The sequence below is a fragment of the Natator depressus genome, chromosome 28, assembly GCF_965152275.1.
Source record: "Natator depressus isolate rNatDep1 chromosome 28, rNatDep2.hap1, whole genome shotgun sequence".
Classification (NCBI taxonomy): Eukaryota; Metazoa; Chordata; order Testudines; family Cheloniidae; genus Natator; species Natator depressus.
The window spans coordinates 12,059,959-12,338,401 of record NC_134261.1 but is presented as its reverse complement, the minus strand read 5'-3'; the positions used below and the strand labels follow the sequence as shown (position 1 = coordinate 12,338,401).

The window sequence follows — 278,443 nt, the reverse complement described above, 5'->3', positions numbered from 1 at the left end:
CCGAGGGCCACAGAGCTGATTGCTGGGGCGTTCGCCACAGTTTTGGCTTCTCCTGCCTCTGAGCCCTGGGCTCGCCGGCCTCTCGAGCGACCCTGTTGAGTCGCAGACCCGACCCCTTCCTTGTTCTCCGCTCAAAGAGCAAATGGAGTTGAGATGCGGTACTGGCCGGGCCCCCCACCCTTACCGGTGCTGGAGAATCAGAGCCACGTTTGCACTGTCTGTCCCTTTTTGGATCCAAATCCTGGTTTTCGGCACGCTGTGATCGCCGAACTAGAGGCCTGTACTTGGCTCTGAAAATTTTCATACTTTTCCAGCCCTCCCCCTCACTCCCACGTCATAAACTTGGACATATTTTTACACAGCGCAGTGGGAACGAATGGGTCGGGTTTTCTTAAATCAGTTTGATGTGCAGAAATCGTAAAATTGACACTGATGCCTCTCCCCCCCCAAGTTTTTGGGGGCGAAAATCATGCCGATCTTCGGGCCGATCCCAGGCGCGTAAACAAACCCTGGCATTTACTAGCTCTCGCTGCCTCGAGGGGGTGAAATCCTCCCTTTACCCCTGGCCTCCGTGTCAGCGGGACCCCATTGATTGGTACGGCTTGTGTCTTCCAAGTATTTCCTTATCTGCTTTTTATCTGGAGCTATTTTTTACGAGCTCCCTCCTTGAAACATGCGGGCGTTTAAAGAGACAGAGCTCCCGGCCTCCTCCCCCCATCCTCTGGGGCGTCTCAGCGCTGCCCCGAAGGAGACGTGGGTCTACGCACCTTTGAGGAACGCGGCCAGAAGGTCCTATTGATGCCAGCCTGCAGGCCCGAGCGCTGCCCTGGGTTCCTCCCTCCTTGAACTAGACTTGATCTCTTCCAGCAAATAGCCAGCCTTGATTTGAAAATTTCCACTCCAGAAGAATCCTTACGGTCATAGATTCGTAGATCCCAAGGCCGGCAGGGCCCGTTGTGATCATCTGGTCTGATCTGTAGAGCACAGGCCCAAATAATTCCCAGAGCAGATCTTTTGGACGAATGTCCAGTCTTGATTGAAAAACGATCCGTGATGGAGAATCCATGTCCTTGGTAAATCGTTCCAGGGGTTAATTACCCTCCCCGTTAAAAAGCCACACCTTATTTCCACTCCGAATTGGTTTAGCTTCAACTTCCAGCCGGTGTTAGACTTTTCTTGGCTGGCCCGAAGAGCCTGTTATTAAATGGTTGTTCCTTGTGTAGATTCTTGTCGATGGGAATCAAGTCCCCCCCCCCCCGTTAACCTTCTCCTTATTATGCTAAATAGATCGCGCTCCTTGCGTTTCTCGCGACAAGGCAGGTTTTCGAATCCGTTCATCCTTCTCCTGGCTCTTCTCTGACCCCTCTCCAATTTATCCACATCCTCCTCGAACTGTGGGCACCAGAGCCGGACCCAGGGTCCCAGCAGGGCCAAATGCAGAGGTAAAATCACCTCTCTGCTCCTACTCTGGATCACATTAGCCCTTCCTGGCCGCAGCATCGTCTGGGGACCTCGGTAGGGGGCACGTGGCCGGAAGCCGTGGAGACGCCGGTTTCCTGGTCTGTAGCAGAGGAAGGCAGAACCTGAACCCATGGCTGGGAGTTAAGGCCAGGCCCCTGCCAATGGGGAACAAGGCCCCAGTTGTACCCCCCGAGGCGGGCGAGCGGTTGGAGCGGACTCCCCTGGGAAGGGGGGGAGTGTCCGTCTCTGGCGTGCTCGTGCCGATGAGCGGTTTCCGAGGGCAAGGCCCTGGGCGCCCCAAACCTGCCGCCTGGTAGGGTTTGCTCCTGGATGACTCTGCAAGCAAAGCATGGGCAAAGAGGGCTCCTCCGTGTGCCCGGGGGCACGCCCCAAATGCCCAAAATATCTGCCAGCCCAAATCTGGTGGGCGAGCTAGCTGGGGGAAAGGGACGCCACAGCCCGGTGGGGGCGCTGATCCGGGATCTGCTGGGTGCCTTGGAATGCTGTCGCCGATGGTTATTCCCAGTGTGTTTTATTACACCCAGAGCCATGCAATGTGAGATAAGGGTGCCCCCCACCCCGTGCCAGCTTCTGCATGGCTGCCCCCAAGATTGGGGTCCCCTTTGTGCCAGGCATTGCCCAGACCTATAATGAGGTACAGCCCCCTACCCCCAAAAGCTCACGGTCTCCAGAGATGGGCTGTCGATCCCATTTACCAGATGGAGAAACTGAGGCAGGGGGGCGCTCGACGGGACTCACTGTGAGATTTGAACCTGGCTTGCCTGCATCCCACTAGCATCAACTTCACCGCACGTGCCAGCCGTCCTCCCGGGCTGTTCACCGCACTGCGAGCGCTCCTCCCCAGCCGGGGCGCCCGTCCTCGGTGCAGAGAACAGAACCCTTCGCCCCAGGTGTCGGGTGGCTGCTCTCGGGGCTGGGGTTGAGGTCTCGGGTCCCTGGCTAAGGAACGGTGCGAGGATCAGCTGGACCCAGAACCCCAGTGGCCTAAGGAGGGGGCAGGGTTGGGACCCCAGAGAGACAAGCACCCACGCCCTGTGGGGCCAGGCACTGCACAGACCCCAACGGAGATCAGGGTCCCCACGGAGCCGGGTGCTGCACAGAGCCACGACGAGGGAGTTCTTGCTCCAGCGCTCGCATGGCCTAATAGATTGGGGTGGGGAGGGTGGGTGTGTGCAGGAGGGGAACTGAGGCACACAGAGGGAAAGAGATGGGCCTAAGGTCGCCCTGAGGTGGGGAGAGAACCCAGGAGTCCTGGCTCCCAGACACCTGCCCCCAGCTCTAACCACCAGCCCATACTCCCCTCCCAGAGCTGGGGAGAGAACCCAGGAGTCCTGGCTTCCAGTCAGTGGGGTGGCTGGGGGTTGACTGAGGGCCAATAACTCAGCTGCCCGTGCAGCCCCCACAAGGAGGGCATGGGAGGGGGCAGCATAGCCCAGCCTCGGGGTGGGGGGGCCCTGCCAGCGGATGGTACCAGCCCGGCTGGGGAGGGTCACGGGGAGCCTCCGGACCTGTGCCAAGATCAATGGGGCGTGAGGGGGGGGATGCTCACCCCCCAGCCGGGCACCTGGCCTAGGCCCTGGAGGCACCCACCTGCCAGACCACTAGCCTCTTAGGGGGAGGGGGTACACACCTCGCTTCTGGGTGAGGTCAATATAATGGGGAGAGGCTGGGAGCCAGGACTCCTGGGTTCTCTGCCTGGCTCTGGCAGAGGTGTGGGGGCTGGTGGGTTAGAGCGGGGAGAGGCTGGGAGCCAGGACTCCTGGGTTCTCTGCCTGGCTCTGGCAGAGGTGTGGGGGCTGGTGGGTTAGAGCAGGGCGGGCTGGGAGTCAGGACTCCTGGGTTCTGTTCTCAGCTCTGGGAGGGGAGTGTGGGCTGGTGGGTTAGAGCAGGGGGCTGGGAGTCAGGATTCCTGGGTTCTTTCCCCGGCTCTGGGAGGGGCGTGGGGGCTGGTGGGTTAGAGCAGGGCGGTGCGGGGCTGGGAGCCAGGACTCCTGGGTTCTCTGCCTGGCTCTGGGAGGGGCATGGGGGATGGTGGGTTAGAGCAGGGGGGGCTGGGAGCCAGGACTCCTGGGTTCTGTTCTCAGCTCTGGGAGGGGAGTGTGGGCTGGTGGGTTAGAGCAGGGGGCTGGGAGCCAGGATTCCTGGGTTCTCTGCCTGGCTCTGGGAGGGGCATGGGGGATGGTGGGTTAGAGCAGGGGGGGCTGGGAGCCAGGACTCCTGGGTTCTGTTCTCAGCTCTGGCAGGGGAGTGGGGTCTAGTGGTTAGAGCAGGCGGGGCTGGGAGCCAGGACTCCTGGGTTCTGTTCTCAGCTCTGGGAGGGGAGTGTGGGCTAGTGGGTTAGAGCAGGGGGCTGGGAGCCAGGATTCCTGGGTTCTCTGCCTGGCTCTGGGAGGGGCATGGGGGATGGTGGGTTAGAGCAGGGGGGGCTGGGAGCCAGGACTCCTGGGTTCTGTTCTCAGCTCTGGCAGGGGAGTGGGGTCTAGTGGTTAGAGCAGGCGGGGCTGGGAACCAGGGCTCCTGGGTTCTCTCCCTGGCTCTAGGAGGGGCGTAGGGGCTGGTGGGTTAGAGCAGGAGGGGGCTGGGAGCCAGGACTCCTGGGTTCTCTCCCCAGCTCTGGGAGGGGCGTAGGGGCTGGTGGGTTAGAGCAGGGGGGGCTGGGAGCCAGGACTCCTGGGTTCTGTTCTCAGCTCTGGGAGGGGAGTGTGGGCTGGTGGGTTAGAGCAGGGGGCTGGGAGCCAGGATTCCTGGGTTCTTTCCCCGGCTCTGGGAGGGGCGTGGGGGCTGGTGGGTTAGAGCAGGGCGGTGCGGGGCTGGGAGCCAGGACTCCTGGGTTCTCTGCCTGGCTCTGGGAGGGGCATGGGGGATGGTGGGTTAGAGCAGGGGGGGCTGGGAGCCAGGACTCCTGGGTTCTGTTCTCAGCTCTGGCAGGGGAGTGGGGTCTAGTGGTTAGAGCAGGCGGGGCTGGGAACCAGGGCTCCTGGGTTCTTTCCCCGGCTCTGGGAGAGGAGTGGGGGCTGGGAGCCAGGACTCTTGGATTCTCCCACCGTCTCTGGGAGGGGCGTGGGGGCTGGTGGGTTAGAGCGGGGCGGTGCGGGGCTGGGAGCCAGGACTCCTGGGTTCTCTGCCTGGCTCTGGGAGGGGCATGGGGGATGGTGGGTTAGAGCAGGGGGGGCTGGGAGCCAGGAATCCTAGGTTCTCTCTTTGGCTCTAGGAGGGGAGTGGGGTCTGGTGGGTTAGAGCAGAGGGGGCTGGGAGCCAGGACTCTGGGAGGGGAGTGGGGGCTGGTGCGTTAGAGTGGGGCGGGGGGGCTGGGAGCTAGGACTCCTGGGTTCTCTAGCTCACTCTCTGTGGGGAGACTAGGGCCTGTATTTCCTCCTCTCTCCTTTGTCTACTTACCCCAGGAGCTCTGTGGGGCAGAGACTGTCTCTCACTATGTCGCTGCAGCGTCCTGCCCCATGGGGGCCCTGATCCCATTCAAGGGAGGGTCCGGAACGGTGCCTGGCGCAATGGGCCCCCAGTGTGGGGGTGCTGGGCCCCCAAGTAGTGAATGTGGGCTGTGGGGTTCCTGCTGCCCCTCGCTCTGCACTGGGGCGGAGGGGGGCGGTTCCTGGACATTTCACATCCTTTTGCCCCCACGGGCTGGGCACAGGCCACCCTGCCCCCTCCTTCCCGGGCTGGGCTCCCCAGCCCTGCGGGGCTCCTGACACACAGCTCCGAGGGTGGGCGGCGGTGGGGGGGACACGGTGCCGCCGGCCCAGAGCCTGGCCCAGCGCCAGCCTGCACAGAGACTCCCTTGTGCGGCGGTGGGTCCCTCCCTCGCGGGACGCCCAGCACCTGCCTGACAGTTCTGGCCCAGCCGGCTCCGCGCGGGACAATGGGCCGTTTGTCGGCCGAGCCACACGTGTGATTCCCACGCTTCTGGCATGGGAAGGCCCCTGGATAGCCGGACCCGGATCTCCCGGCCCTCAGGAGCTAACAATGCAAGCCTGCACCCCACATTAACCTGCTAGGTCCCACTCCCGACCCAGAGCCGGGGAGAGAACCCAGGAGTCCGGGCTCCCAGCCCCCCTACTCTAACCCACCGGACCCCACTCCCCTCCCAGAGCTGGGAATAGAACCCAGGAGTCCGGGCTCCCAGCCTCCCCCGCTCTAACCCACTGAACCCCACTCCCCTCCCAGAGCTGGGGAGAGAACCCAGGAGTCCTGGCACCCAGCACCCCCTGCTCTAACCCACCAGCCCCCACTCCCCTCCCAGAGCTGGGGAGAGAACCCAGGAGTCCTGGCTCCCAGCCTCCCCCTGCTCTAACCCACCGGACCCCACTTCCCTCCCAGAGCTGGGAATAGAACCCAGGAGTCCGGGCTCCCAGCCCCCCCTGCTCTAACCCACTGAACCCCACTCCCCTCCCCGAGCTGGGGAGAGAACCCAGGACTCCTGGCTCCCATCCTGCCCTGCTCTAACCACTAGGCCCCCCGCTCTCACCCAGCAGACCCCCCCCACTCCTTCCCACCATTGTGATTAAGGTCAAGGTCTCAGATCCAGCAGTCCCAGTGCCTCCTGGCATGTTCTTGGGACCCCACATCAGTGTGTTTTGGGGGTCCCATTCCTGAGAGCGGTCACACATGCCATAGAGTAAAACCCCCTCGGGCTGAAGGGCGGGGTGGGGTGCACAGACAGCCGGAGGATCAGGGCTTTCATGTCTGCTCAGCTTTGACTCCCGCCCCGCTTGGCAGACGGGGGCAGCTCTTCTCTGGGGCTTGGGGGAGAAATCCCCAGGCGGGGGCTGGGCCCGTGCGGCTGTGCTGGGAATGGGGCTTCGAAGGGGGTCAATTTTTGCACAGGGCCCCAGATCAGTGGAGAACAAAGATGTGGCAGCCAGCGTCAGTGTTCGGCTGGAGGCTGCCGAGGGCCCGGTGAAAGCTATTTGCTAAGGGCGCGCCTCCTGGGCTTAAGTGCCAAAAGCAACTAAGCCCCTTGGTGCAGCGATAGCTGGCATGGAGAGAAAGCCACCGCCCAAGGTCCTGAGCAGCGCAAACCGTATAACTGGCTCAGATGGCTAATTTTTTTCCTCCCGGAAATATTGTTTGGTGGGCATAGAAACTTTTCACAGCACTGTGGCAAACTTCATTCTGGGGGGGAAACCCCCCCCCAGAAAAATTCCATTTCGACCTTATTTATTTCCACGCAGTTTTTGTTACTACATCATAGAAACGTAGGGCGGGAAGAGGTCGTCTTGCCCAGCCCCCCGCGCTGAGGCAGGACCAAGTTAAACTTCGGCCGTGCCTGGCAGGCCTTTGGCCAACCTAGCCTTAAACCCCCGCAATGACGGGGATCCCACAACCTCCCCTGGACGCCTGGTCTGGAGCTTCGCGTCCCCTTGGAGTGAGAACGTCTTTTGCGGTACCTCACCCCAATCTCCCTTGATGCAGGCCCTCGTTACGTCCTCGTTAGATCAGCCCTGGACAGAGCTGAAGCCTTAGACTTCTTCGCCCTCGTCTTTACTGAGTGGCAGCTCGTGCCTTTCAGCCCCATTCTCCCGTTTTGTCACGGGCGTGTCAAATCCTAACCCTGGCCTGCCCGGCGCGGCTGACCCGCTCCCAGCTTGGGTGCTAGCTGCAGGTTTCAAAAGCATCCTTGGAGCGCTCCGTTTCCCAAGCGGGACCCCCCTAGCGTGCCGGCGAGCCACGGTAACTACTCGTTGAAGACGGTCCTTCAATCACTTGTGCGCCCACCTTATAGTTCGGGTGAGCGGACAGCAAGGGTGAAAAATCGGGGCAGGGCAATAGGTGCCTACATAAGACAAAGCCCCAGATAGCGGGACTGTCCCTATAAAATTGGGCCACCTGGGCACCCAACTTATAGTGATTTCATCTGGCCCACAGGCCCCGAGTTTGCTGAAGGAGCCTGTGTCAAAAACCTAACAAAACTCAAGGCCTCTTGTGTCTGCCGTTACTTCCCTCCCCGAGGCCAGTCCCGCTCGAATTGGGTGGGTTTGGCGTGTTCCTGAGAAATCCACGCCGGCCGTTCCTATGAGGATGGACAGTCATTTGCTGTTCCTTGTGTGTGTGCGTGCGAGGGGGTCATCACAGCCTGAGATATTTTCAAAGGGGGGGGGACCAGCACAAAACCCCCTTTTATATTGGAGGGAGCATGCTTTGAAACCATCCGAATCACGCCCTTGCCGAGCGGCGTGGCAGTCCGCCCCCCTCCCCGGAAACGAAAGCCGATCTGGGCCGCGCCCAGGGGTTCTGCCCGTCAGCCAGCGGGCAAGCTCCTGACCAAAGCTGGGGCATCCCCCCCCGTGCCGGCCGGGGACGGCGGGGTTCCCCACGCGCGGCAGCCCCGATCTCAGGTCGGTTCGCCCCGCAGGGGTGGGCCAGCTCAGGGCCCTGCGCATTCCCTTGCATGCTCAGGGGTCTCCAGGCCCCCTCGCAGCTCCCTGGCACGCAAGGGCGTTTGTCTCCTGCCCGCGACCTTGGCGCTACCCCCTGGCCAGGACCCGGGGGGTGGGGGGGCAAACCCCAGAGGATGTCTCCACCTTGTCTCCTGGAACCGTATTTATTTATCATATAACCTGGCTGTGGCCCAGGGCGGATGGGCACGAAATGAGAAAAAGCAAAAATAGCCTGGAGCTGGAAATGCAAACAGAGGCAGGGGGTAATAGGTACCCTGGCCATGAGGACTCCTGGGTTCTCTCCAGGCTCTGGGAGGGGAGTGGGAGCTGGTGGGTTAGAGCAGGGAGGGGCTGGGAGCCAGGACGCCTGGGTTCTCTCCCTGGCTCCGGGAGGGCCATGGGGGCTGGTGGGTTAGAGCACGGGGGGCTGGGAGCCAGGAATCCTGGGTTCTCTCCCCAGCTCTGGGAGGGGAGTGGGGGCTGGTGGGTTAGAGGGGGGGGGAGCCAGGACGCCTGGGTTCTAACCCAGTGTGGGGAGTGAAGTTTTGATTACATTACGGGCAGCGTGATTGTTTCAGGTTTTTCTATGGACTCAGCCAACACCTAGAGATTAGGAGAGCAGCGAACGCTCATTGACTCTGCCTTCGGAGGTGCCTCACCCCTCCCGCAGTTCTGTGCCTCAGTTTCCCCACCTGGCAAATCACTGGCAGGCGCACTCAGCTCTATTGCCAGGTGATCTCGCCTGCAACACTGGCTGCTTTGATCCCCACAGCAAGGTAAACAGAAGGGCTGAATGCAGGCCCGGATCACCTCGCCATGCTGCGCTGACTTGTCAAGGTCAATGGGCGGCCAGCGGGAGGCGGGCCCAGCGTTCATCGGCCTTGTCTTCTCTTGGCTGGCAGCTCCATCTGGCATCGTCAGCAGCAACCTGCTTCCTGCTCGGGGCATCGGAGCGACAGGCCGGCTGGGCTGGGAGGGGAGGAAGCGCATCGAGCTGCGTTGCTAGTCAAGGCCAGCGAGTAAGCTGGAGAGCACCTGTCCCTGAGTCTGCCGAGAGCCTGAGCCCAGCGCTGTGGCAAGGGGGAGCTTCCCTGAGCCTGTCGGATGCAGCGACGCTGCCTGGGTCTGCCGAGAGCCTGAGCCCGTTGCCCGAGCCCGTTGCCCGGAGAGGGAGGGAGCTGCCCCGAGTGACAGATGCAGTGATGCTGCTCGACTCATCAGTGAACTGGGTCTTCCCCAGCCTACAGGGAGCATCCAGGTCCCCTCTGCTCTCTCCGCCACCCAGCCTCGGACAGCAAAGCTCCCCGTAGCCCCCTTCCTTCCAACAGCACCCTGCTCTTCCCTGCCTGGGGCTCCTCTGTAACAAGCCCTGCCCCCCTCCAGCTGCAGCCGGGGGTTCATGGGCCTCTTGGGCCCACAGTAATTCCTTCAGTCCTGTGAGATTCTCAAGTGGTTTGGGGGGAGGAGGCTGGGAGCCAGAACTCTTGGGTTCCATCCCTGGCTCTGGGAGGGGAGTGGGGTCTAGAGGTTAACACAGTGGGGGCTGGGAGCTAGGACTCCTGGGTTCTCTCCCTGGCTCTGGGAGGGGAGTGGTGTAGATAAATCTCTGCATTAAGCATCTTCGCATAATTGTGTATCATTTTCATACGACTTTGTATTATGCCTCTTCATATAACCTTGTATTAAGTCTTTCCATATCTAACCTCTGTTTTCACACAACTTTATATCAAATCCTTACACCGAAACTTTGTATTGAGCTATAGCCCCTAAGGAGAGTTAAGGCAGAAGGAAAATGTTTTTTCTTTCGGAGTAGAACGAGATCTCCCCCTTTTAACCGCCTGCCCTGGTGAAGGAGCGAGGCGTGGAAGGCAGTACCTCCGGACAGCTGCAACCCTTGGAAGGGGACAGGAGCCAGAGCCAAGCACAATAAAACTTGCCAGGTGGGCTCACTACGGAAGATCAGACATACTGACGGCCTTGGGGGTGAGAAGCCAGCACCTTCTTTTGAAAACACCCTCTCTGAAACGAAACAGGGCACCCCGAAGGAAGCGCCGCCGGTGACCAACTGACGGAGGCAGATTTTGCATTTGCATGAGAGGGAAGCGGCTCTACTTGGGAGGTGTCGTGCAGAGGACCCCGGGTCTCGGCTTGTCAACGTAGGAGCATCGCTCCGGATCGGATCCACCTCTCCCCCATCTAACGCACCTGGCCAGTGAAGTGAAGGGGAGCACCTCGGTGGGAACAACAACAAGACGGAGTGTGCGTGTGTGTGTGAGTGTAATATCGATCGTATGATCCAGGGTATGTTTGATACGTGGATTGCCAATAAATGCGGCGTTTGCCTTATCCCCTCTGAGCAGATCCTGTGCAGTACTTTAAGTACAACAGTGGGGGTTAGAGCAGGTGGGGGCTGGGAGCCAGGACTCCTGGGTTCTCTCCCTGGCTCCAGGAGGGGAGTGGTGGCTGGTGGCTCAGAGTGGGGAGACTGGGAGCCAGGACTCCTGGGTTCTATCCCCAGTGCTGGGAGGGGAGTGGGTTAGAGTGGCAAGGGGCTGGAAGACAGGATGGTTGATTGCTTAAAAGTAAATATCTATTTTACCTATCTAATCTATTTGTAAAAATAATGAAGTTTGCCAAGTCAGGTAATCCAATATAATTGAATTAATTTGTAAACAAAAATCCTAAAGTTTGAAACAAAATATTTTTGGAATATTTCATTTTGTGAAAAATTCTGTGCATTCATCTGTCATAGACGATTGGTGTGGAAGGGCCCTCAGGAGGTCATCTAGTCCAACCCCCTGCTCAAAGCAGGACCAATCCCCAATTTTTACCCCAGATCCCTAAATGGCCCCTTCAAGGACTGAACTCACAACCCTGGGTTGAGCAGGCCAATGCTCACACCACTGAGTTATCCCTCCCCCCATCCATCCCGATTTCAGACAAAAATAAATTTTGAAATCTTTTTTTTATAACCAGCTCTGTGCCCCATAATAAAGCCCCCTGCAATTTTTAATGATGAAAAATGCCATTTTTTCAAAGCGTCGACAGTCAGACTTGCTGGTTTCTCCTGTGTTTTTCACCAAGTTTTTATTGACATTTTGTCATCATAATTTTTTCATGTCTCTTTTAGGACTTCAGCATTTTCCATGTCCCAAATGAGACACTGTACGCCGTGATTAGGTCTTTAAAACTTGGAATAATTACTTCAAATAATACAAATAATTATGATCCTAATTAATAAAATAAATCATAAACAATAATAATTCATTGCACCATGGCCCAGATCCCAAGGGGGGTTAAGAGCCAAAATCCATTTGTCGCTCTGGGCCCATGTAACTCAGCTAATCGAATAATTCTTTATAAAATTGGACTTATTTTGAGTATTTCTTAGTTTGCTAGGCAGGAGGTGACACAAGAGGATCACAAGGAGCTTACATCTACGACCTGAGAAAAACAGAAAATGAGAAATGATTTGGAAATAAAAGTTTTTCCAAACATTTAAAAAGGAAACAAAAAGGTGATTTTTTTTGGCCGTGTTTTCTGTCACCCCCTTTTTATAATTAGTCCTTTGTGCATGTTGCATCAGGACTTAGGAGCCCCAATCATGGACCAATTGCAGCAGGTGCGACAGAATTTAGTAGGTGTATTCCGGTAGCATCAAGGTGCACCAGCCATGGAGCGGGACCCCATTGTGCTGTCTATTATTTATTAGGTGTTTCACGGTAGCACCGAGGCACCCCAGTGATGGAGCGGGACCCCGTTGTGTTAGCTGTGGTACAAACACAGAACTCTTAGGTTTGTAACCTGCTGCCCAGCACTGTAGCATCTGGGCTCCTTCCATCTAAAATACCTTTGAGGATCTGGGCCCACCTGGGCCAGCCTAGACATAATCCTGCCTCGGGGGCTGGACTCGATGACCTCTCGAGTTCCCTGCCCATTCAACATTGCTATGGAAATGGAGGGCTAGCGCAAAGTCCCTAATGGGGATACACTTTTCACTTTTCAGGGTAAAAGCTCTGGGTGGGAGAGGGTTTTGGAGCGAGAGCTGCATGGGAACCATTTAATGAGCAATTCTACCATGTCTAAGTTTGCTCTGAATCGGGTAAGAGCCACCACATTTCAAAATGTCGTGTGAAACAAAATTTCCAAACACATTTCATTTCAGGGCCATGGAAATGTTTTGTTTTGATTTTGAAATTTTGATTAATTTTTTTTTTTGCGGGGGGGGCGGGGAGAGAGAGGGGGGTCAGTTTTCCAATATGAAAAAAAACTCAAAACATTCCCATACGAAAACATCAAAACAGAGCCTTTCAACCCTGTCAAAATGCTTTTTGTCGGGGGTGTGTGTGTGTTTTTTAATCCAAAACAAAATTCCACTAAATTTGCCACCTTCCCAAGAGGAATGTTCCGTTTTAGTGAAATGGCATCTTTAAAATCTTATTTCTTGCCTCTTTTTTTTTAAAAAAGGGGTATTGTTCATTTTGGGGTTGGTGTAGAACAGGGTTTCTCAAACTGGGGATCCTGACCCAAAAGGGGGTTGCAAGACTATTGTTGGGGGGAGGGGGTTTGCTAGAGTGGTGGCTGCTGGCCGGGTCCCTAGCTCTGAAGGGTGACATGGTATGGGAGGGTCTTCACATTTTGGAAAGGGAAGGGGGGGGGTCATCCCAGCTTGAAATATTTTCAAAGGGGAGGTCTCTGCAAAAAAAAGTTTGAGAAGAGTTAACTCACCACTGGAGTGGCCCCCTTGTGGGTGGGTTTGGTGGAGCAAACAGTCACCCCCCCCCCCCCCCGCTGCAGTGGGCCATTTCTGCTCAAGACTCTGCCAGATAGCCAGGTCCCTTCCGAGGCAGGAACATCCCACATGGAGAGCATCCCACAGGACCCTGGGCATCAACCGGACGGCTTCCGTTTCCCGCTGTCAGAGTCATGGCCCCAGAGGAGGCTTTCAGCTACACTCAGAAGTGAAACAAAATGCACCAGAAGCCACTTCTGCCCCTTCCCTGGGCTTGGACCTTTAACCCATCCAGGGTTCTCCCAGGCTCTCTGTTTTTTTGACTCTGAAGAGTGACCTCCCTGGAGTCTGGATTCTCAGCTCCATCAGCCTGTGGGTTGGCCCACTCCAGGGGGTCTCCTTCGCCCTGTCCCTTCTCCCATCAGGACTTATCCCAAGGTGTAAACTCCCTCCTGAAGCGTCTCTTCCAACTGCACCGTCTCTGGCTTTTGTACAAACTCTCTCAGCCGGGGCCAGTCATTGCCCAAGACTGGCTGATCCCCTGCCAACTAGGATCATCTGAGAGGGTAGCTGATCATCACCTGTTAAAGGGCCACAGCCGCAATGGGTTCCTATTCCCAGCCTTGCTCCAGCCCTGTTTGGTTCCTGACTCCTGGCTCCTGATTCCAGCTCTGACTCCTTGGACCACCCATGCCCCAGACCGGGACATCTGTGACGATGATAGGAAGGGGGGTGTCAAGGTCATGAGGGCGCCTCAAAGAGGTGGGTGGCCAGCGTTTCTGAGAGCCACTCAGACGCTGGACTCCCCCCGTGGAACATCTGCTTGACCAGTGCTTTGTGGATCAGCCTTGTCCCAGTGGACCTCAGCTGCTACGCTAGCTCAGGAATCAAAATCCGGTCTCTGATTTGTCCGAGGCTTGAGCCATTAATTGCTCCGAAGATGAGGAAGTTGGACGTTTGACTGGGCTGGGATGGTGACGGGCACTGTGGCACCCTGGTGGCGTCTATACCAGCTGGCGTCTGTGCACAGAATCACAGAACAATAGGGTTTGAAAGGACCACAGGGGTCATCTAGTCTAATCCCCCACCATCACTGAATGGGGGTGTGTTCAGTGCGACCCCGGGCCTGGGCCCGACATTATTCGGCAGTTTCCTCAGCGACTTGATGGTAAACGTGAAACCACTGCTGATCAAATTAGTGAGCGGGACGTACTGATGAGGCGAGGGCTGTCATACAGAGCGACCCGGACCCTTTGGTAAGCTGGGCCCATTCCAAAAAAATATTATTATTTATAAATTATTATTAAATATTATTAATATATGGTCAGATAGATTGTTGGGTGTGAGGGTGGATAGATAAATCATGGACTGGATGGATGGATGGATGGATGGACGGATGGATGGATAAAATATTGGATGGATGGAGAGAGAAAAGATTGAATGGATGGATGGATGGAGAGAAAAGATTGAATGGATGGATGGATGGATGGATGGATGGATGGATGGATAAAAGATTGAATGGATGGATGGATGGAGAGATAAAAGATTGGATGGATGGATGGACGGATGGATGGACGGAGAGATAAAAGTTTGGATGGATGGATGGATGGATGAAGAGATAAAAGTTTGGATGGATGGATGGATGGATGGGTGGGTGGACAGACGGATGGATAGATAAATGATTGGAGGGAATGGAAGAATGAGTGGATGGGTGAATGGAGGAAGGATGGGTGGGTGGGTGGACAGACAGACAGACGGATGGATGGATGATTGGATCGATAGATCATAGAATCATAGACTCAGAAGATCAGGGTTGGAAGGGACCTTAGGAGGTCATCTAGTCCAACCCCCTGCTCAAAGCAGGACCAACCCCAACTAAATCATCCCAGCCAGGGCTTTGTCAAGCCTGACCTTAAAAATCTCTAAGGAAGGAGATTCCACCACCTCCCTAGGGAACTCATTCCAGTGCTTCACCACCCTCCTAGTGAAAAAGTTTTTCCTAATATCCAACCTAAACCTCCCCCACTGCAACTTGAGACCATTACTCCTTGTCCTGTCCTCTGCTACCGCTGAGAACAGTCTAGAGCCATCCTCTTTGGAACCCCCTTTCAGGTAGTTGAAAGCAGCTATCAAATCCCCCCTCATTCTTCTCTTCTGCAGACTAAACAATCCCAGTTCCCTCAGCCTCTCCTCATAACTCATGTGCCCCAGCCCCCTGATCATTTTCGTTGCCCTCCGCTGGAGGTGAACGAGTGGATGGACAGATGGACGGACGGATGGGAGGGTGTGGGGATGGATGGATGGATGGACAGATGGATGGATGGAGGTGTGTGGGGATGGATGGATGGAGGCGTGTGGGGATGGATGGATGGATGATTGGATGGATAGAAGAATGGCTAGGTACATAGACACTCACAGTTTCTGCTCCCTTGCCCAAACCCACAGGAAGTCCAGGAGAGATTGATGCTTCCTCAAAGCCACCCATGGTTCATGGGATGAAAAGGGGAGGCCAAGAAGCTGAGCCAAACCCTGAGAAAAGCGGGGGCCGGGGGGGGGAGAAGACGACAGGAGAAACGGCCTCACAATCTGTGGTTGCCCGCCAATGACTGCAGCGAATGGGCCGTGACGGCTGGGAAACCCGTCCTCAGACACAGCCCGCATTGTGCAGCCGCAATCTATCAGAGTTAATGATAAGCTGCCAGTGAAAACATCCTGTCACTTGTATGTTGGGACGAAAGCACAAACAGAAATTACACTGGGCTGGTGTCCTCAAATCCCTTCCCAGCCAGCCTCAGACACAGCCTCCCCTCTCAGCCCGGCTCTGCGGGGACAGCCTCTCTCTATCCCCAGATGCCCCCTCTATCATCTATCCGTCCATCCCCATACACCCCCTGGAATCGTAGCAAAGGTGCAGAGAATCACAGAAGACCGGAGGTGGAAGGGACCTCAGGAGGTATCTAGTCCAACCCCCTGCTCAAAGCAGGATCAATCCCCAGTTTTTGCCCCATAACCCTAAATGGCCCCCTCAAAGGATTGAGCTCACAACCCTGGGTTTAGCAGGCCAGTGCTCAAACCACTGAGCTATCCCTCCCCCCCATCCACCCCATCTATCTATTTATCTATCTATCCCCATCCACTCCATCTATCTATCTATCTATCCACCCCATCTATCTATCTATCCCCATCCACCCCATCTATCTATCTATCTATCCCCATCCATCCCCTCTATCTATCTATCTATCTATCTATCTATCTATCTATCCCCATCCACCCCCTCTATCTAATCTATCTATCCCCATCCACCCCCTCTATCTAATCTATCTATCCCCATCCACCCCCTCTATCTAATCTATCTATCTATCTATCCCCACACACCTCCTCTATCTATCTATCCCCAGACGCCCCCCCCATCCACAGAGGGAGGAGAGGGGAGCGCCCCACAGCCGAACCACAACACAGCAGCCAGGCAGCTGCATGGGGCACGTTCGACTGGTGGACCAAAGGACGCCCTGTGCCAATGACCAGGGAGAGAACCCAGGAGTCCTGGCTCCCGGCCCCCCGGGCTGGCCTTCCAGAGCTCGTAGCCTAGCCCCTTACGCACATCTTTACCCCCTAGACAGCTGCTTCAACAAGGGCTGAAGGCCGGGGTTTGCCTGGCTGGGTTCTCCACACCCCCCGGCTGGGCCTTTCACCAGGCAGGGGACGGGGCCAGCTTGGAGCAAGGGGCACGAATGAGTCACCCCGTATCTCCAGCACCCCGTTGCCAAGCAACTGACTCATTTACAGTCCTTATCCCCATTCGTTCCCACCCCCAGGACGGATGGTGGCCAAGGTCTCAGGTTTGGCCTTGATCAAAGCCACTGGGGAGGGGTAAATAATTAACTGGCTGAGCTTTGCCAGCGCTGTCTGCCCCCCCACACTCCCCCCTGGAGCTTGGCAGGGAGGGGAGGTTGGTACGGCCCTCTCCGCCCCCCCAGGTCACACCGCTGTTGTCTCCAGAGCCCATGTGAAAGAGCAGAAAGAAATCGCTTCCCTCCGGGACCAAAGATCACTGGCGATGTCCCCACCAAGCAAGTCCGGGCACGGCAAGAGCCCTGATCTCGGTCAGGATCTGTGCAGCTCCCACACAACGGGGGGGCCCCGAGCTCGGCCTGGGCCTCGTGCCAGGCGCTGCGCAGACCCCGGCCGAGATCAGGGCCCCCACTGTGAACAGACCGTCAGCAAAACACGAGTTACGGGTCTGCAAACAGAGGTCACTTGGTGACACTTAAAGTCCTCTGCCACACAGGAGGACAGACGAGAGATGAGCTTGTCCCATCTAGGCTTAAAAACCTAGGACTTTATCCAATTTCATGGCATAGGGTTTCTTTGTTTTTCACATTTCCCCCAATTCTTGTAAAAACAAATTCCACATGGAAATGAAAATCTTTGTTCCATTTCCAGCCTGTTGGTTCTCTTCGGAAAATCCCATTTGGGAATGTTGTGTCTTTTTTTTCCACTTGGGAAACATGCCCCAATTTCCCCTTGTAAACTTAATTTAAAAAAAAAAATTAACACTTTTCAAGGGGGAAAAATGACAAAATTGCAAAAGTGTTGTTTTTTTCTGCCAGATTCTCAGAGTTTTGCTAAAATGGAAATTTGAAAACCATTTCAAAATGACAAAGAACGAAAGAAAAAACGAAAGAATGAAAGAAAGAACGAATCAACGAAAGAATGAAAGAACAAAAGAAAGAACAAAAGAAAGAATGAACAAACAAGAGAAAGAAAGAAAGAACAAAAGAATGAAAGAAAGAAGGAAATAACAAAAGAATGAAAGAATGAAAGAAAGAACGAACAAACAAAAGAACGAAAGAAAGAAGAAAAGAACGAACGAACGAACGAAGAAACGAAAACAGACACATTTTGTTCATTTTCCCCCAAACTTTTTTGCTTTTGCAATTCTTGTTCTGGTGAATACACAACATAGATACACGATGGAAAATGTTTCATTTTTCATTGCAATATTTCCTTGGCGATTTGGGAGGGATTAAATCAACCCTCCCCCCCCACCAAAAAAACCCCATTTTTGGTTCTTTTTGACAACAGAAAAATAAAAATTTCCAGCCAAAAATCCTTCATGGTTTTTGGTTTTTTTTTTTTGACAAAAACTTAAAATTTTTTGTTGGCAGAAAATGCAACTCCCCCCCACCCCCCGGACAACTCTTCTGCCCGGGGAAGCCGGCAGCATCCAGGGCCGGGTTCAATATCTCGGGGTTCCCTTTCAACAATACAACACAGAACCAGCTCCAGCCCCCACCCAGTGACCTGGGAAAATCCCCCCCCCCCGCCCCCCTGGCGCCTCTCGGAGTTTTAGCCATTTCTGGTTAAAAGATTTTTTTTTTAAAAAAATGGACAATTTGGTACCAAAAACAATAAAATAAAAATTCCTCCACAAAACGCCCCCCATGGGAACTGGCTGGCGGGATGGGACTGGAGCTAAGCATTTGGGGATAACAGGCCCATCCCGACTTTACCCAGGACAGGCCACACCCGAACTGCACAAACGAAAGCAGAGAGACCAACAGCTGTGTTTGCCGGGCTGGGAAACTCCAGCTCCGGTTGGCCCCACAGAAAGAATCGTAGAAGATCGGGGTGGAAGGGGCCTCAGGAGGTTGTCTAGCCCAACCCCCTGCAGTGCCAGGCCCCAAATGGCCCCCTCAAGGATTGAACTCACAACCCTGGGTTTAGCAGGCTAATGCCCAAACCACTGAGCTATCCCTGCCCCCACCTCGATGGGCAATCAAGTGGGTGGGAGAGGCAGCAGCAGCCTGCTCTGCCCCCTGGCTAGCTGGGCACTGCTGCATTCAGGTAACCCCTGCCAGGCAGGAGAGACCCAGGGCAACCGAGGCAGGCGTTGGCGTCTCCTCTGGTGTTTGTCCAGCTCAGAGGAGGAAGGCTGGGAAAACTCTCTGGGGAAGTGCTGAGCTCTGGGCCCAGCCCGGCACAAAGGCGTCTTGCCTCTGAGCGGCGCCAGGTTTCAGGAGAAATATAGATTGGACGGGGGCTTGATTCAGGAGGGTTGGAGAAATAAATCCCTCCGTGATGAAGTGGGGGATTTTCTTGTTTTTCCAATAGGTTGTACACAAATGCGTGACACCCTCTGATGGCTAACCGCCTCCCCGTCGGGATCATCTGCCTCTTATTCTCTGGCTGAACCCGGGCAGACTCAGTTGCCGGCGGTTGGCACTGGCTCTGAGAAATCGCCCTTTGTCACGGCCCAGAACCCAGCGTCCTGTTGCCCTTGCTAAGCCAAGCGTATGCCTCGGGGATTGTGCAATGCACCAGCCCCTTTCCAACTATGCATCCGGGGGAGACCGCTGCCCGGCCCACCGCTCCTCGTCCGGTGCTGGCGGCCTCCCAAGAGGAAAGGTGGGTATTCCCTGGGTGGCGGGCGTCAACAGGAAGGGGCGCATGCGCTCAGGGTCTGGAACGCAGCCCGAGAGAAGCTTATCATGTCCTTGGCTATCGCAAGGGAGTGTGCATCCCGGCTCTCCCTGCAGGAGCAGCTGCAGGCAAGCCTGTCCCTCTCCTTCCGCCCTCGGCCACAGATTTTGCACTTCACCCCAGAAGGGGCTGCCCTCGGGGGCAGGTTCCTAGGAGCCTGGCGCAAAGAGAAAGGGGTTTCCTTGCACGGGGGCCATGCTGGAGGCTGGCGAGAGGCCGCAGCTCCTGGCGGGGTAGTTTGGGAATGAGCTGTGACCGATGGAGCTCAGTGGGCTGGAGTCAAAGGGGCCAGACTCAAGCCCATTACAGCCTGGGTGAAGGTCAACATGACCTGCGAGAGGGATGGATGGGATGCTGTGGGATCAGGCTCCGGGGGGGGCGGGAAGCGGGGGTCATGCTGTGGCATCCGATCACCTAGGTCAGGCAAGCTGGGAGCCAGGACTCCTGGATTCTCTCCCCAGCTTTAGGAGGGGAATGGAGTCGAATCTAGAGGGTCAGAGCAGGGGGGGCTGGGAGCCAGGACTCCTGGGTTCTGTCCCTGGCTCTGGGAGGTGAGTGGGGGCTGGTGGGTTAGAGCAGGGGGGCGGGCTGGGAGCCAGGACTCCTGGGTTCCACCCCCAGCTCTAGGAGAGGCCTGAGTCACGTTCATAGCTGGGGGAGGGGGGACGCAAACACCCAGCGAGCCAGAGATCAAACCCGCCCCCCACGCCCAACTCTCACACCTACCCCGCCCCGTTAGCCGCTGCTCAGCTCCGTTATCCCGCCCTGACGTCAAGAGGCCGCCTCTGGTGTTACCTGGCTGGCCGCTCGGGGCTGAGCCATCCGCCGCTCGCCCGTGCGCCCCTGCCCGTGCGCTCCAGCTCCCCGTGCGCCCCGGGCGCGCCATGGCCGCGGCGGTGGAGGCGGGGGGCTTCTTCCTGGGCTCCTTCGGCTGGGCGCTGCTGGGGGTGACGCTGCCCAACAGCTACTGGCGGGTGTCCACGGTGGAGGGCAACGTGATCACCACCTCCACCCTCTTCGAGAACCTCTGGCAGAGCTGCGCCACCGACTCCACCGGCGTCTACAACTGCAGGGACTTCCCCTCCATGCTGGGGCTGACGGGTAACCGGGACCCCCCCCCGCCCTCTGCGCCCCGGAGCCCCCCCTTTAGAGCCGGGACCCCCCTCCCCTCCCCGTGCGCCCCGGGACCGGAGGCCCCCCCCGCAGAGTCGGGACTCCCCTCCCCGTGCCCCCTGGGCCCGGCGCCCCCCTTTAGAGCCGGGACCTCCCCCACCCCCTGTGGGCCCCGGGCGCCTCGTGACAGCTGCCCAAGCAGATAGTAAATTGGGGAGAGGGGCTGAGACTCTGCCCCCCGCCCCCGCCCCGGGAGTATCTCAGCCCAAACTGGAAACGCTCTTAAGTAAGGCTGCAGAGTGGGACCTAGAGGATTGGGGTGGAGGTTGCTTGGGAGCCAGGACTCCTGGGTTCTCTCCCTGGGTCTAGGAGAGGCCTGAGTCACGTTCATAGCTGGGGGAGGGGGGACGCCCACACCCAGCGAGCCAGAGATCCACGCAGACGGTGCGCAAACCCGCCCCCGACCCCCCATGCCCAACTCACGCACCTACCCCGCCCCGTTAGCCGCTGCTCGGCCCCGTTATCCCGCCCTGACGTCAAGAGGCGGCCTCTGGTTTTACCCGGCTGGCCGCTCCGGGCTGAGCCACCCGCCGCTCGCCCGTGCGCCCCGGCTCCCCGTGCGCCCCTGCCCGTGCGCCCCGGGCGCGCCATGGTCGCGGCGGTGGAGGCGGGGGGCTTCTTCCTGGGCTCCTTCGGCTGGGCGCTGCTGGGGGTGACGCTGCCCAACAGCTACTGGCGGGTGTCCACGGTGGAGGGCAACGTGATCACCACCTCCACCTTCTTCGAGAACCTCTGGCAGAGCTGCGCCATCGACTCCACCGGCGTCTACAACTGCTGGGGCTTGCCCTCCATGCTGGGGGTGTCCGGTAACCGGGACCCCCGCCCTCTGCGCCCCGGAGCCCCCCCGGAGAGCCGGAGCCCCCCCCCCCACAGAGCCAAGACCCCCCTCCTCTCCCCGTGCGCCCTGGGCCCGGAGCCCCCCTTTAGAGCCGGGACCCCCCTTCCCTCCCCGTGCGCCCCGGGACCGGAGGCCCCCCTGCAGAGTCGGGACTCCCCTCCCCGTGCGCCCTGGGCCCGGAGCCCCCCTTTAGAGCCGGGACCCCCCTTCCCTCCCCCTGCGCCCCGCGCCCGGAGCCCCCCCTGCAGAGCCGGGACCTCCCCCACCCCCCGTGGGCCCCGGGCGCCTCGTGACAGCTGCCCAAGCAGATAGTAAATCGGGGAGAGGGGCTGAGACTCTGCCCCCCGCCCCCGCGCCCGCCCCGGGAGTATCTCAGCCCAAGGTGGAAGCGCGCCCAGAGGATTGGGGTGGAGGTAGCTTGGGGGCCAGGACTCCTGGGTTCTCCCCCTGGCTCCAGGCGGGGAGTAGGGGCTGGTGGTTAGAGCGCGGGGGGGGGGGGGGGGCTGAGAACCAGGACTCCTGGGTTCTATCTGTACTCCTGCCATAGGCTCCCCGTGCCTGAGTTTCCCCCTCTGTGCAGTGGGGCTGGACACTTAAGAGCTGAACGGAAGGAACGCCCCCCTGAGCAGCTGGGTAGGGGTCGCCACCCTTCAGGCAGCAGGGGCTGGTGAGGTGCCCTGGGCCGGAGCCCACTCCCCAGCCAGGCGGGCAGCCCCTGTTTGCCCAGCCTCGCACGGCTCAGCCCCGGCGCCAGGGCGAAAGCCGGGAGCCTGGCCCCAGGCCCCCGGCGCTGGCAGGTGTCCCAAGGGGGGTGGAAGCTCCCGACGCTTTGGGGCTTGGTGCCCGCGGGGCATCCCCTGCCCTCACACGCCCTGCCAGGCGTCTGGACCCTGGGCGGGGGGTTGGCGGATGTGCTCAGGGTGGTAAGGGTTACATTTTGCATCCAAACAGGGTCCCCCCGACCCGACAGATGGGAGAGAACCCAGGAGTCCTGGCTCCCAGCCCACCCTGCTCTAAGCCACAAGGCCCCACTCCCCTCCCAGAACTGGGGAGAGAACCCAGGAGTCCTGGCTCCCAGCCCCCCCGCTCTAACCCACCAACCCCCACTCCCCTCCCAGAGCCGAGGAGAGAACCCAGGAGTCCTGGCTCCCAGCCCCCCTGCTCTAACCCACCAGCCCCCACTCCCCTCCCAGAGCCGGGAAGAGAACCCAGGAGTCCTGGCTCCCAGCCCCCCCTGCTCTGACCCACCAGACCCCACACAAGCAGTGCTCTCTCTCTCTCTCTCTCTCTCTCTCACAGACAGAGAGAGAACAGACTCTCGGAGGGAAGTAGGTGAAAGGGGGTCTGGGAGCCAGGACTCCTGGGCTCTCTCCCCGGCTCTGGGAGGGGAGTGGGGGCTGGTGGGTTAGAGCAGGGGTGTCTGGTAGCCAGGACTCCTGGGTTCTGGCTCTGGGAGGGGAGTGGGGGCTGGGAGCCCGGACTCCTGGGTTCTCTCCCTGGCTCTGGCAGGAGAGTGGGGGCTGGTGGGTCAGAGCAGGGGGGGTTGGGAGCCCGGACTCCTGGGTTGTCTCCCTGGCTCTGGGAGGGGAGTGGGGGCTGGTGGGTTAGAGCAGGGGTAGGGGTGGAGCTGGGAGCCCGGACTCCTGGGTTCTCTCCCTGGCTCTGGCAGGGGAGTGGGGGCTGGTGGGTTAGAGCAGGGGTGGAGCTGGGAGCCCGGACTCCTGGGTTCTCTCCCTGGCTCTGGCAGGGGAGTGGGGGCTGGTGGGTTAGAGCAGGGGGGGCTGGGAGCCAGGACTCCTGGGTTCTCTCCCCGGCTCTGGGAGGGGAGTGGGGGCCGGTGGGTTGGGGGCGGGGGGCGGCGGGTCAGGTTTTGAAGTCAGTGGATTTGCCCGCTGAGTGGGGGGAGAGCGCAGCTCCCCACAGGGGCCCGTCCCAACCTACCACCGCTTCCCCGCCCCGTGAGTCTCTCCGACGGCCCCGGCTCATGGACTGAACCGTCCCCGGTTGGGTCCCTGCACCGGCGCCGCGTGGCCCGGAGTCCACATCACATTTGCGGCCCGGCTCTGGGTTCAGGTCTAGGCAGGATCCAGGACAACAGGGCCCCGCTCTCGGGGGCTCTGGGCGGCGCCCGGGCCAGCGGGGGCCCCCCGGCGAGGCGGGTCGCGCTCACATGAAGCAACCGATCCGGCGTCTGTACCGTGTGAACTCCCCTTCCCGCGCCGGGTGGAGGACGGTCCACAGGGATCTGGGTGGCATGCGCGTTTTTTTTACCCCTGTCTGGCGTAGATACACGTCTAGCCGGTCACGGCTGTACCTGAGTGCCCCCCCGCCCCCGTCTTGACCCTGTCAGGTAGGGGGCGAATCCCCCGAGTCCCATTGTAGATGGGGAAACTGAGGCACGCGGAGGTCTCGCTCTTCCGCGGCGCTTTCCGCTGCTCAGTTGGAAAGAGTTTGGGGTGGCCCGAAGCCCCGTGGGTCTCCCCTGTCCTAGATCCAGGGCGGGGGGGGGGCAATCCACGACTTCTCAGCTATTCAGCCCCCCCCATTCCTTGTACCCCTCCCCAGGCTACCTGCAGGCCTGCCGAGCCCTGATGATCACGGCGCTGCTCTTCGGCTTCCTGGCCATCGTCTGCAGCGTGGTGGGGATGAAGTGCACCAAGGTGGCCAACGGGAACCCCGCAGCCAAGGGGAAGATGGCGGCCACTGGGGGCTGCATGTTCATCCTGGGGGGTGAGCGCCTTGCAGTGCCCCCGCTCCGCCCCCTGGGGGGCAGGGAACAGCCCCAGCGCGGGGTGCCTTGGCCATGCCCCCGATCCGCCCCCATGGGCCCTGGGGGGCAGGGAACAGCCACAGGGTGGGGTGCCTTGGCCATGCCCCCGATCCACCCCCAATGGACCCTGGGGGGCAGGGAACGGCCCCAGGGTGGGGTGCCTTGGCCATGCCCCCAATCTGCCCCCTATGGGCCCTGGGGGGCAGGGAACAGCCCCAGGGTGGGGTGCCTTGGCCATGCCCCCGGTCCCCCCCGCTGGGCCCTGGGGGGCAGGGAATAGCCCCAATGTGGGGAGCTCCGATCACGTCCCCGATCCGCCCCTGCTGGGCCCTGGGGGGAGGGAACAGCCAGGGCGCGGGGTGCCTTGGCCATGCCCCCGATCTGCCCCCTATGGGCCCTGGAACAGCCCCAGGGTGGGGTGCCTTGGCCATGCCCCCAATCTGCCCCCTATGGGCCCTGGAACAGTCCCAGAGCGGGGTGCCTTGGCCATGCCCCCGGTCCGCCCTGCTGGGCCCTGGGGGGCAGGGAACAGCCACAACGTGGGGTGCTCTGTCCACACCCCCGATCTGCCCCCGATGGGTCCTGGGGGGAGGGAACAGCCTCAGGGTGGGGTGCTCTGTCCACACCCCCGCTCTGCCCCCAATGGGTCCTGGGGGGAGGGAACAGCCCCAGCGCGGGGTGCCTTGGCCACACCCCCGATCCGCCCCCTATGGGCCCTGGGGGCAGGGAACAGCCCCAGCGCGGGGTGCCTGGGCCATGGCCCCGATCCCCCCCTGCTGGGCCCTGGGGGCAGGGAACAGCCCCAGCGCTGTGCACCGGGGCGGTGGGGGTCGCGGGCCCGCCCCCCGAGGCGCTCATGTCTCCCCTCTCCCCCCCAGGGCTGTGCGGGATGGTGGCGCTCTCCTGGTACGCCTTCAACATCACCCGCGACTTCTTCGACCCCCTCTTCCCCGGCACCAAGTGAGTCCGGCGGGCTGGGCTGGGGGGCAGCAGGGGGGTGGGATCCTGCCCCACGGCCCTGACCCCCCCCGCCCCGTCTCTCCGCACCTGCAGGTACGAGATCGGCCCGGCGCTGTACGTGGGCTGGAGCGGGTCCCTGCTGGCCATCGTCGGGGGCGGCTGCCTCCTGGGGTCCTGCTGCACCCCGTCCCCGCAGGACAAGAGGTAACGGTGGGCAGGGCCCTGTGATCCCGGGGCGGGCCCTGTGATCCCGGGGCAGGCCCAGTGGTCTCGGGGAGGGCCCTTGCCCTGCAGCAGAGGAGGGGTGGGGGAGCTCCCCCCAGCCCGGGCCTGGTGGCCCCCAGGACTCCGGCTGGGCGTGCGTGTGACCCCGGCCCTCCCCGTTGTGTCCCCCCAGCTTCCACTACACCCTCCCCAAGGCCGGCCCCAGTCGCCTGTGGAGGGGGTCCGACGCCAGCACCGGTGGGCAATACGGCAAGAACGCCTACGTCTAGGGGTGGGATCGGGGGGGGGGGGACACCAGCCGCAAGCCCCCCACCCCATCTCCCACCCTGCACCGGACTCCGCCGCCCCTGGCGCCTGGCCGATCCCCGGGAACCGGAGAGGGGCAGGACCGTTTGACGACTTGCGAGGCCAGAAGACTCCGGTCGGTCGCCCAGCCCAGGGCCCCCCCCCGGCCACGCCAGGATCCCAGGGGGCGAGCAGCGGAGGACAACCCCCCCCCAAAGACCCCGCCCCCCCACAATGTTCCTGCTCATCTGACTTGGGGGGGGGAGTCCTTCCTGACCCCAAAGCCCGTGATCGGTTGGACCCAGAGCATGGGAGCAGCCAGGCAGCTGGAAAGAAGGTTTTCGGGCCAGTGTCTCATCTCCAGCCCTGGTCGATCCCTGATGCCTCAGAGAAAGTTGGGGAGGGGGAGGGAACCCAGATGCACCTGGCTCAATGGGTGGGTGGGGGGAACCTTCCTGACCCTAGCGGCAACCAGGTGAAGCCCTGAAGCATGAGTCTAGATTCGCGCTTCCCAGTGCAAAGAGGAATTTTTCAATGAGATTTTTTTTTCCCCATGGGAAAAGGCCGACGCACGGAAAACAAAACTGTTTGGGGAAGGGGTCGGTTCCGCTTCGTTGCCCTGGGGTTTTTTTTTGGGGGGGGGGGGATTTTTTTTTTTTAAAAGAGGATCAGAAACTGTCAAAAGGGGGAAGTTCCACGGTTTTGGCTGGAAAGGCCGATTCTCGTTCAAGTCCAAGTGGAGACAAAACGGGGAGACGCTGGCGTTTTCGATTAACTCGATCGGCAACCGCTCGGCTCCGGAACGTGGCTGCGATTTCCCTGCCAGGGGTGGGGGGGGCATGTTGATCATTTCCCCCACCAGCTTGAAAACCCGCGGGGGCCCAGCGCTGCCGGCGGACCGGCTTGGAGGGGAGCGGCTCGGTCCCACCGGGAAGCGAGGGCGGCCTTCCCCGCCCTGGTCGCGCGCCGTGGGGCTGGGACGGTTCCAGGAGGCGCAGAGGTGGCTGGAGTCTGTCGCAAAGCCGGCACCGCGCTCTTCGGCCGCCTGGAGTTCGCGGGGGCCGGGGAGAGGCGGACGCGCAGAGCCAGACTTTTCCACCTGTTTTGCACAAAATAAATGTGTTTGAACGCAAAGGCCAAGTGTTCCCTGGGGGGGGGCGCCGGGGAGGCCGGAGCCCCAGCTGGTGACTATGGTGGGGAGCTACGGTAACCCGGGACTGCTTGGGGAGCAGTGATAGGGATGCGGCTTGGAGCTTGGGCAGGAGAGGCTGGGGCACGGGGATGAGTAAGGCACGGGCCCTGGCCGATTTGCGGGAGCGCCAGCCCGTGGGTAGAATTGGGGGTGGGGGTGGGACGACTGTGGTCCCGCCCCCTGGCCGGGTGCTGGTAAGAGCTGCCCATGGAGCTCCGGCTCACATGCCTGGCCCCCCCGCGCCAGTGGAGAGTGCGGGGCTCCCTGGGTAGCTCTTACCAGGGCCTGGCTCCTGGCCTGGCTGGGGGTGGGGTCTGGAGCGGGGGGGGGAAGAGGAGGAGCAGGAGGTGGGACCCCAAATGTTCTTTGTGCCCAGGGCTCTGCTCATGCACTAAACGCCAGAGGTCCCCCCGGCCCCATTTGCAGATCTTGGTGAGGGCCTCTAACCCCGTACTTGGGAGGGGGGCAGGCCTGTTTCATGCCAACAACTCAAAGGCCTAATATACAGGTGGGAGAAAAGTTCTTGGCGTTAAAGAGCTACCCTTCCCCCTGGGCCAGGCAGAGCCAGAAAGTCACAACCAGCATCACCCCCCCCCCCCCCGCCCCTTGCAGGAAAAAGACACCAGAGCCTGGAGGCTACGAAAATTACCAACATTAACCCTTTCAGGCCTCCATAAAGAAGCAAACCTCCGTTCCTCCTTTTTCATCCCAGCTCGAGCAGGCCTGAGCCCAAAGAGGGAAAGGGAAAATGGGACCCTGTTTGCAATACAAACTTTAATCCCAACCTCGGGGGCGGCGCCTGCCACCCCTTGCCTGTGCAATGATTACAACCCGCTCCTGAAAAGAAATCAACGTTAAAAATCGTATCTATAAAAGAGCCAACGGGGGAGAAAATAAATCCAGGTCAGTTATAAAACGTCAGCAGGGCTGACTGCACCGTTACCAGCCAGAGGGGGGTGGGAGCAAGCAGCACGGAGGGTGGGAATGATTGTTAACCGAATTAAAATTCCTGCTTAGCCTTTCATCAGCCCTGACAGAAATCAACAGAGTCCTCGTACAGCCAGGAGTAAAGAACCGCTTAGCCCACCGAAAGGGATGCGGAAAAGGGAAACATTAGCGGGGCTGCGTCTTTTTTAGCTACGCAAAGGCCTGGGAGGGATTTTGCCAAGATGGGGAAACAAATTTTGTTTCTCTGTGAAAAATATATCAGGAAAGAGCCGGTTTTCCAGGAATTTGGGTGAGTTTTCACCAAGAGCTCGTCACTGTGCAAGGGAGATTTTCTTCGGGGGAAAAAAGGCTTTTTTTGGTTCATTAAAAAAATACTAATAAATAATCCAGCACATATTTTTCCCCCAAGGGACTCTGATTGGTTTGTAAACCACACACATCGAGCAGAAATGGCTGGCTGGCTTTCACTTGCTTTACAGGGCTCGTTGGAGGTCGGCTATGGGGGTCCCGTGCTCTCTCAGCCCCCCGATGACGTGATGGGGGTGGGCTTGGAAAAAAGGGAGACGGGTATAAGAAAAATCTCAAAAAAAATGAAGAAATAAAAAAAGTGGTTTTGACTCAATTTTCCTGCAGGACAATTTCAATTTCCTAGCGAAAATTCAAAAGCTGACTGATTTTTGACTTGGATGTGGTGACATCTTCATGGGGGAGGTAGTTCGGGCACCTTGTGCCCCCTTTCTGGTCTGTAGCCCAGATGCCCTGGCTGGACTACATCTCCCATGATGCCTCCGTGCAGTATGGGAGCCCCTGCTGCATTACTGCAGAGGCAGGCCAAGCCCATAGGAGGCATGAAGCCCCCTGAATGACAACTCCCGTGAGTCCAAATTGAAAATTTTTCATTTTTGAGGCATGCGTTTGTTTTTCCAACCAAAGGCCGACGCGTTTCCCAAAAAGTTTCCCTGTGGCAGACACCCCAGTCACGCCCGGGGCGAATAATTCTCCTTTTGATGGGCAATTTCCAATCAACCCTCACGCCGAACCTTCAACGCAGACCGCTTTTCTCCTAAGCGTGCCTTGGGCGTTAGCCGTCGCACACCACAAACGAGAAGAGATTGAGAGGATCGGAATTCAAACCGATGCCCAGCTGGATGAAGGGAAAGCATGGGGGGCTAGGTGCATGTCTCACTCCAGGGCCGAAGATGGGATGCACAGACGGAGAGAATCCAATTAGTTCTCCGGGAAATTCAGCATAGAAAGAGAGATCCTCGCAGGCCTTCTTGAGACACCATAGAGAGGCGGCAAAACCATTTCATTCTCTACCTCTCTGCAGGTCACGGGGAAAGCAAATGCCCCAGAAATGGCCCCGTTCCCAGGCCAGAAAGAAACGTGGCAGGACACATTTGACACGATGAGCGGGAGGCGACTCCGGGGCCCGTGCTGGAGTCTACAGGAGAGACCGTCAGCCCCGGTCTCCCCTCGACGCGCAGTCCGGAGCTCTTCCTCCCGCCCTGAGCTAATTGAAGTGGAATTTGAAGTGAAAATTGCCAGAGCCGAAAGGGTTAAACTCAAAAGGCCACTGGTGGGGGTGCCCTCCCCCCCCTTGCTGGTTCTCGGGGTCCAAGGGGTCCTCTCCGGAGTCAAACTTCTGCCGCATGTCTGGAAGGGAAAGGCGTGGTGAAGCAGGGGATTCGGGGTAACGTTTAGGACCTGCGCCTACCCACTAGGCATTGCTCCCCACTGGCTGGGAAGAGATCACTTCTCCCAGGGCACTAAGGGGATGCGCCAGCCCCGGGGTTGGCACCTGTGGCCAGACAACAAACCCCAAAGCAGAGGCAGCCCGGGTGTGTCTGGGGACTAAGGGGGGACCAAGAACATACAGAGAGACCGACACAGGGCCCCAGGAGAATGCGATTTCTCCGGGGAGGGTGCCTCCGCCTACAGGAACTCTTTCTTGGCTTGTCCCCGCTAACCCGACCACCGCCCGGCGCTCTGTGCCGGGTGACTGACGGCTTCTGCCTGGCTTCGCTGTTTCTGGGGCTCCCTGAGCAGGAAAAGCCCCTCTCGGGAGTCTGATGTGCTGAGAGCCCCGGTGGGAAACAGGGGCCCAGTCTCGGAGACACTGTGGGACCACGTGGCCCTCGGAGGGTAGCTATGCCAGGGGCTCTTGGGCGAGTCTCGGGCACTCCACGCACCAGCCCGTCTGTTCGTCCACCCCCGGCCGGGCCTTACCTGGGTCTGTCAGGACCTCTTTAGCGGCCGCGATGTCGATGAACTTCTTCTCCGCCTCCTTCTTCTCGTCCTCGGACTGGAAGTTGTCGGGATGCCATTGCTGGGCCAGCTTCCGGTAGGCCTTGATGATCTCCTGCTTGTTGGCGTTCCTGGGGGTGGGGGCCAAGCAGGTGGCATAAGAACACGGCAGCGGATGGGGGGGGGATGGCGCCGGCGGATGGGCCAAGCAGGGGCCCTGTCTACACTAGCCAGGCCACCGGAGAGTCCAGTTCTGGGGTCCCCAGTTCCACAAGGACGTTGACAAACCGGAGGGGAGGGCCACAAGAATGATGAAAGGACTGAAAAACCTCCACGCTTTATAGCCCGCTCAGTCTGTTTAGGCTAACACCGAGAAGGTGAAGCGGGAGGGGACCTGATCGCAGGCTAGAAGGACCCACATGGGGCACCGAAAGCGGGCTCTTTGATCTAGCAGACAAAGGTCGAAGAACCAACGGCTGGATGTTGAAGCGGGACAAAATTCAGACTGAAAATAAAGTGAAACTCTGGGCTCTGTCGTACCGATCCCCACTTCCTCACGGCCCGGGGGTCCTGAAACGCCTTCCCGTTGGGGGGTGGGTCCCACAAGCCCCCTGAGGGCTCCGGGCAGCCCTGAGGTCTGGCTGGGGAGATCCCATCCTGCTGGTTCAAACCCCCGCCTGGGAAATGACACCCACCTCCGGATCCCCAGGATCTTGTAGTAGTCCCGTTTCTTTGACTGCTTCAGCAGCTTCTGGGCTCTCTCCAGCCCCTCCTTCACCTCCTCGTTTTCCCCGTCAAACTCCTTGGCCTCCTGGTAATCCTCCACCGCTGTGAACCAAGCAGAGCTGCCTCACACCGTGCCCCCAGTTCCCGCACGGCGCCCTTCGCCGGGGAACCAGCCCAGAGCCGTCGCGGCCGATTGCCAGGCACCGCCGCTGTTGGGGCTTGTAGTTCGGGCGCCTCGGGGGCCTGGTTCTCCTCTGTGGGCCGGGCTGCCCCCGGGGAACTACAGCTCCCAAGATGCACCGCGGCGACAGAGTTCCCTTGGGCATTGCCTCTCCAAAAGGGGCGATCGTGAGAGATGCAGCCCAACAGAGGGCATGAGGTACACTCCCACGATGCACCGCGGTCTCTCCTCTTGCTGAGCCGCAACAGTGCATCATGGGAGCCCCTGGCAGAAGGGTCTCATGGAAGGCGGAGTCTGTCCCGGGGGCCCATCCCAGAGAGAACGAGGGGAGCAGGACACCTCCCAGTACAGCTCCCGCCATGCCCCACCGCCCATCTCGAAGACTGTGGTGTGGGCCGTGGGAGATGTCCTTTAACCAGGCACCCCAGACTCATAAGGAACCCGAACTACAATTCCCAGGAGGCGATCCCTCCTGTCTCCGCGAGGGAGGACTGCAGAGCATCATGGGATATGTAGTCCGACAAGGGCCCCCAGCCCCAGAAGTACATCACCCAGGAGGTACCAGTTTTCATCTCGATTTCTGCCAATTTTTCTTGTTAAATTTTCCATTCAAAAATATAGACAAAAAGACCCCTCCCACTTGAACGCACTATACACCACGCCACTCCCCTTCACAGCTGATCTAGAACCCAGGAGTCCTGGCTCCCAGACATGCACCCCCCCACCCTCTCCAGGAGGTGCCCCCAGACACACTGGCCCTACCCCACCTTCCTGTCAGAGCTGGGACAGAACCCAGGAGTCCCGACTCCCAGACCCGCCCCGTTCTAACCCCCTCGACCCCACTCCTGTCCCCGGCCTGGGATAGAGCCCAGGAGCCCCGACCCCCAGGGCAGTGCTCAAGCCGCTAGGCCGCACCGCCTGCCAGCCTTCCCCGAGGGCTGTGGCCAGAGCATTGTCGGTGGCTGGGAGGACGGGGCGAGACCGCACGGGTTGAATGCGGGGAGGGCGCCCGGCTCTCGAGCTGGCCCTGCTCCAGTCTCCTGAAGGTTCCCCAGAGGAAGGGCCGGGGACCGGGCTGCTCTCGCTCGGGCCGGCCGCGCCCTACCTTGCTGGAACTCCTCGTTCAGGATGTAGGCCTCGGCCCGGTCACGCAGGACGAAGACGTTGCGTGGGTCCCGCTGGTGAGCCTCCGTGCACACGTCGATGGCTTCCTGGGGCCGTTTGCTCTGTCGGGTTGCGGGGGAGAGAGGTGGGTCAGGCTGCGGCCGTGGGGCTGTTCCGCCCCTCTAGATTACTGCACCCCAATCCCCGCCGCCCGGGGCAAACCCCAGCCTCTCGGGGACACACCCCACTGACTGCCCCCTCTCCCCCCCCACCATGCTCTCTGGGATGGGCACAACTGCCCTCCTCCAGACATGCACCCCCACCATCTCCAGGACACCCCCCACTGGCCCCGAGACCTATGCCCCACACTCTCTGAGATATGTCCCCCCATCCTCTCTGGGATGTGACCCATTAGCCCTCCCAGACACGCCCCATACCCTCTGGGACATGCATCCCCCCCTCACCGTCTCCAGGATGTCCCCCATTCCCACCTTCTGGGCACGGGCTGCCCCCTCCCCAGACACACACCCACTGTTCTCTCCACACCTGCCCCCTCTCCCGTAGGTCTGCTCTGGTGGGCGTGAGACCTCCACACCCCGCGGGTGTTAATCTAGCTGCATTAGCCATACAGGGAGCCCCTAGCGTGGGCACCGCTGCATTGCGGTGCAGGGGTCTTACGCTGGGAAACGCGGGTGTGCCGGGGCGCCTGGGGGGACACAGACACAGAGATTGCGCCCACAAGTTCCAACCCCGGCCCCGTGCCGGTGTGAACGGTCCCTGCCTCCCCCCGAGCTGGCAAGGGGTTTGCGCTTCCTCTCCCGTCCTGCCGAACGCGCCTTCCCTCCCGCCCAAGCCCACTAGTGCACTCGCGGTCCCTAGAGAGCTGGGTTGGGCCAGCTCCTTGCATGCATTTGGAGGTCCACCCTCACCGGCCCCGCTGCAATGCAGGGAAGGGTCATTTCTCCCCATTTCACCGAGGGAAACTGAGGCACGCAAATTCAAGGCACCGTTTTCAAAAGTGACGAGTTTGTATTCAAAAAGACGAGGAGTCGGGTGGCACCTTGTTTCTGTGGCTACAGTCTAACAGGGCTACCCCTGATTCCGAGTTCATATTCAGTCCCCTTGGGGTGGGTCAATCACCCAGCAGCTTTCGACCGCGTCGCCTTCGGCGACTCCCGCTCCGTCACGCAGCGAGTCTGCGGCAGCACCAGAAATCGAACCCAGGAGTTCTGATTCCCAGGCCAGCCCGTCAACCACAAGTAGGGCTCCTGGATCATTGGCCAGCAAAACCTTCCCCCTCTGTGACGAAGTGGGGGGTTTCCTTGTTTTTCCTGTGCTTTGCATGCCGAGCGGGTGGGACTCAGGTTCCCTGGGGGTTGCTGGTTTACCGAGGGGATGGGAGAGGGAGTTTTTTGGGACACAGGATGGGCGAGGGAGACCCCGGCCAATGGCCTGGAGAATGGAGACCCCAGCGACTGGTGACCGGGAGGCCCAGCCGGTTCTGGCCCGTGGGAGGACAATGGGCTGCGGAGAGAGGACCCCGGGGTGACCTGACCAGCCGGTTCCAGCCAGAGGGGGCCAGAGGACAGAAGAGGGGGGCCCACAGCGAGAAACAGGCGTGCTAAGGCTCGGAGAGGTGCGGCTCCAGGAGGCGGAGGGGTTTAACCCTTGAGAGAGAGTGGACCCCCGAGAAGGGCTGTTTCACTGAAGGGGGTCCCCCCCACGGACCGCACGGGGCCCAAGAGTGGGCACAACCTGTGAATCCGTGACACCCTCCACGAGAACACTGCGGGGTATTTTGGCAGGCCGAGTCTCTCCTCTCCTACAATATTTTGGATTTTCCGTCGGAAAACCAGAACAATTTCAGGCGCCGAAACTCAAGGGGGGGAAAAAGTCTAATTTTTCAGCAGGAAATTAATCCCCAATTTCGGACCAGCTCTAACCACAGGCAGGAGCATCCAGAGCCAGGCCCACCGAGCGCGGGACAGGGGTGTATGGGAGCAACGGCAGAGACCCTGCTTCCTCCCGGACGCTCGGCTCGCAGCCAGCGTGTGGTTTTGGGAAGGATGCAAAAGATTTTGCTGCTGGCCTCGTCCTTATCTACCCGATTGCCAGCAGGGGGTGGGGCTTAGATCCAATCAATCACAGACCTCCACCACGCCCCTTGACACAGAACGCAGGTGTCGGGTGCAGGCTCTGGGCTGGGCTCTCTCTGCCCCCTGCTGGAGGGGACGGGCCCTGCGCTCTGTGTGTGTGTGTGTCCCTGCCGCCCCCTGCTGGAGGGGATGGGCTCGGCTCGGCTCTGCTGTGTGTGTGTGTGTGTGTGTGTGTGTGTCCCTGCCGCCCCCTGCTGGAGGGGACGGGCCCTGCTCTGTGTGTGTGTGTGTGTCCCTGCCATCTCAGCACCGGGCGAGGAATCCGTGTATACACAGCCCCTGCGCCCCTCCCCAGAGGTGGCCGCAGCTCAGCAAGGGAAGTGGAATCCGTGTATACACAGCCCAGCGCCCCACCCCAGAGGTGGCCGCATCTCAGCAAGGGAAGAGGAATCCATGTATACACAGCCCCAGCGCCCCACCCTAGAGGTGGCCGCATCTCAGCACCGGGCGAGGAATCCGTGTATACACAGCCCCTGCGCCCCTCCCCAGAGGTGGCCGCAGCTCAGCAAGGGAAGTGGAATCCATGTATACACAGCCCCAGCGCCCCACCCTAGAGGTGGCCGCATCTCAGCACCGGGCGAGGAATCCGTGTATAGACAGCCCCAGCGCCCCACCCTAGAGGTGGCCGCATCTCAGCACCGGGCGAGGAATCCGTGTGTACAGAGCCCCAGCGCCCCACCCCAGAGGTGGCTGCATCTCAGCACCGGGCGAGGAATCCGTGTATACACAGCCCCAGCGCCCCACCCCAGAAGTGGCTGCATCTCAGCAAGGGAAGAGGAATCCGTGTATACACAGCCCCAGCGCCCCACCCCAGAGGTGGCCGCATCTCAGCAAGGGAAGAGGAATCCGTGTATACACAGCCCCAGCACCCCACCCCAGAGGTGGCTGCATCTCAGCACCGGACGAGGAATCTGTGTATACACAGCCCCAGCGCCCCACCCCAGAAGTGGCCTCATCTCAGCAAGGGAAGAGGAATCCGTGTATACACAGCCCCAGCGCCCCACCCCACAAGTGGCTGCATCTCAGCACCGGACGAGGAATCCGTGTCTACACAGCCCCGGCGCCCCACCCCAGAGGTGGCTGCATCCCAGCACCGGGCGAGTAATCCGTGTATACACAGCCCCTGCGCCCCTCCCCAGAGGTGGCCGCAGCTCAGCAAGGGAAGAGGAATCCATGTATACACAGCCCCAGCGCCCCACCCTAGAGGTGGCCGCATCTCAGCACCGGGCGAGGAATCCGTGTATAGACAGCCCCAGCGCCCCACCCTAGAGGTGGCCGCATCTCAGCACCGGGCGAGGAATCCGTGTGTACAGAGCCCCAGCGCCCCACCCCAGAGGTGGCTGCATCTCAGCACCGGGCGAGGAATCCGTGTATACACAGCCCCAGCGCCCCACCCCAGAAGTGGCTGCATCTCAGCAAGGGAAGAGGAATCCGTGTATACACAGCCCCAGCGCCCCACCCCAGAAGTGGCCTCATCTCAGCAAGGGAAGAGGAATCCGTGTATACACAGCCCCAGCGCCCCACCCCAGAAGTGGCCGCATCTCAGCAAGGGAAGAGGAATCCGTGTATACACAGCCCCAGCGCCCCACCCCAGAAGTGGCCGCATCTCAACACTGGGAGAGGAATCTGTGTATAGACAGCCCCAGCGCCCCACCCCAGAGGTGGCTGCATCTCAGCAAGGGAAGAGGAATCCGTGTATACACAGCCCCAGCACCCCACCCCAGAGGTGGCTGCATCTCAGCACCGGACAAGGAATCTGTGTATACACAGCCCCAGCGCCCCACCCCAGAAGTGGCCTCATCTCAGCAAGGGAAGAGGAATCCGTGTATACACAGCCCCAGCGCCCCACCCCACAAGTGGCTGCATCTCAGCACCGGACGAGGAATCCGTGTCTACACAGCCCCAGCGCCCCACCCCAGAGGTGGCTGCATCCCAGCACTGGGCGAGGAGTCTGCGTATGTACGGCCATCCCAACCCCGTTGTGTGTGTCTCCCACCAGCTCTCCTGGCAGCGTGCAGGGTGGATGCTGGCGCGAGGCCGGGCTCACCTTGGAGAGGCAGTGACAGATGCGGGCCTTGGCCCTGATGATGTAAACTTCCACTTGCGATTCCGTCTTCATGGCCGCTTTGTACTTGTCGATGGCTTCCTCGTACCTGTCCCCAGGAACGGCACATGTCACCCGCCGGCGGGGCTCCAATGGGCCAAAGGGGCCAAACTCAGGGCTGGCACCAGCAGACGACTCTGGAGCACCCAAAACATGCCAGACCTCGAGCCAGCCGGGGCTTCCAGGGGAAAGGGGCAGTGGAAGAGATCCCAGAATACCCGCCTGCCCCCAGGATTCCGGTTTAGCCAGCCCTCGCGCCCCACTCCAGAGATGGCGGCCTCTCAGAGCTGGGCAGGGGATCCCTGTATAAAGAGCCCCCATGTCCCACCCCAGAGGCGGCTGCATCTCAGCCCCTCCACTACTCCCAGCATGCCCCCAGGCGCCCCCTAGAGGCCTACGAGTGCCACGGCACACCCGGCTGGGAGGACCCAGCCTCTCAGGGTGGCAGAGAGCGAGGGGGCACGGCCGTCACCTCTGCGCTTGGACGTGCTCCTCGGCCGACTCCAGCTGCTTGGAGAGCTTCTTGACCTGCTTGTAGTGGGCAAAGCATGCCTTGTCGTCCTGATCCAGCTTGAGACATTCACGCACCTGCCTGGGGAGCGGAGAGAGGGGTATAGGCAGGGCGGGGTTGTCTTGGAGATGCCGGGGTCCCCCACTCCCCAAGATCCCAGCGCACATGGGCGGGGCTCGGAGTCAAAGCCTGGCACCTCCAGGGCAGGGATTCAAGGTGGCCTGGTGGGGGGAGGTTCCTTGTCCACCCCCGCAGACATCCCGCACCCCTGCCAGCACCGCCTGGTGCCCCCCAACTCACGCCAGGGCCTCCTCGTGCTCCCCCAGGCCGTAGTAGAGCTGGCTGAGCTTAAGGAAAGCTGCCCGGTTGTCGGCGCGGAGCTTGGTGGTGGGTTTCAGGTCCAGGATGGCCTTGCCGTAGTCGCCCAGCAGGAGATGGCACTCGGCGCGCAGCTCCTTGGCCTCGGGGGCCCACGGGGAGATCTGCGCCCAAGGAAGCAAACGAGAAAGGTGAGGCGAGGTGCCGGGTGTGAACCAGCATTGGTCCGAGGAGGGGGCTGGACCCCGCCCGGAGTGAGGGCGACCTGCGTTTTCGACGATAAATGCACCCTGGGAAAGGGGGCTTTATGGTGCGCCGTCTTCCACCAGAGAGGGGAAACTGAGGCAAGGTTCGGGGGGACCCACCGCCAGCTCCTTTGTTCAAGATCCCTCTGGCTTTTTAAGGCGGCGGCAGGGGGACCGAAGATCTCTATGGTTTCACGTTCGTACTTCCAAGCCCAACACCCGATACTCCTAGCCTCGGCCACCCCCCCGTCCCCTAACCTCGCTGCACCATCGGCCCGGGTGTTCTTCCACCGCTCCAAGGTCCGGCGCAAGGCCTCTGCCAGCCCAGGCTGCTGTAAGCAGACGTGGGACTGTATCTGGAGCTGCAACTGGAAATGCTGCCGCATTGCCCCGGGGAATCGTAAGTCGGGTGCCTCATCTCCCCCATTCCCTGCTACGGGCCAGGCTTCCTGGCTGGACCACATCTCCCATGATGCACCGCAGCCAGGGACTCCCAACATGCCCCCTCCTTCCCTCTCCAAGAGGGGAGAGCGCCATGGACCACGGGAGATGTAGTTTGGGTGATTTATGTTCCTGCTCACTTCTACAGACCAGGCTCCTTGGGCAGATATCACGGAGCGTGAGGGGATGCATCATGGGAGTCCGTGGCTGCTGTGCATCATGGGAGATGTAGTCCGGCCAGGGAGCCCTGGCCTACAGAGGTGAAGCGGGTTATGTGGGAACCGGAGGCTGCTGAACGACAAACGTCCATGATGCACCTGCCTTCCTGCCCTGAGAGTGCAGCATGGGGGCGGGGGTGTAGCCCTGTGACATTATTGGCATAACCTGGGACGATATAGAACATTGTTGCAACCAAGGTCCTGTAATGGCACCGAATCTTATATAAAGGGGGTCAAATGAGGTGTCTAAGACAAGGTGATGGTTTGCTGGTCAGGATTATGCTCTCTATATGTGGGTATCATTTTTGTAGTCGAAGTTAGGAATATTGGCTCTACACTGTCTGTATTTCAAACTTGTGCTCTGCTTCTGGGGGACACCCCAGACAAGTTGGTGTCAGCTCGGCCTAGCCTGCTGGATGGCCCATTAAGGGCCATCAGCGATACGAGTGACCCATTGAGAGAAGGCAGACATGCCTGGGGACTCAGCCAGGCAGGCAGGGACCTGCCTATGGACAGTACTCTGCGATGTTTCCAGGCCATGGGCTGGACAGCTTGCCTTTGGGACAAAGAAAGACAGACCACATGGCAGGAGACTATGAAGAGCTGCTGCAGCTCCCCCATCTGGTCTTCAATCCTGCTTCCGACCTCTGGAGGGACTTTGCTACAAACGGAAGCTCTGAACCAAGGACTGAAAGACCCATCCCAGGTGGAGATGTTCTCCAGAGACGGGATTTGAACCTGCCGTTTATTCCATCCCTGCTACAAGCCTGAACCAAGAACTTGGCCGTTACTGTCTGTCATTGAGTCCATGTAACCAATTCTGGCTCTCATCTCTATCTTGTTTCCTTTTATGAATGAACCTTTAGATTTTAGATTCTAAAGAATTGGCCACAGCGTGATTTGTGGGTAAGATCTGATTTGTAGATTGACCTGGGTCTGGGGCTTGGTCCTTTGGGATCGAGGGAACCTTTTTTCTTTTACTGGGGTATTGGTTTTCATAACAATTCGTCCCCATGACGAGGGGCACTGGTGGGGATATTGGGAAACTGGAGCGTCTAAGGGAATTGCTTGTGTGACTTGTGGTTAGCCGGTGGGGTAAAACCAAAGTCCTCTCTGGCTGGCTGGTTGGGTTTGCCTTGGTGTGCCCAGAAACCCCAGCCTGGGGCTGTAACTGCCCAGCTAAGCAATTTGCCCTGAACTGGCACTCTCGGTTGGGTCCCGCCCGAACCAGCATCGTTACAAGCCCAACCGGGTTACGAAGGACCACTGGTCACAGCAGCTTGGCCGAACACAGCATCCCTGTGAGACTGAGAGATGCTCTCCCCTGCTCTCAGAGACGGCGTGATCCCCACGGAGGGGGACAGCCCCCTCTCCTGACAGGTACCTCGACAGCTCGCTCCAGGATGCGGATGGCTCCCGCGTAGTCTGTCCTCTGATAGGCTGCCCGGGCCTCCTGCATGGACACTTCCAGCTCGGTGAGTCTGGCTAGCTGGCTCTGAGCCTCCTTGTGGCTGGGATCGCTCTGCAGCTGCGGGGGCAGGAAGGGGGAAGCGGGGGGGGGGGAAAACCAACAAGGATTGGCAGAGGCCTAGAGGGAGCCCTTCGACAAACGGGGAGTGTCCCCCAGCCAGTGCCCTTCGGGGACAGAAAGGCGGCCAGCTGGACCCGCGACCCCCAGCGCAGAGAACATCTTCCCAGCTGTGCTCGGACCGACCGCACAGGAGGGTGAGTGGGGATGCCACGGCAGGGAAGGGCGATGTTATCCAACGCAAAGCAGCAAAGCCAGGACAATTGCTGAGATCCGGCAGAGCCGCCTTGGGCTCCAGTCGCTGACCCCCCATTCCCACGCCTCTCACGAGGGGTCCCTTCTCCCGGCACTCACCACAGCTTCAAAGTCCTGCTTGGCCTGCTCCGTGTTGCCCTGCTTCAGGAGAATGCTGCCCCTCTGCAGCCTGGCCTGGAGAGGAGAGAGAGAGCAGATTCCCAGGGTGAGAGACTCCGGCAACGGCAGATTCAAATCGGCACCGTCGATGGAGGCAAAGTCCTTAAAGCTTAAGCCCGGTCAGTTGCAAAAGGCAGCACTCTCGCTGAAGCGCCTCGCCGAATCGAGGCCTTAATGGCCGCCACAACAGATATGCAAAGTTCAGTTCCTGGGGGAGGCTTCCTAAAGCATCCGGGGGATGAGCCTATGTGGTATGGAAAAGTCAAGGCTATCTAACATTTCAGACCTAACACTTTTCATCTATGGAGCTCAGAGCACGTTCCAAAGGAGATTCAGCATCATTGCCCCTGTTTTACAGGTTGGGGAAACTGAGGCACAGGGTGATGTGGCAGGGGTTCTCAAAATTTTTTTTTTGCTGGGATCCCCTTTGAAAATATTTCAGGCTGTGAAGACCCCACTCTCGCTGTACTATGCCACCCTTACTTCTGCGTTTCTGTTGGGGGTTGGTGCTGCCTTTAGGGCTGGGCGCCTGGCGAGCAGCTGCTGCTCTCCAATCACCCAGCTCGGAAGGGCTTGGGCTGGCAGCCCCGCATGTGGCTGGCAGCTGGAGGCCAAACATGCATGGGCTTGGCAACTCGCAACCTCCCTGTAATAACCTCGTGACCCCCAGTTTGAGAACCCCCGAGCTAGGTTTTTAGGGACATTCTTACCTTTAAAAAAAAAAAAAAAAAAAAGGAATCTGGCTGAAGTGACTTTTAAAATCAGAACCAGCCACTTTCTCGCAGGGTCCATGTACGCTGCAATCAATGACCCACGGCACAGCCCAGGTCAGCTGACTTGCGGGGCTCAACACTGGAGTGTAGACACTCGGGGTTAGGCTGGAGCCCTGGCTCTCAGGTCCTGCATGTCTGCCCTGCAACTTTTAGGCCTGCCGCCCAAATCGATTGCCCTGGGCCCTGAGACTCAGTGCCGTGAGGGAGAAGAAGAATAGGCAGCCAGATTTTCAGGACCAGTATGATTTGTAAATTTTCGCTGGCGCTCCCCATTGCACCTCCAGCATACCAAAGCAGTTCACAGACCCTGGTTAATCCCGGGGGGGGCTTGTCATTAGCCCCAGAGAGGGAAACTGAGGGCCAGAAAAAGGCCGGGACTGGCCTCAGGCCCAGCTGGGAGGCAGTCGGGCGAATCCACCGAGCTCTCCCAGTCATGTGCCTTAACTACCTTGTTTTGGCCACAAAAGGAGAACGGCAATTCTATTTACATCTTTGTGTCAACACGCATCCAGCCAAGCCGGTTTTGAACCAGCTTTGGCAGCTCAGAGCTGGCAGGGAATCATTCTGAACAGCTGTGTCTGAGCTCAGGCAGAAAGAGAGAGAGAGAGAGGGCCCAGAATAGCCAATGCCTAGTGGTTAGAGCTATTGCAGGGGATGTGGGAGACCTGGGTTCAAGTCCCCGATCTGCATGGTTTTCGGCCCAGGGATTCGAGAGGGGAATCTCGAGTAGGAGCACGTGGGTAATGTTATCTCTGTATTCGGTGACCATCGCTGCTGGTATCCTGTGTCCAGCTGCAGGGTTCCACAACTCCCAAAGGACGTGGACAATTTGATTCAAAGATTGGGAAATATGCCTGAGAATGAGAGACGGCGGGAGATTGATCTGTTTAGCTTGATAGAGAGAAGATGACGGGGTGACTTGATCACAGTTTATAAGCACCAATGTGGAGAACAGGAACGCGAGAACAGCTGGCTCTTCCATCGAGGAGAAAAAGGTCTAGCCAGCTCCGATGGCTGGATAGTGAAGCTGGACAAATTCAAACGGAAAATAAGGCGTACTTTTTTCACTGTGAGGGTTACTGTGTTTAAAGAGTGACCACCCCGGCCGTGTTTAAATCACGATCGGATGTTTTTCGACGAGAGCTGCTGCAGTTCAACCCGGAAGTATTTTGGGGCAGTTCTCTGGTGTTTATTACACCGGCGGTCAGACTAGATGATCAGAGAGGTCCTTTCCGGCCTTGGGATCTATGAATCTGGGTCTCCCACCCCCGAGTGGAGCGCTCTGACCCCCAGGGGAGAGCCACTCTCCCTTCTTTGTGTAAGTACGTCAGTATTCCTTCAGAGAGACCACTCTCCTGGGATATGGGAACGGGGACCTGACCCTGGGGTGACTTTCTGTCTGCTGAGAACCAATCAGCTTTTTCGGACCAAAACAAATTCTCCATCGAGCAATTCCCGACCAGCTCTGCCTGGAACAGATCAGCAGCCAAGGGGGCTATTCCGCATGGAGAAGTGACAACGTCCTTGGAGGGCCAAGCATTCTCCGGTTCAAAAGGGACACGGCCACGTCCCCCAGGAGGGCAGCAGCCCCTCCATCGCTCTGCACGGGGCAGCAAAAGTAATCTACCATTAGTTAATATCCCTGCGAGCCAGAAGTGGGAACAGTGGGTGGGACTTACGGCCAGGAAGTCCGGCTTGAGCTCAATGGCCTTCGACAGGTCGGGTAGTGCCGAGCGGAACTTGCCCATGGCCAAGTAGATGGTCGCTCGCTTGTAATAGGTGAGGTAATTCTTGGGGTCGCCTTCTGCAGGGGGGAGAATATATTACTGGAGTCCTGCCCCCCCCATCTTCTAGCCCCGCCCAGCTTTGTTCTCCCTGCCTCTGTCCTCAGAACATGAGAACACAGGATCAAAAGGTGGGGAATTCAAAACCTGATCAAAGGACACAGAACTCCCGGCCACGGGAAGTCGTTGGGGCAAGGATTAACGAGAGTCACAAAGGGATGGGCCGTTTCTACGGCGGGCTGGAGTAGCCAGTGCTCCTCGTTAACGACATCCAATTTGGGAAGGGATATTGAACAGAGTGCTCCAGGACTTAAGCCAATCTCTGTTCAAGACCAGGCTGAGAGCTGATGTGGGGACAACTTTTACCCTACCTGCTATTGCGAGGTTCTTACATCTTCCTCCAAAGCACGCGGCGTTGGAGACGGTACACTGGCTACGTGGACCTTGGATCGCAGCCGAGCCGGACGCTCCTCCACCCGTGTGAACCATCCTATTTCACTACCCACTTCCTGCCAACCTCAGTGCCCCACAGCTGTCCCCAGCAGGTCCTTCTGTGCCAAACGCCCCGCCCTGGCGCTGAGTTCCTGCCCACTGGCCCCTGGGCACCCCCGATGCCCCGTGCCCGCCTGACGCAGCTGGGAGCGTGGAGGAGGCTAGCGTGGCTCTGGGCCGACGCGCTCCCTGGCTAGCTGGCGACATCCCCTCCTTTCCCCACCACTGCGCGTACTTACCGACGGCGGAGTGGTAATGAGACAGGGCCTCGGCCAGCTGTCCGGCCGCCAGCAGCTTGCGCCCCATTTCCAGGTGGTTCTCGATCTCAGCCTGCCCGGAGGCCAGCAAACCTGTAGGGGACAAAGTGTCTCACCTTCACTGGTTAGAGGGGAGTCAGGGCTGGGGGCCCCATTGAAATCCCCGTCTCCCCGACCCCGATCCACACACCACCGCACTTAATACCACTCTAGCATTCATGGGGTCCCACAGTCACAGGCTCTCCCAAGAGGCAGGATCTGTGGTGTCTAAACCATCCCAGACGCGTGGCTCCCCAGCCTCCTTTTGAAACCCCCCAGTAGAGGCGCTTCCACCCCTTCCCGAGGCAGCATAAAACCGCCCATTTCCTACTAGCCCCGCGCCCCAAGTTCCTGGCCACGCCCCCTTTCTATTAGCCCCGCCCCCACTCTCCTGGCCCCGCCCTGTCACACCCAGCCCAGTTCCCCCCATAGCTCCATCCCCTTCTACACTAGTCTCCACTCTCATGGTCTTGCCCCCTTCCTGCCTGCCTTGATGCCACCTTCCCACCCCGTCGCTCATCCACCCTCTCCTGACCTCCCCCAGTCTTGGGACCCTTCGCCTTCCTCACCAGCCCTACCCCCACTCTCCTGCCCCTCTCCCCTCCCACACAACCCCACCCCCACTTTCCTTCCCCACTAGCCACCCCCCACTCTCCTGCCCCCTGCCACACAACCACCCCCCCACTTTTCTGACCCCATCCTCTTCCCCACTAGTCACCCCCCACTCTGCTGCCCCCGCCACACAACCACCCCCCCATGTTTCCAACCCCACCCGCTTCCCCACCAGCACCACCCCCACTCTCCTGCCCCTCTCCCCTCCCACACAACCCCTCCCCCACTTTCCTTCCCCACCAGCCACACCCCCACTCTCCTAACCCTACCCCCTCCATCTCCGGCCTTGTAACCCCCCTCACCTTCTCCACCCCCTTTCTCCTGACCCCCTCCCACCCCACCCCACTCCACTCTCCAGGCCCCACCCTTTCCCTGACAATTAGGGGGGGCATCCGCATTTGGCTTCCTGAGGGTGACCAGCTGTCCCGATTGGATAGGGACAGTCCCCATATTGGGGGCTTTGGCTTTTGTAGGCGCCTATCACCCCCCCCCCCCACACACACACCCCCTTGGATTTTTCACACTGGCTTCCCCTTCTCTGCAGGTGGGGGCAGCACCAGGGGGGCAGAGCCAGCAGCAGGTGGGAGGAGCCAGGGGAGGAGCTAAAGAGCCGCTGGTAGGCGGTGGGGGCAGGGGACAGCAGGGAGGGGTGGAATCAAGGTGGAGGGGGCGGGGCCATCAGGGAGGGGGCGGGGCTAAGACGTGAGGTGGTCACCCCGGTGGGTGCGCAGCTACGAGCGGACCGGGGGGCGGGGCTACGAGCGGCTCAGGGGGCGGGGCGAGATGGGAGGGGGCGGGGCTATGACGTGGAGTGGTCGCCCCGGTGGGGGAGGGGCTACGAGCGGCCCAGGGGGCGGGGCCAGCAGGAAGGGGCGGGGCCACGAGCGACTCAGGGGCGGGGCCAGCAGGGAGGGGGCGGGGCTAAGACGTAGGGTGGTCACCCCAGTGGGGGCGGGGCTACGAGCGGACCAGGGGGCGGGGCCAGCAGGGAGGGGGCGGGGCTACGAGCGGCGCAGGGGCGGGGCCACATGGGAGGGGGCGGGGCCAGACGGGAGAGCGCGGGGGGGCTAGCAGGGGACTGGCCCTGCGGTGAGGGGGCGGGGCCAAGGGAGAAAGGGGCGGGGCTAAGCGAGCTATTGGGTCCGCCGTAGGGGGCGGGGCTAAAGCGTGGCCGGGCGGGAGGGGGCGCTTCCGGCGCGTTGCCATGGTTACCTGGGAGCTGCAGGTCCAGCAGGACGCAGAGCAGGGAGGCGGCCCAGAGCAGCCGCCGCCCGCAGCGCCACAGCCCCGGCCCCGGCCCGGCTCCCCGCCCGGGCTCCATGGCAGCGCTCCGGCGCCAGGCCTGCACTTCCGCATGCCGCGCTTCCGGCCCGTGGCGTCACTTCCGCCGGGCCCTTCCGGCCGCCGCGCTCGATGGTGGCCGCCTCCGCTCTGGCCGGCCGGCTCCATGGTACGGGCGCGGCTCCTCCGCTCGCCCCTCCCGCCGGCTCTGCGGCGCTGGGCGAGGGGGCGCGCTGGCCTCCGCTCTCTATGCCCCGGAGGACCGCGGCCCCGCGCGCGCTCTCTCTCTCTCAGGCCCCCGTGGCTCCCCCCCCACTCGTCCCGCCGCAGGGCGCGGTTGACCAATCGGGACGCGCCCCTATGCAGACGGGCGGCGCCGGGAGCCAATGGGCGCGAGGGACCGGGGCAGGGGGGCGGGGCCGGGACTGGGGGCGAGGGGCAGGTGAGGGAGGGGAAAGACCCTGGGGGGGGCTGGGACAAGGGGTCCTTGGAGGGGGGGTGCTGGGGGGCTGGGGGGGGCTGGGACAAGGGGTCCTTGGAGGGGGGGTGCTGGGGGGCTGGGAGGGGGGATTCTGGGGGGGCTGGGACAAGGAGTCCTTGGAGGGGGGGTGCTGGGGGGCTGGGAGGGGGGACCCTGGGGGGGCTGGGACAAGGGGTCCTTGGAGGGGGGGTGCTGGGGGGCTGGGAGGGGGGACCATGGGGGGGCTGGGACAAGGAGTCCTTGGAGGGGGGGTGCTGGGGGGCTGGGAGGGGGGACCCTGGGGGGGCTGGGACAAGGGGTCCTTGGAGGGGGGGTGCTGGGGGGCTGGGAGGGGGGACCATGGGGGGGCTGGGACAAGGGGTCCTTGGAGGGGGGGTGCTGGGGGGCTGGGAGGGGGGACCCTGGGGGGGCTGGGACAAGGGGTCCTTGGAGGGGGGGTGCTGGGGGGCTGGGAGGGGAAAGACCCTGGGGGGGCTGGGACAAGGGGTCCTTGGAGGGGGGGTGCTGGGGGGCTGGGAGGGGGGACCCTGGGGGGGCTGGGACAAGGAGTCCTTGGAGGGGGGGTGCTGGGGGGCTGGGAGGGGGGACCCTGGGGGGGCTGGGACAAGGGGTCCTTGGAGGGGGGGTGCTGGGAGGCTGGGGGGGGCTGGGACAAGGGGTCCTTGGAGGGGGGGTTCTGGGGGGCTGGGAGGGGGGACCCTGGGGGGGCTGGGACAAGGGGTCCTTGGAAGGGGGGTTTTGGGGGGCTGGGAGGGCTGGGACAAGGGGTCCTTGGAGGGGGAGGGGGGATCCTAGAGGGCTGAGAGGGGAGGATCCGGGGGGGCTGGGACAAGGGGTCCTTGGTGGGGGAGGGGAGATCCTGGGAGGTTCTGGGGGGCTGGGAGGGGGAAGTTGAGGTTTCCCAGGGAGCCCCCTAGTGGGGGGAGGGGAACCCCCCGTGTTGTGGGGAAGGGGGAGGGGCGTCATTGCGGGAGGGGAGCCCCCCCCATGTGAAAGGGGCAGGGAGCAGATCCCTGAGAGGCCTCCCCGCATGGGGGGTGGGGAGTGCCTGGGATGGGATCATTGGGCCTGAGGGAGGGGAGTCCCCCCATGAAGGAGAAGGGGGGGGTTCATTGGGAGAGTCCCTCCCAGGGAGGGGGGATCATAGATGAGCCCCCCCCCGAGGAGAGACAGGAGTGGCTGGGGGGGAAGTTGAGGTATCTGAAGAGCCCCCATCTATAGGGGTGGGTGGGGAGGCCCTGAGGGGAGAGGCAGCCCCCCGCCCCCCTGAGGGAAGGGGTGTGTGGCTCGGGGAAGTTTGGGGTCTTTCAGGAAGAGCCCTCCACATGTAGGGGGCAGGGGCATGGAGGCATCTGGGTCTGAGGGAGGGGGAAGAAGAGAAGGGCGCTGGGTCAGTGGGGCCAGGAGAGGAGAGCCCCCTATGTGAAAGGGGCAGGGCGGGGGGGGAGGGGGCATGTGGGGCTAGGATGAGGTCACTGGAAAGCCCCTTTTGTGGAGGGGAGTCATTGGGAGATCTACATTGAAAGTGGGGGTGGGATCTCTGGGGCTGCGGACTTCCCCCAAGTGTGGAAGGGGAACTGGGGGGGTCTGTGGGACTGGGAGTCCCGGGAGAAGCCCCCTGCTCACGACCCTGAATCAGGAGCACTGGAGGGCCAGGTTTAGGGGCTGATCCTGAGGAATGAGTGGGGCTGGATCCTGGGGCCCGGGCTGCAGTGAGGGGCTGGCCCGGGATACGGCGCTGGGGGCCCTGCAGCCCAGTGTCCACGCCGTTCCCCCCGCCCCCCAACTCCTCCCTTCTCTCCCCAGCGGGCCGTGGGGCGATGGAGCCGGACTGCAAGCGCAGGAAGACGGAGGCGCCAGAGGACCCCCCGTGGGAGGCGTTGCTGGTCCTGCCCGAGCTGGAGTCGCAGGAGGTCGAGCTGACCCCGGCCTACGCCGCCCCCGTGCTGCTCAGGACCGAGACGTCCCGCCTGGTGCGGGAGCTGTCGGCCGCGCGCCCCCTGACGGCGCTCCCCCACCTGAAGCGCGTGCGGGCGCGGGGGGGCACTTGGCCGCTGGAGGTGCTCCTCTGCCTGGCCGGCCCCTCGCCGGACGCCTCGCCGACCCTGGCGGAGCTGCTCCCGGACAGGCGGGTGGACCTCCGTGGCCTGGGAGAGCCCTTCCTGGTGCGGGTGCCGGCACGGGCCCCCCTCACCCGGCCCCAGTTCGAGGAGGCCGCCCGGCACTGGCCCACGGCTTTCCACGAGAACAAGCGGACCAGCCAGGCTCTGGCCGGGCGGCTCTTCACGCCCCAGGACAAGGCGGCCATGGAAGCTCACATGGAGCACGCCGTCCGTGCTGCCCGCCGGGGGGCGGAGCTGGGGATGGTGCCGGCGGGCGCCGCCGTGGTCGACCCGGCCACGGGGCGGGTCCTGGCGGTGGGGCACGACTGCCGGAACGGCCTCCACCCGCTGCTCCACGCCACCATGGTCTGCATCGACCTGGTGGCCTGCGGCCAGGGCGGAGGGACCTACAACTACCGGGACTATCCCGCCTGCTCCTTCCTGCCCCGGGACGGGCGCCCTCAACCTGGCAACGGGCTCCCCTACATCTGCACCGGTTACGACCTGTACCTGACCCGGGAGCCCTGCGCCATGTGCGCCATGGCCCTGGTCCACTCCAGAATCCAGAGGGTCTTTTACGGCGTGTCCTCCCCGCACGGGGCCTTGGGGACCCGATACCGCATCCACGGCCGCCAAGATCTGAATCACCGCTACGAGGTCTTCAGCGGCGTCCTGGAGGGGCCGTGCCAACGCCTCGGCCAGGAGCCCGCTGCCCGCTAGCTGCGGGGGTCTTTTTATGGGGCTTGTTTTTATGCCGTTGGTTTTAAACGCCGAGCTTCATGATGGGGTGTGCGTGTTTTGGGTTTTTTTTGTAATAAAGTTGTTTTAATGGGGATCTGGGGGTGTTGGTTTCTGGGGGCGTGTGGACCACCAAATCTGTGCCCATTTGCCCCAGGGATGGGGGGGCTTCCTGCAGGACAATCCGTGCTGCAGGGTGGGTGGGGAGTCGGTGACACTTTCCCTGGGGGAGAGTAGCCCCCCCGCCCTGCCCCTTCTGGCTGAAACCCCACCCCCACTCGTTACTCTCAGCCCCCTGCGGCCCCGGGGGGGCTGAGAGCTCAGTCAGCATCATGGGGAAAGGGGAGCCCCTCCCCCTTCCACCCTTTCTGCCCCACCCCACAGCCCTGCCCCCATTCCACCCCCGGCGCCGTCCCTGTTCTGCCCTCACTCCGCCTCTTCCCCCCCCACTGCGCCTCAGAGACCAGAGAAGCTCTGTGGGAGCTCCTCCAGGGCCGTGGTGGGGGGGAGATTTTTTCTGGGGCCCCAAATCCGCCGCTGTGCCCCCACCCCAGCCCGGCGACACGCGGCTTGGGGAGGCTTAGCCTTCCCCAGCCTCCACTACGTGTCACCCGGGCCGGGGACCGCGGGCCAGCTGAAGATTGTAACGGCACGGCATGCCTCCGGGGCTGACGGAAGAGCAATGCGGAGTAGCCAGAGCCCTCCGGGGGGGGACTCCTGCCTGGCCTGGCGGCTGTTTGTCCCAGCAGACCCTAGCAATGAAGCCCACCCTCTGAGGCCCTAGAGAGAGGGACGCCCTCCTGGCTGACGTAGAGGGGGACCTTGAGGCCATGTGCCTCCTAGGAGCCCAGGATGAGAGGGGTCTCCTGGGCCATCAGGGACCAGTTCCCTGCCAGCTCATTCCAGTCTCAAACTGACCAAACTCCCTCTTGGAACGAGTTAGGTGGTTGTCCTCTACTCCGAGTGGGAGGCTGCTCTGAAAGCTCCCTCCTCTGAGGGTTAGAAACCTTCTCCAGCCCCTCAGCGGGCCCCCCATCGCTGAGCCGTCCCTAAGTAGTGTTAGTCTGGCTAGTAGGATCATAGAAGATCAGGGTTGGAAGGGACCGCAAGAGGTATCTAGTCCCACCCCCTGCTCAAAGCAGGACCGATCCCCGACCAAATCATCCCAGCCAGGGCTTTGTCAAGCTGGACCTTAAAAACTTCTAAGGAAGGAGATTCCACCACCTCCCTAGGGAACGCATTCCAGTGCTTCACCACCCTCCTAGTGAAAAAGTTTTTCCTAATATCCAACCTAAACCTCCCCCACTGCAACTTGAGACCATGACTCCTTGTTCTGTCCTCTTCTACCACTGAGAACAGCCGACCTCCATCCTCTTTGGACCCCCTTTCAGGGAGTTGAAAGCAGCTATCAAATCCCCCCTCATTCTTCTCTTCCGCAGACTAAACAATCCCAGTTCCCTCAGGCTCTCCTCATAAGTCATGTGTTCCAGTCCCCTCATCATTTTTGTTGCCCTCCGTTGGATGTTTTCCAACTTTTCCACATCCTTCTTGTCGTGTGGGGCCCAAAACTGGACACAGTACTCCAGATGAGGCCTCACCAATGTCGAATAGAGGGGAACGATCACGTCCTTCGATCTGCTGGCAATGCCCCTACTTATACATCCCAAAATGCCGCTGGGATGCTGTGCCAAACCGACTGTCACTGGAGACATGCTCCACCGATTCCAGTCAGCATTCGAGGGGCTCCTTGGCGGTCTAAACCGGAGAAGAGAAGCAGGGCGGTGGTTTTTCCTCTGTATACAACGCTGGTGAGATCAGTACTGGAATCCTGCGTCCAGTGGGAAATCACGGAGGCGTGGTGGGACTTCAACTCCCCAGACATCCGTTGGGAAAATAACACAGCGGGGCCCAGATTATCCAACAAGTTCTTGGGACGCATTGGAAACAATTTTTTAGTTCAGAAGGTGGAGACAGCTACCAGGGGAGAGGCTGGTCTGGCTTGCACTTTGACAAATAGGGAGGAACTGGTGGAGAATTTGAAAGTGGAAGGCAGCGTGGGGGAGAGTGATCATGACATGGTCGAGTTCACGAGTCTAAGGAATGGTAGGAAGGAGAACAGGACAATAAAGACAGTGGATTTCAAGAAGGCAGACATTCGCAAACTCAGGGAATTGATTGGTAAGATCCCAAGGGAGGCAAGTCTAAGGGAAAACAGTTCAAGAGAGTTGGCAGTTCTTCAGAAAGACATTGTTACGGGCACAAGAACAAACTGTCCCACTGCGTAAGTAATGCAAGAGACACCCTGGCTTCACCAGGAGATCTTCAATGATCTGAAACTCCAAAAAAGAGTCCTACGAAAAGTGGAAACTAGGCCAAATGACAAAGGATGAATATAAATGAGCGATTCAGCTGTCTGTTACAGGAGACAGGGGAGTTCACACCTCTCTGAGCCGCTGTTTCAGGCTGTCTGCAGACTCAGGAAGGCAACATTGTCTCTGTGTCCATTTTTTGGGGGGGGTTTCTTTGTAACCAGGAGGGCTAGAAACTTAATTTAAAAATAAAAATGGAAAGCTGAGCTCCCAGCACCCTGGAGAGGGAGCGAGAGAAGAGACAGTCCGGGGGGGGGGGGGGAGTGTCCCAGGCTGGGGAGATACCATTGGCGTCTCTGGCGTTTGGGGCATTTCAGACACTGGGGTTCACGTTCAGAGAGCAGCTGCAGCCCCCTGGGAATCTTTGCTGGGACGTCGCCATCAGGGAGGCACTTTACAGGAAGAAAATATTTCTCTGCCTTGAGAGTGAAATTCCCACTAGGGCTGAGAGCCCCGCAAGCCCCCTGACCCCATTAAACCCGTTCACCTGGGGTGGCGAGGGGCCTTAGGCCAGGCTCGGGGCCTCGGCATGGCAGGGAGGGGATGTCACCCTCCAGCCCAAATGTAGTAAGACATTGGCAGGGCATTTACTGTGTAACCTTAGTCAGAGCTCTGCCCCGCCCTGTGCCTCAGTTTCCCCCTTTGTCCCATAGGGAGAATGCCCCTGTCCCCGCTTTGTAAAGTGCTTTGGGGTCTGGGGCGGAGACGCTCCTACAGGATCGCTGCGTATGGTCATGGCCAGGACACTCGGCAGACGCCCGCATCCCTTCTCTGGACAATGGCTCTCTCTAGCTCTTCCAGCCGGGACAGCAGCCGCTGCTCCCGCTCCGCCAGAAACCCTCGCAGCTCCTGCCACTCCCAGACCATCTTCTGCCTCTCGGCTGCCGTCCGGCTCTGCAGCCACAGGGAGAGGGCAGGTGGGTACCGGGGGAGAACCATAAATGCCCCTCCCGGCGGGTGGGGGACTTATTTCCCAGAGCGCGGGATCTCTTGCGCTGGGGGATGGGAAGGTTATTTACCCCAGGAAGGGTGGAGGGACCAGGGCAGGGGTGAGCTGTACATCGCTCACGGGGGGGGGACTGTTCTCCCCAAAACCTCATCCGATTGCCCTGGGCCAAACTCTCCATCTCTGCAGCCCACATTTCCTCCCCATCCCCCCAGGTGTGGGAAAGGCTCCCCGGTCACTGTGACACGCAGAGAGCCCGTGGGCAGGGGCTCTGGGCTCACACAGACTGACCCGCTCCTGCCCAGCACCATGCCACTTCCTACGGGCACCATGCCACTTCCTGCTCCTCTTGTGTCCTGGCAATGGGCACAGAGCGGCTCCATTATCCCCCCCTTCACCGCCCAGGGGGCATGGGCATTTGCGCAGAGGGCAGGCAGAGTTGGAGAGGCCCCCGGGGGCAACGTGTGTCACCTCCCCCTCCCGTGGGAAGCAGGCGCCAGCTTTGTGAAAGGGACTAGGGGAGATTAGAAAGACAACGCCAAGCCAGCTGCCCTCGCCTGAGCGACGGCTGGGGCTGGAACCCAGGATTCCTGGCTCCCCTCCACCCGCTCTACCCACCAGACCCCACTCCCATCTCAGACTCTGGCATAGACTCCCCTCCCAGACCTGCCGATAGACCTGGCTCCCACCCCCGCTTTACCCACTCGACCCCACTCCCTTCCCAGAGCTGGGGGGGCAAACACCTTCATGCCGGTTCGAGCGGGGGCTGGGGGAAGTCTGAGAGCCAGGACTCCTGGGTTCTGTCTTGGCCAGTCTATCAGGGAGAGGGGCCTAGCCGGGCACTGTCTCTCATCTCCTCTAGTCTCGCTAACAAATCTGGTTCCCACGCGCAGGGGAAGCTACGGGGACACGTGATGCCCCAGGGACTTTTCAAGATCTGATCAGCCCTGGGTACATTCCCATGTCCCCTGTTCCCACTCGGAGGGGGGAGGAGATGGGGCTGCCCTGTGCCTCTTGCAGGGACCGGAGAGGAACAGGAGGTACCTAGGGGCCACCACTGGGCATCGCACCAGCCCAGGCCCCAGCTCACTCCTGGGTTCTATCCTGGCTCTAGGAGCGTAGTGGGGTCTAGTGGTTAGAGCGGGGGGGGGGGGGGAGCGGTAGGGGGCTGGGAGCCAGGATGCCTGGGTTCTAATGCTTCATGTCTCACCTTGGGTGGGGGGGTGTTTGCCCCTCCGTGCCTCGGTTTCCCCTTGGTAACCTGAAGCTGATTACTGCTTCTCGTGGGCTGTGGGAAAAGTTGGGAGCCTAGGGTCAGTGGGCAGGGGGCATCCTCCCATCTCCCCCACCACGGTTCTTCCTGCTCCCTCTCATGGCACAGTATCTGAGAGTGTGCTCTCCACGCCATTATCTAAATCATTGATGAAGACAGCGAACAGAACCCGTCCCTGCTGGACCCCACTCGCGATGCCCTTCCAGCTTGACTGTGAGTCGCTGATTACTCTCTGGGAATGGTTTTCCAACCAGTTCTGCACCCACCTTATAGTAGCTCCATCTGGGTTGCATTTCCCTAGTTTGTTTATGAGGACATGATGCAAGACTGTATCAAAAGCCTTAGTAAAATCAAGATATATCACATCTCCTGCTTCCCCCCAATCCACAACGCTTGCTACCCTGTCAAGGAAAGCTATCAGGTTGGTTTAACATGAGTCGTTCTTGACAAATCCATGCTGACTGTCACATCTTATTATCTTCTTGGTGTTTGCAAATTGGTTGCTTATTTATTTGCTCCATTATCTTTCTGGGTACAGAAGTTAAGCTGACTGGTCTGTAATTCCCCGCGTTGTCCTTATTTCCCTTTTTATAGATGGGCACTATGTTTGCCCTTTTCCAGTCCTCTGGAATCTCTCCCATCTTCCAGGACTTTTCAAAGATAATCGCTAATGGCTCAGATAGTCAGCTCCTTGAGTGTTCTAGGATGTATTTCACCAGGCCCTGGTGACTTGAAGACATCTAACTTGTCTAAGTAATTTTTAACTTGTTCTTTCCCTATTTCAGACTCTGACCCTACCTCATGTTCACTGGCATTCACTATGTTAGATGTCAAATTGCTACTCACCTCTTTGGTGAAAACGGAAATAAGTCATTTAATGCTTCTGCCATTTCCACATTTTCTGTTATTGTTTTTTCCCCCCTCATTGAGTAACGGGACTACGCTATCCTGGGTCTTCCTCTTGCTTCTCGTGTACTTACAGAATGTTTTCTTGTTACCCTTTATGTCTCTAGCTGGCTTAATCTCGTTTTGTGCCTTGGCCTTTCCAATTTTGTCCCTACATTCTTGTGTTATTTGTTTATATTCATCCTTTGTCATTTGGCCTCGTTTCCGCTTTTTGCAGGACTCTTTTTTGGAATTTCAGATCATTGAAGATCTCCTGGTGAAGCCAGGGTGGTCTCTTGCCAGACTTCCGATCTTTCCTACGCCATGGGATAGTTTGATCTTGTGCCCTAACTAATGTCGCTGAAAAACTGTCGAACTGTCCAACTCTTTGTCATGGAGTCCCCGGGCGATGCTCTGGAACTGCTCCCCATGAAGCCAGGCAGGACTCTGGGGGAGTCTCCTCTCGGGGAGCAGCCTGTCCGCAGGGCAAACAGCTCACGCCGCTTCCACCTTCCTGGGTCTGACCTCAGAGCATTCAGCCTCCTCTGCCCCTCCGTGTGCTTCCCACAGCGAGTCCGCTCAGGCGGGGCTCCTGAGGAAGCCAGAGGGTCTTGCCCCCCAACTCCGCAGTCAGACGTGACTCTCAGCCAGCCAGGAAAACAGAAGGTTTATTAGACGACAGGAACATGGTCTAACACAGAGCTTGTAGGTGCAGAGAACGGGACCCCTCAGCTGGGTCCATTTTGGGGGGCAGTGAGCCAGACAACCACGTCTGCACTTCACTGCATGTCCCAGCCAGCCCCAAACTGAAAACTCCCCCCAGCCCCTCCTCCTCTGGGCTTTGTTCCTTTCCTGGGCCAGGAGGTCACCGGATTCCTTTGTTCTCCAACCCTTTAGCTCTCACCTTGCAGGGGGGAAGGGCCCAGGCCATCAGTGGCCAGGAAACAGGGTGTCGGCCATTCTCTGTGTCCAGACTCCTGCACACACCTGCCCTCTAGGGCTCTGCAATGATCATACACCCTTACCCCACCCCCTAGATACTTAAGAACTGCATAGGGGAAACTGAGGCACACCCACACTATTCAGAGGAAAGATTAAGAACAGTCCCACTTCGTCACACTCTTAAACTGTTTTTCCCCTTTCGACTTGCTTCCCCTGGGATTTGCAAAAATCTGCCTTCTTAAAATCCATTATCTTTCTTGCGCTGTTTTCCTTCCTACCAATACTTAGATTCATGGACTCCGCCAGTTCATGATCACTTTCACCCAAGCTGCCTTCCCCTTTCAAATTCTCAGCCGGTCCCTCCCTATTTGTCAAAATCAAATCTAGAACAGCTTCTCCCCTGGTAGCTTTCTCCCCCGTCTGAAATAAAAAATTGTCTTCTGAAGCTCTGTGCCTCGGGGAGACACCCTACACCCCCATGTTCATCTTTAGAAAGTGATTGTGTGGGATCCAATGCAAAGTTGGTCATGTTGGGCGTCTTGGGAAGGCTCATGAGGCACTGAGCATGGCTGTTATAGTGATGTTCCAGTAATTGTTACAGTAATGTTATTATAATCCTCTGTAGCATGGGGCACGGGTCACTCGCTGGAGGATTCTCTGCTCCTTGAAGTCTTTAAACCACAATTTGAGGACTTCAATAGCTCAGACACAGGTGAGAGGTTTTTCGCAGGAGTGGGCGGGTGAGATTCTGCGGCCTGCGTCGTGCAGGAGGTCAGACTAGATGATTATAATGGTCCCTTCTGACCTAAATATCTATGAATTTCATGCATGTATTTATGAGACTGAAAATGTGTCCTCATGGCTTAAAATAAGCCCAGGCAAAAACTCTCCAGGAACAGAGGGGCAGTTCACAGCTGGGACAAACCCAGCCCAGCCTCTCAGGAACAATTGACACTGGCTTAGGAAGCAACAAAAGAATCTGTTAGACTCTTGAGGGAGTCACCCCCCCTTCCTTTGGCCAGTTTGGGACTGCGATGAGGTAATGCTCACCTGACTCTGAAGGGCGGGCAAAGCCAAGAGGGAAGTGTGACGGGTTGGGTCACAGAGACTTTGGTATGTTTTGACTTATAATCACTTAAAATCTATCTTTGCAGTTAATAAATCTGTTTGTTCATTCTACCTGAAGCAGTGCGTTTGGTTTGCAGTGTGTTAGAGACTCTCCTTGGGAGAACACGCCTGGTACATATCAATTTCTTTGTTAAATTTCGGGGGAGGGATAGCTCAGTGGTTTGAGCATTGGCCTGCTAAACCCAGGGTTGTGAGTTTGATCCTTGAGGGGGCCATTTAGGGATCTGGGGCAAAAATTACGGACTGGTCCTGCTTTGAGTCAGGGGTTGGACTAGACACCTCCTGAGGTCCCTTCCAACCCTGATCTTCTATGATTGATGAACTCATATAAGCTTGCGGCGTCCAGTGGGCATAACTGGACACTGCAAGATGGCTGTTCCCAGGGTTGTGACTGGGACCGGAGATATTGGCTCGTGTCATTCAGTTGTGTGTGAACAGCCCGGGAGTGGGGGCTCTCACAGCAGAGCAGGGTCAGGCTGGCTCCCAGAGTCAAGGATTGGAGCGACCTAGCAGATCACCAGTCTGGACAACACCAGAGGGGAAGGTCGCAATCAGCCTCAATGGGGGGAGGCTTGGAGCTTGGGGAGGCGGGGAGAGATCAGGCTCAGGTAGGGGAGGCATGTGCCCTCCCGCCCAGAGGGTCTGTGATTAATGCATGGTTTTAAAAAATTATTGCGTTAATTGTGCTGTGCCTTAATTGCACGTGCATTAATTGCATTGCGTTAATTGTGCTGTGCCTTAATTGTTAATTGACAGCCCTACTCTGTATCAATCCATGGTACAAAGGGGTCTCACAAAACTGGTCACTGGGCCACAAAATAAGTTCCACTGGAAATACAAAAAATTAAAATCTATTCTGGGCCACTATTCTCTTATACACTATCTCCCACCCCAACCTTTGGAGTGAGGTTTTCTACCAGAACTCCTTCCACTACAGGGGGTAAATTAAATCAAGTGAATTTTTCCAGATTAGCCATCATTTCCTGTACGACTAACAAAACAAAGACCAAGACAACTTCCAGTTTTTCAATATAATTCAGATCATGATATAATTAGTCCTTATTTTACAACCAATAACTTCACCTATCATTTCCATTGGTACCAATAACATATTCAAAGATCACCAAATTTTGTCCTATATGTTAGTTTGCTTTTAATCCCCACGGCCAACAACTGAACCTTGGATCAAGTTGTAGTTTGTCCCAACGTGGGTTGATATATCTCTAGTTCTTCGGCCATGTGTAGATGGAAGGGGTCTCCTCTGTGGGATATTTACATCATGAGGAAAAACACCTCTCTCTTCTTTTCACACTTTTTAATCTTTCAAAGTAGGAGGAGGGAGAGGAGAAGTGATGTAAACACATAAAACAAAAGAGAAAACCAAAGTCGGGTTTACTCTAAAAGACATTTATTGGTGTAACTCTGCTTCTGATCACCCACACTGGTTACCGAGAAGCTGAAAAAAGAAATCACACAGCCCCCTTTATTGCCTTCCAGTTCTCTGACTCCCAATCAGCACCTAGGTCCAGCACAGTGAGAGGTTATTTAAAAACTCTGCTCACATGGACAAAATGTTCTTCTGATCCCACAGGGTCAGCCACATTACCAGGTCAGTATAGGTTTGGATCTTACCCAAAATACCAAGCTGCCGGCCAATCCTTTAGCCTCTAAATGAAAGGTTTATTATAAAAGAACGAACAAGAAGAGAGTTGTTAAATGGGAAAGCAGTCAGATACATTCAGAAATCTATATATCGGGTTCTTAGCAGCATTGGTGAGTGGATGGCTCGGAAGTCCGTCTGGAACAGATCCACAGCTTGGATGGGTCATTGTTCAAGGCTTCCGTTTGTAGAGAAGTTGCTCCAGAGGTAGGAAGAGGGATTGAAGAGAAAATGGAGATGATGCAGCTGCCCTTTCTATTCCCTTTGCCTTGTGGCTTGTACTTCCTGTGTCCCAAACACGAGCTTCACAGCACATGCCATGGAAAAGCCTTGGAGGTCTCAGTACACAGGCATGACTTGCGGACTCAACAGGTGTATCCCCTCGGTCGTTTCCACGGGTTCACTGTACAGCCGATGACCCGGGATGGGCCGTCGAACAGGCTCGGCAGCGCCGACGCCAATCAGTGCGGGGCTGTCACCCAGAAACACTGCGCAAGTCTGGAAATGCAGACATACCCTACATATCTGTGACCCACGATACAAAGGGTGATGCAAACAGAATCATCATGCTTGGAAAACCACAATATTTTCACAGACACCTTACGCGGCGTATCTAGCACGACGCATTACAATTGTATAATATTGGTATTAAGTGTCTCACAATTCCACACAGCGTCAGACCTAGTCGACCAGTGAACAAGCCTGGCTTGTGAGATATCGGTTGAAAAGCCAATTTACTGAATAGTATCCTCCTGTTAAAATGTGTAGCAACACTGGCTGTAAAGTGATGAGATTTTACGGTATGGTCTGACTGACAATGTTACAGCTCCGGGGAACACCCACAGACACTTCCTCAGAGACAGCAGGGCGATCACCTGGTCAAATGGCCATTCTCCGGCCGCGGGCGGAAGGGGCGAAGACGACGTCTACGTTCCATCACAGGGAGGGCTTGACGCTCCCATCCACAGCAGCCCGCCCGTCACCACGATGCAGGTGCAAATTAAAGACGTTTCTAGCACAAAGGGCTCAGTTATAAAAAGAGGTGGGGAAACCGCTCGAGACGCTCCCCTTTCCCTCTGCTCAGGCCAGCAACTCCTGAAGGGCTGCACTTGGGCCAGGGTGGGGCTAGGGGGAGAATCCATTTTCACTTGTTAAGTTAGACGTTACTTTGTGCTTTATCTTCCGTAACCCCTGGGCCAGCAGCTCCGACTCCAGCAGCCTGCTTGTTCCACCCCAAGCGCATTCCCGTTTGGGTGGAGAGGGCTCAGGGTTTGAGAGAAGGCCGGGGTAGGAAGCTTCTGTTCGTTATGCTGGACCTAACCCCCCGTTTTACTTGTGCAAACAGGAGATATTGGACACTGTGCGGTACTGCCCCTGTGCTCTGTTCCCAAAACGTGGATCGCAGTCAACAGAGGCCCACCCCCACCCTGGTCAGAGCATCCAGGTTGAGGGGACGAAGAGAGAGCCCCTTGGCTTTCCCAGCGGATCCATCACACTCTTACTAGCCAGAGACGGATACAGGAGATGGAGCCCCGAGCAGGGTCCAGGGAGAGCTCCCTGGTAGGGAGCCCAACACCCTCCTCCTTGTGAGGAGCTGGATATGAGGGAGGGGAATCTCCCCTAAGCCTGACTGGTTGGTGCCCCCTTCATATTTCAAGGCACCTGCTGGTTAGTCGGATCAGGCTTCAGCGCTGAGAGACTGGTCAGTTTTCCCAGCCCCACGTAGCTGGGTTATTTTCTGTTCACCAAATTGGAGCATTTCCACCTCCGAACCTCATGGGTCTGTTCCTCGAATCTAGGCCACTTATTAAACAACTCCCAGCAGGTCTGCCACCCCCTGGCCTCCTCCCTTTCTCCACCCTGTGCATTTCCTGCCCCGCTCCAACCTCCAAACCAGACGGTGCAAACCTTCCCCTCTCCGGTGTATTTGCTGTCCCTCTCCCTCCTGCAGGAACAGATCAGAACCCGCCCAGTAATCCCTACCTGAGCTGGCTCCTCTGCACCCATGTCGCTCCCCTGTCCGGTGGGAGGCTGGGATGAGCTGGAGTGGAACGTGGCCGTCATTCATGGAGCACGTTTTGATAGGAAATATTTTCAGACCAGTTCTCATCCCTAAAGCACCATGAACATTTGTACGGCCGTACTGTCCTTTACACCACTCTGGCAACGTAAAGGAGTCTTACCACTTTTACACCTTGTGGCGGGCCTGGCACCGCACCGCCCTTTTGGGGTGGGGGATGCGGTGTCGGGACCTTGCCACTCCCAAGTTCACGAGCTCTCCTCTCTGTGGGCAGCCCGATGCGGCCTAATGACCTCCCTCCATGCAATCACCCCTGAGTCGGGGTAGTGTTCCCTAACGGCCAGAGTTCATATAAATCACGCCTAGCTTCAGAGCAATGCAGCCCAATGGCTGGGGTCCACACAATCACCCTCGCAAGTGGGGTAGTGCGGCCTAGCGGCTGGAGTCCAGGTAACTCCGGGTAACGGATTTAGCTGGGGATTGGTCCTGCTTTAACGTTGTTTTCCCCTAAAGTTCCCCTGGGTCGCTTCCTACCGTAAACGCCAGGTTCTCCGCTTCGGGGGGCGGGTCCGCTGGTCTGTTTCCCTTCTGTGATGTACTCTGTCGGGGCACGTCCCGGCTTGGCTGGCTTCCAGATTCTGCAGTGCGGGCTGGCCCTCCTCGGGAGCTGGTGGGGCGCCTCCTTCCCCTCCGGCGGACGGCCCAGATTGAGCAGCTCTGCAGGCTTTTATACCTGCTCTCCAGCTGGAGCATGCCCCACAGAGCCCCGGGGCCCTCTGGTACCAGTGCGGGGCCGCTTTGCCCCATCACCCACCTGTTTTATATTCCCGGGGAGAATTCACCAAGAACGATGGGAGCAATTCACCCAGCCGGCAGGCAGCTACATTCTCCTCTGCCTGAGGAAACAGGGCCTGCCCCACGCCTACCTCTTCCGAAAGACCCCAAAGTCCTCCCCCGCCACGCCGAGCAGGCTGCAAGAGCGAGCAAAATAGACAGAATGTCCCTCTCTCGCACACACAGGTGATGATTTATGTCTCCTCTGGCTGCTCAAACTGACCTGTCTGCACTGCCAGGGAGTGGGCACAAGACCGCTCTTGCGGCTTCCCTTTGCTTCCCCGTCAGACGTCATTTTTCTGCGGGGGCCACGACTTGTGAGCACGCGCGGTGACGTGGAATTCCCCCAGGAGTAGTGATGTGGGTTTCTATATATTTCCCGACGGCTGTTTGGTCACCCAGTTGGGTATTCGTTCAGTTTGACAGGAGGTAGCTCAGATTTATTGGAGACTTCGAGACAAATGACTATTTGCGAATGTCATTATTTCGTTCTCTAGTTTTGCTTTTCCCCCCACCCTTCCATGGTGACATGGAGAAAGTTGAAGTGCAGTTCTGCCAACAGAAGAGAACTCTCCCATTGACTGGACATGTTAACAAAGAAACAGCCGGGATTTGAACTCTCCACTCGGTAAATTTACCCTAACCAAGGCCAAGGATTTGGAAAGAACAGGGGTAAAAAGAGTACAAACCCAGTTCTTGGTTTTCACCCCAGCAAAGGAAGCGACGGTGACCAATGAACCATTGTTTGTTCAACTCCACTTCCTTGTTCAGTGTCACGGATTACACTTCCAAAGGATGCCATGGTTAAACTGAGAACTATCATCCTTCACTCTTTGGATCCAAAGTTTCTTCAGGAAATGAGAGAGAGAAGGAGTCTTTCAGGGGACATTCCTTCCCCATGGATCCCAAACTGGCTGCCCGATTGGGTAACAAGGGCTTTCCTGCTGTAGAAATGATGGCAACCCGGTAAGGGAATGCATGTGTTGGGCTCCAGTTTCAGACTGCAGGATGCACCAACGTTGAGTCCAGATTCTTTGGTTTTGTGTCCACTCAGACGTGTGGATGTTTCACACCCCTGATCAATGCAGCTATCCTAGTCAATGTCTTTAGTGTAAACCCGGCTTTGGTTTTCCCTTGTGTTTTATGCATTCACGTCACTTCTCCTCTACCTCCTCTGACTTTGAAAGATTAAGAAGTGTGAAAAGAAGAGAGAGCTGGTTTTCTTCATGATGCAAACGTTCCCACATAGCGGACCCCTTCCACCAACACACGGGGCAGAAGATCCAGAGATGCAGGAACTCACGGAAGTGGTTGGGACCTACGTTGGGACAAACCAGAACTTGAGCCCAGGGTTCAGTTGTTGGCAATGGGGATTAAGAGAAAACGAATATACAAGACAAGCATTTGTGATCTTTGAATATGTTAGTGTTACCAATGAAAACGAAACGATAGGTGAAGTTACTGGTTAACGAGTAAGAGACCAATTATGTGATCATTTGAATTCTACTGGAAAACTGAAAGTTGTCTTGTTTTTTGTTTTGTTAGTCGTACAGGAAATGATGGCTAATCTTGAAAAGTTCACTTGATTTAATTTACCCCCTGTAGTGGAAGGAGTTCTGGTAGAAAACCTCACTCCAAAGGTTGGGGTGGGAGCATGTGTGTGAGAAAGAGAGTATAAGAGAATATTGGCCCAGTATAGATTTTAATTTTTTGTATTTTAAATAGAACTTGTTTTGCTTAGCTTCCAAGTCAATTTCTATTAAAAGGAAATCTACTCAAGGAGACAAGTTTTTACCCCATTGGACTGTAAGGGTCACTGACTTCTGCACTTCTCTAATTTGCAAAGGAAAGGCATGACATCTGTCGTAGGATGTGTCCAGGAGGTAGGAAAGCTACAATTGTCAACCATCAAGATCAAGGAAAGGGCTGAAGTCCATTGCCTCTCATGTCAAAAAGCCATCTAACGGCTGGTCTACACTGAAAAGCGATGTGGACATAGCCACAATTCTCAGGGGTGTGAAAAATCCACTCCCCTGAGAGAAGTAGTTAAACTGACCTGAGCTCCAGTGTAGACAGTGTTAGGTTGTCAGAAGACTACTTCCCATGTTTGAAGGGTAGACAGAGCCTCAGTCAGATTGATCCCCTATGGGAAGCGAGTCATGACACCAATTCTGATCTTGACCCATCTCCCTGTAGGTGAGAAAGCTACTAGCATGGAGGGCTGGGCCAGCTGTCCGATCGCCTGCTTCCTCAGCTGTAGCTACCGCTCTTCGTACCCATCCACCCAAAGACTGAGAGAAATGGAGAGTTCCAACCGTTGTCATTTTAGCAGCTTATTGTTCCTTTCTCTGTTTTTTGTTTTTAATAACTCGGAGATGCCCTGGCCTTGTATTATAGCATGCTGTGACAGCCCTGTGCTCGTGTGACAGAAGCTCACCGGTGCCAACTGGCAAAGGGGTCGCTCTTCTTCACAAGCAACTCCTGGCTCGGACCTGACAATCTCGCCACACCTCATACTCTGCTTTCCCGGTTTTTATCCAGGAAGTGTAGCAGTGAGACCTCTACTGAGAGCTTGTAAATTATGGATACTCCTAATCACTGTGAGAGGTGTTGTACGAGTCATATTTAAGGAATAACGTAACCGTATGGAAAATTATGCCCATATGGCCTTGAAAGGAAAGTGGGTCACCCCAACCATAGGTCTCGGTGATGACGGCCCATTCCAGTGGGAGGGAATTGTCACCCAATTACACGATATATTACTCAATTGTCAACCTTTGCACAAACCTAGAAAAGCCAACGGAAAACGATCAAAGAAAAACTAGAGACATCGAAACTCTGTGGAAGTGAAAAGGACACTATGACAATGAGGAGATGGTCCTTTCTGTGAATAAAGACAAAAGACGGATTCAGTCTATAACAGGGGGGAGAAAACCAGCCTGGGAGCATTCACCAAGGAGATCCCTGACGAGCCCTGGTGCCTCATGAAAGACAAGGCCCTGGCTTCTAGGGACTAGCAATGGCTGGAAGGAAGTGTGAGGTGAGAATCTACTTTATTAGCTAGGAAAGGTAAGTATTCATAAGTGTAGATCACATTTTGTGTGTGTGTGTGTGTGTGGGGGGGGGAGTTGTCTCTAACCGCTTGTTTCCATCAATCACATTTGTTTTTGTTTAAATCTCTATCCCTTCTCAAATACATTTCCTTTTGTTTGACAACTGCACTCAAGCGCTGGGTGTCATGCCGGAGCAGTGGCCTACAGTTAAACTGGTAATCTGTCATATCCACCCTGGGAAGGCATCCTATAGCATAGTTCCCCCAATCCAAATAGCCCTAAAACTCTGCCCTATGAAATCATGGAACATGTGCTCTTCGCTCTGTGAAAACAGGTAAAGAATCCAGGCTGTCGGTGACAAATTGCTAACCAAGGGCGGTTATTCTTTTCTCAGGGCTTGTCGACACTTGAAATGCTACGAAGGTGCAACTGCAGAACCCCTCCCTTCCCTGTACGTAATCCCCTAGAGGTGGTAGCTTGGCCAACGGGAGACTGCTTCCTTTGGCCTCGGGCGTCTCCACTGGGGATTAGATCAGTTTAACTGTGCTACTTGGGGGTGGATTTCTCACATCCCTGAGTGATTTAGTTGGGGATTGGTCCTGCTTTGAGCAGGACGAGATGACCTCCTGAGGTCCCTTCCAACCCTGAGATTATATGACAGTTAAGCCAAATTCATTTTCTAGTGTAGACCTGGCCTCATTGAAGCCTCAGTAAAGCGTTTATCTGTGTTGTAGGGGGATGCCGCAGGATTTAGCCACACAAGAGTGAAAGCTAAGGAGGAAGGTTGACTTCTCTTTGAGGCTGTAGCTTAAATATGGACGATCATTTGGTTTCAGCGTTGAACTATTCAACCAGCTCCGTGGGGGTTGCTCTGCCTAGATGAAGTTTTGGGGTTGGGGATTATGATGAAATGGCTAGACGACGCTTTGGAGTCCTGTTGTAGGCTTGATAAGGTTTTAGTATCTGCCATATGAATGGGAAGATTTGATTAAATTGATGACTTGAATCCAATTCAGGATCATTATGCACACATTAATTTACTGAGTTGGCCGTAACTTCATACGTGTGTCTTCAACCCATAGTTAATTTAGTGGGTTCAGGCTTCCTGACGTGTGTTCTTGGTTTTATTTGTGTCCTAGTTGAATGAAATGTCTCACAGGGATATCAAGTCATCTTTCCTTACGCAGCACGGGCCAGACCCATACAGGATGTGGATGGAGATCAGATGGTCCAGGTCAGAGCCTAATCATCTACCTCTAAATTAGCCCTTTAGTCAGGGCCAGCCTTAGGGATGATGGCGCCCTGGGCAAACTTGCATTTTGGTGCCCCTGGCCCCCATGGGTGTGGCACCCCCCCATTGCCCCATGGCCTCCCCACCCTCCCTTCGTCCCTAAGCCCTGCACCCACTCTCCTGCACCCACGTGGGGAACCTGGCCTGGCGCACAAAGCAGCTGGCACTGCTGCTTGCTCCCCCACTGGACTGCTGCTCCTCTGCCCCACACAGCCCTAGGGGGCCGGGGTGGGGGGCAAGGAGCGACGTCAGGGCTTCCTGCGTCCAGGTCACTTTCCCTGGGGGCTGCGTAAGGGGAGGGCAGGAGAGCAGCAGCTCCCTGATGCCTCCGCCCAGCCCAGGTGGGGGAGCAACCTGGATGCCGGGAGCCCTGGTGTGTGTGTTGGGGGGACTGTGTGAAGGAGTGTGTGTGTGTTGGAGAGTGTGCGTCCGTCCGAGTGAGTGAGTGCGCTGTCTCTCGCTGTCCAGGGTCAGGAACCTGAACCAGGCTTGTTCAGACACCAGCAGCTCCGGACCCGGAGTGGGAGCAATGCACACAGCTGGCTTGTGCCCCCCGTCAGCTGGCTCTCGGCAGCTCAGCTGGGAATCCAAACCCTGCGCACGGTGCCCCCTTGGGTGGGCCGCCCTGGGTGGGGGGCCCTGCAGCCTACCCCAAAGGTCTGCCCTGCCTTTGGTTCCCACAAGGCAGCAGCTGCGGGGGAAGCTCCCGCTGGACCGTGGGCACCTCCGAGCATTGCGGAGAAAGAAGGAAATAGGAGCCACGAGTCTCTGTGACAGAGCATTTGAGCCTGTTAACAGAGCCTGTTAATGGAGCAGTGGTGGCTTCAGGCCCCCCCCCGCCCCATGGCGATTTCCAGGAACGAGATTTGGGGGGATTTCAACTGCAAGAAGGAAAATCTCTCCTCCTCCTGCCTAGCCTCGTTGGTCTCCTTTTCCCTTCTTGTTCCTTCCCCCTCACCCTCTCTTCTTTGCGGGTGCAGAAACAAGACCTAGTCTGTCCGAGACACAGGGTCTGTACCCAACAGCGTGGGGGGGGTGAGAGCGTGGGCTGTAGGTCACTCTTAAATATTGATAATAAGTGTGTGTGTGTGTGTGTGTGTTAGGATGGAAACAACGGAGAACTGACAGTGAGGCTATCAGATTTCCCCACAGATTAGTAGGACTCCCTCCAGCCCACTTTCACCCATCTCCTGGAGGAACAAGTAGGAATTGCCTTTGGGAAGATCCCACTTGTAATGACTCAGGTGTGCTGGGATTTTTCTCTAAGACCTTTTCCATGCGGTTGCCAAGAAAATTAGTTCAAATCCAGGCTTGGCCCTGAGGGGTTTTTTTTACTATTATTTTTAATTTTTACGGGCATACGGCAAAACGGCACTGAGGTGGCCAGGCTATTTTTCTACAGCTATTTCATTTCCAACACTGCTTCCATTTCATGCACATTTGCAGCACTTACAAACAGTCAGTTCATTCACAGCCCCGCTTCTGTTTCCACCACATCTGTCTGATAAAGGGCAGCATTTCCCACATCGTAGGATTATCTAGGAGACCTTTGCTGTAGGGCCCGAGTTACAAATCCTTTGGGAACCAAATACCCGGGCATTTGGCATAGCTCAACGACACTTACGGTGGAACTCTCTCCTCAGATCATCGGCGACAATATTGTCAAGTGAAAGTCCAGAGCAGGTGATAACTGATGATTCAGAATCAGGAGAAGAAATTCTCCCATCACATTCTCCTCTGATCCATTCAAACCTGTTTCATTCAGCACTGTTGAGTTATGTTATTTACAAAAGTTCTAGCATTCTCATAATGAGGGGAAAAAACAGCCAATCTTCCCCCAAGTGGCTTGGCCAATAGTTGGAAACTGGGATTTAAACTCCAAATGATCCCACACTGTTTGGGATCCATTTGAATCCCCCTTTCATCTCCAGCCATAGCGACTCTGATATAGGATTAAAGAAGTCAGTGTCAAGTGGAGTGCCCCAGGGGTCGGTCCGGGGCCGGTTTTGTTCAATATCTTCATAAATGATCTGGAGGATGGTGTGGATTGCACTCTCAGCAAATTTGCGGATGATACTAAACTGGGAGGAGTGGTAGATACGCTGGAGGGCAGGGATAGGATACAGAGGGACCTAGACAAATTGGAGGATTGGGCCAAAAGAAACCTGATGAGGTTCAATAAGGATAAGTGCAGAGTCCTGCACTTAGGAAGGAAGAATCCCATGCACCGCTACAGACTAGGGACCGAATGGCGCGGCAGCAGTTCTGCGGAAAAGGACCTAGGGGTGACAGTGGACGAGAAGCTGGATATGAGTCAGCAGTGTGCCCTTGTTGCCAAGAAGGCCAGTGGCATTTTGGGATGTATAAGTAGGGGCATTGCCAGCAGATCGAGGGACGTGATCGTTCCCCTCTATTCGACACTGGTGAGGCCTCATCTGGAGTACTGTGTCCAGTTTTGGGCCCCACACGACAAGAAGGATGTGGATAAATTGGAGAGAGTCCAGCGAAGAGCAACAAAAATGATTAGGGGTCTGGAACACATGACTTATGAGGAGAGGCTGAGGGAGCTGGGATTGTTTAGTCTGCAGAAGAGAAGAATGAGGGGGGATTTGATAGCTGCTTTCAACTACCTGAGAGGTGGTTCCAGAGAGGATGGTTCTAGACTATTCTCAGTGGTAGAAGAGGACAGGACAAGGAGTAATGGTCTCAAGTTGCAGTGGGGGAGGTTTAGGTTGGATATTAGGAAAAACTTTTTCACTAGAAGGGTGGTGAAACACTGGAATGCGTTACCTAGGGAGGTGGTAGAATCTCCTTCCTTGGAAGTTTTTAAGGTCAGGCTTGACAAAGCCCTGGCTGGGATGATTTGATTGGGGATTGGTCCTGCTTTGAGCAGGGGGTTGGACTAGATGACCTCCAGAGGTCCCTTCCAACCCTGATATTCTATGATTCTATGATTCTAAGTCAAAGCGTCCTCTCCAAGCACAGACAGCTGAGAACGCTGCACCACACGACACTTTGAGAGGTGGAGGGATAGACGGTGAAGAAGATAAATTCTGCCTGGCTCAAACAGGAGGTAACCGTTCTGGAGTGATGGGGAAGGAGGGAATCTCTCTGAGTCACCCCATCGCCTTCCAGTGTCACCAAGGCTGAAATGACATTTTTTTCCCTTGCCACTGCTCCTCTGCATTTAAAATACATTTAAATATAATGAGGTAAAATGGTCCACAAATAACTGCTCTTCAGCACAACCCAGAGCAACGGGAGAACAACTGAGAATGAAACAATCTGTATCATTCATGACCCTAACAATTACTCTGCAATAGGAGGAACAGTATAAATGTGATGCTCCTTGTTTCCTGGAAGAAGGGACACACTCCCATTACTCATGGGACAATGGAGTGGATAGAAAGGTCCATCAGGTCCACACCATGACAGGACAAACGGCAAAAAGCAAAAACGGGCCACTCCCCTGGACAAACTGAGGGATAACGGTGCTACAAATAACGCAAGCAGCCTTGATGGTTACTACATGGGAATTAGCAAAACGGTTACATTTTTGTCACGGGTATTTTTAGGAAGTCACAGACAGGACACGGGCAATAAACAAAAATTCATGGAAGCCTGTGACCCGTCCTTGCCTTTCACTAAAAATACCCTGGCGGTGGGGAATAGCAATTGGAGCCCCGCGGGGGGGGGATGACTGTTAGCGGCAGCTCTTGCTCTGGTGGCTGACTTAGCTCGGCCACGACTCTGGCCCTGCGGGTTGCTCCGGCCCTGGGGACTTACCACTGGCACCAGGATGATGGTGGTCCCTACTCTGGCCCCAGGGGCTGACAGCTGCTGAAACGGAGGTCCATTCAAGCCACAGAATCCACGACCTCTGTGACAGAATTGGATACTTAACCATTAAAAACAAGAGGGTTGATATCTCTAGAAGTTTTTATGGTGTTTAGCTCCCTTGCAAATTTTCTGATGTTTAAGAAGGGCTGAGTGATCGGTCAAGCGTTTCCCACACTCACAGCGTTCGTATGGATTCTCTGATGTGTAGAAAGTTGTGAGCTCTGCGTGAAGCTTTTCCCGCACTCACAACACTGATAGGGCCTCTCCCCGGTGTGGATTCGCTGATGTGCAATAAGGTTTGAGCTCTGAGTGAAGCTTTTCCCGCACTCGCCGCATTCGTAGGGTTTCTCCCCTGTGTGGATTCTCTGATGCGTAATAAGAGCTGAGTTGTCAGTGAAGCGTTTCCCACACTCGCAGCATTCATAGGGCTTTTCCTTTGTGTGGATTCTCTGATGCGCAATAAGGTTTGAGCTCCGAGTGAAGCTTTTCCCGCACTCGCCGCATGCGTAGGGTTTCTCATCTGCGTGGATTCTCTGATGTGCAATGAGGTTTGAGTTCTGAGTGAAGCTTTTCCCGCACTCGCCGCACTCATAGGGTCTCTCGCCCGTATGGATTCTCTGATGCGTAGTAAGGTCTGAGCTCCGAGTGAAGCTTTTCCCGCATTCACCGCATACGTAGGGCCTCTCTCCCGTGTGGATTCTCTGGTGTTGAAGAAAGGCGGAGCTGTCACTGAAGTTTGTCCCACACTCGCAGCATTCATAGGGTCTCTCCCCTGTGTGGATTCTATGATGGGTAATAAGGGCTGAGCAGACACTGAAGGCTTTCCCGCACTCACAGCATTCATAGGGCTTCTCACCTGTGTGGATTCTTTGATGGGTAATAAGGGCTGAGCAGACACTGAAGGCTTTCCCGCACTCACAGCATTCATAGGGCTTCTCCCCTGTGTGCACTCTCTGATGCGTGGTAAGTTCTGAGCTGTGAGTAAATCTTTTCCCACACTCACCGCATTCATAGGGTTTCTCACCAGTGTGGAGTCTCTGATGTACAAGAAGGTTTGAGTTGTGAGTGAATCTTTTCCCGCACTCGCTGCATTCGTAGGGTTTCTCACCTGTGTGGATCCGCTGATGTCTAATGAGGTTTGAGTTCTGAGTGAAGGTTTTCCCGCACTCACCGCATTCATAGGGTTTCTCACCTGTATGAATTCTCTGATGTTTAACAAGGGCTGAGCAGCAACTAAAGGTTTTCCCACACTCGGTGCACGTATTTTTCCTCTTTCCCCTGAGGATTTCCTGCTGGGCTGTGGTTTCCTTGAGGTCCTTCTGAGTTCCCCGACAGTAAATGAATTTATCCAATTTCTCCCCTGGCTGGTTTCCCTGCTGTCTCTCCGGTCTGTGCTGAATCTCACAGGCTGTTCCCTGCTCACGACTCCTGGACACATTCCCTTTCGATCTTTGCGATAATGCTCCATGTGATTCCACTTGCTCCGCATCTTCCTGCTGAGAATTCTGCTGCTTAGTCTCACGTAGCATCACGTCACCTGCCGTGACAGAGACAGAAACCTCAAACAGGCATGGAAAAGGGAAGACCAAACCAAAACAAGTGCTGGAGAGAGGTGGAATAAAAATCAGGAATTGAACTCCCCCAAACTCTTCCCCCAAATGGGAGAGAGGAGATGATTAATTCAGCACTCACATCCCATCCAAATTCTCAGTGGGAAGGGAGGAAGCTAATGCCAGGTGTCAGCTAAAATCTGTAGGAAGCCATGTGCTATCTCTGCACTGAGGATAGGACATCTGCTGGGCACAATCCTGAACTAAGAGAGCTCCCAAGGTCGTTGTAGGGTATCCGAGATGTTTATTTCAGCCACTTACAGATTCTGAGTTGGTTTAATGGGTCTTTGCCTGTGCAGGGACCTCTCAGGATCTCTCTTTCCTCTGAACACTGGAGGTCTGGGAGCCATGGTTCTTCCCTCTGTTCCAGCTGGGAGATCACATCAAGTCTGGAGACTGGAGACCCTGCTCAGATGAAAGAAAACAAATGAGATTGGGGAAATTCATAAGACTTTGTCATAAAAAATTGTCTATTAACTAAAAGAAGGTTGAGGGGAGATATGATTGCTCTCTATAAATATATCAGAGGGATAAATACCGGAGAGGGAGAGGAATTATTTAAGCTCAGTACCAATGTGGACACAAGAACAAATGGATATAAACTGGTCATTGGGAAGTTTAGACTTGAAATTAGACGAAGGTTTCTAACCATCAGAGGAGTGAAGTTTTGGAACAGCCTTCCAAGGGAAGCAGTAGGGGCAAAAGATTTATCTGGCTTTAAGATTAAACTCGATAAGTTTATGGAGGAGATGGTATGATGGGATAACATGATTTTGGTAATTAATTGATCTTTAACTATTCATGGTAAATAGGCCTAATGGCCTGTGATGGGATGTTAGATGGGGTGGGATCTGAGTTACCCAGGAAAGAATTTTCTGTAGTATCTGGCTGGTGAATCTTGCCCATATGCTCAGGGTTTAGCTGATCGCCATATTTGGGGTCGGGAAGGAATTTTCCTCCAGGGCAGATTGAAAGAGGCCCTGGAGGTTTTTGCCTTCCTCTGTAGCATGGGGGGCACGGGTCACTTGCTGGAGGATTCTCTGCTCCTTGAAGTCTTTAAACCACAATTTGAGGACTTCAATAGCTCAGACACAGGTGAGAGGTTTTTCGCAGGAGTGGGTGGGTGAGATTCTGTGGCCTGAGTTGTGCAGGAGGTTGGACTAGGTGATCATAATGGTCCCTTCTGACCTTAGTATCTATGAATCTATGAAGTCCACTTCTTTGTAAACCAATAAAATCTCAGGGCCAGCTCTTCAGGTCCTCAAAGGTGAAGAACACCGATGATGAGGGACTGAACTACCAACATATCTGCTGAGAACTCACACAGATAGACACTGTGTGAGTCTGTAAACATATATATACTCTTTTATAAAATTATATTTAGTACAAAGTATGCCTTTTTGAGGTTTCATTTAAAATTCATAATCCACTGAACATTATTGTTGTGTTATAACATGTGTAACAACACTATGTATGTAAATTTATGAGATTTTAATGTATGATATTCATGAAAATATGTTACAATTCTGGGGAACACCCACAGACCTGTTCCTCAGAGAGCAAGGCTATCACTTGGTTAAATGGCCATTCTCCAGCAGGGGGGAGGTGTGAATAAGAAATTTACTTTCCATTACAGGGGCTGCTTGAAGTTCACATCCAGAACAGACAGCCAGTCATCATGACAGCTAAAAATTGAAGATGTTTCCAGTACAAAGTGGTGAACAAACTTGAGACTCTCTCTGCTCACAAAATCAACAACTCCTGAAGAACTGATCTTGTGGACATAGGGAGTCCTGGCTGATAGGAAACCCAGCCTGTCACAAGATATGGTGAGAGAAAGACATTTGCTTTGAATCTGTTTTCGCTTGTTAAGTTAGAAGTTGATTTGCATTGTATCTTTTATTCCTTTTGTAATCAATTTAGAATTTTATGCCTCATTACCCGTAGTCACTTAAAATCTTTTCTTTCTGTAGTTAATAAACGTGTTTTATTGTTTTATCTAACCAGTTCATTTGGATTAAAGTGTGTGGGAAACTATTTGGGATAACAAGGCTGGTAACATGTCAATTTGCACTGATTAAATTAAAGATTTTAGATGAGCTTGTAGTGTGCTGGACAGTGCAAGATGCAGATTTCTGGGGAAAAGTCTGGAAGCAGAGAATTTGCTGGTGTTCTCCTGGTGTGTAATTCATGAGGGGCTGAATAGTCGCACTCAATACTGTGCAGCTGGGAGCGAGTTACGTGCTGGAGACTGGGTGTTAACTGGCCAAGAGGGGCTGTTCTCACAGTAAAACAGTGGAAAAGGCACCCAAGGTTGGAGAAGTGAGGGGACACAGCTATTCAACAGTCCAAATTGTACCCTGGGTAATGTCACAGATACACATTATGAAAGAGGCTCCTACAAAACAGAGGAAGTAAATCCATGCCCCAGAAATTGAAGACTCCAGACCGAGGGCAAGTCTCCCTGGCACTGCTTCTTGCTGACAGAGTGGTCCAGAGACGATGCGAGAGTCCTGGGGAAGTGGGGAATGGCCAGCATGGGCTGGTGGGGTCCAGTGGAGTAAGGAACAGGAAGGGCAGGGAGATCACTGAATGCAGGATCTCAGCACTATTCGAGGTCAGGAAGGCACATACTGTGGAATTGGTGAATCTAGTGAGTCCAGTGCAATGGGAGGGAGTATGAAAATCCCTGGGTGTGGAGAACACTGGGAAATCAGAAGCTATAAATCAGGAGCAAAAGACACTAATTCATCTGGAAAAGCAGAATGTGAAAAATAAGGATCAGGCCACGTGACTTCAGGAATGATGGACCCCAAGATCCAAGGAGCCTGCAGAGAAGAGAGATTGTGGCTACTGCAGATGGGGCTGGGGGAACAAGACTCTCCAACTCCCGAGAAGTGTCTTTACCAACCCAGGCCATTTTCACATGCTTGGTTGCAGTCCAGAGGAGTTGTGTCATCTGTAATGCTGGGTGACTTTCAATGTCCTGCTGCTGGAGCTCCTTTGTCCAGACATGTCCAGCCAGCATTGAAGGATGCACTGTGTGTCTGAGTGATAAGTGACCCTGGATCAGCAGCTCTGACTCCAGCAGCCTGCTTCTTACACCCCAGGCACATTCTGGCATCCACCAGCCTTGGATGCCCTGGCAAGAGATAGAGACACTCCCAAACTTGACCGCCAAGGAGGAAGGAAGTTTGGTTGAGGCCCCAGCCCAGAAGCCATTACAACCTTTGCCTGCGGGAGCCAAATATCTCGAGACCCAGACTGGAGCCCTGTTGCCTGCAGCTGTCCGGCTGCAGTCAGAGTCCCAGGGAGTTACCTGCGCTGGGGAGCCCAGAGGACTGAAGCTCCAGGAAGCCTGGGAAGAAGTGGCCGAGGGAGGTGGAACGAGTGGTATCTCCCACCCGGGTAAGGTCAGAGCGCTGTGGCTGGATTCCCCGCTGACCCAGTGGTTGTCCACTCCACCACTGTTAGGGCCCTTGGCTGGGACCCGGTTGAGTCGGGTGGGCCCGGGTCTCCCTATCCCAGCTGCCGCCCCCACTTCGGTGGTGGCCCCGGGATCTGGCCATTAGGCCTCACAGCCCTGCACTCGAGAACCCCTTGATTGTCTTGACCCATTAGGCCACGCCGTGCAGAACCTAAGAGCAGCCACCTTGACTCTGGCCATTGAGACGCACTGTCTCAAGACCCAGGACTGGTAGACTGTAACCACGGTGTCACCACGGCGACAATCCGCCCCAAAAGGGGGATGAGGTGTGCGTACACTGCCACACACGTGCTCTGCAATGTCTAATTTTTCTTGGAGCATTCAGAGGAATAATAAGGTTTCTTTGCGCCTCAGAAGAGACAAATGGCCCAGCTTACCACTTTAACTGGTGTTAGCCACCACTTGATTTCAAAGACAGCACCTCATTTGTTTAGATTAAAACTAAAAGAAGCTTAGTAGCAGAAACATTTAAAGTGAGTTCAGGTAGAAAAGAACTACCTGAGAGAACTACCAACTACTATGGTTTTTGGTGGATGGTTCCATGAGAAATAGATCAGGATACCTGACTACGAATGACTTTCTCACCTGGAGTAATTTTCTCGAACTGCTCTGTACCATATGATGAGAAGTGAATCCTCGGGGCTTTCAGGAAGATTCCTTCTCAAATTTATCTGTCGCACACATCAAAGATGAATTTCTCATTTTGAGTATATTTCAGGAACTGATTTCTTCCAAGTCAACAGGAGCGAATTGGAATGTACTAAGGAGGATCATTATGTGAGGAATGAATGACTACCACTAAGCCGTTAAGAATTTCTCATGTTTTGGAATTTTCGAGACTTGATCTCTAACAAATCACCAGAAGCAAATCTGAAAGGGTTTTGGAGGATAGTTTTAGAAATGGTTACAAGCAAGTGAAAATGAAAAATGCTTTCTGGAGACTAGAACTTAACAAAAATTCTTGGTTCAAGGGAAGAAACTGACCACACTACTTTTCAGCAAGATGGCAGAGCACCCCCAATATCTCCCCCCAAAGTGCTTGGTTCCTTTGATTTCTCAAATGAAAGATAACTTGGGATTCTCTGCCTCTCTTTTGTATAGTTCAGTGAACCTTTGAAAGGGAGTTTTCTGAAGGTTCCCCTCCAAAGTAAAGGTCATTCAAGCTGTGAGGAAGGAGGCCTGGAGTCTAGTGATGAAGGAAGTTCAATGCTGGTTTCTTCCCCTGCTGGTGTTTGCTAAAATGCAAATTGGTTTGTTCCTGCGATATCCTCCCCTGCCATGATGCTGAGTGGGTATTTCTTCCCCTTGTTAGTTTGATGGGTTTGGTTATTGTTTATGTAAATGGCATCCCCATTGTCTCTTAGTGTACCCTGAAAGTGCCTGTTATAGAAAAGTGCTTATATGCTATTTTATATAAATGTTGAATAACTTAGCATAAGTTACTAGCTTAGCATAAGTGATTAAAGTAGTTGAAGCCTTAGGCCGAGGTCAAGCTGACCTGAGAGGAATGCTGAAGAAGCAGCTGCAAAACCAGTTGGGGCCGCCCGTTATCACTGGAGATAAGGGAGAAATGCAAGAAGAAGAACTAATTGTCTTCAGGAGTGCACCTGGCACCCTTCAACGGACTGTCCGTTGTCCAACTGTAAAGGGTATAATTGTTTGCAATTTCCGAAGGGTGGGGTCCCTCTCCTGAGGCACCCAGCTCGAGCTGTATTTCTGTTGACTAATAAAGGACGCTTGTATAAATTGGACTCAGAGTTTAGAAGTTCGTGGGATCCTAGAGTCGAATCTAACACCTAGATTGGTGAGAGACCGGCTAATTCATTTTCCTTTAACAGTGCCTTCCAGGTGGCAGAGCCACCTGCCTTTGTCTAGAGTGGGGGAATTTTCAATCCTGCCTGGCAGACACTCTTTCAGAGCAATCATTCCTAATAAGTCTGCAATTTGGCATGTATCCTGCATACATACACCATGTAATAATATAAACCAACATTATCTCATTAGCTTTCTGTTGATATCTTAGGCTATGTACACACTACAGTTGATGTCAGTATAAATTATGTCACTCAGGGGTTTGAATAAGCCACCCCCCGGGTGATGTAAGTGACAGTTTAATGGAGGGATCTGTGAGGGACGCAAGCAGGAAGGGAAGAAGGAGGACTCAAGATGTCACTCAGTTGTCACATCTAGTGCAGGCCTTCCCAGAGGTCTTGTTCGGCCCACCCAGGATGGAAGACTGCAATGAGCCACCACGCGGCCACTAGCCCGGGACAGAAGGCCCTCACAAGATGTGGGGAGTGGTCCAGAAAGAACGGGATGACCACCTCTTCATAAACATTTAAGGGTTATAAAAAGCCAATGCCTAAACAATTAGATTTGAAGATTTTGCCTTCTGCCTCCAGCCAGCTCGCAGAACTGGGTTAGATAACCGGGGGAAGGTCTGGGACTCAAAAGATCAAAAGAACTGGAGCAGTATAAAAAGGGATTCCCTCTCAAAAGGGGGGGTGGGTATTTAGGTAATTGTTTGGGGGAAAGACAGAGGGACACAAGGACACTGCTGGGGCGTGTGAGGAAGTTCTGCCTGCCTAGCTGACCATCAGAGGATGATAAGCTTTAGATAAGACAGGCAGCTGTGAAGACTCTTTATATTTAAAATCCTTTGTTCTCTTATTTCCTCCCCCCCTTCAAAATAAAGACAGCTCTGGTTTAGAGGAGGCCATTTTGTCAGTGCGCACCACGGACCCCAGACAGCCGAAGGGGTCTGCACTCAGCCTGGCCTGCTGGGTAAGCGCATGGAGACACAGGACGTTGTAGCCCCGGTCTAGTCTAGGAGCAGGATAATTGCCGAATTCCAGTCCCGGAGAGGAAACGGCAGGATGCCTGACACCTGCGGGGAGGAGGGGAGCACTGAAAGAGACCAGGAAGGGGACAGGGTGCAGCTAGCCCTCTAACTCATTATGACACCAACTCCCCTTCCACCCACTGCTCTCACCCCTCCCTACCTTCTTGGGCCCCAGGAGCTCCCGCTGGGCTGCAGGGGAAGGCGAGCATGCTTCTGTTCTGACTGCCGCCGACTTAGGGACTTCAGTATCTCTGTCTGGTCCTTCATCAGTTTTATCATCTGCTCCTGTGTAGGAGCAGGATTTTATAACTGTACTGTGAGAACTAATGTATGATTTGATTTCATCCTGCCAGTCACCCTTTTTGAATAGCAGAAAGGAATGACCCTTTGGGACTATGGGAGTCTGTTTCCCATAAGCATTACAAATTTAGTTCTCTGTTTCAAGGTTTAGTTAGTAAGAGACAGGATCCTGTATTGTGTCTGTGTTAAGTCGATTAGAGGAATGTTGAAGGCCTGGGCCGCGATTTGAATTGTTTTGGTTATAAAATTTAGCAAGATTTAATTTACAATGTCTTTTCACTTGATATAAAATACTGCTGTTTGTATTCGCCAATGTCTCTGTAAAAGACTGTTCGTGTGAATGAGGAGTGCATGCTTCAGAAAAAGATAAGGTGTGAAGGCCATTGTCGGAGCCAGATGGTCAAGGGAGGAGGAGTGAAGAAAGTTAACAGACTTATTGACACCAGAGAACCATCAATGCGCACCCATGACTGAGGGAAGGCAGGTTGACGACCCTGAGGTGGAGGCTGGCATCCCTAAAGACAAGACAATTGATTAAATCAAAAGGACAGGATGGCCCTCTCGGAGGTGCTTTGGAATATTAACATCAGAAGATAACACTGATTAAGGAGTAACCGGTCACAGACTGACACAGCAAAATCCATAGACTTCAACGGAGAAAAAAGTCTAGAAGAACAGGGTGCTTTGCCATGGGACTTTGGGTTCGTCTTGCCACAACTCCAGAAGCATCGGATCGTGACTGACTGAGCCCGGCTCCCCTTTGCAACCAATCTGGCTGGCCACTAGATTGATCCAGACTCTGGACTGGTAACTATAAACTTCGACTCGGGGGTTTGTGTGCATGGGGTGTGTGTGTGCGAGACGGAAAAGCATATACTAACTGCTGTATTCTCAATTAATGCGGCATTTTGCCTTCTCCCCTATAAAAGATCTTGTGTGCTTTGTTTAAGCATAACACCTGGCCCTCTAAGATATGCTCCTGGTCCTTCTCCCTCTCCTGGCTACGTATTTTCAATTTTTAGTTAATTTTCTCTCTCCACGCCCTGTGATCATGATCTGCGGTGTCAGACGATCGGAGCACCTCCCTAAACGTGTCCTCCTTCCTCCGCCTGGTTCGCCTCCTTATCTGACCGAGGTGCTCTGCCTGTGTCTAGGGGATTCCCCTTAATGACGCGTCTGCCGAAGCACAATAAACAAGAAACAAAGGCAGTATTGTGAGTTCCCGCACAGCACTGAATCATAGTATTTAAATTCACCTCCTTCTCACTCTCCCTTGGCTAGCACACAGCTTGGAGAGTGCCCTCAACATGGTGAGTTCAGCCCAGGGCGGAGGGAAATGCTCCAGATGGGGCAAAGGGTCTAGGTGGTATGGTCAGGGGATCACTGCAACCGCCCAGGGACATTACTGTAAATTCTGCCACCATTTTTCATAGACGGGGTGAATGAAGCCAATATCTCATTCCTGAGGGTAGGCAAGGGTGCATCTCTTTCGCTGTGCCATGGAACTAAAAGCAATTTAGACTAAACAGATGGGAAACATTTCTTAAATGTGTGGCTGTAAACAGTTTCTCGAAGAAAGTGGTGGGCACCCTAATGAAACTTAAAGTGAGATTGTTCAGCGTATTTTAACCATATTTTTAGAACAATCCTGCATTGGCAGGAATAGACCAGGGCACACAGTGATCTTAACTGATCACTCTCTCACAAATCAGAAATGAGAGGAAGAACACTGAACTTCTTGAATCTAGTGAAGGGGATATTTCCATGGCACTTAAAGTTTGGTATGTAGCATAATCCAGGAAATGAAGTTAAGCCACAAGCTGTCGGTTGTGTCCTTAACCTTTCGGGAAAGTGGAAAAGTTGACAGCTCAGCAGCTTTAGTTAACGGATGTATTGTTGACCTTGACTGGGAATTGCCTGGCTTTGTCATTTTCATGTAATGTTGTTTAAATATAGATTTCGGTGTTTAGTTCATTTTAAATCACGGAAACGTCAAATGTGTTACACTAAGGGGGGGAGAGATAGCTCAGTGGTTTGAGCATTGGCCTGCTAAACCCAGGATTGTGAGTTCAATCCTTGAGGGGGCCACTTAGGGATCTGGGGCAAAAATTGGGGATTGGTCCTGCTTTGAGAAGGGGCTTGGGCTCGATGACCTCCTGAGGTCCCTTCCCACCCTGAGATTCTATGATCTCCTACATGTGTGTGGCTTCAGACCAGGTCCCTGTGCTGGTTGGATCCCTGAGGAAGTGATCCCCAATGGGTGTGGCAAAGTTTCCTACAGTGGGGGAAGAAAGAAAAGAGCTCTGCCAAGGAACCTTTGGCACAAGATTGGTGAGTACCTCCAGGAAAGTTTCCTAGAGATCTCTCTGGAGATCTCTTCACTTCTTCACTCCACTTCTCTTCACTCCACTTCTTCGGCCTCAGGGTTAAGTCTGCTGGCCACTGTCTCCGGCTCCCCCCCGTCCCGCCGAAGTATCCATGGTGGAGACGGCATCCAGCTCTTTGTAGAAGTGGCAGGTCTTCGGCGCAGCACCAGAGCGATGCTTTGCCTCCCTTGCTTTCTGGGACGCCTGTCTCAGACCCTTGATCCTCCCACAGCACTGATGCGCGTCTGGTTCGTGGGCTTTCTCCAACGTGCCACGAGAAATCTGCCCGTAGGTATCAAAGTTCCTACGGCTGGAGCGGAGCTGGGATTGCACAGCTTCCTCTCCCCGCAGATCCAACAGCTCTGTTCTACTCCAGGCAGGAGAGCGGTTTCTGCCATGGTCAGCTGGGAAGATGCAATGTGAGCCCTTCTTGCTGAGCAAACAGGAAGTGGAATTTCAAAAATTCCCGGGTCTTTAAAGGGGGATGGGCTAGTTTACCTGGCTGCAGGGCAGCGGAGTTCAAACTGCTGATCAGAGCAGCAAGGATGGGTATTGTGGGACACAACCTGGAGGCCACTTACCGCGACACAACCAAGCACAGTGTCCACACCGGCACTGTGGATCTAACTTTGTCGCAAAAAGCTCTACGCCTCTTGTCAAGGGGGATTTTATTTTGTCGGCGTAGCTGGAGAGTGAAATCGGAGGGAGGAGTATTGTAGTGTGTCGACAAAACCCTGCCATGAAGACGAGGCCTAAGCCAAGAGACAGACGGGAACGGACAGGCAGAAGCGGGAGGTGTCCCAGTTTGTATATGGAGCCAAATGCTCATGAAGAGATTGTGAAATCTTCAAGACAGGAAATTTACACGAAATAACAAACAGCAGGATCCTGATTATGAGTGAAGATAATGGAATGTCAGGGTACATTTGGGGGGTACAGAGGAACACCCTGCATCCTCCAGCGTGGAGGCAAGCTGACAACATCATTTGTCTCATGAGCAGAAGATCAGAGCCAAGCCTGGCTCTAAAATGCTGGAAGGACATTGCTTGAGCATTGCTGTAGAAGGTATGAAAGGATCTAGTCCTGTAAAGTCTAGGTTCTAGAAAGCGTGTTCTGATTTTACCGGATGCGTAACTGTTTTTTCCCCCCAGTACTTCTCCTTGCTATCACTTCAATCTCTAGACTCCCTTAAATAAACTTTTACTGGTTTTCACTCTACACACATCTAGGTGCTGTGTGTTAAGCGGCACGGTGACGGGATGTCTAACTAGTAAGCTGCAAGAGCTGTGAATCTGTAAGTACTGAGAGTGTCCAGTGGAACGGGGGCTGGCTTCTCCAGGGAGATGCTCAGCAGTAACAAGAAGGGTTTCTACAGGTATGTTCACAACAAGAAAAAGGTCAGGGAAAGTGTGGGACCCTTGCTGAATGGGGGAGGCAACCTAGTGACAGATGAGGTGGAAAAAGCTGAAGGACTCAATGCTTTTTTGGCTCGGGTCTTCACAGACAAGGTCAGCTCCCAGACTGCTGCACTGGGCAGCATGGTATGGGGAGGAGGTGAGCAGCTCTCAGTGGTGAAAGCACAGGTTAAGGACTATTTAGAAACGCTGGACACGCACAAGCCCATGGGTCCAGATCTAAGGCATCTGAGGATGCTGAAGGAATTGGCGGATGTGATTGCAGAGCCATTGGCCATTATCTTTCAAAACTCGTGGTGATCGCTGGGAGGTCCCGGATGATTGGAAAAAGGCTAATGTAGTGCTCATCTTTAAAATAGGGAAGAAGGAGACTCTGGGGAACTACAGACTGGTCAGCCTCACCTCCGTTCCTGGAAAAATCATGGAGCAGGTCCTCAAGGAATCCATTTTGAAGCACTTGGAGGAGAGGAAAGTGATCAGGAACAATCAACATGGATTCACCAAGGACAACTCATGTCTGACCAACTTGATTGCCTTCTATAATGAGATAACTGGCTCTGTGGATATGGACGTGATACACCTTGACTTTAGCAAAGCTTTTGACACGGTCTCCCACAGTATTCTTGCCAGCAAGTTAAAGAAGTATGGGCTGGATGAATGGACTATAAAGTGGATAGAAAGCTGGCTAGATCGTCGGGCTCAACAGGGAGTGATCAACGGCTCGATGTCTGGTTGGTAGCTGGTATCAAGCGGAGTCCCCCAGGGGCTGTCCTGGGGCCGGTTTTGTTCAACCTCTTCATTAATGATCTGGATGATGGGGTGGATTGCACCCTCAGCAAGTTCATGGATGACACTAAGCTTGGGGGAGAGGTAGATGTGTTGGAGGGTAGGGATAGGATACAGAGTGACCTAGACAAATTGGAGCATTGAGCCAAAAGAAATCTGATGAGGTTCAACAAGGACAGATGAGGTTCACTTAGGACGGAAGAATCCCAGGCACCGCTACAGGCTGGGGACTGACTGGCTAAGCGGCAGTTCTGCAGATAAGGACCTGGGGATTACAGTGGACGAGAAGCTGGATATGAGTCAACAGTGTGCCCTTGTTGCCAAGAAGGCCAATGGCATTTTGGGATGTATAAGTAGGGGCACTGCCAGCAGATCGAGGGAAGTGATCGTTCCCCTCTATTCGGCACTGGTGAGGCCACATCTTGAGTACTGCATCTAGTTTTGGGCCCCCCAATACAGAAAGGATGTGGACAAACAGGAGAGAGTCCAGCGGAGGGCAACGAAAATGATGAGGGGACTGGGGCACATGACTTATGAGGAGAGGCTGAGGGAACTGGGATTGTTTAGTCTGCAGAAGAGAAGAATGAGGGGGGATTTGATAGCTGCTTTCAACTACCTGAAAGGGGGTTCCAAAGAGGATGGATCTAGACTGTTCTCAGTGGTGGCAGATGACAGAATAAGGAGTAATGGTCTCATGTTGCAGTGGAGGAGGTTTAGGTTGGATATTAGGAAACACTATTTCACTAGGAGGGTGGTAAGGCACTGGAATGGGTTCCCTAAAGAGGTGGTGGAATCTCCATCCATAGAAGTTTTTAAGGCCCAGCTTAACAAAGCCCTGGCTGGGATGATTTAGTTGGGGTTGGTCCTGCTTTGAGCAGGGGGTTGGACTAGATACCTCCTGAGGTCTCTTCCAACCCTAATCTTCTATGATTCAACGAGTGTGTCTTTCGCTTCCCTGTTGAGAATATTTTGAAGTGCTGTAAAATCCACAGGCACACTGACAAGGTGTGCTCTTTAAAGTTTGGCCAGGAAAGCTCTCTTGCTTAGGGCTGTACAAAAATCACACTCCCTACCCCATCCAACATAACAATGTTGGCAAAAGATTCAATATAGACACAGTTATGGTGGCAAAAAGTCCATTACAAAAAATGAAGGAAACTAAATACCCATAAACTATTTTACTGCAGAGTAAAGGTTGCCCAGAGCTGTCTCCTGCCTTTCACCGTATGGACAGTGGCTAAACTTAAACCTTTGCAAACCAGAAAATGAAAAGTAAATGTACACGCTACCCCTGCATTGCCACCCTAACTCTGCTTCCATCCCCAACCCTGCAGCTGGTAAGAGCCACTGGGAATGGTTCTGTCAGGTTGGTGCAATGGTTAGCGAACCACCCCAGGAACTGGAGAATTCTCCATCCGTTGAAGTCTTCATGTCGAGACTTCCTTTCTGGAAGATGATTTAGCCAAACACAAGGTGGTCAGCTGTGACCAGATGAATTTCTACAGCCTGTGTGATACAGGAGATCAGAGTAGATAACCTAATCATCCCTTCTGGCCTTACAAATTTATGGATCTGTAATAGATACGAGGAAGGACTAAGAACATGCCATTGCATTGTGCTCTCCAGACGGGAATCCCAGCATTTATCGGCATGCCCTCCGGCTGTGTGCACTGGGCCAGGTGTAGCTGTAATCGGACGGTGGAGGGAGTAGTTGGAGCAGCTTGGCAGAGCTGTGACTGTGATATGCAGAGAGGTGCACGTGACCCCTGAGGGACCGAGTCTGCCCCATTTCAGTGCTCAGTGTTGTAAGGTGTGTCAGTGAAAGTGCACAAGGGGGAGTTCCTGCCCTGAGGATTGCCAGCACTCTGGTGGGATACATGCTAGTGGTCTCCAGGGCTCAGTGAGGGGCAAGTGAAGGCAACGACTCAGAAGGAAACCTCACGGTGAGGGTAAGGGATTGGGATCACTTTGCAAGTCAGAGCTGGTCTGGGTGGAGCAGGCTCGGGGTTCGAGTGAGGGGCAGGGGTAGGAAGCTTCTGTTCGTTATGCTGGACCCAACCCCCAGTTTTACCTGAGCAAAGAGAAGATATTGGACATTGTGCTAAACGGCTCCTGTGCTCTGTTCCCAGGGTGTTGTGTAGCAGGGTAGAGAGTTCGTATGTGTGTTGCTGGCATGCTGGGGAGATGCTGAAACAGGGCAGAGTAGAGGTGCCATTGTGGGAGTGGCGTGAACCTCATCTCTTCATTTCCCCCTCCAAGAACCGCGGGGACGGGAACCCTTACCCAGCGAGGTCACAGTCTCATAGGTCTCCTGCATGACGTCTCTGTAGAGGGCTCTCTGAGCGGGGTCCAGCAGAGCCCCCTCTTCCCTGGTGAAATACACCGCCACCGCCTCGAAGGTCACCGGCCCCTGAAAGAGCAAGAGCCCCCCACTCAGGACCTGCTGCCCCACTCACAGCCCCACTATTCGTGGGGGAGAGGAGCCAATCAAACGGAAACTCTGGATGGTTTGGAATCAACAGAGTCCGTTAGGATACAGATATTCAGGCCTGTCTGTAAAGGCCTAGACTCTAAGAGTTTAGGTGTATTCTTATCACTTGGCTAGTTCTAGAGGTATAAAAGAAAGAATCAAAATCACCGACTGCATAAGGCCTTTTCTCACTGTGACAGTCGGAAGCCCTGTTCTTAGGCTGAGATCTCTGGCTAAGCAGCAGAGGCAGCCATAAGCTGGGAAGCGACCGGTCACCTCCTCCCATCCCAAGCTAGTCACGTTGAAGGAAGGTGCTATGGGGCTGTTAGGATACAATCCTGTCCCGATAATGCTGATCGCCTCCAGAGAAAGGGAAGAGCCAAGAAGATGTAAAAGGGAACTTAGTCTGATAGCATCCTGTCTGGCAAGAACTCACCTATCCATAGCTGGGATGTGAAATCCTCACTTCTGTGTTGTCTTGTCATTATAGTTCCCACTTTGCCATTGTTTGTCTGTATAATCTCTGTCTGGTTCCATGATTGTTTCTGTCTGCTGTATAATTAATTTTGCTGGGTGTAAACTAATTAAGGTGGTGGGATATAATTGGTTACATAATCATGTTACAGTATGTTAGGATTGGTTGGTTAAATTTCAGGAAAATGATTGGTTAAGGTATAGCTAAGCCGAACTCAAGTTTTCCTATATAGTCTGCAGTCAATCAGGAAGTGGGTGGGTGGGTGAGTGGCGGAAATGGGAACAGGGAATGGGGGTGGGGAAATTGGAATCATGTTTTGCAAAGGGGGGAATGGGAACAGGGACACAGGTAAGGCTCTGTGGTGTCTGAGCTGGGAAGGGGGACAATGAGGAAGGAAACTGGAATCGTGCTTGCTGGAAGTTCACCCCAAGAAACATTGAATTGTTTGCACCTTTGGACTTCGGGGATTGTTGCTCTCTGTTCATGCGAGAAGGGCCAGGGAAGGAAGTGGGTGAAGGAATAAGCCCCCGAACAGAGCCCCACCTCCACACCACTCAGAGCATCCAGGAAACACCAGGGTGAGGGGCGAAGAGAGAGCCCCTCATCTCTCCCAGCAGATCCATCACACACCTGCTAGCCAGAGACTGATACAGGAGATGAAGCCCCTAGCAGGATCCAGGGCGAGCTCCCTGGTAGGAAGCCCAACACTCTCCTCCTTGTGAGGAGCTGGATATAAAGGGAGGGGCAGCTCCCCTGAGCCTCACTTGTGGGTGCCCCCTTCATATCTCACAGCAGCTGCTGGTTAGCCGGGTCAGGCTCCAGCACTGGGAGTCTGGGCTGTTTTCCTAGCCCCATCTAGGTGGGTTATTTCCTGTTCCACAAATTAGAGCATTTTCACTCCCAAACCTCATGGGTCTGTTCCTAGAATCTAGGCCATTTATTAAATAACTCCCAGCAGGTCTGCCACCCCCTGGCCTCCTCCCTTTCTCCACCCTGTGCATTTCCTTCCCCGCTCCAACCTCCAAACCAGACGGTGCAAAGCTTCCCCTCTCCGGTGTATTTGCTGTCCCTCTCCTCCTGCAGGAACCCACCAGCAACCTCCCGATAATCCCTCTGCAGCCATTTCTCTCCCCTGTCCCATGGGAGGATGGGATCAGCTGGAGGGAAACTTGGGCATCATTCTGCAGCCTGGCCGGGCGAGAAGGGCCATTGTGGAAGTTTAGGAACGGGCTTTAGTTCATTTCACATCACGATTCCCACAGGCCCTTTCCCTGCAGACAGACAGCCTAGATTCTGCCATGCTGGGAAAATGCTTGTTCTCTGTATTACAGTGTAGACTGGGCCCCTCCTGCCAGGCTAAGCCCCCAGAGAGATTTTAACCCCCCTTCTCCCTCCCCGCACCCTGTAACAAAGTGTCTGAACACAATGCTAGAAAAGAGCAGAACCAAAGGAGTCACTTAGGAGGATTCCCTCTGACCCCAGGGCAGCCACACCTGTTAAGGAAAAGTTAGCATATGTGCATATGTGACTTCATTTTGGTTTGGGGCCCACCATTGTCTAAAAGCAAACACATCATGCACCAGGAGGAGCGTTCCTTAGATACTGCATTCCTGTGAAAACCCCCTCCTTGTTTCCAGCCTGTCTCGACTCCCGGTTTCTGTTCTTTGTCTGTTCCTAACTCCCTGCCTCCTGGCCTTGATGCGAGCCTCCCCTCCTGATAAGAAAGGCAACTGGTGCATTGCTTTAGGACCATGTTGTGTAGCTGAAATAATGGTTTAGCACGGGGGATGCACTTAGCAGGGATAGGTGGTAGATAAGGGAAGGGTTTGTCGCAGCAGTTCTTGTGCGTGACCTATCGGGTATAATTCGCAGCAGTTCTTGTGCGTGACCTATCGGGTATAATTCACAGCAGTTTGTGTGCGTGACCAATTAGGTATAATTCGTAACAGTTTTGGCGACCACGAAGGGACTCTAGGCTCGCCCCAACAGCGAGACTGCACTCCTCCTCTCGGACAGCTCCAGCCGGCACAGGGTGAGTTCACCTTTGAGAACTCCGAGGGTGGGGGTGTGAGCCGTCGCTTAGGCGATAAGGCGGCACATTTTGTGTCCTTTTGGTAGCCCATGATGGGTTCTGGGCAGAGTGTAAGTCAGGGGACCCCTTTGGCTGAAATTCTCGAGAATTGGGGGAATATTTCTGGCACCCATGGGTTAGGTGAAAGGAAAGCTGTAATCTTGTGCAAGGTTGAGCGGCCAGCACTAACAACTCAGACACCTCTCGAATGGCCACCGGATGGGTCCTTTGCTGGGGAAAAATTAACAGCGCTTAGGAAAAGGCTGGAGGACAAAGCTCCAGCCCAGATGGATTATTGGTATGTATGGGACAACTGGGCTTATGCGCGTGCGAAAGGACGTCCTCTTTCCTCCTCCTTTTCTTATTCATCTCAGGGGTCTCCAGCCCCGCTCTCTGCTATACCTGCTTCTGCCCCTCCTCCGGCTTACCCTCGGCTTTCTGACTTATGCCCGTCACCTCCTTGCTTGCCAATTGGCCGTGTGTTCTGTCCAGGTGACAAGCCTCATGGGGGGAGGACTCGGGTAGCCCTTGTGAGTGAGAATATTTAAGAGAAGAGAGCAGGAGGGCTGGGGGGCTAGTTAAGAAGCCCACCCTCCTTGTTAAATTGGTACTGAAACAAAGCTGGTGCTCATGGAAGGGACAGTTCAGAGAAAAAAACAGGATCGGGCCCAAGCGGGCAGGCAACAGATAGAGAGATTGGAAAACAGGTTGAAAACTTGGAGGTCATAGTGGAAAAAGAGGAGTAAATAATTACAGGAATGGGAAACGTAAATCCCGGAATAATACTTAGAATGGTAAAATCTACGTTAATTGGGTGTCAAGATAAGCAGGTAATTTAAAAAAGAAAAGTAAAAAGTTAACTCTGTAGTTGCTGAAAAGAATTAAGCAGTTAAACTTTGTGAAATACTGGGGAAAAAAAAAGAATTCTTGGTTTCTTTGGAGGCATTTTGAGGAAAATAGGCCCTTTTCCAAAGGAATGCAATTATACAGTGCTACTTAATTAATATCTTATTAGGCTCCAAGGGGCTACAATAGGTGGTGTCTTCCTTTTCAGGTTGCTGTGTGTTTGACAGCAGGAGTTAAAAGTAAAAGGCAATCAAAAGTCTGGTAAAGTTTACTGTGTCCTTTTTAAAGTAAGAATCTTTAAGCTGTGGATCCAAAAGCAAGCCGGAAAGCATTTGTTTTAATGTAAATTACCTAACTGATAAGGTAGAAGCCATTAAAACCTGGGCTGCCTATGAAACAAATACAAGAATACTATGGGTAATTCCTCTGTTTTGCCTGCAATTAACAAGGGTATTTGTATAAAAAGGAGATATTTTAAGCAATGACTGACTGCCCAGAAGGGGTAGATCTATGTTCTTTTTGTCTTTCAGAAAATCAGAGAAAACTGATCCCAGCTGAAAAGCAATTCAACATCTCATGAACTTACTGGCACAATAGGAATTCTGTTCTGTGTTCTATGTCCTGTCTTGCGGTGTTTGTCTTGTGGCCAGAATTGCTGTGTTTAATTTTTCATAGGACAGTTTAGTTTAAAACTAAATAGAAGGGTTAAATCAAAATGCAGATACTTGTTTTATTCAACTTGGAATACAAAGTGTTTGGATAATATCAGAAAAATGCGATATACTAAAGTTTAATACATTTGCTTAAGTAAAAAAAAAAAAATTTCATTGGCCAGATCTTTTAATTGAAAAAAATTGTTGTTAAAATTCGCACACCAACAGTCTTTGGAAGCAAAGACATGAAAGGTTAACCCACTCCCCATATTATACATGAGATCCTTCTGGCTACCTCACATTTCTAGCCAGAGGGCTGGGGAGGGAGGAAAGCTATTGGACACCAGAGGTTGTACCAAGCGACTCCTCAAAAGTGGGTGTGCTTGTCCCGGCTTGTTGCTCCAAAGCTCCGTAATAAAGTCATTTTCCTCGAAGGGGGTATGTGGCATACATTAAACAATAAGAACTAAAGTGCTGTATAATGGGCAATGTACAGGTGTTCCTTTTTGAACAAAGGTGTGTGAGTGGAAAGTGAAAGTTTCCTTTGCAGGTTAATAAAAGCCAAGAAGGGGAAAAGAAATAAAACGGAGGATGAGCTAATTCCACGCTGTAGCTGGCAGGCTCGGTCCAAAGATAAGACACTGGCCTGCCCAAGGACACTGCTCACAGCTAGGATTTGGCTGACAGCCAAGAAAGAGGGGGGCTTGAATGTGCCCAGGCAGCTGTGAGATCTGCAACACACTGCCAGACGTTAATGAAATGTGTGAGGTCTCTGTATTTACAGGTGAAAGGAGTCCTGCTTCAAGAATCCTGAGCAAACCTGCCATTTGTTAAAACCAGGTGACTGGGTCTACATAAAGGTCCATCAACAAAAGACTATTCTGGCCGCATGCTGGAAAGGCCCTTATTAAATCCTGCTAACTACCAACACCGCTGTGAAGTGCCAAGGACTGACTGCCTGGACCCATGCTTCTGACTGCAAAAAGGCCCCTCCGCCTCGAGATGACTTCACTTCGACTACTGATCAGCCGCCTTCTGGGTTTTTTTTTCTTTCCTCCTTTTGGACAGCAGGGAAAAGGACAAGGTGAAGGGCTAGTCACCTCTCCCTTGTCCACTGACAGAACTAACCTGCATTCAGTATTTGCTACAGAAACCAAAGCACGACAGGGTGACGTGCTAGTAACCTCTCCCCTGTATAAGGCCAAACCGTGACTCTTCCAAGAGAGAAGAAGGAACGCCTGCTCTGCTGAAACCACCAAGATCCAAGGATTCCTGACTGCAAAAGGCACTGAGATTGGCCTTGGTGGCGAAGACGGAGCATTGTACATTGGCAGGGAGGGAGTTGCGGGATGTATTCTTGGGAATGTGCAGTGAAGGGGTGGGGTGGGTTTATTCCAGGGGCTGGAATCTGCGCTTGTGGGCAAGTATGAATACCAGAAACGCCTTACAGCCACGAACATTACTCCCACCATCTGCCACCACTCCTTTGCAGGTAAAGGTTCCTGGATCCACCATAGCTACGTTAAGTTGGTGCTGGGACCCCCACCTGACCCTGACAAGCCATCGGACGAGCCACTTCACGAATGAACGCCGTGACCAACCCCTGGACTGAGCTTTCCAGCTATTGGGACCTTCACTGCCCACCAGGACTTCTTGTGTTCCTGTTTATCAGACTTACATTGGCGGCGTTGTTTTTTGTATGGTATAGAGAAGGATGCCGGCATTGGTAGGGTTTGCCTGGGGGGTTCCTCTCCCTATTCCCAAGTCCAGTACAAGGATGGGAGGGCAATAGCTTCTTGAATTTAACCCGTGCCATAAAACAGGGTGTAAATGGAAGGCAGTGTTGGATTTCTATTCATACCCCCACATATTTGGGTCAGGGGGTCCCGTTGGTAGGGGTACCTATCCCTCTTAATCGAACACTCCAAACTAAGCTATGGGCAAACACTACATTTAACTGGAATGTTACAATCCAAAGATGGTCTATTGATATGGTGGCCCAGGGTAATTATGCTTTATGTGTGTCACGACGTAAGGGCATGGAAAATACAGTTTCTGTGGAAAATTTTGTGGGATGCAAGGACACCACCCAGATCAGCTCTGGTGCGGCAGGCCCCTCCCACCTACTCCGGGGCCCCGTGGCCAGTCCCCGAGGGGTCTGGCTGGTATTGGTTATGCAATCACACAGCCTATAAGGTTCTCCCAGCAGGATGGCGTGGTCCATGTACCTTAGGGGCGATAGTACCCGCCGTGACAGTACACCAGAACCTGGCCCGGGGAGAGATCCGCAATCTAGTATGGAGAAACCGACGAAGTATTCCTTTAAACCCCCTTTCTCAACGGCCGGCTTTCACTCCTTTGCGCGATGGTTTCTGCCCTGGTTGGGAGTAAGCGAGCTGGAAAAAGCTACAGTTAACATTTCAGCTGCTTTGAAACTAATGGCAAATGCAACTGCAGATGCCTTATCTGCCCTTCAAATTGAAGTCACCCAGCTATCCCAAACTACATTGCAAAACCGCCTAGCCCTGGACTATCCCCTTGCAAACCAGGGCAGGGTTTGTGCTCTGGTTAACTCAAGCTGTTGTGTATTTGTAAATCAGCAGCACAGGGTGGAAACTGACATCCACCTCCTCATGCAGCAGGCAGCCCTATTCCACCACGCCAGCCTCGACACTACCAGCGCTGGGTTCCAGGAGGCCTGGAACTGGCTCACCTCATGGCTACCGGATGTGGGGGCTTGGGGACGGCGTATTTTGTATTTCTTTCTTTTGGCTGTTCATTGCTTTTGTGTTATTTTTTGTATGCCTACAATGTTGTGGTATGTGCTATCGGCAACTGCTAACCCTGCTTCGCGGTTACTCAGCCCCGATGTAGTTTACTGACGTACAAAAGAAAATGGGGGACTGTTAAGGAAAAGTTAGCATATGTGCATATATGACTTCATTTTGGTTTGGGGCCCACCATTGTCTAAAAGCAAACACATCATGCACCAGGAGGAGTGTTCCCCAGATACTGCATTCCTGTGAAAACCCCCTCCTTGCTTCCAGCCTGTCTCGACTCCCGGTTTCTGTTCTTTGTCTGTTCCTAACTCCCTGCCTCCTGGCCTTGATGCGAGCCTCCCCTCCTGATAAGAAAGGCAACTGGTGCATTGCTTTAGGACCATGTTGTGTAGCTGAAATAATGGTTTAGCACGGGGGATGCACTTAGTAGGGACAGGTGGTAGATAAGGGAAGGGTTTGTCTATTGGCTAAGGTTTCCGATGCACGAGGGCAACATGCTTTGCTAAAAGGTATATAATCTCTGTAGAACCGGCATTCGGGGTCCCCTCCTGATTAGCAGGGGGGCACCACGCTCGAGCGTAATAAACTTAGTATCTTTGGGAACTCTGCAGTTGTGGACTTTGTTCGTGTGCCTCAGCCTACACTCAAACTGTGCGTGACCTATCAGGTATAATTCGTAGCAGTTCTTGTGCATGACCTGTCAGGTATAACTCGCAGCAGTTTGTGTGCGTGACCAATTAGGTGTAATTCGTAACACACCCCAGCAGGAGGGATGTGGAGTCAGGAACTGGCTTTTCCTCTCTCTGATCCTCACCTTGTCCACAGGAAAGTGATTCTGCCCAGGGATGCTGCAATACAAGTGTCTGGGCAGATGGGAGATCTAGAAATCCCTCTCACCACTTATTTCTCCCACTGCCCCTTTCAGTCTCTTTCCTCCCTTCTAGCTCCTTTGCCCTGTCCCCTCCCCCTGCCTCCTGGCCGGGAAAGCCCCATTCCTGGGTTGGTTGCTCCCCCATGGCTGGATTTGCTCCTGCAATTGCTAACGGGAGGAGAAATGAGGAAGGGCCGTTTGTGCAGAGTCACTTTCATGGCAGACCCCAGCACTTTCCCCGAGGTCTCCCAATTACCTGGAGTCTCTGGCTCAGAATTTAGCATTAACAGGGCCCAGGGCTGCCCCAGGGGGGCGAGTACCAGCTGGAGAAAGTCCTCACCTGGCCTGGGCAGAGAAGCAGCCTTAATTCAGGTCACTTCCCAGCACAGCCCCCACTGGGGGAGCAGCAGCTGCTCAGCCTGGTCTCGCAGATCGCAATGGAGGCTGCAGGGTCTGACCAGGAAGCTGAACCCCCATATCCTGAGCAGAGGGGGACAGAGCGTCTGAGCCGCCTTCCCTCCCTTAGCTCTCTGGGGACAGCAGCGAAGGAAACCACCTCCTCACAGGGGGAATTGCTGATCTCATTTGTCCCACTGTCCATCTGGAGTCACTTCTTGTCTGTCTCTTGCAGTGACTCCAGATTAACACTGGTCTCAGAACCACAAACGCTGTTCAGAAAGGATGAGGCCAGAATCCTCCTCAACAGATCACTGTGTGGGAGCGCTCACCCCCTTCCCACCTCCCTCAACCCCCAGATCTCGGGCACGGGCTCAGGGCAAGAATTTTCCCCACAGAACTGGAAGTTCCTGCAGTTTTCCAGAGGGAAGAGAAGCAAAATCGGTGGTGGTTTCACCTCACAGTATCTGATAAGCGGGTAGAAAGTTCTCACCACGCCCTGCTGGCCAATCGCACAGGCAGAGGGAGCCCAGGGGGATGCTTCTTTAATAGGAGAAGGGAAGGCCTGGAGGGGCCAAAATAGGTAAGAAATTTCCATGCCCTGTCACTAGCAAATAATGGCCACCGTGGATCCACCTCAGAGGTGGCTGCATCTTAGCACTGCGGGAAGCAACCCCTCACGGAGACCATTTTCATGGGGTTTGGGATACTTCTGGACCCACGCTGCACTCAGAGGGACCTCCTCATCCCGTGCCAGCTGGAGAAAAGAAAAGGGTCCAGACAACTCTCCTGTTACCAGCTGGGAACCACCGATCCCCCAAACAGGGGGAGGCCCCTGGCTGTGATGGGTATTGAATATATGGCTGATCTCTTTAATCGGCAAATATTTTAACAGGGCAAAATTATTCATAGATAACTAGAGAGAAAGTGGGGCAAATGTTTAGGGTATTTTAGATCAGTCTTTGAGATTTGCAGAGAAAACGGGTCACAAACTACGCATGTGATAATATGAGAGAAAAACACCGAGATTGGCGGGGGGTTTATATAGCTATTAAATAACGAGCGGGAAAAGGGGAAATGTTTGAAGGGATTTTATATGACTGCCCAACACATAAACAAAGTAATGTTTTTCCCCACCCCACCATTCACATGGGGAGCAGGGAGCCCTTTGAGGAGCTGCTTTAAGAGGGCAAGGGAGGGGAGATGCAGCAGGAAGGTCCCTGGAAGAGGGAAAGGGGCAGTAGCAGGAGGTGGGCAAGTGATTGGCAATTGATGGCCGGGGGCAACTGTGTTGATAGCTTGGGGGACGCCACTGGGATTGGGTAACTGGGGTCCTGGGGGGACACTTGCTCTTCCCCTCCCCACCCTGGCAGAGAACGGCCACCCCATCCCCACCCCAGAGGCAGCCGAGTATCAGGGCTCCCCGGAACAGCCCCCACTGACCCCGATCCCTTTGGGGGGGAATGACTTAGGGCAACATTTTCCCACCTGAACACAAATTAGTGCCGATAAAATGGGTGCGAAAATCCCCACAAATCAGAGGAGATTTTAAACTGACATTTGATGATTATGGAGAGAACAGGGGGAAATAGGGGGGTTGGGGGGGGGGAGACCAGAGAGTGGATGCTTGGAGGGGAAAGGGGGGAATCTCTCTGGATTTTAAAGCCACGTGTGACACTGAGAGAGAAAAGGGGAAGAACTAGGGGGCACAAACAGGGACAGGATCCAATTAACTCCCCTTCCCCGGGGAATTTCCTGGCTGCCTAGAGACAGTTCCACCCCACAGCTGCCCCACTGACCTTCCCCTCCTGGCACCTCCCCCTCCTCCCCCCCCACACCAAGGAGGACCCCCCCCCTCCAGGAACCCAGGAGTCCTGGCTCCCAGCCCCCCCAGTCTCTGTCCCCACCTGGATTCCAGCTGCGTCCCTCGGATCTCGGGGCTTTGTTCTCCCCGGCTCCTGCCTCCTTCCTCCCGGCTCCCACCGCTCCCGGCGGCTCCAGCCCCTTCCTGTGCCGGGCAAACCCGCGCCCGGCTGCCGCGCTCGGACCCGGCCCGAGCCGGTCCCGGTCCCCGTCCCCGGCAGCGCTTGGCCGGGCGGTGACTTCGCAGCCGGAGGAGGAGACGGGGGCTGGTCAGAGGCGGGGGAGGGACCGGGCTGTTTGCTCGCAGGACGCCTGGGTTCTCTGCCTGGCTCTGGGAGGGGAGTGGGGTTAGAGCAGGGGGGGCTGGGAGCCAGGACTCCTGGGTTCTCTCCCTAGCTCTGGGAGGGGAGTGGGGGGTAGTGGGTTAGAGCAGGGGGGGCTGGGAGCCAGGACTCCTGGGTTCTCTCCCTAGCTCTGGGAGGGGAGTGGGGGGTAGTGGGTTAGAGCAGGGGGGGGGCTGGGAGCCAGGACTCCTGGGTTCTCTCCCTGGCTCTGGGAGGGGAGTGGGGGGTAGTGGTTAGAGCCGGGGGAGCTGGGAGGCAGGACTCCTGGGTTCTGTCTATGAGGGAGGGTGCCTAGCTGGCATTGTCTCTCTCATCCCCCTTAATCTTGCTAACAAATCTGGAGCACGGGTCCCATGCAGAGGGGAGGTTTGGAGGACCAATGATGGTCTGATCGCCCCCTGCTCCCATTTCGAGGGGGGAGGAGATGGGGCTGCCCTGTGCCTATTGCAAGGACATGAAAGGAACAGGAGGGGACTAGAGGCCACCACGGGGCATTGCGCCAGTCCAGGTCCCAGCTCACTCCTGGGTTCTCTGCTGGCTCTGGGACGACAGTGGGGTCTAGTGGTTAGAGCATGGGGCTGGGGGAATGGGAGCCAGGATGCCTGGGTTCTAATCCTTGGTGTCTCACTTTGGGGGATGTTTGCCCCTCCGTGCCTCAGTTTCCCCTGAGTAACCTGAAGCTGATTACGGCTTCTCATGGGGCTGTGGGAAAAGCTGGGAGTCTGGGGGGCGGGGAGCATCCTCCCATCTCCCCCACCCTGGTTCTTCCCGATCCCTGTTGTGGCCGAATCCTGCCACACGCTGGGTGTCCCTGATCCGGCGGGAGGCCAGTCAAGCACCACTTGGCTGACCAGCGCGATACAGTTCAGCGTTCTGTGACACCCATCCCATGCGGTACCATGCCAGTATATTATGGGACTCCATTAATAAAGAACTAAAGGAGGTCAATGTAATTCATGCCAATCAACATGGGTTTGTGGAAAACAGATCCGTCAGTCTAACCTGAGATCTTTTTTGAGGCGAGGACAAGTTTAGTTGACAAAGGTAATAGCATTAGGAGAACAGACTTAGACTTCTGTAAGGTGTTGGACTGGGTAGCACACATTTTGGTTACAAAATGCGTGCTACAAAATGAAAATGGCCCACATGAAATGGATTAAAACCTGGCTAAATGAACGGTCAGAAAATGTAACTGTAAATGGGGACTGTGACGAGGTGGGACTGTTCTTAATATTTTCTCCGAATGCTGTGTGGGTGCCTCAGTTTCCCCTATGCATTTCTTAAGTCTCTTGGTGGTGGGATAAGGGGGTGTGATTGCTGCAGAGCCCTAGAGGGCAGGGGTCTGCACAGAGAATGGCCGACACCCTGTCTCCTCACAACCGATGGCCTGGGACCCTCCCCTGCAAGGTGCCAGCTGAAGGGGTTGGAGAACAAAGAGATCAGGTGGCCTCCTGGCCTGGGAAAGAGACAAAGGCCAAAGGACGGGGGTCTGAGTTTGGAGCTGGCTGGGGAAACGGAGGGCGGCCCAGCACCGGGGTCTGGGCTCCCCACCCCTGAAGATGGACGTGACTGAGGGATCCTGTTGTCTGTACCTACAAGCTCTGGTTTGGACTGTGCTCCTGTCGTGAGGCCCTGCAGGGATTGGTTCTTGGCCCAATGCTATTTAATATCTTTAATCAATGACCTGGAAGAAAACAAAATCATCACTGAGAAAGTTTGCAGAGGACACAAAAACTGGGGCAGCGGAAAACAATGGAGAGGAGGGTCACTGCAATCTGGAGTGCTTGATAAACTGGGTGCAAACAAAGAATATGCAAATTAATACCTCTTAAAATGTAACTATATATAGCTAGGAACAAGGAGCGTCAGCGATACTTACAGAATGGGGGACTCTCTCCGGGGAAGCAGTGACTCTGAGAAAGATCTGGGGCCCAAATTCAGGAAGGACGTGGATACATTGGAGAGGAGTCAGAGAAGAGCCATGACGAAAGGATTAAAAAACCGACCTGCGCGCGAGAGACTTCAGGAGTTCAATCTAGTTAGCTTGCCGAAGAAAAGGTTAAGGGGTGAGTTGATTATAATCTAGAAGTACCTACGTCAGGAGTGGCCAATCATTTTTGCAGGGGGGGCCCCTCCATGAATGTTGGTAAGTCGTCACCAGCCGCACACTTCTATGATGTTAATGGAGAGGGTGCGAGGTCTGGAAGGGAATCTGGGTGCGGGGAGGGGGGGTGTCTGACCTGGGGCAGGGGTGCAGGCTCTGGCCGGGAGGTGCTTGCCACAGGCGGCTCCTGGCCGTGCCCACACCTGCAAGCACCACCCCTGCAGCTCCCATTGGCCGGTTTCTGCAGAGATGGGCCAGCAGCTGCTTCCGGGAGCGGCGTGGGGCCATGGCAGGCAGGGAGCCTGCCTGAGCCCCGCTGCGCTGCGGGGCTTTTAGCAGCTCGGACTCAGAGATCCCAAGGGGGCAGAGGAGGCGGGACAGAAATGTTAGATGGGCCGGATCCGGCCTGTATTTTGCCCGCCCTTGAGCTACGTGGAGAACAAATATTTAATACTGGGCTTTTCAGTCTAGTAAATTGAAGCCAGACGACTTCAGAGTGGAAATAAGGCGCAAATTGTTCAAAGTGAGAACAATTTCCCAAGGGTCACGGTAGATGCCCCATCCCTGGCAATTTTTATATCAAGATTGGACGTGTTTCTGCTCCAGGAATGATTGTGTGATACAGGGGGTCAGACTAGAGGATTGCGAAGGTCCTGCGATGGTGTGTCCACCCCACACAGCCTCCCCCCCGAAAAGGCATTAATTAGGCCAATTAACCTAGAGGCTGCACCTGGAGGAAAGCCTTGGTGTGCTAGGGTCTAATTGCAGATGAAGTCCAGCTGGGCAAGGAGCTGAGCGGGCTCTTTAAAGAGAGGAAATGGGCAGGTTTAAGGTTGCCAATTTTGGTTTTCCTGGAGGTTTCATCCCTAATTTTTAATTAAAGATTTGCTCTTCAGTGCCTGGAGACTCCAGGATAACTGGAGGTTTGGCAACCCTCGGCAGCAGGGCCGGATTTACACCTTACGGGCCCCCTTAGGCTCAGCATCTTCAGCGCCCCCCTGCCGACAACTGACCCTGGGGTTTTCCATAGAGTTGGTGAGCTGATTCTCCACCTGCACCCCAAGGAGGTGCTGCCCAGGGGTGAGTAGGGTGGGCCTCCATCACAGGTCCCTGCTGGCCTTGGTCTCAATGAATTTTCCACTCCCTTAAGTATAGGAAGGATGTTCGCTACTCTCCGGTTGTAGGGTGCTACCCCGGATAGAGAGAGGTCGTAAAAATCCTTGTACGGACTGGCAATCTCCTGTGCCAGTTGGTTCGCTATTCTGGGGGGTAAATGACATCCCGTGCCCCCAGACTGATCCTGCCCAGCCCAGCCCACAGAAGACAAAGCCTCCCAGGCTGGGGGGGGGTGTCAATTCTCTGGGGGGGGGGAATTTGGGGGTGCCCCTGTGGGGGGTGTGGGAGACACCCAGAGCAACTATAGTGGGAAGGGAGTGTCAGTTCTCAGAGGGGAATTTGGGGGTGTGGGAGTGTCAGTTCTCAAGGGGAGCAATTTGGGGGTGCGCTCGTAGGGGTGGGGAGACACCCAGGGCAGCTACGGCAGGTGAGAGGGGTCAGATCCTGGGGGGGCAGGAATCTGGGGGTGCGCTCGTGAGGGTGGGGAGACACCCAGCGCAATTACAGCAGGGGAGGGACTATAAGGTGGAGAGAAAGCTGGCTAGATTGTCGGGCTCAACGGGCAGCGATCAATGGCTCCATGGCTAGTTGGCAGCCGGAGTCAAGTGGAGTGCCCCAGGGGTCGGTCCTGGGGCCGGTTTTGTTCAATATCTTCATAAATGATCTGGAGGATGGCGAGGATTGCACCCTCAGCAAATTTGCGGATGATACTAAACTGGGAGGAGTGGTAGATATGTTGGAGGGCAGGGATAGGATACAGAGGGACCTAGACAAATTGGAGGATTGGGCCAAAAGAAACCTGATGAGGTTTAATAAGGACAAGTGCAGGGTCCTGCACTTAGGACGGAAGAACCCAATGCACCGCTACAGACTAGGGACCGAATGGCTCGGCAGCAGTTCTGCGGAAAAGGACCTAGGGGTGACAGTGGACGAGAAGCTGGATATGAGTCAACAGTGTGCCCTTGTTGCCAAGAAGGCCAATGGCATTTTGGGATGTATAAGTAGGGGCATAGCGAGCAGATCGAGGGACGTGATCGTTCCCCTCTATTCGACATTGGTGAGGCCTCATCTGGAGTACTGTGTCCAGTTTTGGGCCCCACACTACAAGAAGGATGTGGATAAATTGGAGAGAGTCCAGCGAAGGGCAACAAAAATGATTAGGGGACTGGAACACATGACTTATGAGGAGAGGCTGAGGGAACTGGGATTGTTTAGTCTGCGGAAGAGAAGAATGAGGGGGTATTTGATAGCTGCTTTCAACTACCTGAGAGGTGGTTCCAGAGAGGATGGTTCTAGACTATTCTCAGTGGTAGAAGAGGACAGAACAAGGAGTAATGGTCTCAAGTTGCAGTGGGGGAGGTCTAGGTTGGATATTAGGAAAAACTTTTTCACTAGGAGGGTGGTGAAACACTGGAATGCGTTACCTAGGGAGGTGGTGGAATCTCCTTCCTTAGAAGTTTTTAAGGTCAGGCTTGACAAAGCCCTGGCTGGGATGATTTAGTTGGGGATTGGTCCTGCTTTGAGCAGGGGGTTGGACTAGATACCTCCTGAGGTCCCTTCCAACCTTGATCTTCTATGGTTCGAAGAAGAAAATTTAAGAGGGGGGTGTCAGTTCTCGGGAAGGGGGAATTTGGCGGTGGGGAGACACCCAGCCCAATTACAGCGGGGGGGGGCAGGTGTCAGTTCTTGGGGGGAATTTGGGGATGCACCTGTGGGGGTGTCAGTTCTCGGGGGGGGATTTGGGGGTGCACTTGTGGGGGTGGGGAGACACCCAGTGCAGCTATGGCAGACGAGAGGGGTCAGGTCCCGGGGGGGGGCGGGAATTTGGGGGTGGTGAGACACCCAGCCCAATTACAGTGGGGGGGGGGTCAGTTCTCGGGGAGGGGGGATTTGGGGGGACACCCGTGGGGGAGGGGGTGTCAGTTCTCGGGGAGGGTGGATTTGGGGGCAGCCGTGGGGGAGGGGGTGTCAGTTCTAGGGGAGGGGGGATTTGGGGGTGCACTCGTGGGGAAGGGGGTGTCAGTTCTCGGGGAGGGGGGGATTTGGGGGCACCCATGGGGGAGGGGGTGTCAGGTCTCGGGGAGGGGGGATTTGGGGGTGCAGCCGTGGGGGAGGGGTGTCAGTTCTCGGGGAGGGGGGATTTGGGGGGCACCTGTGGGGGAGGGGGTGTCAGTTCTCAGGGAGGGGGGATTTGGGGGGACACCCGTGGGGGAGGGGGTGTCAGTTCTCGGGGAGGGGGGATTTGGGGGTGCAGCCGTGGGGGAGGGGGTGTCAGTTCTCAGGGAGGGGGGGATTTGGGGGGCACCCATGGGGGAGGGGTGTCAGTTCTCGGGGAGGGGGATTTGGGGGGCAGCCATGGGGGAGGGGGCGTCAGTTCTCAGGGAGGGGGGGATTTGGGGGGCACCCATGGGGGAGGGGTGTCAGTTCTCAAGGGGGGGAGATTTGGGGGGGCACCCGTGGGGGAGGGGGTGTCAGTTCTCGGGGGGGGGATTTGGGGGCAGCCATGGGGGAGGGGGCGTCAGTTCTCGGGGAGGGGGGATTTGGGGGTGCACTCGTGGGGGAGGGGGCGTCAGTTCTCGGGGAGGGGGGATTTGGGGGTGCACTCGTGGGGGAAGGGGCGTCAGTTCTCGGGGACGGGGGATTTGGGGGACACCCGTGGGGGAGGGGGCGTCAGTTCTCGGGGAGGGGGGATTTGGGGGGACACCCGTGGGGGAGGGGGCGTCAGTTCTCGGGGAGGGGGGATTTGGGGGGGCACCCGTGGGGGAGGGGGCGTCAGTTCTCGGGGATGGGGGATTTGGGGGGCACCCGTGGGGGAGGGGGTGTCAGTTCTCGGGGAGGGGGAATTTGGGGGGCACCCGTGGGGGAGGGGGCGTCATTTCTCGGGGAGGGGGGATTTGGGGGCACCCGTGGGGAAGGGGGGTCACTTCTCGGGGAGGAGGGATTTGGGGGGCAGCCGTGGGGGAGGGGGCGTCACTTCTCGGGGAGGGGGGACTTGGGGGGGTCACCCGAGGGGGAGGGGGCGTCAGTTCTCGGGGAGGGGGGATTTGGGGGGCACCCGAGGTGGAGGGGGCATCAGTTCTCGGGGAGGGGGGATTTGGGGGGCACCCGTGGGGGAGGGGGCGTCAGTTCTCGGGGAGGGGGGATTTGGGGGGGACACCCGTGGGGGAGGGGGCGTGAGTTCTCGGGGAGGGGGGATTTGGGGGGGACACCCGTGGGGGAGGGGGTGTCAGTTCTCGGGGAGGGGGGATTTGGGGGGCAGCCGTGGGGGAGGGGGCGTGAGTTCTCGGGGAGGGGGAATTTGGGGGCACCCGTGGGGGGGGGTGTCAGTTCTCGGGGAGGGGGTGTGAGTTCTCGGGGAGGGGGAATTTGGGGGCACCCGTGGGGGGGTGTCAGTTCTCGGGGAGGGGGGATTTGGGGGCACCCGTGGGGGAGGGGGCGTGAGTTCTCGGGGAGGGGGGATTTGGGGGCACCCGTGGGGGGGGTGTCAGTTCTCGGGGAGGGGGGATTTGGGGGCACCCGTGGGGGGGGGGCGTGAGTTCTCGGGGAGGGGGAATTTGGGGGCACCCGTGGGGGAGGGGGCGTGAGTTCTCGGGGAGGGGGAATTTGGGGGCACCCGTGGGGGGGTGTCAGTTCTCGGGGAGGGGGGATTTGGGGGCACCCGTGGGGGAGGGGGTGTCAGTTCTCGGGGAGGGGGAATTTGGGGGCACCCGTGGGGGGGGTGTCAGTTCTCGGGGAGGGGGGATTTGGGGGCACCCGTGGGGGGGGGGGCGTGAGTTCTCGGGGAGGGGGAATTTGGGGGCACCCGTGGGGGAGGGGGCGTGAGTTCTCGGGGAGGGGGAATTTGGGGGCACCCGTGGGGGGGTGTCAGTTCTCGGGGAGGGGGGATTTGGGGGCACCCGTGGGGGAGGGGGTGTCAGTTCTCGGGGAGGGGGAATTTGGGGGCACCCGTGGGGGGGGTGTCAGTTCTCGGGGAGGGGAACCCTCCCCGAGACTAACCCTAACCCTAACCCTATTTTCTAGACTATTTTCTAAATCGTCCCTAGGGTTAGGGAGTATTTAGAAAAGCTGGACGTGCACAAGTCCATGGGGCCGGACGAGTTGCATCCGAGAGTGCTGAAGGAATTGGCGGCTGTGATTGCAGAGCCATTGGCCATTATCTTTGAAAACTCGTGGCGAACGGGGGAAGTCCCAGACGACTGGAAAAAGGCTAATGTAGTGCCAATCTTTAAAAAAGGGAAGAAGGAGGATCCCGGGAACAACAGGCCAGTCAGCCTCACCTCAGTCCCTGGAAAAATCATGGAGCAGGTCCTCAAAGAATCAATCCTGAAGCACTTACACGAGAGGAAAGTGATCAGGAACAGTCAGCATGGATTCACCAAGGGAAGGTCATGCCTGACTAATCTAATCGCCTTTTATGATGAGATTACTGGTTCTGTGGATGAAGGGAAAGCAGTGGATGTATTGTTTCTTGACTTTAGCAAAGCTTTTGACACGGTCTCCCACAGTATTCTTGTCAGCAAGTTAAGGAAGTATGGGCTGGATGAATGCACTATAAGGTGGGTAGAAAGCTGGCTAGATTGTCGGGCTCAACGGGTAGTGATCAATGGCTCAATGTCTAGTTGGCAGCCGGTATCAAGTGGAGTGCCCCAGGGGTCGGTCCTGGGGCCGGTTTTGTTCAATATCTTCATAAATGATCTGGAGGATGGTGTGGATTGCACTCTCAGCAAATTTGCGGATGATTCTAAACTGGGAGGAGTGATAGATACGCTGGAGGGGAGGGATAGGATACAGAAGGACCTAGACAAATTGGAGGATTGGGCCAAAAGAAATCTGATGAGGTTCAATAAGGATAAGTGCAGGGTCCTGCACTTAGGACGGAAGAATCCCATGCACCGCTACAGACTAGGGACCGAATGGCTCGGCAACAGTTCTGCGGAAAAGGACCTAGGGGTGACAGTGGACGAGAAGCTGGATATGAGTCAGCAGTGTGCCCTTGTTGCCAAGAAGGCCAATGGCATTTTGGGATGTATAAGTAGGGGCATAGCCAGCAGATCGAGGGACGTGATCGTTCCCCTCTATTCGACACTGGTGAGGCCTCATCTGGAGTATTGTGTCCTGTTTTGGGCCCCACACTACAAGAAGGAGGTGGATAAATTGGAGAGAGTCCAGCGAAGGGCAACAAAAATGATGAGGGGACTGGAACACATGACTTATGAGGAGAGGCTGAGGGAACTGGGATTGTTTAGTCTGCAGAAGAGAAGAATGAGGGGGGATTTGATAGCTGCTTTCAACTACCTGAAAGGGGGTTCCAAAGAGGATGGCTCTAGACTGTTCTCAGTGGTGGCAGATGACAGAACGAGGAGTAATGGTCTCAGGTTGCAGTGGGGGAGGTTTAGGTTGGATATTAGGAAAAACTTTTTCACTAGGAGGGTGGTGAAACACTGGAATGCGTTACCTAGGGAGGTGGTAGAATCTCCTTCCTTAGAGGTTTTTAAGGTCAGGCTTGACAAAGCCCTGGCTGGGATGATTTAATTAGGGGTTGGTCCTGCTTTGAGCAGGGGGTTGGACTAGATGACCTCCTGAGGTCCCTTCCAACCCTGATATTCTATGATTCTATGAGGGGGGATTTGGGGGGCACCCGTGGGGGAGGGGGTGTCAGTTCTCGGGGAGGGGGAATTTGGGGGCACCCGTGGGGGGGTGTCAGTTCTCAGGGAGGGGGAATTTGGGGGCACCCATGGGGGAGGGGTGTCAGTTCTCGGGGAGGGGGAATTTGGGGGCACCCGTGGGGGGGGGTGTCAGTTCTCGGGGAGGGGGGATTTGGGGGCACCCGTGGGGGAGGGGTGTCAGTTCTCGGGGAGGGGGAATTTGGGGGCACCCGTGGGGGAGGGGTGTCAGTTCTCAGGGAGGGGGAATTTGGGGGCACCCGTGGGGGAGGGGTGTCAGTTCTCAGGGAGGGGGGATTTGGGGGCACCCGTGGGGGGGGTGTCAGTTCTCGGGGAGGGGGGATTTGGGGGCACCCGTGGGGGAGGGGTGTCAGTTCTCGGGGAGGGGGGATTTGGGGGCACCCGTGGGGGAGGGGTGTCAGTTCTCAGGGAGGGGGAATTTGGGGGCACCCGTGGGGGAGGGGTGTCAGTTCTCAGGGAGGGGGGATTTGGGGGCACCCGTGGGGGAGGGGTGTCAGTTCTCAGGGAGGGGGAATTTGGGGGCACCCGTGGGGGGGGTGTCAGTTCTCGGGGAGGGGGGATTTGGGGGCACCCGTGGGGGGGGTGTCAGTTCTCGGGGAGGGGGAATTTGGGGGCACCCGTGGGGGAGGGGGAATTTGGGGGCACCCGTGGGGGGGGTGTCAGTTCTCGGGGAGGGGGGATTTGGGGGCAGCCGTGGGGGGGGACACCCAGCGCAGCTACGGCGGGCGAGAGGGGTGGGCGAGGGCGGGGACCCCGGCCGGGGGCGGGGCTGCGGGGCGCGTGACCCCCGCGGCCGCGCGCGCGCGAGGCTCGTTGCCGAGCGCGGGGCGCGGGGCCGCAAGGTCGCGGGGAGCAGCCCGGAAGTGACGTGCCGCGTGCCGAGCCGTGGGGCTCCCTTGGGGGGGTTCCCTGAGGGCGGTTGGCGCGGCACCGCGAGCCGTGACCTCACCTCACCCGGCGCGCGGTGGGTTGTTCCGTTAGGGCGGTTGGAGCAGCGGCGCGAACGTTGGACCGGGCGCGTCATCGTGACCCGCCGAGCCCCGCACCTGCGCTGCAGGTCACGGGGGGGATGGGGGCGTGGCCGGGGGGAGTGGGTGTGGGGGGGATGGGCAGGGGGCTGTGGGGGAGGCAGGCGGGCTGTGGGGGGTGTGTGGGGGAGGCAGGGGGGCTGTGGGGTGTGTGTGGGGGAGGCAGGGGGGCTGTGGGGGCAGGCTGTGTGGGGAGGCAGGGGGGCTGTGGGGGGTGTGTGGGGGAAGCAGGGGGGCTGGGGGAAGCAGGGTGGCTGTGGGGGGTGTGTGGGGGAGGCACTGGGGCTGTGGGGGAGGCAGGGGGGCTGTGGGGGGTGTATGGGGGGCAGGGTGGCTGTGGGGGGTGTGTGGGGGAAGCGGGGGCTGGGGGAGGCTGGATGGCTGTGGGGGGTGTGTGGGGGAAGCAGGGGGGCTGGGGGAAGCAGGGTGGCTGTGGGGTGTGTGTGTGGGGGCAGGGTGGCTGTGGGGTGTGTGTGGGGGAGGCACTGGGGCTGTGGGGGAGGCAGGGGGGCTGTGGGGGGTGTATGGGGGGCAGGGTGGCTGTGGGGGGTGTGTGGGGGAAGCGGGGGCTGGGGGAGGCTGGATGGCTGTGGGGGGTGTGTGGGGGAGGCACTGGGGCTGTGGGGGAGGCAGGGGGGCTGTGGGGGGTGTATGGGGGGCAGGGTGGCTGTGGGGGGGGTGTGGGGGAAGCGGGGGCTGGGGGAGGCTGGATGGCTGTGGGGGGTGTGTGGGGGAGGCAGGGTGGCTGTGGGTTGATGCCTCTGTAGTTTATCCAGGCATGAATTCCAGGCGTGCCATGGCCTGTATCCCACCGGCAGTCGGACTAGTCCAGTGGTTCCCAAAGTTTAACAACCCACGAACCCGTTTCACTAAAATGTCAAGTCTCGCGAGCCCCCTCCTAAAAATGGATATTTCCTGGGATTTTCTCCTTTACCCGAGTATAAATGCTAAAAGCCGTGATCTTGGAAACATAAACTTTGTGTTTACGACATTCTTATTACACACTATTTATTATTATTCATCATTACAGTATTTTATTACATTCTGAAAACGGCAACACTCTTCCCAGATCTCACTGTGGCAGCTTGTATCACTTTGAATACTCCTATTGTAAGAGGAGGCTCCTAGGTTTCCTCCGGGAGCATCAGATGTGAACCAGCCCGAAGGGCTTCAAGAAGCCAACTCAAAGAGTTCCCTCTACACAAGCATTCAGGTCTTGAGCAGTCCAGGCAAATAACGCACGTTACAACGAAGCTTAAACTTGTTCTTTGTCATAATTTTAAAAACCATACGAGCTGCCTATTGAATTTTAAAAACAGCAAAAAAAAAAAAAAAATCCACCTCCCTTTCCATTTCTTAAAAGGTGTCTTGGAGTTTAAATGTCCTCAGTGTGATAGAGCTGCTTGCTTTGAGCTGCTCAGCTCTTGGAAGTGCAGGGGCTCCGGGCTGCTGGCCCCGTGCTGCCCGGGGTCCCTCGGGACAGCTCTGTCCACCATTAGGGAATTTTTTCCCGGGAACCCCCTGTAACATTTTGCGAACCCCCAAGGGGTTCATGAACCCCAGTTTGGGAACCACTGGACTAGAGGATCACAGTCCTCCCCTCTGGCCTTAGACTGTCTGAATCTAGGACTCTGAACTCCTGCAGTTGGTTCCCTGCTGAGTCTGAGCCAAATGATACACAGCAACAACAAAAGAAACGTGCCCCGCTAAGCTAATTGACACCAGTGCATCAGTATGTGTGCTTGGCGAGTAATGGCTTCCCGGGGACGCTGTGGCAACAGAAAATTCGAGACAACTAGTATCGTATACAGGGGAGACCATGAAAGCATTTATCGGGAGACCGATCCTGACCCACCCAGGGAATTGGGAGTCATGGGTAAAATAACGTGTTCAGAAGCAGGATCAGATTGGGAATAGGGGTAAGGAGGATGGAATATTGGGAACACCTTACCTTAATGAGGGGAGACTCATCGCGGATTTAGCCATTGGGTTCCTATGGGCAAATAGTGACGAGCCAGCAGAAACAGTCACCCCCCTCCAGTAATGCTGTACGTAGGTGTGTGGCGGTAAAGGCCTCAGAAGGAGGGCAAGCTGAAGAAGGGGACCCATGGGTGGACAAGTTTCCTGGGGTATGGGCTGAAAATAAATCGGAGTGTGGGAAAATGGATGCTGAGGTTTTAATCCAAGGGCCTGCCCCCACTCCACGGTGTCAATACGGTATCCTCAGGAGGCAGAGGAAGGAATAAAATCTTCCATAGAACGTTTGTTAGAACAGGGTGTCGTTGTGCAAATGGCTAGTACTAATAATGCCCCGATTTGGCTTGTACTGAAATGGGATGGGAAGACCTGGAGAATGACAGTTGATTTTAGAGCATTAACTGCAGTAACCCCTGCCACTGCCCCGGGGGTGGCCAAGTACCAAGAAGTAGTTGATGCAGGAGCACAGTGGTTCTCAGGAATAGACTTAGCAAATGCTTTCTTTGCCATTCCCTTACGCCCTGAGTCTTGGCACAAATTTGGGTTCACTTCCTGGGGACAACAGCTGTGTTTTACAAGGGTCCCCCAGGATTTTCATAATGCACCTGCAATTTGTCCCTCCCATGTGGTTAAGATGTGGGAAAAATTGATACCTGAAGCCCAAAATAGGGTAATTTCCTATGTTGATGATATATTGGTGCATGGGGACTATAGGGAGGAGGTTGGTAGGCTCACTGAGCAGGTATTACAGATCATCCAAGACACTGGATTCAAGGCTAGCAGAGCCAAGGCCCGATTGGTACAGCAAGAGGTAAAATATTTAGGGGTCATATTGGGAAAGGAAGGACAAACCCCAGCAGCACACTGGGTGGAACTGAAAACTTCCCGCCCCTACTCATGGGGCATCGTTAAGAGCCCTTTTGGGAACTGTAAACTTCTCAAGAGATTTTATTGAAATGTATGCTGACAAGAGTCATCCACTGTATTTTCTCCTAAAGAAAGGGGGGCAATTGGAGTGGGGACCTTATCAAGCAAAGGCATCGCTGACTCTGAAACAGGATTTGGCCCAGGCCCCAGCCCTCTCGTATCCAAAGGTGGGAGAACCATTTATCCCGCCACTGGCTAGTATGGTTTGTAGCTCTGGGAGCAGTGCTATTACAGAAGCAAAGCATGGGGCAATTACAACTCGGGGTCTGTAGAGCCAAAACACTGAATTACACTGAGCAGAATTTTACACGCTGTGTAAATAGAGAGAGTGCTTGGCCTTGGTATGGGCCTTGCTGCATTGGGAATATATAATTGTAGGATCCAACATCATAGTACAGACAATACATTCCCCGTTAAAATACATAATATCAGGAAAAGTGCAGGAGGGACAGGTATCTAATCCTACGTTGGCACAATGGACTCTGGCCCTTGTAAATCGAGGGATAACTAGAAAAGGGAAAGGTACTATCCCCTGTACCATGTGCCCTGAAAGTGCAAGGGCAGGAGCATGAGTGCCCCCTCCCAAAGTATAAAAGGGTGGAGTGGCCAGTGAAATCAGGACTCACCCTACAGAAAGCTCAAGAGAAAAATGCACAAATCTGGTTCGTGGATGGGTCTAGCGATTCTAGTGCTGGGAGAGCTAAGACAGGACTTGGAGCTGTAAAGGTAAATACCGACCAGGAACTAAAGGGACCAGTAAAGCCACACGCCGCACAAGCTGCAGAAGTGGTGGTGATGATATTAAGGTGTTACAGCTGGAGGATCAGGAAGCCGCCCTGGCAATTTTTACCGATTCGGACTAGGTGTGCAGAGCCGTAGTGGTGTGACTGCCCATCTGGGCAGCTAGGGATATGTGCCCAGGAGATGGAAAGCCAGTAGCTCGTGAACGGTACTGGGAGCAAGTGGTGGTATGAAGAAAGGGAGACAGTTATGTAACACATGGAAACACCTCAGAAACCAGGGAGTGAGGATGGATTTTGGAATAACAGGGCGGATGTGTTAGCCAAACAAGCGACCATGTTAACACAAGGCAAGGAAGAGAAGGTAATCAAAGCAGTAACCAGAGCACAAAAGCAGGTGACAAGCCCAGAGATGTTGGCTCTACAAGCCCTACAGGATGGGGACGATGAAATTGAATGATTACTGAAGCAAAAAACTATCCTAGGAAAATGGCATGTACATAAAGACCCTGGAGGGGCGGTGTGGGTCACTGAGCATGACTCAGATCTTGGGGAACAGCCTAAAAGGTGGTTAGTGCCTAAGAAAGTTAGGGCTGAATTGATTCAGTATGTGCATGAGCAAGGGCATTTTGAGGTGGACAAAATTCTGGATAGGATCAAAGACACAGGGTGGTGGCCCACCCTCAAGGAAGATGTAAAGCGGTGGTGTAATACTTGTTTGCAATGTGCTATGGTCGATGCAGGCCCTCAGGTACAAAAGGGTCCCATTGCTCACCAAAGGATGGAGGGTCCGTGGGCCCGGTTACAGATGGACGATATTGGACCCCTACTAGTCACCCGCGAAATAACAAGTATTGTTTGAGGATTGCAGATCTCTTTAAAAAAATGGATAGAAGCCATCCCAATAAAAACCATCACAGCTTTGACTACAGCCCTGCAATCGTTTAATATGGTGATTAGCCCGTGGGCCCTGCCCAAAAAAATCAATTCGGACCAAGGCCCACACTTCGTTGGGAAAACTCTGCAGGAACTATGTAAAATACTCGGCTTTAAGCAAAGGTTCCACATTGCAGGACACCCCCAATCCTCAGGACAAGTGGAACAAACTCACCGCACTCTAAAGGATGCTTTAAGAAAAATGTTAAAAGAAAATGAAGAAGATTGGGATGAAAAACTGCCTATGATTCTAACAGCCTTGAGGTTGGTCCGAGCGAGTCATGGTTGCAGTCCCTTTGTAGCAAGGACAGGAAGGGACATGAGAACACCCCAAAAAGGGTGGCTAGATGTAGATATTCCAGATGGGTGGCAACCCAGAGTGCTAAATAACCAAAGGATCCAGTCCCTTTTGGAGGCATTAACAGAAACCCGCAAGAAAAGAGCAGAACAATTGGGCCTTAATGTAAAAAAGCCGATTTAGTGGGAGATTGGAAAGCAGGGGCTGGATTGAAAATGTGCAGAACAAGATCATTCCTTGGGCATGAAATGGGAAGGCCCACTGAACTCTGTGGAAAAAGCCAGCCCAACAGTATACCAGGGAGAAATCTGGGCATAGAGGCTAAACAAGCCAAAGTTAAAATGGTTCCATGGAAAGGGGATTTCAAGCAGTAACCTCTAATTAGCCCCACCAAGGGGAAGGCGGGGGGGGTGGGGTAGAAAAATGTTTTTGTCTTTCAGAGTTCCAAGGAAAGGCTGGAGCCAATAGAAGGGCACCATAATGAAGAAGCTTCTGTCGTGTGTGTGTGTTGTATGTTTGTCTGCTAGCCAACCCTGTTCGCTGGCCTGTCGACATTCATGCAGTAAATGTCTGGAGAAATGAATTCTGGATGATGGTACAATGTTGGATTAATCCATTAGTATTCAATCACAGCAGCTGTTGCTTGTGTTGGGAAAAGGGGTTTACCCATTACTAGACCATAATGGCCAGCGGGCTATCTCCAAAATCTCCATCCCAATCTAGGTTGTCCTTAATGACTGGATACTCTAACACTATGTTAGGAAATTGTACAGGACCTAAAGTCACAATATGTAATATTGACCACCTTAAACTCATACAGAAACAAGAAGAGGTGAATCCTTTTAGGATCCCGGTATTTACCCCAAAATGAGGGATACTGAAGGTCATGGGATTTCATCGCAGCCAGGAGGGGACATTGACAATAGGATGTTAATGGGATTGAATGAGCCTCACCTGCTTCAAATCTGAGAATCAAGGCCCAGCACACTGACTCTTCCCCCAGGACAACAATTGCAAACATCAGGAAACTGCCCCAATGCGCCTTGGCCGGTGAATATCTGGGATATAGGAGAAATGGAGCCCCCCTGAATGGATTAAAGAAACTCAGGGCAGTGAATGTGCTAAAAAACAACCTAAAGTTCCATTACAATATCCCTGTCTGACTAATTTTCATAATATCCCTCCCCAACTCGGTTAATATAGAAGAATTGAAAAGTCCATCAGTGCATCCTTGTCAAAATTAAGAATGGGGCAACACTTAGTTGCCAAAATACTGCCAGTATGGCAATAGCGCGGTGAAAAGGATTTGTTACTTTCAGCAGGGACTATGAAATCGGTACACGAAAATGTGTCCTTAGCACTAGCCTGTTCACAGGCTCAGGAAATAAGTTAGCAATTGGTCATTCAAATAATTTGGGAAGGCATGCGAGGAAATTTTCCTTTGGAAATCAAAAAGTTGAGTGGAAAAATGTTACAGAAGGGGAGAGACCATTAATGGCCTGGTGGAAGTTGTTAAGCTTTATGCTGAATAAAGAGCAAATGGTTCTATGAGCATATATAACTCTACGCCCCGGTCTCACTGTTGATACATATCCGGTGGTGCCTGTGGGAATCCAGCTAACAAAAAATTTGCTTATGTGACTCCGCTGATCATCATTCCTGGTCACATAAAGAAAACCAACAATGGAAAACCATTGACATGTTTCAGTGTGTGGCCCATGAAAATTTGGGATGTGTGTGAGGATCAAAATTTACAAGGAAAAGATGAATGTTTCCGTGTTAAAGACAAAGGAACCCAAAGATGTATATTTGATATATTCCCTGAACAGAAGTCAGCTGTTGTGTAGGCAGGAAGGGGATGTGTTTGTGTTCGGCCTCATTGTCCAACGGCCGTAGTAGACGATAATGCAGTGTATTTTATTAGCGCTGTCAATTCTTCACGGTTAACTCAAAGAATGAATGATTAAAAAAAGGAAATGCCATTTTAATCGCACTGTTAAACAATAATAGAACACGAATTGAAATTTATTAGAAATATTTTTGCATGTTTTTCTACATTTTCAAATATATTGATTTTAATTACAGCACAGAATAAAAAGTACACAGTGCTCATTTTATAGTATTTATTACAAATATTTGCACTGTAAAAAAGATAGAGGAAATTGTATTTTTCAGGTCACCTCATACAAGTTCTGCCGTGCAATCTCTTTATTGTAAAAGTGCAGCTTAGGTTTTGTCTCCACTTACCGTGGCTCGATGATGAGCAGGGGGTTGGACTAGATGACCCCCTGAGGTCCCTTCCAACCCTGATATTCTATGATTCTATATGGTGATTGATCCACCGGGGGTCGATTTAGCAGCTCTAGTGAAGACCCGCTAAATCGACCGCCGGTCGCTCTCCCGTCAACTCCGGTACTCCACCGGAACGAGAAGCATAACGTAAGTTGACGGGAGAGCTTCTCCCATCGACTCAGTATGGTGTAGACACTGCAGTAAGATACAGCGGCTACAGCAGGGGTCTCAAACTCAAATGACCACAAGGGCCACATGAGGACTAGTACATTGGCCAGAGGGCCACATCACTGACATGCCCCCTGGCTGCCTCTGGCCCCGCCCCTGCCATGAGGCCCCGCCCCTGCCCTGCCTCTTCTTACCCCTTCCCTGCCCTCATTCCAACCCCTTCCCCGAAAGGCCCCGTGTTTGAGACCACTGGACTACAGCTATGTGAATAACTTAGCTGCGTAACACAGTTGTGTAGCTTAGGTCGACTTAACCCCATAGTGTAGACCTGCCCTTACAAATGTAGCTTTTTTTTGTTACATAAATGAACTCAAAAAGAAAACAGTGTAAAACTAGAGCCTACAAGTCCACTCAGTCCTACTTCCTGTTCAGCAAATTGCTAAAACAAACAAGTTGGTTTACGTTTACGGGAGATAATGTTGCCCACTTCTTATTTACAGTGTCACCTGAAAGTGAGAACAGCCGTTCGCATGCCACTTTTGTAGCCGGCATTGCAAGGTTTTTACGTGCCAGATATGCTAAACGTTCATATGCCCCTTCATGCTTCCGTCATCATTGCAGAGGCCCAAGCTACCGCCACTAGGGGAGGTGGATTACCTACACTGAAGGGGGGGGAAGTTATCTTACTCTTTCACCCATAACTTCATCCTTAATTTCCTTTTCATTGGTTTATCCCATAGGGCTAGCCTGCTGGCTTGCTTCTTTATATCCTGCCTTTATTGTTTGTTTATTTGATTATATTTGGCTTATATTTTTGTATAGGACTATTCTGTGATGTTTGGCTGTAACGCAAGGATCCTACAGGTCTGTATCCTGTATTGACTTGTGACCTTTGGCATAGATAACTGGCCTAACAGTGACCCTTTGAGATTTTGGGGAACTAAACACGTTTAGTTAAGAAATTTGGGACTCAACGGTAACCACAAGGTACACCACAAGAACATGGAGGTAACGACCAGAAACTGGTTTGAGCTACAGGTTTCGAGAATGAGCTCGTTGGCGTTAATTTATATGAATATATTAGACTATAGGATAAGTGCACCCCAATATTATGGGGGTGAGGAAATTAGATTTGGGCATGGAAGGTTGGGCACTGGCATGAACATTCAGAGTGCTCAGACCCCAGAAGAGGGCAGACCACCAAGCGGAAGCCGCTCTCGCTAGCTTTTTCCAGCTCTTGGCTTTTTCATCTTTATCTTTTGAGTCTTTTAGCTGTTAATTTAGCTACTCAGCAGCTGACCCTTCAGCTCTATTATTCACCATCAGTGTCGAGCGTTGAGGAACCTGGACCATCGGACTCATTTGGCAAGCCAGAGACGAGGCTGGTCCTTTGACTCTTACCAACGGGTCCGCAAGGAAGGGAGTGAGTATGTTAATAGAGGAAGCTTTTATAAAATGATATTATAATACCCCCAGAACTGTATTATTTCCTTTTGATTTTGTGGTTTGGAGCTTTTATAAGTTTCTCATTTATTTTAATAAAAGTCTCCGAGGCTTTGTTTTGTCCTCAGCGCGAGTGTTCTTGCCACAGCTCCCAAGGGTCCTTGTGTAATGCTGACAGACCCCGGTCATCGGCGGGTGGGATCAAACCTCGGACCTCTGGAGCTTAGTGCATCAGCCTCACCCCATGAGCCAAAAGCCAATGGGCCGTTAGCTCAGGCTGTAGAGCAGACTCATTCTTCTCTCTCTAAGTGATCTCCGTGCCACCAGATGGGACAGAGCACCACACCCAGGAGGTGCGTGGGTTACACCTGCAAACCGTTGGAACTCACGACATTTGATTCTGTGTAGCCTGGTTCTGGGATGAAAACCCTCTGCTCCCATCAACTGGCAAGTCTATAACAATAATAAACAGCCCCCCCAAAATCAGGCAACATTGGTAACGATAACGAAGGCTACGTTTTAGTCACGGTGGGTATTTTTAGTAAAAATCCTGGACAGGTCACGGGCCCTAAACAAAAATTCACGGGCCATGACCTGTCCAGGACTTTTACTAAAACTACCCACCGTGACTAAAACTTGGGCGGGAGTGCACTGCAAAGTGCAGTGGTCTGGGGCACCACGGGTGCTGGGGGAGAGGGTCGAGGTGACCTGGGCCCCCCTCTGGTGCTGGGGAAGAGGGAGGCCGGGCTGCGGCACACAGACCAGGACCCCCTCTGGTACGGGCCGGGGGGGCGGGGGGGGGAGACAGGCCGCGGCGTGCGGTGGGGAGCCGCGCTGGTACTGGGGAGGGCGGGCCATGACGTGCGACCCAGGACTCCGGCTGGTGCTGGGGGAGGGAGGGTTGGCGGGGCTCCCTACCTGGCTCCACGACCCTGCAGCTCCTAGGTGGTGGAGGCAGGGGCCAGGGCAGGAGCCCCTCCGCGGCTCCTGCCACAAGCGCCGGCTGCCGCAGCTCCCATTGGCCGGGAATCGTAGCCAATGGGAGCGGTGGGGATGGGGCCTGGTGGCGCGCTGGGCGGAGACCCCCTCTGCCGCCTAGCAGTTGCAAACCCCACCCCCTGGTAAGCGTCCCCTCCAAACCCTTGCCCCTAGCCCTGAGCCCCCTCCCACACAGCCAAACCGCCCTGGGCCAGCACCAGCCACTGCAGAAGTCGCGGAATCTGTGACCTCCATGACAGACTCGCAGCCTTCACAATCACACATTCAAAGATCACAAAAACTTGTCATATATGTTCGTTTTCTTTTGATCCTCATTGCCACCAAGTGAAACCAAGTTGTGGCTTGTCACGACATAGGAGCCTCCCACTCCCACTTTCCAGTTTTTCACTCCACGCATCTGAAGAAGTGGGTTTTTTACCCATGAAAGCTTATGCCCAAATCAATCTGTTACTCTTTAAGGTGCCACCAGACTCCTCGTTGTTTTTGTGGATACAGACTAACACGGCTGCCCCTCTGAAACTTGGTCCCACTTCTGTGAGTTCATGTCTCTCTTGCTTTTCTGCCATATGCATTCATGGAAGGGGTCTCCTCTGTGGGAATGTTTGCACTGTGCAAAAAAACCCCCTCTCTTGTATTTTCACATTTTTTAATCTTTTGAAGTAGGTGGAGGTAGAGGAGAAGAGACGCAAATACATAAAACACAAGAAAAAAAACTAAGGTTTGATCTACACTACGGTCCTAGATCGGTATACTAACGTTGGTCATGGGTGTGAAAAATCCACATCTCTGAGCGACCTAGTTATACAGAACTAACCCGTCACAGACAATGCCAGGTTGGTGGGAGAGCTTCTCCTGCTGGCAAAGCTAATGCCTCTCAGGGAGGTGGATTAACAAAGCCAACAGGAGAGCTCTCTTCTTTCAGCATAGAGCTTCTTCATTAAAGCACCACAGTGGTTACTCCTGGGGGAATTCTGCACCAAAAAAATCCAAAAATCTGTGCACAATATTTGAAAATTCTGCATAGTTTATTTGTCAAAATAGCACAATATAATCATGCCAGTTACAATTATTTTGATAATTTCATAGAATATCAGGGTTGGAAGGGCCCTCAGGAGGTCATCTAGTCCAACTCCCTGCTCAGAGGAGGACCAATCCCCAATTAAATCATCCCAGACAGGGCTTTGTCAAGCCTGACCTTAAAAACCTCTAAGGAAGGAGATTACACCACCTCCCTAGGGAACCCATTCCAGTGCTTCACCACCTTCCTAGTGAAAAAGTTTTTCCTAATATCCAACCTAAACCTTCCCCACTGCAACTTGAGTTTCAAAAGATCTGTCAACAAGTATGTCTGTAACAATACAGACCAGAAAAAAAAAATCTGGTAATTTTGTTGTTCTTTTTACAAATAGATTCCTTACGAGGCATATTAACACAGAGCTTTGTGCAATTCATTTAAATTACAATACAGAGCTGTATTTCCTGCACCTGTCAGAAGCAGTGCAAAGGCTTGGGGGAGTCGGGGGTAACAGAGGAGCAGAGAGAGAGGGAGGGAGCCTAGCAGTGAACCTGGAGGGTGTTAGGTGTGGGTGGGAAGTTTTTCTGTGGGGGGATTGTTAGGGTGTTGGGAAGCCTCCCCCATGCAGACCCTGGCGGACCCCAAGCGTCTCCCATTCAGTCAGGCATGTCTGCCCCTGTCCCCACACTCCCCATCCCCATGGGTCCCCTCCTCCATCCCTAGGCTAAACGCTCTCACCCCACTAGCTCCTGAGCTCATGCTCCAGCCTGTCCTCCCCACTAGCCATTCTGAACCCCAATCTGTGACCCCTCGGTAGCCCTGTGTACCCCCCTCTGTCCTAACCTGGTTCTGCGGTCAGGGTGCTGTGATGAACTCCTACTCCTGGGGGAATTCTGCAGCACTGGACATAAAATTGTGTATTTTCCTGCCTAAAATACGTTTTGCCTAAGAAGTGCTGAAGTTCCGTCTTTTGCCCACCATTGGCCTCTGGTGGGGAAAAGGAGGAACTGCAGCATATCTTAGGCAAAATGATTTTTAGGCAGGAAAATACAAAATTATGTGAGACAGACGAATTCTGTGCATCCGCAGCGGCGCAGAATTCCCCCAGGAAGAAGCGGTGCAGCTCCACCAATGCTGCATTTTTAAGTGCAGACAAGCTTTATGAGACAAAAACAGAACGAGGACTCAATATTCATGCATCCTAGAGCCTGAAATCGGAGCCCGACACATTCAGTCCCCTCTTTGGTTATTTCCAGAGCATGAAAATCCTTTTTACCCACTCAGGCAGCCAGTTTGGGATCCACAAGGAAGGAATATCCTCCAAAGGACTCTCTCTCTCTCTCTCTCTCTCTCTCTCTTTGCCTCATGAAATTTTGAATCCAAACAGTGAAGGATGATTGTTCTCAGGCTAACCATGACATCTTTTGGGACTGTAATCAGTGACACTGTTTTTAGAACACCATTCCTTAGTTCAATTTCCCTTGCGCCATTGGTCACCATAGCTACCTTTACTGGGTGAAAACCAAGAACTGTGTGCATACCGTTTCTATGCCAGTTCTTTCCAAATCCTTGCCCTTGGTGAGGGTAAATTTACACTTCTCTGAAGTAGAACCCTTTACCAGACCACTTGAAATCTCAGCAGTGTTAGTGAAGAGTCACTTTCCTAAACATGCCCAGTGTTTCTTTTTGGTGGCACAGATCTAGGCTAGGGACTAGATACAGGCCTGGGTCGGGATCTCTGTAAGTTACCAAAGCTAGAGTTTCTATTAAAAAATAGTTATTTTTCTGCAACTATTTCATTTTATACACTGATCTCATTTTATACAAATTTGCCTCACCTACAAAGAGTGAATTCAACAAAAAACCCCTTACTTCTATTTCCTCCACATTTGCATTATGAAGGGCAGCATTTCCCATGTCATTGGATCAGCTAGGAGAGATTTCTGTGGGGTTACAAATGCTTTTGGAACCAACTATATGAATATTTTGCCTAGTGCCAAGTCACTTACTGTGGAATTCTCTTCCCAGATCATCTGAGCTAATAGTGAATTAAACACTAGTACTCCTCTGGGATCATCTGCACTTCCTTCAGTTAGTTCCAGTTTGGGGTCTGCTGTTATTCACCATTTCCAAGTGGAGATTTTAAATCACTGCTCTTTCTTTGTTGGCATGTCCAGTAGATTGGCGCATTCTCTCCTGTTGACTGAACTGCACTTGAACTTTCTCCATGTCATCATGCAGGGGTGGGGGGAAAGCCAAACTAAAGTCAGAAATCATTTTAGCAAATAGCCATTTGTCTCAAAGTCTCCAATAAATCTGAGCAACATCCTGTCAATCTAAACTAATCGCCACGTGGGTGACTGAACAGCCCAGAAAGAGAGAAACCCACATTGCAGAGAGGTAGACGACATGAAAATGAAAGAGTCAAGTGAAATTCCAGAGCAGGTGACATCTGATGACTCAGAATCAGGGCAAGAGATTCTCCCATCATGTTCTTCACTGATCCATTCAAACCTGCTTCACTCAGCACTGTCATTATTGAGTTATGTTATTTCGCAAAGTTTTGGCATCCTCATATAGGGAGAAAAAACAGCCAAACTTCCCAGAAGTGGCTTTACCAATAGATGGAAACTGGGATTTAAACTCCAAACGATCCCACTGTATGGGGAGATTTTGATGGATCAGTACCAATAGTGAAAAATTGATGATCATACGTGTTGCTAACAGCAGCCAAAACTTGTGGGCCTTCTTGAGGGAGTGCAGCTTAGCAGAGAATCATACAGTCATAGAATATCAGGGTTGGAAGGGACCTCAGGAGGTATCTAGTCCAACCCCCTGCTCAAAGCAGGACCAACCTCAACTAAATCATCCCAGCCAGGGCTTTGTCAAGCCTGACCTTAAAAACCTCAAAGGAAGGAGATTCCACCACCTCCCTAGGGAACCCATTCCATGCATGACTAAGCCAGGAAGGAAGGGAGCCTCTGGCTCAAACTTTGCCTGCACCTACGTCCCTCCCTGATGAAATCTCTGTTGGATGTGCTGGGGCCTGTGTTTTAGGAGAAAAGCAAGAGGCCTGTCTACATTTGCTGTCTCAGAGGTGTCCGTCAGGGCCTCAAGACATGCAAAATTTACAGGAACACATCTGGCTAATTAGCAAGCAGAGAAAACCTCTCACTTAGCTTTTGAAATGGCTTACCGAACATGGTTTGGTTTTTTTTTGCTTGATATGTCATTGTCTACCAACAAGGATAAAGAAGCGGTGAGAGGTTTGGACTCTTCGGGATCTCTTCATGGATACAATTTAGGATTCCCAAGGGCAGCTGAAAGATGGGCCAATGCACCGCCTGAGAGCCACACCACACTTTGGTAACTATCGAGGGTTGGGGGTGTTTTCCTCGCATGTTGCAGATGTGTGTAAGTGCTTGAGACTCAATAAAATAAAGCTTTAACTGAGACCACTCTTGTATTGTATTGTTTGTGCCAGCAAGCTATTGGTTGGGTGGCCATCTCTCCACGGATTTATTTCCTGACACCACCTGGCACAGAGTAAAGTTACCAAGAGCTTTGGGTTGAAAGAACCCCGGGTTACAACACTCTGTTTTCGATCCATTTGAATTCCCCTTTGAAACTTTCATCAACTTCAAGCATATAAAAGGTTGTTTGAATGAGCAGGGAGAAAAATTCTTCTTCTTAACCTCTGAGGACAGGACAAGAAGCAATGGACTTAAATTGCAGCAAGGGCAGTTCAGGGTGGACATGAGGAAAAACTTCCTAACTGTTAAGCACTGGAATAAACTGCCGAGGGAGGTTGTGGAATCTCCACCATTGGAGATTTTTAAGAGCAGGTTAGACAAACACCTGTCAGGGATGGTCTAGATAATACTTAGTCCTGCCATGAGTGCAGGGGACTGGACTAGAGGGACCTCTTGAGGTCCCTTCCAGTTCTATGAATCTATGATCTCCAGCCCTAGTGACACTGAGCAGCCCTCAAGTGGTGAAAGAGCAGGTTAAGAACTATTTAGAAAAGCTGGCCATGCAGAAGCCCATGGGTCTGGATCTAATGCATGCAAGGGTGCTGAGGGAGTTGGCTCATGTGATTGCAGAGCTATTGAGCACAATCTTTGAAAACTCGTGGCAATCAGGGGAGGTCCTGGACGATTGGAAAAAGAGAAATATAGTGCCCATCTTTAAAAAATAGAAGAACAACAATCTGGGGAACTACAGACCAGTCTGCCTCACCTCAGTCCCTGGAAAAATCATGGAGCAGGTCCTCAAGGAAACCATTTGGAAGCACTTGGAGGAGAGGAAAGTGATCAGGAACAGTCAGCATGGATTCACCAAGGGCAAGTCATGCCTGACCAACCTGATTGCCTTCTGTGGTGAGATAACTGGCTCTGTGGATATGGGAAAAATGGTGGACATGATAGATCTTGACTTTAGCAAAGCTTTTGATACGGTCTCCCACAGTATTCTTGCCAGCAAGTTAAAAAAGTATGGATTGGATGAATGGACTATAAGGTAGATAGAAAGCTGGCTAAATCGTTGGACTCAACGGGTAGTGATCAATGGCTCCATGTTTAGTTGGCAGCCAGTATCAAGCGGAGTGCCCCAGGGGTCAGTTTTGTTCAATATCTTCATTAATGATCTGGAGGATGGTGTGGATTGCATCCTCAGCAAGTTCGCAGATGACACTAAGCTGGGGGAGAGGTAGATACGCTGGAGGGTAGAGATAGGGTCCAGAGTGACCTAGACAAATTGGAGGATTGGGCCAAAAGAAATCTGAGGAGGTCCAACAAGGACAAGTGCAGAGTCCTGCCCTTAGGATGGAAGAATCCCATGCACCGCTACAGACTAGGGACCGAATGGCTCGGCAGCAGTTCTGCAGAAAAGGACCTAGGGGTTAAAGTGGATGAGAAGCTGGATATGAGTCAGCAGTGTGCCCTTGTTGCCAAGAAGGCTAATGGCCTATTGGGCTGCATTAGTAGGAGCACTGCCAACCGATCGAAGGAAGTGATTATTTCACTCTATTTGGCACTGGTGAGGCCAAATTTGGTCCCCCCACTACAGACGGGATGTGGACAAATTGGACAGAGTCCAGCAGAGGGCAATGAAAATGATTAGGGGGCTGGGGCACTTGGCTTATGAGGAGAGGCTGAGGGAACTGGGCTTGTTTAGTCTGCGGAAGAGAAGAGTGAGGGGGGATTTGATAGCAGCCTTCAACTCCCTGAAAGGGGGTTCCAAAGAGGATGGAGCTCGGCTGTTCTCAGTGGTGGCAGATGACAGAACAAGGAGTAATGGTCTCAAGTTGCAGTGGGGGAGGTCTAGGTTGGATATTAGGAAAAACTTTTTCACTAGGAGGGTGGTGAAGCACTGGAATGGGTTACCTAGGGAGGTGGTGGAATCTCCATCCTTAGCAGTTTTTACGGCCCGGCTTGACAAAGCCCTGGCTGGGATGATTTAGTTGGGGTTGGTCCTGCTTTGAGCAGGGGGTTGGACTAGATGACCTCCTGAGGTCTCTTCCAACCCTAATCTTCTATGATTGTATGATTCCATAAAGAAGATAACCTCTGCATGGCTGAGACGGAAGGTTAGAGTTCTGGAGTGATGGGGAAGGAGGGGATCCCTCCGACACATCCCATATCCTTTTCTTCCCACCCCACTCCTGCTTTTTGTTATATTAACATTTATTTTAAATGAGAAAAACGGAAGGAAAAACAACTACAGTTCAGCGCAACCCTGGGCATTGTGAGAACGGGGAATGAGACAATCTCTCCTCAGACGGGTACGCGGTGACTCGAACAACAACTTGGCAGTGGTAGGAAGGGTAAAAATGTGATTCTCCAGGTTTGTTTAGACTAGAAAATGTGATGGAGGTTAGGTCAGGTCAGGAGGAAATGTTCTAGATCACCCCAGCCAGTATACATGGCTTTACAGGAAGAATTGTTGTTTTTTTACATAAGAAAAGCGAAGGCAAACTAGCTAACTCCATGGAAATCATGGTGATCAGGGCCAAGTAAATTTTACCTCCATTTAGCTAGCTGAGGTCATACCTATGTCCTCCACCTGAGGAGATAGACATTCCTGGACATTCCTGATAGGAAGGACACATACTTCTAAGACTCATGGGACAATGGGGTTGATAGAAAGGACCATGGGATTCAACCCAAAAGAAGAAAAGGAGGACTTGTGGCACCTTAGAGGCTAACAAATTTTATTTGAGCATAAACTTTCGTGAGCTACAGCTCACAAAAGCTTATGCTCAAATAAATTGGTTAGTCTCAAAGGTGCCACAAGTCCTCCTTTTCTTTTTGAGGATACAGATTAACACGGCTGCTACTCTGAAACCCAAAGAAGGTTGAGCTGCAAGAGGCAAAAGTGGGCCACTCACCTGGGGGAGCTGAGGGACTATGGTGACGCAAACGGTGCAAGCTGCATTTAAAGTCACCATGTCGGAAACAGCAAAAGACTTAAAAAAAGTTTGACAGTTCTAGACAAGGGTTTCATAGTGTTGTTCCCCCTTACAGTTTCTCTGATGACAGATGAGTTCTGAGTGAAGCTTTTCCCGCACTCATAACTCTCATAGGGTCTCTCTCATATGTGGATTCTCTGATGCGTAGTAAGGTCTGAGCTCTGTGTGAATCTTTTCCCGCACTCACAGCACTGCGAGGATCTCTCTCTGGTGAGGACTTTCTTATGATAAAAAAGGGCTGAACCCTGAGTAAAGCCATTCCCACACCCACAGCATTCATAAATGCTCTCCTTTATGGGTTCTTTGATGTCTAATAAGGTATGAGCTCTGAGTGAAGCTTTTCCCACACTCACAGCATTCATAGGGTCTCTCTCCCACATGGATTCTCTGGTGTGTAATAAGGCTTGAGATTTGAGTGAAGCTTTTCCCGCACTCGCAGCATTCATAAGGTCTCTCCCCCGTGTGGATTCTCTCATGTCTAATAAGGTCTGAGCTCTGAGTGAAGGTTTTCCCACACTCATAGCATTCATAAGGTCTCTCTCCTGTGTGGATTCTCTGATGTTTAAGAAGGGCTGAGCTGTCAATGAAGTTTGTCCCACACTCACAACATTCATAGGGTCTCTCCCCTGTATGTATTCTCTGATGAGTAATAAGGTTTGAGCTCCTCGTGAAGCTTTTCCCGCACTCACAGCATACGTAGGGTCTCTCTCCTGTGTGGATTCTTTGATGTTTAAGAAGGGCTGAGCTGTCCGTGAAGTTTTTCCCACACTCATGGCATTTGTAGGGTCTCTCCCCTGTGTGGATTCTCTGATGCGTAATAAGGTTTGAGCGCCTAGTAAAACTTTTCCTGCACTCAGAGCATGCATAGGGTCTCTCCCCTGTATGGATTCTCTGATGTGTAAGAAGGCTTGCTTGCTGAGTGAAGCTTTTCCCGCACTCACAGCATTTATAGGGTCTCTCTACCACGTGGATCCTTTGATGTTTAAGAAGGGCTGAACTGTCAGTGAAGTTTGTCCCACACTCACTGCATTCATAGGGTCTCTCTCCTGTGTGGATTCTCTGATGCGTAAAAAGGTTTGATCTCCGAGTGAAGCGTTTCCCACACTCGCAGCATTCATAGGGTCTCTCCCCTGTGTGAATTCTCTGATGCGTAATAAGTTTTAAGCTCTGAGTGAAACTTTTCCCACATTCGCTGCATTCATAGGGTCTCTCTTTCATGTGAATTATCTCATGTCTAACAAGGCCTGAGTGGTAACTGAAATGTTTCCCGCACTCAGTGCATGTATTTTTTCTCTTTTCTGTGAGTATTTTCTGCTGGATTACTGTTTCTTTGAGGTCCTTCTGAGTTCCCCACCTATTCATGGGTTTACGTACATTCTCCCCTTTCTGGTTTCCCCGTTCGCTCTCCGGTGTCTCCTGACTCTGACAGGCTTTTCGCTGCTCATTACTCCTGAACACTTTCCCTTTGGATCTTTGTGATAATACCCCATTTGGTTCCACTTGCTCAGCGTCTTCATGCTGGGGTTTCTGCTCCTTGTTCTTACTCACCGTCCCATCACCTGTTGGGATACAGAGAGAAGCCTCAGGAAAAGGGAAGGGCAAACCAAAATAAGAGCTAGAGTGAGAGAAAATAAAAATCGGGATCTGAATTCCCCCAAACTCTTCCCTTCTATGGGAGAGAGGAAGGGATCAATTCTGCCTCAACATCCCACCCAAGCTCTCAATGGGAAGGGAGGGAGGTACTGCCAGGTGTCAGTCAGAATCAGTAGGAGGGCATGAGTGATATGAGGCATGAGTCACCTGCTGAGGAGACTCCTGAACTTAGAAAGCTCTCATGGTCTTTGTGTGGAATCCCAGCTCTTTCCTCCAGACACTTACAGATTCTGAGTTTGTTTAATGTCTCCTCACCAGTGTAGGGAACTCTAAGGATCTCTCTTTCCTTTGACCTCTGGGGCCCAAAACTCTTCCCCTTGTTCCAGGTGGGAAATGATAGCAAGTTTGTAAATTGGAAAGAAAGGGGAGATCAGCTGAATGTATAGGTTTATATATAAGTTCAACCACAGTCCATTGTAGACCAGTAAAACCCCAGGGTCAGCTCACCAGGTACCCAAAGGTACACAACACTCTGCAGGGACGGAGCCGGTAGGAAGCCTCACCAACCCCCCCTGGTAACAGCAGCCCCCACTTCCCTAGCCCCCGGACTGGCCCCCCAGCCAAGTTTTTGTCACGGCGGGTATTTTTAGTAAATGACATGGACAGGTCACGGGCCTGTGAATTTTTGTTTAGGGCCCGTGACCTGTGCAGAACTTTTACTAAAACGGAGCCTTAGTTATTATCAAAGAGGCTCCTAAAACATAAAGAAGGTAAAACCATGTGCCGGAAAGTGAAGATGCCAGAGAGAGGGCAAGTCCCCCTAGCACTGCTCCTTGCTGACCGAGCGGTCCAGAGACAATGCGAGAGTCCTGGGGAAGCTGGGAACGGCCAGCATGGGCTGGTGGGGTTCGGTGGAGTCAGGAACAGGAAGGGCAGGGAGATCACTGAATGCAGGATCTCAGCAGCATTAGGTGTCAGGAAATCACATTTTGCAGAATTAGGGAATCTAGTGAGTCGGATGTAACGGGTGGGAGTATGAACATCCCTGGGTGTGGAGATGTGACGGGGCGTACAGGCCCTGCACTGGACAAGAAGGGGTTAACCCCACACGCTGGGCAGAGAAAGCCACGCCCCCTCGCCCCTGCTGGGCATGCTCCAAGTGCTGTCTCAGTATAAAAGGGAGCCGCCCAGCTCATTCCAGGCTGACCGTGGGAGAGGCGGGACACACGCCGCTGGCTCCCAGCCCAGGGAACAGCCAAAGCCCCAGACTGCAGGAGCTGGAGACACTGAGACCTAGGCAGACACCTGGATCCCTGCGGATGCCCCTGTGGAGGCCAGAGTCACTGGGGTAGCGCAGCCTGGGGACCCCAGAGACCCTGAAGACGTCACGGACACGGCATCAGGGGATACAGGAGGAAGAAGCCCAGGGGAGCCAGGCAGTGGACCCAGTTAGTGACCCAGCTTTTGTGTTTCAGCTGGATCCCTGCCAACTCCGTGGCACGGATGCTTGCCACTACCAGGGCCCTGGACGGGGACCCGGTGGAAAGGGAGAGCCCCGGTCCCCCTACCCTGGCCACCACCCCCTCCTTGGTGGTGGCCCACTTCCCTGACTCTGGCCAATAAGCTGCATAGCCCTGCTGAGGGGGGCTGTTTTATGGACTCTGACCACCAGGCCATACAGCCCAAGGGAGAGGGAAATTGAATTGATTCTGGCCACTAGGCCCTCCAGTCTGAGTGAGAGGGTGCCCATATTGACTCTGGCCATTGGGCCGTACTGCCCTGAGGCGAAGGGCAGGCAGGTGGACTTAACTGGGGGGCAGTTAAAGATGGACGGGGTGTACAGGGCCTGCGACGCATAATGGAGAACGCGGGCGCCGGTCGGCTCCCACTGAAAGGCCCCGTAGGCGAGACAGCTGATGAGTTGACGACCCCTCTGTCCTGACTAGCAGTCACTCTGACCCGAGAAGGAGATGGGCAAGTTCCTGAAACGGCTGCTGGAAACCCCCCAGCAGCAGGTGACCAATTACAGCAGCCCAGCAACAACAGATGATACAGGAGCTGGCCGCACAACACCAGGTGCGACAAGAACAGTTGGTCCAGCAGGTGCAACCCACAAGATCACCTGCCCCTGCCACAGCTGGGCTGCCAGAAGGGACCCCACCTGTCGGCCTCCCAATAAACCTCACAAAGGTGGGGCCTGGCAATGACCTGGAGGCGTTTCTGGTGACTTTTGAGCAGGTGGCTACCATGGCCCCTGGGCCACCCTCCTGGCCTTATACCTGATGGGACCGGCCCACGCGGCATCCCGGAATCTGGACCGGAAGACGTTCTGAGCTACGAGAAGGAGAAAGCAGCCATCTTGGATCAAACCGGCATCAATCCCGAAACTTTCCGCCGAGAACCATAGCCCACGAAATGGTCCGGGGCCCAGGTGGCAGAAGCCATCACTTTAGAAGAGTTCACCCAAATCCTCCCCGGTGTGCGTGGGGGAAGGAGGGGATGCAGCAACGTCGGCCAGCGACATTGGCCGAGACCGTCAAGTTGATGGAAGGCTATTTGGCAGCCTAGGGGGGCAAAACCGTGACCCTGTACACCCGAGAGCCTGGGCAAGAGGGATGGCCCAGCAGGGAGTTGAGGGGGGACGCAGTTGCCCCAACCAGGGGACCCACAACGCGTGCCCCTGATGCTACCTGCTAATCCAAACCCCAACCGAAGATGGCCAGCCAGCCGACCTACAGCCCAGAGAGAGGAGGATCTGTTAGGGGGGCCAGCCCTGACAAAAGGCAGACCTGGGGACCAAGAGGAACCAAGATCGCTGCTATGAGTGTGGCCAGGCACTTTTGGTGAGATTGCCCCTATATGGACTGTAGTTATGGGCAGGTGTGCATAGCCAGCCCTTAGGCCCGGAAAAGTGGTCCAGAGAAACTCCTGACCCCCATACGAGTCGACGGGATCTCCACAACAGCCTTGGTAGACTGGTTGCAGCCAGACACTTATCCGGGCCAGCCCGGTACCAAACCTAGACTGGCAGGGACTGAGACACATCTCTAGTATATCCACGGGGACATATGGCCATATTCGACCGTGTGGGTAAGTCTGGAAACTAGCCACCATGACTCGGTTCTCCAGGTGGGTGCAGCCCCCCAAATTGGCCTATCCTGTGGTCCTGGGACAGGACTGGCTGGGGATCCAGGAGATCCTACGTGAATACGGTTGTCGACCAGCAGAAGAGGGGAAGAAAGGGCTAGCAAGGTGGGGATTACTTGGGCACCGATCAGAGCCTGACCCAGAAGAGTGGCCATCCAACCCCACCGAGACTTAAGGTGACCCATACCCTGATGCGGAGACCCCCCATGAAGGATGCCCAGGCAGAGCTGGAGCGCAACGGGGACTCATCAGGGAACAGAGGGAGGACCCCACCTTGAGCCGAGCCTGGGAGCAGGTTACGAACCCAAACCGACGGGCGAGTGGAGAGGTTTAATGGACCCCTCAAGGTGATGCTGCGTAAGTTGGTGGGAAAACAACCCTGGGCACTGGGACACGTTACTCCCAGCCTGGCTGTTTGCCATACGGGCTGTTCTCCACGCCTCGACTGGGTTCTCCCCCTTCGAACGTCTCTACGGGAGGCAACCCCGGGGCGTCCCTTTTTCCTTCTCCAAAATAAACACTGCTAGGGTTTGAAGATGCCTGTTTTGTCACTCTACAACACTGACCCCAGACGGACGAAGGTATCTGCACTCAGCCTGATTTGCTGGGCAAGCGAGGTTCATACGTAAGTTACTGTCGCCCAGGGCCCTTTGTCGGTCGCGGTAAAATTGCAGAATTCCACTGCAGGAGAGGGAAGAGCCTGCGGCCTGAGAGCTGAGGGGGGGCACTCAGAGAGACCCGGAAGGGGACAGGGTGCAGCTAGCCCGGTCACTCGTTATGAGACCCACTCCCCTTCCTCCCACTGGTCTCACCCCTCTCCACCTCCTGGGACTCCAGAAGCCATTGCTCCCGGTGTTCTCGCTTCCGCTCTCAGTCCCTGCAGGCTTCTTCGCTACCTGTTCCCCAAAATTTCCTGTTTCCCAACCACTTTCCCCCACTGTCCTGAGCGATCTCTGCTTCCGACTCCAACAGCGCAGAAGTAAGGGTGGCAATACACCAGATACCAGGCCACCCTTCGTTCGGGGCTGCCGATGGGGACAGCGCAGCCTTCAGAGCTGGGCTCCCGGCCAGCAGCCGCCATTCTCTGGACGCCCGGATCTGAAGGCAAAAACCAGAGAGAACGGCCAAGTTACAAGAAAATTTGTCACATCCTGTGATTTGGGAAAAAAAAAAAAAAAAATTTAACTTTGAAATGCTTTAAAGAAGAACCGATCTGTCTGCACATTGTAAAAGATGCCACTTGATAGAGCAGAGAAGTTCTATCGGGCTGGTTTAATACAATGCCATGAGAGAGAGGATCCTTTATAGGTCAGCTTTCCTTCGGGCTGGGCTGTTACTGCTTTCAAATAACTCTGCAAACACACAGAATAAAAACTTAGTTCACCCATTTCGTTTTTGTATTTGTAAATTAAAAAAAACCAAACCACCAGGAGTAAGTCATTTAAAAGAGAAGTACGCTCTTTCACATATTCCAGTAAAACGTGATGGACACTGCGTCATCTGCTCCTGGAATTTCCACTGTCCATAACTGTAAAAATTGGAGTCTCACGAGATGAAGGCTTAAAAAACCAGTCAAACAGAACACAGACCACACTGAGCTTGCTTCGCCGGGGGTTCTGTTGTTATAACTGCATAACTTAGCAACTTCTACGTCAGCTACAGAATAAAAAGCAAGAATGTAAATACATAAACAAGTGCAAAATTCTGGACTTGGAAAACACGGTTAAATCGCCGACAACGTCTTTACAAGAATCATCACTTGATTAGGCTAATCAAAACTGCGAAAGTTGATGCCAGTGCTTATTCTGAAAAAAAAATTCCCTGTATTAGGAATTAATTTGTCGGGAACCTGTACATTCTAGCTTTAACACACGTAGAAGATCAGGGTTGGAAGAGACCTCAGGAGGCCATCTAGTGCAAGTCCCTGCTCAAAGCAGGACCAAGCCCCCACTAAATCAGCCCATCTGCAATGTCTGTCTCAGAACTGGCAAAAAACCACGCTTTCTCTCTCACAACACGTGCGGTGTATAGACAACAGGAGCCTGGCCTGGTGATTTTACTTCAGGATACAGAGACTGAAGTATGGAAGAACATAGAAGTGTTCTTTATTCCTCCCGACCAGCAGCAAATCTTGGAAAGGTTGGCAGACAAATCTACACCAATGTAGAGCGGCTCCAAAACTCTGAACTGCCGAACCACAGCAGGAGCGGGGGATGGATCCTTGCAACCTTCATGAGTTCAAAGCGGCTATTGCGGCCCGCCAAGCTCCCCGTGGGGCCCTCCCCCCTCGGACCCTCCCCAGCGCGCTGTGTCCCTAGCCTACCTCCAGGCCAGGGGTGGCCAAACTATGGCCCCGGGCCGGATCCGGCCCCTCAGGGCTTTGGATCCAGCCCGCGGATTTGCCAACCCCGTGGTGCTGAGGGCCCCGCACTGACCCCGGGGGGAAGGGGAGCAGAGAACTCCATGAACGGGGACCCGCGGGAGCTTCGGGGGAGCTACCCATAGGCAAGAACAGCTCATGGAGTGCTCTGCTCCCCATCCCCCTGGGGCCACCGGGACAGGGTGCCCACTGCTTCCCGGAGCACAGTGGCACGGGGCCGGGGCCAGGGCACGCAGGGAGCCTACCCTGGCCCCGGCGCGCACCCCTGCCACCCCGGAGCCGCTCAAGGTAAGCGGCGCAGGGCCGGAACCCGAACCCCTCCTGCAGCCCGCACCCCAACTCCCTGCCCTGAGCCCCCTGCTGCACCCCAACCCCCTGCCGCATCCCGCACTCCCTTCTGCACCCCAACCCCCTGCCCTGAGCCCCCTGCCGCACCCCGCACTCCTTCCTGCACCCCAACCCCTTGCCCTGAGCCCCCTGCTGCACCCCAACCCCCTGCCGCATCCCGCACTCCCTTCTGCACCCCAACCCCTTGCCCTGAGCCCCCTGCTGCACCCCAACCCCCTGCCGCATCCCGCACTCCCTTCTGCACCCCAACCCCCTGCCCTGAGCCCCCTGCCGCATCCCGCACTCCCTTCTGCACCCCAACCCCCTGCCCTGAGCCCCCTGCTGCACCCCGCACTCCTTCCTGCACCCCAACCCCCTGCCCTGAGCCCCCTGCTGCACCCCGCACTCCTTCCTGCACCCCAACCCCCTGCCCTGAGCCCCCTGCTGCACCCGGAGGGCAGGGGCAGAGTGGGGACTGGGGGGAGGGGTGTGATGCGGCCCTCGGGCCAACGTACGAATCCTCATGTGGCCCTCCTGGTGATTCGAGTTTGAGACCCCTGCCTTACATGGATCAAATCTTTGGCTCCTGTAGTCAGGTTTCTGCATGCTCCCAAAAATAACGTAAGGGAAGGCGCGAACCCTGGCAGACGGAAGGGGAGATGGACCCCATCTTGGGCTAGTGCAGAGAAGCAGAGAGTGGAGCCACTGATAAAACTGAGGGTGATTTTCAGCTGAGACGTATGTCTGAAATTATTTGTAAAAGACAAAATAATAATCATGAATAATCCCTTCTGAGCCCCTGAACCCCTTCTGCACCCACATGGGGAAACTGCCCTAGATGCATGGAGCACCTGGCATTGCTGCTTGCCCCCCCCAAGCCCCCCAGAGCCCCCTAGGAGGGCACAGAGGAATGTTTGGGGGCGGGGGGATGCACTCTGCGCATCACCGCTCACCCCTCTGAACGTTCCTCCATGCGGACAAAGCAGGGACAAATCCGGGCGCCTTCCCATGCATCACCTCTGTGAGTTTGGGGGGGGGGCAACACCCCCTATGTCCCCCCAACTCTGCCCATTCACTGCACTCCCCACTGTCACTCACCGCTCTGGGCGCCCCTCTGCCCATTGGCATCATGCCCCTCTTCTACCACCCGGGCGGGCACCCGTGTCGCCAACACCTAAAGCCGGCCCTGTCTGTTTATAACCTAGTCCCTCTGTCCCGAGATGGTCCCTTGGCTCACGGTCATCACAAACCGATGCCCGGTCGTTGTGTCTCTCCAGGGCACTCCATTCATATATGGACAGTTCCTTATAGCATATCCCTGCCAACCTGGGCAGGCCTACCTTACTCCAACAGACATTAATTCCCCGGTCCCAGAAGAGGAATTAACGCCTTCACCCCCAGTGGGTAACAAAGCAAAACGAGAGAGGAAACTGAGTCATACCTATTGTTCATGACAAAAGAATAATAATTAAGAATGCCCACATTCTCCACAGGGAGATACGGGCAAAGTGAAGGGCTAGGATGATAAATCGTAAAATCCAGTCTGAAAAGGACATCAAGAGGGCATCTCGTCCGACAACCCTGAGGCAAGGTGAGGATGTAGTTCCCCGGATTCTCCTCCTTCCCTTTTCCCCCCTAAAATACAACCCCCGCCCCTTAAAAAAGTTCTAAAAAACTTTGAACTACGGTTCTAATTATCTGACTGATCTCAATCACTTGCCACGTCTCTCACACGCCACCCCACGGCCGCGACGGGGAGGCAGCGTCGCAAAAGTGAATAACTGAGGAGTTTGGCACGCGGAAAAGCGAGGAGTCAGCGATTGAAAGGCACGCGACGTGTGCATGAAAAGCCGCGAGGCCGAGGCTTCTCTGATTAGCCACAATATTTCCAGTCATCTACGATCACGATAATGGTTTGGACCGAGAGAACAGACTGGGGCCATTGAACTTGGGGATAGACATTTCAGCCCTGCCACCGATATCTTTCAGGCACTGTGCATTCGGCATTTCGCTTGCGTCCCGCAGGAGTTCCTCTTGGAAGTTTTTGCCCTCGGATACCAACATTTCTGGGTTCAGAGCAATATTTTAAAAGTCCTTGAAAACACATGCGCAGACTCTGACATGATCTGCTCTCATCCCTCTGTTGATAAGGGCTGTGGAAAATCCCTCTCCCCCCATCCAACATGTCTATTCTGGCAAAAGCTCGAGTGTAGACACAGGTATAATAGCAAAAGCAACAATTAAAAAAAAAAATCAAGGAAATTAAATGCCCATAAACTATGTTCAAGGAAAGTCAAGTTGCCCAGTGTGGTCTCATGCCTTTCACCATAGGGACAAGGCTAAACGTAGACTTCGGGAAACCAGACAATGAAGAGCTCAAGTACATACCACCCTCACAGTGTAACCTTAACTCTGACCGCCCCCGCTCCCGTCCACACACACACAACTCCTGAGAGTAAGAGCCACTGGGAATGGTTTTGTAAGTGTGGTGCAAAGGTTAACAAATGACCACACGAACTGGAGACTTCTTTTCCTGAAGGATGTCAAGATGGGAGGATGATTTAGTCATACACAAGGTAGTCAGCTCAGTATAGCCGTGACCGGGTGAAATTCGATGGCCTGTTATACAGGTCAGACTAGATGCCCGATCGTCTCTTCCGGCACTCAGATCTATCAATCTACAATAGATACGAGGAAGGACTAAGAGAACATGCCACTGTTTGTGTTGCGTTCACAGACGGGAATCCCAGCGTTTATCGGCATGCCCTCCGGCTGCGTGCACGGGGTCAGCCGTAGCTGTAATCGGATGGGGGAGGGAGCAGTTGGGGCAGCTTGGCGGAGCTGGGACTGTGGTATGGAGGGAGGTGCGGGTGACCCCGGAGGGACCGGGTCTGCCCCATGGCCATGCTGAGTGTAGTAGATTGTGTCAGGATAGGTCTGGGGGCACGCATGCTCGTGCTCTGCAGTGCGAGGGGTAAGTGAAGATGACGACTCCGGAGGATTCCTGCCGGAGAGGGTAAAGGGGTGGCCTCATTCTGCACACCTGAGCCGGTTCCCGTGGAGTAGAGTCAGGGTTTGAGTGCAGGCCAGGGGCAGGCAGCTTCTGTTTGCTATGACAGAAAGAAACCCAAATATCTTTGGAGCAAAAGGTAAGGGTTAGACTTTGTGCGGTACTGCTCCTGGGCTCCGTTCCCGGAGCGGTCGGTAGCAGGGGAGGGCAGAGGGCGAGTGTGTGCGTCCCTGGCAGGTCGGGGCGATGCTGAAACTGGGCAGAGTTAAGGTGGCATTGTGAGGGCGACGTGAACCGTAACCCTGCATTTCCCCTGCCAAGAACCGAGGGGACGGGAATCCTTACCCAGCGAGGTCACGTTCTCACAGGTCTCCAGCATGACGTCTCTGCAGAGGGCTCTCTGAGCAGGGTCCAGCAGAGCCCCCTCTTCCCTGGTGAAACACACACCCACCTCCTCGAAGGTCACCGGCCCCTGAAAGAGCAAGAGTCCCACACTCAGGACCTAGTGCCCCACTCACAGCCCCACTATTCATGGGGGAGAGGAGCCAATCAAACGGAAACTCTGGATGGTTTGTTATCAACAGAGGCCCACCCCCACCCCGCTCAGAGCATCCAGGAAACACCAGGGTGAGGGGCGAAGAGAGAGCCCCTCGTCTCTCCCAGCAGATCCATCACACACCTACTAGCCAGAGACGGATACAGGAGATGCTGCCCCGAGCAGGGTCCAGGGAGAGCTCCCTGGTAGGAAGCCCAACACCCTCCTCCTTGTGAGGAGCTGGATATGAGGGAGGGGAATCTCTCCTAAGCCTCCCTGGAGGGTGCCCCCTTCATATCTTGCAGCAGCCAGGGGGTTTGTTTCCCGTTTCACAAATCCCACTAAAACCCCCAGGGTCTGTTCACCGAATCTAAGCCTCAAACTAAACCAGTCCCAGCCTGTTCCCCTCCCTTTCTCCACCTTGTAGGTTTCCTCCCCTTCCCACCTCCAGACACAACTGCCCAGAAGCGCCCACCTCCCACGTATTCACTGCCCCTCTCCTTCCAGCAGGAACCCCCCCCCCCCCGCATCCTCCTGGGGATCCCTTCCTTCCCTGGCTTTGCTGCGGCCCTTTCTCGTCCCTGATCCTTGGTCGCATGGAGCGAGACATTAACCTTACTCTGCAGCACTAAACCCACGGAGACATTTCTAATCCCTCCCAGGGACAGGGTCTGAATCCAACGCTAGGAAAGAGCAGAACCAAAGGAGCCACTCTGGGGGGATTCCCCCCGACACTATCCCCAGGGCAGCATGCAGGGGGAACAGGGAGAGCCAGGGGCTGGTTTTTCCTCTCTCTGCTCCTCACCTTGTTCACAGGAACATGATTGTGCCCAGGGATGGTGCAGCAGGAGTGTCTGGGAATCTGGCAATCCCCCTCACTCATTTCTCCTGACACCCTCTTCAGTCCCTTTCTCTCCCCCACTTTCCTCTCTCCTTCCACCCTCTAGATGGGAGGCGTGGCCACCATCCCATTCTCGGGGGCTTTCTCTCTCCCGCTGCTGGCCCCGCTCTGCATGTGCTGGGAAGAGGGATCCCAGGCAGGAAGACGTGTTACCAAAAGCAAGTTATTGGACGCATTATTGGGAGAAATGGAAGGGCCTGGGTGAAGCAGGTCGGACGAGATGACCTAACGATCCCTTCTGGCCTCAATGGTGGGAGCAGCTCTGGGGCTCACAGACATATAGGGAGTGGAGAGGTCTCTCTCAATCCCTTGGGAGTTTCTGGGTCAGGAGTTCCCGTCAGCAGCGCCTGGGGCTAGTCCCAGCTGGAGAACGTCCCCACCTTGGCAGGGCTTAGGGGGAGCTTTAATGAAGGTCTCTCCCCAGCAAAAGTGTGGTGGACAGCTATTCTCCACTAACACAATGGAAATCTCTATAATTAGGGTAAAGCTCATTAATACTTAGCCCTGCCATGAGTGCAGGGGACTGGACTAGATGGCCTCTCAAGGTCCCTTCCCGTCTTACAATTGTATAAGACACAAGAATAGTGACACGGGTCAGACCAAGGGTCCATCTAGCCCAGTATCCCGTCTTTTGACAGTGGCCGGCTTCAGGGGCAATGAACAGAACAGGACAATGAATGAGTGATCCATCCCCTATCATCCAGCCCCAGCTTCTGGCAATCAGATGGTTAGGGAGACCCAGAACATGGGGTTGCCTCCCTGACCATCTTGGCTAATAGCCACCGAGGGACCTATCCTGCGTGAAATGACGTCATTCATTTTTCGACCCAGTTATACGTTTGGCCTTCAGAACGGCCCCCTAAAAGCCAGTTCCAAAGGTTGACTCTGCATTGTGTGAAGAAGTAATTCCAATTTTCCTTCTTTTCCACTTGCTGCCTCTTAATGTCATCCAACCCCTGCTTCTTGTGTGATGAGAAGGGGTAAACGACACGTCCTTATTTACTTTCTCCACACCAGTCATGACTTTATAGCCCTCTATCTTATCCCCCCTTAGCCGTCTCTTTTCCAAGCTGAAAAGTCCCCGTCTTATTAATCTCTCCTCATATGGAAGCCGTTCCAGACCCCTCATCATTTCTGCGACCCTTCTCTGTTCTTTTTCCAGTTCTAACCTTTTTCCAAGGCGGGGCATGCAGCGTTCAAGGCATTCAAGCTCATTTCCAAGCAGTAAAATCCCAGAGCCAGCTGCGTTAAGCTGCAGGACACTCTGGGATATTTAACTATTCCCAGCTCTGCTGGGAACACACAGCCATGCGCGGGTCACCAAAGGGGCTCCTAAAAACGCCGAGAAGGCCACTCTGGGTCCCCGAAAGTGAACAGTAACCAGAGGGGCAAGTGCCCCGGGTCATCTCACTGAGAGTGAAGATGAGAGGCCTAGCGAGGAGGGGATCAGAGTTTAAAAGGGGACAGCTCAGCTTAGTCTGGGCTGACCACTGACGGGAGCAGATATGTGTTGCAGGTTCCCAATGGGAGGTGACTGAAGCCCCAGGACATGGAAGCCAGCTGGGTTGAGACTCCAGCTGACCGCCCGTGGAGGAAAGACAGTGAAAGACGTCAGACTACCAGTGCTGGAAGGCAGGGTACGAAGCGGGCCAGGGAACGGGACTGGAGTATCGGGTGCCCGAGACTGATTAGAGAACCATTGGTTTCCAGGGACCCGGGGGCTGCGCAGTGGCGATGGGAGAAACGCCTGGTGGTGAAGCACTGGAATGGGTTCCCTAGGGAGGTGGTGGAATCTCCTTCCTTAGATATTTTTAAGGTCAGGCTTGACAAAGCCCTGGCTGGGATGATTTAGTTGGGGATCGGTCCTGCTTTGAGCAGGGGGTTGGACTAGATACCTCCTGAGGTCCCTTCCAACCCTGATCTTCTACGATTTTATGATTAGCAGAATATGGTTTGTCACCACCTGAATAGCCAGGAGATAAAGACACAATAAAACAGTCACTTATCTGCCAGAGAAATGCTCCCGGCAAGCTCCACACCGGTTGATAAATTGTAACTTCATGTAAAGGTCCTATAAACCTCATTCTTGGCCATTACCTATCAGTTTATGTAATTTATTTATTTTTGTGTGCTTTTAAAAAAAATGGCTAAAACAGTATTTCACTGGCCCTGGCTTACCACTGCATAAGAGACCAATTACTTGGATCAGCTGGCAGAAATGTTCTCACGTTGAGGTTAGTCACTGGGTCAGCATAACATTGTCCCTCAACGACAACCGCACTCCCAATTCAGAAGGAAGAGCAGGTGTGAAGCATTAAGTGTCAGCCTGAAGGAGTGAGCCTTTCCCATTTACCGATGGCAAAGGAATTGGCTCTAGGTAAGACGAGTAAAGTTAAGACAAATTCTGATGCTAAACAAGTGTATTTCGGTGGAGCGCCCCTTGGGAAAACGACGGGGTCTGGCTGTTCCCGCGTGAAACCCTCATTAGGGTGAATGTCAGCTGCGCGTACACTTTTGTTGAAATTTACCCAGGAACATAAATGGCCACAGAAAGTCCCCCAGGGCCGCAGAACCATCGCGGTTACATGACGTGAATGGGTACGGTGTGCCAGAATCACAGGGTCTGGGACAGCAACTGCAAAGAGGGTATGTATCTGCTCTGGCCACGGGTTGGGGGGTTTATTCTATACACACACACACACACACCCGCACCATGCCTCAGTTTCCCCATTTCCCAGATGGAAATAATGACCTTGACCTTCCTCTGTAAAACACTTTGAGATTTATAAATGAAAAGCGCTAAATATGGCTGGCTTTTTGAGTTGTGTGTTAAAAGGAAATTAGCCAAACTCGGACGAACGGAAACGTTTTTGTGACCGGTTTGGTCTGACTTCCAATGGCAACAATTCCCTGCTGTGCATTTGAACCTCCCCACGCGGTGTTTGCAAAAGCTTTTTGAGGGCAGGGGGACCTATCTAGGGGCCTGATCCTGCAGAGTATTACCTCATGGAGCGGTTATGCGAGTGGCCTCCTGGAAAGAAGCCGGGGCGGGGGGGACGTCATGCCAAATGAAGGTTTGCCTGAGCCCATGTGTTTGTAAAGTCTGCCCAGCGTGGGCAGTGAACCACACAATGACGGGGTCCAAATTAACTGTTACCACTCGAGAGAGAGATCGCGGAGCCATTGTGGCGAGTTCTCTGCAAACATCCATTCGACGTGCCGCGGCCGTCAAAAAGCGAACAGAAAGTTGGAAATCATTAAGAAAGGGATAGAAAATAGGACAGAAAATATCCTATTGCCTCTCTATAAATCCATGGTACCCCTACATCTTGAATACTGCGGGCAGATGTGGTCGCCCCACCTCAAAAGAGATATATTGGAATTGGGAAAGGTTCAGAAAAAGGGCGACAAAAATGATGAGGGGTCTGGAACAGCTTCCGTATGTGGAGAGATTAATAAGACTGGGACTTTTCAGCTTGGAAAAGAGACGGCTAAGGGGAGATATGATAGAGGTCTATAAAATCATGACTGGTGTGGAGAAAGTAGATAAGGCAGTGTTGTTTGCTACTTCTCATAACACAAGAATGAGGGGTCACCCAATAAAATTATTAGGCAGCAGGTTTAAAACAAAGAAAAGGAAGCATTTCTTCACACAACGCACAGTCAACCTGGGGAACTCCTTGCCAGAGGATGTTGTGAAGGCCAAGACCATAAAAGGGTTCAAAAAAGAACTAGATAAATTCATGGAGGTTAGGTCCATCAATGGCTATTAGCCGGGATGGGCAAGGATGGTGTCCCTGGCCTCTGTTTGCCAGAAGCTGGGAATGGGCGACAGGGGATGGATCACTGGGCGATTCCCTGTTCTGTCCATTCCCTCGGGGGCACCTGGCCCTGGCCACTGTTGGAAGACACTGGGCTAGCTGGGCCTTTGGTCTGACCCAGTAGGGCCGTTCTTATGTTCTTAATGGATCATTGTATGTGTGCGTGAGACTCTGAAGGGGAACTGGACAGTCCTACCTTAATTATCCAAGCCGATCCAGTGTAAAAATATAAACACCATGAAGGTTGAATAATCTATAGGATTTTCAAAGTGCTTTGTACTGTTAATACAAGAGGACGGGAAAAAGGGGAAGATGAGTGTTTTTTTAAAACTATTCTGAGCCTTAGTGTCCTGATTTAAAAAGAAACATTGACTTTGATTTCGAAATTGAGGTGTTATATTTTACACTCAGATGAGACCTTCACAGATGCAGCCCTGTCTGAACATTAAATCACTCAAGCATTTGGCATAAGAGGAAAAGATTCTTCCTATCCAAAATTCTCCTGCTCTTTCCAAACTCCTGCACGGTACTCTCTGTACTGCTGTCCTCGCTGGCTGCTGACTGCTGCCCCCCCAGAGGTGGCTGCATTTCCGAAGTGCATTTATACGTCGTGTTTGCCAAAGCATGTGCACTGATCCTGGCGGAAGGAGGGAGCGGGAATGAACCGCTAAGTCCTGCAGAGGTCACCTGAAGACAGACCTTCCCTGGGACCCACTTAGGTGCGAGCCGTAGGAGGCCGGGAGCTCTGGGCGGGGTGAGGCCGGCGGAAACAACCCGCGGATTGGGATCCGGCCAGTGAGATGGAACCGCGGAGAGATGTTCTGGAAGCGACGGCCACCCACATGGGCAGGGGAAGCGAAGGGCAGGCGGTGAAGCCCAAAGTCAGTGTGGGCCCAGCAGCAGGGGTGGGGAGCTGCCTTGGGCAGCTGGGGGGAAGCCTAGACCGGGTGACCGGGGGCTGGTCAGTCTACATAGGGGGAACACGGCCCTCCTTTCCCCGTCCTGTGCCCCTGCCCTGTTGCTGGCAGAGAACGGGCACGCCTTCCCCACCCCAGAAGCAGCCGCACCCCACAACTGCCTTGCTATTTAGCGAAGGAGTGGGCGCACCGATTGGCCACCTAAACCGGGGTGTGGGTGTGTGTGTGTGGGGGGGGGGGGGGGGGAGGAAACACACTTGCAGATCTTTTGTCGATTTGAACGGGCCAGTGCAGAGAAACCGGAGGCAAATCTGGGGCAGGCTGGCGAGGGAAAGGCGGGGAATAGACATGGAGTTTATAGCTTTCATGGGGAAGAAAAAGGCCAAAACTTGGGGGGGGAGGGTGTTCAGAGAAGACAGGCAAGATCTGCCGGAACTTGACCCCCCCCTTTACAGGCAAATCCCCTGCAATTCACACTGTCTCCCCCCCCCCCCACTCCACCCTAGTGTTTATCTCTCCCCTTCCAGACACAGACACGGGGGGGGGGGCCCTCCATACCTCACTTTCCCACGGTCTCTGTCCATTACCTGCAGCCTCTGGCTCCGGGCTGGTCCCAGCGGGAGCAAGTCCCCGGCCGGGCAGGGAGGGGTTAATGAGGGGATTTCCCCCCCCCCCCCAGCACGAACCCCGGGGGGGAGCAGCAGCTGCTCGCCCAGCGTCTGATGATCTTGTTCTTTGTTCTCCCTGATTCCTGCCTCCTTCCTCCCGGCACCCACCGCTCCCGGCTGCTCCAGCCCCTTCCTGTGCCCGGCAAACCCCCCCCCGTCCCGGGCTGCACCGCCGGCTGGGGGGGGGTCTGCAGGGGCTGGGGTCTGCCCTCTGGGACCGGGACAGGGGGAAAGAGGAGAGAGAGCGAGACCCTGGGCAAGGGCCTGCAGCTGCAGGGGGAATCAGTGGGGAGAGAGATTCCCACCTCCCCACATCTGCCCCCCCTCCCCGCTCCATTTGCTGCCCCATCCCTGGGCTGAGGACAAGTACCCCCCCCAGTGCCGAGGACCTCAGAGATCCCCCCTCTCCCTCCAGGACGCGCCCCTAGGTTTTCCCGTCGGCCCAGGCCCTTGCCTCGCTGAATAATAATTGCATGAATTCATAGCCTCATAGATTAGGGTTCATAGAATAGCAGGGATCCCCAGGAGGTATCTACTCCAACCCCCTGCTCGAAGCAGGACTGATCCCCAACTAAATCATCCCAGCCAGGGCTTCGTCAAGCCTGGCCTTAAAAACCTCTAAGGAAGGAGATTCCACCACCTCCCTAGGGAACCCATTCCAGGGCTTCCCCACCCTCCTCGTGAGATACACACCCATGCAAGCTGTTAAAATAATAACTCGTGCTGCCACTCTTATTATATTACCCTACTGAGGCCAGTGTGGCCCCACGGCTGAGCGAGAGATGTCCTGGGCCTTGCACCTTTGGAGGAGAAATAGCGAGCAGACTCTAGGCTAATTCTAAGGATGATTTGTTGTTATTCAAATACACCTGCCTTGGAGCGGAGAAACAGCCCAGGGGAAGCCTGCTCCTCCAGAAATCTCAGCCCACCCCGACGCCTGGTTCCCAGGTTGTTGCTTTGGGTGACAAATTGCCTCTGAATTCAGAGAACAAAGCCGGAGCCAACTCGGCTGTCTGCCACGGCTTCTCTCCAAGGACAACTGGTGCCCTAAGCACACCGGGACACATTGTCTCCCAAAGGCTAAACATTTGCTCGCGTGCTCAGGAAAAGAACCTGGGTCAGCCTGGATAGCAAGCAGAGCCACCTGTTACCTCCCACCATAACAGTTCCTGGTGGAAAGGAGCCACAAGGTCTATCCAATTCATAGAATATCAGGGTTGGAAGGTGAGGCGATCATCTAGTCCAACCCCCTTGCTCAAAGCAGGACCAATCCCCAGTTTTTGACCCAGATCCCTAAATGGCCCCCTCGAGGATTGAACTCACAACCCTGGGTTGAGCAGGCCAATGCTCAAACCAGTCTAGTCGGGTAGGAGGGGAATTCAGCCTTGTGATGTCTCAGAGCTCTGAGACCAGATGGGGTGGGGCCTTCCTCAGTCTTGTCAACTCTCATGACGATTATTGTTTTCCGTAAAGCCCCAGCTCCTGGAGTCCAGTGGACATGTGATGATTTCAGCCTTCGCTCTTAAAGAAAAAAGTAAGTTTCTAGCCCTCGTGGCTACTGAGAAAGCTTCAAAATGGGACCCCCGTGCGCCCTGAAGACTCAGAAAGCAGAGGGCAAATAAAAAGAAGCCCAAATGTCTTTTGACACAGTCTCATGATTGTAAAGACACGTTCATGATTTTGGGTGAGCCTGCCTCAGGGTTTCTGAGCCTTTGGGGTTGGCAATTCAGCAGAACACCGGAGTTACGAACAGGCCGGGAACGGAGGACGTTCGTACCTCTGAACGAAACGTTCTGGTTGTTCTTTCCAAAGTTTACACCTGAACACGGCTGGGGGGGCTCTGAAACTTTGCTATGCAGAAGAAAATGGCTGCTATCCCTTTCTTTTCTGTCATATACATTTCACGCACTACTGTACTGTATCTGAATTTGGATTTTTTGGTCTTTACGGCTGCCGGATCACGTATGTCCGGTTCCAGAGGAGGTGTGTGGTTGACTGGTCAGTTTGTAACTCTGGTGTTCGGATTTCTGAGGTTCTCCAAAGCCTCTCAATACTTGAGGATTTAGATGTGGCATCTGTAAGCGTCCTGCCCTTTCCCACCACTCCCCGGCAGGGAAGCATGACAGGGTTTCTGAAGTCAAGTGACTTAGGGAGAAGGTTTTTCCTTCTATTGAGGCCCTGAGTTGACGTGAAACCACTCAGTGAGAACAGGGGATGGAGAAGCTAACACCCTTGCTGTCTAGGGTGACCGTATTTCCCAAAGGCTGGGGCTGGCATCGCTGCTCGCCCATGCCCTGCCTCCCCCCGGCTTGGGACTGGCATCACCACTCAGCGACAAATGCCCACTTTGGCCAAAAAAGTTGGGATGGCCGGGACAGGGCTGAAAAAAGGGATTGCCCTGCTGTCTCTCTGATGCCTGGCCAGGGATCCTGGCATTGCCGCAGTGGTCCGTATACAGAACTTTCCCCCCAGTGGCATGCACCAGGTTGAGTGGGGCTGGGACTGGGGGAGGGAGAGGGAAGATCCCACAAATCCGCCAGAATCCAGACGTCACGTTCAATGCTAGGCGTGTCTGGAGAACGTCCTGGAGATTGCACCCTGCGGAGCCCAGAGACCAAATCTCCGTTCCGCAGCATCCCTGCCCGCAACCCTCCCGCCCAGAGAGACCACAGCTGGTGACACTGGCATGAGCAGGAACGGCTGGGCCCATCGCAGGGTCACTGAGGCACGAATGAGCTTTGGTAGAGCTAACATTCCTCATCCCGCTCTCTGGGTGCGGATGCTGACCCGCCAGGGTTAAATCATGTCACGCCTAGGGTGATGGTCGGGTAACGGCCCCACTCAGATCGCGCTCTGCTGTCTGAAGTGAGGGACCCATCTCCCCTTTCCTGAGCCAGTAACTGTCTCCGGATATTTCTTTCCCCAGCTCTCTGGCCGTGCCCAGATTTGTCAGAAATCTCCCAACCCGGGTCAGTGACAGAGGAGAAGGGGGTCACCCTGAACGGCGGGGGGGTTTACCCTGCAGAGCTGAGTGTGGCCTGGCTCCGGAGGGGCTGGGAGCTGGGGTTGCTGTCACCCTACAGCACTCTCCGGAGTATACGAATCCTGTTCTGTTTCAGGGTGGGCGTGTTTGGCATGGAAGCGCCTCGGGGCAGGGTCCCCTTTCGCTGCACCTGCCGAGCAGTCAGAGGTGTGAAGTTCTGGCACGGCCTTCCAAGGGGAGCAGCAGGGGGGCAAAAAACCGAACTGGCTTCAAGACTGAGCTGGATACATTTACGGAGGGGATGGGATGAGGAGACCGCCTACAATGGCCTGTGGCCCATCGGCGACTGCCCGTAGCAAAAATCCCCAACGGCCGGAGACGGGGCATTAGATGGGGAGGGCTCTGAGTTACTACAGAGAATTCTTTCCCCGGTATCTGCCTGGCAGGTCTTGCCCACATGCTCAGGGTCTACTTGATCGCCATATTTGGGGTTGGAAAGGAATTTTCCACCAGGTTAGACTGGCAGAGACCCTGGGGTTTTTTCCACCTACCTCTGCAGTGTGGGGCATGGGTCACTTGCGGGTTTAAACTAGCGTAAACGGCGGGTTCTCTGTAACTCGGAAGTCTTTAAACCAGTGGCTCTTAGCCTTTCCAGACTATTGTACCCCTTCCAGGAGTCTGATCTGTCTTGTGTACCCCCCGCAAGCTTCACCTCACTTAAAAACAACTTGCTTACAAAATTAGACAGAAACGTACAGAAGTGTCACAGCGCGCACTTACTGAAAAATTGCTTCCTTTCCATTTTTACCAGCTCATTAAAAATCAATTGGAATATCAATATTGCACTTACATTTCAGTGTGTCATCTATCGAGGGGCATAAACAAGTCATTGTCTGTACGAAATGGTAGTTTTGTCCTGACTTCGCCAGTGTTTTTTGTGGAACCCGTTGTAAAACTAGACAAATATCTAGATGAGTTGATGGACCCCTCGTGGAAGACCTCTGTGTACCCCAGGGGTATGTGTACCCTTGGTCGAGAACCACTGCTTTAAACCTTGATTTGAGGACTTCCGTAACTCAGCCAGTGGTTAGGGGGTCTATTACAGGAGTGGGTGAGTGAGGTTCTGTGGCCTGTGACGTGCAGGAAATCGGACTAAATGGTCATGATGGTCCTTTCTGACCTTAAGGCCTAGGAGTAATCAAGTTGAAGGAATAGGAAGGGGACGCTTTCTTGAACCCCCCCGCCCCCCCCACGCTGGGACAAAACCACACGTCCTTTCTGCAGACACTTGCCCGGGCCATGCTTGGCTGTGACCCTGAGACTATTATTGTCCTGGAAGGGGATTTCAATGGCAATGTAGATTAGGTTTTGGACAGGAACCATGAGGAGCCAGACGCTCCATCAGCTGGGGGACTGTATTGTCTCCTGCAGACCTTTGGATTAGTAGCTGTCTGGCAGTACTCCCATCCCATTGCTAGGCAGTACCCTTGGCTGAAGGCTACTCCCAACCAGGTCTTAGGGGCTATCATTTTTATACCACGAAGGCAAGTGTGAATATATTTGTTCAGTCTTCTAGGTCTCCCAAAAACAACGAGGAGTCTGGTGGCACCTTAAAGACTAACAGATTTATTTGGGCATAAGCTTTTGTGGGTAAAAAACCCCACATCTTCAGATGTATGAAGTGAAAATTACAGATACATGGCTGGGATGATTTAGATGGGGTTGGTCCTGCTTTGAGCAGGGGATTGGACTGGATGACCTCCTGAGGTCTCTTCTAACCCTGATATTCTATGATTCTATGAAATATACTGGCACATGAAGAGAGGGGAGTCACCTTACAAGTGGAGAACCAGTGATGTCCAGGCCAATTCAGTCAGGGGGATGTGGTCCACTCCCAATAATTGTTTAGGAGGTGTCAATACCAAGAGAGGAAAAATTGCTTTTGTAGTGAGCCAGCCACTCCCAGTCCCTACTCAAGCTCAAATTAACAAACCCCGTTGCCTACTCTGTCCCCATATCTACTCTAGTGACACCATCATAGGACCCAACCACATCAGCCACACCGTCAGGGACTCATTCACCTGCACATCTACCAATGGGATATGTGCCATCGTGTGCCAGCAATGCCCCTCTGCCATGTACATTGGCCAAACCGGACAGTCTCTACGTAAAAGAATAAATGGACACAAATCAGACGTCAAGAATTATAACATTCAAAAACCAGGTGGAGAACACTTCAATCTCCCTGGACACTCAATTACAGATTGGAAAGTAGCCATCCTTCAATAAAAAAACTTCAAAAATAGACTTCAAAGAGAAACTGCAGAGTTACAATTCATTTGCAAATTTAACACCCTCAATTTGGGCTTGAACAGGGACTGGGCGTGGCTGGCTCACTACAAAAGAAAAGACGACTGAAGTGATCCTGATAACAGTCTTCAAATATGTTACGGTCTGTTATAAAGAGGACAGTGATCAATTGTTCGCCACGGAGCATCAGGATAGTACAAGCAATAATAGGCTGGATCAGCAGCCAGGGAGGTTTAGGATGGATATTAGGAAAACCTTTCCAACTATAGGATAGATAATTACTGGACTAGGTTACCAAGGCCTTGTCTACATGGGAAAGTCGATCTAAGCTAGGCAATTTGAGTTGCATGAATAGCGTAACTCAAGTCAACGTAGCTTAGATCAACTTACCGCGGGGTCCACGCTACGCTGGGTCATTGGGAGACGCTCTCCCGTCGACTCCCCTTACTCTTCTTATTCTGGTGGAGTACAGAAATTGACGGGAAAGCGATCTGTGGTTGATTTAGCGGTCTTCACTAGACCCGCTAAATCCACCACCACTGCATCGATCCCCCGGTAAGTGTAGACAAGCCCCAAGAGAGGTTGTGGAATAGCGATCACTGGAGGTGTTTAAATAAATACCCGTGAGGGATGTTATACTCGATTCTGCCTCAGGATGGACTAGCTGACTTTTTGAAGTCTATTTTAGTCCTATTTTTGTATGATTTTAGGGTTCATTGTCCTCGTCCTTCACTTCGACCATGTCTCCCTGTGGAGAATGTGGGAATTTTTGTAATCTCATAACACAAGAACGAGGGGTCATCCAATGAAATTAATAGGCAGCAGGTATAAAACAAACGAAAGGAAGTATTTCTTCACACAACGCACAGTCAACCTGTGGAACTCATTGCCAGAGGATGGTATGAAGTCCAAGACTATAACAGGGTTCAAAAAAGAACTAGATAAGTTCATGGAGGATAGGTCCATCAATGGCTATTAGCCAGGATGGGCAGGGATGGTGTCCCTAGCCTCTGTTTTCCCGAAGCTGGGAATAGGTGACAGGGGATAGATCATTTGATGATTACCTGTTCTGTTCATTCCTGCTGAAGCACCTGGCATTGGTCACTGTTGGAAGACAGGACACTGGGCTAGATGGACCTTTGGTCTGACCCAGTATGGCCGTTATGTTTTAATTTTTTTAAAGAAACATGCATCACTCAACTTCCCCTCTCACTTTGCATTGGGAACTACCGGGTGTGAGGAAGTTAATTCCTTCTCTGGAACAGGGGAAGTCATGGTTCTTGGTGTAACATTGTCCCATCCAGGTTGGCATGGATACACCGTCAAGAACGGTCCACATACAAATGGAGCCCCCTGGTCAGGCAATGGAAGATCCATCTGTCACAGTTCATGGCAACTGGACCTGCGTTTCCTTCAGTGATCCAGCAAAGGCTTTGGGGGAGACATGCCTCTGTCTACCTTCTGATGGGGGTATTTTCAGAATGGATAGTGACTTCCCTTTGTAATTCCCAGCACAGACAGGTTGCTATGGATAGACGTTACCACAGAGTTCCTTCTAAGCAAACCGACTTTATTCTTAAGGTAAAAACCATGGGAGAGAAAACATATCACAAACAATAGAAGCTACACACATGCTAAGAAGCTTACCAGGGTTCATCTACTCTACACTGATTAGGCCTCAACTGGAGGATTGTGTCCAGTTCTGGGCGGCACATTTCAGGAAAGATGTGGACAAACTGGAGAGAGTCCAGAGAAGAGCAACAAAAACAATTGAAGGTCTAGAAACCATGACCTAGGAGGGAAGATTGAAAAAATTGGGTTTGTTTAGTCTGGAAAAGAAAAGATTGAGAGGGGCCAGGATAACAGTTTTCAAGTACATAAAAGGTTGTTACAAGGAGGAGGGAGAAAAATTGTTCTTCTTAACCTCTGTGGATAGGACAAGAAGCAATGGGCTTAAATTGCAGGAAGGGTGGTTTAGGTTGGACATTAGGAAAAACTTCCTAACTGTCAGGGTGGTTAAGCACCGAAATAAATTGCCTAGTGGGGTTGTGGAATCTCTGTCATTTTGAGATTTTTAAGAGCAGGTTGGACAAACACCTGTCAGGGATGGCCTAGATAATACTTCGTCCTGTCTTGTGTGCAGGGGACTGGACTAGATGACCTCTCAAGGTCCCTTCCAGTTCTATAATTCTGTCATTAGCTCTTTTGGCCACGGCATCACACCACGACCCCCAAATCTCTTCCAGAATCACTGCTTCCCAGGATAGAGTCCCTCATTCTGTATGTATGGCCTACGCTCTTTTTTCCTAGAGGCATACATTCACATGTAGCTGTATTAAAACACACATTGTTTGCTTGGGCCCCGTTTACTCAGTAATCCAGATCGCTCTGAATCAGGGACCTGTCCTTTTCAGTATTTACCACTCCCCCCTATTCTTTGTCATCGGCAAACTTCATCGTGATGATTCTCTGTTTTCTTCCAGCTCACCGATAAAAATGGTAATCAGCATTCAGCCGACAAGACATCCACGTTGGGCCCCATTGGAAACAGACCCAATTGATGGCAATTCCCCTTTTACAATGACATGTTGGGACCTATCTGTTAGCTTGTTTTTAATCCATGTAATACGTGCCTGTGACATTCTTGACATAATCTCTACCTGTATAGATCACTGTTGCAACCACTGTTATATATTTGCAGCAAATACTGTACAAAGGTGGTCGTTTAAAGCGTCTGTGGAAAGGCGATGGTTTGCTGGTTATGATTCTGCTATCTGGATGCATGTATCATTTTTGTAGTTGAAGTTAGGAATATTGGCTCTGTACTGTCTGGAGTTCAAACTTGTGCTGTGCTTCTGGGGGACACCCTAGACAAGTTGGGGTCAGCTCTGCCTAGCCTGCTGGATGGCCCATTAAGGACCATCAGTGACACAACTGACCCATTGAGAGAAGGCAGATACACCTTGTGACTCAGGAAAGTGTGCAGGGACTTGCCCATGTGACTCCAAACTCCATTTTGCTGGAATTTTCCACAGTAAGAACAAAGAGGGGTTCTTACACCTGGAAAAGACTATAAAAGGCTGATGCCTCATCTCCATCTTGTCTTCAGTCCTGCTTCTTGCTTCTGGAGGGACTTTGCTATAAACTGAAGTTCTGAACAAAGGACTGAAAGACCCATCCCAGCTGGGGATGTTCTCCAGAGACTGGATTTGAACCTGCCGTTTATTCCATCACTGCTACAAGAACTTGGCCATGACTGGACGGAATTGAGTCCATGTAACCAATTCTGGCTCTCATCTCTATCTTTTTCCTTTTATGAATAAACCTTTAGATTTTAGATTCTAAAGGACTGGCCACAGCGTGATTTGTGGGTAAGATCCGATTTGTATATTGACCTGGGTCTGGGGCTTGGTCCTTTGGGATCGAGGGAACCTTTTTTCTTTTACTGGGATATTGGTTTTCATAACCATTTGTCCCCATAACGAGTGGCCCTGGTGGGGATACTGGGAAACTGGAGTGTCTAAGGGAATTGCTTGTGTGACTTGTGGTTAGCCAGTGGGGTAAAATCGAAATCTTCTCTGTCTGGCTGGTTGGGTTTGCCTTGGTATGCACAGAAACCCCAGCCTTGGGCTGTGACTGCCCTGCTTGAAGAATGTGTCTTGAACTGGCACTCTCAGTGGGGTCCCACCAGAACCAGCCTCGTTACAATGCCATGTTCATTTTATAGCATTCTAGTTTTTTAATCAAAATATCTTGTGGTATCAAGTCAAATGCCCTATAGAAGTTATGTATTTTATATTAATACTATTATCTTCATCAATCAAACTTGTAACCTCAACAAAAAAGATACCAAGTTTCATAGGAGATCAGGGTTGGAAGGGCCCTCAGGAGGTCATCTAGTCCAACCCCCTGCTCAAAGCAGGACAAGTTTGTTTGACAGGATCTATTTTCCATAAACTCACGCTGATTGGCATTAATGACAACCATGTTACTCAATTATCTTGAACTGTGGACTGAATTGCACTTGAGCTTCTTCCAGGTCATCATGAAGGAGCAGGGGAAAAGCAAAAATAAAGTAAGAAACGACAATTTTAGTACATGGTTCTTTGTCTCAAGGCCCCCAAATCTGAGCTACATCCTGGCAACCAAAACTAACATACAGTTACGTGACTGAATGGGCTTCAGGCAGGAGAGAAAAATCCACATCACAGACACTTTCAGTTTCACATAAAATGAAATCCCAAAGCAGGTTACCTATGTGAACTCCAGAATCAGGAGAACAGATTCCTGCACTGCATTCTCCTCTCACCCATTCAAACCTGCTTCAGTCCGCGCCACTTCATTATTCTTGAGTCAAGTTATTTACAAAAGGTTTTCCCCGTTTCGATGATGCTAGAACATCCAGTCTTCTCATCTGGAAACAATCCCAGCTCAGCAGCAAAGCGCCCAGGAAAAGCTTTGCCGATAGATGGAGAAAGGGATGAAAACACTGAACCATCACTGAGTGGTTTTGTGATCCACTCAACTCCCCCTCCAGGCCTCTGACACTTTCATCTCCAGCCCTAGTGAGTCTGATTTAAGATCCAGGTGTGATTCCTAAGCACGGAGAGCTGAGAAGACTGGATCATGTGGCACTTTGGGAGGTGGAAGGATAAAATGGGGAGAGCGTAAGCTCCATTGCGGCTCCCACAGACGCTAACTCTGCTGGGTTGAGGGGGGGTTGAACGGTGATGGAAAAGGAGGGAATCCATCAAGCTCATCCTATCGCCTTCCGGTGTCAATAGTGGCTGAAAGGACACTTTAATCCTATCCCTGCTCCAGATGTTTGTTATATTTAAGTATATTTTTAAATGAGAAAAATGGTAGGAACGATAGCTTCTGTTTAATACAACCCAGAACAGCGGGGAACGAGACAATCTCTCACCAAAGGGGGAACTCAGTGACTCCGCCAATCACCCGGCTAATGGGAGTAAAAAGTAGAAATGTGATGCTCAGAGTTTTGTCTAGACTAGAAAAGGGGTGTAGATTAGGACAGGTCAAGGGGCATGTGTTCGTTAACCCTGACCATTATACCTGTGCGAGGGCAGTACTGCAAATATACTTGTCTTTTTACATGAGGATCGCTACCTCAAGCTAGCTAACCCTTGGGAAAATCCCAGAGGAGACAAGGTAGATTTTACCTCAGTGTAGCAAGATGAAGGCATCCCATCTCCCCTACCTGGGGCTGATGGACATTCCTGGGAGGAGGGACCTACATTCTCATGACTCAGGACAAAGGAGCGGATAGAAAGGACCAAAGAAGAGCAAGCTGCAAAAATCAACAGTTTGCTACTCATCTGGGGTGGGGGGAGCTGCGGGACCACAGTGATGCAAACACCGCAAAGAGCCTTAAAGGTCACGATGTGGGAATTAGAAAAGCATTCAAAAACTTTCTTTTTTGACAGCCTTAGACAAGCTTTTTGTGGTGTTGCTCTCCCTTGTGCAGACTCTGATGTCTAACCAGGTGTGAGCTCTGATTAAAGCTTCTCCCACACTCCGTGCATCGATAGGGTCTTTCCCCCGTGTGGATTCTCTGATGTATGATAAGGGTTGAGCTCACACTGAAGCTTTTCCCGCACTCAGAGCATTTATAGGGTCTCTCCCCCGTGTGGAGTCTCTGATGCGCAACGAGGGCAGAGCTCACGCTGAAGTGTTTCCCGCACTCGCAGCATTCATAGGGTCTCTCTCCTGTGTGGATCCTCTGATGTGCAATAAGAGCCGAGCTCTGAGTGAAGCTTTTCCCGCACTCAGAGCATCTATAGGGGGTCTCTCCCAGGTGTATTCTCTGATGCTGAGTGAGGTTGGAGCTGTCAGTGAAAGTTTTCCCGCAGTCGGAACACGTAAAGGGTCTATGTCCCGTGTGAATTCTCCAATGTGTGATAAGGTTTGAGCTCACGCTGAAGTTTTTCCCGCATTCGCAGCACTGATAGGGCGTCTCTCCCGTGTGGATCCTCTGATGTCGAATAAGGGTTGAGCTCCGACTAAAGCTTTTCCCGCACTCGCGGCATTCATAGGGTCTCTCTCCCGTGTGGGTTCGCTGATGCCTGATAAGATCGGAGCTGTCCGTGAAGCTTTTCCCGCACTCGCAGCACTCATAGGGTCTCTCCCCCGTGTGGGTTCGCTGATGCCTGATAAGGTTTGAGCTGTCCGTGAAGCTTTTCCCGCATTCTGAGCACGTAAAGGGCTTATTTCCCATGTGAATTCTCCAGTGCGTAATAAGGTTTGAGTGTCGATTGAAGCTCTTCCCACACTCAGAGCACGAAAAGGGTCGATTTCCTGTGTGGATGGTCTGATGTGCGATCAGGTTGGAGCTCACGCTGAAGCTTTTCCCACATTCCAAGCACTTAAAGGGTCGGTTTCCTGTGTGCACTCTCTGATGCCGAATAAGGTGCGAGTTCCGATGGAAGGTTTTCCCACATTCACCGCATTCATAGGGCGGCTCTCCAGCGTGGATTCTCTCGGGCTGAAGGAGATCCGAATGGCTACTGATGTTTTCTCCCCACTCAGGGCACGTGGGCTCTCTCTCATTTCTGGGGATGCTCTGCTGGGCTGTGGTTTCCTTGAGGTCCTTGTGACAATGACCCACTTTCTCCCTTGGCTCATTTTCCCGCTCCCGCTCTGGCCTGCGCTGACTCTCACAACCTTTTCCCTGCTTCCAGCTCCTGGGAACATCCCCTTTAGATCTTTGTGATAACGCCACATGTGATTCCCCGTGCTCAGCATCTTCCTGCTCCTCATTCTCACTCACCATCCCATCACCTGCTGGGACAGAGAGAGAAACCTCAGAAACAGGAGTGGAAAAAGGGGAGAGGGTGACGCTAAGCCCCCGTGTCTTCACACCCTACACACTACTGCCATGGGTTTTTTAATGCAATGATATTAGTGCAATAATATGTGTTGTTCATTTTCAAATGATACCCCACAAGGCATACTGGGATATCATTTGAAAATGACCACCACACTACGAACACACATTATTGCAAACTAAGCAGCAGTTCTGCAGAAAAGGACCTGGGGGTTACAGTGGACGAGAAGCTGGATACAAGTCAGCAGTGTGCCCTTGTTGCCAAGAAAGCCAAGGGCATATTGGGCTGCATTAGTAGGAGCATCGCCAGCAGATCGAGGGACGTGATCGTCCCCATCTATTCGGCACTGGTGAGGCCTCATCTGGAGTACTGCGTCCAGTTTTGGTCCCCCCACTACAGAGGGATGTGGACAAATTGGAGAGAGTCCAGCGGAGGGCAACAAAAATGATGAGGGGACTGGAACACATGACTTACGAGGAGAGGCTGAGGGAACTGGGATTGTTTAGTCTGCGGAAGAGAAGAATGAGGGGGGATTTGATAGCTGCTTTCAGCTACCTGAAAGGGGGTTCCAAAGAGGATGGATCTAGACTGTTCTCAGTGGTAGCGGATGATAGGACAAGGAGTAATGGTCTCAAGTTGCAGTGGGGGAGGTTTAGGTTGGATATCAGGAAAAACTTTTTCACTAGGAGAGTGGTGAAACACTGGAATGCGTTACCTAGGGAGGTGGTGGAATCTCCTTCCTTAGAAGTTTTTAAGGTCAGGCTTGACAAAGCCCTGGCTGGGATGATTTAGTTGGGGATTGGTCCTGCTTTGAGCAGGGGGTTGGACTAGATGACCTCCTGAGGTCCCTTCCAAGCCTCATCTTCTATGATAATAATGCAGCATGTGAAATTTACACACTCCCAAAATTTGTGCTTTGAAGTCTATGACGAACAGGCATTTAAACTAGGCACGTCAGTGTGAACAGATCTCTCAGAGTAGGGTTATGGGGTTGTAATTTAAAATACATCCAAGGGTCACCCCCTCTCCAACCCTGCAGCCAAGACTTAGTAACGTTTCAGCACGGCGGCGGGGGTGGAATGTTTCTGGCAGGGGCGTGTTACACTGGGGTAAAAGGTTATTTAAGGGTAGCTGAGATAGGACAACTTGTTGTCCAAAACAGTACCATGGGGATTTTATTTAAACTAGAATAAATGGAATTTGATTCTACAGTAACGTTAAATAGATGAATATATATAATAAAAAGGCACACACAGACACACACAGACACACACACACTATACAACTTACCACTGAGCGTACTTAACTATAACCCTCTAAATAACGAAACAGATCTCTCTCGGTATGCACAGGTCATTAACTCATAGGTCGTGGTGGTTTATCTCACAGGTGGTGGTGGTGATTATTTTAGTTCAACGTAGTTATTTCCCCAAATATCTCACTGGGTGCTGTGTGACACCCAAGTCAGTCTTTGAGCCTCGAGTGCCCCTTGTGACTTCCTGAAGGGATAGACTCAACTCGGAGGGGTGAACACTATTTACCTCTCTCCGTTCTGAGAACTGACCATTTATTCCTACCCTTTGTTTCCTATCAGTCCAGGAGAGCACCTTCCCTCTTATCCCACGACAGCTTACTTTGCTTAAGAGTCCTTGGTGCTTAAGACCTCTCCCTCTTTTGTGGTACCCCACGAGCACCAGCTCCCCATCATCTTCTTCCCTCCCACTGCTCCCTGCCCTCCCTTCTCCCAAGGACTCCTGGAGAGGAACCTCACACGGTCTCCTGTCAGTGGATGGCCCCACCTGACTGTCCCACCCTCCATGCACTTGGGAAGTTGTTATAACAGATGGGCAGTTCCGTTATAGTTCGACTTGGAAAGATGAGATTTTTCCCAGTACATGCTGATGAACACTGACCGCACCGTACATTCACATACGGATGGGAAAATATCTCTATCGATAACCATCTATATTTCCAGATAGGCAAAATAAGAAAAATACTGCTTGAGAACTTATTAGGGTTGGATGTCAGGTGATTTACTTGGTATATTTTTGACATGTGACGTTGACGACTTGTGTTTTAACCATTATAAAGCGTTCACTTTTTCAACGTCGACATCTGGGGTCATAAAATAATTGTCTGGCCTCTCCCCTCCCCTGCATAATTTCCTGAAACTGTGAACATTTAAATCATAGAAGATCAGGGTTGGAAGGGACCTCAGGAGGTCATCTAGTCCTACCCCCTGCTCAAAGCAGGACCAATCCCCAACTAAATCATCCCAGCCAGGGCTTTGTCAAGCCTGACCTTAAAAATATCTAAGGAAGGAGATTCCACCACCTCCCTGGGGAACCATTTAAAATCATTTAAAGTCCTGGACCTCCATGGCACTATTCTCTGAAATGGTTCCTCTGTTCCATGCGCAGGGCTGGTAAGAGAGCAGAATTGAAAGCTCTTGAAGTGTGGGTGAGACGATGGTGTAGGGAGGAGGGATTTCAGTTTATTAGCAAGTGGGGAAGAGCTCCAATGAAACCAGAATGGAACCAGATTGCTGCCATATAAAATTCAGAGAAGATAGTAGAGGGTTTTTTTTACAATTATAGGGTGAGGGAAAGCCAAGAGGTGTGGAGGCTCACATGGTTCAGACAAAGACATCTCTTAGGGATGAGTTTAATTAAAGGGGGATGTCTATATCTCAGTAAAGAAGACAAGAAAGAGGTACAGATAGGAGGTAGTGAGGAATAGTCAAATGAAACAGAATCCCATTTAAATAGAACACATGAAGGAAAGCACTGACAAAATTTAGAAAGGCTGGTATACAAATACAAGAAGTCAAAATAACACAATGGTTGAAACGGAGTGCCTGACATGCCATGAGGGTATTGATAGAATAGGCATCATGGAAACTTGGTGGAGAGAGGCTAATCAGTGGGACATGGTAATACAATGTTTTGTTCAATATCTTCATAAATGATCTGGAGGATGGCGTGGATTGCACCCTCAGCAAGTTCGCAGAAACACTAAGCTGGGGGAGAGGTAGATACGCTGGAGGGTAGGGATAGGGTCCAGAGTGATCTAGACAAATGAGAGGATTGGGCCAAAAGAAATCTGATGAGGTTCAACAAGGACAAGTGCAGAGTCCTGCACTTAGGATGGAAGAATCCCATGCACCGCTACAGACTAGGGACCGAGTGGCTCGGCAGCAGTTCTGCAGAAAAGGACCTAGGGGTGACAGTGGACGAGAAGCTGGATATGAGTCAACTGTGTGCCCTTGTTGCCAAGAAGGCCAATGGCATTTTGGGCTGTATAAGTAGGGGCATTGCCAGCAGATCGAGGGACGTGATCGTTCCCCTCTATTCATAGAATCATAGAATCATAGAATATCAGGGTTGGAAGGGACCCCAGAAGGTCATCTAGTCCAACCCCCTGCTCAAAGCAGGACCAATTCCCAGTTAAATCATCCCAGCCAGGGCTTTGTCAAGCCTGACCTTAAAAACCTCTAAGGAAGGAGATTCTACCACCTCCCTAGGTAACGCATTCCAGTGTTTCACCACCCTCTTAGTGAAAAAGTTTTTCCTAATATCCAATCTATTCCTAGACAATTCCCAGATATTTCCTAATATCTAATTTATTCGACACGGGTGAGGCCTCATCTGGAGTACTGTGTCCAGTTTTGGTCCCCACACAACAAGAAGGATGTGGAAAAATTGGAAAGAGTCCAGCGGAGGGCAACAAAAATGATTAGGGGACTGGAACACATGACTTATGAGGAGAGGCTGAGGGAACTGGGGATGTTTAGTCTACGGAAGAGAAGTGTGAGGGGGGATTTGATAGCTGCTTTCAACTACCTGAAAGGGGGTTCCAAAGAGGATGGATCTAGACTATTCTCAGTGGTAGAAGATGACAGGACAAGGAGTCATGGTCTTAAGTTGCAGTGGGGGAGGTTTAGGTTGGATATTAGGAAAAACTTTTTCACTAGGAGGGTGGTGAAACACTGGAATGCGTTACCTAGGGAGGTGGTGGAATCTCCTTCCTTAGAAGTTTTTAAGGTCAGGCTTGACAAAGCCCTGGCTGGGATGATTTAGTTGGGGGTTGGTCCTGCTTTGAGCAGGGGGTTGGACTAGACACCTCCTGGGGTCCCTTCCAACCCTGATCTTCTATTCTAATACCAGGGTACAAAATATAAAGGAACGACAAAGTAGGTCATACTCATTGGGGAGCAGCGATGGTAAAGAAAGCAGAGAGTCAAATAAAATAAAATAAAAAATTAGATGAAACAAGCTGCACCGTAGATAGAAATTCTGAGCTTGAATAAAAAGAATACAGCATTAGGGATATAACACCACCCACCAGATCAGGACTGTGAAACGCTGCAGAAGTTTACAGAGTCTACAAAACCAGAAAGAACAAATAATACTGATGTGAACTACCCTCATGTTGACTGGGTAAATGTCACCTCAGGGGGTGATCAGAGGTGAAACTTTTAGATACCATTCCTAGCTTCTTCTCGGAGCAGCTGGTTCTGGAGCCCACCTGGGGAGAGGCGATTCTTGATTTCGTCCTAAGTGGACACGGGATTCGGTCCGCACAGCTCAGTAAGTGTGACCATAATGTAATTAAATTTAACGTCTTTGCAGGGGGGGGGGGGAACAATACCGAAAAACTCCACCGTGGTAACTTTTAGCTTTAAAAAGGGGAACTACACCAAAACGAGATGGAAATTTAAAAGAGCGGTCACAAGGGCTAAATGCCTGAAAGCAGCACGGGGAACATCGAAAACCGCCCCAGTATGGGTTCAGACTAACTGTATAACCCAAATTGGAAAAGGCAAGAGAGTGTCTCAAACGGGGGGGTCCTGACCCAAAAGGGGGGTGATGGTATGGCCACCCATATTTCTGCGCTGCCTTCAGAGCTGGGCAGCCGGAGAGCAGTGGCTGCTGGCCGGGCACCCAGCTCTGAAGGCAGCATCACAACGAGCAGCCGTGCGGATGTCAGGGTGGCACGGAGGGGAGAGGGAACGATCATCACAGCACGAAGTATTTTCGAAGCTGGTCCCAGCAAAAACAAACAAACAAAGAAAAAACTTGAGAACCTCTACAGTAAGAGGACCAAAACAAGGCCACTCCAGCTAAACAACAGAGCTACGGAGGCCATCCAAGGTATCCTGTGAAATCTGGACGTTAAATGCTGGTGAGGTGAATAGGAACACGCACAAACTCTGATACGCTGAGTGTAATGATGCAGGGCAAGAAGGGAATTTGAGAAGCCACTTGCTAAAGATGCAAAAACAAACAGATTTATTTTGAAGTATACTGGAAGCAGAAGGCCTGCCAGATAGCCAGTGGAGACACAAGACAACCAAGGCGTTGAAGAGCTCCGTTTAAGCTCGGAAGCTGGCGTCGCTCACCAACAGATATTGGTCCAACAACCCAAATACCACCTCACCCACTGCGTCTCTCTAATATCCTGAGACCAACTTGACTAGAACACCACGGTCTAAAATGGAGCACTCAAGGAAGACAAGGCCATTTTGGAAAAGCTAAATGAATGCTTCCCACCAGTCGGCGCTGCAGCGGATGTGGGAGAAATAGCTCTGGTGGGGGGGGGGGGGGATCATTTTTGGGTGAGAGATCTGAAGTCCTGTTCCACACTGACGTGTCAACAGAAGAGGCTTTTGAATAAACTGATAAATTTAACAGTACTAAGTCACCAGGACCAGAGGGTATTCGCCCAAGGGTTCAGAAGGAACTCAAAGGTGACATTGCAGAACTACTAACCATGGTCTGTAATCTATCACTGAAGCAAGCCTCTGTTCCGGACTATTGGGAGATCGCTAATGTTTAAGGCTACCTTCTAGTCGCGGGTATTTTTAATAGTCATGGACAGGTCACGGGCGGTAAACATGTCAAACCCCCACCCCGAGGTAAGTCATCCCCCCTCACCGCCTCCCACACACCCGAACGGCTGCTGTTGCAGAATTCACGGAAAGTCATGGAATCTGTGACCGATTTGCAGCCTTCCTAACATCACCCCAAGTTTTAAAAAGTATCCCAGGAGCGACCCTGAGAATTACAGGCTGGTGAGCTTCACTTCCCTTCTGGGCAAATTGGTAACAATGGCAGTAAAGAACAGAACGATCAGACGCAGAGATAAACACGATTTGTTGGGGAAGAGCCAATTCTGCTTTTGTGAAGGGAAATCAGGCCTCTCCAATCTATTAGAACTCTTTGAGGGTGTCAACAAGCATGTGAATAAGGATGATCCAGAGAATATAATGCACCTGGACTTTCAGAAAGCCTTTGACAAGGTCCCTCACCAAAGGCTCTTAAGCAAAGTAAGCAGCCATGGGATAAGAGGGAAGGTCCTCTCGTGGATTGGTAACTGGTTAAAAGACAGAAAATCAAAGGGTAGAAATAAATAGATTTCACAATGGGGAGAGTTAAATGGTGGGGTTCCCCAAGGATCAGAGCTGTTCAACATATTCATAAATGATCTGGGAAAAGGGGTACACAGTGAGGTGGCAGATACAAAATGACCCAAGATAGTTAAGTCCAAAGCAGACAGCAAAGAGCTACAAAGCGATCTCACAAACCTGGGTGACTGGGCAACAAAATGGCAGATGAAATTCAAAATTGGTAAGTGCCAAGTGACGCACGTTGAAAACAATAATCCCAGCTCTACATACACAGTGATGGGGTCTAAGTTAGCTGTTACCACCCAAGAAGGAGATCTTGGAGTCATGGTGGTTAGTTCTCTGAAATCATCCACTCCATGTGCAGTGGCCCTCAAAAAACCGAACAGAACGTTGGGAACCGTTTGGAAAGGGATAGATAATAAGACAGAAAACATCATATTGCCTCTCTATAAATCCATGGCATGCCCACATCTTGAATACTGCGCGCAGATGGGGTCACCCCATCTCAAAAGAGAGATCTTGGAACTGGGAAAGGTTCAGAAAAGGGCAACAAAGATGATCAAGGGCATAGAAAAGCTTCTGTAAGAGGAGAAACTAAAATATATATAGCTGAGCTGTTCGGTTTAGGGCTGGTCTACACAAATTTAAGGCTGGCTTAATGACGTCACTGAAGCCTGTGAAAATGTCACACCCCGCGCAATGTAATTAAGCTGACCTAAGCCCCAGTGTAGACACTGTTGGGTCTATGGAAGAATTCTTTCAACTAAGATACCACTTCTCCATCACTGTAGTGTGTGCAAAAATAACACCTACCCTTAAAGAAGAGAGGTGACTAAGGGGGGATATGATAGAGGTCTATGCAACCATGAATGGTGTGGAGAAAGTGAACAGAGAAGCCCCATCATTGGGGATTTTTAGACAAACACCTGTCAGGGCCAGTCTAGATAATACCTAATCCTGCCATGAGTGCAGGGGACGGGCCTCGATGAGCTCTCGAGGTCCCTTCCAGTCCTATGAGTCTAAGTGTTATTTACCCTTTCCTGCAATACCAAAACCAGAGGTCACCTGATGAAATGAATAGGAAGCAGGTTAATACAAACAAAAGTAATTTTTTTCCCCCCACTCACACAATTAACCTGTGGAGCTCGTTGTCGTAGGATGTGGAGTTGGCCAAAAGTATAACTGGCTTTAAAAAAAGAACTAGATAAGTTCATGGAGGATAGGTCCATCAATGGCTATTCCACAAGATGGTCAGGGATACAACCCCATGCTGGAAGCAACCCTAAAGTTCTGACTGGAGGGGAAGATGTGTCGATCACTCCAACTGTCCTGTACACTCCCTCTCAAGCTCTGATACAGGCCACAGTCGGAAGACAGGATACTGGGCTAGATGGGCCATGGGTCTGACCGGTAAGGCTGTTCTTATGATAAAAACGGCACACACCAAAAACGCTTAAAACCCACCATTCTGAGCAACTGTGAAACATTACATTGATAAAAATCGGGGGGAAAAGAAGCTTAAAAACAAACATGGATATTATCCATCAAAAGTATAAAAATAAAATAAAAATCGAATTCTGCCTAGCCTAGCTATAGTTATTTACGTTCAGCATTACTTTCTGTTCAAAAGTCAAATATTCTAACAACTCTCAAATCCAGATGCTTACTCAGATTGTCTTGAAATTCTTCGGGACAGCAGCGCTGAAAGAGTTTATAACTGTACAGATTGAACTTTCAGACTGACGAGGAAACGTGAGGCATCAAAAGGACGGACACGCCCATGAAGTGCGGCGAGATTAAGGCTCGGTTAATAGCCAGAGGTTTCCGGCAATCCACTGTCACAAAGATTGGCTTGCTCAAGGGAGTATGCCGTCGAGTCTGAGCCATACCACTGTCAACATCCAGACAATATGTGATATGCAGGAGTTTCTTCTTGACGTTTTGCCCCAACTTGGAAATTTCCAGATTAAAAGCAATACTTTAAAGTTCTCTGAAACCCACATGCAGACCCACACCCCTAACTGACGCAGGTATGCCGGCAGATCTCTCGTATAGACACAGTTAACAGGGGCAAGTCCATTAAAAATCTAAATGCCCATAGCTGCATTAATGCAGAGTTAAGGTTGCCGAATGCTACCGTAACCAACACGCCCACGTAGTGACACCAAGACCACTTACACAGAGAGATTAAGGAATTTCCTCTATAGCCTTAGTTAACGGCCAGTTGGCTTTCAGCTCATGCACTAAGCTCCAGAGGTCCCCGGTTTGATCCCACACACCAACAACTGGGGTCCAGCGTGTGGACGGTGGCTGAACGAAAACCAGGAGATGAAAAGTACACAACACCTCTTCAATGCAACCTTAACTCTGCCCCCACCCACTAGCACTGCAGCTGGCAAGAGCCACTCAGAAAAATTCAGTAAGGGCGGTGCAAAGGTTAACAAACTACCAGGGAAGAAGAGATGGATTCTCCAGCTATTGAAATCTTCAGGACGATTTAGTCCGACACAAGGTATTCAGCTGAATACTGCCGTAACTGGATGAAATTCGAAGGCCTGTGTTACCCAGGAGACCAGACTATATGACCTCATCCCCTCAGGCTTTAAATTCCATGAATCTGTCATAAATATGAGGACGGACTAAGAGAACATGTCACCGTCTGTCTTGTGCTCTACAGATGGGAATCCCAGCATTTATCGGCATGCCCTCCGGCTGCGTGCACTGGGTCAGCTGTAATCAGATGGGGGAGGGATTAGTTGGAGCAGCTTGGCGGAGCTGTGACTGTGACATGAAGGGACGCGCACATGAAACTTGAGGGACTGAGTCTGCCCCATTTCAGGGTTGTAGGTTGTGTCACCAGGGGGAGTTCTGGCCATGGGGATTGTCAGCAGTGCGGTGGCCTACGGGCTTGGTGGTCTCGAGGGGTAAGTGACGGCAACGACTCACCTGAGGCTGACGGGCTTCGTAACATTTTGCAAGTCTGGGACAGCCTGTGTGCGGTAGGCTCAGTGTCTGAGTGCAGGCCAGGGGTAGGAAGTTTCTATTCACGACACTTGCACCTAACCCCACATTTTGCCTTAGCAAAGAGAAGACGTTCGACTTTGCACTGTACTGTTCCTGGGCTCTGTTCCCCGCAGCGTTCTGCAACAGGAGAGGGCAGAGTGCTCGTGCGTGTGACAGTGGCACGTTGCTGAAACAGGGCAGAGTTAAGGTTACATTATGGGGGTGACGTGAACCTTAACTCTGCATTTCCCCTTCCAAGAACCGAGGGGACGGGAATCCTTACCCAGTGAGGTCACATTCTCGTAGTTCTCCTGCATGACGTCTCTGAGCGGGGTCCAGCAGAGACCACTTTTCCCTGGTGAAATACACACCCACCTCCTCAAAAGTCACCGGCCCCTGAAAGAGCAAGAATCCAACCCTCAGGACCTGCTGCCCCACTCACAGCCCCACCATTCGTGGGGCAGAGGAGCCAATCAAGTGGAAGCTCCGGGAGGCTCCCGGTGAACAAAGCCCCACTCCCAGCCTGCGGAGATCAGGCGTGGGGAGAAAGAAAGAGCCCCTGGTCTCTCCCAGCAGAGAAACAGGGGCAAACCCACTAGCCTCCTACAGTGGCTAGAGGCCCCAGCAGAGTCCACGGAAAGCCCCCTGGTACGAACTCCACTGTCAGCAGCTGGATATGAGGGGAGGGGGAATCTCCCCTAAGCCTCACGGCTGGGTGCCCCCTTCATATCTCACAGCAGCTGCTGGTTAGTTGGGTCAGGCTCCAGCATGGGCAGCCTGGTCCGTTTTCCCTACCGAGTCCAGGGGTCCTGTTTCCTCTTCCACAAATTAGGGACTATTTCCCCTGACACTGTCCCCAGGGCAGCGCACCACACCCCCCCAGCAGCGGGGGACAGGGAGAACCAGGGACTGGCTTTTCCCCTCTCTCTCCTCCTCACCTTGTTCACAGAAGGCGGATCTGCCCAGGGAGGCTGTAAGAAGTGTGTCTGGGCAGGCCAGTCGGCCAACCGCTCTCCCCACTACTTATTTCTCCCACTGCCCCCGTTCAGTCTCCCTCCTCTTTCCCCGTCGCGCTCCCTCTGGCCGGGAAAGTCCCGTTTCAGAGTTGTCTGCTCTCCCGTGGCTGGATCGGCTCCTGCAATCGCTAATGGGAGGAGAGACGAGGGGCCGCTGGGGCAGACCCAGGACTTTCCCTGAGGTCTCTCTGGCTCAGGAGTTAGGAGCAACGGGGCTGGAGAACGTCCTCACCTTGGCCGGCGCAGAGGGGGCTTTAATGAAGGTCTCTCCTCGGCACCGATCCCGCTGGGAGAGCAGCAGCTGCTCAGCCTGGTCTCCCAGATCACAATGGAGGCTGCAGGGTCTGACCAGCAAGCTGAACCCCCATATCCTGAGCAGAGGGGGGCAGAGGGTCTGAGCCGCCTCCCCTCCTTTAGCTACAACCGGAGCTCCGTGGTGCGAGCAGCTAATGACTCCACCTCCCCACGGGGACAGGTGCTGATCTCATTTATCCCGTGTTAATCTGGAGTCACTCTTTGTCCTTCCTAGCAGTAACTCTGGATTAACACGGGTCTGAAGGTTCGTCTACACCCCACCAATTTATGTAGGTTATTGGAGACTGCGGGGGGAGGGGGGGGGCTAATTAACCCAACAGGCCAGACTTAGAGCAGTCGTTAAACTACCCGTGAACCCCTTTCACTAAAATGTCAAGCCTCGCGAACCCCCTCCTCAAAATGGATATTTCCCAGGATTTTCTCCTTTACCCGAGTATAAATGCTAAAAGCCGTGATCTTGGAAATATAAACTTTGTGTTTACGACATTCTTATTACACACTATTTATTATTATTCATCATTACAGTATTTTATTACATTCTGAAAACGGCAACACTCTTCCCAGATCTCACTGTGGCAGCTTGTATCACTTTGAATACTCCTGTTGTAAGAGGAGGCTCCTAGGTTTCCTCCGGGAGCATCAGATGTGAACCAGCCTGAAGGGCTTCAAGAAGCCAACTCAAAGAGTTCCCTCTACACGAGCATTCAGGTCTTGAGCAGTCCAGGCAAATAACGCACGTTACAACGAAGCTTAAACTTGTTCTTTGTCATAATTTTAAAAACCATACGAGCTGCCTATTGAATTTTAAAAACAGCAAAAAAAAAAAAAAAAAAATCCACCTCCCTTTCCATTTCTTAAAAGGTGTCCTGGAGTTTAAATGTCCTCAGTGTGATAGAGATGCTTGCTTTGAGCTGCTCAGCTCTTGGAAGTGCAGGGGCTCCGGGCTGCTGGCCCCGTGCTGCCCGGGGTCCCTCGGGACAGCTCTGTCCACCATTAGGGATTTTTTCCCCCCGACAACCCCCTGAAACATTTCGCGAACCCCCAGGGGTGAGTTGAGCACCCTGTCACCACAGCGACTGCCACTCAGGGAGCGGGGAGTACCTACGCCACCAGGAGAAACACCTGGCGTTCTTACAGTTTTGAAGGGGGAAGAGAAGCAAAAACGGTGGTGATTTCATACCAGACTTTGTAAGTGGATAGAAAGTTATCCTCACCCCTTGCTGGCCATTCATACAGGCAGAGAGAGCGTCTTTAACAGGAGAATGGAAGGCCTGGAGGAACCAAAAAATATTTAAGGAATTTCCATGTCCCGTCACTGGCCCAGAATGGCCACCAGGCACCCACCCCAGAAGCGGCTGCATCTCGGTGCTGGGGGAAGGAACCCCCGATGGGAGACCGTTAGTCACCTGGCGGGTGGGGGTACCTCTGGTGAAAATGGTGAGAAGAACGTGAGGGTAGCTTGGAGATGCTCGGGCACTGGATGGGGCCGCAAGGACCCAGTTACACACAGGGCAGCCTGGGGAGCGAACTCCTCGGCTTGTGCCATCTGGGGAAAAGCAGAGGATGCAGCCCACGGTCTGGTCAGCAGCTGGAAGACACTGATCCCCCTACCAAGAGGGGCAGCCCCTGGCTTTAATGCCTATTACATATGGGGCCAGTCTCTTTCATCGACCCTTTTAAATGATTCTCCAATGAGAAGCAAGTTGATCAGGGGACAATTTAACCCCCTGCATCCGGGGACTGTCTCAAGGCGACAGAAAAGGAGGACCTGTGGCACCTTAGAGACGAACAAATTTATTCGAGCATAAGCTTTCGTGAGCTGCAGCCCACTTCATCAGATGCATGCAGTGGAAAATACAGTGGGGAGATTTTATATACACAGAGAACATGAAACAATGGGTGTTACCATGCACACTGTAACCAGAGTGATCACGTAAGGTGAGCAATTACCAGCAGGAGAGCGGGGGGGAAAAAACCTTTTACAGTGATAATCAAGGTGGGCCATTTCTAGCAGTTGACAAGAACCTCTGAGGAACAGCGGCGGGGGGAGGTGGGGGAATAGTTTTACTTTGTGTAATGACCCATCCACTCCCAGTCTCTATTCAAGCCTAAGTTAACTGGATCCAGTTTGCAAATTAATTCCAATTCAGCCGTCTCTCGTTGGAGTCTGTGAGGTTTTTGATAAAATGCTGATGACGCGAGAGGGAAAACCACCAAAACCGGAGGAGAGTGAGTTTGTGTGTGTATGGGGGTGGGGGGTGTGTGTGTGAGAAAACCTGGATTTGTGCTGGAAATGGCCCACCTTGATTATCATACACATTGTAAGGAGAGTGATCACTTTAGATAAGCTATTGCCAGCAGGAGAGTGGGGTGGGAGGAGGTATTTTTTCATGCTTTGTGTGTATATAAAAAGATCTTCTACACTTTCCACAGTATGCATCCGATGAAGTGAGCTGTAGCTCACGAAAGCTCATGCTCAAATAAATGGGTTAGTCTCTAAGGTGCCACAAGTCCTCCTTTTCTTTTTGCGAATACAGACTAACACGGCTGTTACTCTGAAACCTGTCAAAATCGGAAGGGATTTTATATCCAGATTAAAGGGGGGGGGGGAATTGGGCTCCTTTGAAGGGATTTTTAGATGAATGTTCAGTAAATGGTCCTGGATTCCCCCCCACCCCCATATGGGCAGCAAGGTGCCCTTTGAAAAGCCGCTTTAAGAGGGCAGCCAGAGGGTTGGAGCAGGAAGGGCTACCTGAGGGCAGGGATGGGGTGGCAACAGGTGACTGGCAGCTGGCGGGGTGGGGGGGGGGGGAGTTGAGACTTCAGCAGCTGTGACTGGGTCACCTGGGGCTAGGCACATGGGGGGGACGGACACTTGCTCCTCCCTTCCCCTCCTGTGCCCCTTCCATGCCCTGTTGCTGGCAGAGAACAGCCCCCTCGTCTCCACCCCAGAGCCAGCCGCAAAGCTGCACCCACTAAGCCCCTTCTCATGTGGGGAATGACTCAGGGCAAGAGTTTCCCACCTAAGCCAGGTCAATGAGCATTGAGAAGGGGGGGGGGGTAGCGGGGGGAACCACCCCCCCACATTTGAGATGTTAAATTGATATTTGAGAACTAGGGGACCTCTTTCCCCACCAGGAGCAGATCCTGCCCCACAACTTCATTAGCCGCAAGGGAGCAGATTCGGGGCGCGGGGAGGGGGGGAGATTTAATGCCCCCAGGTCCCCTTGGGCAGAGGGTCTCACTTTCCCACAGTCACTTTCCCACGGTCTCTGTCCATTACCTGCAGTCTCTGGCTCCGGGCGGGCCCCAACTGGAGAAAGCGCCCCCCGGCCGGGCAGGGAGGGGTTAATGGGAGGATTTCCCCCCCAGCACGGACCCCGGGGGGAGCAGCAGCTGCTCGCCCAGCGTCTGATGCTCTCGGGGCTTTGTTCTCCCGGATTCCTGCCTCCTTCCTCCCGGCTGCTCCAGCCCCTTCCTGTGCCCTGCAAATCCCGTCCCGCGGCTGCAGCGCTGGCTGGGGGGGCTGGCCCCACCTTTGCCGGCAGCCCCAGGGGTGCTCGCCCCCCTCAGCCCGGGCAGGGGCTGGGTCTAGCCCGGGGTGCCCGGAGCTCCGGCGGGGTCTCCGCACCGCGGAGTTCTGTCCACACCCGCGCAGCCGGCGAGATCCGAACCCCGCACGGCTCGGGCGTGTTCACACGGCGCGGCCGGAGCGTGTCCACACCTGGTGCGGAGCGTGAGAGCAGGGCAGGGGGCGGGGGGCGCTACACAGGCCCCGGCTTCCCTGGGGGTGCTCAAGCCCCGCACCCCTGCCCTGCCCCCAAACCATCCAACCCCATCCCACTTCTTCTGCCCCACCCCACCCGAGCCCTTCCCGCCCCTGCTCTGCCCCCACCCCAGCACACCTCTCCCCTTACAGGAGGGGACTATCCCCGGCTTTATCCCTTCATTTCATGACGGTGAAAAGTGAAATAGCAAGAGAAGGTGTTCCTGTTTCCTACCTGGCTGAAAGGAAGGCAGGCCGAGTGATTTCCAGGGCCGCGAGGAATAAAAGCCAAGCTAGCAGAGGATGGTTTCGATCCATCGACCTCTGGGTTATGGGCCCAGCACGCTTCCGCTGCGCCACTCTGCTGGGTGGTTTTTGTCCTCTGCCAGGCTGGGCAGACTGCTCCTTGTGGGTCTGAGCATGTGACTTGTGCGCTGGGGAGAGGGAGCGGGCACAAGGGACTGTTACAGTCATTGAAGAAAGTCATTTTGCATGTGTCCTTTTCAACTATAGAAGAATGAACTGAAATCTGAGCCCTGCATTCTTCTCTGCTGGGCTAAGAAATGGGCAAAAACATCCTCTCCCCCCCCGTCCCCCCGGCTTTTCTGCGGGCAGGATACAGTCCGTTTGCTGAAAACCTGGTGCTGAAAACGTTAATCGTTTTGATGTCGTTTATTATGACCCCTTTAACATTTGTTCTTCATCTCACATGTATTAGAACCGACTCTAGCTTCTAAAAATGAATTCCAAAATCCAGTCTGCCCTCAAAACTTTGCAGCCAAATTTCCAAACCTCTCTGAGCAAGAGAGATCCGAGCACTTTACATAGGCCCTTATATTTTTCAAAGCCAGTTTTGTTCAGTGAAATGCAGGCCCAGAGAGTCTATTAAACTGAGAGGGGAATGGAGCTCACGGCTTATTTTATTTTATTTTATTTGTTTCCCAGTGGGCAATTCCAGGTTTCTAAAGCAGCTGGAATATTTTAAGATTGCGAATAATTTAGGGCAGGGTCCTGGCTCCCTGGAAGGTAGGGAAAGATGTGAGCTTCGTTAGCCAGTGAAATCTGCAGCGTGTCTATCACAATCAGCCAGTGCGGCGTGGTCCCGGGAGGTTCGGGATTGTATTTATTAGCCTCCCTTTTAAGAAGGGGTGGAAGGGCGAGCGGTGACGCACAGATACTCAACCCCCCAGGGAACTGGGGTGGGGGGCAAGCAAGGGGCAACACCAAGTGGTCCGTGCGTCCACGTCACTTTCCCCACCTGGGCTGGGCAGCTTCTTGCTCACCCCTCTGGGGGTGCGGAGGAACGTGGGGGGAGGGGACAGACGGGGAAGCAAGCCCCAGGTCCCTTTCCTATGGGGGCATGGGAGGAGGGGTGCAGGGCTTAGGAGCCCGGGAAGAGACTGCAGCACGCAGTAAGTGGGACAATACACCTCTTCAATCCAAATTAAACAGTGCGGGGAGGCAGTGTTGCCCTGGGGGGGTGGGGAGCCCGTGGGAGCCAGGGGCAATGCGGGGTCAGGGGCCACCATGCGGGCTCCAAAATACAACTTTGCCCAGGGCTCCATTTCCCCTAAGACCAGCCCTGGTTGAGATGGTGGCAGAGGGCAAAACCCCGGCACCGAGAGGGGCAGACGGGATAAAAGTTACCCCGGATGGGCTGAACCCTGGTTGCAAAAATTGCGGGGGAGTGAAGGGGCTTTTCCGTTTCCCCCACTCGCCGGAGTGGATGTTTCAACCCCTGCGTCCCAGGGCTGGGTCTGGAAAGGCACCAGGCATCCCCATGCCGAGGCCAGTTTTCATTTGCGGACCCCTAAAAAATTGTGAAGGTAGGCGCGGAGCCCTTTGGAAATCTTAGACATGTCGGCAGATCCCCTGCAGACCACAGGTTGAAAACCGTGGTAATGACAACCTTTCGTGGACTCTTCCAAGGTAGTCTGGAGACTCCCAGGACAAAGCAGCTCTTCCCTATCTACGGCCAGCTCTACTCTGCAAAGCGTCTTCACGAAAGGGTTGCGTCCCTGTCTCCTCCAGAAGGCCGCTTCTGGTGAAGGAAGCCGCCTTCTCCACCGACGTAATCATTCCATATCCACAAGAGACGCCCAAACTCTCAAAACCGATTTAACTACCCCCCGGGTTTGTTTTTTGAGAAACCGTACCAAAACCATCCCTCGGGCTTCTGAGTCTTTCATCCAAAAATGCATCCTGAAGGAAAAATCTATGCCCCAAAGAGAACATCCTAATGGCTGAGCTGTACAAACCAGAACTGTTACGGAGCCTTTCACGATAGCAGCCCTGTTCCGCAAGGGAGTCGAAATCGTACATCTTTCCGTAAACTCACTCTTTCACAATAGGAGATGTGGGATATGTCGATGAGGAGCGATTGCACGGGTTTAATGCTGAATTAAAAATTGTTACCCATGTCGCAACGCTCACAGGCCTTTGTGTTAAGAACCCGTGTAGTTAAAGTTCTTAAATGTTTACATCAGACACATTTATTAAAACGTGTAAACGTGTGTTTACGTACTACGGTGTAATTGTTAAGCATATAACAGGCTAGTCTATCCATTCTTTACGTGGATTTTCCCCTATTAAAAAAATAGAGAAAATAACAGGTTTAAGACATCTTAAAACACGCGACACTCCTTAACTCTTGGTTTTGCAGAGATCATAGAATCATAGAATCATAGAATATCAGGGTTGGAAGGGACCCCAGAAGGTCATCTAGTCCAACCCCCTGCTCAAAGCAGGACCAATCCCCAATCAAATCATCCCAGCCAGGGCTTTGTCAAGCCTGACCTTAAAAACCTCTAAGGAAGGAGATTCTACCACCTCCCTAGGTAACACATTCCAGTGTTTCACCACCCTCTTAGTGAAAAAGTTTTTCCTAATATCCAATCTAAACCTCCCCCATTGCAACTTGAGACCATTACTCCTTGTCCTGTCATCTGCTACCATTGAGAACAGTCTAGAGCCATCCTCTTTGGAATCCCCTTTCAGGTAGTTGAAAGCAGCTATCAAATCCCCCCTCATTCTTCTCTTCTGCAGACTAAACAATCCCAGCTCCCTCAGCCTCTCCTCATAAGTCATGTGCTCTAGACCCCTAATCATTTTTGTTTCCCTTCGCTGGACTCCCTCCAATTTATCCACATCCTTCTTGTAGTGTGGGGCCCAAAACTGGACACAGTACTCCAGATGAGGCCTCACCAGTGTCGAATAGAGGGGAACGATCACGTCCCTTGATCTGCTGGCAATGCCCCTACTTATACATCCCAAAATGCCATTGGCCTTCTTGGCAACAAGGGCACACTGCTGACTCCTATCCAGCTTCTCGTCCACTGTCACCCCTAGGTCCTTTTCCGCAGAACTGCTGCCGAGCCATTCGGTCCCTAGTCTGTAGCGGTGCATGGGATTCTTCCATCCTAAGTGCAGGACCCTGCACTTATCCTTATTGAACCTCATCAGATTTCTTTTGGCCCAATCCTCCAATTTGTCTAGGTCCTTCTGTATCCTATCCCTGCCCTCCAGCGTATCTACCACTCCTCCCAGTTTAGTATCATCCGCAAATTTGCTGAGAGTGCAATCCACCCCATCCTCCAGATCATTTATGAAGATATTGAACAAAACCGGCCCCAGAACCGACCCCTGGGGCACTCCACTTGACACCGGCTGCCAACTAGACATGGAGCCATTGATCACTACCCGGTCTCAGGTCAGGGCGGGAGAAGACCTATCATATGTGTTGCAATAGTTAAGGGTAATAGGTCCAGTTTAAGAAAAGAGTGGGGGACAAGGGAAAAATGGTGAACGTTGATTTTCAATTGTGCGTTTCCATTCTAGAGCTTGATTGTAAGACTGAAACTGGAGAGAGTCCCGAGAAGAGACACAAAAATGGTGAAAGATGTAGACCACATGACCTGTGAGGGAAGGCTGGGGAAAAACAAATTAGGTTTGTTTAGTCTGGAGAAGAGAAGACTTGTGGGGAGGGGGGGCGGAGCATGATGACTGTATACAAGTACGTAAAATATAGTTAAAAGCAGGGGGGAGAAGAATTGTTCTCCTTAACCTCTGAGGATAGGACGAGATGCAATGGGCTCAAATTGAAGCAAGCCCATGAGGATGTTCTCCTTTAGGCATAGCTCTTTCCTTCAGTTTAGGTTGGACATTAGCAAAAGCTTCCTAGCTGTCAGGGTGGTGAAGCACTGGAATAAATGGCCAGGGAGGTTGTGCAATCTCCATGATTGGGGAGTTTTAAGAGCAGGCTGGACAAACCCCTGTCAGGGACGGTGTAGATAACACCTAGTCCTGCCTTGAGTGCAGGGGACTGGACTAGATGGCCCCGTGATGGCCCTTCCAGTCCTGCGGTTGTAATGACGGTGAAAAGTGAAATAGCAAGAGAAGGTGTTCCTGTTTCCTACCTGGCTGAAAGGAAGGCAGGCCGAGTGATTTCCAGGGCCGCGAGGAATAAAAGCCAAGCTAGCAGAGGATGGTTTCGATCCATCGACCTCTGGGTTATGGGCCCAGCACGCTTCCGCTGCGCCACTCTGCTGGGTGGTTTTTGTCCTCCACCAGGCTGGGCAGACTGCTCCTTGTGGGTCTGAGCATGTGACTTGTGCGCTGGGGAGAGGGAGCGGGCACAAGGGACTGTTACAGTCATTGAAGAAAGTCATTTTGCATGTGTCCTTTTCAACTATAGAAGAATGAACTGAAATCTGAGCCCTGCATTCTTCTCTGCTGGGCTAAGAAATGGGCAAAAACATCCTCTCCCCCCCCGTCCCCCCGGCTTTTCTGCGGGCAGGATACAGTCCGTTTGCTGAAAACCTGGTGCTGAAAACGTTAATCGTTTTGATGTCGTTTATTATGACCCCTTTAACATTTGTTCTCCATCTCACATGTATTAGAACCGACTCTAGCTTCTAAAAATGAATTCCAAAATCCAGTCTGCCCTCAAAACTTTGCGGCCAAATTTCCAAACCTCTCTGAGCAAGAGAGATCCGAGCACTTTACATAGGCCCGTATCTATTTCAAAGCCAGTTTTGTTCAGTGAAATGCAGGCCCAGAGAGTCTATTAAACTGAGAGGGGAATGGAGCTCACGGCTTATTTTATTTGTTTCCCAATGGGCAATTCCAGGTTTCTAAAGCAGCTGGAATATTTTAAGATTGCGAATAATTTAGGGCAGGGTCCTGGCTCCCTGGAAGGTAGGGAAAGATGTGAGCTTCGTTAGCCAGTGAAATCTGCAGCGTGTCTATCACAATCGGCCAGTGCGGCGTGGTCCTGGGAGGTTCAGGATTGTATTTATTAGCCTCCCTTTTCTGAAAACCTGGATTGAAAAGCAGAGGTGCACGCTGCGAGGGGAGCGTCCGTTCCCGATGTTGATTGCAATACCGAGAAAGGATAAAACGTCTCTCTCGTTCACGAAGCCACCCTCTTGCAATAAAGCCAGGGCTAGGTAAGGATCAGACTTGAAAGCGAGTATAAATGTCCGTGGAAAGAAAGGAGAAGGGGGACGGGGGACGGGAAGAAGTCCTTTATTGTTGTGGTCAGGGTCCAGGTTCCAGAGAACCATCTTTCGCCCCGCAAACGTCCCTGTCCGACAAACACAAACATGCCCAGGGCCTCCTGGTTACACTTTTCGCGCGTGACGTGAAAAATCAAACCAAACCGCCGTCTCACCGGAACCTGGCCTCCCAGCAAGATGTAGTAAATGACTTCGAAGGCCACGTCTACACATAGCCGCTCCCTGCTGTCCACTCCGGGGCTTTGGTTGGTATAACTGGGGCGACTAGACGGCAAGTGTGAAAAATCAGGACCCGGGGGGGGGGGGTAATTGGCACTAATATAAGAAAAAGCCCCGAATTATCGGGAATGTCCCTATAAAATCGGGACATCTGGTCACTTTACGCTTCACGTCTTCCCAGGAACAACCACCCCCATGTGCATTCAGCCAAAGAACCGTGACTCGCCGTGGGGTTAAAGCCCCGGGCATGGGGGGCTGGAAATGTCACTTCATAAGGGGGGTAGAAATTGAAAATAAAAATCCCTGCAAAGCAGGGATCATTCACAGACCCCCCCGCACCGGTGGGGAAAAGCGAGGGCCGGACAAGGGCCTTGGAGGGGGTTCAGGGGAGGCAAGACCCCCCCCATGGCTCCTCCCTAGCTGCCCCCCACAACTCCCCCACCGCAGCTGCCGGGAGCAGTTTCTGCAAGCGGCCCCCCACACCCCATTGCATCCCGGCCTGATCCTGCAGGCTCGGGGGGGAGGGGTTCCCCGATTCCCCGCGTGTCCCAAACACCCTTCGTGGGGCCCGGCGGGGCAGGGCCAGGCCCGGGCAGGAGCCGCCCCTTCCTGCCCCCCCCGGGCCCGGGAGCCCTTTGTGAGTCCGCGGCGGCGGGGCCATGGCCGGGGCCGGGAGCGGCGCGGTGGGGCCGGGGGCGGCGGGGACACGCGTGGGGCGGACACGCTCCTGCCGGGAGGGGCCCGGAGCCCGGAGCCCGGAGCCCGGCTCGGCCCGGGAGCGCGGGGGGCGGGGCGGGGCGGGGCGGGGCGGGGGAGTGTGTATCGGGGGGGGGCTGTTTGGAGCGGGGAGTTTGCGGGGGTGTCAGTGGGGGGGAAGAGCTGGGAGTTTGGGGGTGTCAGGGGGGAAGAGCGGGGAGTTTGCGGGGGTGTCAGGGGGGAAGAGCGGGGAGTTTGGGGGGTGTCAGTGAGGGGGGAAGAGCGGGGAGTTTGGGGGTGTCTGGGGGGGAAGAGCGGGGAGTTTGCGGGGGTGTCAGTGGGGGGGAAGAGCTGGGAGTTTGGGGGTGTCAGGGGGGAAGAGCGGGGAGTTTGCGGGGGTGTCGGGGGGAAGAGCTGGGAGTTTTGGGGGGTGTCAGTGGGGGGGAAGAGCTGGGAGTTTGGGGGGTGTCAGTGCGGGGAGGGAAGAGCGGGGAGTTTGCGGGGGTGTCGGGGGGGAGAGCTGGGAGTTTTGGGGGGTGTCAGTGGGGGGGAAGAGCTGGGAGTTTGGGGGGTGTCAGTGCGGGGAGGGAAGAGCGGGGAGTTTGGGGGGTGTCAGTGCGGGGAGGGAAGAGCGGAGAGTTTGGGGGAGTGTCTGGGGGGGAAGAGCAGGGAGTCTGGGGGTGTCTGGGGGAGGGAAGAGTGGGGAGTTTGGGGGGTGTCAGTGGGCAGGGGGCAAATGGGGAGTTTGGGGGGTGTCAGTGGGGGAGGGAAGAGTGGGGAGTTTGGGGGGGTGTCAGTGGGGGAGGGAAGAGCGGGGAGTTTGGGGGGGTGTCTGGGCAGGGGACAGATGGGGAGTTTGGGAATGTCAGTGGGGAGGGGAAGAGCGGCAAGTTTGGGGGGGTACTCGATGGGGGGGTTTCATGTTCAGATCTGGCACTTGGGGGCTGCGTGGGGGGGTTGGAATTGGGGGAATGTCTGAAGTTGTTGCTTAGGGTGTGGGTAGAGTCACCTGATATTCAAAGGTGGGGCGGGCGGAGGGGGGGTTGGGCTGCCCCCTGTCACTTCACCATGGGGTTCTGTGTTTTCTCCCCCCCCACCACCACTGCCTCCCCCATCACCCTCGCTGAGGTTGAACGAGGCCTGGGAAAAAAGTCTCCTTGAGTCCCAGGGGCTCGGCAGGGCAGGACGGGCCCTGAAATCTGGCCGTTGTGAGGCCGTTTGCAGCTGTGTGTAACCCCCCTCCCCCGCTTCTTCCAGGAGCCCCCCCGAGAGCGTCGGGCCCCTCTGGGGAAAGAGAGAGAAGCCGCCAAAGCTGAGGAGCAGCCTCAAAGCCAGGAGCTGCTGGTAGGTGCCCAGGGCCCAGGTTCGCCAGGGATCCCGGTGCCCCGAGTGACGGCGAATGCAGGGCCCGGCCTGCCAGCCTCAGCCAGGGACCAGTCCCCACCGGAGCCCAGAGTCCGACACGGGGGTGGCACGGTGCCCGCAGGGTGCAGGAGGCTGCTGGGCAGGAGCGGGTCAGTCTGTGTGAGCCCAGAGCCCCTGCCCACGGGCTCTCTGCGTGTCACAGTGACCGGGGAGCCTTTCCCGCACCTGGGGGGATGGGGAGGAAATGTGGGCTGCGGAGATGGAGAGTTTGGCCCAGGGCAATCGGATGAGGTTTTGGGGAGAACAGTCCCCCCCCATGAGCGATGTACAGCTCACCCCTGCCCTGGTCCCTCCACCCTTCCTGGGGTAAATAACCTTCCCGTCCCCCAGCGCAAGAGATCCCGCGCTCTGGGAAATAAGTCCCCCACTCGCCGGGAGGGGCATTTATGGTTCTCCCCCGGTACCCACCCGCCCTCTCCCTGTGGCTGCAGAGCCGGACGGCAGCCGAGAGGCAGAAGATGGTCTGGGAGTGGCAGGAGCTGCGAGGGTTTCTGGCGGAGCAGGAGCAGCGGCTGCTGTCCCGGCTGGAAGAGCTAGAGAGAGCCATTGTCCAGAGAAGGGATGCGGGCGTCTGCCGCGGGTCCGGGGAGATTTCCCTGCTCGGGGAGCGGGGAGGAGAGAAGGGGCAGCTGCCGCTGAGCCAACCCTTGCAGGTCAGGCTGTCGTTGCAATGACCACACGCAGCATTCCTGTAGGAGCGTCTCCGCCCCAGACCCCAAAGCACTTTACAAAGGGGGGTCGGGGCAATTATCCCTATGGGACAATGGGGGAAACTGAGGCACAGGGAGGGGCAGAGCGCTGCCCGAGGTCACATACTGAGTCTGTGGCAGCGCCAGGGATGGGTCCTGGGTGCTGCAACCCCGAGACCTTCTCTCCTCTGCTGTAAATGTCTGTAAATCCCCTCCCCCATGCAGAGGTCCCGAGCCAGGCCTAAAATCCCATTCACACCAGGTTAACGGGTTACTGGGGCCAGAGGGCTTGCAGGGCTCTCAGCACTGGGGGGAATTTGACTCTCAAGGCAGAGAAACATTTTCTGCCTCTAAAGTGGCCGGGGAGAAACTTTCCACCTCCCAGCAGGGATTGCTGGGGCAGCTGAGAGCAACTGTCCCTGCTGGTGGAGACGGGGGGAGACGGCAGCTGGTCTCTGAACCAGAACCTGAGGGTCTGAAATTCCCCTAAATACCAGAGGCTCCCATGGTGATTCGCTGCCGAGCAGGAGGCTTCCCCAGCCTGGGACACCCCCTCTGACGGCCTCTCCTTTCTCTTCCTCTCCAGGGTGCTGGGAGCTCTGGGGGCAGGTAAGTCCTGGGCTCTGTCTCCCTCCCCTCATGGCGTGTTAGGTCTGCTAACCGCACTGAATACAGGGCGTCCCCCCTGCCCCTGCAGCGTGACACGCGGGCTTAGAGCCTGCGATTCTGTGTCCCCTCGCGGCTGCCTCAGCCAGGGGAAGATCCTGTTAGTCTCTGACAGCTGATACGTCCCATCAGGGCTGTCAGACGTACGGGCCAGGGGCCAGACCCGGGCTGTCTGACGTATTAACGGGGACACATCACATATCCACAGTGTGCAGAATCTCAGCTTTCGATTTTTTTTTTAAAGTAAGTTTCTAGCCCTCCTGGTTACAAAGAAACCCTCCCAAATGGACACAGAGACAGTGCTGCCTTCCTGAGTCTGCAGACAGCCTGAAACAGCGGCTCAGAGGGGTGTGAATGCCCTTGGCCTGTGTCAGCATAGACACTGACTTCCTTTATTCCCCATGGGGTGCTTGATCCTGGAGTCTCCCCTTTGGCCTGGGTGTCCCACTGAAAGCTGTGGGTGTCCTGCTGTGAATGGAGGTGGGGTGCAGAGTCTTAAATTGAGGCCCTGGCCCACTGACCGTACCGCCCTGTCTGCCAAATGAGTTGGACACCCCAGGGTTACTTCTTCAGCTGAAGGGCTCAGGGCTTTTGGTGTTAAGGGCCCAAGTTCATTCCCTGCTGAAGACCTGGGCTCTGTCTGTGTCCACAGTGAGCATGTGGGGACACACCCACTCTTCGGTCTGTGTCTCCTCCCTTTCCACGTAATCCCAGTGCTGGTGCCCCTTGTTACTGGAATTTCCCAGTGTGGGAGGTGGCTGTGAACATAACAACGGCCATACTGGGTCAGACCAAACTGTCCATCTAGCCCAGTGTCCTGTCTTCCGGCAGTGACCAATGCCAGGTGCCCCAGAGGGAATGAACAGAACAGGGAATCATCAAGTGATCCATCCCCTGTCGCCCATTCCCAGCTTCTGGCAAACAGAGGCTAGAGACGCCATCCCTGCCCATCCTGGCTAATAGCCACTGTTGGACCTAACCTCCATGTGCTTCTCTAGTTCTTTTTTGAACCCTGTTGTAGTCTTGGCCTTCACAACATCCTCTGGCAAGGAGTTCCCCAGGTTGTGTGAAGAAATATTTTCTTTTTTTTTAAACTTGCTGCTTATTCATTTCATTGGGTGACCCCTAGTTCTTGTGTTATGTGAAGGAGTAAAAGACACTTTTTTACTTACTTTTCTGCACACCACTCATGCTTTTATAGACCTCTATGATATCCCCCCTTAGTTGTCTCTTTTCCAAGCTGAAAAGTCCCAGTCTTATTAATCTCTCCTCATATGGAAGCTGTTCCAGACCCCTCATCATTTCTGTGGCCCTTTTCTGTACTTTTTCCAATTCTAATATATCTTTTTTGAGATGGGGCAACCACATCTGCACATATAGAACCCACAGAACCAGGGCGTCCCGGAGAAAGCTCCTGAACTTGTCTTTGTTCCTTGCCCCAATGTTTCCCCGTGTCCCACCTCTCTGGGCCCATGGCCAGCACAGGGCTGAAGGCAGGTGACTCACTAGAACAGTGCCCATCTCGGGCTGCAAAACACAGATCCAGGTTTGCTGGAGTTTGGGGGTTGCTGGGCTCAGGGATTGGGGATCCAGGCCCATTTCTCACCCCTCCCTCTTTCCCCGGCAGGGAGGACGGGGCGTTTCGGAAGCCGGAGCCGGGGTTTGCGGAGCTGGAGAGGAGACTCAGCGATTTCTCTCTGACAAGGGCCGTCCTGCAGCAGGTCCTGCGGGGATTCAAAGGTGAGTGGGAGTCTGGGGGTGGCGTCTCCTCTGGTTAGAGCGACCCTGGCCCTGGGGAGGAGTCGGGGACTCTCGGGATGTCACTGACCCCGGTCTCCATCTCACAGCCCCAGCTCCGCGAGTCGCCCTTCCCCATGGGAGTCGCCCTGTGGGGCTGGCTCTGTCTGCAGCGACTGAGTTGTGGGCCTCGGTCTGTGTCACCATCCCGTAGTTTAAAGCAGTTACATTAATAACCAATGGGGATATCTCTATGAAAGTGAGGGCCTGAATCCTCCTCTCTCCCGTCCTCTCCTTCCCCTAGAGACGCTGCGACGGGAGCTGGGGAGTGACGCAGGTACGTGTCTGTCTCTGACGGGCCGGGGGAGATTTCACACCAATAACCATGTTCGCGACGGGGCATCACGGCCTCCAGCCCAGATGTGCACCTGGGAAGGGTGGAACAATGGGAAGCCGGGTGAGCCCCGTGACTTATTCCCTCATGATGTGACGTCTGATGGGGATTCAGAGTGAATCCAGATCTCGGGGGGTGTTTCCTTTTGGGGAAAGGAACAACTGCCCGAATGGTTGAATTAAGATGGGAGAAGGACAAAATATCCAGACCCTGAGGAGTCTGGGGGGGGAGGGGGCGGATTTTCTTTGCTGAAGATCATGGTAAATCTTTTAATATCTCACAGCCCGTCTGATTGCCTGTCATGAACCCCTTGGCGTCGCAACCCACCAGCTGAGAAACGCTGCATTGGATCATTCATTATTTTGTAACCCGTCTTGGGGTTACCCTCTGTGTCCCAGTCCCAGCACGGAGTCCTTCCCCACCCCCCTTTCCTAAAGGGTTATGATTTGTTCTCTTTGGGCTAAGAGTGTCTACTCTTGGGTCAGATTCACCTTTTCGCAGAAGCTCTTCCATAGTTTCTTTCCGTGTCTCACCAGGCTGGGGAAATCCCTCCTTTCTTCTGTCAGGTGGGTCATCTGCATTCTCACGGACAACCATTCCTTCAGTCGGATCTGCATCCTCTCTTAATTTCCACAAATGTATAAGAACGGACATACTGGGTCAGACCAAAGGTCCATCTAGCCCAGTGTCCTGTCTTCCGACAGTGGCCAATGCCAGGTGCCCCAGAAGGAATGAACAGAACAGAGAATCATCAAGTGATCACCCGTTCCCAGCTTCTGGCAAACAGAGGCTAGGGAAACCACCCCTGCCCATCCTGGCTAATCGCCGTTGATGGACCTAACCTCCATGAATTTATCTAGTTCTTTTTTGAACCCTGTTATGGTCTTGGCCTTCACAACATCCTCTGGCAAGGAGTTCCCCAGGTTGACTGTGCATTGTGTGAAGAAATGACACTTTCTTTCTGACTTTCTGCACGCCAGTCATGCTTTCATAGACCTCCATGATATCCCCTCTTAGTTGTCTCTTTTCCAAGCTGAAAAGTCCCAGTCTTATTAATCTCTCCTCATATGGAAGCTGTTCCATACCCCTCATCATTTCTGTGGCCCTTTTCTGTACTTTTTCCAATTCCAAGATATCTTTTTTGAGATGGGGCGACCACATCTGCACACAGTCAGAATCCACAGAACCAGGGCGTCGCAGAGAAAGCTCCTAAACTTGTCTCTGTTCCGTGCCCCAGCATTTCCGCATTTTATTTCTGAAAATCTAAGCACACCATATCTACTGGATCCCCCTTGTCCACATACTTGTCGACCCCCTCAAGGAATTCTAGTAGATTGGTGAGGCATGATTTCCGTTGACAAAAGCCATGTTGACTTTTCCCCAACAAATTATGTTCATCTCTGTGTCTGACAATTCTATGCTTTACTGTAATTTCAACCAGTTTGCCCGGTACTGAAGTCAGGTTTACTGGGACTGTTAATTGCTGGGATCACCTCTGGAGCCCTTTTTAAAAATTGGCATTCTCCATTTGGTACAGAAGCTGATTTAAATGGTAGGTTACAGACTCTGAAGTTTCATATCGGAGTTCCTTCCGAACTCTTGGGTGAATCCCATCTGGTCCTGGTGAGTTATTACTGTTTCATGTATCAGTTTGTTCCAAAACCAACTCTCATGACACCTCAGTCTGGGACAGTTCCTCACGTTTGTCACCTAAAAAGAGCGGCTCAGGTTTGGGACTCTCCCTCACGTCCTTGGCCGTGAAGAACGATGCAAAGAATTCATTTAGTTTCTCCTCAATGGCCTGATCGTCCTTGAGGGCTCCTTCAGCATCTCAATCGTCCAGGGGCCCCACTGGTGGTTTGGCCGGCTTCCTGCTTCTGATGTATTTAAACAAAAAAAATTGCTCTTTCTCTTTGAGTCTTTGGCTGACTGTTCTTCAAATTATTTTTTGGCCTTCCTAATTATATTTGTACACTTCATTTGCCAGAGTTTATGCTCCTTTCTATTTTCCTCACTAGGGTTTAACTTCCACTTTGTAAAGGATGCCTTTTTGACTCTCACTGCTTCTTTTATTTTGTTGTTTAGCCACAATGGCTCTTTTCTTCGGTTCTCTTACTATGGTTTTTAATTTGGGGTATACATTTAAATGGAGTTTGCAGGGATTTCACTTTTGGCGCTGTACCTTTTCAATTTCTGCTCAACTCATGTCCTCATTTCTGTGTCGTCCCCCTTTCTGAAATTAAATGCCACAGTGTTTGGCTGCTGTGGTGTTTTCCCTGCCACGGGGACGTTAAATTTAGTGACATTATGGCCACTGTTACCAAGCGGTCCAGCTCTATGCACCTCTTGGACCTGATCCTGTGCCCCACTTCGGACTAAATCAGGAATTGCCTCCCCTCTGGTGGGTTCCAGGACCAGCTGCTCCAAGAAGCCGTCATTTAAGGTGTCAAGAAACTTTATCTCTGCATCCCGTCCTGAGGTGACATGTACCCAGTCAATATTGGGATGGTTGAAACCCCCGCTTATTATGGAGTTTTTTCGTGTAATGGTCTTTCTAATCTCTCTGAGCATTTCACAGTCACTATCCCCATCCTGGTCAGGTGGTCGGTAATAGATCCCTCCTGCTACATTCTTCTTATTAGCGCATGGAATTACTACTATCCCTGGAGAGTCTATGGCACAGTTTGGCTCAGTTCAGATTTTTACTTCATTGGATTCGACGCTTTCTGTCCCATATAGTGCCCCTCCCCCATCAGCACGACCTGTTCTGTCCTTCCGATATATTTTGTGCCCTGGTGTTACTGTCTCCCGTTGATTAGCCTCATTCCACCAAGTTTCTGTGATGCCCGTTATATCAACAGCCTCATTTAATACGTGGCACTCTAGTTCACCCATCTTATTATTTAGACTTCCAGCATTGGTATATAAGCACTTTAAAAACGTGTCACTTTTTAACTGTCTGCCATTATATGATGCAATTGAAAGGGACTCTTTTTTTCATTTGACTCTCTCTCATCAGATCCTACCTGTATTTTATTACCTTCCATCCTCTCCTCCTTACTAGGACATAGAGAATCTCTATTAATGGAACTTCCCCTAAGGGATGTCTCTGTCCAAACCACGCGCACCTGTCGGCTTCCCCCCAGCCCTTAATTTCAAAACTCCTCTGTGACCTTTTTAATATCATAGAATCATAGAATATCAGGGTTGGAAGGGATCTGAGGAGGTCATCTAGTCCAACCCCCTGCTCAAAGCAGGACCAATCCCCAATCAAATCATCCCAGCCAGGGCTTTGTCAAGCCTGACCTTAATATCAGGAACAGCATCCTAAAAAACTGGAACCTGGATTGGGGTACCCTCCGTTACCCCTCTCTCTATCCCCGAGAGGTCAGCTGTGTGACCGCTCCACTCTGGAAGGGCAGTTGGAAAGTTCCCTCTCAAAGCCTGGGTGCCCAGATGCTGAATCAGCCATCCTGTCCTGGGCATCCTCTCCCAAGTGACCAGTGAGGACACATTCCTGTACTCCCACTATTCCTTCCCCAGTTTCTTCCTCTGGGCCCTCCTCTCTAGAGTGAGATCTGTCCCTTGTTCAGCTGCAAAACTCTGCCAGCTAACAACCGGGACAGTTCTCTCACTGACAGCAGGCAATAGGCTCTCCTCCCTCCCTGAGCAGACGCTGCAGAGCAGGAGCTGGTCTCAACCGCCTTCACCCCTGGAAGCACGCGGCTTCCCCCTGCTGCAGAGCAATCAAGGAGGCTGTCTCCCATTCCGTCAGTAATTCCTGGGACTTTACCCTTTCCCTCTGGGGTCCCAACATAATACTCCTTGTTGCAGGTAAACCCCTTAACAGCCTGAGCTACAAGGAAAAAATCATTTCCAATTAACATGTCAACGGGATTATCGTCCACCACCCCCGCTGTTAATAAACTTTCTAAACCACCAGTTTCTATGCGCATTTTTGCCAAAGGCACAAGAATCCTGTAACCTCCTGCTCATAAAATCTCCGCCATCTGTCCTGGCCGTATGTCACCTTGAATTATCCTCCGCTTGATCACAGAGATTTCTGCACCTCTGTCTTCCCACCCGAGGTATTCCCTGCCACTAATCCTGACAAAATGTGCTTCGTGTCTGGCACTGCAGAGGCTAATCCCTCAAAAACAATGTGATACGTCTCAATCGCTTGAGAGGTTTCTGTGTTGAGGGCCGCAGAACTAACATGAGCCATTTGTTGCCTGCTTCTTCCCAGCAGAGGGCATTTATTCCTCAGGTGATCAGTGGAATTACAGGTTTCAAAGGGGTAGCCGTGTTAGTCTGTATCAGCAAAAACAACGAGGAGTCCTTGTGGCACCTTAGAGACAAACAAATTTATTTGGGCATAAGCTTTATCTACCAATGTGATACGTCATCATGTGCCAGCAATGCCCCTCTGCCACCTACATTGGCCAAACCGGACAGTCTCTATGCAAAAGAATAAATGGACACAAATCAGACATCAAGAATTGTAACATTCAAAAACCAGTAGGAGAGCACTTCAATCTCCCTGGACACTCAATAATAGACTTAAAAGTGGCCATTCTTCAACAAACAAACTTCAAAACCAGACTTCAACTAGAAACTGCAGAACTGGAATTAATTTGCAAACTGGACGCCATCAAATTAGGCCTGAATAAAGACTCGGAGTGGATGGGTTACTACAAAAAGTAATTTTCCCTCTGCTGATACTCACACCTTCTTGTCAACTGTTGGGAATGGGCCACATCCACCTTAAAATCATAGAATTCTAGAATCATAGAAGATCAGGGTTGGAAGGGACCTCAGGAGGTATCTAGTCCCACCCCCTGCTCAAAGCAGGACCAATCCCCAACTAAATCATCCCAGCCAGGGCTTTGTCAAGCCTGGCCTTAAAAACTTCTAAGGAAGGAGATTCCACCACCTCCCTAGGTAACGCATTCCAGTGCTTCACCACCCTCCTAGTGAAAAAGTTTTTCCTAATATCCAACCTAGACCTCCCCCACTGCAACTGGAGACCATTACTCCTTGTTCTGTCATCTGCTACCACTGAGAATAGTCTAGATCCATCCTCTCTGAACCCCCTTTCAGCTAGTTGAAAGCAGCTATCAAATCCCCCCTCATTCTTCTCTTCCGCAGACTAAACAATCCCAGTTCCCTCAGCCTTTCCTCGTAAGTCATGTGTTCCTTGATTGCACCTTGATTGCATTGGCCTTTTTAGCACTACAAAAGGAATTTTCCCTCTCTTGATATTCACCCCTTCTTGTCAACCGTTGAGACTAGGCCACGTCCACATTAATTGAAATGGCCTCGTTAGCACTGACCTCCCCCACCCCCACTTGGTAAGGCAATTTCCATCTTTTCATGTGCTGTAATATATATTCGGCCTACTGTATTTTCCACTCCATGCATCTGATGAAGTGGGTTTTAGCCCCCAAAAGCTTCTGCCCAAATAAATGTGTTAGTCTCTAAGGTGCCACAAGGACTCCTTGTTGTTTTTAGTGGAATTACAGAGATCACACCTTTTGGGCTCTTCTGGTTTCCCGGGGGATTTGGGATGGGGATTAGAGGAATGGTTCTGGGGAGGTGCGTGCCCAGCATCCCAGCCACCCTCTTTCTTCTCCAGGAGGGAAAGAGTAACCCTGCTTCCCACCAGGTTTAAACTCCTCTTTCTCTGGTTTGTTCACAATAGATGCCTAGGTCTGCTGAAAGACACCAGCTGCTAGAGACTCTCCCACAGTCGTTACATGTTTATCCCATGAACACTGCTTTACACCATCTTTACGTATATTTAAGGACTGTTCTTGAGCAAACATTTGTTCAAAACTTTCCACCCCTTTGCCGCTCACCCACTTGCCCAGTCAATCTTTCATTCTGTATAAATATTCACTCAAACCAGCACCCCTCTTCAGATTTCTAAATTTCACTCTTTATGTATCAGGGGTAATTTGAAACCGTTACAAACCAGTTGTTTGTTTGTTTTTTTTAAAATTTAAATGTCCAGGAGTCTAAAGCATCTTCAATTGGTATTCCATTGAATACATTTTCAGCTTTACCAGTTAGTTTTGCAATCAGGGTCGGAACTTTCTTGGCATCTGGGATTTCATGCACTGCACACAGCCTTTCAAATGTGGAAAGAGATTCAGTAGTGTCACCTGCCTTGTTGGATGCAGGACACGGGTGGTCCCAATTGTGGATTTTTGCAGAGATGAGACTCGGAGGTGTGTGTAGGGGGGTGATGGTTCTCCTTTTCTAGCAGTTCCAGTTGGTGTCTCTGCTCTCTTTCCTCAGATTCCTTGTGCCACGGCCTCTATCTGCTTCAGGTCTAAGGTTCGCTGGTGTGCTTCTTTTTTCCCTTTTATCTCCAGTTCTTCCATTCTCAGCTGATGCTCATAGTCTCTCTCTTTCTGCCACCTGCAGTCTGTACAGCTCCAACTTTGCAATTGCTTCACTGCTTTCACTCATCTTTAAGCTTCCCTTTCCCGAAATAAGCAAATAGAAAACAACAAACCGGTAACCTTCTCTCAGGCACCACACTTAAAATCTTTACCCCAATGTCTGACGTGCGAATCTCCCTCAGAACAAAAGCGGTGCATTTCATCCTGCTTGCTGCACCACTGTGATGGGATCCCCAGTGTACACCCTGGAACTGGGGTACCACGGTGACCCATTAACTCTCCAGCCTGGGTTGACTCTCACAATGCTTTGCTAGTGGCAAGCAGCAAACCCCTCCAGGTGCTGTTACCACTCAGCACAACAGCAAATGGAGCCCCACAGCCAGCTAGATTGCATGAATGCTGCCAAAGCCTCTCATGAATCGCACAAAGAAAGGTACCAGCCAGTTGCCCCCAGTGCCCCAGCCTTGCACCCCAGAGCTGTACCATCTTGCCCTGGTCAGAAGCCTGACCAGTGTAAGTTTGTTACCCAATCTCCCCTTCCTTAATGTGGAGAGGGCATGCAGCAGCCTTTGTAAACCGAGTTGAGATTTCCCAAGCACTTTAAGCAAAATACACGGTTTTAGGGAAAGCATAAAACAGATTTATTAACTACAGAAAGATAGGTTATAAGTGGGAGGCATAAAAGGTCAGAGATAGTTATCAAAGAAAATAAAAGATAAATGCACAATCTAAATCTTAAACCTTATTACACTAGGCAGTATTTCAATCAAGCAATTTTCTCACCCCACTGGATGTTACAGTTCTTAATACACAGACTTCTCCCTTAAGCCTGGGACCAGTCCCCTCAGATGAAGTTTTTGTCTTCTCAACGTTCTTGTTGCTTCTGGCATAGGTGGGGGAGGAGAAAGGTCAAGGCATGATGCCACTGTCCTTTATTTTCTACCCTCAGTCCATGTGCCTGGAAAATACTAGCCCAGACATGTCCGGGTGGGCTTTGCTGAGTCACAGAGTTGCGCAATCCCCCCCCCCCGGTGTGGTCTTGAGCAACTGAGTCATAGAGCGGTGCAGTCCCCATTGTGTGGTGCTCGTTGACTCCTAAATCCCTTGATGACCACTCTCCTGCTGATTAATGGTCACTGAGCACCCGCCTGGGCGGAGATCACTACCCTTTGTAGCAGAGATGCTCAAACTTATGACATATTTCCGTAACAAAATCTCATAACTTCCTACACACTAACAATATACCTATTTGGACAGGACAGCGTGTTTCAGCAGATCATGAACTTTCATATGATAACTTACATGGCCTGCTTTGTATGAAATATCACAGCCATGTATGAATTGTGAATCTGGGGTTTACAGGGTGCGACTTTGAGGTACAGTGTGTGTCAGTGGGTTTAGTCCTAGTAGGAGGGGATGGGTCTGCCCTGCACTGAGCATTTTCCCATCATGAGAGTCGATGTCTATACAGAGGAAAAGCCAGTGAGAATGTGAAATGACCTAAAGTCTGGTCTGAATTCCCCCCAATAACCCTTCTGTCCCTGACAGGTTGCAGAACATCCCCGGGTCACTCCAGATTCTCCCAGCCTGCCTGGAGAAGGGAAATGGGCATGGCAGAGCTGGCTCAGGTAGGGATGCTGAGGAAATGCTGGAGGGTTCCTGCAGGAGCCGGCGGGACAGTGAATACACAGGAATGGGGAGCGACTAGGGAGTTTGATCTAACAGTGGGAGGGTGCAGGAAGTGCACAGGGTGGAGAAAGGGAGGGGGGCAAGGTGCGATGAACCTGCTGGGACTTGATAAATCTGGGGTCTTGATTCTAGGAATAGAGCCATGGGGGTTGGGTGTGGAAATTCCCCTATTTGTGGAACAGGAAACAAACTCGCTTGGGCTGGGAAAACTTCCCAGACTCCCAGTGTTGGAGCGTGAACCCACTAACCAGCGGTTGCTATGCTATGAAGGAGGCACCCACCACTGAGGCTTAGGGAAGATGCCCCATCCCCTGACATCCAGCTGCTGACAGTGGGGAGGGTGTTGGGATTCCTACAAGGAGGGTCTTTATCTCCAGTTCAGCCCCTGGGAAGTTGTGGAGTGGGATGAAAGGGAAGACCCTTCCCCCTCTATCTGCCAGGAAGGACGAGGGGATCTCTCTATCTCCCGTCTCCACAATGCCTCCTGGATGCACTGAGCAGGTGGTGGGTGGGACTCCTCTGACTCTGTATCCATTTGATTGGCCCTGCTACCCCATGAATAGTGGGGCTGTGAGTGGGGCAGCAGGTCCTGAGTGTGGGACTCTTGCTCTTTCAGGGGCCGGTGACCTTCGAGGAGGTGGCTGTGTATTTCACCAGGGAAGAGTGGGCTCTGCTGGACCCCGCTCAGAGAGCCCTCTACAGAGACGTCATGCAGGAGAACTACGAGAACGTGACCTCGCTGGGTAAGGGTTCCCGTCCCCGTGGTTACTAGAAGGGGAAATGCAGAGTTAAGGTTCACGTCTCCCCCCACAATGCAACTTCTCCTCTGTCCTGATTCAGCATCACCCCAACATGCAGATGACACACACCCTAGGGCTCTGCCCTCTTCACTACACAACACTCGGGGAACAGAGCACAGGGGCAGGACAGCACAAAGTCTGCAATCTTCTCTTGGCTAAGGTAAAACTTGGATTTCGGTCCAGCCTAAGGAAGAGAAGCTTCCAACGCCTGGCCAGCCCTCAGATGGAGCCTACTCCACACGAACCATCACAGACTTGCAAAATATTACCATGCTTTTGCCCTCTCCTAGAGGATTCCTTCTGAGTCGTTGCCCTCACTTGCCCCTCTCTAAGCCCAGGAGACATCTAGCATGTGTGCCACCAGAGTGCCGACAATGCTCATGGCAAGAACACACCCTTGTGCACGTTTATTGTCCACTAATCCCTCCACCCTCTCTTATGGACCGCAGTCGTGGTGGGGAGTCTTGCGTGGGCTTAAAGACCCTCAGAGCTACACCGTTCTGAGCTTTCATACTCCTGGTAGGATCCCCCTTGGCAAGTAGGTCTGAGACGAGGCTCCTGACTAACTGTGGTCCAAACTTCGCAAGACCCCAACGGTGGGTCGGGCCCATATAGAAGATCTTCTTGTACTCTGTGGCTGTGAAGGCGGATGAGGGCTGCAGCAGGAGGGAGGCCGCTGATTGTCTGGGATCTCCTTGCCATTGCATCAGGGTTTTCCTCCTGTCAAGTCTCGTGTGGTTTTTGTGGGATTAGCATCTGCATGAGCCATGATCTCTGTCAGTCTTTAGTCACAAATCTGCATGCCGGCGACAATGGCCGTCTTGCGCTTGGATGAGACAGAAGTGCCTTTCGGCAGCAGTGGCTCTGACAGAGCAGGCCTCTTTTAGGATCTCTTCTGCTCGCCCCAAACGGGGAGGGGGGCTAGAAAAGGTGCCCCAAACATAGGCTGTCTCACACACTTCCAACTGGAAGGCCGCATCCAGTGGGATCACTCAACTCCATGGCCGAAACAAGAGATAGAAGACAATGAATTTCGTCACCTGGAACGTCCGCACCCTTATGGACTCTCAGCACAGTGAATGCCCAGAAAGAAGAACTCCCAGACTTGCCAGAGAACGGGCAAGACTCACCGTTGACATGGCGGCTCTTAGTGAGACCCGCCGGGCTGATGAGGGCCAATTAAAAGGGGATGGAGGTGGCTACACCTTCTTTTGGAAAGGAAAGCCACCTGAAGGGAGACGCAGTCACGGGATTGGCTTTGCCATCAAAAATAAGATTGCCAGTCAGCTTTTGGAGCATCCTGTGGGGATCAATGAGCATCTCATGACTCTTCGGCTCAAACTCAGCGACAACCAATATGCCACCGTCATCCGCGCTTACGCCCGAACACTCGATGATAAGGAGGACAACAAGGAGGAGTTTTATAGCGCTCGCGATGTGGTCCTCACAGCCACACCTAAGGTGGGCAAACTCATCCTCCTGGGAGATTTCAATGCCAGAGTCGGGTGGGACTGCCAGCTCTGGAGAGGCACGATAGGCAAAGAAGCGGTGGGAAATGTGAACCCCAATGGTATTCTCCTCCTCAGCAAATGTGTGGAGCGTGACCTGCTCATCACAAATACCACCTTTAGGCAGAGTAACAAATTTAAGACCATCAGGAAACATCCTCAGTCCAAACACTGGCACCCCGTTGACTATGTTATAGTCAGAGCCCGAGAATACGCCGACGTCCGCGTAATATGAGACACGAGAGGTATGGATCACTGTTGGACAGACCATCGATTAGGGAGGTCAATCATGTACCTGCAGCTTGCTCCGTGACACCGCAAACACCCAAAGACTAAGCGAAAGTGGTAGAACGTCAGAGCACTTGAAGACCAAGCCAGCTGCGAGATGTTCCAGTAACGCCTGTCAGGAATTCTCTAACTTGCTTGATAACACCATTGACACGGAAGAGCCCTGGGATCAACTTAAAAATACCGTCCACAATGCATGTGCTGAAACCATAGGGTATTCCTCTCATCGGCACCGAGACTGGTTTGACGAAAACAATGAGGAAATCCTAGCATTCATTCAACAGAAAAGAAATGCATTCTGTAACTGGCAAAATGACTTCTCTGACCAGTGAAAATATGAGGTTTATCACCCGCTCAAAGCGGGGTTCTGGGGAAGCCAGAGGGTCCTGCCCCCCAACTCCGCAGTCAGACGGGACTCTCAGCCAACCAGTAACATAGAAGGTTTATTAGAGGACAGGAACACGGTCTAAAACAGAGTTTGTAGACACAGAGAACAGGACCCCCTCAGCCAGGTCCATTTTGGGGGGCAGTGAGCCAGACAACCACGTCTGCCCTTCACTCCCTGTCCCCAGCCAGCCCCAAACTGAAGCTCCCTCCAGCCCCTCCTCCTCTGGGCTTTGTCCCTGTCCCCGGCCAGGAGGTCACCAGATTCCTTTGTTCTCCAACCCTTTAGCTCTCACCTTGCAGGGGGGAAGGGCCAGGCCATCAGTTGCCAGGAAAGAGGGTGTCGGCCATTCTCTGTGTCCAGACCCCTGCACACACCTGCCCTCTAGGGCTCTGCAATGATCATACACCCTTACCCCAACCCCTAGATACTTAAGAACTGCCTAGGGGAAACTGAGGCACCCCCACAATATTCAGAGGAAACATTAAGAACAGTCCCACTTTGTGTCACAGCCCAGAATGATGTTCGCTTCTTTGGCAACAGCGTTACACTGTTGACTCATATTTAGCTTGTGATCCACTATGACCCCCAGATCCCTTTCCGCAGTACTCCTTCCTAGGCAGCCATTGCCCGTTTTGTATGTGTGCAACTGATTGTTCCTTCCTAAGTGGAGTACTTTGCAATTGTCCTTATTGAATTTCATCCTGTTTACTTCAGACCATTTCTGCAGTTTGTCCAGATCATTTTGAATTTTAATCCTATCCCCCAAAGCACTTGCAACCCCTCCCAGCTTGGTATCGTCCACAAACTTTAAAAGTGTACTCTCTATGGGGTTATCTAAATCATTGATGAAGATACTGAACAGAACCGGACCCAGAACCGATCCCTGCGGGACCCCACTTGTTATGCCCTTCCAGCATGATTGTGAACCACTGATAATTATTCTCTGGGAACGGTTTTCCAACCAGTTTTGCACCCACCTTTTAGTAGCTCCGTCAAGGTTGTATTTCCCTAGTTTGTTCATGAGAAGGGCAGGAGAAGGGCAACCCTCAGTTTGGCCACTTTTGCTAGTGGCTCAAACCTGCCGTTCACTCAGCTAACCTCATCATTGGCTAGCGTGGGGAAAAGGAAGGAGAACAATCCCCGCAGTCTCTGCTGGTCCACCTAGTAGGTCAGGGGACAGGCCAGGGACCTTCCCCTCTGGTGGGACCCACAGTCCAGGTCAACTCCTCCTGTATCCAATAGGGAGTTGTGGGGATGGGGGGAACCCAGGCCTGCCCTCTACTCCAGGTTCCAGCCCAGCACTCTGTGGATCACAGCTGTTCACAGTGTTTCGTGTAACACCTGTGTGATAGCTACAACTCCCTGGGCTACTTCCCCATGGCCTCCTCCCAACACCTTCTGTATCGTCACCACAGGACCTTCCTCCTGATGCCAGATAGCGTCTGTACTCCTCAGTCTTCCAGCAGCACGCCCTCTCACTCTCAGCTCCTTGCATGCCCCTCATTGACAGAAGTGAGCCCCTTTTTAAACCAGGTGCCCTGATTAGCCTGCCTTAATTGATTCTAGCAGCTTCTTAATTGGCTTCAGGTGTCCTAATTAGCCTGTCTCCCTTAATTGGTTCCAGCAAGTTCCTGATTATTCTGGAACTGCTCCTGTAACCTTACCCAGGGAAAAGGGACCTGCTTAACCTGGGGCTAATATATCTGCCTTCTATCACTCTCCTGTAGCCATCTGGCCCAACCCTGTCACATACCTCCTCCCCACCCCCCAACTCAACACCATGGGGTTTGGCAACTTGGGACATCAGGCAGTGTACCTGTGACAAGCCATCTGCATTGCCATGGTGGCTTCCAGCCCGGTGTTGTATGGTGAATTGTAAAGGTTGTAGGGACAGGAACCATCTGGTCACCCTTGCATTCTTTTCTTTATTTCGCTGCATCCACTGGAGGGGTGCATGGTCGGTCACAGGGGTAAACCGTTGTCCCAGCAGGTAAAAACGTAGTGTTTCCATGGCCCATTTCACAGCAAGGCACTCTCTCTCAACAATGGCATACTTCTGCTCCCTCAGGAGGAGTTTCCTGCTGAGGTAGAGGATTGCGTGTTCTTTGTCTCCAACCATCTGCGATAGGACCACTCCCAATCCTACTTCAGATGCATCTGTCTGTAAAATGAATTCTTTGTTGAAATCTGGGGCTGTAAGCATGGGGTTACTACAGAGGGCTGTCTGTAGATCCATGACTGCTTTCTCTGCGGCATCTGTCCACTTCACCATGTCTGGGCCCCGGGCTTTTATCAGGTCCATCGGGGACTTGCTCTGGTGGCGGAATGGGGAATAAATCGCCAGTAGTACCCAAGCACACCCAGGAATGCCCGGATTGCTTTTTCCGATTCGGCCGGGGCCAATTTTGGATAGCCTCCAGTTTGTTTAGTTGGGGCTTGACCATGCCCCTTCCTACAATGTAGCCAAGGTATTTAGCCTCGGCTAGCCCTATAGCACACTTGAATGGGTTGGCTGTGAGCCCAGTCCGTCTTAGCGTGTCCAGAACCGCTTCCACCTTTCCTAAGTGGGTTTCCCAGTCGGGGGTGTGAATAATCATACCATCCAGGTATGCCGCTGCATAACTGGTATGGGGCCGTAGGAGCTTGTCCATAAGACGCTGGAAGGTGGCAGGTGCCCCATGCAGTCCAAAAGGAAGAACGGGATATTGAAACAGACTCTCTGGTGTAGAGAATGCCGTCTTTTCTTTCGCCTCTTTGGTAAGGGGAATCTGCCAGAATCCCTTTGTTAAATCATGGGTGGTCAAAAATCGGGCATTATCCAGGCGGTCAACTAACTCATCGATACAGGGTATGGGGTATTCATTGAATTTGGATATCTCATTCAGCCAGCGAAAGACATTACAAAACCTAGTGGTGCCATCGGGTTTGAGCACCAACACAATTGGGCTTGACCACTGACTGTGGGACTCCTCAATGACTCCCAGCTCCAACATCCTTTTTACCTCTGCCTTGATCTCCTCCCTTTTTGCTGCTGGGACCCGGTAGGGCCTTTGCCCCAGGGTCTGTGATAATGTGGTGATATGCTTCGGTGGTCCGGCCTGGTTTGGTTGAAAACATGTCCTGGTACCGGTTGATCATCTCAGTTGCCTCCTTCTTCTGGTTCGGTGTCAGATCAGGGGACATCCTGATCTGCTCCTGTAGGTTATTTCCCTGGATCGGGGCCTCTTGGGCCACCACACATGCCTCTCGCTGGTGCCAAGGTTTTAAGAGGTTAATGTGATAAATCTGTTCTTGTTTCCGGCATCCTGGTTGCCGCACCTTATAGGTTACTTCCCCCACGGGTTCAACCACCTCATAGGGCCCCTGCCATTGGGCCAGAAGCTTGCTTTCTGCTGAGGGTACCAACACCATCACCCAATCCCCTGGTTGGAACTGTCAGACTTTTGCCTGGTGATTGTAATGGGTTCGCTGGGCCTCCTGTGCCTTTTCCAAATGTTCCCATACAATAGGGGTGACCTGGGCTATCCGTTCTCGCATCTGCAATACATGTTCAATTATATTTCTCCCCTCATTGGGTTCCTCTTCCCAGATACCTAGTAAGCCACGGGGGTGGCGTCCGTATAATAACTCAAAGGGGGAAAACCCAGTTGAGGCCTGAGGTACCTCCCGGATAGCGAACATAAGGTAAGGTAGTACGGTGTCCCAATCCTTCTCATCCCGACTTACCACCTTCCATATCATAGCCTTGAGGGTTCGGTTAAACCTTTCTACCAGCCCATCGGTCTGTGGATGATAGACTGAAGTTCTCAGGGTATGGATATGGAGCAGCGTACAGAGGTCCTTCATTAGCTTTGATATAAACGGGGTTCCTTGGTCTGTTAATATCTCCTTTGGTAGCCCCACTCAGGCAAAGATCCCCACCAGCTCTTTGGCTATCATTTTAGAGGCTGTCTTCCGCAGGGGGACGGCTTCTGGGTAGCGAGTAGCATAGTCCAAAACAACAAGTATATATTGGTGGCCCCAAGCCGTCTTCTCCAGGAGTCCCACTAGGTCCATGGCTATTTGCTCGAAGGGGACCTCCATGGTGGGAAGGGGTACTAAAGGTGCCCTCAAGTGGGGATGGGGACTGTGCAGCTGATGCTCTGGGCAGGACGCACAGTACCTCCGCAGTCCTTCATGTACCCTGGGCCAGAAGAACCGTTGTAGGACCCGTGCCAGGGTCTTCTCTACCCCCAAATGCCCCCCAGAAAGATGACTATGGGCAAGACTTAATACAGCATTCTTCTGCCGGCCCACTTCCTGGATCCCAATAGGATCACTGTCCTGTAGTCATCTGGCCCGACCTTGTCACACCCCCTATCCACAAGGCTTGTTACCTTGTCAAAGAAAGCTATCAGGTTGGTTTGACATTATTTGTTCTTCACAAATCCATGCTGACTGTTACTTATCACCTTATTATCTTCTAGGTGTTTGCAAATTGATTGCTTAATTATTTGCTCCATTGTCTTTCCGGGTACAGAAGTTAAGCTGACCGGTCTGTAATTCCCCGGGTTGTCCTTATTTCCCTTTTTATAGATTGGCACTGTATTTGCTCTTTTCCAGTCTTCTGCAATCTCTCTTTTGAGATGCTGAAGGAGCACTCAAGGGGGATCAGGCCATTGCAGTGTATCTGAACTAATTCTTTGCATCGGTCTTCATGGCTGAGGATGAGAGGGAGATTCCCCAACCAGAGCCATTCTTTTTCGGTGACAAATCTGAGGAACTGTCTGAGATTGAGCTGTCATTAGAGGAGGTTTTGGAACAAATTTATACATTAAACAGTAACAAGTCACCACGACCAGATGGTATCACCCAAGAGTTCTGAAGGAACTCAAATGTGAAATTGCAGAACTATTAAGTGTGGTATGTAACCTATCATTTAAATCAGTTTCTATACCGGATGACTAGAGCATAGCTAATGTGATGCCAATTTTTAGAAAAGGCTCCAGAAGTGATTCCGGCAATCACAGGACGGTAAGGCTAATTTCAGTACCAGGCAAATTGGTTGAAACGCTAGTAAACAACAGAATTAAGAATGGTTAGACACAGAGATGAACATGATTTGTTGGGGAAGAGTCAACATGGTTTTTGTAAAGGGAAATCAGGCCTCACCAATCTACTAGAATGCTTTGAGAGGGTCAACAAGCATGTGGACAAGGGGGATCCAGTGGATATGGTGTACTTAGATTTTCAGAAAGCCTTTGACAAGGTCCCTCACCAAAGGCTCTTAAATAAAGTAAACTGTCATGGGATAAGAGGGAAGGTCCTTTCATGGAGCAGGAAACAAAAGCTAGGAAACAAAGAGTAGGAATAAATGGTCAGTTTTCAGAATGGAGAGAGGTAAATAGTGGTGTCTGTACTGGGCCCAGTCCTATTCAACATATTCATAAATGATCTGGGAAAAGGGGTAAACAGTGAGGTGGCAAAATTTGCAGATGATACAAAGCTACTCAAGATAGTTTAATCCCAATCAGACTGCGAAGAGTTACAAAGGACCACACAAAACTGGGTGACTGGGCAACAAAATGGCAGATGAAATTCATTGTTGGTAAATGCAAAGTAATGCGCAGTGGAAAACATAATCCCAACTCTACATATAAAATGATGGGGTCTAAATTAGCTGTTACCACTCAAGAGAGAGATCTTGGAGTCATTGTGGCTAGTTCTCTAAAAACATCCACTCCACGTGCAGTGGCCGTCAACAAAAATTTTAAGCAGAATGTTCTACACATTCGAACATCCGGGGAGCTAGGCCTCAGCATATTGCTACAGCAAAATGGGTTGGGGTTAAAATAATAAAAAAATTGTGCGAAATCTCCTATGCACCCCCCTGATTTCCTTTCCCTGTGCAGAGTTTCCAGTTTTCTCACCTGATGTGATCTCCCATCTGGAACAAGACAAAGAGCCGTGGCTCCCAGATCTCCTTGATTCAGAGGAGACGGAGCGCCTCAGGGGCGCATACACAGGTGAGGAATCATGAAATCAATTCAAAACCTGTCCGTGTCTGAAGGACACAGCTGGGGTTCCCGACCGAGACCTTGTGAGTTCTCCGAGATCAGAATTGTCCCCAGCAGGTTTGTATCCTCAGGGCAGATGTCGCTCATGACTTCCTACCCATCCTGAGTGACACCTGGCAGTAGCTCCCTCCTTGACCTCCCTTCCCCCTGAGTGTTTAGATGGGATTTACAGGCAGAATTGATCCCCTTATGTCTGCTGGACAGAATTTGGGGCAATTCAGTCCCTGATTTATGTCCATCTCTCCAGCACTTATTTAGTTGACCGTGACTGTGAAATGCTCAGGGAGATTAGAGAGGCTATAAAAATAAAAAACTCAATAATAATGGGGGATTTCAAGTATCCCCAGATAGATCAGGTACATGTCACCTCAGGACAGGATGCAGAGATCAAGTTTCTTGACACCATAAATGACCGCTTCTTGGAGCAGCTAGTCCTGGAACCCACCAGAGGAGAGGCAGTTCTTGATTTTGTCCTAAATGGAGCATGGGATCTGGTCCAAGAAGTGACTCTAGGTATATCTCTTGGTAATAGTGACCATAATATAATTAAATTTAACATCCCTGTGGAAGGGGGAAAACACTAAAGAAGCCCACCATAGTTGCATTTAATTTCAGAAAGGGGACCTACACCCAAACGAGGACGTTAATTTAACAGAAATTAAAAGGTACAATCTCAAAAGTGAAATGCCTGCAAGCTGCATGGCAACTTAAAAACAAGACAGTGGAAGCTCAAATTAAATGTATATCCTAAATTAAAAAAACGTAGTAAGAAGACCAAGACAGTGCCACCGTGTCTAAACTACAAAATAAAAGAAGCTGTTGGAGGCAAAAAGGCATCCTTTAAAAATTGTAAATTAAATCCTACTGAGGAAAATAGAAAGGAACATAAACTGTGGAAAGCCCCTGTAACCATTCCTTCGTGGGTCACAGCTGAGAATACCCAAATTCAAGACAAACTGCTGAGAAACAGGGCAGAACATAAGCTGTAGAAAGTGTAAAAGTACAATCAGGCAGGTCAAAAAAGCATTTGAAGAGCAACTTGCCAAAGACTCAAAAAGTAACCGGGAAAAAATTTTTGAAGTAGCGCGAAGCTTGCTAAACAACCAGTGCGGTCACAGGACGATCAAGTTGCTGAAGGAGCACTCAAGGGCGATAAGGCCGTTGCAGAGAAACTAAATGAATTCTTTGCGTCAGTCCTCGCAGCAGAGGATGTGAGGGAGATTCCCAAACTGGAGCCGTTCTCTTTTAGGTGAGAAATCTGAGGAACTGTCCCAGATTGAGGTGTCATTAGAAGAGACTTGGAACAAACTGATAAATTCAACATCAATAAATCACCAGGACCAGATGGGATTCGCCCAAGGGTTCTGAAGGAACTTAAATGTGAAATTGCAGAGCTACTAACTATGGTTTGTAAGCTGTCATTTAAATCAGCTTCAGGACCAGATGACTGGATAGTTAATGTGACACCAGTTTTTATAAAAGGCTCCAGAAGCGAGCTTGACATTTACAAGCCGGTAAGCCTAACTTCAGTAAAAGGCAAATTGTTTGAAAAGTCTAGTAAAGAACAGAATTGTCAGACACAGGGATGAACACGATTTGTTGGTGAAGAGTCAACATGGCTTTTGTAAAGGCAAATCATGCCACACCCATCTATTAGATTTATTCGACAGGGTCAACAAGTATGTGGACAAGGGGGATCCAGTGGATATAGCGTACTTCGATTTTCAGAAAGCCTTTGACAAGGTCCCTCATCAAAGGCTCTTAAGCAAAGTAAGCTGGAAAGGGATAAGAGGGAAGGTCCTCTCATGGATCATTAACTGGTTAAAAGATAAGGAAATTGGCTAAAAGATAAGAAACAAACTGTAGGAATAAATGTTTAGTCCTGAGAATGGAGAGAGGTAAATAGTGGTGTCCCCTAGGGGTCTGTATTGTATCTGCGCTGTTCAACAGATTCACAAATGATCTGGAAAAAGGGGTAAACAGTGAGTTGCCAAGATTTACAGAAGATACACATTTACTCCAGACAGTTAAGTCCAAAGCCCACTGGAAAGAGTTAGGCCTTGTCTACACTGTAAAGTTTTGACACCAAAATTACAGTTCTTAATACACTGGCTTCTCCCTGAAGCCTGGGCCAGTCTCCTCCGATGAAGCCTTTGTCTTCTCACCATTCTTGTTGCCTCCAGCATCGGTGGGGGAGGAGAAAGTCCAAGGCATGATGCCACCGTCCCTTATTTTCTACCCTCAATCCATGTGCCTGGAAAATACTAGCCCAGACTTGTCCGGGTGGGCTTTGCTGAGTCACGGAGTTGAGCAATCCCCCCGGTGTGGTCTCGTGCAGCTGAACCATAGAGTGGGGCAGTTCCCATCGTGTGATTCTTGGGCAGCCCTCACTGGCTTGTAAATCCCTTGATTACAACTTTCCTGCTGGGAGTGGTTTGCCTTCTTTGTATGTCATTAGCAAGCAAACAAACATACAGCAAAATTTCATAACTTGAGACACACTCACGATGGCCGTACTTGGACAGAACAATGGCTTTCAGCCGATCATGACCTTTCCTGTGATATCTTACAAGGCATACTTTGTACAAAACATATCAGAATTACATGACCCCTGGTGAATATGGGGGTTCCAGGGTGCTGCTTGGAGGTACAAAGTGCCACACTGAGATATAAAGTTCTATTTAGAACAAGCTCTCTGGCTTAACCTTTTTTTTTTAAATCTAAAATTCGGGATCTATGAAGAAAACTCAGAGCCAGAATGGCTATTGCATCAGACACCCTTAGAAGAGGATAGAAAGAGGGAAAACATATTTTAAATGCCGCCCACTTCACTCTAAAATATTCTAGAAGCTGAGGGATCTGGTCTAGAATTTGATGAACAAAACACAAGTTAAAATGTATTAAAGTATCGAGGTACATGATGAGATAGGTCAGATGATTAGCAATGGCATAAAGGCACTTTACCTTTAGATCACCAACCTGTAGGCTTGACAGAATTTAATTTTTATTAGGGCCGTTGAGTGATTAAAAAAATTAATCGCAATTAATCGCGCTGTTAAACAATAATGGAATCCCATTTATTTAAATATTTTTGGACGTTTTCTACATTTTCAAATATATTGATTCCAATTACAACACAGGATACAAAGTGTACCATGCTCACTTTATATTTATTTTTGATTACAAATATTTGCACTGCAAAAAAACAAAAGAAATAGTATTTTTCAATTCACCTTATACAAATACTGTAGTGCAATCTCTTTATCATTAGAGTTGCACTTACAAACGTAGAATTATGTACACAAAATAACTCCATTCAAAAATAAAACAATGTAAAACTTTAGAGCCTACAAGTCCACTCAGTCCTACTTCAGCCAATCGCTCAGACAAACAAACTTGGTTACAATTTGCAGGAGATAATGCTGCCCGCTTTTTGTTTACAATGTCACCTGAAAGTGAGAACCGGCATTTGCATGGCAGTTTTGTAGCCAGCATCACAAGATATTTACATGCCAGATGCATTAAAGATTCATATGTCCCTTCATGCTTCAACTACCATTCCAAGGGACATGCGTCCATGCAGATGACGGGTTCTGCTCGATAATGATCCAAAGCAGAGCGGACCGACGCATGTTCATTTTCATCATCTAAGTCAGACGCCACCAGCCGAAGGTTGATTCTCTTTTTTGGTGGTTCGGGTTCTGTAGTTTTCGCATTTGAGTGTTGCTCTTTGAAGACTTCTGAAAGCATGCTCCACACCTCGTCCCTCTCAGATTTTGGAAGGCACTTCAGATTCTTAAACCTTGGGTGGAGTGCTGTAGCTATTTTTAGAAATCTCACATTGGTACCTTCTTTGCGTTTTGTCAGATCTGCTGTGAAAGTGTTCTTAAAACGAACATGGGCTGGGTCATCATCCGACACTGCTAACATGAAATATACGGCAGAATGTGGGTAAAACAGAGCCGGAGACATACAGTTCTCCCCCAAGGAGTTCACTCACAAATTTAATTAGCGCATTATTTTTTAACGATATCATCAGCATGGAAGCACGTCCTCTGGAATGGTGGCCGAAGCATGAAGGGGCATACCAATGTTTAGCATATCTGGCCCGTAAATACCTTGCAATGCTGGCTACAAAAGTCCCATGCGGACGCCTGTTCTCACTTTCAGGTGACGTAAATAAGAAGCAGGCAGCAGCATCTCCTGTAAATGTAAACGAACTTGTTTGTCTTAGCGATTGGCTGAACAAGAAATAGGACTGAGTGGACTTGTAGGCGCTAAAGTTTTACATTGTTTTGTTTTTGAATGCAGTTATGTACCAAAAAAAAAAATCTACATTTTTAAGTTGCACTTTCATGATAAAGAGATCGCACTACAGTACCTGTATGAGGTGAACTGAAAAATACCATTTCTTTTATCATTTTTACAGTGCAAATATTTATAATAAAAATAATAATATAAAGTGAGCATGGTACACTTTGTATTCTGTGTTGTAATAGAAATCAATGTATTTAAAAATGTAGAAAAACATCCAAAAATATTTAATACATTTCAGTTGCTATTCTATTGCTTAACAGTGCGATGAATCGCAATAAATTATTTTAATCGCGATTAATTTTTTGGAGTTAATCGCGTGAGTTAACTGCGATTCATTGACAGCCCTAATCATTGTTTTTATTTTTTCATAATTTCAGATTATTTAAGCTTTTTTTTCTTTCAATTTTGATGGTTTTAAGTTTTCAGAACTGTGCGAAAATAAAGGTTTTAGGCATTTTTTTCAATTTTGATCAGTTTATGTTTTCAGTTGCAGGAAATTATGCAGGGAAGTCAGACAATAATTAGTTAATGGCAGTAGATGTTGAGATTCAGAACGCTAAAGCTTTATAACTGTTAAAACTGTCAACATCACATGTCAAAATATATCAAGTCCGTATCGTTACACCAAACTCTACATTCTCCAACAGCATTCTTCTTATTTTGCCTATCTGAAATTTTGATTGTTGATGGAAGTATTTCTGGTTGGTTTGTGTGTTGACAGTGAAATTGATGTATATTGATAAAAATCGAATCCTTCCAAGCCTTCCAATCTGAATCCACCGAAATATGTTCTTAATATAAAGCATGTGAGTTGTCTCATTAAAACCCTAGGGATTAGGGATTGCCAGAACGTGAGGGACATCTGGCACTGCCTCTTCCACCGCAGCTAATTTCCAACATGGTTGGGTCTCCCCTTTTCCATTCCTGTTTCTGCCAACAGGTGATGGGATGCTGAGTGAGAAGGAGGAGCAGAAACCTCAGCAGGAAGATGCTGATCAAGAGGAAGCACACGGGGCATTATTGCAAATATCTCAAGAGGATGATTCCAGGAGTCATGAGCAGAGAGAAGGTCGTGAGAGTCAGCACAGGCCAGAGAGGAAGCAGGGAAACAAGCCAAGGGAGAAAAGAAATAAATCCATTAATAGTTGGGGACCTCACAAATACCTCAAGGAAACCACAGCCCAGCAGAAAATCCACCCAGGAGAGAGAAACAACACATGTTCTGAGTGTGGGAAAAATTTTTGTAGGCGCTCAGTCCTTATTAAACATCAGAGCATCCACACTGGGGAAAGACCCTATGAATGCTGTGAGTGTGGGAAAAACTTCACTCAGAGCTCATCCCTTATTAAACATCGGAGGATACACACAGGAGAGAGACCCTATGCATGCTGTGAATGTGGGAAAGCCTTCACTCAGAGATCGTCCCTTATTAAACATCGACGAATCCACACAGGAGAGAGACCCTACGCATGCTGCGAGTGTGGGAAACGCTTCACTCAGAGATCATCCCTCATTACACATCAGAGGATCCACACAGGGGCGCAATCCTATGCGTGTTCTGAGTGTGGAGAAAGCTTCACTCGGCGCTCAAACCTGATTGTACATCAGAGAATCCACACAGGAGAGAGACCCTACAAATGCTGTGAGTGCGTGAAAAACTTCACCAACAGCTCCTCACTTATGAAACATCTGAGAATCCATACGGGAGCCAGACCTTATGAATGCCGCGAGTGCGGGAAAACCTTCACTCGCAGTTCACACCTCGTTGCACATCAGCGAATCCACACGGGAGAGAGACCCTATGAATGCTGTGAGTGCGGGAAAGCCTTCATGGACAGCTCTGACCTTATTAAGCATCAGAGAATCCACACAGGAGAGAGACCTTATGAATGCGGTGAGTGCGGGAAAAACTTCATGGACAGCTCAGACCTTACTAAGCATCAGCGAATCCACACGGGAGAGAGACCCTATGAATGCAGTGAGTGCGGGAAAAGCTTCACTCACAGCTCAGCGCTTATGACCCATCAGCGAATCCACACGGGAGAGAGACCCCATGAATGCTGCGAGTGCGGGAAAAGCTTCACGCAGAGCTCGGACCTGATCAAACATCAGAGAATCCACACTGGCGAGCGACCCTATGGATGCCCTGAGTGTGGGCAAAGCTTCACTTGGCGCTCGAGCCTAATCACACATCAGAGATTCCACACAGAAGAGAGGCCCTACGGGTGCCGTGAGTGCGGGAAAAAATTCTTTGTCAGCTCCGCGCTTAGGGAACATCAGAGAATCCACGTGGGAGCCAGACCTTATCAGTGCAGTGAGTGTGGGAAAAATTTCACTCGCAGCTCGAACCTCATTCGACATCAGAGGCTCCACCCAGCCTAGAGACACTCTAAATGAGGGTGGGAAAAGCTTCTCTCAGACCTCAGCCCTTACTTACCACCAGAGAATTTGCAAAAGAAACAGACACCATAAACACCTTATTTAAGGCTGACCATTTTTATTTATTTTTTTTCCTAATTCCCTCTTAAAGGCTTTTTGAACTATTTGCATCACGTGATCTCTTGGGTCCCCTAGATGAGTTGCCCACTTTTCTCCTTTGTAGTTTGTCCTTCTTTGGAATGAATCCAGTGCTCGTATCTATCCCCTCCTTTGTTCTATGAATCATGGGAGCACATCTCCCTCCTACCAGGAATGTCTATGAGCTCCAGAGGACACGGGTGACCTAAACTAGCTCCACTGAGATAAAATTACCTGGCCCTCATCTCCACTCGGATTTCCCCTGGTCTTAGCTAGCTTGATGTCAAACCACAACTATTCCTGTAGTAAAGACATAGCCTGTGTACAGTAGCTGGGGGTATCTAGCAGGTGTCCTCAGAACCTCACCAGTGGTCCATCAGTTTTCCTTGTCTAAACAACCCTGGAGCATCTCATTTCTACTGTTCCTCCCACTGCAAAGTGATTGTTAGAGTCACCAGTTCCCTCTGATACCTATTTGTTCTCACATTGCCGTGGCTTGTGCTGAAAATCAGTTTATTTTTTGTACCGTTTTCTCACTTAAAATATATTTAATTATAGCAATTAAGTGTCGGAGGGATTCCCTCATTTCCCATCATCTCAGCAGTGTTTCCATCTATCTCAGCTGTGTAGAGTTTATCTTCTTCCCGTTCTTTCCCTCCATCTCCCGTAGTTCCCCAAGACACAGTGTTCTGAGCTCTCCGTGCTTGGAAATCATGGTTCGATTTCTTAGATCCTAAATCAGACTCGTTGGGTTTGGAGGTGAAAGAGTCACAGACCCGGAAGGAGAATGTTTAATGGGTCTAGAACAGCGTGATCATTCTTAGCTTAAACCCCATTTTTCGTCTATTGGCAAAGACAATTCTTGTCTTTTTCCTTCTGAGTTGGGATTGTTTTTGGATGGGGAAACTGGCTGTTTTTTCACATTATGCTGATGCTAAAACTTTCCCAAGTCACATTACTCAGTAATTGTGAGACAGCGAGGAATGAAGCACGTTTCAGAGGAGAAGATGGTGGGAGAATCTGCTGTCCTGATTCTGAGTCATCAGGTGTCTCCTGCTCTGGAATTTAACTTTCCACGACATCAAAATTGTCTTACAGCTCCGTGAGAGGTGGGTTTCTCTCTCCTGAAGGTGTTTGGTTACCTAACTGGATATTGGTTTTGTTTGATTGAGTGTCACCAATTTACTAGGGACTTTGAGCCAAATGACCATTTGGTAAAATAGTCTCTATTCATTATTAATTATTATTATTGCTTTGGCTATTATCCCACCCTGCCATGATGACATGGAGAAAATTCAAGTGCAGGTCAATCAACCTGAGGGAATACTCCAAGCAATTGGCTATGCTAACAAAGAGAGAAAGAGTCGTGGTTTTAAATCTCCACTCTGAAACTCTGATCAACAGCACATCCTTCGATGCTATAAACTGTTCATTGAGAACTGTTAGACTTCTGCTCATTAAAACCTCGTTAGGGGCTGTGTCTGTGTTGGGGGGTGAAAGAGAAGGGTTTACCACACCAGAGTTCAATCGAAGGAGGAAGCTTGGATTGGCTTTCAGGTTGCAGTTTAAATACGAACAATTATTTGGTTTCAGTATTGAAATAGTTAACGAGCTCCATGTGGATTGCACGGCACGGGTGAAGTTCTCTGAGGTTTACAACTAAATGGACAGCTGCCTCCTTGGGTTCCCGTTTTAGGATTTATGAGGGTTGCGGGTCTGTTGTATTAATCTGATTATTTGGCTAAATCGATAACACGATAAGCATCGTTAACGCATTGATTTACTGATTTTGACCTTAACATAAGTGTGTTCACTCAACGGTTGGTTTAGTCATGTGTACAGTGGCTTAGTCTTAGTGATGTGTGTTCTTGATTTTTTTTTTTTCAGTTTAATAAAATGTGTAAAGGGGAATCTGGAACCATTTCTTTCAATAAGCAACGTGGGCCAGAACTGCCGAACATCAGGGTGGAGATCAGCGAGTCGACCCTGAATTGCCATCTAAATTAATTCTTTGGTTCTCACCGGGGAGCAGCCAAAGGGAGCCCCCATCTCAGATCCAGCTGCAACTGGAGGAGCTCTGGGCATCACAAGGGGAAAATGAGCTCCCTCTCCCAGGTTTTTGGGAATTGGGTGGGGTAGAGTGGATGACTGAGATGGGGTCAGTGAAGTGGGGAGAGTCTCTGAGTAGTGGCAGGTGATGCTCTGCAGTGTCCGTCATGGCTAGGCCCAGCCTGTGCCCCACTCTGGCTGGCTGTGCCTAGTCAGGCCTAGCTGATGTTGGGGGTCTAATTTGGTTGTTAATGGAGGTGAAGAGCCTGTACGGTTCAGTGAATGTGATGCTGGCAAAGTAAATGCATGTGTGTTAACAGGGCATACTGGGGCATTGTGGGGGGAGGCAGAGTTAAGGTTGTGTGGGCAACCTTAACTATGCATTTCCTGGATTTCAAAAGTTTGAATTTTGCTGAAGTTGAGGTTCTGAAAGGAACAACATTTCACCAGGCAAACTCAATGAGGCACTGAGCAAGTTTTTTGACCTTTAATTAATAGAAGCAGGGGAGTTCCTGCATGCCAACTGGATATTAACCAGCGATTAAGGCCTACCACAGGGCTAGATAGTTGGAAAGAAAACAGTGAAAATGCCCATCAGCAGAGGCTTCCTTAAAACAAATACATCTGTGATGGGTTGGACCCCCCCCTTCTGCAACTCCACCTGAGGTACTGGGATTTCACTGAGCCTCTTTTGTTCCACCGGCCTGGGTTCCCACTCCCTGTTTAGCTGAATTAAGCTCTCTGGCCTCTTGCAGCACACACACAGGTAGGGCCACACCCAGTTGCAGCCACAGACTGATGTCTGCTCTGTGTGAGAGGACTTCCCCAGTACTCCCCTTTTTGGAGATAAACCCAAAATAATACTGTCTTGCACTGTATAGAAATATCTGCACAGCGCAAGCTCATAAAAATCCATCCTCTTCCTCAAAGTGAAGAGAGATGTGCACAACTTCTTGCCCCCTCATTAGAAATTACATAAATTGGGTTTAATAATAAACAAAATAAATATATTAATTACAAAAGGTAGATTTTAAGTGGTTAAAGTGATAACAAACAGAACAAAGCAGATTACCTTAGTAAATAAACAAAAGCTGCAAACTGACCATAATGGCATACAGAGTACACTTCTAAAGTTTGTGGACAGTGAGGGAATAGATTGCTGGCTGCAAAAGTCTCTCTGGCAACTTCCGAAGGACTGGAAGGTCCTCAATCCATCGTTCAAGATACCCCCTTTAGGTGTAAATCCACAGTCCAGAGAATTAGAGCAGGAACGAAGCAAAATGGAGATGTCACAGGTGTCTTTTACATCCTTTGCCATGTGCATGGACATTTACTGTCCAGACAAAGCCCATAGCACCTGTGTATGGAAAGTTACTGGCCCAAGATGGAGTCACATGAGCATATCCAGGCCTGGATTAACCTTTTGTAGGCTCAGCCCCAAACATATTTGTGGGACCCATGGGGATAACGGAGCATGGGGCGGGGAGGTTGGAAGGGCTGGCCAGGGGCAATGGGGCAGGGCACGGAGGGGGCAACCCCGCTCTGCCCAGCCCAGTGCAAGGGCACTGTTTACAAACCGGCAGCTGCCGAATGCAAAGGGGCCTGCCCGGCCCTGTACCGCCAGCATGCCCCTTCCCCCTGACTCCATATGCCCAGTGCCCCCCTCCTGCTCAGAGACCCCCACCAGAAATGCACAGAGCCCTCCATACCACGAGCCCTGCCCAGAGCCCACCTGCCCAGAGCCCCCCCTCCCGACAACGGCCCAGCACCGCACACAGAACCCCACTCCCACTAGCGCCCCACCACACAGATTCCCCCCGTCCAGTGTCCTTCCCCACTGCCCCCCACCACAACTACACAGGGCCCGCCCCCACACTCATTGCCCACATCCCAACACACACAGATCTCCCCCACCACCCAGCACCCCTCCAAACCCCCCACTGCCTAGCACACCAAAACACACAAACCTCCCCCACTGCCAAGCTCCCACTGCTCCCCCCCCCACCGAGACCCACTCCCCCACGCCCTGCCCCTGGCTGCACTCATCGGCCCTGCTGCGAGGTGAGTATGTCTGCCGGTCAAAGCTGTTACCCTAAGAACAGATTCAGGGATCCTGGAGGAGCCCTCCTATGGCTTGCTTCTGAGTACCCATTCATCTCCCCGGGCCGAGGGAGGGGGGTGGCAGCTGGGAGCTGCTGTGGGGGGGGCCTCCGGGAGGGGGCTGCCGTAGAGCTCCCAGGGAGGGGGGCCGGGTGCAAGGTGGAAGTTTCACCTAGGGCATGAAACATCCTTGCACCGGCCCTGATTATACATCAGCGAACCCACACAGGAGAGAGACCTTATGAGTGCTGTGAGTGCAGGAAAAGCTTCCGGGACAGCTCTCTGCTTATTGCACATCAGAGAATCCGTACGGGAGACAGACCCTACGAACGTGGTGAGTGTGGGAAAAGCCTCATTCACAGCTCAGACCTTATTAAACACCAGCGAATCCATACGGGAGAGAGACCCTACGACTGTGGCGAGTGTGGGAAAAGCTTCATTCACAGCTCAGACCTTATTAAACACCAGCGAATCCATATGGGAGCCAGACCTTATGGATGCTGAGAGTGCAGGAGCTCTCGGAGCTCAAATCTTATTCGACGTCAGAGACTCCACACCTCAAAGAGATAGATGCTCTGAGTGTGGGAAAAGTTTCTATCAGAACTCAGCCCTTACTTACCAGATAATTTGCCGAGGAAATAAACACCATAAAGACCTTATCTAGGGCTGACAAAAGTTTCTTTTTCTTGAATAATTTTGCTAATTCCCTCTTAAAGGCTCTTTGAAGTGTTTGAAGTATTTACATGGTCCCTCAGGTACCTCAGGTGGGTTGCCCGCTTTTCTCTTTTCTTGCTCACCATTCTTTGGGTGAATCCTTTCTATCAGTTCTTTCTTCTGTGAGCCATGGGAGCATGTGTCCCTCCAACCTGGAATATCCATGAGCTCCAGGAAGGGGAGAAGTGTTATCCAAGGTTTTTAGAGACCAAGGCAGTGATAACTTAACTGTTCTTTTCTTTAGGCGGAATTAGGAATAAATTAATGGGGAGACAGCTTCTTTGTTTGATAAATGATTGGTACAAACCACAGTGCTTTTAACTAAAATTATGTTATTAGGTTTTTAGCGTATATATACACACACACACATGCTCTAGGAGTAGGTTTAGAGCCTTTTAAACATTTATTAAAACCTCTTGGCTTGAAATGCTATGAATTGTTTTTTAACACAAGGAGAGTGAACATTTCCCTGGCAGGGCAGAAGGTGCCCACATCCCTTCTCTTTGCCCGCTATTTCCTTTTAAAGGAGAGAAAGTTTCAATAGAATTTAGTGCCCAGGCTTGGACAAGAGAGAGGTTTTTACTGTTCATGCATCATAGAATAGAAGATCAGGGTTGGAAGAGACCTCAGGAGGTCATCTAGTCCAATCCCCTGCTCAATGCAGGGCCGACACCAACTGATCCATGCAAAGGAAATGGTTTTTCTGCATAAAAACTCACAAGAGAAATCGAACTGCCACACAGCGGCACCCTGGAACCCCCATATTCACCACTGTCATAATTATGCCATGCTTTGCGCAAAGTCGGCCTTGTGAGGTATCATTTTAAAAGTCTCGATCTGTTGAACGTTAATATTCTGCTGGATTGCATGTGCTAGCCTTGTCCGGGGCTTCAGGCAGTTTTGCTATCTGTGCATGACTGAAATAGGAAGCCACTCTCCCAATGGCCATTGCAAAAGACTTATCAGAAAGCACATAGGCAAAGGAGGCTGCTTGCCTGGGTGCAGGGCAGACCTCCACGTCACCAGCATGGATCTTTCCCGCAAGCTGGAAGAAACGATAAAACGGGGAAGTGACATAAGGGCTTGGCCTCACTCCCCACTCTACAACTCAGTGCGTGGAAGCATATCTGGAGGACAAAGCCACTGCACCGGCGGGGAGTGGTCCCGGGCTGGAGGAGAGTGCCAGTCTGTGTATTGAGCTATACCATCTGTCAGGGTGCAACACTGCTTGATTCAAACCCAGTGTCGTTTATAGCACTCACACTGCACATTTATTTTATTTCGGTGCTAACCAACTTTGAGCTCTTTGCTTTCTACTTATAATCACTTAAAATCTATCTTTCTGTACTTAATAAACCTGGTTTATAGTTTATCTAAAACACTGTGTTTTGGTTGACGTTACACAGCTCAGTTTTACAAAAGCTGGGGCGTAGCCTCCCCGCATTGATGGAGAGGCAGGCTGGGTAATGAACTCACACGGGCCAGGCTTCTGACCCTGGGCAAGACGGTTCAGTTCTGGGAAGCAAGGCTGGGGAGAATTGGCTGGACCGTCTCTGTGGTTAGGTCACGAGTGGCGGGGAGAAGCACGCATGGACCGCAGCTGGGTGTGTCCCTGCCTGCGAGTGTCCGTGTAAGTGCAATACCTGCCAGAGGCGTGTAGCTTGCCAACAGCCTCGCAGTGTGAGAGGGAGCCCAGGTGGGTGAGACTGAGGGTTGTGGTCCCACAGTTTACACCCCAGGAGCCCCGGCACCAAAACTTAAGGTGAGGTACCCAATTTATGGCCTGTGGGCGACAGATGGGGGCACCTGTGCTTAGATTTACGTGGCCCTCCTGTGTACTGACCTCGGGCACCGCTGACCTAAGGAATGAGGGGAAAGGGTGAGCTGCCAAGGGACGAAGGGCAGCTGGAGCCATCCCTGGCTTGGGATGAAAGGGAGATGTTGGGTGGAATTGCTCACACACCTGCCCTGCTCCCTAAAGCCCCACGGGGAGAATTGAGACAAGGTGGGGTCATTTCTCATCTGCATGCCCAGAAGACCTGCTAGAACCCCTCCCTGCCACCAAATAACCCTCAGCTTCAGGCTGTTGTCCCAAACAGACCCCAGCTGGGATGGAGTTAGGGAGGGGAGCAGTTTCCCCTGGGCTCTTGCTGCTCCTGTGACCTCAGAAATTGTATCGTCTGATATACAAGCAGTCATCCTGGCAGGGAAAGAAAAGAACAGAGAGTGGAGAGAAAAAGAAAGAGAATTCCCCCTCCCCACCCCAAGCTGTCTCTCTTCCACCACCCTCCTTTACTATCTTCCCATCCCACCAGCCTCTCTCTATACTGCAGCCATGGACATGACACCAGAGTTTGCTGTGGGTCCGAGCATCAGCACTGAGAGCAAGGAGACTGTCTCTCTGGTGCGCTCCATGATCCCACTGCTGGCACCAAGCAGGGTGGCCGACTACGAATAAGCAGCCTGAGCCAAGAGGAGACAGCCAGGAACTACTGAGGGTGGAAGGGAGTTAGGAGCGTGGAAGGGGGGGAAACAATGGGAATTATTGGAGTTCCATAGGGACTGAGCTGCAATTGGATCGTGCACTCGCCACGTTCCCCTGCTGGGAGCAAATAGTTGTGAAATTCCCTGGAAAAGTGTGAAACTCATGCCCCTCTAATGACCAGTCTACACACAGGATAACAACCTACTACTGCTGCTTCTCCATTAGTTGAGTAGGCAGAAGTCTGTGGTGGATCTAAGGGTCCCTCAGTGCTGCTTGGCGCCCCATGGTTAGGGGGCCGGGGTGTTGGATAAGGGGCGGGGGCAGTCAGGGGATAGGGAGCAGGGTGGGTGGGATACATAGGCGGCAAGATGTGCCGTGGTGCCCAGGCTCCATGGTTCGGCAGCCTGGGCCGCTCTCCCCTCGGGGGCAGCTCCCCCCCTCCCCGGCGTCCCCCCTCCCAGAGCTGACCCGGTTCCCAGCTGTTGGGGGGGGGGAGGGGGTGGTGCCAGAGCTGCCTGACCGCGCCTCCCCAGCTGGGAGGCGGAGGGAGCTGCAGGAGTCTGTCCCTGTCAGACACAGATGGGGGGGGGGCATGGTGGGAGCAGAGAAACAGATGGAGCCGGGGGCAGGAGAAAGGAGCAGCGATGGGCACCCCGGGGCTGGCATAAAATACACAGTACAGAGAGGGCTTCCTGCGGGGGGGGGGGGGGGAATAGCAACACTCCCTTCCCGCACACAGACCAGACCCGGGCTGCAGCTGGCTCTGTCCATCACTCCCCCCACCCCACACAACCCTCTGCCCCCCTGGAAGATCCCCACCAGCCCCTGTGCCCCCATCACCCCTCTCCAGAGAGCCCCCCCTTTGTGCCTCCAGAGACAGCTCCCCACCCCCCGCCTCCTGACAATTTCCCCCTTTGCCTTCCCCCTCCTCATTGGCCAGGAGGCTCCCAGACTGTTGGCCACCAAGGCCGATGGGAGCTGCACCTGCTGCAGACTCAGACCTGCCTGGCCCATACCTCCACAGCACGGGGAGGGGGAGCCACAGGAGAGCAAACGCCGGTCACCGTCATCACCGGCCTGGCAATTCTCTGGGTATTTAATTTCCCCGAGGCAAGTAATTCCATCTGCTCTTCTTTTCCAGACAGTTTGTGGCTTTTCCCGTAAGAAAACTTACCATTTCTTTGCAAAGAAGCCCAGTTACAGTTTTCCACTTGAGAAGTAGATTTTCCGGTTGTTCATAAGCTCATGTATTTTGTTAACCCTGTTTCACAGGGAATTTTAAGAGTCACTGGGTTTTTTTCCATTGGTCCCAAAACACAGGAAAGATGTGCCGATATTTATTTCTCTGGGCCCAACCATGTAGAAATGTAAACGTCGGAGCTAGAAAAGCTCTGCAAGGGTAAAGGGTCCCATCAGGAAATTGCCCTCGAGTCATTCCTTCTTCTGGGCAGCCCATTATATTGCTCCCTCTCACAGTGCTAGAGATCAGTGTCTGCACCCCCAGGGGAGATGCCAAAGACTGGGCCACCCCTGCAGCCTCCCTGCCTGCAGCCTTGTTCTCTGTCTGCTCCCTCTAGCAGCCCCTTTGGTCTCCCCCTGCCCTTACTCCCTCTGGGTCTTCTTCCTCTGGAGCTGCTCATGAAGTAAAGTTGTCACGACAGGTTCTTATCTCTGTAATGCATTTAATTTCGACATATTTATTAAGTGTTAATTAATGCACTATGGGAGTCCCCCTTCAGCCCTCAGAAAATAGTGTGCTAAATGTTTGCCTTTAAAACAAAAAAAATTCCCTGGGTGCTATGAATGAATCCCGGTAAGTGATGGAAGTGCAAATGCTTCTCGCTCAGCTTCTCTTCCACAGCAATCTGTCTGCCCTTCTCTTTCCCCATCCAGCCAGCCCCAGACTAGATTGTCTCAGAGACAAACAAGGGCTGTTTGTCCTGTGACAACCTACAGCCAGCCAGACTGGGGCTCAGGCTGGGCCTAGCCATGACGGATGCTGCAGAGCATCACCTGCCTCTACTCAGAGACTCTCCCCACTTCACTGACCCCATCTCAGTCATCCACTCTACCCCACCCAATTCCCAAAAACCTGGGAGAAGGAGCTCATTTTCCCCTTGTGATGCCCAGAGCTCCTCCAGTTGCAGCTGGATCTGAGATGGGTGCTCCCTTTGGCTGCTCCCCTGTGAGAACCAAAGGCTTAATTTAGATGGCAATTCAAGGTCGACTCGCTGATCTCCACCCTGATGTTCGGTGGTTCTGGCCCACGTTGCTTATTGAAAGAAATGGTTCCAGATTCCCCTTTACACATTTTATTAAACTGAAAGAAACCAAAATCAAGAACACACATCACTAGGACTAAACCACTGTACACACGACTAAACTAACCATTGGGTGGACACACTTACGTTAAGGTCAAGATCAGTAAATCAATGCGTTAACGATGCTGTTGCATTGCAATCATGTTATCGATTTAGCCAAATGACCAGATTAATACAACGGCTCATCAACCCTCATGAATCCTAAAACAGGAATCCAAGGAGGCAGCTGTCCATTTAATTGTAAACCTCAACCCTAGAACTTCACCCTGGCCGTGCAATCGACATGGAACTGTTAAATATTTCAGTACCAAAACCAAATGACTGTTCACGTTTAAACTGCAACCTCAAAGCCAATTAAAGCGTCCTCCTTCGGTCGAACGCGTGGGTGGTTAATAATGCTGAAAAGCTTCAGAAGGAACCACCATTGCCTACATTACTAACGATAGGAGCAGTCATTTTAGGTAAAAGCCCTCTTGTTTGTGCCAATCATTTGTGAAACAGAAAAGGTGTGAAGGAAGGGGACCATAAGATCCCTGCTTATTTATTCCTTTCATTTATTCCTAACCCAGCCTAACAAGAACCAGTTAAATTACCAGTGCTTTGGGTTCTAAAACCCATAGGTAATAGATTGGGCGAGCCAACGAGGACTGGTGGAGAGAAGGAGATGATTGGTACCAACGATTTGTTGGTTGGTTTCCTGTGCAAAAGGAAAGAACGGCAGGGCAGGGTAGCACCCTGTGATTTAGTCCGCAAGTCAATTTACGAATACATTCCATTACTGGAACTCGGGGCTCAGGCTGGTAGTCTGGTCAAGTTAAAAATAGATACAAACCCCCCACCCTAAAAATAAAAATTAAAAATAAATATTTAAAAACCGCTTATTGATTTTGTACAAGAGCATGGTAATGGTTTTTGAAAGCCTTTATCGGCCCCAGAGTATTGTGCAGCTCTGTAAGCAGATGGTCACAATAATAATAAATTAAAAAATCAACGACTTAAAGGCAAAAATTAAAAAGCAAAGAAAAAACAAAATAAAAACTACATAGATCCAGCTTGAAGCCAAATTCCCTCTGCATCACTAGTGTAACTCAGGCCGCGCAAATTGTGGGAATGGAATAGTAAGCAGAAAAGTAACAGACGGAGGGGAAAAGCGTCTAAATTAAAACAGCAAACAATAAAAAGCAAAGGACAAAAGAAAGTTACAGCCTTTCCAAAAATATCCCCAAATAAAACCGAGGCAGATCACGGGGAACGCAGAAGACAAAGCTGGGCTCTCAAACACGGTAAAAAAAACCTGGAGCCCAAGGGGGTAACCAAGAAGGGGAAAAAAAAACGGTTAAAGGTTAAACCCTTCACCCCTAACCAGGCGAGGGCAGCAGAAAGAAATCGGTTGGCTGGCAAAAATAGCTGCCATCCCCGGTCTCACTCCGGTGGAAGTCGTGGTAAGCCCTGCACTCCTCTCGGATCCAGGACAGGGGCAAGGCGGGCGGGTTCCCAGATGCTCTGGCCCGCTTCTACATTTGTTGTTGCTCTCTGTACTTTGCTCTTAGCTTACGTTTCCCTTCCTTCCTACATCATTCTCCGCAGACTCCTGCCCCTCCAGTTGCTTCTTCTTTCTTCATTCCCTCACCGCAAAGGCAGTGTAAGTATCCAGAACAAGCAAAAGGCAGCTTTAAAAAACCCCGCAATTAATATGCTTTTAAGGCAAGAGGTTTTCATACACGTTTAAAAGGCTCTAAACCTTCTGCGACAGCATCTGTGCGCGCGCGTGTATGCTGAAACCTCAGAAAAATGATTTTAGGTAAAAGCACTGTCTTTGTACCAATCATTCATCAAACAAAAAGCCTGTCTCCCCATTAATTTATTCCTAACTCCTCCTAAAGAAAAGAAACAGTTAAGTAACCATTGCCTTGGGTTCTAGACACCCTGGGTAACACTGTCTCCCGCACTTGGAGCTCATGGACAGTCCTGGCAAGAGGGACACATCCTGCCATGACTCGGAATAAAGGAGCTGATAGAAAGGAGCCCAGGATTCACGTAAAGAACGGCGAGCTAGAGAAGAGAAAACCGGGAAACCCACCTGAGGGACCCAAGAGGCCACGTAAATACGTCAATTACGTCAAAGAGCCTTTAAGAGGGAATTAGCAAAACTATTAAAGAAAAAGAAACATTTGTCATCCCTAGATAAGGTCCTTACGGTGTTTGATTCCCTCGCAGATTTGCTGATGATAAGTAAGGGCTGAGATCTGATAGACATTTTTCCCACACTCCGAGCATCTAGTGTCTCTCTATGAGGTGTGGAGCCGCTGATGTCGAATGAGATTTGAGCTCCGAGTGAAGCTTTTCCCACACTCACCGCATTCATAAGGTCTGGCTCCCATGTGGAGTCTCTGATGTTTCATAAGTGCTGAGTTGTCTATGAATTTTTTCCCGCACTCACGGCACCCGTAGGGTCTCTCCCCTGTGTGGATTTTCTGATGCGTAATAAGGTTGGATCGCCAAGTGAAGTGTTTCCCGCACTCAGAGCATCCATAGGGTCTTTCCCCCGTGTGGATTCTCTGGTGTTTAATAAGGCAGGATCTCTGAGTGAAGCTTTTCCCACATTCACAGCACGCATGCGGTCTCTCTCCGGTGTGGATTCGCTGGTGTTTAATAAGGTCTGAGCTGTCTGTGAAGGTTTTCCCGCACTCGCCGCATTCATAGGGTCTCTCCCCGGTGTGGATGCGCTGGTGTTTAATAAGGTCTGAGCTGTCCGTGAAGGCTTTCCCGCACTCGCTGCATTCATAGGGTCTTTCCCCCGTGTGGATCCTCTGATGTTTAATAAGCAGAGAGCTGTCCGTGAAGGCTTTCCCGCACTCACTGCATTCATAGGGTCTCTCTCCTGTGTGGGTTCGCTGGTGGGTAATGAGATTTGAGCTGCGAGTGAAGGTTTTCCCGCACTCACAGCATCCATAAGGTCTGTCCCCCGTGTGGATTCTCTGATGCTTCTTCAGCGATGAGCTGTCAATGAATTTTTTCCCACACTCACAGCACCCATAGGGTCGCTCTCCTGTGTGGATTCTCTGATGTACAATCAGGTTTGAGCGCCGAGTGAAGCTTTCTCCACACTCAGGGCATGCATAGGATCGGGTCCCTGTGTGGATTATCTGATGTCTAACAAGGCCTGAGCTCTGAGTGAAGGTTTTCCCACACTCACAGCATTCATGGGGTCTCTCTCCTGTATGGATTCTCTGATGTTTAATGAGGGATGCTCTTTGAGTGAAGCTTTTCCCACACACACTGCATTCGTAGGGTCTCTCGCCTGTGTGGATTCTCTGATGCGTAATGAGGTCTGAGCTCTGAGTGAAGCTTTTCCCGCACTCACAGCATTCATGTGGTCTCTCTCCCGCATGGAATTTCTGATGTTTAACAAGGGCTGAGCTGTCAATGAAGTTTTTGCCACACTCACGGCATTCGTAGGGTCTCTCTCCTGTGTGTATCCTCCGATGTTTAATAAGGGATGATCTGTGAGTGAAGCTTTTCTGACATTCACGGCATTCATAGGGTCTTTCCCCTGTGTGGATTCTCTGATGTTTAAGAAGGACTGAGGGGCTACTGAAATTTTTCCCACACTCAGAGCATGTGTTGTTTCTCTCCCTTGCCTGCATTTTCTGCTTGGCTGTGGTTTCCTTGAGGCATTTGTGACGTCCCGAACTATTAATGGATTTATTCCTTTTCTCCCTTGGCTTGTTTCCCTGCTTCCTCTCTGGCCTGTGCTGACTCTCATGACCTTCTCTCTGCTCATGACTCCTGGAATCATCCTCTTGAGATATTTGCAATAATGCCCCGTGTGCTTCCTCTTGATCAGCATCTTCCTGCTGAGGTTTCTGCTCTTCCTTCTCACTCAGCATCCCATCACCTGTTGGCAGAAACAGGAACGGAAAAGGGGAGACCCAACCATGTTGGAAATTAGCTGCGGTGGAAGAGGCAGTGCCAGATATCCCTCATGTTCTGGCAATCCCTAATCCCTAGGGTTTTAATGAGACAACTCACATGCTTTAAATTAAGCACACACTTGGGTGGATTCAGACTGGTTGGCTTGGAAGGATTAGATTTTTATCAATAAATAATCAATAAATACTAATAAATAAATACAAAATAAAAAATAAATTTAATAATAATCATAAATAAATTAGATAATAAAATGTAAATGAATAATAAATAAATAAAAAATAAACACAAATAAATACAATTTCACCGCAAACGCAAAAACCAACGAAAAATATTGCCATCGATAATCAAAATTTCAAATAGGGAAATTAAGAACAATGCTGTCTGAGAACGCAGAGCTTGGCTTAACGATACCGACATTGTATATTTCGACATGGGATGTTAGCGAGTTTGTTTTCCCAGTGAAAAAGCTTTAACAGTTTGAGTCTCAACATCTACTGCCATTAAATGATGATTGTCTGACTTCCCTGCCTAATTTCCCGCAACTGAAAACTTAAATTGATAAAAAATGGGGGGAAAAAAAAGTCTAAAACCTTTTATTTTGCATAATTATGAACATTTAAAAATAATAAAAATGGAAAAAAGCTTAAAAGTAAGTTGAAATTATAAAAAGAATTAATATAAAAATTGAATTCTGGCCAAGCCTACAAGTTGGTGACCTAAAGGTAAGGTTCCCTGGCCTCATTGCTATTCATCTGAGCTATGTAGTCCTGTATCTCCATACCGTAATACAGTTGAACTTGTGTTTTGTTCATCAAATTCTAGACCTGACCCCTCAGCTTCTAGAATACCTTCGAGTGAAGTTGGAGGCATTTAAAGTACCTTTTTTATCTTGGGCCTTATTTCCTTCTTTCTACCCTCTTCTAAGGGTGTCTGATGCATCAACCATTCTGGCTCCGGGTTCTCTTCACAGATCCCAAATTTTAGATTTAAAAAAATGTTCACCCAGAGATCTTGTTCTGAAGATCACTTTATCGCTCACTGTGACGGGGCACGCTTTCCCCACACTGGTTCAGCAGGGGTTAACCCCGCTCTGCGGGCCGACGAGATCACGCCCCCTCGACTCCGCTGGGCCTGCTCTGGCTGGAACCCAGGTATAAAAGGCAGCAGCTCCGCTCAGTTGGGGCTGATCTCTGAGGAGGGAGGATGCACCTGGCAGGCTTCTGCCCAGGAGCTGCAGAAGCCCCAGACTATGGGAGCCAGAGGCACCGAGACTCAAGCGGATGGCCACACAAGGGGGATTAGAGCCACCGGGAACTGTGCAGATTGAGGAACCTGGAGGCCCAGAGGTGCCCGGACCACAGCATCAGGGACAGGGTAGGAAGTAGCCCAGGGGGGACTAGCTGTTGTGCCAGGTGACATCAGTGTGATACGGCCGGATCCCTGATGACTTTTGCCACTTACAGGGTCCTGGGCTGGGACCTGGTGGAGCAGGAAGGGCCCGAGTCCCCCTACCCCAGCCACCACCCACCCCATGGTGGTGGTCCACTTTCTCCACATTGGCCATCAGGCTATGCAGCCCTGAGGGAGAGGGCAGCCATATTGACTCTGGTCATTGGGCCACAGAGCCCTGAGGGAGGGGGCAGCCATATTTCCTTTGGTCATTAGATTATTATATCGTCCTGAGAGAGAGGGCAGCTATATGGCCTTTGGTCTCTACACCGCACCACCCCAAATCTCAGGGAGATCGGGCGGACTCAGCCACGGGGCAATAACATCCCCTACCCTGCCCCAAAAGGGGGACAGGGCGCGCTTGCACCGTGACATTCACCAACTCAGGGAGCGCCAGTCCTAACAGTTTACCTGTAAAGTCTGCATAACCATCTACACAGAATGCTTTTAACTTCAAAATAAATAGCGAGCAACTGCTGCGTGGATGGGAGTGGAGGAAGGACGGTGCCGGCTTTGAGCCAGCAATAGTGTAGACAGGAGCTCTGCAAGCTTCCTCAGACAGAACCACCAACGACTACTAGCCGGGGTTTTGTAGGACCGAACTGTTTCCATTGCCTTCTCTTGAGCCAGTTGCAGCCAACTGGAACGTCGTGGAGTGGGCCAGGATAAAAGCAAACTCCTTTCCGTATTTGATCGGAGACGAATTTTGAACCCAGGGCTAAGTGGCTGGCACACCGTCCTGTTGGCAAGTATTGACCTAACAGGGAAAGTGTTACATGGGTTCTGCTGACTCCCTGAGGCAGACGCGTTCTTCGCACAACTGATTAGAAGCCTAAGGAAGTGTGTGATTGTGACCCAATGTGAGTCCCTCCATGCCACGCGGCAAGGGGTTACAAGAATACCCTGATCTGACACGGACATTCTGCTTCAACAAAAAAATCTCTCCCATGAGGTTATAAACGAAGCCAGGGTCATAAGAATGGCCACACTGGGTCAGACCAGTGGTCCATCTAGCCTAGTATCCCGTCTTCCGACACAGGCCAATGCCAGCTGCTTCAGAGGCAATAAACAGAGCAGGCGATCATCAACTGATCCATCCCTTGTTGCCCACTCCCAGCTTCTGGCAATCAGGAGGCTAGGGACACCCAGAGCATGGGGTGGATCCCTGACCATCCTGGCTAATAGCCATTGATGGACCTATCCTCCATGAACATATCTAGTTCTTTTTTGAACCCTGTTAGTGGCTTGGCCTTCAGAACATCCTCTGGCAAGGAGTTCCACAGGTTGACTGTGCATTGTGTGAAGAAATACTTCCTTTTTCTTGTTTCAAACCTGCTGCCTATTCATTTTATTGGGTGACCCCTCGTTCTTGTGTTATGTGAAGGAGAAAATAACACGTCCCTATTCACTTTCTCCACACCAGTCATGATTTTATAGACCTCTATCATAGCCTCTCTTAGTTGTTTCTTTTCCAAGCTCAAAACTCCAGTCTATTAACCTCTCCTCATACGGAAGCTGTTCCGTACCCCTCATCGTTTTTGATTGACCTTCTCGGTACCTTTTCCAATTCCAACAGATCTTTTTTGAGATGGGGCAACCACATCTGTGCATAGTATTCAAGATGTGGGTGCACCAGGGATTTATCTAGAGACAACATGATATTTTGTGTCTTATTATCTATCCCTTTCTTAATGATTCCCAATATTGTTACCTTTTTTGACTATCCACAATGACTCCAACATCCCCTTCTTGAGTGGTAACAGCTAACTTAGACCCCATCATTCAGTATGTATAGTTGAGATGATGTTTTCCGATGTTTATTACTTTGCATTTATCAACATTGAATTTCAACTGCCATTTTCTTGTCCAGTTATCCAGATTTCTGAGATCCCTTTAAAACTCTTTGCAGTCTGGTTTGGACTTAACTATCTTGAGTAGTTTTGTATTGTCTGCACATTTTGTCACCTCACTGTTTACCTCCTTTTCCAGAAAACTTATGAATATGTTGAACAGTACTGGTCCCAATGCAGACCCCTGGGGAACATCACTGTTTATCTCTCTCCATTCTGACAATTGAACATTTATTCCTACAGTTTGTTTCCTATCTTTTAACCAGTTAATGATCCGTAAGAGAACCTTCCCTCTTTTATCATGACTGCTTACTTTGCTTAAGAGCCTTTGGTGAGGGACCTTGTCAAAGGCTTTCTGAAAATCTAAGTACACAATATCCACTGGATCCCCCTTGTCCACATGATTGTTGCCCTCAATAAATTCTAGTAGACTGATGAGGCATGATTTCCCTTTAGGAAAGCCATGTTGACCCTTCCCCAACAAATTGTGTTCATCCATGAGTCTGATAATTCTGTTCTTTACTAGAGTTTCAACCAATTTGCCTGATATTGAAGTTAGGCTTGCCAGCCTGTAAATGCCAGGATCTCCTCTGGAGCCTTTTCAAAAAATTGGCATCACTTTAGCTCTCCTCCAGTCATCGGGCACAGAAGCGGATTTCAATGATAGGTTACATACCACAGTTAGTAGCTCTGCAATTTCACATTTGAGTTCCTTCAGAACTCCTGGGTAAATGCCATCTGGTCCTGGTGACTTATTACTGTTTAATTTATCATTTTTTCCAAAACCTCTTCGAATGACACCTCAATCTGGGACAGTTCCTCAAATTTGTCACCTAAAAAGAATGGCTCAGGTGTGGGACTCTCCCTCGCAATCTCTGCAGGGAAGACTGATGCAAACAAATAATTTAGTTTCTCAACAACGGCCTTATAATCCTTGAGAGCTGCTATAGCACCTCGATTGTCTAGCGGCCCCCTGTCTGTTTAGCAAGCTTCCTGCTTCCGCTGTGCTTAAAAATTTTGTTGTTGTTACTTTTTGAGTCTTTGGCTAGTTGCTCTTCAAATTCTTTTTTGGCCTGCCTGATTGTACTTTTACACATGGCTGTGACGTTATCTGAGTAAACTGTGACCATACAGATCATTGTTGCAACCACTGTTATATATTTGCAACAAATCTTGTTCAAAATGGGGCATGTAAGATGTCTGTGGAAAGGTTACGATTTGCTGGTTATGGTTACGCTATCTGTATGCATGTATCATTCTTGTATTTGAAGTTATGAGCGTTGGCTCTACACCTGTGTTTCAAATGTTGGCTCCTGGGGTAATGCCCACAAGGTAGCTAGCCAGCGCATCTTGGTGGGACTATTCAAATTGCGTGGCCCATTAGAGGACACTGGACTTACAACTGGAGATGCCGATCTACTCTTAATGGACTTTCCTGCCAGGACTAAGTGAAGTCATGCATTGACATGTGACTTGCCCATGTGACTCCAAACTCCATCTTGTACCTGTAATTTTCCACTAGCTGGGCTGAGGGCTTTGTTTGAAACAATGGGTTTCCCTCCACAAGGCAGAAGCTATAAAAGGCCCTGGAAACATCTCCACTGTGCCTCTATCCTGGACTATGGACTTATACTAATGGGAGCATTCTCACCAATGGACTGAGGACCATCCAGTGATTTGGAAGCAGCCAGAGACTTGACTGAAGCCAGCAGTTTAGTCCATCATTACTCCAAGCCTGAACCAAGAACTTTGCATTTATTGTATGTATTTGGCTCCTGTAACCAATTTTAACTCTCACCTTTCTTTCTTTCTTTTTATAAATAAACCTTTAGATACCAAAGGACTGGCAACAGCGTGGTTTTTGGGTAAGATCTGAGTTGTATATTGACCTGGGCCTGTGGCTGGTCCTTTGGTGAAACTGGTTTTAAAGGACCACTCCTCTATTAGTCTAGTGTTTCTGGCGGTGATACAAGGACTGGAATTCCTAAGGAAACTGCTGTTCTGACTTATTGTTAGCCAATGTCGTGAAACAGAAGTTTACTTTTGTTGGTTTGGTGTATCTCATGGGAGAGTAACCTCCTGTTTTGGGGTATGTCCACCCTGTTTCTCAGCAGTTTGTCCAGAATTTGGGTATTGTCAGTTGTGACCCACAAAGGAACGGTTACGGTGGCTTTCCACAGTTTATGCTCCTTTCTCTTTTCCTCAATAGGATTTAACTTCCTTTTTGCCTCTAACAGCTTCTTTTACTTTGCAGTTTAGACACGAAAGAAAGAGTCATTTATAGTGTCAAGAAACTTTATCTCTGCATCCTGTCCTAAGGTGACTTGTACCCAGTCAATATGGGGATAGTTGATATCCCCCGTTATTGAGTTTATTTTTATAGCCTCTCTAATCTCCCTGAGCATTTCACGGTCACTGTCACCGTCCTGGTCCACCAAATAAGTGTTGGAGAGATGGAAATAAATCAGGGACCGAATTTCCCCAAAATTCTTTCCCACAGGGTAGGGGGGATCAATTCTGCCTGTAAATCCCATCCAAGCACTCAGGGGGAAGGCAGGTCAAGGAGGGAGCTACTGGCAGGTGTCACTCAGGATGGGTAGGACGTCATGAACGACATCTGCCCTGAGGATACAAACCTGCTGGGGACAATCCTGAACGCGGAGAGCTCACAAGGTCTCGGTCGGGAATCCCAGCTGTGTCCTTCAGACACGGACAGGTTTCGAATTGATTTCATGATTCCTCACCTGTGTATGCGCCCCTGAGGCGCTCTGTCTCCTCTGAATCAAGGAGATCTGGGGCCCACGGCTCTTTGTCTTGTTCCAGGTGAGAGAGCTCATCAGGTTGAAAAACGGGAAACTCTGCACAGGGAAAGGAAACCAGCTGGGTGCCCAGGAGATTTCTCACAAATGTATTTTTGTTTCAACCCCAACCCATTTTGACGTAGCAATATGTGGAGGCTAGTGCCCAGATGCTCAAATGCGTAGGACATTTTGCTGAAAGAGGGATTGAACAAACCCCATCTCTGCTGGGAAAACACACCGCCTGAAAATCCCCCTCAAAAGGGGGCCTAAAACACAGAGACTGTAACTCCATGGCCTAGAAAGTGAAGATAGCAGCCAGCAGGGAAACCACCTACTTCTTTCCGAGAAAGAGGGGACAAGAGAAAAAACAGAGCGTCACAGGGAAGCTGGGAATAGCGAGCATGGGTTGGTGGGGTTCAGAGGGCTAATGTGTGTTATGCTTTTTGCCTGCATTTTACAGGAGGTTCTCTGGGGAATTGTGCCCACCAAAACCAAAATTTCTGGGCTACGAGCAGTATTTTAAAGTGCTCTAATATCCACAGGCAGATTACGACTTGGTCTGCTCTTTCAAATCTGGCAGCATACTTCGCTCAGTCACCATCCGTCTCATGCTGACAGGTGTGAAGAGTCACACCCTGAACCAAAAAACATTATAGTCTAGGCCCAGAGAATTAACTTCTTTAACACAGAGTTTGGGTTGCCAAGGGCTGCCGCGTGTCCTTCCAGAACGTGGACCGTGACAAAACTTAGAGCTCTGAAAACCAGGGAATGAAGAGTGAAAGTAGACCCATCCCGGCACCATAACCTTAACTCTGCCCCCGCCCCCTAACTCTGGAGCTGGCATTAGCCACTGACTATGGGGCAGTAAGGGTGGTACACAGGTTACTCAGCTACTGAGGAAATGGCAGATTCTCTTGGGAGTCTTCAAGTCAAGACTGGAGTATTTAGTCTAACATAACCCAATATAAAAGTAACAGGAGAAAATTCTATGGTCTGTGTTATACAGAAGGTCAGAGGTGATGACCAAATAGTCCCTTAGGCCTTAAAATCTATGAATTTATAATAGAGATGAGGAAGGACATGCCATTGTCTGTGTTGTGTTCACAGATGGGAATACCAGCATTTATCTGCATGCCCTCCAGCTGTGTTCAGTGTGTCACCTGTAATGATGGAGGGATTAGTTGGAGCATCTTGGCAGAGCTGTGACTGTGACACAAAGGGAGGTGCCTGTGATCCTTGAAGGAGCAAGTCTGCCTCATTTTAGTGCTGAGTGTTGTAGGTTGCAAAAATAAAGGTGCACAAGGATGTGTTCTTTCCATCTGCATTGTCGGCACTCTGGGGGCTCACATGCTAGCCCTCTCCAGGGTTTAGAGAAGGGCAATAGATGGCGATGACTCAGAAGGAATCATTTGCCAGAGGCTGGGAATGGGCAACAGGGGATGGATCACTGGATGATTCCCTGTTCGGCACATTCCCTCTGGGGCACCTGGCATTGACCAGTGCTGGAACACTAGATGGACCTTTGGTCTGACCCAGTGTGGCCGTTCTTACCCCTCCGGGGCAAAGACGTGGTGATATTTGGCAAGTCTGTAATAGTTAGTGTGACGCAGGCGGCAAGCTTAGTGCCGGCCGGGTGTCGGAAGCTTCTGTTCGCTATGCCGGACCTAAACCCAAGTTTTACCTGAGCCAAGAGAATATGTGAGCCTTTGTGCTGTACTGCCCCTGTGCTCTGTTCCCAGGGTGTTCTGTAGTGAGCAGGGCAGAGGGCGAGTGTGTGTGTCATTCGCATGTCGGGGTCATGCTGAAAAAGGGCAGAGTTAAGGTTGCATCGTGGGGGTGACAAGAACGTTAACTCTGCATTTCCCCTTCTAAGAACCGAGGGGACAGGAATCCTTACCCAGCGAGGTCACATTCTCATAGGTCTCCTGCATGACGTCTCTGTAGAGGGCTCTCTGAGCGGGGTCCAGCAGGGCCCACTCTTCCCTGGTGAAATACACCGCCACCTCCTCGAAGGTCACCGGCCCCTGAAAGAGCAAGAGTCCCACACTCAGGACCTGCTGCCCCACTCACAGTCCCACTATTCATGGGGGGAGCAGGGCCAATCAAACGGATACAGAGTCAGAGGACTCCCACGCACAACCCAACTGCCATGGGTCTATTCTAAAACCTTAGCCCCGGATTTATCAAGTCCCAGCAAATCCATCATGCCTTATCCCCCTCCCTTTCTCCACCCTGTGCTCTTCCTGCACCCTCCCACCCTTAGATCAACCCCCCACTTCCTGTGTATTCACTCTCCCTCTGGCTTCTGCGGGAACCCCCAGCACCCCTACCTGAGCCAGCTCTGCCACGCCCATTTCCCTTCCCCGGGCAGGCTGGGAGAATCTGGAGGGACCCGGGGATGTTATTCTGCAGCCTGTCAGGGGGAGAAGGGTTATTGCGGGGGGATTTCAGAACAGACTTTAGGTCATTTCACGTCACGCGTCTCACGGGCGATTTCTCTGCAGAGACGTTTTAGACTCTCGCGCTGGGGAAATGCTCGGTCACTCCAGTGTAGACCCCTCCCCTCCCACCAGGACTAAACCCACTGAGACCCTTTAAACCTGATATTCCCCAGGACGGCGCGTTCCCCCAACAGAGGGGGGACCATGCAGAGCTAGGGACCAGGCAAAATCTGTCCAGTGCTGAGACAGGACCTGGATCTGAGCAGGTCAGCACATTGTGGGACAGATTTATTATAATCTTCAGCAAAGAAAATCTCACCCCCCACTTCCTGCACTTTTAGCCCTCAAGGACACCTATTCTCGGTCAGCCTCTTGAGACACACACATGCAAATTCAATAGGGTCAGCCTTGTTACGGGTTTTATTCTTATTTCCTACTAAATATAAGGGGTTCACACACAAAACAAAGGTGACCCCTCCTTTGAAGTCCGGATGAAAAGTATGAAAAACATGAACGTGCCCTACAACAGCTCCCTCCTCATTCACAATGAGCACGCAGAGCTAGTCTGTCTGCCGTATCCCAGCCCCACTGCTCAGCCCCACAGCTGGGCTCCACCCCTCCTCACGCCTGAGACTCGGCTGCCCACATCTGACCATTTTCACTCACTCAGGGAGGCTTTCAGACTCCTCAGGGTCTGGATATTTTGTCCTTGTCCCATTCTAGTTCACACCATTCGGGCAGTTGTTCCTTTCCCCAAAGGGAAACACCCCCGAGATCTGGATTCGCTCTGAATCCCCATCAGACGTCACAGCAGGAGGGAATCAGTCACGGGGCTCACCCGGCTTCCCATTGTTCCACCCTTCCCAGGTGCACATCGGGGCTGGAGGCCGTGATGCCCTGTCGCAAACATGGTTATTGGTGTGAAATCTCCCCCGGCCCGTCAGAGACAGACACGTACCTGCGTCACTCCCCAGCTCCAGTCGCAGCGTCTCTAGGGGAATGAGAGGACGGGAGAGAGGAGGATTCAGGCCCTCGCGTTCATAGAGAAATCCCCATTGGTTATTAATGTAACTGCTTTAAACTACGGGATGGTGACACAGACCGAGGCCCACAACGCAGCCGCTGCAGACAGAGCCAGCCCCACAGGGCGACTCCCATGGGGAAGGGCGACTCGCGGAGCTGGGGCTGTGAGATGGAGCCCGGGGTCAGTGACATCCCGAGAGTCCCCGACTCCTCCCCAGGGCCAGGGTCGCTCTAACCAGAGGAGACGCCACCCCCAGACTCCCACTCACCTTTGAATCCCCGCAGGACCTGCTGCAGGATGGCACTTGTCAGAGAGAAATCGCCGAGTCTCCTCTCCAGCTCCGCAAACCCCAGCTCCGGCTCCCGAAACGCCCTGTCCTCCCTGCCGGGGAAAGGAGGAGGGGTGAGAAATGGGCCTGGATCCCCAATCCCTGAGCCCAGCAACCCCCAAACTCCAGCAAACCTGGATCTGTGCTTTGCAGCCCGAGATGGGCACTGTTCTAGTGAGTCACCTGCCTTCAGCCCTGTGCTGGCCATGGGCCCAGAGAGGTGGGACACGGGGAAACACTGGGGCACGGAACGGAGACAAGTTCAGGAGCTTTCTCCGGGACGCCCTGGGTCTGTGGGGAGCCGGGCCACCTCCCACACTGGGATATTCCAGCAACAAGGGGCTCCAGCACTGGGATTACATGGAAAGGGAGGAGACACAGACCAAAGAGTGGGTGGGTCCCACAGACAGAGCCCAGATCTCCAGCAGGGAATGAACGTGGGCCCTTAAACACCACAAGCCCTGAGCCCTTCAGCTAAACCAGTAACCCTGGGGTGTCCAACTCATTTGGAGGAGAGGGCCGTATTCCACTTTCCGTCATGGTCAGTGGCCCGGGGCATCTATTTAGGACTCCGTCCCCCACCTCCCTTCGCAGCAGGACACCCGCTGCTCTCGGTGGGACACCCAGGCGCAAAGGACAAGGGGAGACGCTGCCCGGGGAACAGGAGATAACACTGCTATTTACAAAGTCCTTCACTGTCACAATCAATATCACTCCACGGGGAAACAGCCCTTTATGGCCCCTGCTATTTCTACCCTTCCTTTGCCACCCTCCTTCCTCTAGTTATCTCTTGCTTCCTTGTCCTTGCGTCTCTCCACTGTCCTCCCGAAGACAACCCCCTATTCCCACCTCTCGAAGGCTTCTTCCCACCCGCTCAAGCGATTAGCCAGGGAACACTGAATGTTGACATCAAAGTGTCGGCAGGCCAACGAGATTAACGGAGGCCAAGGGCATTCACACCCCTCTGAGCAGCTGTTTCAGGCTGTCTGCAGACTCAGGAAGGCAGCATTGTCTCCGTGTCCATTTGGGAGGGTTTCTTTGCAACCAGGAGGACTAGAAACTTACTTTAAAAAAAAAAATCGAAAGCTGAGATTCTGCACACACTGCATACGTAATGTGGCCTCATAAATACGTCAGACAGCCCGGGTCTGGCCCCTAGCCCATATGTCTGACAGCCCTGGTGGGACGTATCAGCCTTCAGGCTCTTCCCCTTGCTGAGGCAGCCGCGAGGGGACACAGAATCACAGGCTCTAAGCCCGCGTGTCACGCTGCAGGGGCAGGGGGGACGCCCTGTATTCAGTGCGGTTAGCAGACCTAACATGCCATGAGGGGAGGGAGACAGAGCCCAGGACTTACCTGCCCCCAGAGCTCCCAGCACCCTGGAGAGGAAGAGAAAGGAGAGGCCGTCAGAGGGGGTGTCCCAGGCTGGGGAAGCCTCCTGCTCGGCAGCGAATCACCATGGGAGCCTCTGGTATTTAGGGGAATTTCAGACCCTCAGGTTCTGGTTCAGAGACCAGCTGCCGTCTCCCCCGTCCCCCTCAGCAGGGACAGTTGCTCTCAGCTGCCCCAGCAATCCCTGCTGGGAGGTGGAAAGTTTCTCCCCGGCCACTTTAGAGGCAGAAAATGTTTCTCTGCCTTGAGAGTCAAATTCCCCCCAGTGCTGAGAGCCCTGCAAGCCCTCTGGCCCCAGTAACCCGTTAACCTGGTGTGAATGGGATTTTAGGCCTGGCTCGGGACCTCTGCACGGGGGAGGGGATTTACAGACATTTACAGCAGAGGAGAGAAGGTCTCGGGGTTGCAGCACCCAGGACCCATCCCTGGTGCTGCCACAGACTCAGTATGTGACCTCGGGCAGCGCTCTGCCCCTCCCTGTGCCTCAGTTTCCCCTTTGTCCCATAGGGATAATTGCCCCGACCCCACTCTGTAAAGTGCTTTGGGGTCTGGGGCGGAGACGCTCCTATAGGAATGCTGCGTGTGGTCATTGCAACGACAGCCTGACCTGCAGGGGTTGGCTCAGCGGCGGCTGCCCCTTCTCTCCTCCCCGCTCCCCGAGCAGGGAAATCTCCCCGGACCCGCGGCAGACGCCCGCATCCCTTCTCTGGACAATGGCTCTCTCTAGCTCTTCCAGCCGGGACAGCAGCCGCTGCTCCTGCTCCGCCAGAAACCCTCGCAGCTCCCGCCACTCCCAGACCATCTTCTGCCTCTCGGCTGCCGTCCGGCTCTGCAGCCACAGGGAGAGGGCGGGTGGGTACCGGGGGAGAACCATAAATGCCCCTCCCGGCGGGTGGGGGACTTATTTCCCAGAGCGCGGGATCTCTTGCGCTGGGGGACGGGAAGGTTATTTACCCCAGGAAGGGTGGACGGATCAGGGCAGGGGTGAGCTGTACATCGCTCATGGGGGGGACTTTTCTCCCCAAAACTTCATCCGATTGCCCTGGGCCAAACTCTCCATCTCCGCAGCCCACATTTCCTCCCCATCCCCCCAGGTGTGGGAAAGGCTCCCCGGTCACTGTGACGTGCAGACAGCCCGTGGGCAGGGGCTCTGGGCTCACACAGACTGACCCGCTCCTGCCCAGCAGCCTCCTGCACCCTGCGGGCACTGTGCCACCCCCGTGTCGGACCCTGGGCTCCGGTGGGGACGGGTCCCTGGCTGAGGCTGGCAGGCTGGGCCCTGCATTCGCCGTCACTCGGGGCACCGGGATCCCTGGCGAACCTGGGCCCTGGGCACCTACCAGCAGCTCCTGGCTTTGAGGCTGCTCCTCAGCTTTGGCGGCTTCTCTCTCTTTCCCCAGAGGGGCCCGACGCTCTCGGGGGGGCTCCTGGAAGAAGCAGGGGAGGGGGGTTACAAACCGCTGCAAACGGCCTCACAACGGCCACATTTCAGGGCCCGTCCTGCCCTGCCGAGCCCCTGGGACTCAAGGAGACTTTTTCCAGGTCTTATTCAACCTCCGTGAGGACGATCTGGGAGGCGATGGTGAAATGGGGGGGCGGGATTTTCCAGAGGAAACACAGAACCCCGTGGTGAAGTGACAGGGGTGCAGGCCGACCCCCAAGATAAAAACCTGCGATCTGACCTAATTTGCTACCAGTAGCCGTTACTCATGAGGAAGTTTGTCCTTATTTGCCGACTTGCCCCAAGTTGCTACCTCTCCCCTTTCCCGTCTCCTGGTCCACGGAGAGCAGATGGGGGGGACCTCGGTCACAGGCTGATACCTCTGACATTGTGGAACTCTTTGGGTTGCATTGGGCCCGGGGGCCCTACTTTGGCCCCCCCTGCCACCAAATTACAAATCCCAGGCGAAAAACCACAGCAAGTGTGACACGAGAAACAACCCAGATGCCAGTGCTACGACTCGGACCGACCGACTTCGAGAGATTTCCCAGGAGTATTTGTGATTAAACTATAAATTAAACCCCACCTGTATCTGCTCAGTGACAGGACGGGTACGTGAGGACGTGCTCAAAGTAACGAAGAGAACCTTTCAAAAAAGGGATCGGTAAAAAGGGGAAAATGGCTCTTGCAAACGGAGCCCAAGGAAGGGAGCGCCATTCGGGGACTCCCGGCAGCCGACCAGACAAATCTGGGGACCGCGCGGAGACTTTACGCTGCCAGACGCCCTGATCCGGGAGTCTTTGTTTCTGAGGGGGGTGTATGCAAAATATTTCCCTGAATCCAGTCCCCGGCAGCCCCCCCGGTCAGTGACTGGCCAGGGGGCGGCCCGGGCCTTGAAGCACCCGCCCTGGGCAGCCCGGGCTGAGAGGTGCCCTCTGGGGGAGGGGTCATAAAAAAGCCCCTCTGCCCCCCCATTATTGCAAACACGGGGGGGGGCTCAGCCCCACCACGGTGACTGCCTCCCCCCCCGCCTGGGCCGGGTTTTACCCTCTGTCAGCACCTCGCCCCACCCCAGCCCTGACTGTGCCCCCCAGCCCCCCCCCCCGAACCCTGCCTCCAGCTGCTGGGCCCCCCGGCCAGTCAATTGCCACCCCCTGCTCGGACCCTGGGTGCCCCCTTCACCTCTTTTTAACCCCCTGTAAAAAGCGGTACACAGGCTGGGATGGCAAGTAAGGGCAGGGAGAAGGGCGGGGGGGGGCCATGGCTTCAGCGGATGTTACTGAGCACGCGCAGCACAACCCCAGTAGCAAGTTCTGCCAGAGAGCAGATTGTTCCCCCCCCCCCGCCCTCACTTCACACGTTCCCACGGCTCCAGCCCCAGCCCCCAAAGCTCCCACAGGGCCAGATCTGAACACGGACCCTCCCCCCACCCCAACAGCCCCCCCCCCCAACTCCCAGTTCTGCCCCCCACCCCCCAACATCTCCCCCCAACCTCCCAGTTCTGCCCCCCACCCCCCCACATCCCCCAAACCCCCAGCTCTGCCCCTCCACCCCCACCATCCCCCCCAAACTCCCAGCTCTGCTCCCCACCCCCCTCCATCCCCCCAAACCCCCACCTCTGCCCGCACCCCCCAACATCCCCCGAAACTCTCAGCTCTGCCCCCCCAACATCCCCCCAAACCCCAGCGCTGCCGCTCAACTAAACACCCCCCCAAATATCCCCCAGCTCCGCCCCCCCACAACTAAACACCCCCCCTCCAACATCCCCCTGCTCCAAGCAACATCCTGGCCCCAGCACCAGCCGTTCCCCCCAGCCCGGCTCTGACCCCCAGCGCCACCCCCCAGCTCCCGGGCCCAGCCTGGGCTCCCCGCGTGTCCGCCCCACGCGTGTCCCCGCCCGCTCCGCGCCGCCCCCGGCCCCACCGCGCCGCTCCCGGCCCCGGCCATGGCCCCGCCGCCGCGGACTCACAAAGGGCTCCCGGGCCCGGGGGGGGGCAGGAAGGGGCGGCTCCTGCCCGGGCCTGGCCCTGCCCCGCCGGGCCCCACGCAGGGTGTTTGGGACACGCGGGGAAACCCCCCCGCCCGCAGGAGACCCCGAGCGCGGGCAGCCAGAGGGGCGGGGGGGGGGGCACACGTGACAATGTGGGGGGCAGAGCTGGGGGGAGAGGCGGGGGCTGGCAGGGGCAGGCCCGGGGAGGAGCCGCCCCTTCCTGCCCCCCCCCCAGCAGCGGCGGGGCCAGGGCCGGGGCCGGGAGCGGCGCGGTGGGGCCGGGGGGCAGCGCGGAGCGGGCGGGGACACGCGTGGGGCGGACACGCGGGGAGCCCAGGCTGGGCCCGGGAGCTGGGGGGTGGCGCTGGGGGGAACGGCTGGTGCTGGGGCCAGGATGTTGCTTGGAGCAGGGGGATGTTGGAGGGGGGGTGTTTAGTTGGGGGGGGGCGGAGCAGGGGGATGTTGGGGGGGTGTTTAGTTGTGGGGGGGCGGAGCTGGGGGATATTTGGGGGGGTGTTTAGTTGAGCGGCAGAGCTGGGGTTTGGGGGGATGTTGGGGGGGCAGAGCTGAGAGTTTCCGGGGATGTTGGGGGGGTGGGGGCAGAGCTGGGGGTTTGGGGAGATGTTGGGGAGTGGGGGGCAGAACTGGGAGGTTGGGGGGAGATGTTGGGGGGTGGGGGGCAGAACTGGGAGGTTGGGGGATGTTGGGGGGTGGGGGACCAGAGCTGGGAGTTGGGGGGGGCTGTTGGGGTGGGGGGAGGGCCCGTGTTCAGATCTGGCCCTGTGGGAGCTTTGGGGGCTGGGGCTGGAGCCGTGGGGGCGGGGGGGGGAACAATCTGCTCTCTGGCAGAACTTGCTACTGGGGTTGTGCTGCGCATGCTCAGTAACATCCGCTGAAGCCACGGCCCCCCCCCGCCCTTACTTGCCATCCCAGCCTGTGTACCGCTTTTTACAGGGGGTTAAAAAGAGGTGAAGGGGGGCGCCCAGGGTCTGAGCAGGGGGTGGCAATTGACTGGCCGGGGGGCCCAGCAGCTGGAGGCAGGGTTCGGAGGGGGGGTGCTGGGGGGCAGAGTCAGGGATGGGGCGGGGCGAGGCGCTGGCAGAGGGTAAAACCCGGACCAGGCGGGGGGGGGGCAGTCACCATGGTGGGCTGAGCCCCCCATGTTGGCAATAATCGGGGGGGCAGAGGAGATTTTTTATTTCCCCTCCCCCAGAGGGCACCTCTCAGCCCGGGCTGCCCAGGGCGGGTGCTTCAAGGCCCGGGCCGCCCCCTGGCCAGTCACCGAGCGGGGGGGCTGCCGGGGACTGGATTCAGGGAAATATTTTGCATACACCCCCCTCAGAAACAAAGACTCCCGGATCAGGGCGTCTGGCAGCGTAAAGTCTCCGCGCGGTCCCCAGATTTGTCTGGTCGGCTGCCGGGAGTCCCCGAATGGCGCTCCCTTCCTTGGGCTCCGTTTGCAAGAGCCATTTTCCCCTTTTTACCGATCCCTTTTTTGAAAGGTTCTCTTCGTTACTTTGAGCACGTCCTCACGTACCCGTCCTGTCACTGAGCAGATACAGGTGGGGTTTAATTTATAGTTTAATCACAAATACTCCTGGGAAATCTCTCGAAGTCGGTCGGTCCGAGTCGTAGCACTGGCATCTGGGTTGTTTCTCGTGTCACACTTGCTGTGGTTTTTCGCCTGGGATTTGTAATTTGGTGGCAGGGGGGGCCAAAGTAGGGCCCCCGGGCCCAATGCAACCCAAAGAGTTCCACAATGTCAGAGGTATCAGCCTGTGACCGAGGTCCCCCCCGTCTGCTCCCCACGGACCAGGAGACGGGAAAGGGGAGAGGTAGCAACTTGGGGCAAGTCGGCAAATAAGGACAAACTTCCTCATGAGTAACGGCTACTGGTAGCAAATTAGGTCAGATCGCAGGTTTTTATCTTGGGGGTCGGCCTGCACCCCTGTCACTTCACCACGGGGTTCTGTGTTTCCTCTGGAAAATCTCCCCCCCCATTTCACCATCGCCTCCCAGATCGTCCTCACGGAGGTTGAATGAGACCTGGAAAAAGTGTCCTTGAGTCCCAGGGGCTCGGCAGGGCAGGACGGGCCCTGAAATCTGGCCGTTGTGAGGCCGTTTGCAGCGGTTTGTAACCCCCCTCCCCTGCTTCTTCCAGGAGCCCCCCCGAGAGCGTCGGGCCCCTCTGGGGAAAGAGAGAGAAGCGGCCAAAGCCGAGGAGCAGCCTCAAAGCCAGGAGCTGCTGGTAGGTGCCCAGGGCCCAGGTTCGCCAGGGATCCCGGTGCCCTGAGTGACGGCGAATGCAGGGCCCGGCCTGCCAGCCTCAGCCAGGGACCCGTCCCCACCGGAGCCCAGAGTCCGACACGGGGGTGGCATGGTGCCCGCAGGGTGCAGGAGGCTGCTGGGCAGGAGCGGGTCAGTCTGTGTGAGCCCAGAGCCCCTGCCCACGGGCTGTCTGCGTGTCACAGTGACCGGGGAGCCTTTCCCGCACCTGGGGGGATGGGGAGGAAATGTGGGCTGCGGAGATGGAGAGTTTGGCCCAGGGCAATCGGATGAGGTTTTGGGGAGAACAGTCCCCACCCATGAGCGATGTACAGCTCACCCCTGCCCTGATGCGTCCACCCTTCCTGGGGTAAATAACCTTCCCGTCCCCCAGCGCAAGAGATCCCGCGCTCTGGGAAATAAGTCCCCCACCCGCCGGGAGGGGCATTTATGGTTCTCCCCCGGTACCCACCCGCCCTCTCCCTGTGGCTGCAGAGCCGGACGGCAGCCGAGAGGCAGAAGATGGTCTGGGAGTGGCAGGAGCTGCGAGGGTTTCTGGCGGAGCAGGAGCAGCGGCTGCTGTCCCGGCTGGAAGAGCTAGAGAGAGCCATTGTCCAGAGAAGGGATGCGGGCGTCTGCCACGGGTCCCGGGAGATTTCCCTGCTCGGGGAGCAGGTGACTCTCTAGAACAGTGCCCATCTCAGGCTGCAAAGCACAGATACAGGTTTGCTGGAGTTTGGGGGTTGCTGGGCTCAGGGATTGGGGATCCAGGCCCATTTCTCATCCCTCCCTCTTTCCCCGGCAGGGAGGACGGGGCGTTTCGGGAGCCGGAGCCGGGGTTTTTCGGAGCTGGAGAGGAGACTCAGCGATTTCTCTCTGACAAGTGCCGTCCTGCAGCAGGTCCTGCGGTGGTTCAAAGGTGAGTGGGAGTCTAGGGGTGGTGTCTCCTCTGGTTAGAGCGACCCTGGCCCTGGGGAGGAGTCGGGGACTCTCGGGATGTCACTGACCCCAGGCTCCATCTCACAGCCCCAGCCCCGCGAGTCGCCCTTCCCCATGGGAGTCGCCCTGTGGGGCTGGCTCTGTCTGCAGCGGCTGCGTTGTGGGCCTCGGTCTGTGTCACCATCCCGTAGTTTAAAGCAGTTACATTAATAACCAATGGGGATTTCTCTATGAACGCGAGGGCCTGAATCCTCCTCTCTCCCGTCCTCTCCTTCCCCTAGAGACGCTGCGACTGGAGCTGGGGAGTGACGCAGGTACGTGTCTGTCTCTGACGGGCCGGGGGAGATTTCACACCAATAACCATGTTTGCGACAGGGCATCACGGCCTCCAGCCCCAATGTGCACCTGGGAAGGGTGGAACAATGGGAAGCCGGGTGAGCCCCGTGACTGATTCCCTCCTGCTGTGACGTCTGGTGGGGATTCAGAGCAAATCCAGATCTCAGGGGGGTGTTTCCCTTTGGGGAAAGGAACAACTGCCCAAATGGTTGAACTAGGATGAGACCAGGACAAAATATCCAGACCCTGAGGATACCCATCTCCCCTGTTTAGGGGTTCAACTACACAGGGCCCTGGGCTGGGACCTGGTGGAGCGGGAGTGCCCAGGTCCCCCTGCGCTCCCTCTGGCCGACAATCTTGCCAGTAGGCCGCCCGGCCACTGAAGGCCTTATCACAGGGCTGGTTTACGGCATGCAGACTGGCTTTGAATGTTCGTCTGGAACAGCTGCCGTAGTGCATGTTGGTGTTTCTCACGCTTTTCACGTCGGCGACCCTTTATTTGAAATCCTTCTTTTCCCTTTGGGATCCCCCGACATTTACTATGACGTGAGAATAAAACACGTATCAAGCCTGATCCTATACAACCTGCATGTCTGCGCTTCAAACGGCTGCCAGAAAGTAGATGTCCTTGAGGGCTAAAAGTCCAGGAAGTGGGGGAGGGAGATTTTCTTTGCTTATGGTCACAGTAAATCTGTCAGTATCTCACGGCCCATCTGACTGCCTGTCATGAACCACTGGGCGTTGCAATCCACCAGCTGAGAAACCTTGTGCTGGATCCTTCATGATTTTGTATCCCTGTTGCCTATGAATGGGAAGAGAGTGTTACATTTTATATGAAAAAAGAACAGGAGGACTTGTGGCACCTTAGAGACGAACCAATTTATTTGAGCATAAGCTTTCGTGAGCTACAGCTCACTTCCACAGTATGCATCCGATGAAGTGAGCTGTAGCTCACGAAAGCTCACGCTCAAATACATTGGTTCGTCTCTAAGGTGCCGCAAGTCCTCCAACAAATGTATTTGAGCATAAGCTTTCGCGGGCTACAGCTCACTTCATCGGATGCACGTAGCTCACGAAAGCTCATGCTCAAATATATTTGTTGGTCTCCAAGATGCCACAAGTCCTCCTGTTCTTTTTGCGGATACAGACTAACACGGGTGCTCCTCTGAAACCTGTCGTAGTCTGAATTGGGCAGCTAGCGGCTAGAGCAGATATGGCCCAACCCTGAGAAATATTGGTTTCAATGCAAGCCACCTTCATAATCATTTGGAATCCCAGCTGTGATATTATTAGTCGGGCCCTTCGTTTCCAGTTTGCATTTGATTAAATTTTTCGGGGGACGTGATCCGTGTTTATTGCCCCAACCACAAAAACAGGAGACAATCGGTGCAAAAACTGATTCATTTTTCTGGGCAAATAGCGGGGTTTATTTGGGTGGACGGAAAGCAAGCGGGGGGGAAAGCATTCACTCGATTAATCCTTTGAATTCCGTTCATCGGTGTGGTTTGCTGCAGAATTCACAGGTCTCGAAACATAATGCCACCTCTGAGTTTGAGAAAACAATCTAATCCCCAGATAAAACTTTTCATTTGAATGAGCAGCTTACTGTTCCAATCTTACAACTATTCGCCGATACGTATTTACATTTCATAACGGGGCCGCACCGTTGGCAGCATATACACTCAGCTTCATCCTTTTCTTCTGGGTTGGTTTTCTGAAAACTTTCGAATACTTCCTTGTGCTCTGAAACGCATTCTGAGACAGCCTGTCGTTTTCTTCCCGTTTTAGCGTGTCAAATCTTTAAACCTGTATCTGCTAACAGCTTGAAATGTGTACGTGATGGGCGTGAGATTCATAGACTATCGGGGTTGGAAGGGACCTCAGGAGGTCATCTAGTCCAACCCCCTGCTCAAAGCAGGACCGATCCCCAACTAAATCACCCCAGCCAGGGCTTTGTCAAACTGGGCCTTAAAAACCTCTAAGGAAGGAGATTCCACCACCTTCCTAGGGAACCCATTCCAGTGCTTCACCAGCCTCCGAGTGAAAAAGTTTTTCCTAATATCCAACCTAAATCTCCCCCACTGCAACTTGAAACCATTACTCCTTATCCTGTCCTCTTCTACCACTGAGAACAGTCTAGAGCCATCCTCTTTGAACCCCCTTTCAGGTAGTTGAAAGCAGCTATCAAATCCCCCCTCATTCTTCTCTTCCGCAGACTAAACAATCCCAGTTCCCTCAGCCTCTCCTCATAAGTCATGTGTTCCAGACCCCTAATCATTTTTGTTGCCCTCCGCTGGACTCTTTCCAATTTTCCCACATCCTTCTTGTCGTGTGGGGCCCAAAACTGGACACAGTACTCCAGATGAGGCCTCACCAGTGTCGAATAGAGGGGAACGATCACGTCCCTCGATCTGCTGGCAATGCCCCTACTTATACATCCCAAAATGCCACTGGCCTTCTTGGCAACAAGGGCACACGGTTGACTCATATCCAGCTCCTCGTCCACTGTAACCCCAGGTCCTTTTCTGCAGAACTGCTGCCGAGCCATTCGGTCCCTAGTCTGTAGCGGTGCATGGGATTCTTCCGTCCTAAGGGCAGGACTCTGCACTTGTCCTTGTTGAACCTCCTCAGATTTCTTTTGGCCCAATCCTCTCATTTGTCTAGGGCCCTCTGTATCCTCTCCCTACCCTCCAGCGTATCTACCTCTCCTCCCAGTTTAGTGTCATCTGCAAACTTGCTGAGGGTGCAATCCACCCCATCCTCCAGATCATTTATGATCAGTACATTCAGATGTGCAAGCACTTCAGATCGGGCGTGCGTGCCTGTTTGTTTATTGTGTGTATCTTCACGACTAATACAGAGCCTTTCTTCAACCGGCAGCTTTGCGTCTACACAGAGACTCATGCATTCTCAGAATGCATCTATCTCTCTTAATGGAGCGTACTTTCCTAACAAAACAAGTTGTTGTTTGTGTATTTGAATGATACAAAAGGAGGGTGACAACCAGAAAAAAAATGAATAATGCTTTATTTTTCGGAAAAATCGGTTTAAACTGAAAACGAAGGGGCTTAGCTATTAGGCAGCCTGAAGCTGGGCCCGGTAACCCTTTCGCTGCTCTGTCTGTATCGCAACCAGAGGGACTGACACCCCACCCGTGTTTCGTAGCGATGGGGATGAGGCAGAGTGTCAAGCCGAAATGGCATTAGCTCTTGCAGGATAGGGAAGGCCTCCAGGAATAGACAATAACCAAGTCTCTGAGCCAGGAGGGGAAAGAAAAACCGAGGAGGAATAAGTGGGGAGAGAGGCCATGGTTCCGAAACCTGCTCAGATCCAGGTCCTGTCTCAGCACTGGACAGATTTTGCCTGGTCCCTAGCTCTGCATGGTCCCCCCTCTGTTGGGGGAACGCGCCGTCCTGGGGAATATCAGGTTTAAAGGGTCTCAGTGGGTTTAGTCCTGGTGGGAGGGGAGGGGTCTACACTGGAGTGACCGAGCATTTCCCCAGCGCGAGAGTCTAAAACGTCTCTGCAGAGAAATCGCCCGTGAGACGCGTGACGTGAAATGACCTAAAGTCTGTTCTGAAATCCCCCCCCAAATAACCCTTCTCCCCCTGACAGGCTGCAGAATAACATCCCCGGGTCCCTCCAGATTCTCCCAGCCTGCCCGGGGAAGGGAAATGGGCGTGGCAGAGCTGGCTCAGGTAGGAGTGCTGGGGGGTTCCCGCAGGAGCCGGAGGGAGAGTGAATACACAGGAAGTGGGGGGTTGATCTAAGGGTGGGAGGGTGCAGGAAGTGCACAGGGTGGAGAAAGGGAGGGGGGCAAGGTGCGATGAACCTGCTGGGACTTGATAAATCCGGGGTCTCGGTTCTAGGAATAGAGCCATGGGGGTTGGGTGTGGAAATTCCCCTCTTTGTGGAAGAGGGAACAACCTGGCCTGGGCTGGGAAAACTTCCCAGACTCCCAGTGCTGGAGGGGAGTTGTTATGAGATATGAAGGGGACACCCAGCAGAGGGATGTAGGGAAGATGCCCCATCCCCTGACATCCAGCTGCCTGAAATGGGGAGGGAGTTGGGCTTCCTATCAGGGAACCTCCCTGGGCCCTGCTGGGGGCTCCATCTCTTCTATCAGCCTCTGGTAAGTCCGTGTCTGATGAAAGTGAAGACCCTGCCCCCTCTATCTGCTGGGAAGGACGAGGGGCTCTCTCTGTCTCCCCTCATAGAATCATAGAATATCAGGGTTGGAAGGGACCTCAGGAGGTCATCTAGTCCAACCCCCTGCTCAAAGCAGGACCAATCCCCAATTAAATCATCCCAGCCAGGGCTTTGTCAAGCCTGACCTTAAAAACTTCTAAGGAAGGAGATTCCACCACCTCCCTAGGTAACGCATTCCAGTGTTTCACCACCCTCCTAGGGAAAAAGTTTTTCCTAATATCCAACCTAGACCTCCCCCACTGCAACTTGAGACCATTACTCCTTGTCCTGTCATCTTCTACCACTGAGAACAGTCTAGAACCATCCTCTCTGGAACCACCTCTCAGGTAGTTGAAAGCAGCTATCAAATCCCCCCTCATTCTTCTCTTCCGCAGACTAAACAATCCCAGTTCCCTCAGCCTCTCCTCATAAGTCATGTGTTCCAGACCCCTAATCATTTTTGTTGCCCTTCGCTGGACTCTCTCCAATTTTTCCACATCCTTCTTGTAGTGTGGGGCCCAAAACTGGACACAGTACTCCAGATGAGGCCTCACCAGTGTCGAATAGAGGGGAACGATCACATCCCTCGATCTGCTGGCTATGCCCCTACTTATACATCCCAAAATGCCATTGGCCTTCTTGGCAACAAGGGCACACTGCTGACTCATATCCAGCTTCTCATCCACTGTAACCCCTAGGTCCTTTTCCGCAGAACTGCTGCCGAGCCATTCGTTCCCTAGTCTGTAGCGGTGCATTGGGTTCTTCCGTCCTAAGTGCAGGACCCTGCACTTATCCTTGTTGAACCTCATCAGGTTTCTTTTGGCCCAATCCTCCAATTTGTCTAGGTCCCTCTGTATCCTATCCCTGCCCTCCAGCGTATCTACCACTCCTCCCAGTTTAGTATCATCCGCAAATTTGCTGAGAGTGCAATCCACACCATCCTCCAGATCATTTATGAAGATATTGAACAAAACCGGCCCCAGGACCGACCCCTGGGGCACTCCACTTGACACCGGCTGCCAACTAGACAAGGAGCCATTGATCACTACCCGTTGAGCCCGACGATCTAGCCAACTTTCTACCCACCTTATAGTGCATTCATCCAGCCCATACTTCTTTAACTTGCTGACAAGAATACTGTGGGAGACCGTGTCAAAAGCTTTGCTAAAGTCAAGAAACAATACATCCACTGCTTTCCCTTCATCCACAGAATCAGTAATCTCATCATAGAAGGCGATTAGATTAGTCAGGCACTCTAATGCTTCCTGGGTGCTCGAGCTGGTTGTAGGTGGGGCTCTGCTGACTGTGTATCCATTTGATTGGCCCCTCTCCCCCACAAATAGTGGGGCTGTGAGTGGGGCAGCAGGTCCTGAGTGGGGGGCTCTTGTTCTTTCAGGGGCCGGTGACCTTCGAGGAGGTGGCTGTGTATTTCACCAGGGAAGAGGGGGCTCTGCTGGACCCCGCTCAGAGAGCCCTCTACAGAGACGTCATGCAGGAGACCTATGAGAACGTGACCTCGCTGGGTAAAGATTCCCGTCCCCTCGGTTCTTAGAAGGGGAAATGCAGAGTTCAGGTTCATGTCACCCCCACAATGTAACCTTAACTCTGCCCTGTTTCAGCATGACCCTGACATGCCAGTGACACACACGCGAGCCCTCTGCTGTTACACAGCGCTCTGGGAACAGGGCACAGGAGCAGAACAGCGCAAAGTCTAACAGCTTCTCTTTGCTGAGGCAAAACTTGGATTTAGGTCTCGCCTAGCAAACAGAAGCTTCCAATCCCTGGCCTGCACTGAGAGATTGAGAGATTGAGCCTACACCGCACGAACCATCACCGACTTTCAGAATATTACCCTGCGTTTTCCCTCCCTCTGAGGAGTCCTTCTGAGTCTTTGCCGTCACTTACCCCTCTCTAAGCCCCGGAGACCACTAGTGCCCACGATGCTCATGGAAAGTACCCACCCCCGTGCACATTTATTGTTGCGACCTTCAGCACTGAAATGAGGCATTAGTCCTCCAAGGTTCATGGGCACCTCCCTTTATATCACAGTCCCAGCTCCGCCAAGCTGTTCCAACGAATCCCTCCCCCATCCGATGACAGCTACAGCTGACCCAGGGCACACGACACGAACAACGGCATGTTCTTAGTCCTTCCTCGTGTCTATTGTAGAGTCATAGATTTGTAAGGTCAGAAGGGATGGTTAGGTCATCTAGTCTGATCTCCTGTATCACACAGACCATCGAGTTTCATCCAGTTACTGCTGTATTGAGCTGAATACCTTGGGTTTGACTAAATCATCTCCCATTTCTTTGGTAGTTTATTAACCTTACTGCACCATAGTCAGTGGCTAATGCTAGCTCCAGGGTTACGGGGTGGGGGTAGAGTTAAGGTTGTGTTACAGGGGGGGTGTGAACTTTCATGCTTCATTTCCTGGTTTTCAGAGCTCTAAGTTTACTCACCGTTTATGTTCTGGAAGGGCCTACGGCAGCATTTGGCAACCCTAACTCTGTGTTAAAGAAGTTAATTCGCTGGGCCTAGATTATAATTTTTTTTGGTTCAGGGCAAAACTCCCAAGAGGAACTCCTGAGGAATGCAAAAAAAAAAAAGAAATAATGCATGACAGACATTGTCAGAAAGCGATCCGTGGGAGGGCTCGCACTCCGATGCATGACGCATCTCTGGTGCAGTGGCCACCGTGTGTCCTCTTGAGTTACCCCAGTTAGTTTGAGAGGAGGTGGCTGGAAACACTTCAGCAGAGCCTCAGGGTTTGGCTACATTGCAGCGTAATCCCAGCCTTACTCGCGGCCTCGAGACTGCTGACCGTGGGTTTGAAAGCCCAGGCGGGAGCATCTAGGCTCATTGGTGACCCTAGGTTAAGAATTTTTGAGACCAGGCTGAATAGCTGGGCTCCAGCATCCGCTCGGCAGTGTGCAGGTCCGAGTCCAACCAGCCGGATCCCAGACTTCCTAGTCCCTTCCCGAATTGTGGCGGCTCCAGCCCTTTGTTTGTGGAGCAATGTGGGGGAAACCGTGGCGGTCCTCCCCGCACGTCATGGCAAGTTTTCGCGTCCCGTGGACACTCGTCCCGACGAGCTCTCCTTGTGGTCTGTACGCTCCCAGCGACCGGAACCCAGCAAAACGGAGGATTCGCCGTTGGAAGAACTTCTCTTGCTCTTGGGTTTTTGCTCCTGTCTCACAAAATGGGCAGAGCTTCTGGGAACCGCTGGTGGACGTTCTGGCAGCGTTTTCTGACCCGCCGAACGCACCTGGTAGAGCTAAGGATGGTGCAGGAGGAGGAGGAGGATGACACGGACAGGGAATACTCAGATTGGCTGCTGCTGCTACCCATGGCTCCCGGTGGAGCGGCCGCTGTCCCCTCCGTAGGCGGGCACTTCTGGAGCACACTGGTGGGATCACATCGTCATGCAGACCTGGGGTGACCAGCGATGGGCGCAGAGTTTTTGCGTGAAGAAAGCTACGTTTCTGGAGCTTTCTGAGCAGCTCGGCTTGATCCTCCAGCATCGTGGCGCACCCCTGACAGCAGCCCTACTGGTCCAGAAGGGGGCAGGGGCTTGCCCTGGAAAGTAGGCAAGAGGCAGGTTTGCCCTGTCCAGCTACTTTTAAGTCCTGGTTACATGGGCCACCCAACCATGGTGCTGGCCAAAGTGTTCCTGGGATGCATTGCATGGTACCATGGAGGGGACTCGGGCCATATTCTTGCTAAGATGTTCCGGGTTAGGGCATACGTGGCCGGCTTGCCACCAAAGGCCTAGGATAAAAATCTCTCTTTTTTTGGTGGGGGTGCAGCAGGAGCCTGCCCACTTGCGGTGATTAATGAAAGCAGCCACTCAGCCAGATCTTTTTGCTGCACTCTGCCTTCCTCCCTCAACCGGCGTTCCTGTTGCAGGAACTGCGATGCAATTGCTGGGAATCGTTAGGAAAGGGATAGATAGTAAGACCTAAAATATCACATGGCCTCTGTATAAATCCAGGGTACGCCCACGTCCTGAGTACGGCGTGCAGATGTGGTCGCCCCATCTCAAAAAAGATAGATTGGAATTGGAAAAGGTTCAGAAAAGGGCAACAAAAACAATGAGGGGGATGGAACAGCTTCCGTATGAGGAGAGGTTAATAAGACTGGGAGTTTTCAGCTGGGAAAAGAGACGACTAAAGGGGGATATGATAGAGGTCTATAAAATCATGACTGGTGTGGAGAAAGTAAATAAGGAAGTGTCATTTACTCCTCTCATAACATGAGAACTGGGGGTCACCCAATTAAACGAATTTAAATGGTTTAAAACAAACAAAAGCAAGTATTTCATCACACAACGCACAGTCAACCTGGGGAACTCCTTGCCAGAGGATGTTGTGAAGGCCAAGACTATAAGAGGGTTCAAAAAAGAACTAGATAAGTTCATGGAGAATAGGTCCATCAATGGCTATTAGCCAGGGTGGGCAGGGATGGTGTCTCTAGCCTCTGTTTGCAGAAGCTGGGAATGAGAGAGAGAGAGGATGGATCACTTGATGATTCCCTGTTCTGTTCATTCCCTCTGAAGCACCTGGCATTGGCCACTGTTGGAAGACAGGACACTGGGCTAGATGGACCTTTGGTGTGACTCAGTGTGGCCGTTCTTATGTTCTTATATCTGCTCCCATGCTGGAACCCTGTCCTCCGGCTTCCATTTGCCATGAATCCTTCCCTCTTTGATATTGCACAGGGTTGTTGGCCCTCTCCAGGATGTCAACCGTAAGTTCATTGTGGACATGCCATCTCTGGGACAGGTCTGTGACGGTGCAGAGACCCAAGCTTCTGCTGGAGTGTTCATGGGCTGCCGAGATATGACAGCCAGGACAGGTCGAGCTGCCCGCAAGCAGACTTAAAGCAAAACGTTATTGTCCGAAACGGCTCAGTGCAAAAGCTCGGGGGGTAGGGGGGGAAATACTGGTGGAATCTGAAAGAAAAATCGGATCTTTTGTAAAACTGACCTTCGGTATAGTGTGAGAGGAATGCCGCAGATCCCAGAAGCTCCATGGACACTACTGGGTTAATCGCAGTGAAAAGTCCATACAGAGCATGGTAACTTGAAAATCCCAATTCTGCTTAAAATTACAGAACATCTGGGGCGCTGGGGGAAGCGACATGGCCATGACCTGCTCCATAGGCCTTCTCTATCCTTTCAAGCATTCCACATTTTGGAGGACACAACCGTTCTTGTGGTTCCTGGATGGCAAAGAGAGATTTTTATCCCAGGCCTTTGGTGGCAAGCCGGCCATGTATGCCCTAACCCTAACCCGGAACATCTTAGCGAGAATATGAGTTTCTGGTAAAGCTTTATTTTTAATGCTTGTTTCAGCGTTTGTGCTTCCCAGTCTCCAGTTTGAACTGCACATGGTTGTGGAAGTAAAGGCAGGGTGGGTGCTCCAGGAAATGGGTTTGGGGAGGGAGAAGGAAGGAAGGGGCGCTTTTTGGCTGGAGCTTCTGGGAGGCAGGAGCAAGGACTGCTTGGGAGAGTGGGGTGCAAAAGGGTTGGGGGCATAGGCGCCGACTGCCTGGATGCTCTGGGGCTCAACTATTGTTCAACTACCTGGAAAGAGGAGGGAGCTCGGCTGTTCTCAGTGGTGGCAGATGACAGAACGAGGAGTGATGGTCTCAAGTTGCAGCGGGGGAGGTCTAGGTTGGATATTCGGAAACACTATTTCACTGGGAGGGTGGGGAAGCACTGGAATGGGCTCCCTAGGGAGGTGGTCGAATCTCCATCCTTAGAGGTTTTTAAGGTCAGGTTTGACAAAGCCCTGGCTGGGATGATTTAGTTGTGGATTGGTCCTGCTTTGAGCAGGGGGTTGGACTAGATGACCTCCTGAGGTCCCTTCCAACCCTAATCTCCTATGATTCGAATAGGAATTGGGCCATGTGACATCAGGCGGGTCTGACTCAAAGAGCCAAGAGAGATTGGGGCTGCTGCCGATAGGGAGGACGAAGGACGATCTTCTGCATCCCCAGAGTCACTCCCAACCTAGGACACGGCCAAGATAGCCTGCTTTTCGCAGGGAAGGGGTGATCTTGTGGCTGGGAGGAATGGAAGGCCTGAGAAATGGTGGCTAGTGACCCATTAGGCAGGGAAGAGGCAAGTGTGATGGGAGGGGGGGTGGCCACTTAGCAATGGAGGAGGAAGAGTGAAAACGGTAATATTTGAAAATGTCAACAGAATAAAGAGAAACTGGGCAGCAATAAGAACGGGGCATAGCCCCTAAATCGGCCAGGGCTCTGTGGGGACTCTGTGTTAATGGGGGTAGGCTCCCGGCAGCTCCAGCTCCCCCCCCCAAACCTTCCCTCCACTCCATTTTTTAAAAATCTTGAATTTCACAGATTCAGATGTAGAAATCCTACGTTTCACGGCGCTGTAACCGTGGGGGTCCTGACCCAAAAGAGGGTCATGGGGGAGGGAGGGTCGCAAGGCTATTGCAGCGGGCCCACGGTATGGCCACCCTTACTTCTGTGCTGCCTTCAGAGCTGGGCGGCCGGAGGGCAGCAGCTGCTGGCCAGGAGCCGAGCTCTGAAGGCAGCGCAGAAGTAAGGGTGCCATAGCACAGCCCCCCTGCGAGACCCAGATTTCACTGGGGAGACGGGATTTCGCCGTCCGTGACGTATTTTTCATGGCTGTGAATTGGGTAGGGCCCTCCCCGGTAGCTCCAAACCCCTGAGATGGGAGTCGGAGCGGCCCTGTAATATTGTTGAATACTGTATGTTGACCTGGCTGTGGGGATGGATATGTTGGTTCAGTTTAATAGGGGGGCTGTATGGAAAACAAGCAGGAAGGGAAGAAGAATGGCTCAAAATTAGCCACCCTTTGGCAAACCCTTGACAATTGGTATGAGACAAAGCAGGAGCTATCGGCGGTAATTGGCAAGGGGAAAGAGACGGAGACCCGGGGGGGCCCAATGGGGTGTCTGAAGAAGTTAGATCTGCTCTCACCGATCCACAGGGTCTGGTCTATGGGGCCAGTGCAAGTAGCCAGCGAGGCCGGTTTGAAATCCATTTCAGTCTCTCTGTGAGGGCCCAGTTGCCTCTCACCTTTCCCCTTTCTTCTCTAGCTCGGCCCGATGCTCTGCTTCCCGGCTGAGAGGAGAGGGCAGGGGACTCTCTTTCCTCGCCCTTGGTTGTTGCCATGTGGAAATGTCCTGGCCATGGGGGGCGACTTTGTCTCTTTGGATTCTGCATTGATCTGCTTCAGCGTGTCCTTTAACGATCCATTCGATCCACCCCAGCTGCCAACCTGGCACACACACCTCAAATCTCCGGCCCTGCCCCAAGAGCGGAGCAACCCGCTTTTCACCCTGGGGAGCAATGCAAAGTACAGAGGGAAACCGAGGCAGACATCGGCACCAGAAAACTATCACCGCAATTCCCCGTGGGTCACACCTGCCTAGCTGACCATTGAGGGTAAGACAAGCAGGCATGAAGATTATTTGAAAATCCTTTTTTTTTCTTACCCTTGAGTCCTGCTGCAAAATAGACCCGACTTTGGCATGAAGAAGGCTGTTTTGCGAGCGTACACAAATGATCGCAGACTGACGAAGGTGTCTGCATTCAGCCTGGCCTGCTGGGTAAGCATGGTTCGTTTGTCGGGTATTGTAGCCCCGGGCCTGGCCTAGGAGAATTGCAGAAGTCCACTCCAGGAGAGAGAAAGGCATAAGGCCTGATTGGGGTGGGGGACTCAAAGAGCTGAGGAAGGGGATGGAGACTCAGCTGTCCTGTCCCTCACTAATACACCCACCTCCTGGGACCCCGGAAACACTCACTCCTTATATTGGCTTATCCTTTCCCACGTCTTCCAGCCCTGCTCGCTCCCAGTTATCCCAAATTTCCTGCTCCCCAACCATAGGCACTGACTTGTATTTTTCCTGGTGGGTGCTCCACCCCGAAGCCCCCCCCAACACAGTTCTCCTGAGGCCCCGGCCATGCCCCGCCTCTTCCCACCTTGCTCCACTCCCTCCTTCCAGCCCCCCACGACGCCCACCCTTCACTTGCTCCTCTCAGCCCCCTCCCCCAAAGTCCACCTGCCCCCCACTGGCTCCTCTCCGCCCTCCCCGGAGCACCTCCCGCCAGCTGCCGAACAGCTGATCAGGGGCCAGCCCTGGGGCCGCCCCACAGCTGTGACTGGCATGTGCTGAGCGCCCCCCCACCCCCACTATTTTTTTTCCCGTGGGTGCTCGAGTCCCAGAGCATCCAGGCAGTTGAAGGCTTCAGGTAGTTGAAGGCTGCTATCAAATCCCCCCTCACTCTTCTCTTCTGCAGACTAAATAAGGCCAGTTCCCTCAGCCTCTCCTCGTAAGTCATGTGCCCCAGCCCCCTAATAATTTTCGTCGCCCTCCGCTGGACTCTCTCCAATTTATCCACATCCTTCTTGTCGTGTGGGGCCCAAAACTGGACACAGTACACCAGATGAGGCCTCACCAATGTTGAATAGAGGGGAACGATCACGTCCCTCGATCTGCTCGCTATGCCCCTACTTATACACCCCAAAATGCCATTGGCCTTCTTGGCAACAAGGGCACACTGCTGACTCATATCCAGCTCCTCGTCCACTGTAACCCCTAGGTCCTTTTCCGCAGAACTGCTGCCGAGCCATTCGGTCCCTAGTCTGTAGCAGTGCATGGGATTCTTCCGTCCTAAGGGCAGGACTCTGCACTTGTCCTTGTTGAACCTCATCAGATTTCTTTTGGCCCAATCCTCTCATTTGTCTAGGGCCCTCTGTATCCTATCCCTACCCTCCAGCGTATCTACCTCTCCTCCCAGTTTAGTGTCATCTGCAAACTTGCTGAGGGTGCAATCCACACCATCCTCCTGATCATTAATATTTTTTATATTCTCCTTTTCCAGAGGAACTAGAGTCTGTTGCTCCTAAATTATAGCATCTAATTCCCCAGCCTTCTCCAGACCCTGGGGGATTTTCAGACTCCCTCCCATTTCGCCTGACTTGCTAGAGTCCCTAATTCCATGTATGGGGCATGAACCGCCGGCTCGGGGAGGCTAGCCCCCCGGCCCAGCCAGCCCCTTCGGCCTGTTCTCCTGCCCCCATCCCTGGGCCACCCAAGCGCCTCCAGCCCCAGAGCACCAGGCGTCGTGAGCACTGGCTCCATCCCCCTGGAGCCCCTGCCTGCAGCCTGGGCCCCCCACCCAGCCCCAGCCCGGGGCCAGGGAAGACCCCAGAGCACGGGCAGGCAGCAGCCTGGGGGCAGAGTGTGGGCTCGGCCTGTGACACCTGCTCCCCTTGCCTGATTCCTCAAGATGTGCTTCCCTGACATCTAATACACCCTCTGACTTCCACCAGCCCATGCTCGCTGTTCCCAACTTCCCTGGGACTCTTTCTCAGAAAGAAGCAGGTGGTTTTCTTGCCCGGAGCCATCTTCCCTTTCTAGGCTGTGGAGTTACGGTCTCCGTGTTCTAGGCCTCCCTTTGAGGAGGATTGTCGGGCGGTGTGTTTTCCCAGCAGAGATGGGGTTAGTTAAATCCCTCTTTCGGCCGAGCCGCCGACACGTTTGAGCCTCTGGGGAGCTGGCCCCGGCATATTGCAACTTCCGAATGGGCTGGGGTTAAAATACTAGAATTTTTGTGTGTGACAAATCTCCCACGAACCCACCGGATTTCCTTTCCCTCTGCAGAGTTCCCGGTTTTCAAACCTGACGCGATCTCCCGTCTGAAACAAAGAGGACGAACCAGAGATCTCTGATTCAGAGGAGACAGAGAGCCTCAGGGGCGCACACACAGGTGAGGAATCACGAAATCAATTTGAAACCTGTCCGCGTCTGAAGGACACAGCTGGGATTCCCGACCGAGACCTTGTGAGCTCTCCGCGTTCAGGATTGTCCCCAGCAGGTTTGTATCCTCAGGGCAGATGTCGCTCATGATGTCCTGCCCTTTGTGAGTGACACCTGGCAGTAGCTCCCTCCTTGGCCTCCCTTCCCCCTGAGTGCTTGGATGGGATTTACAGGCAGAATTGATCCCCTCCCGTCCCGTGGGAAAGACTTTGGGGAAATTCAGTTCCTGACTAATTCCCATTTCTCCAGCACTTACTTTGGTTTGCTCTCCCCTGTTTCTGAGGCGTCTCTCTCTGTCCCAGCAGGTGATGGGATGGTGGGTGAGGAGGAGGAGAAGAAACCTCCTCAGGAAGATGCTGAGCAAGTGGAACCATGCAGGGCGTTGCTGCAAATACCTCAGGAGGATGTGTCCCCGAGTCACGAGCAGAGAGAAGGTCATGAGAGTCAGCACAGGCCAGAGAGGAGGCAGAGAAACAAGCCAAGGGAGAAAACAAAGAGCTCCATTCATTACTGGGGGGCCTCACGAGTACCTTGAGGAAACCACAGCCCAGCACAAAATCCAAACGGGAGAGAGAAATAACCCACGCAGTGAGTGTGGGAACCTTGTGAGTGCGGGGAAAATCTTGGCTCGGAGCTCAGACCTTATGAGACATCAGAGGGTCCACACAGCCTAGAGAGACAGATGCTCTGAGTGTGGGAGAGCTTGTCTCAGAACTCAGCCCTTACTTCTCATCAGAGAATTTGCAAAGGAAATAAACACGATGAGGACTTTATCAAAGGCTGACAACAGGTTTTTGGGTTTTTTTGCTCTTTACTAGTTTTTGCTAATTCCGTCTTAAAAGCTCTTCGAACTATTTGTGTCACATGGTCTCTGGGGTCCCCTAGGTGGGTTGCCCGTTTTTCTCTTTTGTACCTCCCCATTCTTTGGGATTAATCCTCTGCTCCATCCTATCAACTCCTTTATCCTGTGAGTCATGGGAACATGTGGCCTGCTAAACCCCGGGTTGTGAGTTCAATCCTTGAGGGGGCCATTTAGGGATGTGGGGCAAAAATTGGGGATTGGTCCTGCTTTGAGCAGGGGGTTGGACTAGATGACCTCCTGAGGTCCCTTCCAACCCTGAGATTCTATTCTATGATTACCAGGAATGTCATTAGCTCCAGGGGACAGGGGTGACCTACACTAGCTCCATTGCGATAAAATTACCTGGCCTTCATCTCCACTCGGATTTCCCCTGGCCTTAGCTAGCTTGATGTCAAACCACAACTATTCCTGCAGTAAAGACATAGCCTGTGTGTAGTAGCTGGGGGGGTCTAGCAGGTGTCCTCAGAACCTCACCAGTGGTCCATCAGTTTTCCTTGGAGCGTCTCATTTCTACTGTTGCTCCCACTGGAAGGAGAATTTTTAATGGATCTGAAACTGTGTAATTATTCTTAGTTTAAACCCCCTTTTTCATCTATAGGCAAAGCCACTTCCTGTCTTTTTTCTTCTGAGTTGGGATTGGTTTTGGATGGGAAGGCTGGCTGTTTTTTCCCATTATGATGGCACGAAAACGTTCCTAAATCACATGACGCAGTAATTGTGAGACAGCGTGGAGTGAAGCAGGTTTCAAAGGATGAGAGGAGAAGATGGTGGGAGAATCTGTTGTCCTGATTCTGAGTCATCAGGTGTCTCCTGCTCCGGAATTTAACTTTCTGTGAACCCAAAAGGTTCTTACCCCTCGGTGAGAGCTGGGTTTGTCTCTCTCTCCTGAAGGCCGTTGGTTACATAACTGGATATTAGTTTTGTTTGACTGAATGTAACAGATTTCCTGGGGACTTTGAGCCAAATGGTAAAATAGACTCTATTCTTTTTCTTTTGCTATTTTCCCACCTTGCCATGATGACCCGGAGAAAGTCCCAGGGCAGTTCAGTCATCAGGGGAGAATACGCCAAGTTATTGGACACGGTAACAAAGCCATAGCAGTGTGTTTCGATCTCTGCTCTGAAATCGTGGTCTACGGTAGACTCCAAACTGTGCAACTAACTGGAGTAAGTGCAGATGATCAGAGGGGTGTTCGATTGTTTAGGTCAATATTGTCCGACGATCCATGGGGAGAATTCCAAAGTAAGAGGCATGGAACGGTGCAAAATCCCCTTGTATTTGGTTCTCAAACTGGTTGTGTCCCAGGCCCTACAGGAGGTTACTCCTGAAGATCTCGCCTGGCTAATCTTGGGAATTAGGAAACGTTGTCCCGAACTACGCAGATGTGGAGGAAAGAGAAGTGGTGCTTTGCTGAACTCGCCCTTTCCAGTTGCGGCAATTGTGTATACAATGAAGTCGGTGTTGAATGTGAGACTGCTGCAAAAAATAACTGTTTTCTCATAGAAACCTCACCTCTGGCAACTCAGTGAGACTCGGATCCAGGCCTGTAATCTGGTTCCTAATTTAGATCCATGACACCATTTTAAAGAAATAAACTGGACCTGTTTGAGAGGCCATTCTTCACTAAAATTACTCAGATTTTGGGTGGTCTGGTGAAGGATTCTACCACGGAGAAGTGTAAATTTACCCTGAGCAAGGCGAAGGATTTGCAAGAACTCGGGTAGAAATAACAGGCACGCACTTGTTCATTTTCACCCCGGGGAAGAAGCTATGGTACACTAGGACCCAGGTCAAATTGTTTTTGACCTGGGTCCTAGTGTACCAGAGCGGCACCGATTACAGCCCCAGAGGACGCCAGGGTTAGATTGGGAACAATTGTCCTCTACCGCTGAGATCCAAAGTTCCATGAGGCAAAGTGAGAAACGGTTGATGCTTTCAGAGGAGATTCCTGGCCCATGGATCCCAGTCGGGCTGCCTGGTCGGGCAGCAAGGACGTTCGTGCTGTGGAAGGGATGGTCACCAATGAAGGAATGAATGGGTCTGGCCCAGAGTTCAGACTGCAGCATTCACAAATCTTGCGTCCTGATTCTATGCTTTTGTCTCTTAGTTTCGTTCTCGTGTCTTATGCATTTGGACCCCTTCTCCTCCACCTCCTGCTACTTCGGAAGATTGCAAAGTGTGAAAAAAAGTACAGGGGTATTTTTATCGTGATGGAAACCTGCTCTCCTAGGAGAACTACCACTTCACCAGTCCGTCCCCAGCCTGTAGCGGTGCATGGGATTCTTCCGTCCTAAGTGCAGGACTCTGCACTTCTCCATGTTGGCCCCGCCTGGTTGACTATGCTTGGTCAGCTGATGTTGGGGGTCTTATTTGAAGGGTTGTTAATGGAGGTGAAGAGCCTGTATGATTCAGCGAATGTGGTGCTGGTAAAGTAAATGAATGTATGTTAACAGGGCATATCAGGGCATTGCTGAAAAAAGGCAGAGTTAAGGTTATGTGGGCAACCTTAACTGTGCGTTTCCTGGTTTTCAAAAGTTTGAATTTTGCTGACATTGCTGCTGAGATGTTATTCCTTTCAGAACTGCAAACTTCAGTGGGCATTAATCAAGTTTTTTGCCCTTTAATTAATAGAAACAAGGGAGGTCCGGCCTGCCAGCTAGCTATTAACCAGCTAGCAAGGCCAACTGCAGGGCTAGATAGATGGAAAGAAAACAATGAAAATGCCCATCAGCAAAGACTCCTCTAAAACAAATACATGTCTCCTACCTGCGCAGCTAATGGTGGAAAGAAGCAAAAGAAAGTGACTGACTGCCATTCTCTAAGGCAGAGGTTTCACACCTCCATCCTGGGTGTCTTTGTTGTAAAGGTGAAGAGAAAGAAAGGTCAATTGAATTCACAGGAAGACATTAGCAGATTTCTTCCCCTTTCCAGGCCCCAGATAGCGAACGCTGTTTTCCACGTAACCCTATGCTTTATAGTTAACTCCTCCCCCTTGCTCTGAATTTCTTCTAGTAACAAACTCTAGTTTTGCTGTAGGCTTCGATGAGTAAAGGGCCATTTCATTTCCCATTCAACCTGCCTCACGTACAGATGAGACCTCTTTCCCTCTCCATGGGTCCTGCCCATGTGTGTGTCCATTCACACCCCATGCGTTCTTCCACTCTCCATCTGCACAGATTCCCTTCCCAAGGAGGAGGGCTTAGTGCCCAGATCTATGGGTAACATGTTGTCAAGGTGTCACTTAAATTTCAAAAACCCAAGAAGATCCCGGCAGCCCCCAGCTCTTCCGGCTCCCTCTCTCCCTGGGCGGTTCAGGTGGCCTGCAAAACCTTGTTTGACATCACAAAGGGACTGTGGGTTTCCCAGGTCACCAGGTAACTAGGTAATGAAACCCTCTCTGCAGGGGCCTGGCCTGAGCCTGGCATGAGTGGGTCTACTCTGCACACTAAGCGTGGGATCCAACTCAGGTTTGAGCCCAAGCCCCCAGTCTGCGCAGACACAAGTCAGTCCGACTTGGGTCAGCAGGCACTCAGGTCCTAGGACACAGCTAGGGAGGACGGTCAGATCCCGAGCCCAGTCCCTGTCACTGCACAGCGGGGAGGCAGGTCAAGCGGCAGATCCAAGTCAGAATGGCTGCGTAGTGCAGTGCGGGCAAGTAGCACGACCCCCGCAAGTCCTCGGTGGTGGATCAGGCAGAAGAGGATCGTTGGATCCCAACGGCTGTGAAAGCGGGTGCCGGCTGCAGCGAGTTGGGATCTCCCGTCGTCTTGGACTTTCCCTGCCGCTGGGCCCCAGACCGCCTGCTTGTCAGGACCGTGCGGTCGCTGCCGGCCTACCCGCTGGCCCACGGTCAAAGAAAACACCCGCAGGCATCTAGCACGCCCTGAAGGCGTCTCTCAAGAAAACTGCCGTGGCCATCCCAAGTAGGGTGACCAGATGTCCTGACAATACAAGGACAGTCCCGATATTTGGGACTTTGTCTTTTATAGGTGCCTATTGCCACCCACCCCCTGTCCTGGTTTTTCACACTTGCTAACGGGTCACCTATTCACAAGTTGGGAGGAGCAAGCCACCAACTGACCTCAATGGCCCCACATCCTCCCGCAGGCAAGTGGCCTGCTTTGAGGAGAAGCGCCTTGCCCTGGAAGCCGAAAAGGGAGAGAAAAGGAAGGAAAAAGAAATCTTTCTCCCAGCGGGCAGCTGACCTGCCAGGAAAGGTCTGTACCTACTGTGGGCGGCTCTGTGGTTCCAGGCTCGGACTCCTGTGTCCTCTCAGGGCCCACATGTAAATCCATGCTAGAGATGATCCTCGAATGGAGGGATCACTGCCGGTGGCAGACTTGTAACAGGACTGTGAGACCTGGTCAAACACATGTAAACCCTGGCTCACAATGCAGCGGGGATGGTTAAAGATGGGCTTGGAAACAACCAAGCACAGAATCCTCTTGTTTTCCTCCTCTTGTTGGGTTTCTTGGGACCAGGAAGAGCTGTAGGTTTGTCACGGGACAAAGAGCCCTTGTTTGTCTCTGAGGCAATCTAGTCTGGGGCTGGCTGGATGAGGAAAGAGAAGGGCAGACAGATTGCTGTGGAAGAGAAGCCGAGTGAGAAGCATTTGGGCTCATTGCCCATCCAGCACTGACCGATAGCACTGCCGATTCTTCTCGTGAGACAAAGGCTGCCTTCTCAGACCCAGCAAATTACATCTAGAAAAGGGGATGGACATTTTTATATGGCATTTCCTCTAGTTTTTTAGAAAGGAAAATTGAGCAATAGAAATTCCATTCTGATCAGCCGTATTGACCAGCCAGTGTGTGATCAGCAAAGCAGGGCCTTTAGGTCCACTGCACAGACGTCTGCCACGTTAACTAATAGCATAGCAGCCCTAGTAGGTTGTTATCCTGTATGTAGACTGCCCATTGGTTTGGAGATGGGGGAATGAGACACACACACACACACACACACTTCCAGGGAATTTCACAGCTATTTGCTATCAGCTGGGGAATGTAGAAAATGCACTATCCAACCCCTGCAGTATCTCTATGCATCTCCAATCATAGGATATCAGGGTTGGAAGGGACCTCAGGAGATCATCTTGTCCCTCCAGCGTATCTTGTAGATACGCTGGAGGGCAGAGATAGGATACAGAGGGACCTGGACAAATTGGAGGATTGGGCCAAAAGAAACCTGATGAGGTTCAATAAGGATAAGTGCAGGGTCCTGCACTTAGGACGGAAGAACCCAATGCACAGCTACAGACTAGGGACCGAATGGCTCGGCAGCAGTTCTGCGGAAAAGGACCTAGGGGTTACAGTGGACGAGAAGCTGGATATGAGTCAGCAGTGTGCCCTTGTTGCCAAGAAGGCCAATGGCATTTTGGGATGTATAAGTAGGGGCATAGCGAGCAGATCGAGGGACGTGATCGTTCCCCTCTATTCGACACTGGTGAGGCCTCATCTGGAGTACTGTGTCCAGTTTTGGGCCCCACACTACAAGAAGGATGTGGATAAATTGGAGAGAGTCCAGCGAAGGGAAACAAAAATGATTAGGGGTCTGGAACACATGACTTATGAGGAGAGGCTGAGGGAACTGGGATTGTTTAGTCTGCAGAAGAGAAGAATGAGGGGGGATTTGATAGCTGCTTTCAACTACCTGAGAGGTGGTTCCAGAGAGGATGGTTATAGACTGTTCTCAGTGGTAGAAGATGACAGAACAAGGAGTAATGATCTCAAGTTGCAGTGGGGGAGGTTTAGGTTGGATATTAGGAAAAACTTTTTCACTAGGAGGGTGGTGAAACACTGGAATGCGTTACCTAGGGAGGTGGTAGAATCTCCTTCCTTAGAAGTTTTTAAGGTCAGGCTTGACAAAGCCCTGGCTGGGATGATTTGATTGGGGATTGGTCCTGCTTTGAGCAGGGGGTTAGACTAGATGACCTCCTGAGGTCCCTTCCCACCCTGATATTCTATGATTCTAACCCCCTGCTCAAAGCAGGGCCAATCTCCAATTTTTGCTCCAGATCCCTAAATGGCCCCCTCAAGGATTGAACTCACAACTCTGGGTTTAGCAGGCCAATGCGCAAACCACTGAGCTATCCCTCCCCCTGATCATCACCCACACACATGCTCCTAACTCCCTTCCACCCTCAGTGGCTCCTGGCTCTGTCTCCTCCTTGCTCCTCACCTCTTTGCATTGGGATCAGACTGGTTACTCCACCTATTCCACCCTGCTTGGTGCCAGCATGGGGATCACAGAGAGCACTGGAGAGACACGCTCCCTGATCTCCTGGCTGATGCTCTGTACCACACCAAACCCTGGTGTCCTCTCCATGGCTGCAGCGTAGAGGGAGCCCAGTGACATGGGATGAGAGTTAAGGAGGGTGGTGGAAGGGAGATAGATTGCGGGGGAGGATTTCCCTCTTTCTCTCCTCCGCTTTCTGTTCTTTCCTTTCCCTGCCAGGATGGCGGCTTCTATTTCAGACGAGACGGTTACTGAGAATGCAGGAGGTTTCAGAGCAGAAAGACCCCGTGAGCTCAGGGGAAACTGCTCCCATCCCAAATGCCATCCCAGCTGGGGTCTGCTAGATGGGAGGGACCCAGAGCTCTGCTTGCAGCCGGAGCTTGAGCATCTACATTGCAATTAAATAGTCTGAGCCCTGGGAGCCCGAGTCAGCTGGCACAGGCCAGCCCTGGGGTTTTTAATTGCAGTGTAGACTGAGCCCCTGTGCAGGGCTGAACCTGCAGCTCCAGCCCTGAAGGGATGGCGCCACCACGTGGCTGGTTTAACCATTCCCCGCTGGGGTGCTTTTACAGGGAAATGCGTTTTCTCTGCAGGGAAAGGAACCTCTGTGCCATAGTTCGGCCTTTGTGCTGGGATAATATAGCGAATTCCAGCACCGGGCATGGGGGTAACAAACCTTCGCCCGTTATTTCACCTTTAGCCCAGCTCCTGGGCCAAAAAGTCCACTGTTCTGAATGGGGGTAGGAGTCAGCAATGATTGAATTAAAAAATCTTCAGGGGAGTAGCTGCAAGTGGTCCCCAAAAGTTTCTTTGCGTTCACATCTGCACAGGAATGAGGCATAAAGCAGAACTGGGGGGAGGGGCTCTAAATGTGAATCGGTTTTCGGGAGAAATGTGTTCAAACACAGCGAGACTGGACGTATGGAAGAAATAACAAGTGATCCCCAGCTCCTTCCCCCGAGCCTTAGGTGGGGATTAGCTGCCAACAGCTGAGGGGAGCGGCATAAGCTGTCTGCCCCTGGGGGCAGCCCCCCAGCTGGTTCAGCGGGGGCAGATGGTGAGTGGTTGGGCAGGGATGCTGCACCGGCTGGGGTCTGGAATATGAACAGGGGTCGAAGTCTGCCTCCAGCGGGGGTTGAGGATGCGGAGGAGGTGGAATTGGAGCATCACAGTCATCAAGAGTCCAAGCTGCTTGGGGGGTGAGCATGGGGGGGCAATGGCCCTCCTGGATTTTTTGTGCACCCCTTTCGCTACTTGCCCACAACAGCCTGGCAGCCCGCAGCTTGCTCTGTGTGCTCTGTGGAAAGGGGCTTCTAGGAATCGGCATTTCCGGAGTCATAAAGGAGAAGGAAAAGTGAATGCCTTAGAAAAGTCTCTGGGTGTGTTAGACGGATGGGGAGGTGTCTAGAAACCACTCAGCTCTAGTCCCTTTTCCACGATTTCCGTTAGAAAATCTGAAGCAGGGAGCAAGAAGCGTTGCCCTCTCTGAGGCTTGAACTCAGGACCTTCAGATTATGAGACTGACACGCTGCTCGCTGCACTAAGAAGGCTTGGAAGAGCTTTAGGCTCGGTGCTTATAGGACCCTCCTCCAGGAGTGACGGAGCCTGGCGTGTGCGGGAAGAAGCGGGGAGCTCTGGTGCCCACAGACCTGTCCTGGCAGCTTTCTCCGCAGCAAAGAAATCAATTCACCCTGCCCCTGAGCAACCCACCCGGAGCTAGTGCCAGCATGGGTGGGGGGTCCCAAGCTTTGCACCAACGTCCCCATTTTAGACCTTCCTCTCATGGCACTTTCCATGTGAATGAGGACAAGCAAGCTGGGAAGCTCCACGGGGTGATAGAAACCAGGGCTGCAGGGAAGGCTTGAACTCACAACCCCAGCAATATTGCCCTTTGCACTAACCACCTGCACCCCTGCAGGGGCTCCTTGGACAGCGTGGGGAAGTCGGCCGTGATCGGTCTCTGTGGTTCCCACCTTTGCCTGGCAATTGAAAGGCTGCTGGTTCAAACCTCACTCAAGCTGTGGCTTTCCAGCAATGAGACTCCAGTCTATTTTAACAGGAAGAAAATCTCCTCTATTCTCGTCTAGCCCCATTTGACTCCTTCTGCCTGTCTCCTTCCTCTCCCCTGTCAGTCTCTTTCCTTCCCTGTTGGGGCCATGCAGAGGGGAGCCCCAGGCAGTCTCTGTCTCCGAGAGTCTGTATCCCATAAGGGGAGGGAGGGGTCGCTGTAAAGCATTGATAATGGGGAGGGGAGGGGGGTGCGTGGTTAGGGGGAGAAAGGCTGGAGAACTGACAGTGGGCCCCAGAGAGAATCCCCCACAGACTGGGGAGATCCCCTGCTGCCCACCGTCACCCAGCTGTGGGAAGGACAACTTGGGATTGCTTGGGGAAGCCACCTTTAAAAACACGAGTGTACCATGCTAGTTACATTTTAATAAGACCAAAGAGTCCTCAAACCCAGTGTCACAGTCACTGGGACGACTTTGCCCTGATATTTTACCGGCCGCAGCCACAAAGCGAGTCGAATTACGGCTCCCGTTCGGCGTCAAGGCCCACAGACGAACCCGGAGGCTTTTCCTCCTCAGGTCCTGCCGTCATTTCATGGCTGGCCTGTTCCGAGATTCGTCGCTGGGCAAAGCAACGTCAGGCCCTTGGGAGCGTCCTGCCCCGCCCGGGTCCCACCTGCCGCCCCCGGGCCATTTAAAAGGGCCCGGGGACCCCCACCGCCGTCACCGGCAGCACAAGGGGGCTGAGGCAGCTTCCTGCCCACCCTCGCTCCGCGTGGCGTGCCGGTCTCCGAAGCGGCTGGCGCGTCCCTGCAGCCCCGGGGGTGGGGGGATCTCCACACGCTGCCCCCGCCCTGAGGGCCGACTCGGCCATCTGTGGCAAGGGGAGCTGCTGGGGTGGCGTCTGCGGGCAGCGGTGGGCAGAGCCCGCCCCACACACCTAGGGGCTACTGCCAGAGGGGGGTGCAGATCACTTTCGGGAGATGCCCAAGGTAAGCGCCACACCTCTCACCCTCTCCCGCATCCCCAACCCCCTGCCCGAGCCCAGACCCTGCACCCAAACTCTCTCCCAGAGCCCAGCCCATCTCCCTCCCACTGCCAAACTCCCTCCCAGAGCCTTAGGCAGGTGTGTGTGTGTGTGGGGGGGCAGGGGCAGGACTTGGTCCCATTCTGGGCACCACCAAAAATTATACAAGCCTGCCACCCCTGTCCAGCCCAACCTTCTGCGGGTGCCCCTCAGCCCGCACCCATGCAGGGTTTGAAGCTTGCATTGCTTAAATTCCAGGACGCTGAGGGATTTCAGCTCCCCTTTGTCCAGCGGGAACCTTCACCCAACTCCCACCCAGATTCTTGTCCATGGGATGACTGTCGGGGGGCTGGGCCCCTCTTTGCCTTTTCTCTCTCTAGGGCAGGCCAGGGTGCCTAGACCTGGGGCATCTGAGCACCCAGGATCTTCGGTGGAGCTGTCCTTCGCCTTCCCCTTCTGTGGTCTCATCTGTCATCGACTCCAGCCTGTTTCCTATCCATCGTCTGTGGCGGTTCAATGACAAGACAGAACACAGCTTTTAGCAAGCAAGCAGGCTGGTCTGCTAACCGACTTCTGCCTGTCAGCTTTCCACCTTCCCCTTTATTCTCTCTCTCCCCCCGCGCATTACATTCTCCAACAGATAAAAGGAATACACTGGCTTTGTTTAACATTCTTATTTACCAATTTCTATCTACCGCATTCCTTGCTCTCGGGCCTTGAGTCCAGTCCTGAGAGGCTTCCCACGGTTCATGTCATCTTGGCGAGATTCCCAGGTTGATGCCCTTGGATGGAGCAGTGTGTGCACTACTCCTACACAACACTCCGGGTGTGCCCTGAATGTTGCCAAGCGCATAAACCTTTATGAATCCTACATCCCCTCCTTTTTTGTTTATTTGTGCTCGGCCATCTCATGGTAGCCATCAATTTGCATTTGCAAGCCAATTAACTCCCAGACAGACAAGGTCATAACTCGTGGAGCCTGCCAGGGCGGATCTCGACAAAGCCTTAACAAAGAGGGAATACATTGTACACAGCAGCAGCAAAAAATAAGCTTAAGAAGGTAAAGTGTGATTGGCCTGGCCCCGATTAGCCATACTAGAGTACTGGGAAGAGAGGTTCGAGTAAGCGGCGAGCATCATCTCATTCCCAATTTCCTCAGGATGATGACATACTGGAATAAGGCACGTACCTAATAATTCTTCAGCTGCTACAAAATCAAATAAACAAAAGTGGGTAACATTTGCTATTGAAGCCAATCTTTCCCATAGGTTATATGTCATTCGGGCCTGTAATGGAGAAAGCGCTCCCGAATCAACCCCTCCAGGAAATAGCAGGCACAAAAGGCATACAATCAGTACAGAATTAGCAGTAATTTGGGCGAGAATTGCCACAAACAAAGTCTCAAGAGTCTCTGGCTGTTGGTTTGCTGCCAGTCTTCATTGAGCCGCGGCGACCAATGCTTTTACTGCTCCCCGTGTCACGGGCTGGCTTGGGATGCTACGTCTCTTCCGTCTCCGTCCCGCCGTTGTCGACCCGGGAGGCACCGCGTTCTCCTCCAAGGTCAGCTGAAACTCCGGTATGGGGTTCGACAGCCCCTGGTGCCACGCCATGCTGTTTCAGTGCTGGTCGCACACACCGGCTGGAACCCACAACGGTCCTGCAGGGAGAGACACAGCAGCATATCCCCGACCCCAAGTGATTAAAGGCACTGGGCCCAACCATTGCGGATCGGGCAGCTGATGGTAATAGACACGCGGTCTTTCCATTTGTGAAAATGCCGATCCGCGGGGGTCTGCTGATCTGCGTTCAGCGTTAAATTATTTAAAGTAAACAAAAGGATATGCAGTTGTTGCTGAATGTCTCCTAAGATTCGGAGACGCAGCTCCCCTTGTTTTAATTGTTTGTCGAGCAAGGTTTTTAGTGTGCGATTTGCACGTTCAACAATAGCTTGGCCTGTGGAATTATAAGGGATCCCGTGTTTGAGACGGACGTCCCATTGGGCACAAAAGGTGGAGAGGGCTGTGGAGCAATAGGCCGGGGCATTATCCATTTTTATCTGGCTCGGGTGACCCATAACAGCAAAACAGGCTAGCAAATGGTGAATAACTTTGGGAGTGGCTTCCCCACGCTGTGGGGTCTCCCAAAGGAATCCCAAATAGGTATCAATGAAAACATGTAAAAACGAATAGGGGCAGAATTGTGGCACGTGAGTGACATCCATTTGCCACAGCTGATTCGCTGCGGTACCTCTGGGGTTAACGGCATAAGAAAAGGCAGGGGCAGCAGCGGCACAGTAGGGGCAGGAACGAACAATAGAACGTGCATGATCAGCAGGAATGTGAAACTGTCGGGCCAAAACAGAGGCAGACTGATGAAGAAAGGAATGGCTTTCAATGGGGTCAGAAAAAAGGGAATTTACCTGACCACGTAACGCGCGATCGGCGCGCGCATTGCCCTCAGTGAGTGTCCCAGGCAGAGGGGTATGACTGCGAATATGAGCAACAAAATAAGGGAAATTACGAGTGGTGATGAAATGCTGTAAGGACAAAAACAGGCGAAAGAGGTCCGCATCAACCTGAGGGGTAATGAGGGCAAGGGGTAAATGATCAATTACCTGATAAACATAATGCGTGTCCACAATCAAATTAAAGGGACAATCAGCAAAAAATTGAAAGGCCAAAATAACAGCAGCCAGTTCCAAGGACTAGTAAAGCTCTCCAAGCGCTGTGCATGGAAATATTGTTGTACAAGTGAATGAAGCGCTTTCAGCTTTCTAGAGGGAGGGGCCACTAGTCAATCCATACGGGCTCTAAGGATTGCCATACCAATGGTAATGCGGATGGCAAGGTGGGTGAGGGAGGATTTTGGGCCATTATATATTAATATCAAGGGTGGTGTCCAGTTTTGTAAGTAAATCACGGCCCCAAATATTGAGGTGGACAGGGAGTACAAAAGGGCGGATTGTAGCAAGGGCACGGCCTCCTGGTTTAGAGACCGTGACCCAAGACAAACTTTGGCGCCCGGGTTTGCTACCCCCGATCACCCACAACTCTTTAGAAGGAACTGTTGGCCAACCAACTGGCCACTCCGGATCACGAATGACCGTAACGTCAGCTCCAGTGTCCACCAACCCTGTAAAAGGAACATTATTTAAGAGAAGTGTTAACTGAGGTTTTGAGGGGCGGACCGACATTGTCAGAGCAACAAGTGGAGAGGACGTGCTGTGAGACAGCGAGTGAGACAACGCTGATCCAAAGCCGCCTCCACCCCGGGCTCGATCCTCTGTGGCTGGCACCTGATAGGGGACTAAAATCAATCGTGCAATTGACCGTCCACGTGGGAGCAACTGTGGAAGATGGGTCCATACCTGAACCTTAATAACGCCGGTGTAATCGGCGTCAATGACTCCTGGGATGACAAAAAAACCCTGTTTCCCAGCGTGTGAGCGAGGGAGAACCAGACCCACAAATCCGGCAGGGAGAGGTCCCGTCACCTGTGTAGGTATGGCGCAGACCTCCCCTGGCAACTGAAAATCAGCGTCCTCCTGCATAATCAAATCAAGCCGTGCACTTCCGGCAGTCGCCGCCCTCATGGAGTCTATGGATTGTAAGGCAGAGGAACAGTTGTCTGAGTGGGAAACACCCCCGTTTGGCCCTGGGTTCGGGGGGGACCCGTCGTGCGGTTTCCCGACCCGCTACGACACTGATTAGCCCAGTGATAGCCCTTCCGACACTTGGGGCACTTCTTTGAGGGGCGGGCGGGGCCGTCGATGAGCGGCACTCCCGCTGAAAGTGACCCTCCTTACCACAGCGGTAACAACGCTTCCCCTCCTTCCCGGTTTTCCGCAGGGCGGCGGCCAGAACTCCAGCCTTATGGGCTTGGGTTCCGATATTTTGGCACGCCCGCAGCATGTCCGACAGCTCTAGAACGCCAGCGGCTTGTGCCGCCTGGAGAGCACGGCGGCAATCCTCATTTGCATTTTCAACCGCCATTTTTAACAGGATCTCCTGAGCTGCCGCAGGGTTATCCACCTGTCGGAGGATAGCCTCCTGCAATCTGTTGGTAAAATCCATACAGGACTCTGATGCACCCTGACGGATACTGGCAAAGGTTTTAGTAGGCCTGCCCGAATCCGGGACCTTCCGGAAAGCATGCTGGGCGCAGGCGGAAATAATGGGGAAGACGGCCTGAGGGAGTTGAGACTGCATCTGAATGGTAGCAAACTGGCCCTCCCCTGCCAACTGCTCATAAATGACACCTTGCTCTCTATATACCTGGGCCTGGCGTTCCACCATCTGCCGATACTCACTAAGCCAAATAACATACTGACTGGGTGTCAGCATCATGCGCAACAGCGCCTTCCAGTCTTCAGGGATCAGGGAGTACCCACTACCTAGCCCTTCAATGAGACCACGCACATACGTGCTAGTCAGGCCAAACTCGTGAATCGCTTTCTTTACCTCTCTGATCACCGAGTAAGGCAAACTGACCCAGTCTGCAACCTGGTTGCCCTGGCCCTCATCCTGCCAGGTCACAGGACAAACAGACCAGATCAGCCAGCTCCTCTGCTGTAAGATCTGAGCGAGTCTTCGCTGCGTGAACCATTTGTTGCACCAGCGAAAGCCCCTGAGCAGACGCAGACGACCCCCCGGGGGGCCCCGGAGCATGGGGCCCCACGGGCGGAGGGTGATCACACACCGGCTCCGGTGGGGAAGGCCAGGGAGGCAGTGGTAATAGAGGCACTGGGGGCGAAGCAGGGGGAGGGATGGTTGCAGGAGCAGACGGGGGTGGCGGGATCGGCATCCCCTCTGTTGGCGCGGGAGAGGGTCTTTCCGAGGCGACACACTGTGTCGCATTGTCAGGAGCGGGGATGGCTGCAGGAGCGGACGGGCGTGGCGAGATCACCAGCCTCGCGAGGGAGGGCCTGTCTGAGGCGACACACTGTATCGCGTCGCGGCAGAGCTGCCAGGCATGTAAAGCCTGCACGGACGCCCGAGGCTCTTTGTGCAATGTCTGGCCCAACCGCTCCCAGTCCGCTAGCTTAAGGGTTCCGGCTTCAGGGTACCACGGGCACTGGGCACTCACCTCCTGTAGCAGGAGAGTGAGTTCTCGAGTGGGGCAGTCATGCTGAGCCTTACGCAGCAAATACTGTAGCTCATTGCGGTGTTGCACTTGCAAAGCAGAGAGGGAGCTTCCCATACTTACCACAACGAAAAATACTCACCGGGATCCACGAAGCGGATGAGTGACGCGTCTGAAACCCTTGCCGGGCGAGGTGAGTGCTGAGGGCCCCACGTTGGGCGCCAGTTGTGGCGGTTCAATGACAAGACAGAACACAGCTTTTTGCAAGCAAGCAGGCTGGTCTCTGCTAACAGGCTTCCGCCTGTCAGCTTTCCACCTTCCCCTTTATTCTCTCTCTCCCCCCGCGCATTACATTCTCCAACAGATAAAAGGAATACACTGGCTTTGTTTAACATTCTTATTTACCAATTTCTATCTACCGCATTCCTTGCTCTCGGGCCTTGAGCCCAGTCCTGAGAGGCTTCCCACGGATCATGTCATCTTGGCGAGATTCCAAGGTTGATGCCCTTGAGAGGAGCTGTGTGTGCACTGCTCCTACACAACACTCCGGGTGTGCCCTGAATGTTGCCAAGCGCATAAACCTTTATGAATCCTACAATCGTCAGCAGCATCCCAAGCCAGCTGCACCTGCCTCAAAAAGACAGTGTCCCCTGGTGGGTGTAAATCACTGACCTCTCTCCTCTCTGAGCACTGACTGCCCTCCATCTCCTTGCCCCTCAGTCTGGGCAGAGGGGACCTTTCCCTCCAGGGCTGGAGGATTCCCCCTTCTTATCCGCCATTGTCCCAAGCCGCCCCTTGGGTGGGAATCTTAAAAGTATCAAGGTGACTTCGGAGCAGAAACTCCCACAGACCTTCCGTGCAATGGGCACCTGCCCCGCACTGAGCAGGACTGAAACTCCTGCTGGGCCGCAGCAAGGCAGCAGGGTGAAAAGAGAACTTGGAGATGCTGGGGATCGAACCCAGGGCCTCATACATGCGAAGCATGCGCTCTACCACTGAGCTACATCCCCAGCTGTTTGGGATGGGTTACACTCAGAGCCCTCCTGTTTCCAGAGCCTCCAGGGGCCTAACGGCAGCATGGGGGACACATTCCCTGCTCTGAGGGCCAAACCCTCTGTCCTGGAGGTTGCTGGTTCTTAGGGGTCACTTTGCAGCAGGGCCAGTTTCTCTATGAGAGAAAGGGCCTGCGCTGGACTCAGGGTGCAGAGATACACTCGGCCCTCTCCCCTCCATTGACTGGCTGGAGCTGCCACCCCCTGCTGAAAGGGAACGGCGCTGGGGGGCGCTGTGAGTCGCTCAACACCTCACCCTGGTGGAAGAAGTGGGGTGGGGGGGGGCTCCAGGCATTTCTCGGATCTGCTATTTCCACCCGCCTGTAAAGTCCAGCTTTCCCCAGCACATTCACTGCAGTGCACTCGGGTCACTGTTTCCAAGGCTGACAGCAAAGAATCGCTCCCGGTTTCCCTTCTCTCTGCAGCACGATTAGCCTGTGTCGGTGGTTAATGAGGTGGATCGAGTTGTACTCCTTTTCTTTTTGCGAATACAGACTAACACGGCTGCTACTCTGAAACCCGTCATTATGCAAGGCACTGCATTTAGCCGTATGGGGTGGAAATCTATCAACTGCATGAAAAAACTCGTATGGATACAGACAGACATCATCTTCCTTTCCAAATGCAAACAGATGGACGTCGTACCGAAAGGACTGAAGGTAAAAAATCCATTACAATCTACACACCACACAGACTGTGCTGACAGCTTGTGCCACACGCTCTCAAAGAAACTGCGGAATCACCTGATCAACATCCTCTACAGCAAACAGGGAGAGATTAAGAAGGAGCTCTCAAAACTGGAGACTCTCATAAAAAACCAACCTTCCACACAAACTTCCTCGTGGCTGGACTTTACTAAAACTAGACAAGCCATTTACAACACACACTTTGCTTCTCTACAAAAGAAAAAGGACTCTAAACTTTCTAAACTACTGCATGCCACAAGGGGCCACAGCAGTGGTTCCCTCAACCCACCCAGCAATATTGTTAACCTATCCAACTATACTCTCAGCCCAGCAGAAGCAGCTGTCCTATCTCGGGGCCTCTCCTTCTGCCCCTCCACCCCCACAAACGTGATACAGTTCTGTGGTGACCTAGAATCCTATTCTCGACGTCCCCGACTCAAGGAATATTTCCAACACACCTCTGAACAACATACTAACCCACAGAGACCTCCCTATCAACACTACAAAAAGAAGGATTCTAGGTGGACTCCTCCTGAAGGTCGAAACAGCAGACTGGACTTCTACATAGAGTGCTTCCGCCGACGTGCACGGGCTGAAATTGTGGAAAAGCAGCATCACTTGCCCCATAACCTCAGCCGTGCAGAACACAATGCCATCCACAGCCTCAGAAACAACTCTGACATCATAATCACAAAGGCTGACAAAGGAGGTGCTGTCGTCATCATGACTAGGTCGGAATATGAACAAGAGGCTGCTCGGCAGCTCTCCAACACCACTTTCTACAAGCCATTACCCTCTGATCCCACTGAGAGTTACCAAAAGAAACGACAGCATTTGCTCAAGAAACTCCCTGAAAAAGCACAAGAACAAATCCGCACAGACACACCCCTGGAACCCCGACCTGGGATATTCTATCTGCTACCCAAGATCCATAAACCTGGAAATCCTGGGCGCCCCATCATCTCAGGCATTGGCACCCTGACAGCAGGATTGTCTGGCTATGTAGACTCCCTCCTCAGGCCCTACGCTACCAGCACTCCCAGCTACCTTCGAGACACCACTGACTTCCTGAGGAAACTACAATCCATCGGTGATCTTCCTGATAACACCATCCTGGCCACTATGGATGTCGAAGCCCTCTGCACCAACATTCCACACAAAGATGGACTACAAGCCGTCAGGAACACTGTCCCCGATAATGTCACGGCTAACCTGGTGGCTGAACTTTGTGACTTTGTCCTCACCCATAACTATTTCACATTTGGGGACAATGTATACCTTCAAATCAGCGGCACTGCTATGGGTACCCGCATGGCCCCACAGTATGCCAACATTTTTATGGCTGACTTAGAACAACGCTTCCTCAGCTCTTGTCCCCTAACGCCCCTACTCTACTTGCGCTATATTGATGACATCTTCATCATCTGGACCCATGGAAAAGAAGCCCTGGAGGAATTCCACCATGATTTCAACAATTTCCATCCCACCATCAACCTCAGCCTGGACCAGTCCACACAAGAGATCCACTTCCTGGACACTACAGTGCTAATAAACGATGGTCACATAAACACCACCCTATACCAGAAACCTACTGACCGCTATTCCTACCTACATGCCTCCAGCTTTCACCCTGACCACACCACACGATCCATCGTCTACAGCCAAGCTCTGCAATACAACCGCATTTGCTCCAACCCCTCAGACAGAGACAAACACCTACAAGATCTCTATCAAGCATTCTTACAACTACAATACCCACCTGCGGAAGTGAAGAAACAGATTGATAGAGCCAGAAGAGTTCCCAGAAGTCACCTACTACAGGACAGGCCCAACAAAGAAAATAACAGCCACTAGCCGTCACCTTCAGCCCCCAACTAAAACCCCTCCAACGCATTATCAAGGATCTACAACCTATCCTGAAGGATGACCCAACTCTCTCACAAATCTTGGGAGACAGGTCAGTCCTTGCCTACAGACAGCCCCCCAACCTGAAGCGAATACTCACCAGCAACCACATACCACACAACAGAACCACTAACCCAGGAACCTATCCTTGCAACAAAGCCCGTTGCCAGCTGTGCCCACATATCTATTCAGGGGACACCATCACAGGGCCCAATCACATCAGCCACACTATCAGAGGCTCGTTCACCTGCACATCCACCAATGTGATATATGCCATCATGTGCCAGCAATGCCCCTCTGCCATGTACATTGGTCAAACCGGACTGTCTCTACGTAAAAGAATAAATGGACACAAATCAGATGTCAAGAATTATAACATTCATAAACCAGTCTGAGAACACTTCAATCTCTCTGGTCACTCGATTACAGACCAAAAAGTGGCAATTCTTCAACAAAAAAAGGTCAAAAACAGACTCCAATGAGAGACGGCTGAATTGGAATTAATTTGCAAATTGGATACAATTAACTTAGGCTTGAATAGAGACTGGGAGTGGTTGAGTCATTACACAAAGTAAAACTGTTTCCCCTTGTTTATCCCCCCCACCCCACTGTTCCTCAGACGTTCCTGTTAACTGCTGGAAATGTCCCACCTTGATTATCACTGCAAAGGGTTTTCTCCCCCCGCCCCCCGCTCTCCTGCTGGTAATAGCTCACCTTAAGTGATCACTCTGGTTACAGTGTGTATGGTAACCCCCATTGTTTCATGTTCTGTGTGTATATAAATCTCCTCACTGTATTTTCCACTGAATGCATCAGATGAAGTGAGCTGTAGCTCACGAAAGCTTATGCTCAAATAAATTGGTTAGTCTCTAAGGTGCCACAAGTCCTCCTGTTCTTTTTGCGAATACAGACTAACACGGCTGCTACTCTGAAACCTAGTTGTAAATTGTTATTCATTCCCCACCTGGACAATTCACACAGTCCCTTTCCTGCTCAAATCCCCAGCACCTCAGTGATCCCGGTAGCAGGGGTTGGGCTTTTCCTGAGGCCCTGAGATTTTCAGGGTCCTTTTTCCCCTCCACCTGGAGTGAACTCAGCTTTTCCCCATCCCAGACATTCCATGAAATAACAACAGCAGCATAAAGAAAGCGGGGAGGGAACATCTCCCGGCCAGGGCTGGAGGTGCCCCGGGCCCCCTGCTTCTCCATTGTTTCCATCGCAGACGAGGAGGGTTCCTTGGAATTTGACACCCTGCTTTGCACAAGGGACAGAGAAAGATCTTGATGTTCCTGAGTCTGCGCAAAGAAAATTGTCCTTCTGTGTGAAAGAGAGGCAGGAAATGGCCCCACGGTGGGACAATAGCCTCAGGATTAAGAGCAAAGGACTCAGGCTGAGAAGTGATTTAACTCCACTCATCTCATTTAACTCCACTCCTTAAGAAGTTGTCTTCCAGGGAGAGATTGCAAACTTGTGACATTAATCCAGACCCTGGGGGTTCGGGCTGCTCTAACTCTTGGAAAAAACATGAACTTGATTCCAAGAAGGGGGAGAGAAGAAGCCTCAAGCTGCCTTTGGTCCAAGGCTGGTGTCTCCTGGACAGTGGGAAACATCCCTCACTGCTGCCAGGGGATAGGTGGCAACTGGTGACGTCCCAGGGCTGGGATGAAAGGGGAATGTTGCGTGGACTTTACCATACAGGCCGCATCCTGCTTCTCAGAGCCCACAGGAAAGAATATAGAGAAGGGCGAGCCATTTCTCAGAAGAGCTGCTAGGACTCCTTCCTGCCAACAATTCGCACCTCCTGCTCCACCCGCCTCTCAAATTTTTCTGCTCCAAAGGCTCCTGAATGCTGAGAATGGGGAAGGGGGGTCACTCCACCATCTGAAATGAAAGGGGTGCTTCTGGATGGGAAGGAAAGAACAGAAAGTAGAGAGAGAGAGAGAGAAAGAAACAAGAAAAATACCTCTTCTCTCTCCCTTTCCCCTCCCATCAAGATATGTGATGAACGGGGAAACTCCCCTCCCCAGGAACAAGGAAGAAAACAGAAAGAGATTCACGACAAACTGGACAGCAACAGACTTGATTGTATCATGTCACAGTGAGACAAAGGAGCTGGCATTGTAGGACGCCGGGGTTCTGCTCCCAGGGATTCAAATCACTTTGCAGCATTGAAAGCGAGCTCCAGGCTGATCAGCAGGTGAGTCAGAATTAGCATGAAACTTCCAAGTGTGTCAGACAGTCAGCCTTCCAGGGGGGCAGGGAAATCAAACTCTGGTCTCCTGTAATTGGAGCAGGGATACTCACCGCTATCTTACCAAGCAGGTAGCTGCCTTTCAACAGACCCCTAGGAGAGGGAGCGCTGGGGGATCTGCAGTTTTCGCACTGGGGAGGAGGGCCAGACTAGTGGGGCTGTCTCAGGACGCACCAGTGGCTCTAGGTCACATGTTGGGGGGCAGGTGTCAGTAGGGGCTACAGGATGCGGGCTCTGGTTAAAATGAAACTGCACAAAAACCCTCCTGCTTTGCTTCAGGGAAAGGCCCTACTTTGGCCTCTCCCCATTTCATGAAAATCCCCGTCTCTACCCCGGCTCTCAGAAACCCCCTCTCTCCCTTGGGTATTTTCACGGTTTCTTCCTTTTTTCATGGTCGGGTACAAATATTTTTGCCATGGAAATCATCAAGTACATTTTTAAATGAGAAAAACAGTCAACCAACACATCTGTATCTCCTGCACCACACCTAATGTTGTTAGGGTCCTTCATTTTCAGGTTCTATTTTATTTAATTTTTCCCGGGAATTGATCAGTGTTTATTACCACCACCACAAAAAACAGGTGAAAATCAGTGCAAAAAATGATTCATACTGTTTCTGGGTAAATATTGGGGTTTATTTTCATGGACAGAAAGACAGGGGGAAAATATTCAGTCGATGAATGCTTTGAATTCTGTTAATCAGTGTGGTTTGCTGAAAAACTAAAACAGAACTCAAAACAAAATGCGTTTAAGGAAACAATCTCTCTCAAATCCCCAAATAAAGCTTTTCATTTGAAGGACCTATCAATACATGCATTTAATAACTGGGCTGCACCACGGGCCGCACATACACTCAGCTTCATCCTTTTCTCCTGTTTTTTTTAAAAAAACTTTCGAATACTTCCTTGTGCTCTGAAACGCATTCTGAGACAGATTTTCATTTTCTTCCAATTTTAGTGTGTCAGATCTTTAGACCGGGGTCCCGAACGCGTCCGCAACAGGTTAGTAAAATACCCCCAACCCTCGATGATTACTGGAGCTGAGCGGCCCCGTGACAGGCTTCTGCTGGCCAGGCTTCCGTCTGTCGGTGGGGACGCGAAGATGTGTCCAGAGGGAGTGTCCCTGAAGAGCCCCTCCTGAGAAGTCCAATGACCTCAAATTTTCCCCCCTTATTAGTAATATAATGACATATCCCTTAAAGAAAACTTGCTAAGCAAGCAGGGTTAAAAGGTCAAACACCTTATGATTGTGAATTAACCAGAGATATTTGTTTTTCAGAGTGTCCATGCCTTTGGGCCCTGACAGACATTTCCGGGGGCACATAGAAACAGACTTCTTGTTTTTCGAAAATACATGCATCAGCAATTAGCAGGAAGGGCGCAGGGTCAAGTTGCCCTGTGCCCTGTGGCACCCCAAACCCCCTCTCCTCCTGTCTGGAGGCCTCTGCATGACCAATTTACAACCTGCTGACTTGGCTACCATTAGCAATAAGCAAGAATGGTTCCGTGTGGCCCTGATAACTTGACTACTGTCAACAACACACAATAGGGGTATGGGCACTGTACTGGTTTGCCAAAATCTCCCTGAACAGCACCACGTACATGCACGCTGACGCGGGACCCAGGGGTTGGAGACCTGCCTTGGCAGTTGTCATGGGAAACCTCCTGGTCCCCCTGATGAGCTCCCTCAAGGTTTCGAACCTGTCCAGCGGGAGGGAAGCTCTGGCCGCCGTCGCACTGAGAATCACACCAATGAACTCTATATGTTGTACTGGTACCAATGTGGATTTGGGGTTGTTTACCAGCAGCCCCAGTGTGGTGCATGTGGACAGGAGGAGTGATGTGTGGGCCTGTACCTGTGATCTGGAGCTGCCTTTGGCCAGCCAGTCGTTCATGCAGGGGAAGATCTTGACCCCCCGGTGCCTGAGGTAGGTGGCCACCACAGACATACACTTTGTGAAGGCTCTGGGTGCTGTGGAGAGGCCAAATGGGAGGACAGTGAACTGGTAGTGTTCCTGTCCTACTGTGAAGCGGAGGAAACGTCTGTGGGCCTCGAATATGTGAATGTGGAAGTACGCATCTTGGAGATCGAGGGTGGCGTACTAGTCTCCAGGATCCAGGGAGGGAATGGTGGAGGCCAGGGAGACCATGCGGAACTTGAGTTTTACCATATACTGGTTTAGGCCTCGCAAGTCCAGGATGGGCCTGAAGCCTCCTTTGGCCTTCAGGATAAGGAAATAGCGGGAATAGTATCCTTTGTAGCTGAACTCCGCAGGTGAAGGAGCCGGCTCACCTCCTGCTCGAGTAGGCTCTTGTGAGGCGGTCATAGAATCATAGAATATCAGGGTTGGAAGGGACCTCAGGAGGTATCTAGTCCAACCCCCTGCTCAAAGCAGGACCGATCCCTGACTAAATCATCCTGTCAATCATCCAATCATTTTGTCAAGCCTGACCTTAAAAACTTCTAGGGAAGGAGATTCCACCACCTCCCTAGGTAACGCATTCCAGTGTTTCACCACCTCCTAGTGAAAAAGTTTTTCCTAATATCCAACCTAAACCTCCCCCACTGCAACTTGAGACCATTACTCCTCGTTCTGTCATCTGCTACCACTGAGAACAGTCTAGATCCATCCTCTTAGGAACCCCCTTTCAGGGAGTTGAAAGCAGCTATCAAATCCCCCCTCAGTCTTCTCTTCCGTAGACTAAACATCCCCAGTTCCCTCAGCCGCTCCTCATAACTCTTGTGTTCCAGTCCCCTAGTCGCTTTTGTTACCCTCTGCTGGACTCTTTCCAATTTTTCCACATCCTTCTTGTAGTGTGGGGCCCAAAACTGGACACAGTACTCCAGATGAGGCCTCACCAATGTCGAATAGAGGGGAACGATCACGTCCCTCGATCTGCTGGCAATGCCCCTACGTATACATCCCAAAATGCCATTGGCCTTCTTGGCAACAAGGGCACACTGCTGACTCATATCCAGCTTCTCGTCCACTCTCACCCCTAGGTCCTTCTCTGCAGAACTGCTGCCTAGCCATTCGGTCCCTAGTCTGTAGCGGTGCATGGGATTCTTCCGTCCTAAGTGCAGGACTCTGCACTTGTCCTTGTTGAACCTCCTCAGACTTCTTTTGGCCCAATCCTCTAATTTGTCTAGGTCCCTCTGTATCCTATCCCTACTCTCCAGCGTATCTACCTCTCCTCCCAGTTTAGTGTCATCTGCAAACTTGCTGAGGGTGCAATCCACACCATCCTCCAGATCATTTATGAAGATACTGAACAAAACCGGCCCCAGGACAAACCCCTGGGGCACTCCACTTGATACCGGCTGACAACTAGACACGGAGCCATTGATCTCTACCCGTTGAGCCCGACACTACATTGATTGCTTTCTTCCGGCAACTCACGGAAGCTACTAGATCGCATGCCCTGATTCTCATGGGTGACTTTAATTTTCCTGATATCTGCTGGGAGAGCAATACAGCGGTGCATAGACAATCCAGGAAGTTTTTGGAAAGCGTAGGGGACAATTTCCTGGCGCAAGTGCTAGGGGAGCCAACTAGGGGGGGGCGCTTTTCTTGACCTGCTGCTCACAAACCGTGTAGAATTAGTGGGGGAAGCAAAAGTGGATGGGAATCTGGGAGGCAGTGACCATGAGTTGGTTGAGTTCAGGATCCTGACGCAGGGAAGAAAGGTAAGCAGCAGGATACGGACCCTGGACTTCAGGAAAGCAGACTTCGACTCCCTCAGGGAACAGATGGCCAGGATCCCCTGGGGGACTAACATGAAGAGGAAGGGAGTCCAGGAGAGCTGGCTGTATTTCAAGGAATCCCTGTTGAGGTTACAGGGACAAACCATCCCAATGAGTCGAAAGAATAGTAAACATGGCAGGCGACCAGCTTGGCTTAATGGTGAAATCCTAGCGGATCTTAAACATAAAAAAGAAGCTTACAAGAAGTGGAAGGTTGGACATATGACCAGGGAAGAGTATAAAAATATTGCTCGGGCATGTAGGAAAGGTATCAGGAGGGCCAAATCGCACCTGGAGCTGCAGCTAGCAAGAGATGTCAAGAGTAACAAGAAGGGTTTCTTCAAGTATGTTGGCAACAAGAAGAAAGTCAAGGAAAGCGTGGGCCCCTTACTGAATGAGAGAGGCAACCTAGTGACAGAGGATGTGGAAAAAGCTAATGTACTCAATGCTTTTTTTGCCTCTGTTTTCACTAACAAGGTCAGCTCCCAGACTGCTGCGCTGGGCATCACAGAATGGGGAAGAGATGGCCAGCCCTCTGTGGAGATAGAGGTGGTTAGGGACTATTTAGAAAAGCTGGACGTGCACAAGTCCATGGGGCCGGACGAGTTGCATCCGAGAGTGCTGAAGGAATTGGCGGCTGTGATTGCAGAGCCATTGGCCATTATCTTTGAAAACTCGTGGCGAACGGGGGAAGTCCCGGATGACTGGAAAAAGGCTAATGTAGTGCCAATCTTTAAAAAAGGGAAGAAAGAGGATCCTGGGAACTACAGGCCAGTCAGCCTCACCTCAGTCCCTGGAAAAATCATGGAGCAGGTCCTCAAAGAATCAATCCTGAAGCACTTACACGAGAGGAAAGTGATCAGGAACAGTCAGCATGGATTCACCAAGGGAAGGTCGTGCCTGACTAATCTAATCGCCTTTTATGATGAGATTACTGGTTCTGTGGATGAAGGGAAAGCAGTGGATGTATTGTTTCTTGACTTTAGCAAAGCTTTTGACATGGTCTCCCACAGTATTCTTGTCAGCAAGTTAAAGAAGTATGGGCTGGATGAATGCACTATAAGGTGGGTAGAAAGCTGGCTAGATTGTCGGGCTCAACGGGTAGTGATCAATGGCTCCATGTCTAGTTGGCAGCCGGTGTCAAGTGGAGTGCCCCAGGGGTCAGTCCTGGGGCCAGTTTTGTTCAATATCTTCATAAATGATCTGGAGGATGGTGTGGATTGCACTCTCAGCAAATTTGCGGATGATTCTAAACTGGGAGGAGTGATAGATACGCTGGAGGGGAGGGATAGGATACAGAAGGACCTAGACAAATTGGAGGATTGGGCCAAAAGAAATCTGATGAGGTTCAATAAGGATAAGTGCAGGGTCCTACACTTAGGATGGAAGAATCCAATGCACCGCTACAGACTAGGGACCGAATGGCTAGGCAGCAGTTCTGCGGAAAAGGACCTAGGGGTGACAGTGGACGAGAAGCTGGATATGAGTCAGCAGTGTGCCCTTGTTGCCAAGAAGGCCAATGGCATTTTGGGATGTATAAGTAGGGGCATAGCCAGCAGATCGAGGGACGTGATCGTTCCCCTCTATTCGACATTGGTGAGGCCTCATCTGGAGTACTGTGTCCAGTTTTGGAACCCACACTACAAGAAGGATGTGGATAAATTGGAGAGAGTCCAGCGAAGGGCAACAAAAATGATTAGGGGTCTTGAGAACATGACTTATGAGGAGAGGCTGAGGGAGCTGGGATTGTTTAGTCTGCAGAAGAGAAGAATGAGGGGGGATTTGATAGCTGCTTTCAACTACCTGAAAGGGGGTTCCAAAGAGGATGGCTCTAGACTGTTCTCAGTGGTAGCAGATGACAGAACGAGGAGTAATGGTCTCAAGTTGTAATGGGGGAGGTTTAGATTGGATATTAGGAAAAACCTTTTCACTAAGAGGGTGGTGAAACACTGGAATGCGTTACCTAGGGAGGTGGTAGAATCTCCTTCCTTAGAGGTTTTTAAGGTCAGGCTTGACAAAGCCCTGGCTGGGATGATTTAACTGGGAATTGGTCCTGCTTCGAGCAGGTGGTTGGACTAGATGACCTTCTGGGGTCCCTTCCAACCCTGATATTCTATGATTCTATGATCACTACCCGTTGAGCCCGACAATCTAGCCAGCTTTCTATCCACCTTATAGTCCATTCATCCAGCCCATACTTCTTTAACTTGCTGGCAAGAATACTGTGGGAGACCGTGTCAAAAGCTTTGCTAAAGTCAAGGAACAACACGTCCACTGCTTTCCCTTCATCCACAGAGCCAGTTCTCTCGTCATAGAAGGCAATTAGATTAGTCAGGCATGACTTGCCCTTGGTGAATCCATGCTGACTGTTCCTGATCACTTTCCTCTCCTCTAAGTGCTTCAGAATTGATTCCTTGAGGACCTGCTCCATGATTTTTCCAGGGACTGAGGTGAGGCTGACTGGCCTGTAGTCCCCAGGATCCTCCTTCTTCCATTTTTAAAAGATGGGCACTACATTAACCTTTTTCCAGTCATCTGGGACGTCCCCCGATCGTCCCTGAAGAGGGATGGGGAGGGAGGGTGGGTACGAAGGGTAGAGAGAAACTGGAGGGTATAGCCCCAGGAGATGGTGTTGAGGACCCATCAGGCCAAGGTCAGTAGCAACCACTCCGGGAGGAAAGTACATAGGCGGTTGGAGAAGTGTAGGTAGGGCAGATCCCTGGTGCAGACTGGTAAGTCACCCCAGGGCGTCCCATCAAAACTGGCGCTTACCCGCCTGCTTGCCCTTAGAGGGGCCAGGCTGGGGGGCAGGCCGAGACTGCTGCTGCGGGCTTTTCTTTATAATCCCTGGATTTTTTATAAGGAGGCTCGTATCTGGAGTAGGTGAGTTGGCTGGGGGACTGCTGAGGCTTAAACTTGGTCCTGGCCAGGGCCAGGACATAGAGTCCAAGGTCATGCGAGAGTCCTTGAGACCGTGTAATTTCACATCCGTTTGCTCCACAAACAGGGCCTTGCCATCGAAGGGGAGGTCCTGCAGGGAGCTCTGTGCCTTGGTGGACAGCCTGGGCAAGAGGAGCCACGACGCCCTCCGCATGGACACCGCAAGGGCCATAGATCTTGCAGCCGTGTCTGCTGCGTCCGAGGCTGCCTGAAAGGCTGATCTGGTGGCAGTTGTTCCCTCCTCCACCAGGGCCTTAAACTCCTTCCTATCACACTTCTGGAGGGAGTCCGTAAACTTTGGCATTGAGCCCCACAAATTAAAGTCAGATCTGCCCAGCAGGGCTTGATGGTTTGCCACCCTCATTTGGAAGCGCAAGGAAGCATAAAGCTTTCTACCAAACAGGGCCAGACTCCTTGAGTCCTTATTCTTAGGGGTGGGAGTGGGTTGGCCTCGATGCTCCTTGTGGTTGACCACCTGAACCACTCGGGAGTTGGGGGGGTGGGTGGGTGTATAGATATTCATGCCCCTTGGCGGACACAAAATACTTCTGCTCTGCTCTCTTAGATATGGGTATCAAGGAAGACAGGGTCTGCCACAGGGCATTGGAGATCTTCCCCACCCCTTCATGGAGCAGGAGGGCCACCCTGGCCGGCACTGTAGCTGAGAGGACATCAAAGAGGGAGTCCGAAGGCTCCTCCACCTCTTCAGCCTGTAGATTGAGTCTTGAAGCCACCCTTTTCAAGAGCTCTTGGTGGGCTTTGGTGTCCTCCTGGGGAACAGGAGGAGGAGGTGCTGTGATGGCCTCATCAGGGGAGGGTGAGGATGGGGGCGCGGGTGCTCTGCATCCCCACCGGTGCCGCAGAACCCAACGCTTGGTCCCCTTCGGAGCGTGGGGCTGGGCAAGAGCGCTCCGCTGACCCCTTCCTGGGGGGTTGAGAGAGGGAGGCCGACGGTCTTTCAGAGGTCCCAGCTACTGAGTAAGCCACCACCGGGGGCTGCGTTGGGGCTCATGGGGTCCATTGGTACTTCCCCGCTGGACTGGCTGCCGGCTCTGAGGGGAGGCTGGGCTGGCGTACGAGCGACCGCTATCCTGGGATAGGAACAAGTAAGGGCGTCATGAGAGGTGCCGGGCTCAAGGCCTTGCGTCCGGTGGAGGAGCGGGGGTACTGTCTGCAACGGCTGCTCTGCAAATGGCTTTGTCGGGCAGATCCACAATGGTGCCGTGCCGGGGACCTTCGCCGGGATGAAGAGTGTGAGTGGCGTCGACGTCGGTACAGCAAGGGGCTACGGTGGCTTCCTGGGGTCAGCCACCTTCGGAGCCGTCAGTCCCGGTCCCGGCAGGGCATGCTCCGACCTCGAGGACTGCGCTCCCTCGTTGTCAAACGGCACCTCGATTCCCTGTGGCTTGGCACCCAGCCAGACCATCTGGTCGGGGTTGATGGGGACTGGCGCGGTCTGCGAGCGGGGTGGCCACTCTGCGGAGAACGGCTTTGGGAACCTTCCCTCGACCGTGAGCGGTACCGTGGTGCGAGCGCCGGCTTGCCTGTGGACCGGGGAGCTGCCAGGGTTGGTGCAGTTGGTACCAGGGGAGACATTACATCTCGAGCTGCCCGCAGGGCCTCCGGCACGGAGGGCACCCGTATGTGGTCACTGTCATCCGTGGAGGCCAGCTCGGAATGAGCTGGGCTGCTCTGCTCGACTTGAGTTGGGGCCGTGAGGTCGAGGGGGAGCGAGAGCTGCCCAGTGTGGTCCAGTCTCATCCCCAGCCTTGCCCTGGTGCCTTGATGGAGAAGATCACTTCTTCGTCGTCTTAGAGTGTCCCGTGGATGGGGAGCGGTGCCGGCTGGTGGAAGGCCCCGCTGGATCACCGTGCACTGATGCCGTGGTGCTCGGTGCCAACCTGGAGAGGTGTCGGGGCCAGGGCCGACTCCATCAATATGACTCGGAGCCGCATGTCCTGTTGCTTCTTAGTCCGAGGCTTGACGGATCTGCAAATTTTGCAGCGATCACTGAGGTGGGTTTCCCCAAGACAGCGTAAGCAGCTAGTGTGCGGATCACTTATGGGCATCGGCCGTTTACAAGTCTCACATGACTTAAAGCCTGGGGTGTGGGGCATGCTTCTCGGGTGCGCTTCTCTACTATATCTATGTAGCTTTAACTTTTTTTCTGTTTTTAACTACGGGTACGAACTCTCTATGAACTAAACGACAGTCCAAACCGGGAAAGCTACAGCAGAGATGGCCGCAAGAAGGAACTGAGGGTCGGGGGAGCGTGCCGCTCCCCGCAGACCGCGCTCCAGGGGTGGCTAGGGGCGCTTCTCTACCGGGACTGCGAGGAGAAAAAACTTCCGGCACCGGTGCGTGCGGCGAGCACGCACACCTACTGTGGACTACACCTGAGCAGTCGTTTGAAGAAGAACAACAAATTACAGTGGGTCGCTAAATGAAATATAAGACTGTGAAATTTTCTGTCCAGGTATGAGATGGGGAAGTTCCAGCCGGGGGAGCTCTTTTATGAATCAGGAAAGAGACGCAGCTATTTCTCCCAGTAAGTTATTGCAGAACAGAGAGGAAACACAGAAAATCATCAGGAAAGGAAATAAGGCCAGATGGATTGATGTAAAATTGTATAAAAATTGGAGGAAAGGCATGTCTTGGATCATGGCAGCCCACCCAGGATTGTCTCTTTGGAACTGTGTGGGTAGAAGGCCTAGTAAACAAAGGTCAAGAACCGATGACGCAATGGAATGGACTATAAAGGGATGCCTATGATTTCTGCAAATTGGAGTTATTTTTAATCAAGAGTCCTGTGTGAGCATAAATGTGGTTTTCACTGGCTCCCCACATCTTATGATCTTATCCTGACGGAAGGAACCTTGACTGGCCATCGGGACCATTCTGACCTTTGGACTCTGGTATAGTGTGTTTGGGGTGTGAATGTGGAGTGAGTAAGGTTAGTTTTGTAATCAATAAAGAGCATTTAGAGTATTATATACCAACACTGTGTCCGGTATCTGCTTGCTCCCCACCCCGTAGGGAGACAACTATTGTTGGTCTAACAGGGTTATTAAAGCTCCTTTTACTTTCCTGCCTTCCAGCTACTTGCTGTAAATAAAACATTACAAACAATTCTTCTTGTTTCTTCCACTTTACTGTCCTAGGTCCAGTTGCTGGAGGTAGAGTCATGGGATGTGTGTCCCCCCAGCACCCACAGGGAATATCATGCCTCTAGGAGGAGAGTTTGGGTTTTACTGTGATATGTCACTATCCAGCCTGTGCCGTCTCTTGTCCTGTACACATCCATGTCAAGCAGGAACTGCTCAGCTGTGCTCTGCGGAGAGCTGACTGGTTTACACAGGGCGCAGCATAAGAGGGGACTTAGGCATTGCAATGCTGAGCATCACAGGACCTAACTTTTAGGCAGCTAGAAAATAACAGAGCCACAAAGCTGAGTCAGGTGCCTAAACTCCTGGAAGGAAGAGGTGGGTTTGGTCACCTCACCTGCCTTATAACTTTTAGCCCCATGGTTAGAGCACTCACCAGAGCTGTGGGAGACCCAGGTTCAGTTCCCCCGTCTGGAATAGCTGACGAACGTGAGTACCAACCTCAGGCCAAACAGTTACAAACCAGGGTACGAACCCTACACAATCTACACTGGTTGTGTGTTCTCTATTTAGATTTCACCTACCAAGTATCAAGTGTGACCGTAACAGCCTTAACATGGAGTCACGGACAGTCCCCTTGGGCATTCCGGTCTATCCTGACACCTAGGCAAGCCTGCCTTTGTGATCGAGGGTCCCTTACACCAAAAATCACACCAATATTCAGGTTATGCCCAGTCCCAAGCGACAAGTCACTTACCCCCGGTCAGTTGTACCTCAGATCTCTCACCAGAGCCAACGCTCGTAGCCAATTCTAGATTAAATGATCTAAGGATTTATTAACTAAGAAAATAAATATGAAAGTTATTTACAAGGGTAAAGCAGGTAAACACGCACGAATGAATTGTGGGTTCCAAGAAGGTAATAGAAGCTGCTGTAATTATGTAACCCCAGCTGACGTGCTGAAACACGGTGGTTCTCCACTTCACAAAGCTTTACCAGATCTATTTACTTTCTGCTGGGAAAACAAGGTTTTCCCCCAGGATTTCAAAGAGGCCAAAATAGTTACAATCTACTGGTGTAAAGGGGAGAGACATGGTTGCGGCAGTTATCGTGGCATTTCACTTCTCTCCATCGCTAGTAAGTCCCTTGGTAAACTGTTGTTGAAAAGGCTTCCGGTTATTGCA

The 278,443-nt window shown here is 52.7% G+C and overlaps 8 protein-coding genes and 4 non-coding genes across 22 annotated transcripts; 4 read left to right on the top strand and 8 right to left on the bottom strand.

Moving 5' to 3' along the window:
• The first annotated feature begins 19,973 nt into the window (after nt 1–19,973).
• Nucleotides 19,974–25,342, top strand: CLDN15 (claudin 15). Of its 2 annotated transcripts, none has more exons than XM_074941324.1 (5): nt 19,974–20,190; nt 23,666–23,830; nt 24,749–24,830; nt 24,924–25,034; nt 25,228–25,342. In XM_074941324.1, the coding sequence occupies exons 1-5, from the start codon at nt 19,974–19,976 to the stop codon at nt 25,322–25,324; spliced, it is 672 nt and encodes a 223-aa protein (XP_074797425.1). In that variant the 3' UTR covers nt 25,325–25,342. The 2 variants fall into 2 exon arrangements, with proteins under 2 accessions (XP_074797425.1, XP_074797424.1); XM_074941323.1 differs by lacking the exon at nt 19,974–20,190 and adding an exon at nt 20,814–21,068.
• Nucleotides 25,343–27,272: 1,930 nt separating this feature from the next.
• On the bottom strand, nt 27,273–44,985 carry LOC141978917 (dnaJ homolog subfamily C member 3-like). Its single transcript, XM_074941298.1, has 12 exons — nt 44,843–44,985; nt 42,962–43,072; nt 42,126–42,250; nt 39,614–39,688; nt 39,116–39,259; nt 36,810–36,991; nt 36,471–36,590; nt 35,942–36,047; nt 31,740–31,860; nt 30,423–30,555; nt 29,710–29,858; nt 27,273–29,136 (listed from the first exon to the last, which is right to left on the bottom strand). Exons 1-12 carry the CDS (start codon nt 44,949–44,951, stop codon nt 28,994–28,996), a joined length of 1,518 nt encoding a protein of 505 aa, XP_074797399.1. The 5' UTR covers nt 44,952–44,985; the 3' UTR covers nt 27,273–28,993.
• An 11-nt stretch (nt 44,986–44,996) lies between these two features.
• On the top strand, nt 44,997–48,323 carry ADAT3 (adenosine deaminase tRNA specific 3). Its single transcript, XM_074941314.1, has 2 exons — nt 44,997–45,080; nt 47,199–48,323. The coding sequence occupies exons 1-2, from the start codon at nt 45,044–45,046 to the stop codon at nt 48,212–48,214; spliced, it is 1,053 nt and encodes a 350-aa protein (XP_074797415.1). The 5' UTR covers nt 44,997–45,043; the 3' UTR covers nt 48,215–48,323.
• A 17,668-nt stretch (nt 48,324–65,991) lies between these two features.
• LOC141978911 (uncharacterized) lies at nt 65,992–103,983 on the bottom strand. Of its 5 annotated transcripts, XM_074941289.1 has the most exons (5): nt 103,902–103,929; nt 95,928–95,972; nt 83,563–83,689; nt 70,345–70,488; nt 65,992–70,010 (listed from the first exon to the last, which is right to left on the bottom strand). In XM_074941289.1, exons 3-5 carry the CDS (start codon nt 83,594–83,596, stop codon nt 68,632–68,634), a joined length of 1,557 nt encoding a protein of 518 aa, XP_074797390.1. In that variant the 5' UTR covers nt 83,597–83,689; nt 95,928–95,972; nt 103,902–103,929; the 3' UTR covers nt 65,992–68,631. The 5 variants fall into 5 exon arrangements, with proteins under 5 accessions (XP_074797390.1, XP_074797386.1, XP_074797388.1 ...); XM_074941285.1 differs by lacking the exon at nt 95,928–95,972 and having other exon boundaries at nt 103,902–103,983; XM_074941287.1 differs by lacking the exons at nt 95,928–95,972; nt 103,902–103,929 and adding an exon at nt 93,749–93,956.
• A 17,068-nt stretch (nt 103,984–121,051) lies between these two features.
• On the bottom strand, nt 121,052–165,097 carry LOC141978940 (uncharacterized). Its single transcript, XM_074941341.1, is given in 6 exon segments — nt 121,052–121,526; nt 121,528–122,535; nt 149,308–150,637; nt 160,377–160,489; nt 162,639–162,695; nt 164,708–165,097. Coding segments are annotated over 4 exon segments (2,532 nt in total). The 5' UTR covers nt 160,411–160,489; nt 162,639–162,695; nt 164,708–165,097; the 3' UTR covers nt 121,052–121,366.
• A 387-nt stretch (nt 165,098–165,484) lies between these two features.
• On the bottom strand, nt 165,485–165,556 carry TRNAM-CAU (transfer RNA methionine (anticodon CAU)). The gene has a single exon. It is a non-coding gene; the product is annotated as a tRNA-Met (tRNA).
• Nucleotides 165,557–169,664: 4,108 nt separating this feature from the next.
• On the bottom strand, nt 169,665–169,736 carry TRNAM-CAU (transfer RNA methionine (anticodon CAU)). Its single transcript has one exon. It is a non-coding gene; the product is annotated as a tRNA-Met (tRNA).
• Nucleotides 169,737–171,570: 1,834 nt separating this feature from the next.
• LOC141978890 (uncharacterized) lies at nt 171,571–206,645 on the top strand. Its single transcript, XM_074941236.1, has 11 exons — nt 171,571–171,608; nt 172,879–172,965; nt 173,478–173,699; nt 174,322–174,344; nt 176,029–176,141; nt 176,443–176,595; nt 184,488–184,567; nt 185,245–185,371; nt 193,504–193,617; nt 198,926–200,344; nt 205,031–206,645. Exons 1-11 carry the CDS (start codon nt 171,585–171,587, stop codon nt 205,153–205,155), a joined length of 2,487 nt encoding a protein of 828 aa, XP_074797337.1. The 5' UTR covers nt 171,571–171,584; the 3' UTR covers nt 205,156–206,645.
• Nucleotides 206,646–209,431: 2,786 nt separating this feature from the next.
• Nucleotides 209,432–228,791, bottom strand: LOC141978889 (uncharacterized). The gene is made up of 10 exons (XM_074941235.1): nt 228,754–228,791; nt 226,730–226,816; nt 225,997–226,218; nt 225,354–225,376; nt 223,938–224,050; nt 223,604–223,636; nt 222,535–222,617; nt 222,102–222,228; nt 220,148–220,261; nt 209,432–214,069 (listed from the first exon to the last, which is right to left on the bottom strand). The coding sequence occupies exons 1-10, from the start codon at nt 228,775–228,777 to the stop codon at nt 212,460–212,462; spliced, it is 2,436 nt and encodes an 811-aa protein (XP_074797336.1). The 5' UTR covers nt 228,778–228,791; the 3' UTR covers nt 209,432–212,459.
• A 1,225-nt stretch (nt 228,792–230,016) lies between these two features.
• Nucleotides 230,017–247,156, top strand: LOC141978933 (putative KRAB domain-containing protein ZNF788). Of its 6 annotated transcripts, none has more exons than XM_074941332.1 (9): nt 230,017–231,068; nt 231,581–231,809; nt 231,891–232,004; nt 232,306–232,338; nt 235,976–236,058; nt 237,945–238,071; nt 243,814–243,988; nt 246,211–246,316; nt 246,669–247,156. In XM_074941332.1, exons 5-7 carry the CDS (start codon nt 236,035–236,037, stop codon nt 243,984–243,986), a joined length of 324 nt encoding a protein of 107 aa, XP_074797433.1. In that variant the 5' UTR covers nt 230,017–231,068; nt 231,581–231,809; nt 231,891–232,004; nt 232,306–232,338; nt 235,976–236,034; the 3' UTR covers nt 243,987–243,988; nt 246,211–246,316; nt 246,669–247,156. The 6 variants fall into 6 exon arrangements, with proteins under 6 accessions (XP_074797433.1, XP_074797431.1, XP_074797430.1 ...); XM_074941330.1 differs by having other exon boundaries at nt 246,672–247,155; XM_074941329.1 differs by having other exon boundaries at nt 246,211–246,424; nt 246,672–247,153.
• A 7,783-nt stretch (nt 247,157–254,939) lies between these two features.
• TRNAM-CAU (transfer RNA methionine (anticodon CAU)) lies at nt 254,940–255,012 on the bottom strand. The gene has a single exon. It is a non-coding gene; the product is annotated as a tRNA-Met (tRNA).
• A 7,503-nt stretch (nt 255,013–262,515) lies between these two features.
• On the bottom strand, nt 262,516–262,587 carry TRNAA-CGC (transfer RNA alanine (anticodon CGC)). The gene has a single exon. It is a non-coding gene; the product is annotated as a tRNA-Ala (tRNA).
• Between the last annotated feature and the right edge of the window lie 15,856 nt (nt 262,588–278,443).

Coding starts and splice junctions, on each gene's coding strand:
- LOC141978917 (XM_074941298.1), bottom strand. CDS start 44,951: ATGGAGCCCGGGCGGGGAGCCGGGCCGGGGCCGGGGCTGTGGCGCTGC. Junction 36,591..36,809: donor GAGCACGAGGAGGCCCTGGC/GTGAGTTGGGGG, acceptor TCCGCTCCCCAG/GCAGGTGCGTGAATGTCTCA. Junction 31,861..35,941: donor TCTGTCACTGCCTCTCCAAG/GTGAGCCCGGCC, acceptor GCAACCCGACAG/AGCAAACGGCCCCAGGAAGC.
- CLDN15 (XM_074941324.1), top strand. CDS start 19,974: ATGGCCGCGGCGGTGGAGGCGGGGGGCTTCTTCCTGGGCTCCTTCGGC. Junction 24,831..24,923: donor CCCCTCTTCCCCGGCACCAA/GTGAGTCCGGCG, acceptor CCGCACCTGCAG/GTACGAGATCGGCCCGGCGC. Junction 25,035..25,227: donor CCGTCCCCGCAGGACAAGAG/GTAACGGTGGGC, acceptor GTGTCCCCCCAG/CTTCCACTACACCCTCCCCA.
- ADAT3 (XM_074941314.1), top strand. CDS start 45,044: ATGGTGGCCGCCTCCGCTCTGGCCGGCCGGCTCCATG. Junction 45,081..47,198: donor TCTGGCCGGCCGGCTCCATG/GTACGGGCGCGG, acceptor TTCTCTCCCCAG/CGGGCCGTGGGGCGATGGAG.
- LOC141978890 (XM_074941236.1), top strand. CDS start 171,585: ATGGCCGGGGCCGGGAGCGGCGCG. Junction 171,609..172,878: donor CCGGGGCCGGGAGCGGCGCG/GTGGGGCCGGGG, acceptor CGCTTCTTCCAG/GAGCCCCCCCGAGAGCGTCG. Junction 174,345..176,028: donor GCTGGGAGCTCTGGGGGCAG/GTAAGTCCTGGG, acceptor TTTCCCCGGCAG/GGAGGACGGGGCGTTTCGGA.
- LOC141978889 (XM_074941235.1), bottom strand. CDS start 228,777: ATGGCCGGGGCCGGGAGCGGCGCG. Junction 222,229..222,534: donor GCGTGGCAGAGCTGGCTCAG/GTAGGGGTGCTG, acceptor TTGCTCTTTCAG/GGGCCGGTGACCTTCGAGGA. Junction 214,070..220,147: donor CCTCAGGGGCGCATACACAG/GTGAGGAATCAT, acceptor TTCTGCCAACAG/GTGATGGGATGCTGAGTGAG.
- LOC141978911 (XM_074941285.1), bottom strand. CDS start 103,976: ATGACGCGCCCGGTCCAACGTTCGCGCCGCTGCTCCAACCGCCCTAAC. Junction 83,690..103,901: donor CCCACCGCGCGCCGGGTGAG/GTGAGGTCACGG, acceptor TTGCTCTTTCAG/GGGCCGGTGACCTTCGAGGC. Junction 70,011..70,344: donor ATTAAACCAACTCAGAATCT/GTAAGTGGCTGA, acceptor CTGTCACGGCAG/GTGACGTGATGCTACGTGAG.
- LOC141978933 (XM_074941332.1), top strand. CDS start 236,035: ATGGGCGTGGCAGAGCTGGCTCAG. Junction 236,059..237,944: donor GCGTGGCAGAGCTGGCTCAG/GTAGGAGTGCTG, acceptor TTGTTCTTTCAG/GGGCCGGTGACCTTCGAGGA. Junction 238,072..243,813: donor TGAGAACGTGACCTCGCTGG/GTAAAGATTCCC, acceptor GATCCACCCCAG/CTGCCAACCTGGCACACACA.